General features: G+C 39.7%; 2 protein-coding genes and 1 non-coding gene across 5 annotated transcripts in view; 2 read left to right on the top strand and 1 right to left on the bottom strand.

The window, feature by feature from the left end:
* Positions 1-2583: 2583 nt before the first annotated feature.
* On the bottom strand, positions 2584-2691 carry LOC118852468. Its single transcript, XR_005010546.1, has one exon. It is a non-coding gene; the product is annotated as a U6 spliceosomal RNA (small nuclear RNA).
* Positions 2692-49866: 47175 nt separating this feature from the next.
* On the top strand, positions 49867-238773 carry MICAL3 (microtubule associated monooxygenase, calponin and LIM domain containing 3). Its single transcript, XM_036761225.1, has 40 exons — positions 49867-49947; positions 82481-82815; positions 84505-84712; positions 87402-87518; positions 87948-88049; positions 88710-88865; positions 91355-91455; positions 93718-93975; positions 94461-94576; positions 96378-96504; positions 97360-97456; positions 100877-101024; positions 102621-102817; positions 103851-103957; positions 104072-104134; positions 104903-105079; positions 106539-106622; positions 111420-111515; positions 113506-113562; positions 116541-116648; positions 119472-119579; positions 120234-120420; positions 130707-130795; positions 132074-132161; positions 165933-166128; positions 173662-173906; positions 177134-177223; positions 179277-179414; positions 194777-194890; positions 197768-197914; positions 198981-199063; positions 199984-201847; positions 202175-202269; positions 210582-210632; positions 212626-212736; positions 214069-214162; positions 218473-218523; positions 232169-232268; positions 232416-232489; positions 232575-238773. Exons 2-40 carry the CDS (start codon positions 82552-82554, stop codon positions 232757-232759), a joined length of 6693 nt encoding a protein of 2230 aa, XP_036617120.1. The 5' UTR covers positions 49867-49947; positions 82481-82551; the 3' UTR covers positions 232760-238773.
* Positions 238774-273657: 34884 nt separating this feature from the next.
* BID (BH3 interacting domain death agonist) overlaps positions 273658-288358 on the top strand; it is a 46157-nt gene continuing 31456 nt past the window's right edge. The window contains exon 1 of one of the 3 annotated variants that reach the window (XM_036759342.1): positions 273658-273862. The gene's annotated coding sequence lies outside the window, so the exon portion shown is untranslated. Of the gene's footprint in view, positions 273863-284710; positions 284815-288358 lie in introns of those variants that run through there. The other 2 variants (XM_036759344.1, XM_036759343.1) reach the window with 2 other exon arrangements.

Genomic DNA, 288358 nt, shown 5'->3' with positions numbered 1-288358 from the left:
TGTTAACCATAGTCCAGTTGAGAGGTGATAAGGACCTCAACCAGGGTGGTTGTGGTGTAAGTAAAGAGTTAGGGTATGGAAACTAGAGTTGTTAAAGATGTGGAACTGATAAGACTTGGCCACTAATTCCGTATGGGGTTGGCTTTTCTCTCTTACCTTATATCTCCAAATCCTTTGATATTAATCCTCATTCTCTCCTTTTTTATTTCAGTTTTTGAAAAGTCAGTCTTATCATCAGGTTATCTACTCTTCTCCTTAGACCTTTGATGCCATCCCTGTCTCCTCTGAAAGACTGCCTCCAGAATTCTTCTCCATCTACTGGCTCCTTCCCCACTACCTACAAATATGCCTCATCATCTCAAAAAAAACCCTTTACTTGGCTCCACCATCAACTCAAACTATATTTTTCTTTCTTCTTCCTTTCATAGTTGAAGCTCTCTGTACACCTTGCCTTTACTTCCTCTGCTTGCATTCACTTCTTCACACCTAACAGTATGACTTTTGACTTCATTGCTCCGTTGAAATGGATCTTTCCAAAGTTGCTGGTGATCTCTTAATTGTCAAATCCAGTGGCCCTTTCCCAGTCCTCATCCTTCTGGACCTTTTTGCAGCATTTGACACATATTCCTGGTTACTTTCTTCTCTCTTGGTTCATGAGACTACTTTCTTGGTTCTACCCATGTCTGTTCCTCAGTCTGCATTGCTTGATCATCCATCATCAGTTTCCCCTCTTTGCTTCCCTCCTTTTTCTCCCTCCCCATCAGTTGGTTCAAGGCTCTCTCCTAGCCCCACTTCTCTTCCTTCATTATATCATTGAACCCAAAGGAGCCAGAGACAATTATCACCTCTGTGCAGATATGCCAAGATCTATATATCCAACCCTAAGGCTCTTTCTCCTGATCTCCTCAGTGCATAGTGTATATTTTGAACTGAATGTTCCATAACTGTCTCAAGCTCAGCATATCCAAAACGGAGCTTGTTATTGAGTAGGATGACTTGACTCTTTACTCTCCTGTCCACTCCCCTTGCCCCCATTCACATTCAGTTGGTGAGTGTTGTGAATCCTGCCTCAGCCTCTCCCACATCTCTGGCATCCATTCTCTATCTCCATTCACAGTGCTAGCATTCTAATTCAGGCCCTCATCACCTCACCTGGATAACTGCAAAGGTCTCTTAATTGGTCTCCCTTCTCCCCTCTCCATTCCATCTTCTTTGCAGATGCCAAAGTGATATTCCTAAAGCACAAGAATAATCACTGAGCTGTAACCCTTGCTGTTCAAGACCTTTAGGGACTCTATTGCTTCTAGTATCAACTCCTGACTGTTTTGCTTGGCACTTATAGCCCTTCACAATCTCGATCCAGGCTTATTACCCATTGCTTCCCTTGACATATTCTACTGTCCAGCCAAAATGGTCTATTTGTTGTTCTCTATCCCGGAGGATCCATCTCCTGTCCCTCTATCTTTGCATAAACTGTCCCTCTCTGTTGTCTGAAATGTATTTCTTCTTCGCCTTCACCTGTCACAGTGTCCTCTCAAGTACTACTTTCAGGCTTTTCCTGATTTTCCTATTCCCCCTTAAGAAATTTTCTATAATTCAATGATTTTTTTCTTTTTAAAATTCACTTTTTTTTTGTACTTGACAAAAACCTATTAAACATGGTCTGATCCATAATTATTTGTTCATTATCTTCTGTTTACTAATATTTCAAGCCTGAATTGGGATTTTGTGTTAGGGCCAGATCCAGCCCTCTTGGATAGGATGGTGGGGGACCCTATTTGGTCCTGATCTCTGTTATCTCAGCTGTTTCTGTTGGCTGTGACTTCCAGTCAGCTTCTTGTGGGTCAGAACATCGTAACTGCCCTGGGGAAACTTTGGAGCTCTGCTGGCCCGCTTTCTCTCTGCTGCACAGTGCTTCGGTATCTGGGCATCCTGCAAGCGTTCCATGTTTAGGCTGGACGACTTCTGAACACTGCTCTCCTCAGCTCTCCTGGCTGGGCTCCTTCCTTGATGTATGCAGGCTTCTGGCTGTCCCCTGGTGCAGATCTGGGTTGGGAGAAACTTTAGTTTCTGTTTGGATTTCTTGATCATATTTGTCTGATGCTCTCTTTTGTCCTTTGCTGGGGTACTTGTATAGGAACTGGGCTGTTAAACTCCTATTCACTTGGTCATCTTTAACATAACAGAATATTTACTTATTTGTGTTTGCCTTCTGTAGAATGTAAGCTCCTTAAGGGCATTTTTTTTGTCTTTTGTATATGCAATGCGTGGCACATTTGATATATTATAGGTTTTCAAAGTGGTTTGCATATATTGTCTTATTTCAACCTCAAAGTAATCCTGTGAGATGAGTGCTAGAATCAGTATCACCTCCACTTTACAGATGAGAAAATTTACTCAGAGAAGTGATTTTTCTCAGGGTCTCACACTCAGAATTCTGACACTTGTCCAGATTTTCAACAAAAACTTAAGAGTAAAGTTCGAGCATGCTTTCAAAACACTGGATGATGGGATCATAAATTCTTGGAAAAATTGTGTTTAATGGCAAAAAAAAAATGGATTTGGATCCATTCTTTACTCGGGAAAAATATGGAACATTTCACAAATTTTCATGTCCTTCCTGCTCATGGTCCAAGCTAATCTTTGTATAGTTCCAATTTTATATGTTCAGTTCAGTAGTTTTTTTAGTTGTTTCTGACTCTTTTTGATCCCATTTGGGGTTTTCTTGGCAAAGATACTGGAGTGGTTTGCCGTTTCCTTCTGCAGCTCACTTTACAGATGAGGAAACTGAGGCAAACAGGGTGAACTGACTTGCCCAGGCTCACACAGTTAGTGTCTGAGGCCAGATTTGAACTGGGGAAGATGAGTCTTTCTGACTCCAGGCCTGGCCCTCTCTCCACTGCTTCCAAATCTAGCACCTGGCACTTAATAGGTGCTCAGTGGTGCTAGTTGTTGTTTATGGTGTGATGTGATTTGTCTGGGTCTGGTGACTCGAGTTTGTGAAGGGCAGATTTGTGCTCTCATCTGTTCACTTATCTTTGGTTCCAACTCTCTACTAGCCATTTTTATTCTGTTCTTTTTTGTTCAAAGATTATTCTTCTTGATAGAGAAACTTATATTTCAGGTGCGATCTTATTGGTGAAGATATTCCCTCCCATGGTGTTTAGAAAAAAAAAATCCATCTCTTCTCATCTTGTGTTATTCTTGTCCATATCTTCCTTTACCGTTTGTATTTTCCCCTACCCAAGGGGAGGGTATTTCCAGTCTTCTGGGAACCTTCTTCTTGTTCTCTCCATGTTGTATGGATATCAGTAGAGCACATAGGTAGCCCATCAGTTTTCCTTTGCTCTTGTTACATGTGCCATCCCATTATTGTTTTATCCCTTCTCTGATCTCCTTTTCCCTATTATAGCTTAAAAATATAGCCCTTTTGTGGACTTTAATTTTTCCTGCTAATGTCAGCAGTTTCCAGCAGTATTCTTTTTTTTTGGAGGGGGGAAGGCAGGGCAACTGGAGTTGAGTGACTTGCCCAAGGTCACACAACTAGTAAGTATGTCAAGTGTCTGAAGCTGGATTTGAACTCAGGTCCTCCTGACTTCAAGGCAGGTGCTCTACTCACTGCGCCACCTAGCTTCCTCTCCAGCAGTATTCTTAAAGGATTGTGCCACACTTCTGTGTCTATCCTTCATTGCCTGATCTTGTGTTTGTCTTCTACACATGTCTCTGCACAGTCTTCATTGACGCTGTGTGCCCATCTCAGCATTTTTGTGCAGTTTTTTTTTAACCTTCTCATCAGAATTGTCATCTTGTGTCCTAAGAATTTTACTCTGGAGAGCAATATTTCCCTTTTTGGGCTGATTTCCCTATAGTTTTAGAATATTGTCCGTTGGATCCTTTCCCTACTTTTCCTGCGTCTGTCCTTGATAACTCTCATGTCCATCATCTCTGTCTCCAACTGCCTGTTGGAATTTCAGAACTAGATGTTCTACAGACAACTCAAACTTGACATAGCTAAAACAGAAATCTCCTCACACTGAACTTTCTTCTGAACTTGCTTATTTCTGTCAGGGTCATCCTTTTAGTCTCCCAGGTTCACAGTCATGGCATTTCTCTTGACTCCTCACTCCCCTTTGGCCCCGTATGTTTTGTCAGTTGTCAGATCTCATCGTTTCTATTTCCACAATATCTCTCGTGTCTATCCTCTTCTCTACTCACATGACCATCATTATAGTTCCTCTCTCATTTCTCCTTCTAATTAGTTTCCCTGCTTCAAGTCTTTTCCTGCTCTATCTTCTACACATTCATGTCTGACCATGTTACTTCCCAACTCAACATACTCTAGGGGCCATCTCCAGGCATCCCGGTGAATATCAGGCCACTGGACCCAGGTGGCTCTGGAGGAAAAAGTGAGGCTGGTGAACTTGCACAGCCCTCCCTCACTCAAATCAAAGTCAACTGCAAGTCACATCATCATTTCCCTGATGTCATGGTCTTCTTTGAAAATGAAGGACAAACACAACAACAACAACTCTGGAGACTCTCAATTAAGATCAAGTATAAACTCTTCTGTTTGGTTTTTTAAGCCCCTTATAGCCTGGTCCCGACCTATCCTTCCAACTTTGTGATATATTCCTCCCTTTCTTGCACTCTGCAGTCTGGCCATACTGACCTCCTACTCTTCATCCCTTTGCACCAGATCCCCCATCCCCCAGCCTAGAACATACTCCAGCCTTGCCTCTGCTTTTTAGAGTTCCTTGTTTCCTTCCAAGCTCTGTTCAAGCATTGTCTTCTTCATGAAGTCTTTTCCATTTTTTGCCCCTCCAGTTACCCCATATTTATTTTGTATGTACTTATTGTTTTCTCTGAAAGACTCTTAAGTTCCCTGAGGCCAGGGACAGTTTCATTTTTGTATTATATCTCCAGCACCTAATAGTGTGACTGGCATGTAGTAGTCACTTACATGTTGTTTCCTAGCCTACATCTCTCTCTGATTAGAGAAGAGGAGAAGGAGTTTCAAAAAATTGAGGTTTCATGTATGATGGATTTCCCACTATTTTCCTGGTAAAGCTAATTGTCACCGCAACACTGACTTCTATGTGGGGGTAAGGGGGTGGCTAGCGTCCTTTCTCCTCTCCCCTGTTCCCACAATCCCAGAGATAACTCAAATATTCCTCAAGTTTTCTTTGTTAATGGCACAGTTACTGACTTTCACTTGTAACACTTTTCTGGTCATGTTACTACTTGGGCTCAGGGACTAAAACTATTGTCATAACTGGGGCAACCTATGAGCTTTTGTTGTTTTTTGAACCTGACGGTGGTTTAAAAAAAAGAAACAAAAAAGCCTGACAACCAGCAAGAATGTTTCACTGCCTTTCCAAGGTTCTCTTTTCTGTGCTGCCCCCCCCCCCACCTGCTCCTTTTTCATTTTCCAGACAGTGATAGTCAAGACAATCTTTTGCTCAAAAGAAGAGCACTGGGACTGAAGGGTAATAGCTATAATTTTTATTAAAATATTGGGGGCGGCTAGGTGGCACAGTGAGTAGAGCACTTGCCCTGGAGTCAGGAGAACCTGAGTTCAAATTCAGCCTCAGACACTTGACACACTAGCTGTGTGACCTTGTGGGCAAGTCACTCAACTCTAATTGCCCTGCCTCTCCCCCTCCAAAAAAAAAAGGAAAGAAAAAAATATTCATTGGACTGGAACCCTCTCCCTTTCCTTCCTCATTCAGGACTAATTGAATAAGTGAGACTGTATGCTAGGAGCTAAGGATTATAAAAAGCAAGACTCTTTCCTGCCCTCTCTCACCCTACCAGGACTTCTTTTTATTTGGAAAACTATCCTTCAGGTTGGATTTCTTCCAGGCTTCATTGTAGTTCAAATGTGGACTTTTAAAAGAAGAAATTTAAAATTAAAGTTCATTTGCTATTTCTGACTTAGGACTTCTCTCTACTCCTCTCCAAGTAGTATATTTTTTATATGTTAAAAAAACAACTTAGGCCAGAGAGTTGAAACCAGGAGAGAAGAAAAGATTTCTGAATGCCCAGTCCTTCAAGAATCTATTTTTGGAGTTGTCTCTTTTACTGCTCCGTGGGGAAGGACAAGAAGTCTGGAGAAGGTTGAAATGGGAGAGCTTTTTATGGATGACCGTCAGTAGCTATCAGTGCATTTAGTTAAGTTCTGTGACATGGGAATTGTATCAAAAAGTGTCTTTGCCTGAAACTTCTACATAGCTGTGGTTAGGGCTGTTTTTATTCTGGTAACTACAATCAGCTCCTGACCATTTTTCTTATATCTTTTTCGAGAAATAGTTAAGACCTAGCTCCTGTGAGACAGTGCAGCTTATTGGATAGGCAGGTCCCTGATTTAGGAACTAGGAATCAGTCAAACAAGTATTTATTAAGCACTTACGTGTAAGGGATTACTTTGGGGATTTTTCAGGTTGATCAGATCTAGTCCTCGTGCTTATGGAATTTACCGTCTATTTAGGGGAAACCTTGGTTCTGGTTCTTGATGTTGGTGTAGAATATTGGGTAAGTCAGCCTTTCTGTGCCTTAATTTTGCCCAAAGTAATGACAGCAGCCTTAGTTTCTGCATTGTTAAGAGTTGATGACAAATACTTGGGAGTTATCTACATAGCACTTCTACCTGGAATAGTAAGAATGGATGGGTTCAGGAAAGAAGGAAGGATGGAAGGAAGAAAGGAAGAGAGAAGCTAAATGAAAGTACTTTGAGGGTAAAAATGATCATTTATATACTAATGCGCCTTCTGGTATTAAATAAAGGTCATTTGTAGATTGTTGGGTGGGGTAGGGGGAGGGAGAGACATCCTATATGTAGGACTTGCTTCTCTTTTGAGATTGAAGTTTTAGCAATAACCCCAGAGGAAGCAAGACACATACCGGGATTCATTCAGCAAATGCCTACTGTTTTGGAAACAGTGGGAGATAGAAAAGAAGGTAGAAATCATGACAGCTTACTCAGAGAGCTTACAGTCTACTTGGGGATTCAAGATAAAAGAAACAAGTAGAGGAAAGTTATGGAAAGAAGAGAATTTCTATTATCAAATTCTGTGGAATGCAAAGCAAAACCATTATTGTGAGTTGAGATTAGTTTAAGAATACTTCTTGGAGGAGAAGCCAGAGTGAGATCTTGGGAAAAAAAATAATGAAAATTGGTTGGGAGGATACTCTAGGAAGAGAAGTCTTATGTAGGAAGGCTCGGGGATGGAAGCAAACTAGGTGTGCCTTAGGGATAATAAAGGTCAGGCTGTGATGAAGGAATACCAAGATAAGACTAATTAGGTATTGAAGAATAGATAAAATGGAGAACTTTGAATTCCATAATATGGAAAGCCATACTTTTAAACAAAGTGTAAAAGGGAAAAAGGGAGAGAGTAAAGATTAGCACAGTAAACTCAGTCGGCCAGTATACACACTGAATGGTTCCCTATTTCTGCAAAGACATTTTCGTCATTTTTTTATTTAAAATTTTTCCCCAATCACATGTAGAAACAATTTTTAATATTCGTTTTTAAAAATAAATTTGAGTTTCAAATTCTCTTCTTCCCTTGCTTCCCTCCCCCACCTCGTTGAGAAAGCAAGCAATTTGATACAGATTATGCATGTGCAGTCACCTCATCTCTTTTTCAGGGATAAGCAAGGGCATGACATGTTTTTTTTTTCTTTTATTTTTTGCTCTGAACTTAACACTCCCCCCTCCCCCACCCAAGAGCATATACATACACATGGAAAAACAGAAAAAGAGGATTGCATGTGAAACTGTGAATCTTTATTTCATACTGCCTGCTTGACAGCAAAACTCTCTTGCTTGTTTGTGTTTCCTTCTGAACTTCTGTATTTTTTAAATGTTTTAGTGACCTTTTCTTGTATCACTTTTGCTAACCCTGTTAAAACAGAAAATAAAAAATCCTTGCAACACATAAGCATAGTCAGACAAAACAAAACCACATGGTGGCCATGTTTGAAAATGTATGGCTTTGTCTGAACTCTGGGTGTATCACTTCTCTATCAGGAGATGGGTAATAGGTATTTTTTTAAAACAACTTTTTATTGATTTTTTTTTTACATAAACATAGTTCTTCCCAGTATATCCCTCCCCATCCCTGAGAAGCATCCAGTATAACAAACAGTGTTTTTTTTAAAGACGAAAGAAAAAAGGAAGAGAAAAGTTGGTGTAACTGGTTTTTTGTTTTTTGGTTTTTTTTGAGGGAGGAAGGTAGGGCAATTGGGGTTAAGTGATTTACCCAAGGTCACACAGCTAGTGCATGTGTCAAGTGTCTGAGGTCACACTTGAACTCAGGTCCTCCAAAGTCGGTGGAATTGATCAATATATTGGAAAAAGTCTGAAAATATGTTCAACACCACCCCCAACCCCCACCACCACCTCTGGGAGGATCTTCTCAAATCTTTTTTCCAAACCTGCTTGTTCTTTATGGTTTTTCAGTATTCACTTTTCATTTGTGTGTATGCTAATCTCCTAACTTGGTATCCTTTTTGTTTTCTTTCCTCTACTTGCTTTACTTTCCATCAGTTTGTGTATGTCTCTTCATGCTTCCCTGTATTCATTAAATTTTCCACTTCTTACAGCGCAGTAATATTCTATTATATTCACGTATCACAATTTGCTTAGCCATTCCTCAATTAATGGCCACCTACTTTGTTTCCAATTCTTTGCTATCACAAAAAGTGCTGCTATAAATAATTTTGCTGTATTGGAGTCTTTTGTCTTAAACAATGGCTTCCTTGGGATATATGCTTAGTAATGGAATCTCTGGTCCCAAGGATATGGACATTTTATATGCCTTCTTTGAATAATTCCAAATTGCTACCCACTAATAATGTGCCTATCTTCCCATAATCCCTCCAGCTTTGACTGTTCCCATCTTTTGGCATGACCTGTTCTTAATGATATACTATGCTGGCCTCTTGTGATTTCTGCTTCCTTTTCAAGGTGTTCAAACACAATCACTATAATAATTTAAAATAGAGTTTTGCAAGGAATTGAAGTCAAACTTATTGATCCAGTGTTTGCAGACTCTGTCCTCTCCCTGCCTTTAAAAAAATTAAATGAGAGTCCTGTGGGATTTTATTCTGTAAGATTTTTCATAGCTCCCAGATAACAAATTAGCAGTTCAGTACTCAGGGATGTAGTTCATTTGGGTCTGGTGTTAGCTAGCTGTGTGACCTTGGGCAAGTCACTTAACTACTTTTTCAGTTTCCTCATCTGTAAAGTGGGGATAATAAAAGTACCTAGCTCTTCGAGTTGTTGTGAAGATCACATAAGATAACATTTATGAAGTGCTTAGCATTGTGCTTGGTACAGAGTAATAATAATAAGTATGTATTACTAAGTATAATTTAATAACAAGTAATAATAATAACATTATTATTATCAAGGGCAGCTACACTGTAGTGTAAGATGTTGGCCTCAACCTGTCTTCTGTCAAGCTGCTTTCCAATCTTCCCATATAGACTTATAGAATATGTCCCCTCTTTCTTCTAATTGGCATTATTTTTCTTTTACTGTCACAGTTATATTCTTGAGAGTTACCCATTCCTCTTAAGCTGCCCTTCATAGGGCTTGGTCTATGGGGTCCTACTTATAGCAGTCCCATCCCAGATCTAGGGTACAGATCAGACTATGCTTGACTTTTTCTTTTTTTTCCTATCATGGGGATAGCACCGCTTCAAGGTTCTCATTATTTCCAGGAACCAGTTTCTCCCTGGTTGATAAGAATCCAATCCAGAATAGAAGTTGCTGCTTTCGGCAGGGACCATTTCCGTAGCTGCACAGATAATTGAAGTTTTTCCCTTCCCTATCTAATTATATCAAGCCTCTATGCCATACTCATGATCTATTTCCCAAATTCCTCATCTGTTTCCTCTTTATGTTCAGGTGGTCTCTAGCGTGTTGTTGTTTGTCCTTTGTTCTCAAAGAGGTGACTTTAGGCAAAGGGTGTCTTGACTTGTAAGTGAATTGGATTTAAGTGAGGCAGAGCTGTGCAAAGTCATCAGACTCCAGTGGCAAGACTTAAGTCAAGACAACTGGTGATGGCTCCAGATGCTGTAGGAGACCCTGGCCTTTTTAAACTAAGGTCTTTCCCAGGTCTCAGTTTGTCTGAGGCAACACCCATTCAGTAATTAAAGGCTAGGTAAGAATCGAGGCAAAAAATGGTCTAGTTTGCCTTAATTAAAGAATCAGTCTGGGAGGGAAAGACCCTCAGAGTTTCTGGCCAGAACACAAACAATAATAACAGGGTAAATGTCTAACAACTGGCTCTGGGTGGAGAAATTGTATTCATGAGTGTATACACCTATGATAACATCACATCTTTTTCTTCCTCCCCTTTTAATGAAGTTCCTAATGAATCCCTCTACGTCTTAGGATTGCTTCACAAAAATCATAACTTCTTATTATGGAGTACTGTCTTATTCTTTTTTGGCTCTTCTGCTCCCCCTTCTCCACTTTTTTACTTGTATTGCTCCTTTGTTAATAAGCTTACCCTTTCCAGACCTCTAGTGTGATTGTTGGTCTCATCCCACTAAATCCTTGTTATAACCTATAAAGTCAAATTTGCTTCCTTGTGTTAGGCTTTCCAGCAATTTACCCATCCTTTGCATTTGTCTATAGATTTCAGAGACTTAGTTTTATGGCTGCCTCCCTACTTGATTTTTACTTCCTATAAAACATCTTGGAAGCTCTATTAATGTTCTTATGTTGTAGATATTATCTGTGGTATGCAGGGCTTCTTAAACTTTTTCCACTCTTGACCCCTTCAGTGCTTCTTAAACTGTGGGGGGTCATGACCCACAATTTAAGAAGCACTGGACTATAGTGCATAAGTGGACAACCTTCTCTCTTTTTTGGTCTAAAACTCTTTTGATTAGATTTGGAGACTGCAGGCAAATACATTCGTATAATCCTTTCTTGGTACATTTCATCCCTGTCCAGGAACCTCTTTTTAGCTATATTTTAAGCTATCCTTTCCAAATCCAGATACTGTTCTTAGATACTCTTACTTTAAAAATTTTTTTTCTTTATTATGAACTTGAAAAATATCAACAAACTTGAACTTTTTTCATTTACAAAGAATGGAGGTTGTATATGAAACTTAATTACATACAGCTTATTTTAAAGTATATTATAAGTACAAAATTTAACATGATAGTACCCTATTTGTGTCCACTTCTGGACTTCCTTCTGTTCTTTACTGAATTTTTAAAATGTTTTAACATTTTTTTTGGCATCACTGTCTTTCCTTCCTTCCCCTCTCTACAGATTATTACTCTCCTTTGTAACATTGTTTATTTCCCAGATCTCCCTTTCACTTCTAAAACTCTCGCATTTGCAGCAGCAGCAGTGAAGACACTATCTTTGCCCCTAAAGCTGTCAATTTCTTACCTAAGACTTTCAAGTCTTTAAGGCTGACTTTCTGGATGTTTTTTGGCAGTTTCATTTGTGCCCATATGACTTCCTAGAAATGGGTGATAATATTATAACAATAGCTAGTATTTACATAGTGTTTTATAAATATTCTCATTGAACCTCATAATAACCATAGATCCATTTTATATCCAAAGTGGTCCATTTCACAGATGAGGAATTATTTGCTCAGAGTCACTTAGCTAGGAAGTGTCTGAGGTGCGATTTGAACTTGGGACTTCTTGGCTCCAGGTCTAGCACTGTATCTGTTGCACCACCTCACTGCCTCAGAAGTCATCCAGTTTAGTAAGTCTTGGGAAGTTCTCTGCAGTGTCCTGGATAATGTGGTCCAGGAAGATAGCAGATCCCTCTATTGTTATCAGTCTTATAACAGAGACCACTATTACTTTTTATTTCTTCTCTGGCCCTTAAAGGCTAAAGGGATCTGAGTCATGTTTTGTTAGTGGCTAAATAGCTATTTACTCCTCAGTCACAGTTTCTCTTCTTTGGAAAATGCTCCCTATCTATCACTTTGCCCTAAGTATTTAGTGATCCTTCCTTTCCTCCTCTGTTTCAGTCTTCCAGTCTCCTGTCTGTATTTGAAGCTCTTTTGTTTTTAAGGAGCACTTCATTCTCCCTGATAACCTGGAAAGTAAACAGGTTTTCCTCAATCCCCTTTACCTTCTTTTCTAGGAGGGAGAAAAGTCTGGACTTTGATCATCATTAAGCCCCATGGCCAAAACAGACAAGTATTGTGAACTCTATACAGTTTGCCTTAATTCTGTGTTCTCTACTCTTGATGGAAGTGAGAATGTCACTTCTTTATTTTTCTTGCTAGTAGCTTCACTGAAGAATTGTTTTCTGCTTCTAAGTATTTATACAAGCCATCTTTTGAGTCTGGAATGTATTCCTTCTTCATCTCTGCCTTTCAGAGCCCTATGATTCATTAGGGTCAGCTCGGGTGCCTCCTCAGTGAAGCATTCCTATCTGCCTAGTTGTTCAAGCATCACTATATTACACTTACCTTTGGACCTGTTGTATCCCCCACCAGTTGAATGTAAGGTCCCTGAGGACAGGGTCTGTCTTTGTCTCTCTCTGTCTCTGTCTCTTGGATCCTTAGCACCTTACTCAGTATCTTGCACATAGTAGATATTTAACAAATGTTTGTTGAATTTAATTACATAATTTCTTTGTGATTTTAAAATATTTTTTTAGTTGTATTACACTGAACCTTTGAACTCTGTGACATACTGCTATTTGGATAGTGTTGGTGAACTACCAGTACAGCAGTACTGTAACATAAACATGAAAAGCCTACCTAACTCCCCTCCATGGCCTCCCACCAAACACTTTATCAATAACTTATTCTCTCTAAATGCCATAGGAGTGATTAAAAATGATTGACATCAGGGTTTGGGTGAGTCAGCATAATCTAGTGGAAGGAGCACTGGACTGGGAGTCAGAGAACCTGACTTACTGTCTCAGCTTGGACAAAAGCTATTTGACCCTAGAAAAGTCATTTAACTTCTCATCGAGCCTGGTTTTTTTTTTTCCATAATGGGTTTAATCCTTACCTTTCATGCTTTATGGGGGTGTTATAGGAAAAGCCTTTGTAAACCTTAAATACTATATAAATATTAGCTTTTTTTTTTTCCTACTTTGTTGTTACAACATGTATGCGGAACAATAATATAGCACAGGGCGTTCATAGTATTTAACTAGACACAAAACCTGTACCCATCAATTGGGGAATGGCCATAAAATCTATGGTCATGAATGAAAAGGAATCTTACACAGTTTTTTTAAAAAGAGAGCTTGAGGAATACAACATGGCAAGATTTATAGGAGCGGGGTCAGCTTGAACAAAGCAGAACCAAGGATACAATATATATTTACCATGTGATAAAGTGATGGCAATATGATGGATGAAAAAACTGAAAAAACAAGAAAGGTTTCAGAGACTAGATTATAAAACATGTTTCAAGCAGAGGTCTATAAGGTGGATATAGTCACTGGCTCAGATATTTTTTGCTTAAAGTGTTCTTTGTTACAAGGGAAGGAGTTTGTGGTGTGTGTGGGGAGTGGTAGTAGGGAGGGTGGCATTGAAATGACTGACATAAATAAGAGGCATCAATAAAGAAATGTGAGATACAGTATTGGGGGCAGGGGAGAAGGGGAAGAGCCAATAAACTGTTATGGGAAAATTTCCTGAGTGACAGATGGCTTTTTGGGGGCTAGAGGAAGTGGCAATCAAGGAGGTAGAAGTAGATTCCATAAGCATGACATTATTTCATGGAATGTTATATGAGGCAGTACTGTAGGAACAATGTTAGAAATAGGTGATAAGACAAATGAGGTTACATGGAATTTGGTTAACATAAGGCAATTGTCAGGAAATAACGCTGGACATCATTATGTGGGATATATTTGTATAATGTCCCAAGGTGAATGCTTTGAAGAATGTCACTTGTTTTGGATGTATAAGGCCTGCTATGTTTCTTTTTAGAAAATAGGATCGTTTTTTATAGTCATACTTTGATACCTCACAAGTTTCATCCATGTGGCTATTCTTTCCACTGGGGCAGTTTAAGGCCCTTCAGTACTCCAGTGACATCTTTGGCACCCATGTCTGCCTGTACCGGCATTAGGATGCCAATTTTGAGGACCACATTGAACTTATAAATAAATTGACAGTTTAGAGTAGTTTATTCTTATCTTGGCAGCTGGATGTCAAAGTAGATAACTCTTCCTGACTCCAGCCCCGGTGTTCTGAGTTCAGATGTGGTCCCAGACACTTATCAGCTGGGCAAGTCACATGACTTTGTTTGCCTGAGTTTGTTTCCTCATCTGTAAAGTAGCAAACCACTTCAGTATCTTTGCCAAGAAAACCCCAAATGGAGTCACGAAGATTCAGACACAACTAAAAACAACTGAACAGCAATAAATGGCAAATAGTAGGTACTTAATAATTAGCATTTTTATATAGTGCCTGCTATGTGTCAGGCACTGTGCTAAGAGCTTTATAAATATTGTATGTCGTTTGATCCTCACAACAACCCTGGGAGGTAGGTACTATTATCATCATCCCCATGTTACAGTTTTGAAACTGTAAAACCAAAGTTTTGCTGACTCAGGCCCAGCCCTCTATCCACTCTACCACCTAGCTGCCAGTAAATAATATATGTTTGATTATTGACAGGTGTGGAAAATACAAAGATAAGATACTATTTTCAAGAAGCTGTACTTCTTAATAATCTTATCTATTTTTAAAAGATGTTTTTTCCCACTTCAAAAGAGTTTCCCAAGCAGTAATCATCACTTAACTTCTGGTCATTCATCTTGGTATTTTCTTTACTTTCCAAGCTAGTGCTGTCTGGAGATTAACTGGAGAGCCGGTTCTGTCCTTGGCTCTGTTGATCCTCGAGGCTGTCCAAGGGAGATAGGTTTCTGGTAGACTTTCTCCAGGTGTTTAGGTCTTGAAAAGGAGAGAGAGTGGGGTAGCTAGATGGCGCAGTGAGTAGAGCACCAGCCCTGGAGTCAGGAGGACCTGAGTTCAAATGTGGCCTCAGACACTTGACACATGTACTAGCTGTGTGACCTTTGGCAAGTCACTTAACCCCAATTGCCCTGCCTTCCCCCCTCAAAAAAAAAAAAGAAAAGGAGAGAGTGACTTCTCACCCAGATGTGTATCCTTAATTTCTTTTTATTTTGCTTTTTTTAAGCTTTTCTACTGTGGATGATTCTGGGTTCACAAGCACTCTTTCCTACTGTTACCATTTAACATACATACCTTCACACTGCAAGGAAGAGTACTTCAGAAGACAGGGTTTTTGTTTTTAATCTATGGTGGTACCTAGTAACCAGGGCCATAGCAGGCCATATCTGCCCAAGATCCATTGTCAGTACCAGGTGGACACTGCACAAGATAAATGGGCACTCACATGCATCTTTAATTGCCACACTTCTATCCCCACTTTCTAACTTCAGTCCATTCCTACATGTGAGGTCAATAGCCATACTTATGCTGGCTGCAGTATCTGGATATGGTCCTAATTTGTGCTACGTGCCTACCAATTGTTACCTTCCATACTTGCTCAATGAGTTATATTCCAAGGACAAGACCGGAGGTTTGTTTGATATGAGACCATCTGTACTTAGTTGGAAACTAGTGACTAGAATGCAGATGTTGCTGTTCTAGGGACTGAGCAAGAATGTCAAGAGTGGGGGATTCTCAAGTTGAAATGGCAAGGTATGAATGTATCTTTCTGGGAACCTGAATTATGGTATTCACTTTATGTATTTATTTATTTATTCACTTTAATCACTCACTCGGAACTGTGTTCCTAAAGAGGGTATGTTACTCATTTCTCTGACAAGGTTTGCTAGGAAGGCTAACTGGTTAATGGGTAGCTAGGGAGAAACAGTTTCTGGAGAAGAAACATTTCTAAATGCTAATTTATAATACATAAATACTAAAATCCCATTTAAAAAAACTTTTTCCTCATTTCTTCTTCCTGTGGCTTTAGCAGGAGGAAGTGGTGACAAAAACAGTAGTAATTCCTTGGAGAGTGAATAAGAGTAAACAAAATATTAAATTAGATATAACAATATTTAAAGTTATTATAAGATATAATAATAAAAATGAAATACTAAATTAATATGAGTGACTTGGAAATAGAGTTTATGGACCAGGTGTTTCCAAAGAGGTCGCATGGCATGGTGGATATGGTACAGTAAAGGGACCACTGGCTTTAGAGTTGAGATCTGGGTTCAAATCCCACTTCTGATACTTATTCCCTATGTGACCTTAGGTAAATCCTCATCTTTAAAAAGGGCGGGTTGGATTAGATGGCTTCCAAAGTCCCTTCCAACTCTAGCCCCCTGATCCAATGAGATCCAGCCCTAGGAACTGAGGAAACCTGGGTTCATGTCTCACTTGTCTCTGCCACATAGGGGCTCTGTGTGACCAGGGGCAAGGTCTTCAGCCAACCCTCTAAAACTCTGGTAGAGGTAGTTTTAATTCATCAGTTTACCTAAGTGTTTATTAACCATTACCTACTATGTCAGCAACTATGCTATAACTATCGAGGTTACAAAAACAAAAGCAGTCTTGTCCCTCAAGGAACTTAAATTCTATTGGGAAAAACAATACATACATAAAAAATGAAATACAAAATATGGTGAAAGTCATTTCAGGGGGGGAGGGATAGCCATTAGCAGTTAGGGAGATCAGGTTTCCTCTTGGAGGTAGCAATTGACCTAATCTTTGAAGGATAATGGTCAAAGGATATGAACAGTTCTCAGAATTTCAAACTTAACAACTATGTGAAAGATCATTTCCATTCACTAATGATAAGAAAACACAAATTAAAATAGTTCTGAGGTTTCATCTAACACCCAGAAAACTGGCAAAGATGGTAAAAGATGGAAATGTGTTTTTAGGGGTTGTGGAAATCCAGGCATACTAATACATTACTGATAGAGCTGTTAATTTGTGTGATAATTCTGGAAAATAATTTAGAATTATGCTAAAATAAGAGTGTCCGTACCTTTTGATCCAGACCATTGGCATTATCTCAAGGAAGTCAAAGATAAAGGTCCAAAATAAACCGAAATGTTTATAGCTTCACTTTTTCAGTAGCAAAGAACTGGAAGTATAGTAGTAGACAGCCATTGCCTGTTTGAACGACTATAATTTATAGTACATTAATTTGATTGAATATTATGCTATAAAAAATGAAAAGAAAGAAGCATTGGAAGACTTACATAAACTGATGCAAAGTGAAGTAAGCAGAACTAGAAAAATTATATGTGCCACGATTACACAAACAAAATGGAAACCAATTACTATTTTAATGACCAACCTTGGTCCTGATAAAAATATAAAAGAAAGCATCTCCTTATCTTCATTGTAAAGGTGGGTAACTATGGTTGTGGAACAGTGCGTGTATTGTCAACTTAACTGGTGTGTTGTTTAGTTTTGCTGAACCACATTATTCCCTTCCCTCTTTTACTTCTTTTTTTAAGGCATGGCGTAGGGTGAGTGAGAAGGAAGGGAGGAATATGTGGAAATGAATGTGATAAACAAAACATCAATAAAAATGTGTCTCTTTCACCTTGAAGGGACAGATTGTATTGATTTTAAAAAAAAGTTATGTAGCATACTACTGATAACCACTTATTACGGAAAGGTTGAGGAAATTCAGGATACTTGCCCTTATGTAAGAGAAAAATCTAAAACATTTGGTTTCCTGACTGTTTTACATACTTTGTCAAGAGAACCAGAGAAATTGAGTGGAGAAAATTATGGCATATTGTAATTTTGCGGAGCTGTTTTGCTTGCTTTGGTTAATACTTGATAAATATTTCATGGTGAAATGCTTGTTTTTCCCCTAGTACTTAAATCTAAAACTCTATAAATGTCTATATTGTATTGTATATCTCTTCTTATACCACTTTTTGAAAATAGATCTTTTTCTTTTCTTGTTTCGTGACTTTGGGTATCCAGTTAGGTTGGTAGGTATTGAAGCCAAGCAGGTGAACCTCTTAGATAATGCAGACAAATCTATGTGCTCATCAACTTGGGAGGTCCCCACTCAGTTTTTAGAAAGCACCTATTATATGGTAGGAGCTCGGGATACAAAGACAAAAATGAAAGTTCTTTCTGTCAAAGCAGATACTATGCACATAAATAAACATATTCATACTATATAAAAGTGAATGCCAGGTTGCTTGAGGAAGGAGGGCAGTGGAAACTGGGCATCAGGAGATGGTGAATAGAGAATGGAGAAGGTGGTGCTTGAACTGAGGCTTAAAGGAAACAGGATTCTTAAGGGGTGGAGATAAGGAGAAAATACATTTCAGGTTTGGGGAACAGCTAATTCAATGGTACAAAGCTAGTCGTTGGATTGTTTTGTGTGAGAAATAGTAAGAAAATTAGTTTGGCTAGATTGGAGAACGTAGAAATTAAATAATGTATAAGAAAGTAGGTTGGGTATTATGGTGGAATAAAGACACCAAGTAGTTACATTCAAACAACAATTTATTTAGCAACGCTTGCAACTGCATAAACAAATCTGGTTCAGTGCTCTTGGTTACTGCAAGGACCCAGAACCTTTGTTTCTACAGTTTTCGTGTCAGTCATGTCCTATCATTTGTGACCCCATTTGGGGTTTTCTTGGTAAAGATACTGGAGTAGTTTGTCATTTCCTTCTCTAGATCGTTTTACAGATGACGAGATTCAGGCAAAACAGGGTTGAGTTACTTGCCCAGGGTCACACAGCTGGTAAGTGTCTGTGGCCAGATCTGAACTCTGGTCTTCCTGGCTCCACGCCCAGCTCTTTATCCACGTAGCCACTCTTTACACAGTTAATATATAGTTAAAAGAGTGAAAAACAGGATGTAGGGATTGTTCCTTATTGGTAGAGAAGATTGGAAGACACTGAGGTGAGGGGGAGGGGTAGTCTTATAAATCAGGTGATTTATAAGAAGTTAGCATTTAACTTCACAAAATGGCAGATAAAGGTAAAATGGAGTTACTTATGCTATTTTTTTTAACCATTTCCTGCTTTGATCCTGGGGTTCTCAGCCCCTGGGATTACTTTTTAAAATACTTTATCTATTATGGATTGCTTGACAAATGATAGTCTACCTCAAGGGATATCAAAAGGGTGAGGTAAAATGAACATCTGGTCACTAGGGATAGGCAACAATTTCAATTTGTGTACACACAAAGAATCACAAAAAGTCCAAGAAAAAAAAGTAAAGCTTGGTAAGATGTTCTACCCAATACCTCCTAATTGTAAACCAGACAACCAGGTTGTGGGATCTCACCAGGAGGAACCTCAGTTGCTAATGTGGGATTCCTCAGTTACTTTCTGGAGCGCGTGTAGAGAAGTTTGGATGTCCTCCGATCTGTTGATATACACACAGATGCTTCCCTTTTCACATTTTTTTTTCCCTGAAGAGTTGAACTCTTGACAAGAAAGGTAGAGACCACATGATAGTCTTCTGCATAAACGCTGTGGGCAAACCATGACTGGCAAACCATGACTGCCCAAGGGCACAGACTAACCTGACATAAGCCATGATAGGGGAAAATTTCCTCAGCTGTCTTTGATTTCAGGCAAGAGTTATAGTCTACAGCCAACACATAGCAAATTCCACATTATTCACAGGGTATCATAGGCAGGCTCAGAATTAACCAGACAGGAAATTTTTCTGTTCAGAAAGGAAATAGCACAATGGGAAACTAAGTCAAGAGGATCCTACTGTTGCCTATTCAAAGTCATCCCCTCAACTTTTCCCAAGCACAGACGGATATCCACCTATAGTGTTTCTCAGATTGCACTCCCTTTGGGCAGCACATGGCATTCCCCTTGAATGGTGGAATAATAATAATAGTAGTAATAATAATAATAGAATAATATTATAGTCCCACAAGATTTTGCCTCAAAAGCAAAGTTTCATTAATCACAGCTTAGGGCTATGTTATTATTATTTTTCTCATGTCGCGATAACAGCTTACAATGAGCACATTTAAGGACATCTTATTTATCCTTTATTTGTAATTAAAGAAAAATTGCATTCTGGAGTTTCACCCATGCAGTGAATACATGGTAGTTGACTCCAAACTCCAGAAAAATTCTGGCCCCTTTAAATCTCCAGACTAATATGTCCATATTGCCTATTAACCCCTAAGGCAAGATGAAATCTTTGAATCTAGGTTCTTTTGTTACTAAGGAGGCTCAAAGGTGTAACTTCAGTGTGGATTATTTATTAACAAGAACAATTTCATAGTTTTCATAAATGATAGCCAAATAATCTATCAAATAAAACTCATTCATTACTATAAACAAATTTGTAAATCCCCTACTTTTACTGGGCATAGTACTAATTTCTTAAACTTTGGTACTTTAGAATTTTATAATGTGCTGTTAGCAGGGCTGATAAGATCTTATGACCTTTCCCAAGTAGAAAATCCCAAGGAACCTCAAAGATAAGAATTTTTTTTTCTCCTAGCAGTGTTATTATTATTCATTTTAGAACAAAATGTACTCCATGAAATATTTAACAGTTTTCAAACATTTTTACCACATTCTTTTAATAGCTCAATTCATAATTTAACAGCATCTGGATTAAAAGAGAAGTTACTTTTTTACCAGCATTTCTGATAAAATGGTTTCCCAAATTTCACAATATAAGAAAAATTTTAGAAGCACAATAATAACGTATGAGATGTCATATTCAAAACCTGAAAAAAAAACTAATTACCAATTAGGCGACATCAGTGCAGTCAGTGCATTTCCAAATTATCATAGAAGATCATTCATTTGATCACTTTTGGCATTCTACATTTATGTTTACTAACATTTCCACAGTGCTTGTTCCTTTAAAATCATTCAATAAGCCAAATAAGTTCCTTCCTGTTCTACCCAACCCCCTCCAGATACTTTAAGAGCATGTATAAAGTACATGCCTCACCTTTCTTTACTGTTCTCTACTATTCTCTGCAGTTTTAACCCTGGGAAGCCCTCAACCTCACCATCCCTCTGCTTTGGACTTCATGAGGTTCTAAGGATTGGGGACACACCCTTCAAATTGTCCTCCAAGGATAGAGCGCCAGTATGCTACTCAAATAATTTCATGCTGCAAATTGAAAAAAACAACAATATTCAAACCACAGTTTGGAAATTCACAGTAGAGAAATTACATTTCAGTAACAAATTTAGTTTCTAGTTTACAATGCCATGCATTTTTGTAGACTGGGAGAAAAGACTACTTTCGCTCTTGTTTGTGGTTGTTTGTTGTTGTTGTTGTTGCTTTTTTGTTTTTGGCAGGGCAATTGGGTTTAAGTGACTTGCCCAAGGTCACACAGCTAGTACGTGTGTCGGGTATCTGAGGTCTGATTTGAACTCAGGTCCTCCTGACTCTACTCACTGTACCACCTAGCTGCCCTCCCACTTTCGCTCTTATCTGTCTTTATCTCTGTAGTCTTCAATCTGGCTAGAGTTAGAAATACAGAGAGAAAGAGATTATCTTTCTGAAAACTTTGAAAGTTCCTCAGAAAAGTTTTCACTCTTTCTACTCTTTCATTTGGCTGATCAGACCACTGGAAGAAGTTAGTTTGGTTTGCCAAGACAGACAGTATAAGACAGACACATAGAAGCATTTGCTGGCAAAACTTTTCCTTCTTAATTTCCACTGAAAGTTTAATCAAAAAAGTTAGTGCTCGCAGTTTTCTAAAAGCAGTCTCAAAACCTTTAATTTGCAGTAATTGAAAGTCTCCTTCAGGCCAATTTTGGGACCATCAAGGTTCTTACCAGTGCTTCTTAAACTGTGGGTCATGACCCCATATGGGTTTAAGTTTCCAAAGCCCTGTCTTAGATCCATCTTTGCAGTAGTCATCCCCTTCAAAACAGAAGGCTTCTCCTGATCCTAGGCCAATAAGAATTTACCTAAGGGGTATCCGTCATGCTTACTAGAGCCAGTACCCCCGGTTCCCTGGTCAGTGACCACACAACCCTAAGAAGTTAGCTGGAGGTGGTTCAGGAGGACACGAAGGTCCAGGGACAGACAGGTGGTCCTTCACCGAGGAAGTCCATTGGCATAAATTCTACTAGAGTGTCCTAAGGTATTTCTTCGTCAGAGTAACATGATTTTAAAAGAACAACGTGCACATGGGGACTCAAAGACTCAGTCCCATCTGGGTGGCCATAACTGTTATGGTGGAATAAAGATACCAAGTAGTTACATCCAGACAACAATTTTATTAATAATGCATGCAGTTGCAGAAACAAGTTGGGTCCAAGGCTCTCAGTCTTGCTCAAAGACCCAGAACCTTTGTTTCTACGCAGTTAATGTACAGTTCAAGGAGTGAAAAACAGGATGTAGAGACTGAATCACCTTGTTCCTTATTAGTGGAGAGGATTGGGAAACCTTAGATGGGGGAATAGTCTTGTGACTTTCCCATGATCAGCTGACTTACAAGAAGTTGGAATTTAACTTCACAAAATGGTGGATAAAGGCAAAATGGAGTTATTCATGCTATTTTTAATGTAACACGGGGACAGGTTGTAAAGAATTCTAAATACCAGATAAGAGTTTATATTTGATTCTGGAGACAATGGGGAAGCTATGACAATTTGAGTAGGAACTGACATGGGCAGATATGTGCTTAAGGAAAATCAGTTTGGCTGCTACGTAGAGGAGGGAGAAGAGAAAGATGAGAGGAAGGGAAACCAAATAGAAGACTATTGCAGTAGTCCAGGTGACGTTTGATGGTGGCTTGTACTGGGGTGGTAGCTGTATGTGTGTGTAGAAAAGCGTGTAAGAGACGTTGTGGGGAAGAAAATGATAAGATGTAGCAACTGATTGGATATTTGGGATAAATGAGAGTGAAAAGGAAAGGAAGTTTTGAATCTGGGTGAAATGGAAGAGTACCTTTGATAGAAATAAGGAAGTTTGGAAGAGAAGTGTGTTTGGGAGGGGAGATAATGAGATCTGTGATACAAATAGCAAACTATGCACACTTATCCTGTGTATCCCCCTGTAAAGGAAAGGGGGGAATGAGGGAGAAGAGCCTTTATTTGCTGGCTGTTGCTGAGGAACAGAGAAGGATAAAGGTTAGGAGGTTGTACAATAGTAGGAGAGGGTGGAGTGGCAGAGTTTTAAGCAATAGTAGGTGAAGGGTGTGGTAAGATTGGGTTGGCTATCAAAGGGAGGGTGGGATGGAACCCTTATCCCCATCCTCCTATTGATTGGTTATACATCCCATTGAGGCTATCAAGTGGCTGCTTGGGTTTATGGGGCCTCCCTCCATAAACCATTGGTCTGGTTCCCCCATAGGAACTAGACCAATAAAACAGATAGTAAAAATAGCTATAGCTGACATTTATACCGTGCTTGCTGTGTGTCAGGCACTGTGCTGAACGCTTTTTACTTCTTATCTCATTTGATCCTCACGGTAACACTGGTAGCTAGGTTATTATTATCCTCATTTTACAGATGAGGAAACCAAGGCAATCAGAGGTGAAGCGACTTGCCGATGATCATATAGCTAGTAAATGTCTGAGTTCATATTTTAACTCAGGTCTTCCTGACTCCAGGCCCAGTTCTCTATCACTGTACCATAGTTGCCTCAATATGGCATCTGTTAAGCTCTTGTGGTATGCATGTAACTTTTTTTCTTTGTAACCAGACTGTGATTTCATTGACGTGTAGGCACTTCTTTGTGAGGAAATGCTTTACCAATGCAGGCTGGCACTTGCTTCCTTGCTTTGCAACTTAGAGAGTTGTTGGGGGCACTGAGAAGTTAAATCATTGCCCAGGGTCACACAACCTTGTTGTAGCAGAGGACAGACCTAAGTCTTCCTAACTCTGAGAAACTTTATCCACAAGGACATTCCCCTTTAATTCTACACAAAACCTCATTGGCCTTTGAAAGAAAGAGAAGTAGGATGCAATAGGAGATCCAAAGTCAGATCTTCTCACTAATTTATGCTAATTGATGGGGAAGGCCAATTTGATTACTTTTTTTTATTAGTTTATTTATTTTTAATTTTCAATATTCACTTCCATAAGTTTTAAATTTTCTCACCCTCCCTCCCCAAGACGGCCTGCAATCTGGTATAGGTTCTACATGTGTAATCCTATTAACATTTTCACATCATTCCACTTTCTATTCACATTTCACATATTGTATAGAAGAATTATAATGAATGGGAGAAACCATGAAACTAAACAAACAAACAAAAGAAAACAGTCTGCTTTGCTCTGCATTCTGACTCCATAGTCCTTTTTCTGGATGTGGATGGCATTTTCCATCCTGGGTCCTTTGGAATTGTTTTAGGTCCTTGCATTGCTGAGAAGGGCTAAGTCTATCAAAATCAGTCATCACACACTGTGGTTGTTACTATGTACAGTGTTTTCCTGATTCTGCTCACTTCACTCAGCATCAGTTCATATAAGTCTTTCCAGGCTTTTCTGAAGTCCACCTGTTCATCATTTCTTATAGCACGATAGTATTCTATTACATTCGTATACCACAACTTGTTCAGCCGTTCCCCAATTGATAGGTATTCCCTCAATTTCCAGTTCTTGGACACTACAAAGAGAGCTGCTATAAATATTTTTGTACATGTGGGTTCTTTTCCCATTTTTATGATCTCTTTGGGATACAGCCCTGGAAGTAGTATTGCTGGGTATACATACTTTTATAGCTCTTTGGGCATAGTTCCAAATTGCTCTCCAGAATGGTTGGATCAGCTCACAGCTCCACCAGCAATGAATTAATGTTCCAACTTTCCCACATCTTCTCCAACATTTATCATTTTCCTGTTTTGTTATGTTAGCCAATCTCTGGTAGGTGTGATGTGGTACCTTAGAGTTGTTTTGATTTGTATCTCTCTAATCAATAGTGATTTAGAGCATTTTTTTCACATGCTTATAGATAGCTTTAATTTCTTCCTCTGAAAACTACCTGTTCATCCCCTCTGACCATTTATCAATTGGGGAGTGACTTGTATTTTTGCAAATTTGATTTAGTTCTCTATATATTTTAAAAATAAGGCCTTTATCAGAGACACTAGTTGTAAAAATTCTTTCCCAATTTAGTTACTTTAGAAAGAAATTTAATTTCACTACTTTAAGCTACATCTAAAACTAATGGTTAAGATCTGGAACTATCCTGACTAGATCAGAATCATTTGTGTTTTAGCATTTTGGTTATATGCAAAGGAGTTTTTGCAATTTTGTTTTCTGAATACTTTTAACTTCCTCCTTCCCCATCTGCTAATTTGATTAGCAAACTGAAAAAGAAATATAAAAACCCATAGATCTGGAGCTGGAAAAAACCTTGAAGGTCTCCTCAAACTCCTTATTTTACAAGTGAGGTGACTGAGGCCCAGGGAAGTTAAGTGACTTGCCAAGGTCACACAAGGTGGGATTTCAACACAGCTTTTGCCACTCTGAGCTCATTGCTTTCTTTACTCCATCTGTTCTGTTCTATCACTTTGCTGTTCTCAGGTAGTTAATATGCTGAAAAGAAAGGATAGGCTTCACTTGTCTTATATTTGGGGGTAGTGTCATGTGAGAGATTTAAGTTTGAACTGCATTAGAATTTCAAGTTTATTCTCCAGCCCTGAAGTTGTATCCTCTAAGGACAAGTGAGCAAGCACTGAATTTCTCTAGCCTGTGGTCTCTGCCTAGAACTTAGAGGAGAGGTATTCAGTAAATATTAACTGATGCTGAGTATTCAGGAAGTTCAGGGCCTGGAGCCCAACCAAGTATAAAATGATAATTCTTATTTCCTCTCAGGCCTAAAAGGTTTGCATGTGATTCTCCCCAGCCCCTGTTTCTCTGGTTGGCAGTAATCACTCACTCTTTACTTCTTTTGTTATGCCCTTAGCATTTTGCCCTGGATTATGATTTTCTATGTACAGACCTCTCTACCAATAGGTTGTAGGCTCTATGAGATTAGGGACCAAGTATGCACAGATGGCTCAGGTTACAAGTCATACTGCTGAGGGCATCCCCCTTCTCTCAGCTTCCCTCAATCCAGACTTTGGTTTGGTCTGCTCAGGCTGAGGGCTCCAGTACTTGTTTCTCGAATATAAAATAGGAGCAGTTTCTTACTTACAGTGGGTTATCATAAGGAGAGTGCTTTGTAAAATCTTAGATCAGTGTAAGACATTTCTAATAAATTCTAAGTGGCTTCGAGGCATGAATTCTGTGGTATTGCATCACCGTCTAGCATTGCGGCTTGTAATTAAATTCAATAAACATTTATTATTGCACACTGTAGTCACTTAATGTTTAGTGAGGAACAGAGAAGATAGATAGTAAGAAGGAGAGACTAGACTCAAATGCAAATCTTCTGATTATTTTTCCCTGCAGTATCGAGTTAGCCTTTCTATTATGAGTTGCTAGCTTCTGCCCTGGTCCCACTCAGAAGTATATTAGGACAGTGGCATCGCCAGCAGTGTTTGTTGCTGTATCTCCTATCCCTGAGTGCTCAGGTAAAGCCTCAGACCTTTCCAGTCAGAATTCCCTGGTGGTTTGGAGAGAAAGCGCAGCCTCCCAACTCTTTTGACCACCCACCTTCCCTATGGATTACAATTCTCTGTGTGAGCACCACAGAAAAAGACCTCAGAATGGCATGTCTGATATAGCTTTTCTTTGGGTGCCTCCTTTTTTTTTCCTTTAGGTAACAGATTGAGGTTTTGGCAAGGAGCCTGTAGTCCGGAGCAGGGGTAGATTCCTGCTCTGCTCACAAAATGCCTTGTCCGAAAAGTAGGTGTATGGCAGCAGGCATTCGGGTCCCTTTGGGCTGGTGTACACAGTGAGCATTGCTCTGAGTTTGGCAGTGCCAACTACTACATACACTGAAGGGTCAGGTTACGGTTGCTGTGGGAACTGTGACCTTTGAATTTCTTGGCGTATGTGTGGAATTTCAGTTACTCAACACTAACAACTGGGACTTTTTTTCCTTCTTCCCTTTTTGGTATTTAATTTTTATCTCTATAAATGAGATCTGTTGGTTTTCTTTCTTTGTCGTAAAACAGATGTCTTTCATTTGCTTTCACTTGCCTGATAGAAGGCTGCATGAGCTGCTGCTGCCTCTTGAATGGGCTGACTGCTCTGGCTCCCAGGGTGGGGGGATTTTTGTTGTCCTTTAATCAAGGGGAAGAGGGGGAGGGAAGAGTGCCTACTCTTGGCTGGTGCCAGAGTGGAAAGGGTCCTGGATTTAGAGAGCCTGGGTTTGAATTCTGGCTGTGACCTTGAATAGGTCACTATAGCTTTGGTCCTCAGTTCCTTATGAGGGGAATGGAGTAAATGACCTCAGAGGTTCCTTTCCAGCTCTAAATCTATGACGAGGAAAGATGCTCCCATTTTCTTGGAATGGAAATTAATAGTATTCTAGTTAGCTCACCATCACCTGAACTCGAACTGTTATTGTTGCTTTCCCTTTTCCGCCTGTTGGGAATATCCAATCCTACTTCCTCTGTTTAGGTCTTCCTCATTAAGGTAGCTTAAAGGGACATTCCCCTTCTTTGAACTCCTGCAGCAATTGTCTGTGTAATTCATTTGATAATTAATCATTTACTCCCTAGGGCATCTGTTTTTTGAAGTTATTTAAATCTTATTCTTGTCGAACTTCACTTTTGAGTTCCCCAAGTAGATAGTAGATCCCTTAAGCTGGAGCTCATTATCTTTTACTTGTTTTTGTATCCTCTTGTAGGACCACATCCCTGGCATATAATAAGCATTTAACAAATGTTCATTAATTTGATGAATTGGTCAGTCTGTGATTTTTTTTAAAAATTTAAATTCTTTTAAAAAATCAAATGTTGGCTATATGCAAGGGGTATAGAATGTAAAGAAAATGTAGTCTGACTTTATATGTTAGAGATTTCTCCTAGTCTGCGTTGCTTGCAGTTGCATCAGTAGAGCTGATAAATGCAAGCAGATTTCTGAGTATTTATCTTAGAGCAAGGAGATTGGTATTTCTTTGGTTGGATTGTAAACCAGGCATTTCTTGTGCCACATGCAGATTGAACATAGTGGTCGATTTTCTTGCTACAGGATATTTGGAACACTAAGGTTACATGATACACTCAAAAGGGCACAAAATTTGGAGTGAGAACTGGGTTCATATCTTAGCTCTGCCACTTAATAGCTTTGTGATCCTGAAAAAGTCAGCTAACCTGTGCCTCAGTTTTCTTCATTTTTAAAATGGGGATAATACCTGTACCACCTACTTTTTAAACTTTAACCAATGAGTTATCATTGTCATCATTATCACTTTTAAGACCTTTGTGGACCACTCATCCCTTAGTTTCTGAACCTTCTGGAATGGTATTTAGAGAAACAATAGTCCTGGACAGAATAATGGGCTGGCATTCTGGAGATATTTGACTTCAGTTTCGTTTCTTGCATTGATACTAAATAACTCTAGGCAACTAATTGGTCTCTTATTTTCTTATCTCCAAAGTGAAGATGATAGTTGTTTTTCCTAGTAAACAGGGGTACAGTATATGACATACATAGAATCTTTTAAATGAAAAAGATAAGTTTAGAAAAGGATTATCTGTGAAAGTACTTTTAGTTAGCAAGGAAGAGGAAGCTCTCAAAAAAATTTCAGGTATAATTATTAATCAGAATTTCCTCTGGTCTGATTCTGTGCAGAGTTTGTCTTTTGTTGATGCAGAGGCTGCCAGTACTAACATGAGAAATGTAACTGAACCATCCCCAACCCCTCCACTGGCTGTGTTCCTTCTCCCACCCCCCAACTTTGCATAGTCTGTAGATAAACATGCTCTCTGAGCATCTGTCTTTAGAATGAGAAAACAGGGTCCTTCCTAAGAGCACGATGTCATACACTCATTTGGTACCTGTAAATGTCATCTCATCCATACCCTTGCCTCTAGACAGGCATGTTGTCTGACTGGGCTTCCTTATCACCTCTTCCCAGCATGGAAAGGAGGAGGTTTGCTTGTTTGGCCTACTCAGTAGGCCCTTGGCTCATTTTATTAAACAAAAGTTAGGTGTGTGCAGCAAGTTCTAATTCTGTCTCTTAATCCATTCTTCAGTGAAAGGTTAAACAACCAGACGTCTAACCTTCTGAGGGTCCAGACTGCTCTGACCCTTACCTCCCTGACTGTTGTCTTTCTTTCTAAGTGCTCCACTTGGCATGACAAACAAGGATGCTGTTGCAGAAAGAATAGTGTCTGTTTCAGCAATACTGCAAATGATAATTTTTAATTAATAAATACTGGATATTCATGAGTGTATAAACTAGGGCCTTAGAAGTGAGGGAAAACCTACTCATACAGAGATGATAAACAAGTGTGGGGGGCAGGGTGGAGGGAGAGGAAAAGACAGTAATAAACTTTTTACAGGTACAGAATACAAGTGAATGGAGCTCACAGCACATGATATAGAAAGATATGAGAAGCATTCAAAGGAGTCTTTAGATGCCAATGCCATAAAAGTCTACTCTCTAAGATACATTTCTCTTGATTCTTTCCATATTAGATTATACAATATACCATAGGTCAAAAGCCATGGAGTGCTTTCAAAAGAAGAGATACAAACTATTGAAAACCATCTAAAAAAAAAAACTCCAAATCAGCTCTGAGGTATTCTCAAAAAGAGAGAAAGTGTTGAAGAAGCAGTGGAAAGATAGATGCTCCTACGCCATTAGTGGAGGACCAGGCATTCTACAAAACAATCTGAAGTAATGAGAAGTGTTTTTAAATTGTTAATACCCTTTGACCTCCTTACTGAGCATATGTAATAATAATAATATAGCTAGCATTCATATAGCACTTACTGTGTCCCAGACAATGTGCTGATCGCTTTATAAATATTATCTCCTTTGATCTTCACAATAACACCAGAAGGTGAGCACTATCATCCCTATTTTACAGTTGAGGAAATTGAGGCAGAGGTTAAATGATTTGCCCAGGGTTACACAGCTAGTAATTGTTTGAGGCTAGTTAGTACTCGGGTCTTCAAGCCCAGTGCTCTATCCACTGCACCACCACATGGCCGCCTTTTAGACAGGTAGGTTGTGCATTGAATAGAGAGCTGGACCTCTAGTCAGGAAGGCTCGATTTCACATCTGGCCTTAGGTTAAGCTGTTTCACTTAATAGCAAGTCCCTTAACTGCTGTCTTCCTCAGTTTCCACAAATGTAAAATGGGGCTAATTAGTAGTACCTGCTTCCCTGAGATTTTGTGAAGATCAAATCAGATATTTGTGAAGTGCTTCAGAAACCTTAAAGCGGTAGCTAGCTATAATAATATAAAATAAGGCTAGCTAGCCATAGGGAGGTCAGTGGCAGAAAGAAAATAGCCACGTATAGCGATATCTAAAGCCGGAAAGAGACTAGGCTCCCATTGATCCAGGAATGGATGGCTAGAATTATGATATGATAGAATTACAGTTATGTGATATTGTATTATTCTGATGTAAGAAATGAGGAATATGAGGAATTCAGAGAAACATGGGAAGCCTTGCAGCAGCTACGTAGAGTTGTTGTGAGGACTCTTTGAAATAGTATTTGTAAAGCACTTAGTATAGTGCCTGGCACATAGGTGGCATTTAGTAAAGGCTTATTTCCTTCCTTCCTTCATGATCTCTGAGGTTTCTTCTAGCTCTGGTTCTATGATCTTATAACTTGTATGAATTGATTTAGAGTTTAAAACCAAAAACATTACAGAAGAACCAGGAGAACAATATACACAATGACCATGATGATGTAAGTGAAAAAACACTCAAAAGTCAGCCGAGGTTAAACCCAATCTTATTTCCAGAGGACCAATGTCAAAACATTTCGTTTCTCTTACTTAAGAGATTGTAGACTTTTTGGTGCTTATTATTACTTCTGTCTTGTCAGGTTTGTTTAACTTTTTCTTCGTAATCTTTAAAGAGGGGGAAAGAACCTGTGGTGGAATTTCTGTCTACTACTTCTGAGGATGAAAAGCCCCCAGAATACATGGTTGGAGAATAGGGAATAGGGAGATAGTTCCGAAAAGAGAGACTTTGTTAGTATTCTAGGGTGCATTGCTGTTGAGGTACAGGTTAGACTAAATAACTTTTTAGATTTTCTTATCCAGTTAATTAGAATTTACAAGATCTCTCTAGGGCAATTAACCCAGAAGCAAAACTCCTGTGCCTCAGGCATCCTGAAGGCACTTCACAGACTTTCCTGGTAGGGGAAGAGCAATTTCTTGAGCATTTATTAAGTGCATTATGTGTGCAAAGCACTGGACCCTGGAGATAAAGAGGAAATGGAAAACAGACCTTGACAATTATTTCTTTCTAGCTCCCCTAAAATGCAGGATGCATGTCCAACTACGTTCCTTTTTCCTTTCTATCACATTTTAAGATGAAGTATCACTTCCATTGAGGTTTCTCATCACTTACATTTCATCAGTCAGTTCTTCCTTGTTCATCAGAACAGCATTTCTTGTTACTTTTCCACCTTTTTTGTTGGATAAAATTTTTGTTAATGTAAACCCCAAATTACATATTTTGATTTTGGTGGAGAGAAACATAGGAGATGTCCTAATCATTGGAATCCCTTGTCACTTACTGGATCATAATACCATGCCAAGTTTAAATTGAACTCCTCATCTATTTCATCTTGCAGTTCGGGGAGATCTGCAGTATATTGCCAAGACGATAATGATAGTATTTCTCTTCCATTGATCTTTATCCAAATAATCTTCGCTATGCCTTCTGTCAGGTTCTTAAATTTTCTCACTACTTTATCTTAATAAAATATAACATTCCCCTCATTTATTAAATAGTTAGCTATTTCACATTTATACACCACTTTAGAGTTTACAAAGTACTTTCTTCCCAACAATTCTACGAAATAGGTCATACAAGTATTTTCCCCATTTAAGGAAAAGAAAGGTAAGGAAACTGAGGTTCAGAGGTTAAATAACTTTACATGGGGACACAGCTAAAGTTGGGACTTAACTCATGAAAATCTCCACCAAGAATTAAGAAGAGTAGGAGGAGAGATTAATCAAAAACAAGCTATTGTTAAACAACTATGTGTGACTGGTTACTGTGCTAGACAGTGGGGATAAAAAAATACACAAGTGAAACAGTTCCCATCCTCAAGGAATCTACATTCTGCTCCAGTAAAGGAGGAGAGGTCCTTGAATGAGGGGGGAGTTAAGGACAGATCCTGGAAAAGACAGTGAGGACCACTGACTCCCCATCACCGTATAGTGGAAAGAGTACTGGGTTTGGACTCAAGAGAACCTGGGTTCAGAATCTTGCCCCAGTCCACTTACTACCTGTGTGACTTTGGGTACATTGCTTAACTTTTCTGGGCCTTGGCTTCCTTATTTATGAAATGAAAGGCTTAAGACTGGATGGCTTCTGAGATCTCTCTGAATCAATGAGCTTGAACTACTGTGTTGGAGGCTGAGAGGGGCTTAATAAAAGAGAAGGTTAAAATAGAACAGCAAGTACTAAAGTAAGACGGGATTCAGCGTCTTCTGTGATTGCAAGGAGATGGAAGGGAGTCCTACTTTCTAGAATGAAGGGAAGTTTATTAGAAATAGAATGAGAGGGGCAGCTAGGTGGTGCAGTGAGTAGAGCACCGGCCCTGGAGTCAGGAGGACCTGAGTTCAAATGCGGCCTCAGACATTTGACACATTTGCTAGCTGTGTGACCTTGGGCAAGTCACTTAACCCCAATTGCCCTGCCTTCCCCACCCCCACCCCCCCAAAAAAAAAGAAATAGAATGAGAGATCCATAGCATGCAATAGAAGGACTGGTAGAGTGAGATTAGCTCTTAAGGGAAATTAGTTTTACAGTGCTGAGTATTATAGATAGCTTCAGCATCTCCCATAATAGTTTTTGTTTCATGATTTTCTATCTGCAAATATTTGCTTTGTTGTTGTCTCTTTACTTTCTGGTCTTGGGAAGGAACCTCCTCCCCCACTGTTCCAAAGCATTCTGGCTGAGGTATGAGTCCCTGAACCACACTGCTCTCTTAGAGTAATTGCTATTATTTGTGAGACTTGAAAGAGAGTTTATTGATATGAATTGCTTTTCTTCCAGAATTTGGCCTCTTCCACTCCCTGCAGGTTTGTATCAGAGCAACCTTGGTGTCTTACCCTGAAATTCTAGTCCTGATGGTTTTCTCTCCCCAACAAACATGGTTTCATTGCTGAAGAATTATTCGTTGATTATTCACAAGTATATAGTACTACAAATAGTATCTGGGATACCTTGGGAAGAACAGACATGGTGTTGTCCTCAGCAGACATACATTGTAATGAGAAAACCAAACATAAATCTGTGTTTATCATAATTATGTACAAATTGATAGAATAAAGATGATGATGGGGGAGGGGAATAAATCAGGGATCACATTGATTATTTGGAGGACAGATAAAAATTAAATAGGAGGATCTTTCAGGAGGAAATGAAACCTGAGGTGTGATTTTAAAGATGTAATTTAATGGACCCCTCTGCATTTGCAATAGTTTGTGCAAAGAATCAGGAGGCAGGAAGGGAGATGGTTATATTTGGGGTACAGTTAAAAAGAACTTTGTTTGGAACATAAGACAAGAGACGATGTGTATAGTGTGCCAGGTGAGATGAGTGTGCTGACAGCTCAGGGGTACAAGTCCATTTGATTATATGGGGAAACTCCCAGTTTATTGAGTGTGTAATGTAAGAATAAATTCTGATCATGGAACAAAAATAAGCTGCCATTTTTCCGAAAACGACAGATTTACTACCCTGCTTCAGAGTCCTTTAGAACAGTGTTTCTTCTAAAGGTAGATCTCCAGTTTTTTTGTTTGTTTTGTTTTGTGTTTTCCCTTTCTGTCCAAATCTGAGCCAAATGAAGGTCTTGGGGTTGGAGTTTTTCCTTTGGATATAGGACTGTGTCACTTTTGGTGGAGGTGAGAGGGTGATGAGAGAGGAAGATAATCCTATTTTCTTCCAATCCCTACTATGTTTTCTATCTCCTGTCAAACAACTTTTTCCTGTTACAGTGAACTGTGAGATACCTGGTTGAATGGAACAAACTTCACCCACTGGGGTTAAAACCCGGCAAACTTCACGTCTGCCTTGGTGCTCCTTGAGTGATTGCTTTTCTTTTAAGTCTTACCATTTATAGTAAATTAAGCAGCAATTCTTGAATCTTGAATTCATCTGTGTGGCAATTTCTTTTTTAATCCAAAAGCACTGAACTTTGACCTTTGTAAATGAAGTGAGTTTCATTTTGATGACTGGTTCGTAGCAGAAGCCAGCTGCCTTTAAGCTGTTGCCTATCTTTAAAGGAAAAACTCATTGAGTGTGGGAACAAATTCACTGCCTGCTTCCTTTGCTGGGATCCTAAGAAGATGCAGTTTTAGAACTAGGTGATATGTTGCAGTGGTGGCAGAGTTGGAACTTGATAATCAAAGTTAAAAGGATTAACTACTTGGGCACTGATCCTTCATGAGATTATGTTTAGTAATACCTGTGGGACATTGTTATGGGATAACATGTTGTAAAATATGAGACAAATGTTCACTGAGCGAGCCCCCTCTTGTCTTCTTGCTAGTTGGTGAAACAGAAATGAAGACTTAACATAGCATACTGTGCAGGAGCTGACAAGGATCCTATAATGAATACATTGTGTCCTTCCATAGTTACTACTTTGTAAGTAGCTGAAAAGTTAGGCTTCCTCTAGCTTGCAAGATAACAGCAGAATCAGAAAGATAAGTTAGGAGCATTGGGATGATTAGAGAGGGATGAAGAACACAGTGAGTGAGAGTGGTAGGTACAACTTGGCTTGCTTTCCATTTTTTTTTTTATTTTGGGTTCCTACTTTTCCATGAGCTAAGGAAAAGCAGATTGTTTGAATGTTAACAGGTTCTTTTGTCCATTCTTGTAAGCCCCAGTTTTCTTTTGTAGAGTTTTTTTGACACAATTTTAATTTCTAATAGCAATAATACTTCACCAGCCCTGGTCCCTTTTTTGTTTTTTGTTATGTTTTGTTTATATCTTTCCATTAACGTAAAAATGATTTAGACAGCAAAAAACCTGTCTTTAAGGAAGTTTTACTTACCATGTGTATGTAATCTCTGTGCACCTACTTTAGCCAAAACATTTTGTAAATTTTATATAGTTACCAAATACAGTGTCCTTATACTTGGTTGTTACTCATTTGGGGGTTGTATCATTGATGAGATGGCTCCAGATAAGTAACAAATAGAAATCTCTACTAATTTTAGTGTCCAGAATATTATATTTTGCAGGTATCTGAGGATTTTCAGATGTTTTCGCTCTTGTTTCCCAACCTTTTTAGACTGTTGCTTAGTCCCTTTTAATGCCCTGAATATCAAATATACACATTTAAAACTTTTTTCAATTAATTTTTCAATTAGCAAGCATTTATTTTTTCCCTCTTACTGCCTCCTCCACATTGAAAAAGAAAAAAAAAGAAAATGAAATCTTTGTAACAAATATGCATAGTCAAGCAAAACAAATTCCACATTGGCCATGTGGAATCCAAAAATGTCTGTCTCTGCATATTGAGTTTATCATTCAGGCGATGGATAGAATTCTCCTTCATAATTCATTGACTGGACTTTTGGCCAGTTAAAGTTCTTAAGTCTTTCAAAATTGTTCATTTTTACAGTGTTGTTATTTTATTAATTATATTTCTGTCTCTGCTCACTTTACTCTTCATGAGTTCATACAGATCTTCCCAAGTTTCTATGAAATTCCCTTTCAGCATTCCTTACAGTACACTAGTATTTCATCACATTCTTATGCCATTTTTATTCAGCCATTCTCTAAGTGATGCCTTAGTTTCCAGTTCTTTGCTACCAAACATTTGCATACATATAGATGCTTTTCTTCTTTCTTTGATTCATTTTTGTTGTATTGGCCTAATGGTTGAATTGCTGGATCAAAGGTATGCACAGTTAAGTGACTTTTTGGGTATGACTCCAAATTTCTTTCCAGAATGACTGGGCCAAGTCAGAGCTCCACCAAAAAATGTCAGTCCAGAATCATTTATTAAATGCTTACTAAGTGCCAGGAACTGTACTGAGCACTGAGGAAATAAAGAAAGACAGTCTCCCTCAAATTGTTCCTCACCATAGGGCATCCTCCACTCACCTCTCAAAGTGATCTTCCTAAAGCCCAAGTCTGACCATGTCACCACCCTATTCATTAAGCTCCAGTGGCTCCCTATCACCTCCAAGATCAAATATAAAATACTCTGCCATTTAAAGCCTTTCATAACCTAACTGACCCCTTCCTACTTTTCCAGTCTTCTTACATCTTCCTCATCCCCAAATACTCTGCAATTCAGAGACATTAGGCTCTTTATAGTTCCTGCCACAAGACACTCCATCCCCAGACTGAGCATTTTCAGTGACTGTTCCCGATGTCTAGAATGCTTTCCCTTCTTATCTCCACCTCTTAGCTTCCCCAGCTTCCTTCAGGTGCAATCTAAAATCCCATTCTCTATGAAAAGTTTTCCTGAGTCTTTTGAATGCAAGTTCTTTCCTTGTATTATGTCCATTTTATTCTATGGATATTTTGCTTGTATGTAGTTGTTTGCATGCTCTCTACATCCACTCCATGAGATCCATGAGAGCAGGGACTGTCTTTTTGTCTTTCTTTATGTCCCCATGGCTTAGCACAGTGCCTGGCACAGAGGAGCAGCTTAATATAAGTGCTTATTTGACTGATTAGTAGGAGAACCAGGATAGAATTGTGTATCAGTGTGCCTGCTTTTCTTTAATTCCTCAACCAGTTGTCATTTTCTCCAATTTGAGTATGAGACATGACCTCAGAATTGCTTTTATTTAAATTTTTCTAATTATTAAGTAACTTGGAGCATTTTCTTTTATGTCTGTTGATAGTTTGGATTTCTTCTTTTGAAAATTGCCTATTTATATACCCTTTGACCGTTTATCTATTGAAAAATAGCTCTTATGTATTTGAACAAGTTCTATATATATCTTGGAAATAAGACCTTTATCAGAGAAATTTACTGCAGAAATTTTGTCCAGTTAACTGTTTCCCTTCTCGTTTTAATTGCGTTGATTTTGTCCATTTTTTTCAATTTTATGTGATCAAAATTGCCAGTTTACCTAATGTGATTCTCTATCCCGATTGTTCATAAATTCTTCCCTCATTCAATAGATATTTCCTTCTTTAATCCTTCAATTCATTTTTCATTGATAATACTTTATATCTCTAAGTCATGTAGCTATTTGTAGTTACCTTGATATATAGTGAGGTGTTCTAATCCTAATTTAGTGAGCCCAGTAGTTAGGATTTTAGAGTTTATTGAATGTTGTGTTAATTATTTTTCCAGCACATTATGTACTTAATCTGTTCTACTGATTTACCTCTCTATTTTTTAAGCAGTGCCAAATCATTTAAATGATTACCGTTTGTAGTCTAGTTTGAGATCTGATACTGCTAGGTCCCCTTATTTCCTACTTTTTCCATTATTTTCTTGAGATCCTTGAACTTCTGTTCTTGTAGATGAATTTCATAATTTTTTCTATTTCTATAAAGAAATCCTTTGATAGTTTGATATGTCACTAATAAATAAATTTAGGTAGTATTGTCATTTTTATTATATTGGTTTGACCTACTCAAGAACAATTAATAGTTTTTCCAATTATTTTGGCCTATCTTTATTTAAAGAGTGTTTTGTAATTGTATCCATATAGTTTCTATGTGTGTTTCGGTAGGTAGACTCCTAAGTAGTTACTTTAAGTTGGGTTTAATTTTTTTTATCTTTTCTTGCTGGTTTTTGTTGGTAATACACAGAAATACTAATGATTTATGTGTAATTATTTTGTATCATACTACCTTAGCGAAGTTGTTGTTCTTGAAATCCATAAATTTTTGTTTTTTTTTAAATTGCTAACTATATTTCAATAGAATTGGTTTCCTATGTAATCTGTATTTTATTTTATGCACTTAAAGCATCCTGAGAAGAGATCCTTAGAATTCGACAAACCACCAAAGAAATCCATGACGCTAAAAAGATTAAAAATCCTTCTCTAGGGTTCTTTAAGTAAACCATCACATTATCTGTAAAATATGACAGCTTTTGTTTCCTCTTTGCCTATATTTATTCCCTCTCTTTTCTTTGTCTTATTACTATAGATAGAATTCTAACACAGTGTCCAATAATAATGATAACGCATATTTTTGCTTTACCCCTCATCTTGTTGGAGAACCCTCTAGTTTATCCTCATTACATATAATGATTCCTCTTGGTTTTATTTAGTACTTAACCATATGAAGGAAAGGTCCATTTAGTCCTATGTTTTCTAATGTTTGTTTGCTTGTTTTAAACAGAAATGAGTATTGTATTTTGCCAAAAGTTTTTTTTTTCTGCGTCTGTTGATATAAGAAGGAATCCTACCCTTCTTATATCCCACTCTGATAAAAGAAGAGAACCCTTACCCTACCCTTATGACACAAATATGGTCTTGATACCTAAACCTTGGAGAGTCAGAACAGAGAAAGAAATCTGTAAACCAACAATGCTCATGACACCTAAATTTTAAATAAAACCATAGATGTACAAGATAGTATTGTGTTGTGATTATTACAGTAAAATGAATCTATGCTTGCCATTTCTTGTTATAACATGGGAGTTAGTTCCTGGCATCTATGAAAACTACTTGAACAGAAGTGAAGTCAAGCCATTTAATTAGCTTGCAGCAGTATTCTCTAGCTTGACCTCCTGAACAAGATACTGGTGGTTAAATCAATACCAGATTATATCTGCCATATTGATTTTTTTCATCACATCCTCTTATATTCTTCCTCAGTGTCTGTTCGCTTCACTTACATTCCTGCTACTTCAGCTATCCTTAATAGGACTTGTCTACTCTCTTTAGGCTAGGCTTCTTATCCGCTAAAAAGATGTCATACTTATTTCTTTACTCAGCTATTTATTTACCATTCCTTAAATGCTGTCCTTTTTGGTCTGTCTCAAACCTACCCATCTTTTAGGTCACACCTCCTCTGTGAATTTTCTCATTAGTTATATGATTCTGGGGAATTCTTTTATTTGGTTGTTACTTTGCTTTTCCCAATCTCCCCATTTCCTTTGTCAGGGAACTCTGTGACTTGCTTTTTGAATAACTCAGAGTAGCCCCTGTGAGAAACTCCTGACATTGATGTGTGTACTGAAAATGGAAGTTTGACTTTTATCTGTAGGTCCATTGAGTTCTGGATTTGTTACAGGACTGGTAAAGTTCTCTAGGAATAGATTCTGTGGGGTGTGAGAATTTGCTCCTGACTGTTTACTTAAAGATTCTGGGATCTGAGATGTACAACATGAAATAAAGGATGAGAGGCTAGCTCTGGAGAAAACCTGCCCCTTAATACTACAGACCATCTAGTGAGCAAAAGCTGGGAATTGTATCATAGTACAGTCTGTCAGAAAAATTAGTTATTTCAGAAAGAGAAGCTACGTCCTGAACAGTACTTTTGTTGTTTTTGTTTTGTAACTGCCTTTAGGAATCTTATAGTAACAGATGTCCACCACTAAGGCTTCTAGCTAGAATTGTAGTTGTACTGGTCAACATAAAATTTTTAGCCTTTTTAGCTTATACAACACTAAAAAAACATTGTTAAGTTAAAACACCAAAAAAGAGGACATTTCTCTACACATGGGAGAACACAAAAAGAGGATTCTCTGGAAACTGTTCCAGCCTGATTGCTTAAAAAAAAAAAAAGCAACTAAAATAAATTATAATGCAGTTTGAAAATTACAATTTTCAAAATTGCCCCGTGTTTCCATCTGACTTTTATTCTGTTCACTTCTGTACATTAAAAAAAAAGCGATTCAGCGGTCTTTTTTTTTCCTTCACATCATTATTGGTTTTCCATTCTTCTCTATCACCCTGTCTCACAATTAACTGAGGAAAAGAAAGGTTTAAAAAAAAACTCTTGTAACAAATATTCAAATAAAATAAATCTACACATGGCCATATCAAAAAATGTGTCTCTTTCTGTACCTCCTCTTTGTCAGGTGGTTGGTAACAGTGTTTCATTATATATCTTCTGGTCAGTCATTGCATTGTATCAGAATTTTTAAGTCTTTCAAGTCTTACATCCTTGGTTCTGCTCACTTCAAGCTTTATCAATACCTAGAATTCTTAATTGTCTCTTTTGTACTTTTTATTGCACAATAATGCTACATTTTATCATATTGTCTAAGTCAATATAAGGTAAATTCTAATTCTTTCCTTTTTCTCTCTTTCTCCCTTAAGTTCAAGAATTTTTTTTCCCCTCCATCCTAAATTTTGGCTCTATTCCCTTCAAAATTTTCTGTACTCCAACTTGTTTGCTTTTTTCTTCTATTGAGTTTGATGCCTTTCTACACCAAACTGTGTGGGTGTGTTCAACCCTCTTTTGTCTGATACTGATAAGAATGAAATTCTACTAATGTCTATTCCCTTCCCTCCATGCTTGTTTACTGTTTTCTTCCACACTCTTTGTGAAATAGCAAGTCCCAATCTACTTATCAGATCAAGAGATCTCAGGCCTAAGGGACTCTGAGGTCCCTAACACTTTATTCTAAAACACCAGAAAGGGTCCTGAAGATCTGTCAGTAAGGTTAATATCTTTCAGTTGAGTGCTATGGTGTTTGCTGGTCCTTGATAACTGCTCTCTGTTGTGCCCTAATACTTCCATGGGAAGTCTCTACCTTGGGGCTTTTTGACCATCCTGTGTTTTTCTCTGAGGAGCCATCACTCTTGCTGAGTTACAATCTTGCAGGCTACGTGTATTCCTGGAAGTCTCTAGTTGTACTGGTTTGGGACAGGGGGCCCTCTTTCCTATTTTCCAAGGGCTTCTGGCTGACCTCTTACGCGCTTCTGGATTGGAAGAAGTCACTTGCTGTAATTGTGCATTTGATTTCTTAGTCGTTTTTCAGTGTGGTGTGAACTTTGCTGAAAAAGGAATGTGGAGCTACAGCGTCTACAGGAAGTCTTTACAGAGTTTCAGAGATGATTTTGGCCATCTTGTGCAATTAAAAAAAAAGTTCTATGACACCAGACAAAAAGTTTACTCCTAAATCTCCCCTGCTGTAATACGAACCCATTTTCTCTCTGTCATGGAGAGAGAGAAGAGTTTCTTTATCTTTCAGCAACTGGTGTTTATTGATATTGTACCAGCATTGTTTATAATGCTGTTTGATGTCTTTGGAGACAATTAAATTGCCATGTTTTTTTCTTCGCACTAAATAATCCCGGCTCTTCTTTCCTGGTTGTTGTCTTCCATCCATTCAACTGGCTATAGTGTTTGTTTCTTTTACAGATACCTTACCAGATTTTCCAAGTTTTTAGACGACTTCCTTGTTAGGAGGTGAGGTAGCCTATCTCATTAGAAAAACCAGCCTTTTCACTTTTTCATTGGTGGTTCACTGTTGCACCCTTTAAAATGGTCATCCTCAGAAATCACTGCCAAGCCAGAATGTACTCAGTTCCCTAATTCAGATGGGAAATTCTCCAGATCAATGCTTCAGCCTCATGTGATACTTTTTACTTAGCAGTCCGTCCTTCTACCTACAGCTTGACTATTATATGGATCTAATCCATGTCTCAGAAACAGGTACTCTCAAGAGTTTCTCTGAGTGTGTTATCTCTATATGGCTCCAGGTGGAGAATGTCACTAGCCTTAACTTCTGTTTTTAATAAATATTTGATTGATTTTTTTTCCACATTTTTCTCACTTCCCAGTTACTCTTCCCCCATCCACCTCCCAAACTTCCTTTACAATAAAGTTAAGCGAAGCAAATTAGTCATATCTGGCAATGTATGCCTTATTTCTTATTTATTTTGTATATATTTATCTCTGAACACATAGACTCCTTATTTCACTTTCTGTCCTTGAAATCCCAATACTTAGCACAGTACTTGGCATACTCTAGGTGATTAATCTGGTTCCACATCTATAATCTATCACCCTTCCACTGAAAGGAAGGAGGGAAACCTCACCTCAATAAAATGGGTTACAGTTTGTCTCTTCAGCATTTCCTTTTCATTATTGTGAGTTGTTCTCTTGCTTCTACTCATTTCGGTCTACATTAGCTCATAGGCTCTCCTAAGTTTCTCTGAATTCTCTCTCTACTCCTTCTCTCTCCCTCCCCGCCCCCTTCTCTTACTCTAGCTCAGCTTTAATGATACCTTTCTCAGTTGCTGGGGAATGAAACCTTCAACTCAAACCTGAGGCTATTGGAGAAGTAAACAATGATTCTCTTTTCTATAATGAAGTAATGTTACAAATCCTTTTACTATCATTGCATATATTGCACATATATATGTATATATATATATATGTATGTGTGTGTGTATATATATAGATATAGATATATGAAATGGTTTGGACTCAATCCTTGTCTTCTGATTAAAAAAAACCAGCTGATCAAAAATAGCATTGACTGAACCTAAAGTATGCCACAAAATGAATTGGAAGATAGTGGGGGAAAAAAAAAGTAAGTCATGGGGTTAATGAATTGAATTGACACTCGTATTTAGTATTTGCAAGGTTTTTATTTTTTATCTGAGGACCTAGAATAAGCCATCCTGAACATGCTGATTGACAAACTAAGGTAGATTTTAAAATAAATTTTAACTGGAAGGGAAAAGCTATGGGTATATATAAAATGGGGACTGGTTGTATAATGACTATGCTAGGAATGTCCAACTCAAATGGAAATGGATCCCTGCGAGCTGCATGTTGATTTAGAAAACCATAAACTAACATTATTTATGTTTTTTCATTTTGTTAAGCATTTCCCAGTTACATTTTAATCTGATTAGGGTGTTTTGTTGGGTGTTGGGTGTCTTGTGGCCACCTCACATTGTCACTGTACCTTGAAAGCTTTTGGCGGTTTATGGAAAGGCAGTTTATGGAAAGGCAGTTTAGTGTAGTAGAAGGAACTAAGGTCTTAAAGTCAGACCTGCCTCTGAATTCTGACTGTCACTACCTATCTGGCTGCTGGTAAAGTAGGCTCAGTTCATTATATGTAAAATAGAGATAACACTTGTAAATATGAAATAAAATGAAGCATGTAAAATTCTTTCATGTAAACTATTATTTAATTTATTGGTGGTAAATCCCTTCTGAGTATGATAGATCTCTCCATTTAGGAAGCTACTAATTGCAAGTAGCACCATGTGATGATCTAGAATAGTCTGTTGGGGTGTATAGGGACTGAGAAGGCATTTCCCCCTTCCCCCTTCAGAGCTCGCTGAATGGCTTATTGTGGCCCCAAAGATCTCTTTCATTATCTTAAGAATACAGTTCACAAGGGTCTCCTACCACCAAGAAAATTCTATTTAACTTAAATCCCCTCTGCTTCAATAGAAATTAGTGTCTTCCTGTACTATTTTTACCAGGGACAGAGCTCCTATTATAATGACCCTTCACAAAACTTTATTGTTGAATTGCTGCTTGGTCCTTTTTTATAAATTTGATAATAACATTATTTGAAATGAAGGCAGACTGTTGATAAAAAGAAAATATATAGATTCTTAGTTAGAAGGGACCTCATAAGCTATCTAGAATCCATACCTGAAATGAAATTGTCACTACAATATGCAAAGGCATGGTTATCTAGCTCTCACTTTGAAGAACTCTAAAAATGATAAATCTAATAAATATCTAATTTAGGATAGCTGCAAGATTTTTGTGACAACTAGCCTAAATATGCTATTCTACAGTTTCTATCTATTGATCCTAGTTTTTCCCTGAAGGACCAAGCAGGATGAATCTAATTCACAGCATAGTCCTTCAGATTCTTAAAAATAGCAATAAGATAACTGCAAAGTCTTCTTTAACTTTAACATCCCAGTTCCTTATGTGGAATACTCTTAAATACTCTTAAAGCCCTTCACCCTCATGGTTACTTTTGTTTGGATATTATCCATTCTGTCAGTGCCCTTCCTAAAACATGGTGCCCAGGATGGAGCATAGTAATGCAAATGTAGTTGGGATCCACATACTGGCAGTGTGACCCTGGGTAAGTCATACAAACTCTCAGCGTTCTAAACAGATATTTAAGATATTCACCTGCATTGACAGAGGGAGTTTTCTCACCCAGGAGTTTCCTGTACCCAGTGAAATCACTTTATCCTCATTAAATTTCATCATGTTAGAATTAGTCCAATATTCTAGTATGCTGATGTTATGGATTCTCTTTTCTATATCACTTGACATTTCCCTGTATACCTCCCAGTTCTTCTCCCTGAGAGCCATCCCTTATAACAAAAAGAAGAAAAAAATTCAGCAAAACCAACCAACACACCAAAAAAAATCTGACAATATATGTCAGAGAGAAAAGGATCCAGTACATATCTAAAAACTTGGAGTCCTCCATTCCTATTTTATCCTGCTTCCATGCTAGGCTTGTGATCTATTTCTTGAACTCATCCCTTTTCTTTTCCTTCAGGTTTCAGTTTCTGGTGTAGCATCACTTCTATTTCTATCTCTGATCTTTACTTAAGTGTCCTCTGCTATGTTTCTCGCCAATAGAATGTCAACTCTTTGAGGGCAGATACTTTTGTAATTCCAGTACTCAGAACAGTGCCTAGCACAGAGGTGTTAAATAAATGCTTGTTGATTAATTGCTACTTCTCTATAGTTCTTGGATTTCTGCCTGTTAGTATATCTTTTATTTTACAAGCCACTTTATTTGTAATAACAAAAAACCAAGAACAAAATATGTGTCCAGTGATTGAGGCATATCTGAACAAACTGTGCTTTGTGAATGTAACAGAATACTATTTCATCATAAAAATGAAGAATTCAGAGAAGTGTGGGAACACTTGTATGAAGAGATTTAAAGTGAAGGAAACAGAGCCAAAAGAACAGTATAAGTGATGACTACAACAGTGTAAATAAAGACAGTACTAAAAGGCAACAAAACTCAGGTCAAATACAACAGTGTTGGTACCAATCGAGCTGTTAAAGTTAATCAAGATAATAAGTAGGGAGATAGCAGAACTGTCCTCAATGAATTCAAGTCACCAGACCCAGAAGAACTACTGAAAAGGAAAACTAAGGACAACAATGTGTGTGTGTGTGTGTGTGTGTGTGTATAAAGTAACATCAAAGAGGATCAATTAAGAGAGAAGATCTAGCCATGAAGTGATTGAAATGTGGACAGTGGAGGTGTTCAGTGTTTATTTTAATTCTGTTTTCTCTGCCAAGGAGATCAAGACTGAAAAGGTTAGAACAAAAATGACCACTGAGGAGCTGAAATCCAAGTTAGCAAGATAGAGGGGAGGGGAAGAAAGGAAGGAAGCAAGAGAAAAGAAAAGAAGGAGCTGTATAGCCCAACTGGCCATTTCCAGTAGGGTCCCAGTGGGGCAACTCTTCCTATTGCTCACAGGTTGTTTATGCTTTATTCTCGAAGAGAACCATGACATCAGGACTGTGATGCCATGACATGTAAGTGAATTGGATTTAAGTGAGGGAGGGCTGTGCAAAGGTCACCTGCCTCACTTTTTCCTCTGGAGCCATCTGGGTCCAGTGGCAAGAATATAGATCAGGATGATGGGAGGTGGCCCTCACTTTACTGAAAGGGGAAGAGAGTGGTGCCTATAATTAAGTGTAGGTCAGGGAGCTGAACTTATATTTGTGGCAGAATTCAGAATGTATTATTAAAGGGATGATTAGCAAACATCTAAAAAGTAATGTGGTGATCATAGAAAATCAATATAGATTCTTTAAGATTTGGTCATGCCAGACTTATTTAATTTTCCTTTTTTTTTTTTTAAATAATCAGACTGGTGGAATGCTCTAGCTGTGGTTTACTTAGTTATTCAACAAAGCATTTGAGAAAGTCTTAGCCTATTCTTGTGGTCAGGTTGCAGAGTAACAGGCTAGACAATATTACAGTTAGGTGATTTGAGACTTGATTGAATGGCTGCACCCAAAGAATAGTCATTAATGGTTTGAAGTCAGCTTGAAATCCATCAACAAGCATTATCCTTGCTGTGTGCATGACCCAATGCTAAGAGCTGGGTTATACAAAAAAAAGGCAAAAAACATGGTCCCTGCTTTCAACAAACTCACATTTTAATGGTATTGATGGGGTAACCTCAACAATATAAAATGCTGTTTAGTAGAATAAGTCAGGGATTTGTGCTTAATGCCATGCTATTTAACATTTCTTATCAGCAACTTGGAAAAAAGGCATAATAAGGTGTCATGCTTATCAAATTCACAAATAACATCAAATGAGTAACATGGGTAACATTGGACATATGAAATGAGGGAGCTGTGGCTAGATAGCAATTTGTCTAAAAAACGACCTAGGCAGATCCTAGCGGACTACAATTTTAGCATAAATGTGTACACTTATTCTTTGTCAACCGAAAAAGCTAATATACTCATAGATTGCCTTAAGAGAAGTAATATCATGAATGAGAAGAAGTTATAGGAGAATGTCCCCGCTTTTTAATCAGTTTGCTGTCTCAATTTTGTGTTTGTGTCCATGGTATCCAGCACAGGGCTCAGTCTATAACAGGTGTTTCTTGATTGATTCCTGGGTAGATAATATATAATATGTTGTATGTTCTGCATGCTACATTTTAGCAAGGAAATTGGTAAGCTGGAAAGTATTAGAAGGAGGATAACCAGAATTGTAAAGGACTTTGAGGTCATGCCATGAGAGGATTAATTGAAAGAACTGGAGATATTTACAGTAGCCTAGAGGAAAAAAATAGGGAAAGGAACATAAAAGCTATGTTTGAGTTTAGTGGAAGACAGGGAATCTGCATTGCACTGTGCATCAAACACAAACACTGACCAGTTGCATCAGGAACTATGTTTTCTGTGAGATCTCAGACCCCTAAAAGTTGGATCTCATTGAAGGAGACTGTGGAAGCTATTCTCTCTGTAATGAGATCTTGTCAAGCTGAAGAGATAGAGACTGGAAGAAAAGCAGGGTGGAGGAAAATCACAAAGGCCTGATTCTTGGAGCTAACTAGAAGTAGAACAGAGCCAAGTAGAAGAGAAGCTGCTGACCTGGGAGGGAGTTAACAGACTTACTAAAACTTTCTAGTTTGAAAGCAGGAACATGGATAAAAGGGAGCCCCTTATATGAATTGATCTGGGGAAGAGGAGACTAGGAATTTGTTAATTTGGGAAGTAGTTATTTAGGTTTCTAATGTTGGTTTCATCTTCCTTTTTTCTCACACACACACACACACACACACGTGTGTGTGTGTGTGTGTGTGTGTACATGTACATATGTATATATTTTTTGAGATTTTTTATTTTTAGTTTACAATACTTGGTTCTACATAATTTTGAGTTCCAGATTTTCTTCCCCTACCCCTCCCCCCCCGCCCCCGACGGCATGGAATCTGATATATCTTCTACATATAACTTCGCATTGAACTTATTTACACGATAGTCAAGTTGTAAAGAAGAATTATGTCCAGTGGAATGAAACATCTCATATATTTTTAAAGTTGTGGCTTGCCTAGATTTTTTTTTGTTAGCAAGTTAATAACTGTAGAATGCTCCATTTTCACAATGGAGTAGGGAGTTCAGGCTTAATTAAGGTAAACTGCTTTACATTGAATCCTGTAGTCCATGGGAACTCCATACTGGAGTGGAAAATGGGCTGTCATTTGGATGACAGATTAAACCTGTCTTTTTTACCCTCTGGGGCCAAGCTAAACTAGAAACAATGGGTTAAAGTTGCAAAAAAGAAAGTAAATTTAAGCTCAATGTAAGGATAAGTTCATACACATCTTCCCAGGTTTCTCTAAAACAATTCCCTTCATCATTTCTTCATGGTCGAGGAGAGGAATATTCCATTACATTCATATACCATAATTTGTTCAGCTAGTACCCAATTGATGGACACTCTTAATTTCCAGTGCTTTGTCATCCCAGAAGAGCTGCTATAAATATTTTTGTACATATGTGTTCTTTTCTTCTTTAGTCTCTTTAAGATGTAAGCTTGGTGATGTTAATCAATGAATCAAAGGGTACATACAGTTTAATAACTTTTGGGACATAGTTCCAAATTGCTCTCACAGTTCCACCAACAGTACATTAATGTGCTTCTTTTCCTGCAGCCCCTCCATCATTGGTCATTTTTCTTTCTTGTTTTGCCAATGTGTTGGGTATGAGGTAAAACCTCAGAGTTGTTTTAATTTTGCATTTCTCTACTTATTAGTGATTTAGAACATTTTTATATGGCTATTGATAGCTTGGATTTTTTTTTCTCTGTAAAGTATCTGTTTGTATTATTTGACCATTTATCAATTGGAAAGTAGTTCTTATTCTTATAAATTTGAATCAGTTCTTTATAGATCGTAGAAATGAGATCTTTATCAGAGAAATTTGCCAAAAAGTTTTGAGGGTTTTTTCTCCCTAAATTTACTTGCTTCTCTTCTAGTTTTCACTTGATTGGTCTTGTTTGTACAAAAACTTAAATTTTATGTAATCAAAATTGTCCCTTTTTCCTTCTATGAGCTTCTCTATCCCTCATTTGGTCATGAATTTTTTTTCCCTATCTACAGGTTATTTCTTCCTTGCTCCTCCAATTTATTTATAATGTCACCCTTTATGTCTTAAGTCATGTACCTATTTATAGCTTATCTTGTTATGGTGTGAGTAATTGGTCTAGCTTCTACCACATTGCTTTCCAATTTTCCCAACAATTTTTGGTTGAATTAATGAGTTCTTTATCCTAATAGTTAGAATCTTTAGGTTTATCAAACACTAGGCTACTATGCTTTAAAAAAAAATGTCTGTATATTGTGTGCCTCATTTGGAAAGGTCTTAGCCCAGTACCTGGAATGTAGTAGGTGCTATATAAATATTAACCATTACTGTTGTTTTTATTATTAATCTGTCCCATTGATCAATCTCTCTATTTCTTATCAGTACCAAATCATTTTGAAGATTACTGTTTTGTAGTGTAGTTTAAGATCTGGTCCTGTGATCAAGTGGTTTTGAGATGTTGAGAATGAGAGAAAATGGAGCTCACAATAGCCTCCTTTTTCAGAGTAAAGGGCAAGACCCTTTCTGAGATCAGTCAATAAACATTGATTAAGTACCTACTTTGCTAGCCACAGTACTAGACAAAGACATTCCCTTTAGAATGTAAACAGTTCATCTCTATAGAGTCCTTTCCAGTTATTCACTTGTATTTATTTTATTTTTCTCAACTTCATTTATGTTTCAGTTTCTTTCTAGCTTTTTTTAAATCAAAAATATTTGAAAGTTCTCAATTTTATTGATGATCTAATTTTTTTTCCATGTAAGATTATACTTAGTTTTTCTTGGCAAGTTATTCACAGTTGTAGACTTTTATCTTTTGCATTTTAGATATCCCCTCGTTTTAGTAGAAGCCAATAAATCTTGTATGATCCTGACTGTGGTTTCTGAATATTTGTTATTTTTTCTTTTATCTAGAAGCTCTTAATTTTGGCAATAGCATTCCAGAGAGTTTACATTCTGGAGGTTCCTTTCAGGAAATAATCAATGGATTCTTTCTATTTTCATATTATCCTCTTGTACCAGTACGTCTAGGCAGTTTTCTTTAATGATTTCTTGAAATATGATATCTTGCAATATGATATGAGATGCGTTTTTTTGTCCTTGTTGTTGTTATAGATTTCAGGTAATCCATGATTCTTAAGTTATTGTCCCTTCATTTGTTTTCCAGATATTTGTTTTTGATATGAGATACTTTACATTTTCCTCCGTTTTCTCAGTCTTTTGACTTTGTTTTTAATAATTCTTGTGGTCTTCTCAAATCATTAATGTCAATTTGGTCTATTCTGATTTTTAGGGAGTTTGTTAGCAAAGTGCTTGGCAAAGTTCTTAATAAAGGTTTTTTTCACTCATTCAAGGAAGAAAATGGAAAGCTTAGGAGATGATAATTGAACTCATCAGAGCTGATGTGATCACCAATCAAGACAGTATAAAAGGAAGGGTTCTTATCCTGGGGTACGTAAACCTGGTTTTTAAAATTATTTTGATAATTGTATTTCAGTATAATTTGTTTCCTTTGTAATCTTAGGTGTTGTATTTTATATACTTAAAAAGCATTAGTGCTGGGCATGGTGGTACATGTCTAGAATTCCAGCTCCCAAGGAGGCTGAGGCTGACAGATCTGTTGAGCTCAAGGATTCTTGAGTTTCAGAGGCCTCCGTTGACCCGGTGTCCTAACTAAGTCTGGCATCAATACACTGAGCGCCTGAGGGTGAAAGGCCACCAGGTTGCCTGAGAAGCAGTGAACTGGCCCAGGTTGGAAAAGCAGCAAGTCAAAGCTCAGGGGTTAATCGGTAGCAGTATCGTGCCCAAGAATAACACTGGCATTTCTAATCTGAGTGAGACAGGGAGACTCAATCTTTAGAAAAAAAATTAATAATTTAAAATGATGAGTCTGTAGGCTTTGCTAGACTGCTGTAATGACATAAAAAAAGGTTAAGAACCCTTAGTATAGAGGCAGAAGAGAAGAAGATCCAGGTCAAAGCTTAGAGAACATCCACGGTGTGGTGTGGATGAAGAGCCAGCAAAGGAAACTGATAAGGAATGATCAGTGGAACAACCAGGAAAGATCAAGGTCACAACCTAGGGAGGAGAGTATATCCAGAAGAAAGTGATCATAGAGTCAAAGAACAGTCATAGAGGTCAAAAAGAATGAGAACTGAGAAAAGACCATTAGATTTGTCAATTAAAGATCATTGGTAACTTTGGGGAGAGCAGTTTGAATTGAGACCGGACTGCAGAGAGTTTAGAAGAGAGGGAGAGAAGGCACTTGGATACCTCTAGGTCTTTCTCAAGGTCTTTATCCACAGTGAGACATTAAGGACAATAGCTAATGGGGAAGTTCCCTCTATTTGGCCTCTAAAATAAATAAATTAACCTGGGAAGGCTTTGCTTAAAGAACTTTAGTCCAAATGAGTTAGGGCTTCCTGTGGCAAATGTTGCCATCAGATGATGTTCTTTTTATATAGTGCCCTTGGACACTCTCTTCCATGAGAAGCCCATGGTAATTTTTCCTGGAGCTTCTACATACATGAACTGGCTTTTATATTTCAATTTCATTAGGTTGTCTTAGCGCAGGGTCAAAATGATTACTTTAGGGAAGGTATGCAGAATCCAGCCTTACAATTTACCTTTCCTTATGTAGGTGTCTTAAAAAGTCTGTGTGTTCACATGGACCTTATCAAACATCTCAAAGTTTCTACCCAATAAATCAAACCAGTTCAGTAATCTGAGCTGTGGCTTGTTTTGCAGGGGGAATTATTGGTGGAACATAGGCCTTGTCATACCTTTGTTCCCAGTCCATGGAATTGTTGTGGTGAAACTGGGCTATATTTATCTGTCTTCAGCAGCCAGGGCTTTGATTTGTCATGTGAAAGGAAACTCTGAAGCTGTCCCCACAGCCTCAGTCACTCACACCCCATGGCCCTATTTAGCTTGGTTAGGCAGAGCTTAATTCTGTGCTTCCCTGAAAACATACAATCACTGGACTATCTTTAGATGGGTTGTGGTGTAACTTCACCCTAGAGGAGACAGAACGTTACAGCTGGTTTACATTTTCCCGTACAAAACACACACTGGCTTTGAGATTAGACACACCACTTTGTCACGTCTCTGGAACACTACTCAGCTCTTTTTATTGGGACAATTTTCTTCCTTTTTTTTTTTGGTGGGGCAATTCAAAGAATGATTCTGAATGGGTTCATAGATGAGATGGTTGGTGTGTACATGAGAAAGGAGTAGTGTGGCAGCATTGGAATTTGATATGGTAAATATCCAGGTGTATCTGTGCTGCCTTTGTAAGCCACCTTTACTTTCTCCCCAAACCCTGTGCTTTTGATTGGACAGCTTATCCTAGAATCAAGTTGAAATATAATTTCTTTTCTTCCTGTATTTCCTTCCTGATGCCATTTCCCTGTTTTCCACCCTTTTCCACTTTCATTTAATCTCTTCCTCCTCTTCTAACTTAAAATCCTAGACAATTTAGTTCACATAAGCAGGATTTGGGAATTCTCTCCTACAATAAAAGTATATGTTCCCTTAATAGGTTTTCAAATTTTTTCAACTCAGTAGCTGCTATTCAGGCAGGTTGTAAAGTCCTACCTACAGCCATCTTTCCCTTTCTGTCTACAGCGTGAGAGAGGAGCTCCATCCACTTGCTACTTACAGAGCTAAGTTGGCTGGTCTGGGATCAGACTGATGTCATGGGTGGTTGGCTCCACTTCTAAGCCTTATAAACTTCTCCAAGTACAGAAAAAAATCACAGTATAGGGAAGCATGCTAGGCCATGCCGTATTCTACTTCCCAGCTGTTCTCTTCATTGTTCATTGCCTTTGTGCCTGTGCTCCAGGACTGCAGTAGTTTTAAGTGGAGATGGTGGGTATGTAGCTTTTTTACCCTTGTGGAGATACTTTCTGAATGTGAATCTACCCACAGGCAGTAAGGAGGAAAACAGTCCTTGATTAGACTCACCTATAAATTTCTAGTTTCAGTTGCTTCACTTTATGGTTTACCTGACTCATTCTACTGATCAACATCTGTTTTTAACAGGAACCAAATTCTTTATTTTGAAAGCGAGATACTATTTTCTCTTCATGTCTTGTCTCATCTCATCTCCTCTCTTGATTTTATTTTAATATTTTCTGTTGTCTCATAGACTCATTAACTTCTAATTAATCCATTCAGATATTTAAAAGAGTCTGTTCCTTGGGTAACGTTTTGTACCTCTTGACCTAAGCTATTAATTGTCTTCTTCCAAGTCTTTCCTCCAAATCACTTGTTACTTTTCCAGTTCTTCCCTCTAGCACCCTCATTTCGTTTGTAAAATCATTTAACTTTCCTTTTTTTCTTTTTAAGCTCTTGCTTCATTTCCTTTCTAGTTGACTTTGTGGCCGATATTTTAATTTGAGTTTTTTCTCATGGATGATTTGTAGTCGTTCTCTTTTTCTGGATTTGTTTGATGGGTGTCTCTTCATCCCGTCTTTGTTCCTTTACTCCTCTTCCAGCATTACTTCCTGGTTTGGCGTTGATGTTAGTGCCAGGTCCTGTGAACTTCTGGAGGGAATGTCTAAGCATCAGTTCCTGCTTCTGCTTTCTCTGGGTATTGGATGCTGTCTTCTTTGGGGTATCTCAAGAGTGGCTCAAGCCAGGGACCTGCAAATTTTCAGTGCCTCCAGAAGTGGTCTAATCGAGGATGAAGTCTGATTGTTCCTTTACTTCTTGGTCTAACCTTTTCAGGCTCCCAACCCCAGTTTGTGTCGGGACAGCAGAATTATAGGCTTGCTCCTGCTGTTGCTGCACTAGACTTTTCCTCTTTTGTTAGCTATTTGGAAATCTCTGTAGGTTTAGAATGATAAAGCTCCAGGTTCCCTTTGGTTTCTGCCCTCTGCTGTGGTTACTTAGCTGCAGGCCTCAGACCAGGCTGGGAGCTGAATCAGAGTCCCTGCTCCATGGTCATAGCCACACAACTGTCTCTTGTTCAGGCATACAACCCTTCCATGCCACCCCTGCAATGCAGATCCCTTCCTCAGTCCTTAACGGACCCAGCAATGGGACTGAATCAACCGGTGCTGCTTTTTGGTACCTGTTTCTGCACCCAGCACAGCTTCAAGCCTGTCTCTGCTGGATCTCTGACCCCTTTTTGCTCTCGTACATATCCATAGGCCTCCTTCACAGCCTGAACTGGCACCTTCCTGGCTACTGGACTGTCCCTAGTGCCCACAGACCTCTGATTCCTTGTGCAGACCTCGCCTGGAAGAGTGACTCACTTCTTGATTTCCCTGTCACTACTCAGTCTAATATTCTTTTTAGGTCTGGGTTTGAGTAGTTGTAGGGGAGAGCTGGGCTTTACTGCGTTCTACTACTTTGCCATATTTGCTGGTTTTCATCTATGATGAAAAGAATACAGAAAGTATGTGGCTTATTTTTCCAGTGATCTGGGTAAGTTAGTTATTCTATATTTTTCAAGAAAGCAGTTTTGAGCTCCCATGGGAATTTGTTCATCTTGTTTCAGTATACTTAAGATTATTTTTCTCTTCGTTTGGATTCTGGGAGTTTTTGACACGGAATCAGATGGTAACTAATCCACAAATATTTATTGTATCTACTACGTGCCAGCCGCTGTGCTAGAAACTGGAGGTACCAGGCAAAAATGACACAGTCCTGACCCTCAAGCGACTTGCGTTCTGCCTGGGGAGACATGTACACATGTAATTTCAGAGAGGCAGGTGGTTTACAGTTGAGAGAATTGGGAAAGGCACAAGAAGCTCTGTCTTCACAATTAAATTCAGCTGTTGTTATAAGAAAGGCCAGATGTTGATGTGGCACTCATTCTTTGAGTGCAGGATAGCAATCCTTAGGGTATTATTGCCTGACACTTTGCTATCAGCATTATTTTGTTAGGGAAATTGTTTTAGTGACTCTCTTGAAAGGGAGCTTGATTGACACCAAATAAGGCAGGTTTTGTTGAGTGAATATCAGGCTCTTCAGGCCTGTAACACCAATAAGACCAAATTTGGTGCTTCTCTGACTTAGCATGCTTACAAAAGAATTCAGATTGTCATGATGTACTCATATATGTCTAATGTTTTTGATGGCACCTTTCATCTGATGGATGTTTCCAAGGACATTTATGAAAGGGGTTACTTTATTTGCATTTGGCAAAGTAGTATTCAGTGTGTAGAATTTTCTTTTTTCTATTTTTTTTTAATTTATAAGTCCAGGAAACACTTCCTATGTACAGTGATCCTCTGTCCCAGGGACTCAAGGGACAATCCTTCCAGGGTCATTCATGTTCCTAAGCTAAACCTTTCTCACAGTTTCCAACATTTCAACCTAATCAGCTTGACAGGTATCTGATAAATCCTAGTAAATTTGGGAAAGCATAGGAGCACAATATTTTTTTCCTTAAATTCTGAGCTTAACACCAAACAAAATGAGTTTCCATATTCAGTAGGACAGGACAAAAAAAAGAAATGTATGTGGAACTGTAGATCTCTCTTATATGCAGCTCAATTTTTTAAAAATTCAATTCAAAAATTCAAAATTGAATTTAAAAATTCAACGTGTAACTTTAAAGCTGTCCTGCTTTTCTGTGATCCTCTTCGTTTTAGTCCTGTTTTCTTCTATGCATTAAAAGCAAAACGCCACAATCCTGAAGTTACCTTCTCTATTTTTATATCTTTTCATTTCCTACCCTTTTCCTAAGCCTTTTCTTCCTCCCATCTTAACCCCAAATGGAGGGGACCAAGGGAGGAAGAAAGAAAAACATATCCTTTGTAACAAATATACGTCGTTAAGCAAAACTAATTCCTATGTTGTCTTTTTCTGAAAACACACCTTATTTCCGTCACCTCTGTCAGCAGGGTGGCAGGTTTCCTTATTGCTCATCTGTAATCATGGTTGGTCATTCAGAGTCATGAAAGTGATCCTCTAGTCATGAAAGCATTATTCTAGATCAAGGGACATTTTGACACCCAAACCTTTTTTTCTTTATTGTGTTTGGAATCACCCATTTGCTAAAATTTGGTTTGTGTAATAATGCTGAAAACAGTTGCCCCTACTGTGGGGGACAGCGCTGGGATGGGAAGGAAAGGTAGATTTGTTTGTAGGTGTTGTCAAGTTTGCTAGATGAGTAACATTCATAGTTTGTTCATGCCGATCAATGTAGCATAACAAAGCTAGTTCCGTGACTGACTTCTTCCCTTTCATCTTTGATCTGTTTGTAAAGTAATATACTGTTCATGTCTGAATATTTTATTTACCCAATAGACTTAGCTGGAGCTATTTTGTATTTTTTTTAAAGTGATATGGATAGTTTTACTTTGCTGTAGAAAGAATCTCATAGCTTTTTCAATTCTTTGCAAATCTGATTTCTTCAGTATGTGTTTTTTTCCCATGTAGAGCCCAACTCTTTCATAATTTAAATGATCTTTGAGAAGAGTTGTAGCTAAAACATTCACTGTCCAGTCAATTTAGTGATGAGCCTCTCTGACCTTAGCCAGACAGGTCCTCTGGACAAGTCAGGCAGGTCCTCTGACAAGCATGGAATACTCAACCTTTCCAATTTGATCTAGCTAAAGCTTATGCACTGCCTTTGAAAATTGAGGGTCACTGCCACTCAGTGAGCCATCAGAGAAGGATTTTAGTTTTAAACTTGCTGGGTATCTATAGCTATCCAGATTCTGGGAATGGAGCTAGGACCATATGTTAGTTATATCAACCTGTATTTTGGGAAAGTGCTAGAGTGCTAATGCATTCCTCCACCTTGGTGAGGTAGATGATGGTATAGTAGCAATGAGCATTTTGCTGATCAAAACTAATAGTTTTCCTAACTCATTTCTTTCTAAGGGCCTTGCTGACAACTTTTCTTCATGAAACTTTGGGTGCCCAATACACTTATCACCTATGCAATATACCTACCGTGCTTAGGGTCATATAATTATGTTTTTAGCCCTAGAAGAGATCTTACAGGCTATCTAGTTTAATTCCCTCATTTTTACACATGAGGAAAAGGAGGTCTAGAGTAGTTAGGTGATGCTTTTTACAAAAAAAGTGTGAGACCAGGATAAATATGAAAGAACTAGGTTTGGATATTACCCAATTAAAATTGGGGTCCATTGTGAGAATTAAGTGAGTTAACATAAATGAAAACACTTTTAAAAAGATAAAATGCTGTTTGGATACTGAATGAGAGGATAGGGAAAGATAAGCATGAGTTGATCCAAAGATAGTTCCTGAATTGGATCAGTGTTTGGCGAATTAGAAGGGGAAGGAAGGTCTAAGCCACAATTTAGTCTTTTGAATTAGAATACTATGCGTAGTTTCAGCTGTATGTATCTTTGTCTAGGAAGGAACTAATAGAAACAACTAGTGATTTTGACCCTATAGCAAACTGTTTCCCCAAGTGGTCATAAGCAGAGTCTTTCTGGATGATAAAAATGAGCAGCAATTTTCTCTGGTATCTCCTTAGGGTATAACTTTTAAAGGGACATTATTTTTATGGACTTCTTCCAGAAAAGACTTTATTATGTAGAAAAGGAAATTATAGAGGTAAAAGAGAGTGAGATAGGTTTTTAGTAACCTAGCTGGGAAGTAATAAAGGTCAGTGTTCCTGGGATTATCTGCCCTAGAACAACAGGAATTCTTGAGTATAGCATGGGAAATTAGCAGAATTCAAGCATCATATGCTAACTTGCTGAATTTGGTTCCTGACTGCCTTCTCCACTTCATATGTCCAATTATATATCCTAAGCCATTTTCACAAATGATTTGTCTGTATTGAATGATAGGCTCCTTCCAAGAAAGAAAACCAGGGCATAGGGACTAAGGAAGACAGATTCAGGGAATTTAAAACCTAGCCTTTTTTGTTAGGCTTCCCACCTATCTTCCAGATTCTGTTAACTAATGAGTTATAAGGCTCTTTGATATTTTGAAAACTTCATTGAATTCATAATGAGTTGCTTTGAAATATACTCCTAAAAATGTACCCTCAAGAATGGGCTATTTCTAGACTTAAAAGAAATTTTATATTTGGCTATCAAAACTTTAATTTGTCATGTTGCAAAAAAATTGGTATAATGTATTTCATAATAAAGATACCAGGAAAATGCCACGCATAATGTCTTATGCATGGAAGACATTTAATTAAATGTATATGAATAAATGTGTAGATAATAGATATAAGAAACCTGCTAGCAAAGCAGTTTGAGAACTGCTGCTATTTTACTCCTGATGTGAAATACTGCACATACTATCAGCCATGGTCAATCTGTTAGTTTTGCTTAATTTTTTCCCCTCTTTGTTTTAAAATCATCATTACAATAGATAATAGGAGAGGACAGAGAGGGCATATTTGGGAAACCAATGTGATGAAGCAGCAACAAAAAAAAATCAATAAAAATGAGATGTTAAAAAAAAGATAGACTCTCAATAACACTGCCCATGGCAGCCTGTTCCAAGCTGCTAAAATCTGCCCCTACTCCCTTGTCTTAACTCTTTTGTATTAGAGATAAAGCTCATTTGTTGTCAGCTGCTTCATCTTCCTTGCCTCACACCTCAAAATCTTTCTAAATCTTCACACCTTTCTCCTGAGGGGTAGAAGTGTTTCTCCTTGCCAAGAGTAGCTCTCAGTACCATCCCCTCTGATCTCCTTCTGGAGGTCGTCCATAGCTAAGAAGTGGCAGAGCTGGGGCGATGTGAATCCAAGCCTTCAGACTCTTGAGTCCTTTCCCGTAAGGCAGCTTTTGCCACCATCCTGAATAAAAAGAAGGCTTCATTCAGGTCTATCACTGAAGTAACTGAGGAAAATGGTAGAGTGTTCTAGAGGTTATGGCTGCAGTGACAGCGGGGAGAGGATTGTATTATCTGAAAACACGAACTGTTTGACGTTTTGTTATTGTTGTTGGTTCACTTAGGTTTTTGAGTAAAGATAACAGGAATACAATTTTGGAAGGGGTAATAGGCAACAGGGAGTATTGACCTGTGACGTCAGGATTGTGAGAGAAGAAACAGTATTTATTAGATAAGTTTTCTTGAAATGAAATTTTTTTGTTTTATATTGAATTCTCTTCTATGTTCTGCTGCGTACATGGAATTTCCACTTCTTTTCTCATTTTGTATTTAAGTTCAAAACATTTTTAAAATTAGAAAAAAAGAAAGAAGGAACAGTCAGCATGGGAGAGGGGTGGTCAAGGGTGTACCATTCTCAAGACACAGCTAGATTTTAGTGTAAGGTGCTATCCCTCAGTTGGTTTTGTTGCTTCATTTGTACAGGGCAGTTCTGTGATGCTGACATCCTCAACTATGAGTGACAGCAGCAGTTTATGGACACAAATTTACTTCTCATCTCTGGACATCAGCCCCTTAAATATAATCAGATCATAAACTCCCTAAGGGCCATGATTATATGTTAGAGCTTGTAGACTCAGGCTTAGTAGCAGTAATAGTAGGCATTTAACTTGAGTCGTCATCTTCTTCTTTGGTGGAGTTGGGGGAGTAGCTGAAAAACCTCCATGTGATGCGTCCCAAGTCCTTGACTCTGATTAGGCTGTAGTCACAAAGTAATTCTCTTATTTGGTAAGTGGGTGCAGCAGACATGCTTGATTGTATGTAGTGCTATCTGCTTTGCTCAAAGCCTCTGACATCTAACACTTTAAAGTTTTTTTTTACTGAAACGAGTTTTTTTCTTTGAAGAGGGAAAGGAGAGGAAACATAGATCCAGTTCTGATTGATCCAGAGGTGGATTATTTGGGTCTCTGGGGACCTCTGGCTGCTTGGCCATCTTGTCGCTTCTTTAAAGCCAGGTTAGAGGATATGTGGGAACAGGTGGTGAAGCTCAAAGCTTTAGTTTGGCTTCTTGTCAGCAGTTCTGAGGAAAAGATGTAATGAAAGAGTAGGTGGAATGCTGTAATTTAAATAATAATTTCAGTTGCTGTACTATCCTTTCCACCTTCCTCCTGCTACCTTTTTCATCTTAAGTAACTTAAGACATGAGTTGGAGCGTGTTGGGGTGTGAGTGAGGGAACAACAGCAAAATATCTTCACATCACTTAAGCAGTATCGTGAAAGAAATAATTTATTCTGTGATGCTCCGTAGGACAGAACTAGGCCCGATAGTTAAAAGTTGAAGGGGGGAGTTGTGGGTGCAGGGACTTAGATTCAGTCGATAAAAGAAGTTTCTAACAATTAGAACAGGCTGCTTTGCTATCTTGTGAATTCACAGCCCCTGGAAATATTAAAGCAGAGGCTGGGCACCTTCTTTGGGAGGGAACTATAGTCGGGATTTCGTGCAGGCATTGGAATTTAATTAGCACTCATAGCGTACAGCTCCACAAACATTTTTACAAGCCTAGTATGTTTAAATTTCATCGTTCTTAGGTCCCAAAAATGTGAAGGCATATGCTGCTAGGATGGGGAGTACATACACATAGGCAAGAAAATGCAAGGTAACTTGAGGAGGAAGACCGTGTTAAATGGAGGCATAAGAGAAGGTTTCCCAAAGGAGGTAGTACCTGAGCTTAGCCTCGAAAGAAAATAGGAATTCTGCAAGATAGAAATGAGAGAGCTACTTCAGGTTTGGGGGGTGGTTTGTTCAGATGCACAGAGGAGGAAGGTGGGAGGTGGTATATTGAACATGTTGAGTTTGGGGATCAGCTATTAGCCTATTTTGGTGGAAATACAGAGTTTACAAAGGAGAATAATGTGAAGGAACTTGAAATGCCAAGCTAAGCAGTCTGTGCTTTTATCCTTGAGGCAGTAGGAAGCCACTGTGTTTGAGCAGCAGAGTGATATGGTCGGGCTTTTGCCTAGAAAGATTATTTTGTATGCTGTAAGGAAGAAAGGAATGAATAAAGCACTTTTAAAACTAATACTGTAATACTAGCTAATGCTAATTAACAGTATATTTTAATATTAACTAATACTAATTAATACTAATATAACAATTAGTATTAATGTTAACAATAGTATTTATTTAATGCTTTAAGGTTTGCAAAGCACTTTACAATTATTATCTCATCTTATCCTTACAACAATCTTGGGAGGTAGGTGCTATTATTCCTCATTTTACAGATGGGAAAACTCAGGCAAACAGGCTAACTTGCTCAGTCACACAGCTAGTAAATATCTGAGGTGAAATTTGAACCTGAGACTTTCTGACTCTTTAGGCCCAGCACTCTCTCTAACTGCTGGTGTTTAGTAATGTCTGACTGTTCATGGACCATAGCACTCCAATACTGTCCATGGGTCTTTCTTGGAAAAGATGCCGGAGTGGATTACCATTTCCTTCTCTAGTAGATTAAGGCAAACACAAGTTAAATGACTTGCCCCAGGGTCACACAGCTAGTAAGTGTGAGAGATCGGATTTGAACTAAGGTCTTCCTGCCTCCCGGCTCAGCTCTCTATCCACTGAGCCATCTAGCTGCCTGCTATGCTACTTAGCCACCTTCTATTAACAGTTTAACTGTGTGCAAAGCATTGTGCTAAGTGCTAGGGATACAAGTAGAAAAATAAGACAGTCCCCACTATCAAGGAGCTCCTATTCTAATGGAGAGACGACACATATAGAAAGTTGCAGCTGTAGTCAAGTGGATAGGTCCAGGGTCTTTGGGGTGCAGCAGCAAACAGATGGTGATACCTCCTCTTAGACAGGAAGGAGAGACAATGGAAACAGAAAAACTGTTTAGACTATTAGAATAGTGGAAGTCAGAGGTAATGAATGTATGTACTAGTTACCATGATGAGTATGCCACTGAAAATGCCTTTATCTGGGAAGTCACTAATAAAAATCTTAAACAGCTTAGATTCCTTGGGTATTCCACTGGAGTCTTTCTGCCATATTGACTCTGAGGGATTAACAACTACTCTTGAGTCCCTCCATCCAACCTGTTGTGAACCCATCTGATGGTGTTATTTTCTAATCTTTATCTCTCCATAGTGACCATTTTTGACACTTGATCAAAAGCTTTGCTAAAAATCAAGGTTAACAATATATACATGATATCTACAACCTACTAGTTGTACACTCATCTACTAGCCTAGTAATCCTATCAAAAATGAAATGAGATTAATCTGTCATGACTTGTCTTGATGAAGCAATGTTGGCTTTTTGTAATTGTCACTTGCCTTTTATTCAACCATCTCTTTAATGATTCTTTCAAGAATTTCCCTGGAAATCAAAGTCAAGCCCTCTGACCTATATCTTTTGCTTATCCTGTGTTAGTTTTATTGTACCAGTACAGGAGAATACATTTTCCTTTCCCTTGACATCTTTCCCTCCGTTCTCCTTAGAAGCATTTCCTTTCTCATGAATTCAAATGACTAAGCTGGGACATCCTAAAACCTTAGGTTGCTTTTAAGAAGAGTCTATATTGAGGTGAAGACAGTCATCATTGTGGAACTTCAGTTGGAAGGCACAACTACAGTCCAGAGATTCCAGCTTGGATGTTTGCTCCCTTAAAGACAAACAAAAAACCCTTCCCCATTTCTTCATAATTTTAATACTTGAAATTATGGCTTACATGAACTTGACTTGTAACAGAAGGTGACCCCTCCAAATTTCATGGTTCACAAATTGGCCCAGTCTCATTTCATTTTACCAGTTAGAACCCTGTTTTTCTAAGAACTAGATAATCTGTCTCTCCCTACTTCTCTCCCCCATGCCACATAATCTCTATTCCCTTATCATAAGAGAGTGATTAGTGATATACCATAGCCCTCTGGCATCCTTTGGTCCTTCCTGTTATAAATGGAGAAAAGCTGCCTCTGAAAAACTCTGGGCTTATGATAGCTTTATGACTTTCTTATTCAAGTTTTAAAAGGAGGTTAGAATTAGACAGTTCATTGACCTTCCTTTTTCTCCCTGAGAGGGTTGGGCTGGGTTACTGTAGTATAGGTTTATATGGCACAGATAATCTGAGTTCCTAACCTCTTCTCCTTTGTGTGGGGGACAGATGATATAAGACAACCCAGATAGTCAAAACTGAATTTTCTGGGTAGGTCTTTAACTCTAGCCTTCTTCACCCCCATTAGAATGTAGAGGTCATTCATGAATCTGGTCCAGGCTTATTTTAAGTAGAGGCCCTTGGACTAGTTTATATTAAGGGAAAAGGACATGCCTGGTTGGGGTTTTACTTTAGATCAGTGGTTCTTAAAGTATAGTTTGGGGACCCCTGAGCATCCCCGAGACCATTTCAGGGGATCGACAAGATCAAAACTATTTTTCTAATAGTGCTAAGATATTTTCTTTTCTAAGTATTATATTAAATATATAACCCACGTAAGCGAAGTTCTTTGAGGATCTTCAGAGATCTTTTGTTTATCTGAGTTACAGCTTACCATATTAGAAATGAAAATATCTTAACATTATTAGAAAAATAGTTTTGACTTTGTGGACTTCATGAGACCAAAAAGTTTGAGAACCATAGCTCTAGACACTAGAGTGAGGTCTTCTTTTGTACAGAAACAGCTCAGGATTCCCACTATAAGCATCTTAGGCTTAAAGGATGATACTGAATTGTAATATCAATTAAGTTGGGTGTCTTTGATTGAGTCTTACTAGGTGCTAAACCCCAGGCCCAAACCCCTATCTACTAGCTGCCAAGCCTGTGTGGGTGTGAAGCCCTCAGGGTCCTAAGGGGAATTGCTAAGACCAGACCCAATAGTAGGAGCCCAAGTTCTGGTCACTCAGATGACATTTGATGATGGCTAAAGAGTATATAAAAAGAGAGAGCAGAGCTGTTTGCAGGGGGCTCTCACTCTTGGCGGAGTACTGATGTGGAGACTCTGGGCAGCTGTAGTTCCCCCAGCTTGTAAACCTGGATGTTCGGACTTTGTTAAAACCCTGGCAACTATGCAGTGTGATTTGAATCAGACAAGGTCTGTCTGTTGATGTTTGTAATTTGTTTGTCTTTGCTCTGATGTCAAGTGCTGGCTTTTTCCCCTGAACTAAGCGAATGATGTTTGTATGCTGGATTAAAGTAAGATTGTTAACCACTTAACGTTGCTTTCCTTAGTAAAGCAGATCAAAAGCACCTGTGTTGGCAGCTTTCTGTGGTACTCGTTGTTGGCGGGTCCTTCACCCCCACAACAGCTGCTAGCTGAATTGTTGCAGCATGGACATAGGAGCCAGTTGTCTTTGACAAGACTGCTGTGAAGCATTGCTTTTGGAACACAATATGTATGATAGAAGGACTTCCTGGAAAGTGGAGAGACCCTGAATTTTCCATACTAGTCTGTTGTCTGTAATGTAGATGAGATGCTGCAATCTCTCCTCTGGTGTTATGGGTTCTGCATTTAGGAAAGGAGATAATTAAGATGCTGGGCATTTTTATGGTCTGTTGCCTTTCACTGAGCTGTTATACAATCATCGTCAAGATAATTAATACTCTCTGAACCCCAGCCTGTTCTTTAAGTCTTCAGAGGTCATAAAGCAGGAAGGAGCATTAATGTCCAAGCCAAGAGATGGAGTGGTGTGCGTGGGCATTTAACTGCCAGGGCTTTAATTTAATCTTACCAATTTTGATTGAGCTTGGGTAGCTAGTAACTATAAAAGATTGGGGCATCATTTGTGTGGATTCTTCACTTAGCTGTCCTAACACTAACATCACTGTTTAGTATGACCTTGGTGAATAAAAATCACTCATGCAGAGAGTATTTTCTCTGATAGGGGCCCTCCTGGGTGTCTGAATAATGTGGAAATTTTATTATCTGGGGAGGAAAGAACAAACAGGGCTTCCAGTTTCTTCTGGACTAGTGGCCTCTACTCTGGACAGATGGCTTCTGACAAGCTTCAGTCTTGTGTTGCTCTCCTCCCTCCCCCGTTTCTAAGAAGTTGGAAGATCAGGTGATTTCTGGGTCTGAGGTGGCTGAAGACTAAGGTACTGGCCTCCAAAGAAGAATGCAGACAGATAAGTGATGTCATATTGCTTTTGTTTGCCAGTGGGAACTTTTATGAAACCAGACAGATCTTTCCTCTGTGCCTGAGAGGTCTGGTTCAAAACCGCAGTGATAGAGAACACACTCTTCCCCTGCCTCACTGTGTTGTGTAGAACTTAATGGAAACCTCTGCTTGTCACTATTTGAAGCAGCTATTTCTAGCACTGAGATGAGAGGGTCCATGGTTGTTCTTTGTCATTGCATTCAGATGAGCCTCTCCCAAGCAGTATTCTTTCTTTATTTAATTTTGGGGTTTTTTTTTTAATCTTTTTTTTTTCACCCTATTCCCCGCCCATCCACTTTTCCCTTACTTTCTTGTAGGGCAAGATAGATTTCTATGCCCCATTGCCTGTATATCTTATTTCCCAATTGCATGTAAAACATTTTTTTTGAACATCTGCTTTTAAAACTTTTAGTTCCAAATTCTCTCCCCAAACACCCTCCGTAAGAAGGCAAGCAGTTCAACATAGGCCACATGTGTATCATTATGCAGAACCCTTCCACAATACTCATGTTATGAAAGAATAACTATATTTTGCTCCTTCCTATCCTATCCCCCTTTATTCAGTTTTCTCCCTTGACCCTGTCCCTTTTCGAAAGTGTTTCCTTTTGATTACCTCCTCCCCCATCTGCCCACCATTCTATCGTCCATCCTTTTTTATCTCCTTCCTCCTTCTTTCCTGTGGGGTAAGAGACTCAATTGAGTGTGTATGTTATTCCCTCCTCAGGTCAAATCCGATGAGAGCAAGATTCACTCATTCCCCCTCACCTGCCCCCTCTTACCTTCCAATAAAATGCTTTTTCTTGCCACTTTTATGTGAGATAATTTACCCCATTCTATCTCTCCCTTTCTCCCTCTCTCAGTATATTCCTCTCTCATCCCTTAATTTGATTTTCTTTTTTTAGATATCATCCCTTCACATTCAACTTACCCTGTGCCTCTGTCTATGTGTGTGTGTGTATGTGTGTGGTGTGTGTATTCCCCTAATACTGAGATCTCATGAATTATACACATCATCTTTCCATGTAGGAATGTAAACAAAACAGTTCAACTTTAGTAAGTCCCTTATGATTTCTCTTTCTTGTTTACCTTTTCATGCTTCTCTTGATTCTTGTGTTTGAAAGTCAAATTTTCTATTCAGCTCTGGTCTTTTCACTGAGAGAGCTTGAAAGTCCTCTATTTTATTGAAAGTCTATATTTTGCCTTGGAGCACTATACTCAGTTTTGCTGGGTAGGTGATTCTTGGTTTTAATCCTAGCTCCATTGAATATCATATTCCAAGCCCTTTGATCCCTTAATGTAGAAGCTGATAGATCTTGTGTTATTCTGATTGTGTTTCCACAATACTCAAATTGTTTCTTTCTGGCTGCTTGCAGTATTTTCTCCTTGATCCGGGAGCTCTGGAATTTGGCGACAATATTCCTAGGAGTTTTCTTTTGGGGATCTTTTTGAGGAGGCAATCTGTGGATTCTTTCCATTTCTATTTTACCCTGTGGCTCTAGAAGATCAGGGCAGTTCTCCTTGATAATTTCTTGAAAGATGATATCTAGGCTCTTTTTTTGATCATGACTTTCAGGTAGGCCAATAATTTTTAAATTATCTCTCCTGAATCTATTTTCCAGGTCTGTGGTTTTTCCAATGAGATATTTCACATTGCCTTCCATTTTTTCATTCCTTTGGTTCTGTTTTATAAAATCTTGATTTCTCATCAAGTCACTAGCTTCCACTTGCTCCAATCTAATTTTTAAGGTGGTATTTTCTTCAGTGGTCTTTTGGACCACTTTTTCCATTTGGCTAATTCTGCCTTTCAAAGCATTCTTCTCTTCATTGGCTTATTTTGAGCTCTTCTGTCATTTGAGTTAGTCTATTTTTAAAAAAAAAATTTTTTTTAGGGTTTTGGGAGGGGGCAGGGTAATTGGGGTTAAGTGACTTGCCCCAGGTCACACAGCTAGTAAATGTGTCAAGTGTCTGAGGCCGGATTTGAACCCAGGACCTCCTGACTCCAGGGCCAGTGCTCTACTCTCTGCACCACCTAGCTGCCCCCAATCTATTTTTAAGGTGTTATTTTCTTCAGTATTTTTTCGGGTCTCCTTTAGCAAGTCATTGACTTGTTTTTATGGTTTTCTCGCATCACTCTCATTTCTCTCCCCAATTTTTCCTCTACTTCTCTAACTTGCTTTTCCAAATCCTTTTTGAGCTCTTCCATGGCCTGAGACCAGTTCATGTTTTTCTTGGAGGCTTTTGATGTAGGCTCTTTGACTTTGTTGATTTCTTCTGGCTGTATGTTTTGGTCTTCTTTGTCATCAAAGAAAGATTCCAAAGTCTGAGGCTGAATCTGAGTCTGTTTTCGTTGCCTGTTCATGTTCCCAGTCAATACTTGACCCTTGAGCTTTTTTTCAGGGTATGACTGCTTGTAGAGAGTACTTTGTCCCAAGCTTGAGGGGCTGTGTTGTTGTTTTCAGAGCTATTTCTACACAGCAACCTCTGCCACACCAGTGCTCCTCCTCCCCCAAGAACCACCAACCCGGACCACCACTCAGATCTCCAGGCAGTATTCTTACAAACAGATCTTCCCAGATCTTGTTTTCCCCTGTTGTGGTGTTTTAAGAGGAATATATTTGAACAGCATTAACATAGACATTGCTGTTTTGGTTAATCTTCTCTGTCTTCACCGCCACATCCTCTAGAACAGGATTTTTTACCTTGGCAGCCAAGGCATCCAAAGAGATTTCATGGGGTCCATGAACTTGGGTAGGGGAAAAATTATATCTTTATTTTGCTAATCACTAGTTGAAGCTTAGCATTTACTTCAGTTATGGATATAGGCTTCACCTACATTGTGAGAAGGGATCCATAGATCCTACCAGACTGCCTAAAATGGTCTAAAGCCTTGCACATTATATGAAGGGAAAGTGGTGGGGATTGGGGGCAACAGGACAGAGATAGTTTTGGCTAATAAAATGATGCCTGATGTTATTTATTTTTTTCTGCAGACTTGCAGTTAGTCACGTGATCTGTAAAAACCCAAAAGTTAGTGTGTATTTTTTAATGTTCTCATTGTGGTTCATGTGGATGGATATTATCATTAAGATCAGTTAATGTTAATTGATTATTGAGTGGACAGCTCCAAACTGAGTATTTTGCCCCTAAATGTTTCACAGGCTAAGTGACTTCATTGCCTGGACTTAGGACCACCTCAGAATTTCCAGGAATGGTCAGGAAGAGAAATGGTTACAGCTTTCTTCTTACATTTTTACGTTCTTACATTTTTGATATTTCATTGATATATTTTTATGTCAGTATCATTATCAACTCACTTCCATGCTCTCCCCCAAAAAAGTCCACTCCTAAAACAAAGTCAAGCAAAAAAAATTCAAAAATTTGTTTTCAGACCTCATCAGTCTATATTTCTAGTCTATCACCTTTCTGCTTAGAGGTAAAAGGCACACTTCATCATTTTTTTGGCATTTTGATTGATGATAGCATTTATCAGAATTCTTAAGTCTTCCAGTGTTGTTTTCTTTTACGATACTCCAGTCATTGAATTTTTTGTTTTCATGGTTCTGCTCACTTCAGTTCATACCAAGTCATCTGAGGTTTCTCTGAATTCTTCATCTTTCTTATTATATGGTAATATTCCAACCATAATTTGGTCAGCCATTCCCAAATTGGTGAGCACCCAGTTTGTTTCCTACTGTATTGTTTGCTACAACAAAAGTATTACTGTAAATATTTTTGTGTCTATAAACCCTTTCCCTCTCTTGATCTCTGTTGTGTATATAACTACTACTGCTATTGCTGGGTCAAAGAATACAAAGTTTAATTATTTGTGGGTTATGGTTCCATTTTGCCTTCCAGAACAGCTGGACCAAATCACAGCTCCATCAACAGTGCATTAGTGTACTTGTACACAGCCTTTTGGGTTTTGGGTTTGTTTTGGGTTTTGTTTTGTTTTGTTTTTGCCTTATTTGTAATGTGTCCTACACATTTTACCTAATTTCATTTGGGTCCTCACCACTGAGTAGACAATCCTTTTCCCTAACTGACTCTGGGTTGTACTCTTCATACCAGCTTTTCCAAACCTCCTCTTTTTTATCAGACATCCTATACTAATCCTTCTTTCCATCCTTTTAGATGATCACTCTTTCATTGCACTGTGAAAATAAAGATCATTTGTCCTGAGCACCCTTTTCTCCATCTCAAAACCCCTCTTGTTGATCTCCCATTCTTTCCTCAGCTGCACTCTGTTAATGTAGAAGTAGCTAGCCAAGGCCAGGGGCCATTTCTGTACTGGATCTCCTGCAGGAGAATGACCTTTGAACCATCCTCTCTCTGATATTCATTCCCATTCTCTTCTGCCTCACTAACTTATGGACATTGACAGGTCTCCCCCGTCCTTAAATGAAAGAAAAGCTTTGTTTGAGCCTACCATCTCTTCGGACTATCATGCTATATCGCTCCTCCCTTTTACAGCCAAATTCTTAGATAAAAAGTGTCTACACTTGTGCCTCTACACCCTTACCTTCCACCTGACTTTTCAGCTTCTTTGGGTATCTCCACCAGTATCACTGAAACTGAATCATCAATGCTTTCTCATAATTTTCATTTCTCATTCTCAGTCCTTGTTCTTATTGACCTCTCTGCATCTTTTGACACTGGTTCACCTCTTGGATGTTCTCCCCTCCTGTAGCTTTTGTGACATTGCCCTTTGCTGGTTCTCTTTTTCCTTTGCTAATCCTTCTCAGTTTCCTTTGCTGAGTCATCATGTTTGTCCCTAAGGCCCTGTATTCTGTATCTACCCCTCCTTCAGATCTTCTGTATCTCTTGAAAGCACCACTATCCTTCATTTGTAACCACATAGTCATCTTTGACTCCTTATTCTCTTTCTCCTCTTTCCTCTGCCCTTTCCCATGTTGAATCAATGGCCAAGTGTTGTCAATTTTCTTTCTACAGCATTTCTTGCATCTATCCCTTTCTTGACTCTCATGTGCCCATAGCAAGAAGACCTTTTGCTTGGACTATTATAATAGCTTCCTAATGGGTTTCTCACTTCTCTAATGTGTATTCCACAGAGCTGCCAAAATGATCCTCCTAAAACATGAGTCTGACTATATTATTCATTTTTATCATTTTTCATACCATTCTGTTCATCTGCTGAAAGGCTTTACTGAGTTGTGGCCGCTGCACATGCTACAGCTTCTTGGAGCCACAGGTGAGAGTTGGGTGGAACAGGTGGACACCGAAGGTGGAAAGCAGTCCAGAAAAAGGGCTGGGCAGCCATCATACCAGAGGTACCAGTCATCCCTGAACATACCCTACATCCCTACTGCCTGTGAAACCTGGACAGTCTATTAGCGCCATGCCAGGAAACCGAATCACTTCCATTTGAATTATCTTAGGAAGATTCTGAAGATCACCTGGCAAGATAAGGTACCAGACATTGAGGTCCTTTCTTGAACTAAACTGCCAAGCATTCAAATTCTGCTTCAGAGAGCACAGCTCCAATGGGCTGACTGCGTTGTTCAAATGCAAAACGTACGTTTGCCAAAAAGACTGCTTTATGGAGAACTCATGCAGGGCAAGCATTCACATGGTGGTCAGAAGAAATGATACAAGGACATTCTCAAGGTCTCTCTCAAGAACTCTGGAATTGATTGTGTGACATGGGAGACACTGGCACGGGACCCACTCAGCATGGCATGCCCACATCAGAGAAGGTGCTGTGCTCTATGAGCAAAGCCGAATTGAAGTAACCCAAAAGAAACATGACATGCTCAAATTTAAAGAATCTGCCCCAAATGTTCACATGGACTATTTGTGGCTGACTTGTGGTAGAGCATTCCAAGCTTGTATTGGTCTGATCAGCCCCAGTTGGACACATTGAAACTTGACTCTAGCATAATGATATCATTTTGGTCCTCTTCAAGAACGAAGGACAACAACCAACCATTCCCAATAGCTTCAAATACAAATTCCATAATTTGGAGGGTAGTTGGGAGGAAGCCTTTCATAGTCTGGCCCCATCTTCCTTTCACTTATTTCCACACCACTTCCATTGCTCAGAAGTTCCAGACAGACTGGTCTACTTGCTGTTCCCCAAACTCTGTTCTCTTTCTCTTCCTTCAAAGCTCAGTTCAGGTGACATTACTGCAGGAAACTTTTCCTGTTCCCACTGGCTGTTGGAGGTCTCTCCTTCCTCAAATTATCTTAGATTTGCTTATCTGTTTAATTAATGCTGCCCTCAGGAGAACATAAGCACCTTAAGGGCACAGAATGTTATTTTTGTCTTTGTATCCCTTGTACTTTGCAGTATTAGCCACTTAATAAATGTTCATTGAATTTGATTACATTTCCTCATGGATGAAAAAGGGTCAGACTTGTATTTCAAATTGGCTGGAGAGATACTTGGAAGCTATAGAAAAGCCTTATAACCTTTAGAGAATTACAGGAAATTACAAGAATCTCCAATAGTAAAATATGAGGTAGGGTAAGACAAGCTAGAAAGCAAAGAGAAAAAGTGATCTCTGGACTTCCACAGTATTCGTGACTTACTTTTTGGTTTGGTTTGGTTTTCATCTAAACCTCACAGGTTCTTAGTGTCTGCATTTGTAAATAACAGTAACCAAAGCAGGGAGCTGTGAGAATTCAAGGTTGAATGAATGTTCCAGTGTTCTACAACAAAACATAAAGAAATCAGAATTCTCTGAAGACATCCTCTAAGTTCCTGCCCAATTATGTTTCCGAGCATCCTTTAGAACTCTGAGATCTGTTTAGACCAGTTCTATCCCTGACTGATTGAGGTGTGGGGAAGAATATTTCATAAGCTCCTTAGAGAGTCTTAGTTTTGCATAGATCCTGAGAATTGCACATCTGTTAGTATTTAAATAGCCCTGAATATTAATGGTACAGTGGCTGGGGAGGAAATACCTCTTAAATTTATTGACTCTGGTTCTGTATAGTCAAATTCTATTTGGGCTAAATATATGTGTGTGATGTATGTATGTTGTTTTGGGGAGAGGGTGTGTGTGTGTGTGTGTTTGTGTGTTTTAGTTCTCAATATAATTTCCTTCCTGCCCACCCCAGGAACTAGAGAATGAGTGTACCATTCATGAGTCAGTGGCATTATTATTGTAAATAGAAACATAAACTCTGTTCCTGCATGTACCTTGCACTCTTTATGTGTCTCTCGAGCGGTTCTCTGCTCCAGCCAAGAAATGTTCAAGGCTTCTGAGTCAGCAGTCAGCTGCCACGAGACAAAACATGCAGGATGTTGTCTCCTGGCAGAAAGACCATGTATGTATGGATCTCCTTGAGAGCTGGCATAACTGAATCCTCTTTCCTTCTCTGGCTTCTTCAACTCTCTTCTCCAGCCTTCCATTCCCCAATCCTATACCAGGACTCTTGCATTTCCAGGATTTCTGACTCTTTACCTGAAGATCTCAATGTCTCTAAGGTCCTGTATAAAGAATGCATAATTTTTATAGCGTGGTTTAGGGTCAACTAGTCAAGAAGATTCAGAGAAAAACCATAAAAAGCAGTATTGGGGTTTTTTATCTGTAGGAATAAATGGATTACCTATTACCCATCATAAAATGGGAATGGAATGACACAGCTTTCTTCTCCCTTGTGCGGTGACACATGATTTGAGTTCAACTCGTGTGCAAAACAAGACACATAGTCAGGAGGGACAGTCATAGCTTAAGTGGCTAATAACAGAATCATAGAATATCTCAAGTTGGAAAAGAACTCAGGCCTGAACCAGAAACCCCTGTACTACATACTCAATAACTGGTCATCCAGCCTTTGCTTGAAGGCTTTGAGTAGGGGTATGAGGAGTGAGGACAAGGCAACGAATAGATTCCATTGTAGTCAGTTCCACTTTGGGATCACCCTAATTGTTTGGAAGTTTTTTCTTTGCATTAGTTCTCAATCTGGTCTTCGCAATTTCTACCCATTATTGCTAACCTCTTGGACTAAGCAGAACAAGTATAGTCTCTTCACTTACAGTCCTTCACATATTTGGAAGTAGTCATGTCACCTCTAAATCTCCTGGATAAACTTCTCTGTTCCTTCCACCCACCCTGAGGCCATCGTTTTAAGGCAGCATAGTAGAATGGATAGAATGCTGGACTTGGAGTTAGAAACACTGAAATTTAAATCCAGCCTCTAATACTTAACACCTGTGAGACCATGGCAAGTCACTTTTCTGAGTCTCACCTTCCTTAAATGTAAGACAAGAAAGGTAATACCTTTAATTCATAGCTCACAAGACTGTTATGAGGCACTAGTTAAATAACTGATGTAAAGCACTTTGCAAATCTTAAAATGCAATGTGAATATCAGCCGTCCTCCTCCTCGTCATTATCCTTGGTAATTTCGTTTTCAGTTTTTTTGTTTGTCTCTCTTTGAATGCTTTCTTGTTTATCAATGCCTTTCCTAAAATGTGATTTCTAGAATGGAACACAGTGTTCCACATGTGGTCTGATCAGGACAGAATACAGTGGACATTTTGCTTCTTGTAATGCAGCCTGTCTTTGTGGGGAGGGGAGGGCTGACATATTCTCGGTATTGATTGGGCTTAGCAGTACACTAAAACTCCCAGATAATTTTCAGACAAAGTGCTACCTCACCACTACTGTAGTAAGTTTCTAGAACTAAATGTGCCAGTCAGACACTCCAGCGCTTCTGAAGTCTTCCTTCTGCGCCATTTGGCTTGCAAAGTAGGAAATGTGAGGCAGCCCAGGAGAATTATTCTTGTGTAGTTTTACACTTGGTGGCTGTCACATTGTTCTAGGAACCAACCTACCTCTTTATCTCTTGTCACTAGTGACCCGCAGGTCTTAATCTCTTTCACTGTGTGCTTAGTATTTGTCATTTGGAAACAGATATTTGACTGCTGTCTAGGAGCTGTGGTTGAAATTTATTGGGGATTATTGGATCCAAGGGGGCCTCAATAATGCCTGAGCAGGTTAGGTTGACAGGAATATAAGTATTCTGCTGTTTGTGCAGGGTGGCAGATGGGGGCAGCAAGTGGACGGGGGAGGGGGGAGAAAAAAAGTTGCATGATAACTTTATTTTATATTTGAAAAGAATAGCAAGATGTACATAATCGGTTTGCAGTTTCATGTACAATCATCTTTTTTTCTATTCTATTGTGTTATGGAAATGCTTGCTTTATTTCTAAAGTTCAGAATAAAATGAAAATTTTAAAAGTAGGTATAATACAATGCCTATGAAGCCAAGTGAAAATAAAATTATCCTGGTTTGTAGTCTGTAAGGAAATGTAAAACGTTGTAAAAAGTGCATGAGGCACCATGTTTAATGTCCTGAACTAGGTGTCAGAAGACCTATATTATAACTCCTCGCTTAGCCACTGACATTGAGATCTTAGGAAAGTCATTTTTTCTTTCTTCACTGATAGAGGGTGTGACTTAAGCGCTGAAGGGGTCGCAAGCTGGAAAAGTTTAAGACTGAATTATCTTTATGGATAATTTCAGCTCTGTGCTATTAATAAGTAAATAAAAATGATCATCAGTAATATATATTTTTAAAAAGAAAAGAAAAATTTGGCTTGAAAACTAATCAGCAAATGTTTTGGAAATGATTGTAGACTTCTAGCTGAGTTGACTACCTCAAATCTTGTCAGGCGTTAATTGAACAACTTAGATAGCAAAAAAAAAAAAAACAGATTATTGAAAAATGACAGAATATCTTTTGTCTGGGCTGATCATGACAAAAACATGAACCTACAGAGATACATGTTAATCACCTTAAAAGATTTCATCAAGATTGACTTACTGTTAGAAACTGATAACTTTTCATTGGAAGAAATACGTAAAATGAATCTCAAATTAGTATTGATTGATTCACTGTTAGCCAATTGACTGCAAGTCCAAATTTTAAGCTATTTCCTAATATAGAATGAATCTCAATGGGTTCTAACTATGGTGATGTTCAGAATCTCATTTGAAAATGTTCTCATGCTCATTTGGAAATAACACTGTAAGTGATAGAGACCCTGGAAGAACTGTGAATGGTAATGTTTGAAGTGGATTTGTGACCAAGAAAACAAAGCACAAGAGTGATAAATTCTCTTCACCCACTGCTAACCTAATTTCTGCTTTTCCTGTACTTACCCTCTTCCCCCCCCCCCAACAGTTTTTCAAAAATGTAACTTATAGGATTTTCGGAATATCAGTTTCAGCAGGAACTGAATCATGGTATCATGAATGGTATCATGAATCGTCTTGGCCCCAAGAGGGAAAGAATTGCTGTTTAGGAACAAAGGAAAACCATTTTCTTTTCTGATAAAAGACAAAACCAGATAAGGCCAGGTATACTCCAAACATTTATCCTCTACTAGAGTCAATCAAGAAAACAGGCTGAGTTATGTGTGGTTGCAGTCTTTGTATGGTTGCCAGAAGCAAATCAAGCCTTGGAAATCCCCATAAATACCTCACAGGGTAAAGCAAAGTCTCTGACTCACTGGGGACAGTTTTTCTTCTCCTTTTTCAGCCCCTCTTTCACCTCCCTCTCCCCTTTTGTCTTTGGATTCTTGAACGCATGCTCCCTAGGCTTTTCTCCTCTATCTCATACCACCCTTCTTTAACTGACTGCTTTAAAGAAAGCTTTCGGCTTATAATAAAAAAAAAAAAAACCTTTGGTTCTTTTTAGAATTTGTAAACATTTGCCACTTTGAACAAATGTGAAATGGGGAAGCAGCAAGAGTACTTCCAAGGAATACCAAGAACAGACTATATTAGTTTTTCAGGATAAGTAACTAGAGTCATGAGGGATTATTCAGTAAGTACCAAATGGTGGATTTGAGACTCGAGAGCACATAGGTGTAAGTCAGATAAAAAATTTAAGATACTAGCAACATAGTAGGTACCTATAAATAGCAGGGCCCCTCTTTAGATTAAAATGTAAAGAGAAAATGGCAGTTCTTGGAATTTGATAATTTCCTCATAAATTTAACCCTAACATTATAGCTATGTGACATAGGTTCAACTCCCACTATGATCCCTCTTTCAAAGATGATGTTGTTTAGTTGTTTCTGACTCTTTGTGATCCTATTTGGGGTTTTCTTGGCAGAGATATTGGAGTGGTTTGCCATTTCCTTCTCCAGCTCATTTTACAGGTGAGGAAATGGAGGCAAACAGGGTTAAGTGACTTGCCCAGGGTCACACAGTAAGTGTCTGAGACCAGCTTTGAACTCTGGATGATGAGTCTTCCTGAGTCCAGGCCTATCACTCTATCTGCTGTGCTACCCCAAATTTCAAATTTCATAGGGGCTGCAGTAATTAATACCCTGCATTAGGTAGACAAAGGACTCAAGACAGTATGAACAAATCACACAAAATGAGAAGATGTGGATGAGTTGAAATCTGCACCATTGGAGGGAAGACCCTTATCAGTGTACGTCAGAGCCACTAAAGTACTGAAGTGGTCAATTAACATTTATTAAGTGCTTGCTGGTTGCCAAGTACTATGCTAAGCACCAGGGATACAAAGAAAGGAAGAGGGGAAAGCAGATCCTACTCTCAAGGACCTCACAGACTAATAGAGGAGACAAACATGCAAACAACTGCATTCAAGTTAGACACACAAACGCGCACACACACACACACACACACACACGTTATCTAGAAATAATCTCAAAAGAAAGGCACTAAGATTAAGAAAGTTTGGGAAAGGCTCTACTGGAAGACAGAGTTAGGCCCAGTTTGGATGAAACACAGTATATAAAAGGGGGAAATGTTCACTATGCCTGGAAAAGTAGGCTAGAGTCAAGCTTTGAAGGGCATTGCATACAGGGAGCCATTGGAACTTCTTAAGCAGAGTATTCACAGATGGAAATTTTGTGGCACAGAGAGGTTGCTTGACTTTCCCACAGATCTATGGGATTTTGCCCTGGATCTCCTGTTTCTATAGTATTCACTGTCTTCCTTTTATGGGGAAAAGTAAATAAAAGGTTTAATTTCCTTTCTTGATACCTATTCTATGACTTCTCTCACACCATAATTAGTCTCAATAGGTAATTAACAACATATATATATATATATTATTATATATATGTTATATATATATATAACAACATTATATATATATATATATATATATATATATATATATATATACATAATAAAAATGTTGAGTCACAAAATCTAAGAAGTACAAGCTCCCTCAGGAGTCACCCACCCGACGAGGACCTGAGTTCAAATGTGACCTCAGACACTTGACACACTTACTGACCTTGGACAAGTCACTTAACTCCAATTGCCCTGCCTTCCCCCTCATAAACAAACAAACAAACAAATAAATAAATAAACCTACCTGACTAGTAATCTCCCTCAACATGAATCCCCTTTTGGAACAGTCTCCATTTCCCAATAGCCCCCAAACCATGAGTTCAAGGAGTTTTCATCTCCTGTAAAAATAGGAAACTACTGCGTGCAGCTCTGCCAGAAGTACTTCTCCCTCCCTTATTACAAAGAAAATGTTAAGTCCTCTGGAACCAAGATGGGTCATTGTGTTTGAAAAACAGGTGACTCTTCCAGGGATTGCACTGTTAGACATATACCCCCAGGTCAATGACAAAAAGAAAGGCCCCACACTACAATATTTTACATATTACCTATAATGTACACCATAATATTTTATAGCACCACCCTTTGTAGTAGCAAAGAACTGGAAACAAAGAAGATTTCTATTGTTTGCAAGATGACTAAATAAGGTGCAGTATATAAAGGTAATGGAACATTGCTGTGCTGTAAGAAATAATAAACATGATGAATGCAGAAGAACCTGGGAAGATGTATGAACCAATATAAAGTGGAAAAAAAACCAAGATATGTGATGACTATAATGTAACAATATAAATGGAAAGAACAAGAAGATAGTCAAAATTGCAGCAAAATTATAAAGACTAAGCTTCTCTCCAAAGAATAGATATGAGAAGGTACCTCTCCTCTTTCTTTTTAGAGGTAGGAGGCTGTGAGTATGGAATACTGCATATACTGTCATATTTTTTGACATAATAGTTTTGCTGAGCTTTTGTCTTTTATTTTTTGTTATTGAGGGATAATTCTCTGTTGAATGAAGAGGGATACATTGGAAAATGTAGGTGACATCAAAAGAAAAGATTTTTTTTTAAATTTCAGCAGCTTTAATTTAGGGTGTATTCTCTTGGTCCTGCTTTTCTTCACTTCATATCAGTTCATATAAGTTATAGGTTCATAAATTTTAAAATAAAAGGGACTTACGAGTATATATGTAGTCTGAACACAAGTCTTTGACTTTTTCTCTGAATTCCTCCTATTCATATACAAACCAGTTTGTTCAGCCATTTCCTCAAGTGGGGGATATACTTTTTTTATTTCAAAATTTTTTGCTACTACAAGAAAGTCCTGCTGTTAGTATTTGTGTCGCCTTTACATTGACCTTCTTGGTGTGTTTGTCCATAGCCATCCAGTAAACATAATATGTGTCATATCTCTGTAATCCGTGGCCTTTGACCAGAGTTCCTGGTTTAGAAAAACCAAGTTTATTTAACCTTGGGGCCTTACCTCAAGTATGATACTATTTTTCTACAACGGAAAGGAAAAGATCTTCATTTCCTATGTGAGCACTCAGGTTATATACACTGAATATTGGACAGGTTTTATTTAATCAAATGAAAAATTGAGATTCAAATTTAAACTCATAAACAGTTGTGACAACTGTTCTTTTCTCTCAGATGTGTCTCACTTTGTCCAGAGACCTATACAGTCCTCCAGACTTATAGTACTTCCCTAGGATCGAGGCCACCCTTCAAGGGAAAAGTATCTGGGGTTACTAAGAAGGCAAGCAACCCATCCTGTCAGTGAGTCTTACTCCCTGGGGACGTGCTGGAGTCCTCTTGACTCAGCTCTAGCCAATTGTTAAATTTTCAGTGTGAGCATTTACACCTCAGAAATTGGCAAAGCTAATCAGGCCTTGATTTATTGTTTTGTTGATCATCTAGACTTTAAGGAAGTGATGGCAAAAATGTTAATCATGCAGGTTAAACTTAAAAGTGTGTGTTGTGTATATTTTTTTTTTTGAAGAGCCAGTTGTTAAGCATTTACCAGTACACCGCTGGTCCCACCTCCAGGGACCTAAATGATGGTACCGCTCTGAGGAGGTGAAACTACCCTTTAAGGAACAAGCCATTAGAAAGTTTACTCCCACCTCCGCCCCTGAATGTTTATAGTCCACATGATTCATAGTTATCAATAAATGTCAAGGCCTCTTGGTTATCTCCACATCAAGCCTCTGTCCCATGCTGCCCTCCAGGTCTGACTTTGGCTTGATCCAGGAACTTATGCTACTGGTCCACTATTGGTAGCTGTATTAGTGTTTCTTTGGCACATGTTGCGAATTGTACTCTCAGTTGAATCTCTTAGAACTTACGCTTTCAGGAAACAGGTAAACAGCATAAAAGATAGTATATTCAACCTACCGTTCCATTGTGGGTCTTTTTTTTTTTAAAGCTGTTTAAAAATAGCTTACTTCATAAGTTAGTACTATACATTGTCCATTTGTCTTTACTTTTGTGGTTATAATAAAGTAGAAAGAGCACTGTTCCTGGAGGTAGAGAACCAGGATTCAGATCCTCCTGATGAAAATCCCTGGGCTTCAGATAATCTGTAAAATAGAAAAGTTGGACCATGTGGCCTCTGAGTTCCTTCCAGCTCTAAATATGTGTTTCTCCTGTGTGTGTATTTATATAATTTTAGCTTTGATTTGTTTATTCTGCATCAGTTCATATCAGCCTTCTATATTTCTTTAAAAATATTTTAAATTTAAGTATTCTGTTAGTCTTAACATCAGACACTAATATAACCAACCAAACTTGCTTAATAATTTATCAGCATTGCATATAGGATCACAATTTTTCGGTTATTCCTAAATCCTTATCGGGAGTCTTTACCAGTTCTTATCCATTTTTTCTTTTATAGCTTCCCAATTAGTGTGTACTCCACTTTCTGGTTCTGATTCTTTGCTTTGCATTATTTCATAATGGGTCTGCTAGACTCCTTTATTTTCCTTATCCCTGTTGGTCTTCATTATATCACAGGATTACATTAGTATACCACAAATTATTTAGCCATTTAAACATTTAGATTGTTTATAAGTATGATTAAGTATAATGATACTATGAAAATCTGAACTGATGACTTTTTAAAAAACATTTTTAGGGTTTATTTCCCATATTTTTCTGACTTGTTTTTATTAATCATTCCTTATGAGTCAATAATATTCCATTCTATTTTTATATCAACATTTATTCAGCCATTCCTCATCCCTGGGCTGTATTTTTTCCTCCAGGTTTTTTTTTTTTGTGATTACAAATAGTGTTACTATGAAGATATTCATACAGTAAGGTCTTTGTCAGTAAAAACTTTGTTGGAAGTATAAACACCTGTTGTGAAATTACGGGGTCAAAGGGTATGAAGAGTATAACTTTTCTTGTATAATCCTAAATTGTTTTCCAAAGTAGTTTTTGCAGCAGTGAATTCATCCCCCCAAACATGAAAATTTTCCATGTTTTACCATTTTTGCCAGTTTGATAGATTCCTTAAGAGTTGTTTTAATTTACTTTTCTCTGATTATTAGATATTATTAGCTGTTATTTTCTCTGACTAATAGCACTTTTATAATGGTTGTTGATAGTTTGTGTTTCCTTTAAGAGCTCTTTGTTGAGCACTGTTGACCGCTTATCTGTAGGAAAATGACTCTTAAACCCATAGATTCCTGAATAGAATCCTGAAGATTTTGGATGTCAATCTACCAGAGATGTTTCATGAATATATTTATTCTTAGTCAATATCTTTTCTCCTTGTTCTGGCTGCATCTGTTTTTGCAAAAGCTTTTTATTTAGATATAATTAAAGTAGTCCAGTCTTCTTGATTTGCATTCTGCCTTCTTTCCCTAGTACTTCTGAACAGTTTTCTTATATAATTTCCTAGATACCTCACTTCATATTTTTATGGGAGGCTAATAATTCTTAGATTGTCTTGAGCTCAGCCTTCAAGCTCTGTTGCTTTGATCTGAAGGATTCTGAGGTCATCTTCCAGTTCTAACATTTCTTCAAATTTTGCTTTGTTTTACATTATCTTTGTTATTGTTGTTCTGCCTAAATCTCTCTACACATCAGAGTCCGTGGCCTCATTTAGATTTCCTGTCTTTTCTATTTTATCCAACTTTCCTGATCATCTTTTTAAATTTTTTCCTCAAAGATCGTAACACCGGATCTTCCTTTAACTCTTACTGTTGTTATAAGACTCTCACAGTGTTTCTAAATTTTATCTTTTAGAGGTGTGACTAATATTACAGTTTTCTTTCCTTCTGGAGATTTCTTATTATTTTCTTTAACCCATAGAAGTTGTTCATTTTGCTAACACTTTTCTCCTTCACACTCCTCTTCCCATTTCTCTTCAGTTTTTCTTGGTAGTTTTCCTGCAAAATTTTTTTGGTGAAAAGATTTGCACCCCCCCATTTCCCTTTCTTTTTTTGTTCTTTTGTTTTATTTGGCCTCCATCTGTCTTTTGTTTTGAGGTGGTGCAAGGGAACCAACAGTCATTCCACCATGTTTCTGGAGGGCCTGACTTGTATTTAACAGTTCCTCTCTTGGCCTCAAGAGTGGCATGGGAGAGTTTCTGGACCAGGTGGTTCCCTGCAGGTCCCCTGGATGTGCAGGCTTCGCTTCCACGTAGCATCTGTCCTCACTGTGTTTTTCCATCTCTAGCTCATGTTCTCTCCTGTTTCTATTCTCTCCTTAAGGCCAAGTCCAAGGGTGTCGGGGGTTTATCCTTTTATTAAGGGGATTTGTTCTGTGAAGTTTGGATTCTGTCAAAGGGTCGCACTTGAGGACCTAGAGGGCCACACGTGGCCTTGAGGCCGCAAGCTCCCTACCCCTAGTCCGTTCATATGACCTGGATACAAATGTTGTTAACATTTTACCAAAAGGCTTTCCTTATCAAGAAAATTTTTAACTGGTTGAAAAGAAGCAACAGGGATTCAGGAAGACCTTGCCAAGACTCTTCCTGGGCACACCTTTTACCTGTGGTTAATTGGTGAGCCATCTGTAGCAAATTGTTCTGACAGGGGAATCAGGAAGTGTTGAGTTCACTTTGTGATGTTGTCAGTACTTTTCAATTCCCATATTAAGAGCATTTTCGGTAACAGGTAAACTTTCTTATTTGGTTAACACTTGGTCTGTTTCCTAACATCAGCTCTCCCTAATGATGGCATATGTCATATAATGTTTTAATACAACACTGCTAGCTAGATGCTCTTAGAACCACTTGGATCATCCGTATTAGAGATACCACTTTTCAGAAGAAGCCAAGGATGTTGAGGGGTAGGGATGATTCAGATGGATGATACTACTTGTTCAAACTACATTGAGAGAGAGAGAGAAAGAGAGAGAAAAATTAGTTGTAGAGGTCATCACCATACAATGTTCTGGTGGACAGAATGGAATCTTTGGTCTCTTCCTTTAGTGACTTAAGCATTCCACTTTCAAAAAATCAGAATTGGCCATATATATAAAAATATTCATAGCAATATTTTTCATGGTAGCAAAAAAAAGTTGTAAACAAAGTGGATATTTCCATTAATTGGAAAATGGCTGAACAGATTTTGGTTCATAAATGTAGTGGAAATGGAACTAGGAGAAAAAGATATAAAATGACTGTAAAATAAACAAAAAATGCTGAAATGTGGCACTCTGAACAATTGGTAATGAGCAATCTTGGACACAAAGAATAGAAAAAATGAAACACACCCCCCATCTTTCTGTGGAGAGGTGGATGACAATAGTTGCCAAATGTCACTGTTTTGATTGATAGTGTTTAATTTTTTTCTTTATTGCAAGGGAAGACTCAATCTAGGAGTTGGGATTATATACAGAAATGACTAATATAGAACAAGGCAAAAGTAAATAAAAAGTACTTGTTTAAAAACCAAAACTGCCTCCTAAGAAACATTATAAAATTCAAGTCTGTTGACTGTTTCTTTTTCTTTTGCTAGATTAATGTAGGTATCAGGAAAACACAACTGCCCGCCTCCCCTTATGCAGGGGTTACCAAGAGTGTGGAAGCATGGAGGAAGGTCGAAATGAGAAGACAAACGAAGCTCACATTCTCTTTGACCGATTTGTCCAGGCTAGCACCTGCAAAGGAACACTGAAAGCTTTCCAAGAGCTTTGTGACTACCTGGAGCTAAAGCCCAAGGACTATCGTTCCTTCTACCACAAGCTCAAGTCCAAGCTTAACTACTGGAAAGCCAAAGCCCTCTGGGCAAAACTGGATAAACGGGGCAGTCACAAAGACTACAGAAAGGGAAAAGTGTGCACAAACACCAAGGTAATTGTTGTTTGACTGTACCAGCAACCTGGGGCTACAGGCTTAAGAGTCTAGAACGGGTTCCACAGAGAAGAATTGGTATTGGAAGACTGAATGAGGTTTGCATAGATTTCAGCAACAGCCCAGTGGGGAAAATAGACTCATTTACCTTATTCAAAAGCCAGGTGTCTGTTAGGTACATTCACTTTATATTAGTAGTGTCATGGGAGCTTCAGCTATTCAAGGCAAAAACTCATAAAGATGTGACCCATGTATGGACTAAGATTTTTATTTATTTTTACCTTCCTCTCAGTCATGTCATGTTGCTTATAAAGGTGCAGATTTGGTGTATACTGTAAATACAAGTTATTGAAGCAGTCCATGCTTGCTTTTGTTACATTTTGGAAAAAGTTGATGGGGATGTGAAATTACAAATGGGCAATGTACTGTGCAAGTCCAACACACAATTCTCTGTAAATGATTTTTCATGATATTGAGTCAAATTTCAGTGCATTGGGCATCCACCAACATAGTTCTAAAAAGATTCTGCCAAAATACCTTATGTTTCTGTCATCCTTCTCTGTTGTTCAGCCTTTGGGTATCAGCTAAGACAAATAGCTGGTTTCTTTCCATAGAATCTTCTCATGGAGCTTTCATGGAACTTGTAAAAGTAAGGTTTCCTTCACATTTGAATTTAAAATTGCATTCAGGGGGGATAAAGCTCGAACACCTTTGGATCTTGAAATTACCTTCCTGAGGATCCTTCGGAGCTATGTAGAGGAAAAGCTGATCTGTTTTAAGCCTGTCCATTAGTAGGATCTCCAAGGCTATTTCAAGGTCTGGAGATTAAAAAAAAAAACAAACAAAACTAAGCTGAATTCCTTCAAAGCTGAAGTAATAAAAAACCATGCGTGCTCACTGCCTATATTTAACCATTATGGGTTGGTCATTGGGCTATTGTCTTACTTTTGTTTGAGGTTTGGCTATTGAGACCCTATTGTTGATACTCAGCAATATACTTGCACCCATCTCTTATAGATGCTTTATTCAGACCTACGTGTGGTCACAAGTATTTATTAAAGTTTTGTATTCTATGGAAATCTCACTCCAGATGGAAATGTTGAAAGAAATTACTTCAGAGAAAAATTTGGAAGGCCTATACAAGAGTTTTGCCTTTCCTTTCCCTCTTTCTATCCACCCCACTCCATCTCCCCCGCCCCACCCCTCCCACCACCCCCTAACTTGGGGGCAGGAGAGATGGGAAGGAGAAGGAAGCTAGCAGGAGGCTGCCAAAGAAAAAAGGTGGCCATTGGAACATTTTTTAAAATGCATAAAAACTAAGAGAAGGAACAACAAATAGGACAGCTTCAAAAGTTACACGTTAAAGTTATCACACACTTTATTTTTTTTTGCATTTTTATTTTTATTGTTATAATGTACTTAAAGGGAAAATTACCTGCATTTAAGAGAGATTCATTTGCACAAGTTACAATCTTGTTTCTCTGTTCTATTTTGTATATGGAAATGTTTGTTTTATTTGGTGTTTATGTTCAGAATGAAAAAAGAGAAATGGGAGAAAGAGAAATGGGAGAAAAATAAATGGGAAATGTTCTTTGGGTGGGAGTTGTTGCAAAGTTATGAATCTGTTATACAAATGTAGATTATCTCTAGTGGTGCTTCTCTTGCCCTAATAGTAGCTGTGTGTTTCAGTGTCTCATCATTGGAGCTGGGCCTTGTGGCCTTCGCACAGCCATTGACTTGTCCTTACTGGGAGCCAAGGTGGTGGTCATTGAGAAGCGGGATGCCTTCTCCCGCAACAACGTCCTACATCTCTGGCCATTTACCATACACGACCTGAGGGGTCTGGGTGCCAAGAAGTTCTATGGCAAGTTCTGTGCTGGGGCCATCGACCATATCAGTAAGTGACATGGAGTCTCCAGAACACATCTTCCAGAACCTTTCATTTTGTTTTGGTAGGAAGGAGCAGGTGGCACACTGGAAGAATTCTACCTGGAGCCCAGTTTGTGTGGTGGTGGTAACGTAGTATACAGCTAGACTAATTCTAGTTGTGTTCTCTCCAGATCTCTTGAACTATGTTTTGTGCTTGGATTTCTAAGGTAGTCGCAACTTAATGCAGATTGGCATAGCTTCCTTAGGCAACAGTGGCCCATCTGGGAATGGTTTGGAACCAGGGGATATCTGGATAAGACATTAAATAACAGTTTTGATTCCAAGGCAGTTCTATTAGGGAGCCTATATCCTGAGTGCACCCAAATATCTTCCTTTGTTTCCCTTAGACCCCATACCATTTGTAGCAATTATATGATTTTGTACAACATTGTCCGGCACCTATTATCTTCCACTGGCTAGAGAAATTATTTCTTCCTCTGCTAGACTAGACTCTGTAAAGTGTCTTGGGTATATACAACTGTCTACAAATAAAATGCATAATAACAGGGGATGAAATTACCATCTTTGGGATAGTTATCCAAGAAGGTATGCCCAATTTTGGGCAGCCAAAAAGAAAAACTAAGCTACTTTGTAGTAAGATGGCTGTGCTCTCAAAAAACTATGTATAGGTTATTGGCTGTATTGGTTGTACAAAAGGACCTAAACTGTATTAATTCAATAGATCTGTCTGCCTTTTTGTTCCCTGTCATATTTTATTTGATAGGCAGTGTGCTAATAATGCAAAAGAAAAAAACCTAAATTTAAATTCTGGCTCAAATACTTAGTAACTGTGTGACCTTGGGCAAGTCCTATGAACCTCTCTTGGCTTCATTTCTTTCATCTGTAAAATGAAGATAATTTTAGTTTCTCTACTTTTCTCACAGAATCATTTTGGAAAAAGTGCTTATTAGACCATCAGGTGCTATATAAAGGTGAACTACCATCACTTTTCCTGACAGTTTATCACGGAAATAAAGTTTTCAGAGCTCATTTAATCTATGTCCCTACAAATAAAGGCTTTCTCTTATTTTTGTAGCCCCACCCCAAGTCTGGAGATGACTTAAGCAACCGTAGGAGGTTCATTTCAACCTAAACATTGTTGGTTTTTTCAGATAGTTCTTCAACTTTCTTTAAAATTTGCTTCTCCCAAGTCTTTTTAGCACTCCAACTTTCATGTCACCTAATTGATACAGGTAGCGTCAATATTGAACAGTACTTGGTAGTGATTTCAAAATAATATGGTATATAGTGGAAGGAGTTTGGAACTGAGAATTATAAGATGATCATCCCAGCTTTGACATTTACTGTCTGCATGACCTTTGGTACTTTACCTTTTTCATCTGTAAAATAGAAATGCCATTCCTGAGAAGTAGGTAGGACAAATATTGAGAGAATAAGGAAACAAATTTGAAAGGAAGGCACTTTGCAAAAATTAGTGTATGGTGGCATTATTTTGGAGAAGTAATGAGATTATTTCCAGCCTGATGGAGAGTGGTGGTATTGGAACTATACTTCATGGCAAGGCTGGCCATTTAAGGTCAAATTCGAAATTAATGATTGTTACTACTGATAACTTATAGTTGTTAATGCTTCACACACTAAATTCATATACATTTTTTTTATTTGATAGTCATAAAAATCTCTCAAAATAGACAAGGAATCTAATCCCATGTTACAGTTCAGGAAACTGAAGTTTAGACAGATTAAGTGACTTGCTCAGAGTCTCATGGCTAATAACGACAGAGCTAAGACCAGCAAATAGCCAGTTCTTCTGGCTCCTTGTCTAGTGCTTTTTAATCTTGCAGTGTCTTGCCTTTTTGCAAGAAGCTTTGCTAGACACAGTTGAGAACAGAAGTATAAAACATAGTTCCAGTCCTCTAAGAAACTCATAAGCATTTTTCTTGGTTATGTACTTTTCTTTCTTAAAGTTTTCCCTTATATAGACTATTGGGAAAGACTTTGGACAGGGAACCAGCTTTTAATCCCAGACGTATCAGAATGTGTGACCTTTAGCAAATGATTTAATTTATAGGCCATAGGTACAGGGTTATTGGTTCCTCTCTAGGAAAAATTTGGAATTGGATTATGCCCCTCCTTATTTCATAGAAATGTTGTAAGGATAAATGAGGTAATGCATGCATACATAAGCCTTTTGAAAGAAAAGTGTTTTGTAATTCTATAGGAGTATAATAGTTGTTTTCTCTTCCTTAATGCTTATGTGTGAATGTAAACACATACATTATCTGTCTTACCTTATTCAGGTGTGGCATTCCTCCCATTATGCCAAGATAGTAGCCCAGACTAAGGAACCAAGTCTCCAGTTTTTCTCTACATTTTACTTGTGGAAGGAGGGGGAGATAGGGCCAACAAGCACAGCTTTTCTATCTGTAACCATCCCGTAAAAGAGGGAGTGCCTTTGGAGGGTGGACACAGGAACATATCTCCCCCATCGTCTGTATTTGCCCTTTTAAAAAGAAACACAGCTACAGGATATGACTTGGAAAATGTTTCTTGACAATGGAGGCATTGAGAATGTGAAAACGCCAAGAGTGGGTGGGTGGGTGAGGGCCTTGGAGAGATGTTATTGAGTGGTACCCTCTTTTCTGTATAGCTTTGCTTAAATCAGTTCTTATGTCATCCCTGTTCTTATCCTATAGGCATCCGGCAGCTCCAGCTAATCCTTTTGAAGGTTGCCTTGATTCTTGGCATTGAAATCCATGTCAATGTGGAATTCCAGGGGCTTGTATATCCCCCTGAGGACCAAGAGAATGAACGTAAGTTAGAACAAAACTATTGGGGACCCACAGAGAGTAGAAGAATGGATGAGAAGGGGGAGAGAAAAAGCTGTACAAGATTATAGGTTGGTTTCAGAGTGAGAAATTTTAGATTCCATATGTATACTGCTTTTTGTACTGCCTGGGGATCCTTGGGTCTGAAAAGTAGGCAGTGAGGTGGCTTAAGACTTTGTAAACATTGCATTTCTCGTGGCAAATCTCTTCCTTTGTGAGTCTTCTTAAGGACTTCTCTCCTAGAATTTGTAAGCCATGATTGTTCCATGCTGTTTTATATATTGTATATTTGGTTTGATAGTCCTTGTGTCTAGAATACCCAGAAATTTGAAGATAGCCCTACATAGGGATTTTGTAGCCTTATTTATATGATATAGAGCTGAGAGGCAACATTCATTTATATTTGCTCCACAGGAATAGGTTGGCGGGCACAGGTACACCCCAAAACACACCCTGTATCGGAGTATGAATTTGAAGTGATCATTGGAGGGGATGGCAGGAGGAACACCTTAGAAGGTACTAAATATAGATATTCCTTTGCTTGGGTGGAGTAGAAAGGTGACTCTTGGCATACTTGGCCTTTTCAGGTGCTTGCCATGGTCATAAATGTTTTAAATGCCTATATATGGCGTGAGAGTTCCTTGTCTGATGTACTTCATCCTTACACCTTCTAGTTGCTTGTGCCACGCCCACACATGTGTCTGTGTATGTGTCTGTGTGTACCTGCTTCTTTGAAGCTTAAAGGATTACATCCCATGACAGTTGTTAGATTTCCCTTCCCTCTCCCTAACCCTCCACTCCCCACCCCCACCCCCACCCCAAGCAACCCAGGGAATACCTTTGGAATATTGTAGTATACTCAGATATTCAGAAATATCTCTTAAGGTCCAAGTAGAAGATATTATGTTGCTCATCTCCTTAACAGTAGCAACACTATCAGGTCATAGTATTGGGATTAAAATCAAATTATAAACTAGGTAACATCTCATCTCTGGATGCTCTTGTCCTGAATGATGGATGCTCTCCTGAGTATCAATCTTCTTTTGTAGTTGGAAGGAGGGGGAGACAATTTCGAGTTTCCCGCCCCCCCCCAAACCCTAATCTTATCATGTCTCATCTCTCTCATTCAAGTTGATCATCCTCATAAGACTTCTCTGGGAAACTATTTTTCTCTAGGGTTTCGTCGGAAAGAATTTCGAGGCAAGTTGGCCATCGCCATCACAGCCAACTTCATCAACCGCCATACCACAGCAGAAGCCAAAGTAGAAGAGATCAGCGGTGTGGCCTTCATATTCAATCAGAAGTTCTTCCAGGAACTTCGAGAAGCCACAGGTTAGTGGTAAATGTTGTGGTCTTTGACAGGGTTAGAAATACCAAAACCCAGTTTAGGTGTGGAGATACGTGGGAGGTAAAATAAAAAAATAAAATTCCTAAATGTGACGTTATTTACTATTATTTCACTTCAGGTGTTTAGAAGTGCTCTGTCCTTTTCAGAGCAAAGAGGTTATGTTAAGATAGGTTAAGTTTTAGGTTCTCTTCTCCCTATAACTTCCCACCCCAAACCTTGGTGATGAGAATAAAATTGCCATTTATGTAGCTTCAGGATTTTCAAAATATTTTGTATACATTAACTAATTTGATCCTCACAACCACTCTGAATTAAATGTTCTTGTTACTTCTAATCCCTATTTTGCAAATGAAAAACTAGAACTGAGAAACCTTAAGTGACTGACCAGGTAAATATTTGAGGCACAATTTGAACCCGTATCATCCTCACTCTGAGTTTAGCATTCCATCCAAGATGCCAAGCTTCCTCTCATTACAAGTCAGGGCATACTGGCAGAAACTCATTCTCTGGTTTTTCATTTGGGGCAGTGAAACTCACTTTAAGGATAGATGTGGCTTGGGTTCTCTGGCTCTGGCCTAAAGTAATCAAGAGACCCAGGTTCTGATCTTACTCCTACTACTGAGTTGCTGTCTGGTGTAGGGTAAGTCACTGGTCCGCTCTGGAACTGGGGTTTCTCATTGATAAAATTAACTAGGGAGTTTAAACCATTTTAGAATTTCTGTGATTCCAGTCTTCTAAAGCCCAGCTCAAATGCCACCCTCTCTAGGAAGCCTCCTTTGATTCCACACTCATTAATAATCTTTTCTCCCTTGAACCTTATTTGGCTTTTGGTTTTGCAACTTTCTAAGGCACGTAGGTATTGTATTCTAGCTTTTCTTTCTTTACTTTCACTTGCTGACCTTCTCAACTCCCATCAATATCTCTATGCAGATGACTCTCTACTGACCTCTGGTCTTGAATCATTAGCTGCTTGTGTTCCAAATGGGGTGGCTCCTGGACATTCCAAATGCAGTACATGAAAAACAGAGCTCATTAACTTTATCCCATAAACACCCCCCTTCCCCTTTTGAACCTCACTGTTTCTGCTGAGACAAACCACCATCCTTCCAGTCTCTGAGGTTCACAATCTTGGCATTATCATCAATTCCTCACTTTTCCTCACCGTACGTATCAAGGCAGTGTCTAATCTTACTATTTTTATAACTACAACATCTCTCATATCTGTCCCCTTCTCACTATTCACAAAGCCACTACCTTAGTTCAGGCTCTAATGATCTCTTTTCTAGACTTTTTCAATAGCCACCTAATTAATCTCCCTGCTTTAATTCTCTTCCTGTTCTAATCTATCCATCCCACAAATTCCTAGGTGATTTTTTTGGAGCACAGATCTCATCATGTCAACTCCAGTTGCTCCCAGTTGCCTCTAGGTTAAAATATAAACTTTTGTTTGGCTTTTAAACCCTACCTATCTTTCCAGTCTGCTGCCTGCACTCAAACTACCTTGTATTTATTTTGTGTATGTACTTCAGTAATATACGTATTGTCTTCTACCTCTCCCCACCCAGGAAATTGTTACAGGGTTATTTAAGACCAGGGACTATTTAGGGTTATAAGGATCAAGTGAAACAATGTATGTAAAGTATTTTGGAAATCTGAAAGTCCTATATACATTTTAGCTAATACTATTATTTATTTGTTTGTTAGTTTGGCTTTGGAGTCCTAGTACCATGCCTGGTACGGAGTAGATGCATAATAAATCCTTATCAATTTATTGATGGTCTATAACATCAGTGTCAAACTCAACTAGAATGGGTGCCACTACTCTAAGAGTCCCTGTTGGCTATTCATTGACAATGTAAAAATGTAATTTTACCTATATTTTATTGTATTTTTATTTTGCTAAATATTTCCCAATTACATTTTATTCTAGTTTCATGCCCTCACTCAGGAGTGTTGCATACCATATGTTTGACACCTGTAGTCTATAAGTTCCATGGTGGTCAGGATTTTGTTCTTCAGCATTTAGCACAGTACTTTGAACAGAATAGGCAGTTAGTAAAGATTTGTTGGATTAAATTGATTTTAGATAGATAAACTACAGTTTTTTTCTATGATATTTCTTCTTTCTTCACTAGTGTGAGCTTGGTTCTCTCTAGCACCTGTCTTCATTTAAATCTGGACTAAAAGGTGATCTAATCTACTCTCCTGCCATCTAGCTAGCACACATGTCTTTAGTTCTCTTAACTAGATAATACTTTCCATTTAGAACTGAAATCTTTGGTTTCATCTAAAACCTTCATACAGTTCAAAACCATTCTTTCTTTTATCTTTCTTCTCCCTTAGTTCTCTTTACTAAAGTTAGATTTGTTCTTTTTCTGTACATTTCTCCTTGGTTCTCTGTGGGCCCATATTTAGTCATGTTAATGATGTTTGGGAAAACAGTTAAATGTATGCATTTGTCTTCTGGCCACAGGTATTGATTTGGAAAACATTGTCTACTACAAAGATGACACACACTACTTTGTCATGACAGCCAAAAAGCAGAGTTTACTAGATAAAGGAGTGATACTGCACGTAAGTGGGGTTTCTTTTAAAACATTTTCCTTTTATGCTGAGTACTTTTATAGTAATGTTCACTGGGGGCTGAATTATATGATCATTCTAGTTCCCAACCCCTTAATTCTTCCAAGAAAAATAAAAAGTAATCCCATCCCTGTCACCTGGAAAAATGAGCTTTTAGTGCTGCGTTAATAATGTCGTGGAGACTTCAGAGGCTGGATGATGACTTAATTCGAAGTAGTAGAGAATGCTATGTTGTGGGGTACAGAAGATTTGGCACAGAGGAGCTGTTGACCTATAAGTGGCTCATTAAAAGTGTGGGTACTGTTCTGTACTTACTGCATATGTTTTTAATTCAGATTACCCTTGAGCGTAGGCCAGGTAAATTCAACTCAAGCCAAATTTGGCCTGTCTTCCTCAAGAATAACTACCCAGGATATCTTCCTATCTTTAGCCCATTTTATCCCAGCCTCTTGCCCAGCTGATTAATTGTATGATCCTTGCCTTAAGATGATATCTGAAATGCCAAATTATCAGGTCCCAGTTGGCTTGAATAGTTGATGCCCTCTTGTTAATAACCTTAGCACCAGGACAAAATTCTACAAAAGGGAATCTTCCCTTGGAGCCTCCGAATCTTAAGGATTCACTAATTGCTGTATGAGGAGAGAGAGAGAGTTATTACCCAGAGACACCCAATATTGATACAGGTCTGTTCTAGACTTCTGTTCTCACCAGAAACAGGCAGGTGTGTTTTAGGTAGTTCTTTGTGTTTGTGGGGTCAAAGTACATGATGCGTTTCAGTTTAGTTTGAGGGATACTACTATTCCCTTATCTGAGGACAAAGTAAATTGGGAAATGATAAGCATAAACACATAGCATGACTGTCCCTTTTGCCCCTAAATCTGGCCCTGGGTTAGCCTAGTTTTCCTTCAACCTAATGGGTATAAAGAAAGATACTAGAGCAGTTTGACATAAGCAGTATACGCCCTACAGTTGCTTCAAAAAAATTGAACGTTTTTTTTAATGACTGAGGTGCTATCCATTTGTCATCTGTATCCACCAGACTGTCATACCTGGGAACCAAGACTTATTTCAGATCTCCTGCCTTAGACAGACTATATTTGGTGAAAAGAAATATGTAGGAACAATTTTAGAATTTCAAGACCTGATTTATTTTCCCTTTTTATTGCTTTCCCTAGAAGGCAGCAGGAATTATGCCATATGTATGTCCTGACAAGCCCTCCTGCAGACTCTCACTCATTAGTGAGTAAACATAGTTTTCCAGGACAAACTTGAGTGTTTCTATTTTGGCTTTTATTGTTTTATAAATAAATGTTATCAGTGGTACTTTGGACCTGTAGGGCCTACTTCAATAAAATAGGAAATATCAGTACTACTATTCAGATCCTATAGCTTCATCATAAGGGAAGGAATGTGTAACACCATTTTACAGAAGCTTTGTTCTGTCATCATTGTTTTCCCCTTTGAAGATGGATTCCTCCCAATCCTTTCACAATTTAATTTTCATTTATTGTGTTGAACACATTTTTTTTTCTCTTTGCAACATATTTTTTCTCCCTAACCTCCTGGGCTACTGTTGCTGCCTACCTTAAGCACCGAAACTTTAAAATCTTTCTTTTAGGCTGTATTTGAGTTAGAAGGGTCACTTGGTGGTGGTGGTTTAGGTCTTTTTCATTGCAGAGTCCCATTTTAGAGTTTAGCTTTTGTGAGTTGAAAGGATTAGAAACATCCATTAATTTTTTTTTTTATTGGTATCTTCTGTTTTTATATCACCTTCATGTTTTTATATGTCTTTCCCCCCTCCTTACCCAGAGAGCCATCTCATATAACAAAGAATACAGAGGGGGGAAAAACCAGTCCAACACATCAACTCAGTCTGACAGAATATGCAATGTGTGTTCCACATCCTTCATCATTCTTCCCCCTTCTATTCTCCTCCCCACCCCTACAAAAATAAAGAAAGGAAGGAGGAAGGTGCATTTCCTCATCTCTTCTTAGAAGCTAAGCTTGATCATTGTAATTACACAGTATTCACTCTGGAAATTTTGTTTTTATAGTCATTGCATGTGTTGTTTTCTTAGTTGTTCACTGTAGTTTGCATCCGTCCATGTCTTCCCATTCTTATCTGAATTATCCATTTTCATTGCTTCTTAGAATGTAGCAACATTCCATTATTTTCATGTATCACAATTTTTAAAAATTTTAAATCTCTACCTGAGTTCTTCCACCATGAACCTCTCCTCTATTTGGAGACAGGACTATGCTGACACAGAACTCTTGCTATCTCGGGAGAATGTAGACCAGGAGGCTCTGCTCAGCTATGCCAGGGAAGCAGCCGACTTCTCTACCAATCAGCAACTGCCATCATTGGACTTTGCCATTAATCATTATGGGCAACCAGATGTGGCCATGTTTGACTTTACCTGCATGTATGCATCAGAGAATGCAGCCCTGGTTCGGGAGCAGAATGGTCATCAGTTATTGGTGGCCCTGGTTGGGGATAGCCTGCTTGAGGTGAGTATGAAGGAAGTAGCTGTTCAGCCATGTCCAACTCTCCATGACCCTGCTTGGGGTTTTCTTGGCAGAGGAGTGGTTTGCGATTTCCTCCTCCAACTCATTTTATAGATGAAGAAATTGAGGCAAACAGGGTTGAGTGACTTGCCCAGCGTCGCACAACTAGTAAGTGTCTAAGGCCAGATTTGAACTCAGGAAGAGGAGTATTCCTGATTCTAGGCCTGGCATTCTATCTACTGCACCACCTAGCTACCCAAGTATGAAGAAAGGGGAATATTTCCTAACGGAGTAATGTATCTGATGCTACAGAATGAGACAGAATTAGAGATATAAATGGAGTTTTTATATATCATATATTTACTATAGCTAAACTTCCAGCAGAGTGTCATGTTTTTTCATTCAGTTTTCCATTTTAACTTATTTTACTCTCTCTCTTTTTCTACACTTCCCTACCCCCCCTTCACCCCAAAAAATCTTTGATGCAGCCTTTTTGGCCGATGGGAACTGGAATAGCCCGAGGCTTTCTGGCTGCTATGGACTCAGCCTGGATGGTCCGAAGCTGGTCTCTAGGAATTAGTCCCCTGGAGGTTCTAGCAGAAAGGTAATAGAAATGGGTTCACCAGTGTTTGAAAACTGAGGATGTGGATATTCGTTACTTCTTTCTTGGTAACCTCATTAACTTCCATGAATTTGACTGTCACCTCTATACAGATGACTCCCAGATCTGTATTCAGCCCCAGTCTCTCCCCCAGATTTCAGTCCTGTTTCATCGATTGCTTCTTGGATATTTCAAACTGGGTGTTCCCACGACTATCTTAAAGTCAGCATGTCTAACATTGAATTTATTATCTTTCACCATAAACCCTGGTCCTCTTTCAAACTTGTTTCTGTCAAAGGCACTACCGTCCTTCCCGTATCTCAGGTTTGTAAGCCTGGCATCATTATTACTGACTCCTTGCTTTATCTCACCCCACATACACTGCCATTTGCTGAAGTCTTGCATTTTCTTCCTTTACAACATTTCTCACATCTGACCCCTTCTCTCTACTTGCACACCTAACCACCTTTTTTCAGCTGCTCATTATCTCTTGCCTAGATTATTGTAACACCTTCCTGATTGGTCTCCCAGCCTGAAGTCATTCATTACCCTACTCCATTTCTCATAAGGCTGCCAAAGTAATTTTCCTTAGGCAAGATCTGACCACATCAATACCTTACTCAACCAATTCCTGTGTCTTCCTGTGGCCTTGAGAAGAAACTCCTCTGTTTAGCTTTTAAAGTCCTATACAACATAGCCCCAGCCTACCTTTCCAGCTTCACTAGACATCATCACCCCCCACACACTCTACAATTCAGCCACCACCTACCACCCCCACCCCACATACACGTGCTCTACAGCTTCCCCCAAACTGACCTTCCCTGTGTTGCTCACTCATAAAGCTTCATCTTCCATCTCTGTGCTTTTGCACTGGCTGTCTCCTATGCCTGGAACGTTCTCCTGCTAGACCTCTGCTGCATAGAGTCCCTCTCTTCCTGTGAGATGAAATCCATTCACCATTATCTGCAGGAAACTTCTCCTGATCCACCCAGCTATTAGTGTCTTCCCTCCCAAACTATCTTGTTTTTAGCTATTTTGTGTGTACACTTACAAAGTATGCTAAGTAAATACACATACATACACACACACACTTAAGTATACATATAATATGGATTTGCTTTTTATTTTTGTTGTATATATATGCCCTTGTCTCCCTGATTGGAATGTAAGCTCATTGGAAGTAAAGAAGCATTTCATTCTTTGTATTTTTATCCTCAGCACAGGGTCTGGTACATAGCAGGAACCTAATAAATAATTGACTTAACTTGGGTTCTGATATCTAACCTTGTCACTTAAAAACACCTTTTTTTGGTTTAATTTTCTCCTATAGTATGAAAGGAAGACAAAGTTATTTTGTGAGATCTTAGAATTGGAAGGAACCTGGTGGCCCAGTCCAAATCACAACCTGAAATTTCTGCTTGTGGATCACTATTAAAGGATGATAATTCTACTGTATTATTGACAGATGGTACCTGGTTCTTTGGTGATAACATTAAGAGGTTAAATACTTAATTAGTTGCTTGTATCATTAGAATCAGGACCTCATTGTTGCCCTAAGCAGTAGAATCCGTGCTGGCTCTCACTGGCCAACAGCCAGTCTCTTTCCCGTGTCATCATTTCAGTGAGTTGGGAAAGCAAGAAATGTTACACGATGTGTGGCAAGCAGGCAAGAATGGAATTTTTTGCTCTTCCTTCAGACATGTACTTCAGTCCTCTTATATACATACATACAATTAGAAGAGTAAATGGGTCTCACTGATATGATGTCAGATCTTTTGAGTAATACTGGTATGTGATGTTGCAGGGAAAGCATTTATAGGTTGCTGCCTCAGACTACTCCTGAGAATGTGAGTAAAAACTTCAGCCGTTACAGCATCGATCCTGTTACCAGGTATCCCAATATCAATGTCAACTTCCTGCGGCCAAACCAGGTAAGGTCCATTTAGTCAGCCATCATCTGGACTCAGTTTTATGCTAGTCCTGAGCTCATCTGTTCACAAGGATCTATCTCATTATAACATAATACTTTTGCTTTATGTGGACCTGTGATTTCAACATGTATGATATGGATTTATAAAATACTTTTAAGAGTCTAAAAGCTTTGTTATAGCATCTCCCACTGCTTCATGACATTCCTGTATGATTGGGAATGGTGGATGCAATTTTCATTTGGCAGATGGAGAAACCAAGGCATTGTTGATGGTGGCACCAAGACTACAAAGCAGCTCTATCTGACTTAGTCCCCTGCTTTGTTGTTTCTCATTATCTATGTAGTAGCATTAATGCTTGAGGCAAGAATCTGGGTTTTTCAAAAGCAGAAATACCTGCCTCTTACCCAAAGTTTAAATTTTGGGGTCTCTCCTCTTCTTTTCCCTCTACCTTTTATGTTAAGGGAATGGTATCCCCTCTTTCTACAAAAGGCAAGGGGTTCTCTTATGTCCCTTGATAGGAGGCTGTTTTGTGAAGTATCCCTAACTGCACCATCATTCTTCTGTGTGGTGACTAAGGGAGTGTCGATTTTGACTGGTAGTAGTTAAATGCAGCATAGTACATCAAGGCTTATGGAATTGTTCTCTGTTCTTCTCAAGAACTAATGTTTTTGTTTTTCAAATAAAAATTGTTGGTCTTCAGCATCTTTAGCCTTGAGAAAATTAGAATGTAGATGCTAGGAGGTGGGATCTTAGCATCTCTCTTCAGTCTCTTCCTAAGCAGCCTATTGTGCTAGTAACTTGAGATCTCTTGGTGAGGCATGGCATTGTTTCTTTTAACTCCCAATTCTCCTCCAGGTGCTTCATTTATATGACACAGGAGAACTGAAAGATGTTCACCTGGAAATGGAGAACCTGGTGAACTCTCAAGTAACACCAAAGCTCTCTCGAAATGGTAAGTTCAAGCATTGGTTTCCCCAAGTGATATTTATTCAGGTTAAGTACACTTAGCATGGTAGGTTGGATAGAGAGCTGGTAGTGGAGTCAGGAAAACCTTGGTTCAACTCTCCCTCTGACCCATACTAGCTATATGACATTGAGCAAGTCACTGAACCTTTGTATCTCAGGCAACTCTTTTAGACTACAAATTGTACAGTTGCAGATCTGCATTTGCAAAAGGAGTTTCTTCACTGGACCCTCCTTTAACCTAATAAAATCACAAATTTGAGGGAGGGAAAGGGCACCCCAAATAGAGATTACATGATGTGCCCTTTAATAACAAGAGGTAGATGAGGTGATCCTAATTTTTTGTCTAAAATAACATTTCCACTTTGAAAAGTACTGAATAAAAGCAAATTTTCTTGCTTAAAATTAATGTTATTGGTATGTGGGTAAGATACTTGTGACTTCCCTTAAGTTATTGAACTGACTTTGGTTGTGAACATATAGTATCTAACAGGCTTATTTCGTCAAAGTTAAAACTATGATAGCATGAAAATGATCTTTCCTTTAAGTATTTTTTTTATTATTATGTACTTGACAAACAACAACAAACACAAACATTTCTATATTTAAGGAAGAACAGAAAAAGAAGATTGTATGTTACATATAGCTTATTTTAAGTATATATTAGATTTAGCATTCTAATTTCAACCTGGCCCTGCTTGTATTCATCCAAATTTTTTCTTTTCTGTGTGTTTTTAAAATGTTTCATGCTCCTTGTTTTGGGTTTTGGGGGTTTTGAGGGTTTTTTTTGAGGAAGTGGCACAGGAGGGGAATAAGAGTGATTCTTTTTTTGAGTTCATTTTTTATAAGAGTGAATTAATGTGCCCTAGTATAAAGTATGCCCTTTGGCAACCACTTCCCAATGATGTTGGTTTCAGTGTTCTTTACTGCTCAAGTCTGTTTTTCAAGACCCTGTGGTTGAGAAACTGGTTTTTAGCAATAATTCTAAGGTACTTGAGAGAAACATGCCAAGCCCTCTACCACTCACTCGGCTACTGTCTCATCACCTTATTTATTTCACTGGGTTCAAAGGAAATATTGAGGTATGCTCTGGTATTAACTCAAAAACTGTATCTAATCAGTTCTGTAACAATCCCTGGTATATATTCAGCTATGTGGGATATCATAGCCATATTCACGTCTGTGAAAGAAGTTAGAAGCCATTCATTGGACTTCTTTCTCCAACTGCTGGTTCAGCCTTATCCCTGTTCCAGTCACTCCCCCCTCTTTAGATGAATAATAATAAAATCAGGATTCCTACCTCTTGGCAGAGAAATGATGGACTAGAAGTCCATAGGAGGAGACATAGATTTTTCGAACATAATGTGTGAATTCATTTTGTTTCATTATACTTAGTTGTTACAAGGAAGGGCTTTTATTTTTTTGTTGCTGGATAGGGTTATGAAGGGAGAGGAATAGTAATAGTAATGCCAGAATATGAGAGTGCCCATTGAAGTTCACATGGGGATACAGATGAGCCAGTGTTGGAACTACCGTGTTAAATTTGATATGTGCTTTAAAAGACAAGAGGTACATAATAGAGATTCATGGGATATACATATCCAATCTTCCTTTTCTGTTTTCTGTTTTTTGAGGAATGAGGTAGTAGGATTTGTCTCTACACATAGCAGCGTTAATATGGAGTGTGAGGTCAGTCTTTCTCACTTATAGGTCACCTCTCTCCAGGTACTTGAATACATCTGATATTTAATCTTATGATTCTAAGCTCTAGGGTAACAGTTACATTTTATTTTTCTTCATTAACTAATAAAATTTCAATATCTACTCTAACTCTCTCAGCTTGGTACCTCTACCTCCAGCTAATCAAATATTATTTAATAAACTGAAGAAACCTCTTTTTCCCATTAATAGTTACTCATGTCTTTCCAAATATGAAATCTCTTAATATCCTAGGATTAAACAAATATTAAAATTTCTTGACATGGAATATTTTAACTGTGAATTCAATAGTAAAACAAAAGCATAATTATTTACAATAGTTTAGCAGTGAAAATGATCGCAGCCAGAGTCACCTCCATTGTTCACAGTAATTACAGATTACTTTAGTTATGAAAACATGTTTCAGCACTAGTCTGCAGAGGATAACACATAAATTCTCTTCACAAGATGAAGTTTATAATACGTTCATAAAGTAACACACTATCTCTGTCTTCCATCTCTATGTCTTCAGTTTATCTCCAGCTATGATGGGAAAACACAGTCTCTTCTGTTTCTCTCAAGCCTTCACCTTAATGTTCTCTCTCCAGACTCACTTCATAAAATTTTTCTTTCCAATGTTTATTTTTAAAAAAAATTTTCCAGCAATATGATATGTGTGTGTGTATGTATGCATGTACACATATTAACCCCAATTACATGTTAAAATAATTTTTTGACATTTTTTTTAAAGTTTTGAGTTCCAAATTCCATCCCTCCTTCCCTCCCTGCCTTCCCCCCTCCCTGAGACAGTAAGCAATCAAATATAGGTTATACTTGTGCAATCATGTAAAACATTTCCGTAACAGTCATTTTGTACAAGAAGATTCAAATGAAAAAGAATGAAAGAAAGAAACTGGAAAATAGCATGCTTCAGTCTGTATTCAAACAATATCATTTTTTTTCTCTGAAAGCAGATAGTACGCTTCATTAGTCCTTTGGGATTGTCTTGGATCATTATATTGCTGAGAATAGCTAAGTCATTCATAGTTTTTCATCGAACGTTGTTGCTGTTACTCTGCTCGCTTCACTTTACGTCAGTTCCCAATGTTTCTTTGTTAACTAACATTTAAGAAAGTTCTTATGTAAAAAAAAAAAAGTTTTTCACCTGTTTCTCTGTCTTCTCCATTGTTTATCTCACATATCAAACTTTATTTCACATGTATTTTCCTTGACTCTAGGAAAAACATCTCAATATGATATTAATTACAACCATACTTCCAATCTTCTCTACTCTTAGAGAGATAGCAACAATTTTTATAGCCTTCATAGGAGAGGCTTTTGAAATAAGGGTTACATTTGTATATAGAAATGGAACATTTTTTGTGTTTGTTTAGTTTAGAATAATAATAAAGAAAAAACCATCTACAGACCAGTTCATTTATTTCTTATCTCTGTTTGAGGGGAAGTAGCTTTGACTTCTGAAATTAGAGTCCAAATAGGATGATGGTTTCTGGTCTACCCCCCACATTCCTTCTGTCATCATTTGAGGTTATTATTCCCCATCGGCTTCTTTGAGAACAGATGATTCTTATACTTTCTCCACAGACATTCTTTACAGACTGCATTTGTATATTGTACAGTGTTTTTGGAGGATTCCTTAGCTACACTACTAGGTGACCAGTGACTGCTATGACTTTCTCTGTATTTTTAGAGTCTGTAGCTCGTTCCAGCAAACTGCTCGGCTGGTGCCAAAGACAGACAGATGGCTATGCTGGAGTGAATGTGACAGATCTTACCATGTCCTGGAAAAGTGGCCTGGCCCTTTGTGCAATTATCCATAGATACCGCCCTGATCTCATGTAAGTTGTGGTAAACTATATTTGTATTTTTTCTTGCCCAGGAGTCATAGAGTGTCCTGCCTGTGGTTAGCTATATGTTTTTCTTTTTGTTGGATAAAGTGCAGGGTAAAGCAGTTTACCTTAATGACAATAATTCATATGCAGCCAGTTATAATTAAGCATCATCTATCTGCAAGGCACTATACAAACTCAGTTTAGCCACAGGGTTAAGAAGCCCCAAACCCTTTCATGTGGGCCTACTTGCTTCACGTATAGAAAAGTCTATCTTTACCCTTGAAGAAACAACTAAGAATGCTGATAATTGGTCAGTGGTGTTATTTCCTTCTTAATCTTCTAGTCCCATTAAACAGCTATAAATATCTACTTCAGTCCCTACGCAGAGTCCCATAAAATAGATTCACATGAAAGTGAAACGAAGGATACTATTTTTTAAATAATAGTCAATATGCAATAGCTTTTTGCCAATTTCCCCCTTGGTTTTATTTTCATTGCTAGCTTAGGAATATTTAAAAAGCATTCTGATACAAAATGGAGAAAGACATTTTCATAATATCCTGATAATAGAAATTTCTAGTTTTCTTGGACAAGATGAGTGGTTATCATGAAATGGTTTGAGGGATAAGAAGGGCATGAGAAGTTTGAGGTGGGTTTTGAATAAAGAGATAGGTAACTACATTTGGGACTTAGAAGTCAATTCTATGCAAAAACTGTGTCCAAGAAGAAAACATAAGGAAGATGTGGGGGGAAAAAAAGGAAGGAAGGCTCTTGCTTGTATAAATGTCAGATGCTGCCTTGGTTGGTTCTAGCCGAGTTAGTTGTTTTCTAGTGGCAAAACAAAAGGCACTGAGGTCATTTGGCATTGCTTAGACCTCATTCACATACTTGACTCAGTTTGGGGCTCTGTGTTTTGAAAGACGGAATCTGTTGACGAGAGGAATAAATTTTTTTTAAATCCCATTTAGGTCTGGAGGTTAATATAGCAATAGAGACTGCTTAGTGAGCACCAGAACTCTTACAAAGGAATCTGTATTCATTTTTCTTCAGATTGAACAACAGGGAGCTTCAAGTACAGTGGGGAAATGTTCATCTGAATACTTTGGAAAACTCAGGAAATTTAGCAATGGAAAAAAATCTTCCAAGGAAGGTTGTGGAATTTCCCTTGGAGGAGTAATGCTGATTTAAGAATTACCAGAGCTTGCTTAGCAAAACAAAATCTTATTACAGAGAGAGGGATACCAAGTAGGTTTTAGTCCCATTTGAGAAATCTAGTCTACTACATATGATTATTATTATTTAGTTTATCATCAGGGCCTATAAGATAAACTAGACAGTATAGGAGATATAGTAAGGTTAAAGTTTGTCCATGAGCTTATTAATTTAGTTAGATAAGAATAGTTTTCTAGTTTTTCCTCACCTACTTCCCTGTAATAGATCCTTGAGCAAGGATTTGTTTAGAAAATGCTTTACATTCTTTAAATCAAAGGAAAGAAATGAAGTGTCAGTTAACATGCAAGTTTTTGCCTTCTAATTCAATAGATTGACATTTCCTTGCTTGTTCCTTTAAGAAATTCATATTTTTTTAACCTCACTTTCCAGAGATTTTGATTCTTTGGATGAGCATAACACAGAGAAGAACAATCAACTGGCGTTTGATATTGCTGAAAAGGAATTAGGAATCTCTCCCATCATGACAGGCAAGGAAATGGCTTCAGTTGGGGAACCAGACAAGCTATCAATGGTGATGTACCTGACCCAGTTCTATGAGATGTTCAAGGACTCCATCCCCTCCAGTGGTAAGGAATCTAGGACAAAAGTCTATTGTAAGTGGCAAATGCTATAAAATTCCTTCATTTCCTGTTTGTCTCAATTTCTTCCTCCCCCACCCCACCCTTCCAGCCACATCCTTCAGCTGCACCACCAAAAGCAAATTCCAACAGGGAAGTTAGAGATTGAATAGAAGTTTGCCTTTTTGGTCATGGAAACATTTTTTTTTTCATGGAAACCTGAGGAAAAGCTGTACAGACTCTTATTTTAGTGCAATTGAACTGAAAACCAAGTTTGAAAAATGTATTGGGTCCTCCTGTAACTGCTGGCAAGCATGTAGAAAAATCAGTGTTTGGTGAAAATCTGAATAGGCTGGTAACTCCTTACATGACTCCCTTTCACGTGCTCCGTGGTCCAGCCAAACCATGCTGCTCCTTCAGGCAGGATATTCTCTGTCCCAGCATACAAACTGTCCCTCTGCCTGGAATGTCCTCCCACCCCTTACAATTTCTAGTTTCCTTCAAATTAGAGATCAGACTGTAGCCCCTACATGAGATCTTTCCTGATTTCTGACTGCTCCTTCCCCACCCCCACCCCCCACCCAGCTCTGTGTATCTTCCCTAAAGTTACTTTTTATCTTATATTTGCTTAAATATAATGTTATTTCCCAGTCTAAATCTGAGTGGTCTGGTAATTCTTTTACCAGCTCTTTGAGTAGAGGGACTGTTCATTTTTTGTCTTTATATTGTCAGTCAGTAAATATTATTAAGTGCCTACTGTGTGCTTGGAACTGTATTAGGGGTACAAAGAAAGGCCAGAGACAAGTTTCACCTCTCCAGGAGCTCCCAATCTAATGGGGAAGATGCATTACGTGCAAACAACTATGTACAAGCAATCTATAGATGGGACAAATTGGGGTTATTCAAAAGAGGAGGGTTACTGGGTATTTGTGCCTCATGCCTAATAAGTGTTTGTTGGTTGATCATCAAAAAAGAGGCATAATCAAGACTGACTACTTCTGAGCTTCTCGTGGAAGCTTCTGACCCAAGTTTCTGCTCACAGCTACTTTGGATGCTGAAGAGAAGGCGGTCCTGATTGCTAGTACCAAATCCCCCATCTCCTTCCTTAGCAAACTTGGGCAGAGCATCTCCCGGAAGCGTACTCCCAAGGTAAAGACTACATTTTTTCTTATGTTGGGAAGCTAATCACACGGTGAGGGAATGTCTGAATATGTTGACCAGAATAAATGTTTTCTCTCCCTCTCCCTTCCTGTTTTGTTACAGGATAAGAAAGAGAAGGACTTAGATGGTGTGGGGAAGAGAAGGAAGACCAGTCAGTCAGAGGAGGTGAGAATCAACTAGAAAGATTATTGAACGTACTAAATTGAATTACTTTTATGTTCTCCAAAATCTACTTTTGGTGGGTCATATTTGGGCATATTTTCCTATTCATCCTAACCTTTATGTGGACTTCTGTGGTCATATCATCTCTCTCCTTAATGTTTTTCTTTGGTTTTTTGTTTGTTTGTTTTTAATTATTATTTTAGGAAAGTCATTAATAAGATGACTTAGAAACCAATTATTTGCCATTTGTCCTATCATTGTCTTCTAAGAGTCTCCCCCCAGGCCTCACTCCTGCCTTTGTCTCTAAGCTTTTCAAGCCTCTGGCATTGGCATTTGACATTTATGTAGCCTAAAGATCTTTGGGCCTTGCTGTCTCCTCTCCCACTGAAGCCTTAGAACTTCTGGCATTTTCTGGCTACCCTGAAGCTGAAATTTCTTTGGTGTATTGTCGACCCACCTAGAGTGTGAGCTCCTTGAGGGCAGGAACTCTCAGTTTTTCAATTTGTATCTAGCATTTAGGAGTGTGCATAGCATATATTACGTGCTTAATAAATGCTTATTTGTTCATTCTTTCAAAGGGATCCTCCCACCTGGCACACTGTTAACACTAGTAAATCTATACCTTCTCCCTTTCTGAGTCCTGAGAGAAGATAGAACATTACTTGCTGAGTCCCAACAGAAGTAAAAACTGAAACTCTCTTATAGGGAAAGACGTTTGGGGAAAGCTCTGTTATGATTGAGCGTTTTGATTCTTGAGTTTTGCTGTCTTAGGAGGAACCACCTCGAGGTTACAGAGAAGAGAGGCCCACTCTGGTAAGCGCCCTAACCGAGAGGAGGATTGACGTTGCTATTGGTAACCAGAATAAAGTGAAGTCCATGGCTACCCAGTTACTGGCAAAATTTGAGGAGAATGCACCACTACAGTCCACCACTGGCATAAGGAGACAGGTAGGACACAGAATCATGTCTTGTCCTCAGACTCTTACTTGGATTTGGGTTGAGGTATAGGAGGATAAAGGTCATTTTGTATTTCTTCATTATGAAGAAGCAGCTCTGTTGTGTGAGCCTGTTATGCCAAGTCCTTCTGGGCCCCAAACATTACAGACAGAGACCGCAGTGCTGGTCATGCTGCCTGAGTGTGGTGACATCCCAGTGAAGGATCGTGATCAAGGGGAGGTTAGACCTTAGGGGAGAGGTATTTAGCATTCCTTGGCTGATGTAGCTGGGTTCCCCTTGCCCACTTCTAAAGTCTAAACGGGTAGAATTTAGGAGGAATCTGAGCCCATTGTGAATCCTCTCTGTCCAGAGGACTTGGGGTGACTACATTAGTTTTGCCTCTAAATGTCCCAATTCCCTTCTCCAAAGAGCCCACCCTTCTCAAGTTCATGGCAGACTAGATTTTGGCCAGAATATAATACATTTCAGGATTTGATCCCAGATCTTCTTCCTGTAAATCCAGTGTTCTTTCTGCTGTACAACACTGCTCTGAGGCTTGTTGACTCTAACTCTGTCAATGTATTTCCTATCACACCAGGAAAATGTCTCATAATTTAATCAGTAAGCCCCTTCCAATCCCAAGAATCTATGAAAAGGCCTGAAAAAGTTTTGACTTACAAAGAGGGGTATCTTTATCAGGTATTACTCATCTCTTCTATCTTCACAGGGATTTGGGGGATGTGAGGGTGGTAGTTTTTTACAATCCTTTTTTCTTAAATAAATTTTTGTCTTTTTATTTTTACATCACTTAAATTTTCCCCTGTATTTCTCCCTATGTCCCCTTCTCCCAGAGAGCCATCCTAGTTATTTTAGAATCTGAAAAGGAATTCCTGTTTTTGTTTTTGTTTTTCCAAAATGACCTGGCAGCCTAAGATGATATCTTCTTGGTGTTTCTTTATCCTGAGGAATCTTTGTTCTCACCATTCCAAATAGTCACATAGTTTCTAGCCTATCAGGAACAGAATTGACTTTATTTTCAGGAGCAGTGGCATAGTTAGCCTTCCTTTTCTCTATTCGGTATTAAGAGGAAAGTTGCGTTTATCTAAACATGTTTCTCATTCTGGGTGAGTTAGTTTGGTTTTCTGAACTGAAATAAGACCAAGCAAGAGATTATTGAACCTGGGAAAGGAAAAGTCAAAATCATATATACTCTCATTTTCCTGTTTTGATTTTACTTTGATTTGTTTTTCCTGTAGTTATAGTTATGACTTTCTTGGGTAATCCATTCTTACTAAGAATCGTTTTTACCAAGAATTTTTTTTCAGGTCACAAATATGTGTTTGATACCATGTCCCATTTCTCCTCCCTCCAGTCATCAACTTCCATTAAATTCCCCTGCTTTGTATTTTATTTTATTTCGTTTTGTCTCTTTGTCCTGACTCCCCATCCACTCTTGATTTATATGTGACAGCCAATTCAAGAGCGTTCTATCAGCCAGCCATCCCGCAGACAGCCTGAGCAGGGCCGCCCTGCTCCGATACCTCAATGGAAACAGGTAAAGGAATTACCTAGTGACCAGGATGTTTGTCTTCTTGAGTCTCCCCTCCTTTATCTTCCTCCTCAAGAGAATGGTGAAACCTGCAATCTTTCAGTTTGTGATTCCTTTTGGAGTAACTATTAGGTTTACAGCAACCCTGTACATAGCTACTTGCCAGATCAGAACAGGAAAATAATAGGTAATGCTAATTTCTTATTTTACTACTTATATACTTGGGGACCTCTGGGTGTTTTTGAATGTAGTTTTAGTAGATAAAGTACCTTTTAGGCTTTAGATAGTTGTCATATTTAAGTAGATACTTTTCACTTTAAAGTCTATGAACTGTATTTCTCAAAATCTTGTTACTGGAAGAGTTATAGAAAGGAAAATGCCAAATTTTTCAGCCGTTGAGATAGTGACAACATGATCTTTCATATCAGACCAGGGAAATTGTGTACAGGCTAATACCAAGAAAATTATCTTGTAGTTTAAAAAAATTCTAACAGAGCCATTCCCTGGGCATGTTCCTAGGGTTCTGTCCATAAATTTAAATCTTCTCCTGGGAAAGACTGTAAAAGCTGAGCAGGGTTAGGCTTCTACTCTTGGAGACTTGCCATTGCTAAGCAATATGGTACAGGAAGGGGGATGGAGGAGGGTGTCTTTAAATGTGGCAACTGTAAGAAGCAGAAAATCCACAGGTGGGGTCTGGTTGCTTTTCTACTTGACTTTCTCCTATTTAGACATGTGTTGACTATGACCTCATTAGCTCCATTAGACTGTAAGATGGTCGCAAAATTGGTTTTATGCTAAACTTTAAGAAATAAGCGAACCCCTCATCTCTAAAATGAATTATCATTAGTTTCATTAGTTGAATTTGCAAGTGAGAATGATTTTCACTCAGTTTTTAGAACTTCCTAATCCATCTTCCTAGCTTCAGTTCTTCTATTTGATTCCCTTTTAAAAGCAAACTGTTCGCTGCAGACAATCTTAAAGTAAAGCATGGCTGAGGGGAGAATCCAATGTGATGTTTCAGTGACAGTCTTAAGTTTGGAGAAGTCTCTGAAGAAATTTGCATTCAACTTGTGATCTGCCCTGTCTGATTCCAGTTTTGAAGAGAAATGCTTTTAAGAGACAGAAGTGAGAATTCTGTTAAAAAGGAGTGCAGACTATTTCAAATCCCCAAGCTTTTAGATGCCTTTCTTAAAAGGCCTTGGAAATGAGGATATCACCATGTTTGGAGGCACTCTGAATAATGATTTTTGTGTCCGTGGGAGAAGAAACTACTGTAAATACAATCTGCTGTGGTCAGTTTCGGACCTGCTGGGCAATATGAATAACCAAATAAGAATAAGTATAACCTTCATTCTTCAGTTAAAGTGGTTTTTCCTTTTAAATCTGTAAGCAGCTAGTGAATAGAGCACTGAACCTGGAGTCATGAAGACCTGAATTCAAATCCAACTTTAGATGCTTATTAGCTGTGTAATCCTTGGCAAATCACTTAGGCTCTGTCAGTGTGAGTTTCCTCATCTATAAAACCAGGATACCGATAGCAGTTACCTCTCAGAGCTGCTGTGAGGACGAAATGAGATCATAGTGGCAAATTGCTTTACAAAACTTAAAGCACTATATAAATTTTAGCTATTATTGTCATTATCATTATTAATTAATCAATAAATATTTGTTAACTGGCACTGTGCTGAGTGCTAAGGATACAGAGGGGAAAGTTAGCCCTGCCCTTAAGGAGCTTACAATCTATTGTTATTGTTGTGTATCATCAGCATTATGACTATTGTTGTCTGTCCTCGTTGTTATCGTTCTTAGCCACAAGGAAGTGGGTAGTTTAGGGAGCTGCCTGATTGAACTGGAGCTGTCCAAAAGTGGCAGGTCTGTTTCTTGGCTACTTTGAGCTGTCTTTGTCAATTCCTGTCAGTTTGCATGGCATTTTGTCTTGTTTTGTCATCATGATTTGTGAGGTGCATAATTTGTTGGTGGCTAAGCAGAGAAAGTCACATGGGGGCCATCTTGGCCACACTGAGTTGGAAGCACACATTTAAGAAACATAGCATAGACTTAAAAAAATTGAATAAATACACTAAGTGAATAAATAGGGCAAAGATTTGTGCAAAGAGTATTTCTGCACATTTCATCTCCTGACTAGATGGGGAAGAAACCATGACTTTTTTTTTAAACAGTTCTTGAACCCTTGGCAAGGATTTAGGTGAAAGAACAGCTTACTTGCTCTGGATTTTTCTCATATGCAAGAGAGTTCTTTGAGAAATGGGATCACATGGTTGCAAAGCAATATTCATGAAAAGACTACAGCTCCTTTCTTGTATGTGCATGCACATACATGAGATGTGCTCATTAGCTAAAATTTACATACTGATTTTTTTTTTCAGAAGAAAAGCAGAGGATGGGATTTTGAGTCTTGATCTAGAATTATAATGTGAAAAAGTGTAGGATAGAGTAAAAGTGTTCAAGATACTACAGGAGCTTTTTGGTACTGTAGGTCTCCTGTCATACTCATCTCCTTCCACATACTACTTCTCTACCTCCATGTCCCACTACAGGTGTGGGTTGGACAGCAAGTCATTATGACTTATGATGTGTGGTCTTCCCTTTCTGGGTAGCTCAGATGGCAGGGAGGGGGCAGGGAGCAGGGGACAGGGGGCAAGAAAAGGAAAGCACCACTATGTTGGCTAAGTTGCATGAAGGAGCAGTTTCTCTTTGGGCCAAGCAGAAGGGAGAAATGAATGACCCTCATGTTTAAATATTGTGGCTCTTCCTGTCTACATCCTTTTGCATCTTTGCCTCAGAAGTATGTCCTTTAGGCACACTCTATATGTGCTGTGAATTTAGTTGCACTTACCCTGCTGTGCAAGGCCTAAATAAATCAGAAAACTCTTTTTTCTGGGACTTGTACTTCTCATAGACTGTTCTTTCTCCTAGAATCAGCTGCTCTAAACAGCTCAGCACCTGCTTCATGGCAGAACCCCACACAGTCATTCTCAGTATCAAAAAATCTGAGACAAAAAAAAAATAGCTTCTCAGAAGGTCACTAGAAAATGTAAATACAAAAAGGAAGCAACAAATGTCTTGGAACCAGTCAAGGGTTCTTGCAGGAAATGACTAAAAAGAAGAGAATGGGAGAAAGAAGCTATGGACAGGATATCCAAGGTGTTCAGTTGGGTGAAATGTGATTTGTTTTTACATCCTCCTTCCTATGCTTCATTGTAGTCCTTTGGCAGTAATCCCAGAACTCTATGAATATGTAGAAAGGACCACTGAAGAAGGAGGAAATGGCAAGATGGTATCACAGATGGTTTCTGAGTCTGCTTTGCTACTGATTGTCATTCATGTATCAGCTGGTTCTTAATCTTTTTTGTGTTGTAGACCCCTCTGGTAGTCCAGTGAAGCTGACGAACCCCTTCTCAGAATAATGTTTTCAAATGCATAAAATGCATAGGATTACAAAGAAATATATTGAAACATATAGTATATGAGCATATACTATATTATATTGAATTATATTCACAATTTTTTTAAGGTTCAAGGGACCCCTCCTCCCCCAAGAACTCCCAGTCTAGGCCAGTATTCTAGCCATGGTGGTTAACAACCAATAGTCAAACTCTTATTCTTCACCCTACCATCTAATATTTTACTAAAGCCAACAAGTAATAATAGCTTATATGTAGTGCTTTGTTTTACACATATTATCTCATTTCAAGTGAGGCAACATATGCGAAAAAATCCTACAAACCTACACAATATAGAAATGCTAGCTATTACTGTTCTTTTATCCTCAGGGCTGGTTGTTATTGAGTATTGCAGATGCCATTCCTACTTGATGGATGAGGAAAATCTGAATCAGAGGGATTAAGTGACTTGGCAGTGGTCACACAGCTAGTAAAAGGCAGAGCCAGGATTTAAACACAGGGCTTTTGATGATGACACCAGGTAACAGGCTAAGAAGTGGGGATAAGTAAGTCTTTGCCCTCAAGGAGCTTATATTCTAATGTGGGAAGAGGACAACACAAAAAGAGAAGCTATAAAGGTGTGGGGAAGACAGTTATGTGTTAGCATGGTTTGGAAATGGCCAGAGAATGATACGGAAGCCTAGTTCCAAGAGAAGGGCGAAAACTTACTCTTTGGGACTCAGAACAGTTCTAGGGGCAGAATCCAGGGTTCTCATGGGAGGAGGAAGAGGATGATGGCTGGAGTGCAGATGGCCTGATTCTGAAGTGGTGGCTAAGAGGTGACCAAATCAAGTGATTTAGAAAGTGCTATACTTGATTAGCACTGTGGGAGTTGTTTGTTTTGTTCTTATGTTTGCTTTTATTTTGAACCTGACATCAATAATAATGAACTTTTCTATTTATACATAGAAAAGACAGAGAAATTGGATTGTACATGAAATTTTGTGAATTTATTATGTATAGTTTGCGAGTTTGGCATAGTAAATTTATTATTATTATGCTATACATATTATTATGTCATTACTACCTTGCTTATTTTTGTTCCATTCTGAATGCATGGTATGTTTTAAATGAAATTTCCTCTATATTGGGTGGCCTGTGTAAGCTAGCCCTCATAGAAATGCAAATCTAATGAGGGAAGAGGGAGACAGTGAAGATGAAAAGCCAGCTTCTCTTCTTGACCGTAGCATGATTTCTTAGTGATGTAGAAAGGGCACAGGAAGGAACCCCTCTTGGTGATCTGTCAGAGGTTGCCCCTTAGCCTTTCCAAAGCCAGCCTGTATTTTCAGACCAGCTTCAATGTTTTTTTTCCTCTTTGTGTGTCTTGTTAATGTAAAAGCGACGGCGAAAGGAGTGTTCTCGGACATGCCCGAAGAAAGTGATTACACTTTCTTCTCCTTCCATTCCACCTTCTTCTCGGTTATACAGTCAACAGGTGATCCTTTCTGCATGCCCTCTCTTCCCCTTTTCTTGTCTTCCTCACCTGTGCAGGTGGCTAGACTAGTGACCAAATCAGTGGTCCCTCCTGTTAATGAAAGCTTAACAAAAGTTTATCTTTAGTATCTTCGTTGCTATAAACTATGTGATCCCTGACTGTTCAGACCCTGAATGATTTTTTTCCTACAAAATTATTATCAAAATTCATATTACTTTGAAAATGAATACAAAAGTGAAGAATGTCACCAAACTAGGGCACAAAGTCCCAAACAAAAGGGATGACTCTATGAGAGAAATTGATTCATTTTACATTATAGGCTTGCCTCATGATGAAGTTGGGCAAACTTTTTTCAGTAACATGTTATATATTGTAGCCAAACCTTATGCTAACATTATAAAACATAATTGTGAAACCCTGAGGCCCTAGATTCTGTTGTTTCTTTTCAATTAACTCTCCCCATAACATCATTTGGCCTAAAGTTATGTTTTCACAGAAGTAATTAACAGACAGGGCATAACCTGCATATAGCTCAGGTCAGGGTTGCCATTTCTTTATATTCTGTCTCAGTGGAATAAAGTCAGATGGTTATTTCCAAAGCTTCAGAGCATCCTATTCTTGCTGAGATCATGAAAAACCCTACATCTGCCAACCTCCTATTTATCCATTGAATGGTCCACTTTCCACATTCCCCTGACTCAGGGCAGGCCGTGCAAGATCACTTCAGAGAGTGTCGTATGGTAATGCATTTAGAATATTGAGAACAGTAACAATGGTGCCAAGGATATATTTCTCAGAGCAGCTTTTTTCAAAGTGGGATAGGATTTTTCTGGTCATCAAGAGTAACACCCGTAGAATCCTATGAATTTTGATTTCTGAGGCAGAATGCAGTGATTCTTAAGGAGGTTGTTGCCTCATCCAAGATGGCCTGTTTAAATGATACGTGGTTTTAAAACCCTTGAGTCTATTATCAGGACTACGTATGAGATAGAGCACAAGTTATTTTATATTGGTCTTCTGTAAGGTAATTTTAAACTAAAAACATCCCCCTCACCTCTGTTGAATAAAACTGGGGATACCTTTCAGAGTATCCACTTAAGTATGTCATTTGATTTTAACATGGTCTGTTCGAAGGTATTTAGTACTACCTGTGTATTTGGGTCCAAAAACTGAATCTTTAAAAGACCTAATGAATATATTGGGTCTTCTCCCTTTGGCATCCTGCTAAGGCCACATGCCTGTGTGCCACGGAAGTCCATATAGCAGCAACTTTGAATCACTTCTTCAGCCACTACTTAATTTCAAATTGAATGTTTGGTCTTCTCAAAGCCTTTAGTCACAGGAAATTATTCCCCACCCCCACACCAAATCTGTGTGAGTTGCTTCTTTAATGAAACTGAGCCAACTATTTCTTTCTCTTTAAGGTTTACTACCCCCTTGCTCAGTGATAAAATTGCTAAAATGTATTTCTACCCTGTCTCCATCTGTCCTTTGAATAGATTAAAGTTTTGGCCCTGTGTTCTTCTAGGGTGGGGACCATTCCCCACCCTAGAGTTTCCTCTGGACTATTTGTAGTGGTCATTTATTCTAGCCAGTTTCCACCTCACTGCCTTTCCTTTCTAATGTCTGGTTTGGAAAACTTCACTCTTCTAACCTGACCTTTTTTTTAACCCTTCTGTTTAACTTCTTTGCTCTCCTGTCACTGTGTGAAAGATAATGAGTTTGTTCCACCTTTCTACTAACTGTACTTTTGTTTATCTACCTGACCTAAAATTGGACACCCTGGCCATGAACACAGATTTTTCCTTGTGTGTGGGATTTACTACAGATGGGCTTTAAGGTTTTTGGGGAGAGGGAGGCATGGGAAGAGGGAATAGACATGTTTGAAATTAACACAGTGAATTTTTTCCAGTCTCATTTCTCACTGTCATTTACTATGTCCAAATAAAGCCTTTGGCTGGTGTTTAAGTTTACACTTTGTTGCCTACAGATGTACAGGGATCTTGATGCTGACAACCGTGGCAAGCAGAGTCCCCACTCTGAAAGGGTAAAAAGCATGAACCCATCGCATGGGGTGCTGAGAATGTACACACACATATGGGGTACAAAATGATGGGATGGCACAGAGGATGGTAGAATGCCCTCTTGGTTGCTTTTTGCACTCTTGCTACTCAAACAAAAACCAGATTTCATTTGGAATTTGTTAATGAGGAAGATTCAACACAGACCATGCTCCCAGGACAGCACAGCACTCAGACTCTATGCTAATGATAATGTATATATTTCTGCTGCTCTACAGAATCCTGATGGCTTTCTGTTTTCCACCTATCTGTCTTCTCTTATGGTAGCATCTCTCATTCTCTTTTATCTCATAGCTGTAGTGGGTCACAAATGGTTAATTCCTTGGGTGAACTTTCGAGAGCACATTTATTAAGCAAATGTCATTCACTCTACCTTTTTGATAGCTATGGTATCTTGGGCATGGGGACAGATAAAGGTATTGAAGAAGCCAGAGCTCTTACCATGGTTGAGAATTTTAATATTAAGAAGATGGGAAAAAAAGGAATACTAGATACAGACCTAATGTAAACTGTTTACTAGATTATTTGAATGGTCAGTTGGAAAATCAGGACTCAAACACAGAACCTTGTCATTGGATAATTCGACTAATGAAATAGCATTTAATGGAAATCTTGAATACAAGAATTACTTAATTACAGAAATTGCCATTCAGTCTTAAGTGTATGTAGAGGATGTAAAGAATGGTCACTTCCCATTGAGTTTATGCAACAGAGTCTTTCTGTTATCTCTTTGCTTTGCTTCTAGACATAAGAATACATTAAGGGCTGGTAGTTCATTTATATTCAGGTGTCTATGGAAGCAGACTAGCCTCATCCCTCAGCCTCCTCAAATCAGGAGGAGAAAAAAAGTTAGAAGGGTGCATATAAGCTGTTGTGGATGGCAACAGATGGATTGCATGATCAAGGATGAAATGAGGATTGAAAGACATCATCTTGTCCTACAGCCTGCAGGCTGTAGTTCTCTTAAGCCTACTTTTTTATCAAGTCCTTTATAAAATTAACTTTTCTATTTAAATATCAGGCCAGGCTGACATTCTCTCAGAAAGGAAGTTAACTTCATTGAGAAGGTAGAGCCTTGTATGTGAGGGGAAGCTGAGGATTCTTTTTGGTTATTTGAATTTAGTGGGGTTAGAATTTAGAGATAAAAAGGTGAGGGGTAGGGAAAAGACATGTCTTGGAGTTTTGCCCTCAGAAGATAATGAGTTGAATGCGTTTTTCATTTCTTTTTGGAAAAGACATTCTTTGGCTTCATTAATGTGCTGGGCTGTAGTCCAGTCATTTTGGAGGGACCTTATTTTCAGTGGCTTTTCAAGCCCTGTTCATTATCTTGCTTGTGACCTTACTTTCCCTCACATTTCCTTTCCCTTCACTGAATAACATTATCTTTGCCTGTTCTACCTCCTGAGGAAGGCTTATTTTTCTCCCCTGCTAATTTCTTTCTTTCTTTCTTGTACTGCTACTTCCTATAGTTATCTCACTTAGTTGTTTTTTTGTTTGTTTGTTTTTGTTTTTTGTGGTGGCCTTCTCGTTGAAGCTACCCTGAATATTGAACACAGGGAATGCCAGTTGTCCATGCTTCTGGAGCAAAGGCCAATCAAGCATTAGGTGACTGCTGTCCAGCATTGTTCTCATCCATTTCTCTACTAATAAAGATGTAGGGAATGATGGGGATGGATCTCCTTGGAGATGCACTAGTAGAAAGTATGTGATCATTTCAATATGTTGCTTCCCACTTTCTTTAGGGGACTCTAATGTTAAATCCACTCACAAGTCTTGGACCTTTAAGAATCAATATCTTATTGAGGGATTGCATAGGCTTGAAAAGTTCCAGGTTTAGCTAATCACATCATTAAAATAGCAAACCTTTTGATTGGATCTTTCCATGTTTTTTATAGTAAATAAAGGGATCAATGGCTTAGATTTCTTATCCTGGTTTTTTCTTCAAGCTTCAGCTGGCTCTTGGCAAGCATGATTAATGGATCTGATACTCCTGAGGATTAGCAGAAAAGAAGGGAAAAACAGCAGCAGGTGTTTTAACTTCCCTTACTTGTATTTGGTTAATTCCTTTACTTATGCTCTCTGTAAAGCTAGTGGGAGAAGCCCACTTTGCTCAAGGGGTAACCCAACTCTGGCTTGTGGAGAAACTTTTCTGAGTGCATAAATGGACTTACTTGTTTGTAGGTGCCTGTTGTCAGGTACCCCTTCCCTTCACCTCTTATTTTCTTGCCTTGCGTGTCCCTTTCTTAGAGTGTAACTGCCACAAGGAAGAATAATTACATGTAGATGATTATATTTAATTCTAGGTTCCATTATCTAGGAGAGCAATCAGATTGATGAAGAGCCTCTATCTCTATACGAGGGTCTGTTGAAGAAACTGATGGCTTCTCATTTAGAATGATAGATACCTTCAAGATAGAATGACATGAAGGGCTTTTATGTAGAAGAGTAATTGTACTTGTTCAGCTTAGCCTCTGAATTGGAAGCAGTGGTTGAAAATTGCAGAAAGGCTGATTTAAGCACAACATAGAGACAAACTTCTAATCATCGTAGCTGTCCAAAAGAAGACTGAGTAGACCTTGGAACTCCTCTTCACAAGAGGTTTTTAAGTGACAGGCTAGAGGATTGCTTGTTGATGTTGTCATCAGGATTCACATTCAAGAACAGATTGAACTAGAGAAACTTGACCAGCCTTTCAACTGTGAGACTACTGGTACAGTGGACACAAAGCTGTTTTTAGGTGGTTTACTGGCCCTGCTTTCTGGCTAGATTCGGGAGTAGTAGTAGCCTTCCAGAAACCAAGGATGCTCCTCTCCTGTTTCTCTTCGACTTAAACATTATTCTGAGGCTGAGGGATTTAACAAAGCTAAGTCTTCTCTCAAATCAGGCTTGAATTCTGAATTTAACACTTCCTTTGATTTTTTTTCCATCTTTTTTTTTTTTTTAGCAAGAAACTGAACCTTCTCGTCGATTTTTTGTTGAGCAATGGGAGCTTTCCCTTAGCCTCCGTTCCTCCAACCGCCCCGCTTCACCCTCCTCTGACTCCCTCCGACAGGTAGCATGCCTGGGTTTTGGCAAAACCACGGTTGGATGTATAACCCTTGCTTACCTTACACCAACTAATGCAGTCACAAGAGGTCTGTGTCCCAGGGAGAGTTGACAGAACCTCTGACTCTGGTCTATCTCCTTTTTAAAAATGAGAGAGAGAGAGAGAGAGATGCATAAATGAATGAAATAAGCTTCTAACTTTGGCATATTCTGGTCATTCTATAGTTAATATAAGTCATATATCGATAAAGTAAATTTCAAGTGATTATCTTTCATTGCCTTAGAATTGTTTTGGCAAATATTTATCAGAAAACCAGATCAGCTAAAAGGATTGGGAAATTTTTCCTTAAAGAGAACTATATGTGACAATATTTATTGTAATGGAATTTGAAGTATAGTGAATGTATACGTATGTACGTTTATGGTTGTATGTGTTTGGTTGTATCTGATTTTGATTCATAAGGAATCAATCCTGCCATTTGGCATACTAGAATTCATCAGGTTATGGGATGGTTTACAGGAAAATTAAGTCTTTTTTGTTTGTTTCCTGCTTATTTGTACCAAAATACTGTGATTGTGTGTGTGTGTGTAATATTAAATATTACTAAGTTTCAATAGTTCCGTAACAGCAAAGTGAAGAAAATTGGCAAATAGAATTCAAGTTTCTACTACTTCCCCAGAAGTGCTTGCCATTGTTAACACCTTGCTGCTATTGAAATGAACCCAACTGAAATACAAGGATGTTCTTGGACCATAACCAGTGGTCAGGATGTTAGTTCTGTGGCCAAACCAGGAAGAACCTAAATCTTTGAGGAAAGCTTGCTTAATTTCCTAGTCCAATGTTTTTGGTTTCTGGTCTATGCTTGATCTTGTATATTGTGGAATGAAAGACAATATAATTATCTATTACCTCTATTTTTGTTATTGCACCATCTTGTCACCCCATCTCTTCTTTGTCCTTTCTAGGCCTAGGTTTCTCCATCATCTCTATTTTTAAAAACTCTGGGTTAGGTAGCCATTCATTTTTCATTACTTCTAATAGGAACAATGTTGTGAAGATATAGAAATCATTAATGGATTAATGGCACCAGTCCTTTGAAATATCCTCCTGTGTTAAGACTGAAGATTGCCATGAGTTCCCCAATGCCAACTAAATCATGGATAATTACTTTCTTATCTCTATCTGGTTATACTCTGGCATTCATATCTTTATGGCTTTTTCCCAGAATAAGCACTTCCCTTGTTTACCCTCAGCTCACTCAGGTCCTCATATCGAACTACACATTTTTTCCCCTTCAAAAAGTTGCTAAACTAAGAGTAACCTTAGCATGACAGCTGCTTCTGGATGACTCTTAGAGTTAAAGACAAGACTGCCAGCATTTTGGCATACACGCAACTGATTGGAGCTCTCTGCTTTTAAGTGAGGTGTAGCAGTAACATTATATGTCAGAATCTAGACCATTATTCATATGGAAGGTTGAATTGAACAAAGAGAAATTAGAAGGCTGAGTGTACAGCAACTTTCATGCATGCATTCATAAACATTCAGAACTAAAACTGTGTGATCTGTGCAACTCTTCAACCAGCTTCTAAATGGGACATTTTACACTAAAATTTGGTGGGATTTTCTACGTTTGTTCCATTATTTTTGCCCCAAATAATAGATTATTCCAATACTCTTTCACATTTTTGTCCTAGAACAGAAATATCTCAGCTTTTCCAAGACACAAATTTAAACTAATTTAACAAATGGTTATATATGCTACCGCATCCAGTCAGAATATCCATCCCAGCCAGGGAGGCTTTTATGGTACCTTGATTGGAAAGGATGTTTGTGTGGATGAACTCTATTTGATTTTTCATGAGTATAAGCAGAAATCAGCTGTGGGTGGTTCTTCTGGATAAAAACTGGGAGTGTTTGTAGGTTCAAATAAATGCTGAGGCTGCCACTAAGAAGGAGAGGGGAACATGATTATAGTTTTTAAAAACATTGGTCTGGGAAGCAAGAGACTTGGATTCTCATTCTATTTCTGGCACTGCCACTCAGTCATTGTGTGTTCTTGGGCAAATCATTTCATTTAACTGGGACTGACTTTCCTCATTTGTAAAATGAGAGGAGTTTGAGTAAACAACCTGTAAAGTACCTTCGTGCTTTAACTGCTGATATTTAATCACCGTGGCTATAATTGGAGATTGTCACTTACTTTCTGTGGTTTTTAGTTGTTGTTTTTGGAGGGGGGAAGGCAGGGCAATTGGGGTTAAGTGACTTGCCCAAGGTCACACAGCTAGTACATGTGTCAAGTGTCTGAGGCCAGATTTGAACTCAGGTCCTCCTGACTGCAGGGCTGGTGCTCTACCTACTGCGCCACCTAGAAAGAAGTTTTAAGGAGCCTTGAAAGGAGTAATATATCCGAGATGTAGAGAAACCATGGAACCATCTGTCTGGATGGGACGAAGTCCTCTAGTGATCTCTGTATATAGTTCCCATTGTTATCAGACTCCCTTTCTGTCACCTTTTGTCTTTTGTACATCTCTTCTCCAAGTGCTAAAATTCCCCAAAAGGAGTGATCGCTGGGTTTCAATGTAGTTAACATAATTCTTGATGCTTTTTTTGACAGTTGTGCTAAAATTAGCCTTTATGTAGTCACTGACACCCGTTCCCTTCTTACCACCCATTTATCCTGCTTTTAGACACTTTGCTGGCATGGTTTGTCTGCACCTTTTCCTCACTTTATATCTTTTAAAAACTTATTTCTTATCTTCTTAAATCATTTTTTTGTTTTCTCATTTTCCTTAATTTCCTGGTTATTTTATGTCCTCCAACCAATAGAAGTATATAAAGATGTACACGGGCGGAGTGAGCTCATTGGCTGAGCAGATAGCCAATCAGCTTCAAAGGAAAGAACAGCCCAAAACCCTTCTAGACAAGAAGGAACTGGTAAGAGACGTTCCAATGTTTAGATGTAACATAAAGCTATGGCACAGTGAACTGGTTAGCTGTTCTCATATATTTGTTATTCTATAGGCTGACAAAGAAAGACTAGTGTGGTTACTTTTTTAAATTTAAGGATATTTGAACTCTGATAAGTAAATATGAAGCTGAAAATACCCATATCCATGAGAAATGTTTGAGTGTTGGAAATATTAAGTTGTCTTATCCTAGGAAAGAGTTTTTCTCTTCACAAATGTCAATTCCTGAAAGAACAAAAGTATGGGAGTATTCATCAGAAAGTGAGTGACATCTCTCTATGACTCCCCTCCTCAGTTGTTGGATATTTTTTCACCCATCTGTCACATGCTAGGGACATGATACTCATTCTGCTTTGGTGCAGTGAACATGAACAACTGTTTCTATAGTAAAGTGAAGGGTGTTGGAAGAGCCCTTAAAATTTGAGGAGCCAAGATTCCTATTGAATGATGCTGTAATCATTTGATTGCCCCATCTCTCATTGTGACTCCGTTGGTTAGGACTGGCTAGTGGCACAGAGGACAATGTACACCTCCAGATATCCCTTTCTGGAGTACTGGTAACCACGAGAGTCAGTGACTCTGACTTGTTTTTTTCCTTTTCTTCCCATCCTGTTTCCCACAGGGTTCATTGAAGAAGGAGTTCCCCCAGAATATAGGAGGCAGTGATATTTGCTATTTCTGCCATAAGCGAGTCTATGTGATGGAGAGGCTGAGTGCTGAAGGGAAGTTCTTCCATCGAAGCTGCTTTAAGTGCGAATACTGCGCTACTACCCTACGCCTGTCTTGCTATGCATATGACATTGAGGATGGTAAGGAACAACTTTTCCTCTTCTCCAGTTGTGGGCATTAGAAGTCCATTATCCATATCACATGAGTGTCCTTCAAGTCTGTTGTGAGTCTGATTATGATGGTGCATGCCTGTAACGCCAGCTACTGGGGATGCTAAGATAGTCAGATCCTTTGAAGTCAGGAGTTCTGAGCATCATTGGGATGGTGGTGATGATGATGATGGTGATGACTATCATTTATATAAGGTTTACTATAGGTTAGATACTATGCTAACTGCTTTAAAAATATTATCTTGTTTGATCCATTCAGGTATTTACAATGTTTGGCATTAACATAGTGAACCTCTGTGAGTGGAAGGCTGCCAAGTTGCCTAAGGAGGGGTGAACTGACCAGGTTGAAAACAGGTCAAAGCTTCCATGCAGATCGGCAGTTAGATCAGAGACTAGATGAGATGAGGAAAACCCAATGTTTAAGAAAAACAAAAACAAACTCTCCTAGGTGCTCTTCTGTCTTTATATTCCCCCTCTTAATGCCCTCATCGACTCCTATAAATTTACTTATAATTATGCAGATGACTCAGATGCATATAAGGAGCTTCAGTTACCTCCTGTGTGGGTCTTGAATCATGAACTACCTAGTGAACATTTCAAACCTGACGACCCAGAGATACCTCAAACTCAGCATATCCGAAACAGAACCTATCCCTCCTCCAAATTTTCTTGTTTCTGATGAAGGCCACACCATTCTTCAACTCTCCTCAAGTTCAAAACCTTGGCATTATCCTCAGTCCTCATGTTCCTTCACCCCACATATCCACTCTCTTTCCAGATCTTGCTGGTTTTACCTCTATGGTGTCTTTCAAATCTAGTCCCTTTTCTCTGCTCACAGTCACCGCCTTAGTTGAGGCCTTCATCACCTCTTACCTAGACTATAACAGTGACCTCCAAATTGGTCTCTTTGCCTCCAGTCTCTCATGATTCCAGTCCATCCTTCTTCACAGAACCATCAGGGTGATTTTTCTTTTTTTTTTTTCCTGCTCTCTTTCTCTTTCTGTATATACATATACACATACATATATACATACATACACACTCACATATACATATATATACATAAACATATATATATGAATATTCCCTTCAGCTACCCTAATACTGAGGTCTCATGAATCATACACATCATCTTTCCATGTAGGAATGTAAACAAAACAGTTCAACTTTAGTAAGTCCCTTGCAATTTCTTTTTCTTGATTACCTTTTCATGCTTCTCTTGATTCTTGTGTTTGAAAGTCAAATTTTCTATTCAGCTCTTGTCTTTTCACTGAGAAAGCTTGAAAGTCCTCTATTTTATTGAAAATCCATATTTTGCCTTGGAGCATGATACTCAGTTTTGCTGGGTAGGTGATTCTTGGTTTTAATCCTGGCTCCATTGACCTCCGGAATATCGTATTCCAAGCCCTTCGAGCTCTTAATGTAGAAGCTGCTAGATCTTTGGTTATTCTGATTGTGTTTCCACAATATTCAAATTGTTTCTTTCTGGCTGCTTTCAGTATTTTCTCCTTGATCTGGGAGCTTTAGAATTTGGCGACAATATTCCTAGGAGATTTCTTTTTGTGATCTATTTGAGGAGGCGATCTGTGGATTCTTTCAATTTCTGTTTTGCCCTGTGGGTCTAGAATATCAGGGCAGTTCAGGGTGATTTTTCTTAAGGATCTTGGCACATCTCTCCTTACTCAAAAAGCTCCTATGTTCCCTATTCTTTCTGGAATAATATCTAAACTCCTTTGTTTTATGAAGCCTGTTGCCTCCAGGAGCAAGGGCATTCAAAGCCCTTCCTATCTTTCCTGACACTTCCTGACACATGGTTTTCAATGTAGTGACACTGTCCTCCTGGATGTTCCATGAATAAAGCACTCTAATCTCTCAGCTGTGGGTATTTTCTCTGACTGTACCCCATGTCTGAAACCTCACCTGCACTCCAACTACCAACCTCCCTGACTTCTATAAGTCCCAACTAAAGTCCTGCCTTCTACAGGAAGTCTTCCTCAACCCCTCTTCATTCCAATGCTCTCTGTTAATTATTTCCTATTTATCCTGAGTATAGCTTATTTATATATATTGTTAGCATGTTGTCTCCCCAATGGATTGTAAGATCCTTAATGATAGCAACTCTCTTTTGCCTCTCTTTACATCTCCTGCACTTAACTAGTGCCTGGCACATAGCAGGTGCTTATAAATGTTGATTGATTAATGATGGGTGGCTTTACAGCTTGATCCATCCTGTCTTTTTAGCCTCTTTATACATTACTCCTCTTTCCACACTCTAAGATCCAGCCAAACTGGCCTTCTCTCTTTTCTTCCACATTCCATCTTATCTCTCCAGGCTTTTGCACTTGTTATTTCATGCACAGACTATACTAACTCCTCTCTTCCACCTCATGGGTCTCCCAAGATGCAGCTAATGCACCCCATTCTGCAAGATTTTCCTGATTCCTCCCGTGCCAGTGCCATCCCTAAGGACCTTGTATTTAGCAACCTTGCATTTACTGTTTGTATTTCGTATTATTTATATGCTTTTATTGTCTGGTAGAAGGCTAACTCCAAGGATGTAGGAATTATTTTGGTTTTTGGTATTTGTAACCCTAAGACCTAGCACAGCATCTTGCATAGGTTCTTAATTGAATGCTTGTTGATTGACCAGATCCTTCTTTTTGCACCTGTCCTGTCACTGAAGACAGTCTTTGAGGATGAAGGTATTTAGGCTTCACCAGTAGACTTTGGCCTCAGTCTATTTCATATTTGAAAATATGCTTGTTGGATAGAAGGTGGAACAAGAACGGTAGTTATCAAGCGAGAAAATTTGGAGTGCCTAATGTTTACGTGGAAGAAGTGTTTGCTTATAAGCTATTTGCAGAGACTTTTTAGATTTGTTGATGTGCTGGTCAGTAAGAGAGAGCAAGTATAGCTCAGAGGAATAAGAACTTGGGCAGCTCTCCCCACTGCAGACCTTATCCTTCTGTCTTTAAATCATTGCAATCTCTTACAGTAGAACTTTGCTTTTAGTCAGCCGATCAGCAGGATTTGCTGAGGACTCCGAATAGTGATGGTGGTGGTGGTGGTGGTGGTGATAATAGTGATAGCTGACATTTATGCAGCATTTAGGACGTGATGCTTAGCACTGTGCTAAGCACTTTACAATTATTGTCTCATTTGATCCTCACAACGGCCTTGCGGGGGGCGGGGGTAGTTGCTGTTATTATCCCCATTTTATGGATGGGGAAGCTGAGGCAAACAGTGGTTAAGCAACTTGCCCAGGGTCGCACAGCTAGTCTAAGGCTGGATTTGAACTTGGGTCTCATTGACTCTGAGCCCAGATGTCTGTAAGTGACTATACTATTTATGTCAGCATTGTGCCAAGGTGTAGTGAAACACAGGAAGAGGGAAAATAATTGACTCTCCATGTTATAAGGGACCTCCGTGATAATCTAGTCCCATTAAGGACCTAACAGTCTAGGGAGATAAGAGCCCTACATCAAACACCAAATAACACAAGATTATGTAATTAAGTAAAGTATAGATTATTAGGGCTATAGCATAGGATTTCAGAAGGAAGTAATCAATGAGAGGTGAAATAGAGGCTTCTCAGAAGAAGTTGTCATCTAAACTTTGGTACATGAGTAGGTGTGATTGAACAAAATGAGCCAAAAATAGCAGTAGAGACAAGTTCAATTAAGAAGGCAAGCTTAATCAGAGGAGAGCCATGAGTCTGAAAACTTAAGATCATAGATTTAGAACTGGAAGAGGCAATATTTAGAGCAGGCCTGCATAAGTCACACTTACCTTGCAGCATGCCAAAGGATTTTGGGTGGCCCACAAAGAATGTAGAGGAAAACATCCTTTGTGTGTAGAGGAAATCCTTTGGCATGCTGCAGGCAGCCCTCGGGCCACGAGTTGTACAGGCAATAAAACCCACTCCCTTCATTTTATAGATGGGGAAATCAAGGTACAGAAAGATTAAGTGATTTGTCTTGTAATTAGCTGAGGCAGGATTTGAAACTGGGTCTTTCTGACTCCAAGTCTAGTCCCTGTCCATATGAAGTACGGGTCTGGTAACTAGAAAAGGTTATTATGGGTAAGGGAAGTCTCAAGGAAACACATTCTTCTTCAGATATTTGAACAGTTGTAAAATGTTGCTGAGCCTAGCCTGGGTTCCCTTGTGTACCCAGGACAGTTAGTGACTTTATCGGTACTGCCAAGATCCAAATGCTTTTTGTCCTGAAGGTGCTGAACGTGGTGCCTGAAGACAAGCTGATCCAGGCTTTGGCTGCTGGCTACTGAAATAGTTGATGTCTTCTAAGCTTATCCATTTGAGGGTAGGGATGATTTTTTCTTTCTTTCTCTGAAAGAAAGTGAATTGTATTTAGATCCTTTCTTACTCTGTTCATAAACCCCTTTTCTTTGGCCTCATCAGAGCCATTGGCAGCCTTGGGCTGGTACCTCAGGTTTATAGAGGAATTAGGAGGAGGCTCACTCATGTCATGGTTGAGAAGTTTTTGCCTAAGGCTTTTAGTGCCCCATTTATCAGTAGCAAATTCTCCCTTTGGACTTCAGTGTCTGGCAGCATTCACTGCCTCATTATTTTTCTGCATGGATCTTTAATTTAAAGGGCCATTCATCAGTTTGATTTGTCTCAGATAATATGGATCTTCCGGTTTTCAGAGAAGATTTTAAGGAAACGTGTTACCGCTTATTCTTTCTCCTGAACACAAAGCGAAAAAAGAAGGAAGTATGATTTTGGTTAAGATGTAGCAGGAAGAGTTTTTTTGTTTTTTGTGGTCTTTTGGTTGTTTCCTTACTAAGGAATTATTACATTCAATAGTCTTATATCGAGAACATGGTTGAAATTTTAAAGCAATTTACTCTCATTCTATCCTATTTTGAAAGAGACTACTAGGTAGTTTAGAATGAGTAGGGGAAAGATCTGGAGTCACAGAGATCCTGGTTTCAAATCCTGATTTTATTACCACCTGCATAACTTTGGACAAGGTGAACTTAACCTCTCTGGGTTCTCAGTTTCTTCACCTGTAAAGTGAGGGAGTTTAGAGGTCAACTCTAAATCTGTCTCATGGAAAGGGGATGAGGTTTATTTTAGGTACGTGGACAATACAGAAATACAAGTTGGTAGACGAGGTAAAGAGACAGAGTTTGGCTCAGCATAAGGAAGCACTTTCTCACAGTTAGAACCATCTAAAAATCAAACGGCTGTCTTTTTTGGGGGAGTGGGGTACTATTTCCTCCTCACTGTATATTTTCAATTAGAGATTAGATGATGTTTAGGGAGGTTTTAGGCAAGATTATTTGTACCAAATGAGAAGGGCAGTCCATCTCAAAGATTCTGTAATTGAGTTTACCTCCATCGTTAATATCTAACTGACGAACTAAATCACATGTACCTCAGAGGTGCATCATTTTACCCAGGTCCCTGATTTTCTCCATTTCTACTCCAAGGTGGCTTTTCACTGGAACTCAGATGCTTAGGGGAAAAAAAATAACCACTGCATCTCTTGCCAAAAGCTAGTTCATTTCCAGTCGTTGCCAACTCTCAAGACTAAGACTCCAGATTAGACAATACGTCATGTCTTTTCCCTGTTATCTGGACAGCTGTAGTCTTACAATTGTGTCTTAAGGGTGTTGTTGTGTTTGGAGTTCCAGCACACGCTGGAATGTGGACACTGCAACTTAGGACAGAAGGCCGCTTAGTGACAGCTTTGCTTTGTCTTTGGGCCTACTCTTCAGCTACCATTTATTTTCTTACCAAGGTAGACATTCTATACTTACTTAAACATACTTTCCTTACTTATACAGCATATATCATTTAAGTTCTTTAACTAATGAACACATGCAAAATCGATGAAAAGACTTAGGCAGTCTTTTCCTGGATTCTCATTCATGTCCCAGAAGTTCTAATGAATACATTTTCACATAGAGTAATTTATAAAGTGTTTACTATGTGCTGAGTACTGTGCAAAGTGCCAGAGATACAAAGGCAAGCAAAAAGAAAGATAGTTCTTCACCCTCAAGTAGTTTACAATCTAATAGGAGAAAACAACATTTCCCACCCAGCTGCACTCCTTTGGATTTCTCCATCATGCCCCTCATCACCAGGAACCTCGTTATCCTACAAGAAGGCATTAGCCTTTATACTTATACCACATCAGCATCCTCCATCCCTCTGGTTGAAGGATAGAGCCATGAGCTCCTCCCAAAATCTCCATTTAAGGAGGGAGCCTAGGCCAGCCAACTTCTCATTTCCTACCCAATAGCTTTCTTGGATTTCTACATAATCCCCCTTTGCAGGGTATGTTCTCTTAGCTCTCCTGCCTCCAAGCTTTTAAGCTTTCTTTTGTGTGTTGCCATCCTTCATCAGATTGCAAATTCCTCGAGGTCAGGGACTTTTTCTGTATTTGTATCGCCAGCATTAAGCACAGTGCCTGGCACATAGGAGGCCTTTAATAAATATTAATTGTCTAACTTACAGCAGTGAATCAACTAGCATTTATTAGGTGTTGTGCTAAGTGCCAGCGATACAAAGAAAAGCAAAAAAAAAAAAGTCATACTGTCCAAGAAGCTTATGGTCTAATAAGAGAGACAACATGCACACTTGTACAAATAAGATGTGTATGGGATATATCGTGGGTAGTCTTAGAAGGGAGGCACAAGATTAAGAAGGATGGGGGAAGGCTTCTTGCAGAAGGCATGACTTTAGCTGGAACTTGAAGGAAGGCAGGGTGAGGAAGGAGAGAGTTCCAGGCATGGGGACAGCCATCAAAAACACTGGGAGTCAGAGACAGAATGTCTTGTGCCTTTAGAACAGCAAGGAGAACAGTACTACTGGCTTGCAGGGTGTGTGGAGGGGAATAAGATATAAGAAGACTGGAAAGGAAGGAAAGGGCTAAGCTATGCAGGGCTTTGAAAGCCATACTGAAGATGTTTCTATTTGATCCTGAAAGTATGGAGAACTACTGGAGTTTATTGAAGGTGCAGGGGCCAGGTGTGATATGGTCAGACCTGTGCTTTAGGAGGACCTTTGACAGCTAAGGACAGATTGGAATGGGGAGAGACTCAGGCAGGCAGACCCACCAGCAGGCTATTTCAGCTGTCCAGGCATTCTGCTAATGAAGGTACTAATAAGTACCTTCTACCAAGGTAATGAAGACTTAGTCCAGGCTGGGTGCAGAGTCAGAGGAGAGGAGGGGACTTATGCAGGTGATGTTACAAAGGTAGGAACAATAGTACTTGCAGCTGATTGGATATTAGATGTGAGAGAGTGAGGAGGAATCAAACGACATCTAGGTTGCAAGAATGGGTAACTGGAGTAATCGAGGATGGTACCCAATTCTAAAAATGAAGTCTAAAAGATAGGAAAATTGAGGTGGGAAAAGGATGATGAGTTCAGTTCTAGGCATGTTGAATTTAAGCTATCTTCAGGACATCTGTTTTGAGATGTTCAGGGTGACTAACAGGTAGTCAGAGATGGACTGGAGGTCAAGAGAGCAGTTAGAACCAGATAAATAGACAGAAGAGTCATGCACAGAAATAACACATAAAAAGTAACAGAATAATGGAGTAAGGTAGGTGGATAGGAAGCTGTCATAATAGGGGCAAGGTGAAGTGTTGCAGCAATTTACTAGCAGCTGCTGTGGGGTTGAAAAACCAACCCAAACCCAACAACAAGAACGCTGCAAGCACAGGTTCTTTTGATCTGCTTTTCTAAGGAAAGCAACGTTAAGGGGTTAACAATTTTACTTTAATCCAGCATACAAATATCCTTCACTTAGTTCAGGGGAAAAAGCCAGCACCCTGAACTTCAGAGCAAATACAAATTACAAACATCAACAAACAGACCTTGTCTGATTCAAATCTCAATGCATAGTTACCAGGGTTTAACAAAGTTCAAACATGGGGGGGGGCGGTGCTCTTAACAGCTGCCCAGAGTCTCTTCCAGTCACATGCCACTCTTCCAGTGAGTGAGAGCCCCCCTGCAAATAGCTCTGTCCTCTCTTTTTATACACTATTTAGCTGTCATCAAATGTCATCTGAGTGACCAGAACTCAGGCTCCTACTATTGGCTCTGGTCTTAGCAACTCCCCTTTGGACCCTGAGGGCTTCGTGCCCACATTGGCTTAGCACCTAGTAGATAGGGGTTTAGGCCTGGGGCTTTGCACCTAGTAGGGCTCAATCAAAGACACTTAATTAATCTATCATTCTGAAACAGTAAAAAGTCCCAACTTAATTGATATTACAAGAAGTCATCCTGGGAATCATGAGTAGAGCCAGGTTTGAAGCGAGCATGGCTGACATGTGTGCTTCTGGAGATTGGAAATTCTGGGGAAGAACATGCAATTCAAAGATTATTGCCAGAAAAGACCCATCAGGTTTATGGGCTACAAAAACGGGTAAATTCTTTGGGATTGAATTATTGTTAGTTATTTCTAGAATTTTTAGCAAAAACTGCATGACTGTCTTTTTTTTTTTCTTTTAATGTAATCTCAGTGACCCTGCAAGGTAAGATTTAGGGTCGTTGCAAGACTCTTGGCCCCTTTTATAACATCATTTTGCCCCCTCGAAGAGCTTAACTCTGATAGTTGAAATCTTTGGAGATGGGCATTATTATTAGCAAGGTGATAAAATTACGGCTCTTACTACTCATGCCTTTTTTCCTATTTGACCCATGTATTGACAAAATACGATTTATCGACTTAAAGGTTACACCCTAGAATCTAGTTTTCTTTAGGGCTCAGCTGAGTTACTACCACCTTCTGAGTTTCCTGGTTATTACTGCTTTCTTCACCCAAATTTACTTATATTTATTTGCCTACCTGCAGGTTGTCCCTTTGGTAGAAATTAATGTCCTTGAAGGTAGGGACTATTTTGTTTTTGCCTTTATATCTCCAGCACCTGGAACAATTCTTTGTGCATAGCAAGCCCTTAATAAATGCTTAAAAATTAAATAGAGCCAATTAGTTCAGTAGAGGGAAGTAGCAACTGTAAAATTTCATAATCATCAAATATGTTTCTTCCATGCCTCCCACTGTTCTGGGAATATTAACAAACCTTCAAAGAAGTCAAGTGACTTAACTCCACATCATTAGGGAGGCTGGAGGCCAAACTGAAAGTAGAATCCATGTTTCCTCCTAACATAGTCAAATCAAATAAGCAGAGGCCCAGGGCTTAGAAGAAGTCCTAGTATGACCAAGTAAAATATTTACAACCAAAAATTACAAGCTATAAGATTGTTATTCTTTTAAACTACTAATGGTCCCTGACAACAGATGCATCATCTCTGTGACACTAGTTGAGCTGGCAGGAACTAGTGGAAAATTTGTGTGCCGGGAAAATATTCTATGGGCATGAATACTTTTTAAACCTAACTATAAAGCTGCTATAAAGTATGCCCTCCCGGACCCCCTGCCAGTGGACCTGTTTAGGGTCAGTGAAAGGGGAAAGAGGAAATCTCTGAAGGAAAAGAAAGGTGAAAGGTAAAGAGACAGACCAAAAAAAAAGGCATTCCAGTCCATTTTTATTTCTTCTCATTTTTTAGGTTATCTCATTTTGGCTTTGAGAAGAAAATATTTTTTAAGGGAACCTACCCAGTTTATCATGCCTTTTTTCAGGGACTATTTCTAAGAGTGTCGAGGTTGTGGGGCTGTTGGACCTTTAAGGAGATCCTATAGCTGCTGCCCCAGAAGAGGCCAAAGGGTAGAACCCTAATGAAGCACTAATCTGTTTCAGAAAATTCACCTTCTCACTTTTTGAGGCGCCCCAGGCACTATTAGTTTCTCTGAAAATGGCCCTTTCAGCATTCATACTTAGCACCACCCCACACCCTCAGTCTCCATCCCCCACCCTTCTAGTTATATTCATTACTGCTTTCCCCAGAAATGCAACTTCCAGCTTTCCATGTGATCCAATCTTTGTTCTTTATACACTACTGCTTTGTTTGTAGATGATGCCAGGCAAGCCCCGCATCTCTGCTCTGGGAACTGATTGGGATTTGGTTCAGTGACTTTCAGATGCCAAATGAAATAGGCCCCTGCTTCAGGCAAAAAGGGACAGACTAGGTTGTGTCAGCTTATGGGGGCCGATTGTCTCCTTTAGATCACATACATTGTCCTGGAGGTAGGCTAAGGAACCCAGTGGGCATGCACAGATAAAAGAGAAGCAGAACTATCTGGAAAAACAGTGGTACAGATTTCAAGTTAGTAACAATTTTATTTACTTCTTTCCTTATCTCATACTGCCCACAGGCAAATTCTACTGTAAACCTCACTACTGTTATCGACTTTCTGGATACGCACAGAGGAAGAGACCAGCCGCGGCTTCTTTGTCTGGGAAGGTAACACCTAATTTTAGTTCACTGGGTATTGGGAGTTAGAAGGGATAAAACGCTTGAGTACCATTTGGGGGTGGGGTCAAGATAGGTATTAGAATAAAGTAATAGCTTGTTGAATAGCTGTTTGTACAATCATATGCAACTCTTAAGGAAGGATAGGAACTTCAGGAAAACCTAAGAGACAGGTCTCTGTCAAAGGGACCCAGGATCAGTTAAAGAAATTTTAAAAATAGTATTAGATTCTGTGCTTTATTTGGGTTCTTTAAGTCTCACTCTGTAGGCAGGGTTTGGAGATTAGATGCATACTCCAGTCTTTCCAGCTTTAGTCCCTACAATAGTATTTATGTGACATAAAATAGGACTCATGCTGCTTAGTACAGTTACTTCTCCACTTCTGTTAGGATGAGGTAGGTTCTCATTAAGAATGGCATTGGAGTCACATTTGAGAAGGTCTTACTGCTCCTCTTTGGCTAATCCTGAGATGTGCCCAAGTAGAGAAGAGACAAAAGTTAAATATTTTTTGCTAGTCCTTTTCACCAACCTCATTCTGTGGATTCCAACTTACTTAGGGTATCAGAGCTTATTGAGAGCTACCATTTTGGGAACGTTGGATTTTTGGGGGTTTTAAGGTTTTTTTTGTTGTTTTTTTTTTTTTGCAACAGCAGCTAGCACCCTTATTTCCCTCAGTTTTGTTCATAAAATAGATTCCACTCACTGAAATAGATTCCGTAGCATGAGTCAGAAAAGATCTGGGTTCATTTCCTGGCTCTCACATCCCTACTTGTATGATCTTGGACAAGGTACTTAAATCTCTCTAAACCTCAATTTTCCTGTCTATAAAATGGAAATAAAACTTGTAAACACTGTTTATTTCACAGAGTTATGTTGAGGAAAGGTATTTGTAAACTTTGAAGCAACATGCAGCTCTAAGATGTGATGGTGCTGCTTGTCTTCCTTGTTAATGGAGAGAAGCTGGAGGGAAAGCTTAGATGAGGCTAGAATTTGACTCCTGGTTACTTCCAAGATGAATCTGGCCCAGATCATAAAATATCTTTTCTAGTGATTTTTAGAGTCTGAGTAGGCCATGTGTATTATTACCATGTATGGAGAAATCCTACCACAGTGGCATGTAGTACCAAAGATTGGGGGGATAGTTAAAGGGAAGCAAACTTTCCAGGCTCTGCTGTCCTTGTAGACTGGATCTTATTTGAAACTTGTTGCTCCTTCATGGAATCTAAAACTGTCACCTACTGACTTTCTTACCCTTTTCTCCTTTCCCAGGAGACTAAAGGGCCCCTGCAGGACAGCGCCGCAGCAGACAGAACTGGCCGATCCGACTCTGCCACTAGCTCAGCGGAGAGGACTCCAGGTAGCCTCGCTTCCTTGTTTGGCTGGGTGGCACAGTACTCTCTTGGCCTCTATGACAAGGCCAAGGGGATGAGCCATCGACTCCAAAGCACCATTTCCTCGCTTGGGCACCAGGTAGCCCAAAACCCTTTGGACTCCTTTTTCATGTGTCAGCTGCTTGCTTTTGCAGTCCCCTTTCTCTATGTACTATACATATTACTCATACAGATTGTGGGGGAATTTCACTGGCAGGCTGCTAGCCCATAGAGAAAACAGTTTAGAGGGCTATTAGAAATTGCTGCTAAAATGGCTCTGGGGCCTGACTCCATCCATCTCATCAGGGAAATTGTGCAGATCTCCTCCAGGCATGCAGAGAGTTACAAGACAAATTTCTTATGTCATTGACCCCAGGTGAGAAATCTGGAGGTACAAAGTCTTTCTATAGCTGGCCATTTTGGACTTTATTGGCATATTATTTTAAAATTGAAAAGCCTCACAATCTGGATTTTTTTTGCTTTCACTTAAATTCTACAGATCCCTCTGTCCTCATCCTTTCATTAAGTGTCTGGATAAGATGCTGATGCTGTATTTAGTTCCTAACTGTTAAAAAAAGAAAAAAAAACCACACCCAATTCCTGTCTACTTTGGTGGTCAATTGTACTACTTCCCTTAATTTTGGAGAGTCTTTCATTGACCATCCCTAACAACATCAGCATGCATGTTAGTGCCACTGTCATTACCTAAAGAGGTACTTATCCTAACTAGTGCTGAGGGATGGTACAGCAAGGGTGACCCGAATGGATGTAAAGTGGGAAGGGGAAGAAAGTTTGTCCTTTGGATAAATAACCTATTATTGAAAACATATGGTTTTATTCTTAAAATTGCTTTCTGTTGTATGGATTAAGGCTGTGATTATCTTTGCATATAAGAGATTTAATTGCCTATATCCCTCTTTTTAAAAAATGTCTTCCAAGCAGACATTTAAGAATACATGGTTTTCAAAGGGGGAGGGGGGAAGGGCTTTAGATTTTACCAGGAAATCAGATTTTAAAACTAAAGAGTGTGATATTAGCAAATATTCTAGACAGTGATAATGAAGATGACAGAGTGAAAACAGAAAAGACTTGTCCCTTTCTGCACCTCCCCACTCACAGGCTTTAAACAGCATCTTCCCAGAGATGACTCTTCCTTGCACCTCAAAGCCTGTAGAAATGACTGTGGAAACCAGCATGTGCTCCTGGCTGTGGGGCTGGGCTAGAGTGACAGGGGTGGGTGACTGGTATGTTGAGCCATGCCATAATCTTGGCTTTTTAATCTGTGCCCATTCTATAAATCTAGGAAAGGTTTTCATTTACTATCCCTATGAGACCAACACTTTATAGAGTAAGCCAGTAGTCATATTTAACCCTTAGCAGTCTTTGATGCCTTCTTCTCTGATAGATAGAATGCAGATAGCTCTCCACAGTTGACATTTATGAGATATCAAGAAAGCTAGTATTTCCATGACAGAAAAACTAGGAAGGAATCTTAAAAGAATCTTTTTCTTTGGGTCCTTGAATATATGTTTGACTAAGTAAGAAAGTTAATTTCTAATCACATGTAATGGTCAGTCTAGGAGGCTTCCAGAAGAGAGGACTGTTTTGTATCAATGAAAAAATATGGAGGCACTAAATTCACAAGGATATCTTTGAAAAGAATTTAACTCAATTTTAAATTCAGATCATTCCTTGACCATATCATAATGTATTTCCATTTTGCCCATCTGATTTTAGTTTCTATTCTTGCCTACTTGTTGAGAAAATAGTAATTTTCAGTTTTGCAACAGTTTAATCCTTCTTTTCGGCCTTTATTTTTAACTTGTGTTCCCTATATTAATTACTGTTTTTACTGCATTGTGGTCTGTAAAGGATATGTTTACTTAATATTGGTAAAGCTCAGTTTCTTATTTTTAAATTAAAAACAAATAGAAATAGAAGTTCTAATCTTTCTGCACCCCAATGGGATTTCTCTGCACACCCTACTTTGGAGACCACTGCCCTAGGAATTATCCATTTTTAAAGGTACTACGTGGTGCTAAAATATAGGTATTTTCTTTAATGTTTCCTTTCAGAAGATACCATAAGTCATTAGATCTGGCAGCTTTCACTGGTTCAGTGCTATGATCTCCTTTGTTTAAGCTCTGATTAGATTTGACTAGCTCTGAGAGAAGAACATTAAGTCTCCTACAGTTATTTTTGTTGTTTTCTACCTTTTCACCATTCAATTAACTTTCTTTTTATGAATTTAAATACTTTGTAATTTTGTTCAAACATATATGCTTGATTTTTTTTTGCGTTTCCCTGTCTATGACATTTCCCTGATTATCTCTCTTGAAATTATAAATTTTAAGTTTTTGTTTTGTCCGATAACATAATTACAGCTCTTTTTTGAATCAACGTGATGTATAGGAAAATTTATTCCAGCTTTTTATTAAGTAATTATAGTTATAGTAACAGTGCCTATTATTATTTTCACTTTGTATATGTCTGCTTTTTAGATGTATTTCTTATATACATCAAATTGTTTTGTCCGTTCTGCCACTCTATTTTATAGGCCTCTTTATTCCATTCACATTTGAAATTTCAATTGTTAGGTTTGTATTTTCTTCTTCTTCTTCTTCTTCTTTTTTTTTTTTTTTTTTTTTTTTGGTATTAACTTTCATTACCTTCCTCCTTTATCCCAGCAATTAGATTTGCTTATACTACTTTAATGCTGTTTTATTCCCTTTAACCCACCCTTTCTCAAATTCTTTGACTTTACTTAAATTACAGTTTGTTTTTATTTATTTGTGTTTGTCCTCCTACAACCTTCTTTTGCCCTACTTATGCTTCAAAATCTTCCCTTCTCCCACCTTTTCCTCTTGAACCTCTTAGGTTAAATAACATTCTTTTGCTGTTCCCTTTCCCAAGAAGTCTTTCTTTGTTATTGTCTTTATTATTGTTCCTTTTTAATCTATTTTGAATTCTAGTCTCCAGTTCACAAACTATATACCCTTACTTATTATTTCTTTATTCCCTCTGTGTCCCTTATAAGGGTACAGCATTTGGAGTACCAAATTGGAACTCTGTCCCATTTCTGTGTTATTGCATTTTCAGATTTTACCCATCCTTGGCTCACTTTTAGAAATATCAATTCATGAAGAAAGCAACATTGAATTGAAATACTGTTCCAAATTTTGAGGCCTTATCCTACACCCTGTCCTTACCATCATCATCCTCTACTCATATAGCCAAATTAACCTATCTCTGGTTCTTTGTCCTCCCTATGTGGGGATGCTACCTTTGGAGATTCATACTTACCTTTTCTTGGTGGATCACAATCCTGAGGAGTGCAACACTTTCTCAGAGAAGATAGTTTCCTAATGTGCATATTCTCCCCAAACAAAATATTAGGTCCCTGTCTCTTAACATAACTATGCACCTCCCCTATTTCAGATGTAAATGTTCTTCAATAGGACATGTTTCTTCGCCTTTTCAGGGTAAGCTTCTTTAGCTTCTTTTTTATCCTTTTGTTTTTATCCTATTTTCCCATAGCCTACAGATTTAAGAATTTACCTATGATCCCTCCATATTCATCTATGAGCTGGGTGCCAATTTCCCCTAGCCTCTTATTTTCTTTCTCCCTTTTCTTCTACATTTCCATAGTGGTTGTCTTTCCCAAGAAAGAGGTTGATTTGTTTCTTGTAAATCACACAGTTTAGTCTATGAGTGAATGAAAAAGCATTTGTTAGGTGCACTATACTAAACACTGAGGATAGAAATGGAACAACAGTAATCCAGTTTAAGATTTATTTATGATATTTTAACTCTTCTACCTTTCCTTCTCCTGTTTCTTTTTTTCATTTAAATCTTTAGTCCCTTAGATTCTTTTTCTCCTTTGAGTTTCTTTTCTTCTGAAATAGTTGCCTATAAATGAAACAACTGATTTTGATTACTTAGTCTTTTCTTATAATTGCACTTATTTCCTTTCTTGTGTTTTGTTTGAGGAGCTTGCTAGTCAGATATTCTTCTAGTATTTTGGGTTTGTTTTTTTTTTTTTCAGGAATGCTTCTTGCCTCTCTTTTCTTGAAGGTACATCTTAGGCTCAGCTTTGTTAAATACGTACTTTGAGGTTGAAGCTTAAAGTCCTTTACTTTTTGGAATATACTGTTCCATTTTCTCCATTTTACCATGACTGCAGACTAATTCTGGTTTATTCACATTGGTGTTCCTTCACATTTGAATGTCTTTCTCCTGATTGTATGCATAGTTTGCTGTTGAAATTTTGAGATTTAACTACTGTATGCCTTAAAGTTTCAAACATAGGTTTTTTTTTTTCTCCTCTGGTAGTAATCTATGGATTCAATTAATTATTGCTTCGTGTTCTATGTTTAAAAGTTTTGAACAGTTTTCTTGTTTTCCTGCTGTGTGGTATTCAGGTTTTTTTGATTTGTCATATTCTCCTAGGGGATCTGTAATTCTTAAGTTATATCTGTACATCCTATCTTCAAGATCATTCATTTTAGGTTGCATAGAATTCTGGGTTTTTTATAAATATCATTGCCTTTTCTTTCTTTTCTAATCTTCTTCTAGTTGCCTATTTTTGTTTTCTAAATCTTTTATTCCCTCTTTCAGAGCCTGAACTTGTTTAAAGAAATTCTCTGTCATGTCTTTTTAAGTTGTATCCTCTACCATTTGTATACTTTAATTCCAAATTAAGAATTTCTGATCTAATTTCATTCCAGATTTTTTCTTTTAAAAGTTTATTTTCTTTTTGAAACATTCTGGAGTTTCTTATTGTTCCATAGTCTCTAGGGAGTCTACAAAACAATTTTTGGTCAAGGAGTTTTGCTTCATTTCTTTCATTATTAACATCATAATATTCTGGCCTCTTTAAGGTTTAACTCATTCTTCATTCTGTCCTTATGAGCCTCTCTATTGGTTTATCTGCTTATGAGCTGAATATTTATTTTGTGTCTTATCTTATAACTTTTAGGTCTTTTAGCCTCTCTGTTATGTTCTCAGTCACATATCTCTGATTTTCCTCCATATTTTTTGTCCTCTCTCTTATGATGACTACAGATCCATCCTCCTCCAAAGTGGAATATCTTCAGCCCCCTCAGTTGAGAGGGTATGGTTTCCCACCTTAGTGTTACTACCTATAGGAAACTCTAGAGAGAGAAGCCCACCTGGGCTTCTGTGGACCACAGAAGGTATTTGCTGTCTAGCCAGCTCTCTATTATATTCTTCAATAATATTTAAGGACAAATATCCTACCATCTGGGTAAGTGGGTAGAGCACTGGGTCTAGAGTCAGGAAAACCTTAGTTCAAATCCAGTCTCAGATACTCACTAGCCATTTGATCCTGGGCAAGTCACTGTTTGCTTCAGTTTCCTCATCTATAAAATGAGCTGGAGAAGGAAATGGCAAACCATTCCACTGTCTTTGCCAAGAAAACCCTAAATGGGGTCACAAAGAGTCAGACATGACTGAACAACAATAACCCCACTGTCTTGCTGGTCACATCATCTGCCAGTTTCTAAAGCTATTTCTTATACTTTTTTTGTTTTTAAAGGTTTGTGGATAGAAAAAAGAAATCCTCTCAAATTGGAGAAACTCTAGACTTAGTAGTTCTACAAAATGATCTACCATATTTCCCCATGTATAAGATGCACATTAATTTGGGGGCCCGAAATTTGAAAAAAAAATGTATTACATAAAGTTATTGAACTCAAGTTTTATTCATCTGCTCATAGCTTTCAGGCATCTTTTGGGCAAGTCTGGTACGTGTACGCATGCTTAGTCCATTCCGTTTCATGACCCTGAAGCACCAATTGTGTCCTCCTTTGAAATCAGTAACTTCTTTTTCATCAGCAATTCTTCTTGCCTTATGCTGAACCATCTTTGTGGATACAGGAATCCCAATTGCCCTTTGCTCTTCAATCCATATCTTCAGTTCCCTCTAAATCAGGTCATTTTGCTGACTTGCCTCTCATGGCCTTCTTCTGCCATGGTGTTTTCAGTAGGGTTTCTTCTTCCCGTAGCCAGTCTCGGGTTGTTTTCTCAGTTGGAGGAGGACCAAACTTATGTTCAGCAGCATGATTTCTATTCACTTTTGCAAACTGGATCACTTTTAACTTGAATTCAGCATTGTACGAAAATCTTTTCTGAGCCATTTCTGGGCAGAACGTGGGTAACCTAATATACTGGTAACCAATGCAAAACAATGAGCGCAAAGACAACAAGTGCAGAAAAAGTGGGAAATGCAAGTAAAAAAATCTACAACCACTGTATAAAATGCACCCAGTTTTTAGACCCCAGATTTTTCGAAAAAGGGTGCATCTTATGCATGGGGAAATATGGTAAGCAGCAAAATCAGTGAAAGACTCAAGGACATTTCCATACATAGAATTCTTGAGTCTAAGCTAAAAAGGCTATCTGGTTAGTTAGATTTCTGGTCCCAGAGCAGAATATGAATTCTGCTGAATAAAAATAATAATAATGAATAAAATGAATAAAAATAATAATCATTTGGGTACCCTAAAATGTAACAGATTAAACTCTCTAATGGACTCAGTCTATATCAAAAACAGAAAGCCAGGTCCACTTTTCAAGGTTCCAGTTCTCTAGTTTAAATTATAGTATAAGAATTCAAAAGTGCAAAGGGCTTAGAAATGACAGTGTATTTTCTGGGGTCCATTGTAGTCCTTTGGTGATTAGGGCTATGCATTTGAGCAAGTAAATGTTGGTAGCCTTTTATTTTATTTTATTGGGAGGGGGCATCATGCCTGTGAATATCATCAGTGAAGGGAATTCCTGGTGAGAAAATTCCATCCACCAATGCAGATTATATTAGTGACTGTTAAGAAACTTTTGTTTTTAGAAAGTTGCCTGGAGTAGAAAAAATGTTGTGTCTTGCTCAGGGTCACATTATGTTATACTTACTGCCTCTCTAGTGATTTAATAGCATTGAAATATATTTTATCTTTCTTTTTTTTTTGAGCCATTGATTTTTTTAAATTTTTTTTAAATCTTTTTTATTTTTGACAAATAGTAAAAGAAAAAGAAACGTTATAAACTTGAATATAAAATAAGAAAAAAGAAGTCATGTGCACGGCAGAATGTAGGAAAGGATTCAGAATACATATCAACAATTTTCCATTTCAAGAAAGCCTATATATTAAATACTGCATGTTATAATGAAAGCTGTCCATCTTTTCTTTGCTTCCTTATATGTTTTCTTTTCTTTATTTTATCTCTTTATAAGGTTTCCTTTCCTAAGTCTCAAACTAAAACGGTCACTAATCAACCCAGAGTTTCTATATTTGAAAAGACTAGGTCAGTGAATCAGGGCTTCAGTATAGGTCTTGTGTTCGGAAATCTTTAAAGTGAAATATATATATATATATATATATATATATATATATATATATATTTCCTACCTTTTCTCACCCCTCCATTCCACTCTTGCTAAGACTTCATTATGTTGATACAAATGAAGTAAAAGTAGGCAAATGCTGTGGCTTTATTTGGTGTTTGACTCTGTTGTGCTTGTGGTAAACTGAACCATTTCTTTTTTTTCTCGTCTTCCTGTGCTATTTTAATGTTCTTTTCTCCTTATGCCAAAATTGCTGCTCTTGCTCCCCCCACCCACCAAAAAAAAAAAACTTCCAACAACAACAAAGCCACAGACAACTTAAAAGAAACCACCTCAAGCCTCCCCTGAATTGCCGTCTGCTTTTGGTAACCCATTTTGTAACCACAGTCTAATTTAGTGTTGGGTGAACATTGTTTACAATATTTTTGTTTGTAATGTGCTTTTCAGACAGAAATTCCGCTTTCTGTTCTTCAAGTCTACAGATGATTTCTTTCTAAGCCTCCTGTACTCTACAATAGATCAGTGTACTTGGCACAGATTTTCTTACCCTGGCATACCTGCTATGACTCCTGTGAGGAGAATAGTAGATCATTAAAAGGAGGCTTAAGATAAAAAGCCATAAGTAGTATCTTTCTCATATAGTTAGATATGAGAAAGATAGATAGATCTTTTCATCAAGAGGAATTGTAGGGAAGAGAAAGATAAGAGATATACAGGGGTAGGAGTGGGGAGAAGGGATATAGGGAGTGTGCGTGTGTGTCTGTGTGTCTGTGTGTATGTACACATACACATTCAGTATATATAGTGGAAAGATAGGCTCAGGGATAAAGCGGGAATTCTTCCATTATCATCATAAAGACATAAGGCCTTGATACAAGAGCCAAAGTTTGTGTGTGTGATATTTCATCACTGTCCAACACAATAACTTGTGACATATGCATATGCTTCCCTCTTGTCCCCTAAGTGTCAGTACACATACTTTGGATCCTAGGTGGAATATTTGTAAATCCGTTACACCACCTTTTTCGGTGGAAGGAGCTGCTTTCGTGGCACAAAGTGCTTCAGTGAAGCCTTTCAGGTAGAAGGAAGAAGTCAAAAACTCTTTCTCATCACTAGTTACTGATCGCTTAGAGATATTGTGAGAAAATCTTTCCTGGGGCCACAAATTGGAATTCTGAATCCCTTTTTTAAAATCTTATTTTGTGTGTGTGTGTGTGTGTGTGTGTGTTTACATCAGTTATATCACACACAGTACAGATCAAATCTCTCCTTGTAATACTTCCCGCCCAAAAGTTAAGCAAAAACATAAAATACAGTGATAAGGTACGCACCATTCTGTCTTAGTAGTCCCCCACCTCTCTGCTGTATAGGAAGCAAATGTTTCATTATTTTCTTTAAGAGCTACCCAGGTTTTTCAGTTACTCATAGTCAGACATCCTTTTGGTGATCTTTTCATTTACATTGTTGCAGTTGTTACATATATTGTTTTCTTGGTTCTACTTCTTTTGTTCTTCATCACTTCATACAAATCTTCCCATGTTTCTTTGAATTCCTCATGTTTTTGTATAGATTTCTATAGATTTTTCAGCTATTCCTCAACTGATGAGTATCCATTATTCAACCTATCCCACATTAAAGAGTTTTAATTGGTGGGGATATGTGTATGTCCAATTCTATGTGTGCATATATAGATAGCTGTTTATAACTATGGCCTGAAAATAGTAACATCTGGCTAAATATTGTGTCCTTTGGTTCTGGAAATCTATGGGGTTTCCACATTAAAGGACCATGCCTCTGCCCCTGGGTTCACCCTTTTCTGATGCCATCACGGGCAATGGTTCCTATTTTAACTTGATCTCCCTGTCCTTATTTTGTGGAAGGGGTTGAGTGTGCCTTTCCACACGCAGACATAGTGCCAAAAAGGGCGTTATGTCCTAGGAGTGGTACACTTGGAGAAGGGAGAGAGACACTTGGGGTGGCATCTTGCTAAATTGCCAGTACCATTCCCCTCCAGACAACATTCCTCTCCCATAAAAGCCTCAACCAACTGACACTTGCCAAGGAGAGCAGGCTGTCCTATTTATAAGAGTGAAGTTTTATGGAGTGTATCTGGGTTGGGAAAAGCAGACCTCTCAGTCCTTATCCACCATTCTTCTTTCAGAACTGTAGATTAGTACTGCTTCATTATTTATTACTTTTTAATCAGGGAGTTTTGTTTCATTCATATAGGATGGCTGTGTGTGTGTATGTGTGTGTATGTATTTTAATGGCCTATGTGAGCTTTTTAAGCCAGTTCTGAAGGAGGCCTTAAAATGATTTTGAATGTCTGACAGAGACTTTCACTTGAATCTGGTGTCATCTTTATTTCTGCCTTATCTAGTACAGCTTAAGCTGAGAAATAGCTAGCTGATGATGAGGGGTTTTTCTGACTAGAAAGGAAAGGAAACTGAGTTGATACCAGTGGCATTGCTAAGAAACTTAAGGGTTAGCTGTGTTGAGGATAGCATTATAGGTCCACTTCTCCCCTTCCCTAAAGTCTTTTTTCCCCACCTTTTGCCCTTGGTGTTGTTTTTTAACCTGTGCTGTTGTGAGCTTTTGGTGTTGTGTTCTTTTGTGAGGGTTTTTTTGTTTGGTTTGTTTGGGGGGGGAGGGTGGGAGGCAGGTAATTTTGTAATGTTTGCTTTTCTCGTTACTGTGAAATTAAGGTGTTGTTTTGTTGTTGTTGTTTATAACTAAATGTTATCTCTCTTGTTTGAGAATAAATTCCGAACAATCTTCAGGTTTCTGAGTTTTTCTTTTCCACCCCTTTTCCTTAATTGGTGGGTGGGGAAAGGGGAGATTGAAATGAGCTCAGACCACCCCTTTTGGGGAGGAGGCATAAGACCGGGGGAAAAAAACCTGATAGTTTGAAATTTAATGAGAAGAAAGATCTTTAAGCAGGGACAGTGAAAATTTTCTATCAGCTCACCATTTTAGCTATCCAAGAGGGAAGAGGGAGAAACTCCCCAAATTCAGGAATCCTTGAATTAAAAATTCAGATATAGCTGTCCAGTGGAAAGATCTGTAGCAACATAGTGAGAAAGGATAAAAGGCTATCTTATTGATAGCAAGCTTGCTACCTACTAGGGCAGGAGGCCAGGTGCTTCTCTCCTCTTGTTTCCTGCTACCTCAAGTTGCTATTTATGGACTAGAGAAAAGAGAAAGTTGTTTTGTTTCTTTTCTCCATTTGAAGGGGCTTTTTGGAAGGGGCTTGCTGACCTTGACTGTTGTTCTTTTGATCTTGTGGGATTCTGCTCTTTTCTCTGCCTGGTGCCTCTACTATTCTTCTGTCTTTGCGATGACCTAGGCACTGAGCTAAGATATCGAATTCTATTTTGTTACTCTCAAGTCTGGAGGGATTAACCTATATTAAGAAGCGAGCTGTCCTGTTTTCACTCCTGCTGCTGCTGACATCAGCAGGCTTCTTCCCTGTTAACATGCAGACTGTGGAAGGCATAGGCCCAGCCACAGGGCTGAGTAGAGCTGAAAGAGGTCACCTTGTTCAGGAAAATTTGTGTAAATGAGCCCTGCCAGTCTTGCAATGCCAAATAACCTAACATCTCACCTGCTGAGAGTTTCCCCCACTGACCTCTAGGAAATGTGTGTTCCTACAGAAATTGGATGTTCTTGGCCTCATTCAGCGTATGACGCAGATCCCATGGGATTTTATTTTTCTGGCCTGTCACTACAGTAGGCAGATGTGGTCTGAAGCATGGATGGAGAAATTAGCAGAAAGCAGGACAGTAGGTTCCTTGGACTTTCTTTCCACTCTCTAAGAACAAGGTTCAGACTTCTGCCAGGGAATATCTGCCTGACTGCATAAGTTCTAACATTATTGTAACTTGCATTTCAGCTTTATGTTTATTATTTTATGTGTAGCATATGCTAATTTTCCCCTCTTACTTGAAGTCCATTTTCTCATGTAAAAATTTCCTCTTAATTTTTCTTAATGGAAAACATTCCCTGGGAAAGACACTGAGGTAGGATTTAAAAGGGGACATATGAAATGAATGATTTTACCCTTCGCCAGCTATGTGGCACAGTGGTTAGAGCACTGATCCTGGAGTCAGGATGATCTGAGTTCAGATCCTACATCAGGTGCTTATACCAGCTGTATGATCCTGAGCAAGTCACTTAACCTCTGTTTGTCTCTGTTTTCCCATTTTTAAAATGAGTATAAGACTAATTAACCTCATAGGGTTGTTGTGAGGATCACATGAAAAAATAATTGTAAAGGGTTTAGCATAGTGCTGGACCCATAGTAAGCCCTTAGCTATTAACAATTAGTTACTATTTTCACATTGGTTACATTGCAAATCATCGAAGACCCACAAATGTCAAATGGAAGGTAGACACTTAGGAGATGATCTTTTGAACCTATTAGCCTGAAAGGGTTTGCAGAAGCTTTAGTTCTTACTACACAGAGTTCTGAGCCCTGGTGACTTACACAGGTTCTAAAACTGCCTCACGAATTCAAAGCCAACTATGTCTGACTCAGCTTTTACCCTCCACCTCCAGTCGTGCCAAGCTTCCTGGCAGGTACCAGCAAGCAGATTACACATTATGAGATGGAAAGAGTCAAATTTGCATTCATTGCCCTGGTTAGGTCATGGAACCAAACTTCTTTTTCTCTCCTAAAACTCCCGCTAGTCTCATGTTGTAGGGGGCAGGGGGATGTTGACACATCTTTCTCCATAATTGCTCCTGCACTTTGGAGAAGAGGATTGTTCCCAGAGTATTCCTTGAAGGAGAAGTGGAATCCCAAATATGCCTCCCCTCTCATAAAGATTTCACAATCCACCATAAAAGCCTTTTCATTTCCTGTGGATCTATGTCTTGACATCTTTATGTGTCAAGACACACCAACTTTTTGAAAATTCACTATTTCCAAGGCACCTCAAAGTTGAACCAAGAAGAGGGTTAGCAAGCGGAGCTCTGCTCTACTCAGTTGCCTAAAACTAATGTTGTGTTGGTTCATGCCAATGAATCTAGCCTTGCCTGGCCACAGGAACAGCAAGAAGCATGCCTGGTAGCAACAAGAAAGACCACAATGAAAATGTTGGGGGGGGTGGGAAATGTTGAAAAAGACAACTTATCTTTCTTCCCTACAAAACCATTATTATAAAAGGAAATGTTCTGAAACATCAAATAGGAGGAGTAGCCACCTGGCCAAGGACTGCCCTCTCTAAAAGGATCTCTTGACACGGTCTCTGTCTTAGCTTGAGGGAGCCTAGCCACAGTCAGAGGCATCACAGGGGAGACAGAGCCTTTTGTTAGTACTGCTTGCTCAGTATGATGAGATCAGTGATTTTTCTCAAATCCTTAGAGCCAGGTTCAAACAATTATATCATCTCTGCATTTTTCGTGAACTGATACAAGTCTCAACAAACATCTTACAGTGGTGCTTTATTAATAATACCATGAATAAATACAAGGTGCAGCTCTGAAATAATGAATGATTTCCTAAGCCACACAGGAAAGTGCTGTATCAGTGATTCAGCAGCGTGAGTGCTGTGAACTCTTGTTTTTCCTTTGAAGGGTTGTCATGTAAAGAATGTAAATTCCTTGAGGGCAAGGTCTGTTTTTATTTGTGTTCTTATTATTCCCCAGTGCCTAGTATGGTGTTTTGCATGTAACAATTTTGTTGAAATTACCGTGAAGGAAGGATTAGACCTATTCTTCTTGGCCCATTAGGATGGCACTAGTACCAGTCAGCATCAAGTTACAGGAAAATTGATTTCAGCTTCATATCCCAGGAAATTTCATGAACATCAGACCTGCCCAGAGTATAATAAACTGCCTTGGGCACAGGAGTACTAGCAGAGTTCAACTGGGGGGTGGGGGATGGTTTAAAGAAAATTCATGCCTTAAATGGAAATTGAACTAAACAGATACTCAGATCTCTTCCAACTCTTAAGATTTTATCATTTGGTTTTTTTTTTTAATTAAGCAAGAAAAAGGAAAAGAAAAGAGAATGTCTTTTGTTTAAACATCTAATATATTTTCAGTTGTGTATTACACTCACCTTTGGTTTTGATTATTCTTGGGTGGTAATTATATCTTAATGATGCCCGTAATAGGAACAGACCTCTTTAAAGACAATAGAGTAAAAAGAAAAAGGCTTAATGTAACCATGTAAGTCTGTGTAACCATCATGAATGATTGAGGAAAGAACATGGAACTGGAAGAAAGGAATAAAAATCCTGTTCCTGGTACACTGCTGTTAGAGATATGATAATCAGTCCTGTCTTTATTTCTTCCTTGCCACTCTTCCTCCAGCCATCACCAAACTTGAAAGTTAAACTGTTAAAGATAGGCTTAAAACAACGAGTCCCAATGAATATAACCTTCTTCCTCTGTCCAAAATTAAAAGTGTAAACTGCCAAAGACCCTTAAAGAAATTTTTAAAAAATACTCAGGGGATGGGTCTTATCATATGTTGCATATGTGTTGCTTAAGTGTTGTGTACGTGTTGCATACCACTGTGTGTCTTTTGACTAGGTTTCTCTTTCTCCTACAATCCTCATTTTGTGGGTGGGGTATAGGAGCTAGCTAAAATCAGGTTTTAATTACTAAGGAGTTGGTTCTTCCACACTTCTTTGTGTTCTGAACAACAAAAGTGCTCCCTCCCAAAACACTTCCATATGCAAAGTAGAACAGAAAAGGGGTTATTTATTAAACTGCAAATTTCTGATACATGCAACTTGCTTTTCTTTTGAAATATATAATAAATTCAACATGGTACTTTCAAAGTTCTCCTGCTTGTCTTGTGTTTCCTTCTAAACTTTCTTCTATTCTCGCCTGTACATTTTTTAAAAATGCTTTAATGACCTTTTCTTTCTTCTTTTTTCTCTTTTTTTGTTTTTGGCTACACTATCACTGTCTCACTCTTTCCCTCATAAATCTGTACCACCCCCATAAGAAGAAGAAAAACAACCTTTGTAGCAAATAAGTATAGTCAAGCCAAACAAATCCATATATTTGCCATGTCCAAAAATGTATGTCTTATTCTATACCTTGAGTCTATCTCATACCCTGTAGTCCTCTCAAGTAATGATTGGTCATTGCATTGACCAGAATTCTTAAGTCTTTCCAACTTGTTTCCCTTTACAATATTTTTTGTTATTGTATAAATTGTTCTCCTGGTTCTGCTCATTTAAGTTTCTTCCATTTGAATTCTCTTTTCGCAATAATTCACATTTCCTAGAAGAAACTACCTGCTTCCAAGTCTTGGGGTATTTAAGGGTTTAGGAAAGTGAGTAGGAGAGATTCATATTTCTCTCTGACTTTTTGTTTTAAGTCATTAGAACCAGATTGTGGAAAAGGAAGAGGAATACAGCAGCCTTTTATTAGCAGTTTGGTCCCTATCTTTGCCTTTAGGTTTAGCTAATTGACGTAGGGAAACTGGTTTTGAGCCTCAGGCAAAATATGCGTATTTTTCCTAATGAGGAATTTCAGCTGTTGTTAGAAAATTTGGTTTTGGAAAATGAGCACAAGGATGTTTCAATAAGTATATTGAACATGTGCAGACACAGTCTCACCCCAAATGTCAGAAAAAATTGCTGCAATAGTAAACACTTAAAGCCTGTAGCCACTAGACTGTCTAAAGATTAAAGATGAGAAGAATTTAAAATACGGAGCAGCAAACAAATTTAGGTACTTTTTGTACCTGCCAGCCCTGAGCTGGAATAGAACAAGAATGGCATGACTTTTAGAAAACAATCCTGATGTCAAGAAAGTAATTAAACAAGTGAATTGACCCATTAAACTGCTTCCCCAACTCATAATAACTTGCATTTATATGATACTTTAAGGTTTATAAAGCATTTTGCTCACAACAGCCATGTGAGATAAGTAGTACAAATATTATTATCCTCATTTTGGGGAAGAAGAAATTAAGAATCGGGAAGCATGACCTACTGGTTAGGAGACTAGACTTGGAATCAGGTAGAGCAGAGTTCTGATGCCACCCCTGACATTTCATAGCTGTGCGACCACAAACAAATCACTGCCTTTTTGCGTTTCGTTTTCCTCTTTGTCAAAGGAGCTAGTAATAACACCTGTTGTCATGAAGCTAAAGCCTATGTAAAACATTTTGCAAACCTTTAAACATTATAAAAATGTTAGTTTTTATTATTATTAACTTGCGTAGGGTCACATAGTAAATAAGTTAGTAAGTGGCTGGTGATCAAGATAGATAGTAGAGGTGGGCAGGCAAGAAGAAAAACTACTTTGAGTAGAAATAAGAGAATAGAATAAGAGGAGAGAGGAAGCAAGGAAGGGAGGGAGGAAGGAAGGATCCTCACAACAGCCCTGGGAGGTAAGTGTGGTTATTATCCCTATTTTACAGGTGAGGAAAATGAGGTCAAGTGACTTGCCCAGGATCACACAGCTAGTGTCTATAATAGGATTTGAACTCGAGACTTCCTGACTCTAGGTCCAGCACTTTATAGCCACTGTACTACGTAGCTGCCACCATTTTAATGCAAAAAGACATTGCAATATCCTCCTGTCCCATAAAGATCTAGGGGCATCATCACTTCATATAACAGCATTAATGTGAGCATGATGCAGTAGAAAGAACAATCAGCAAAGACATGGTTTCAAATCTTGCCTCTGACACTTCTTAACCATAATTAAAGATTTAGCTATAATAATATAAAAAAATTAAAGATCTTAGCTATAATAAAAGAAATCACTAAAACAGTTTTCTGTTTTGTTGTTTTTTTTTTGGAGGGGGGAAGGCAGGGCAATTGGGGTTATGTGACTTGCCCAAAGTCACACAGCTAGTACATGTCAAGTGTCTGAGGCTGGATTTGAACTCAGATCCTCCTGACTCCAGGGAACAGTACACTACTCACCGCACCACCCAACTGCCCCCAGTTTTCTGTTTTTTAAGTCTGACACAAAAATTTCTAAAAATTGGCGCTACTTTAAAGACTCAAGAGCATTTTCCAATAGATTAGTGTCCAAAGGATACTAAACAGTTTTCAAAAGAAAATGCAAACTATTAACAATCAGGTGAAAAAAATACTCCAAATTACTAGTAAGAGAAATGCAAATTACAGTAACTGTCAAAGGTGGCTAAAGGTAGAAATAGGATATAGTAAGACAGGCAGATTAATATATTGCTTGTGGAACTCTGAAATGGCACAATTGATCTCGAAAGGAACTGGAATTTATATAACCAAGTTCATTAAACCCTCATGGGCTTTGATCCAGTAATCTCACTAGGGAATTGTACTCCCAAGAAGTCATTGTCAAAGAAAGATCCCACGTGGTCATAGCCCTGTTTATCAAAGCCTTCAGAGGACCTTCTCTGAAGATCCTCCTTGACAAAGACACTCTGCCTCGATAGACTCCAGCTACACAGTGAGACATTTTTGTACATGGCAAATATATGGATTTGTCTAGCTTGGCTCTCCTTACTTGTTACAAAGATTGTGGGGGTACCCCCCCCCTTACCATGGAAGGGTGAAAGCCTTGTTTTTTAACATATCAGTTAAGGTTTGGCTGATCAATTTTCAGCATGTGAATCTCTTGCCAAGAAAGATAGGCTTTGAGGAAATACTCCTATAGTATCTCAGAATCCCTTGCATATCCCCATTTAAATCTTAGAAGATTCTAAAATACATACTTGTTAGAGATAGTGTGGAGTTGCAGGGAGGCATAGGACCTGAGTTCAAATCCAGACTCTTCAACTTTCAGCCTGCGTGAGTTGGGCTTCAGCTTCTTTATCTGTACACTGTTGGACTAAATAACCTTTAGGGTCCCTTCAGTCTCCAGATTCATGATCTGAAGTCACTTAACCACTCTCAGCATCCATTTCTCTACCTGTAAAATGGCAGCAAAAGTACCTTTTAGTAACTACTGCATAGGATTGTTAGGATCAAATGAGTTAGTAAACATAAAACACTTTGTTAAACTATAAACTATAAATTAATATATAGTAATAATATAACAGTGTATAGTATAATATAGTAATAATAGTCTATAGTGTAATAATATATGGTAATAATATAAAGTAATATATAAATTTCAGCTATTGTTGTTATTGTTAGATCTAGGTCACAGTGCAAGCAGAGCACTGTTATGGTATCTCAGGTTCCTATGCCTGTTGAGTGAAAGCTGAGGGCAGCCTAGGATGCCTCTAGATATGGCCTTCATACCCTTAACTTCTGGGGAAAGGACTGTCCTTACAGATAAAGATAAGTCTTTTAAGTAGATGTCTCTTGGGGGATGTTTGAGAAGGGAAATGGAGATAGGCAGGCAAAGCACTAAAACAGGGATTCTTAATCTTTTGGGGGAGGGGTGGTCATTGAAACCATTGCCAGTCTGGCGAAGTCTATGGACCCTTCTCAGAATAATTTCCAAATTCCCAAAATAAAAATAAAATAAAGGAAGCCAGTTATTAAAATGTCTTCAAATCAAAATGTTAAAAAATAATATTAAAACCAAATTTATGGACCTTAAGAATGCCCTGCATTAGAAGAAATAATCATCCCTGGCTGTGCATCTATATCAACATATAGAAATCAGAATGAATGTACAGAATATACAGAATGAATACAAGGTATTTTGGGGAGGGAGGGTATCCAGAAGTGGGGGAAGAAGATAGTACTTGGATGAACTTTGAAGGAAACCAAATCCAAGAAGGGAACAAACCTAACAGTACTTCAGAATCAGAGGTGGCCGTGCCTGTGTGGAAAGCTCTCAAAGTAGGATAATAAAATGTGAAAGAAAATCCCACGAAAACCTTTAGAGGTCATAGCAGCTTCACATCTGTGAAAATTATTATTTTTTTTTTAAACTGCCCTAGAAAGAGCTACAGGGGAAGGGCTGTCAGCCTCTGACTGGATGATTTTCATTGGCCCTCCAAGCAGCATCATCTCCTTTGTAGAGTTGCATTCCACACTGGTTCTATAGGAAATTGGCCTGCTTCAGCATGAATTTTGTGAAAACAGGAAGAAAAGTCATAAAGGGCTTGGCTGTTTCTGACTTGTAGAAAGCAGAAATAGGGTGACAGAAATTTACCTGGGTTTCATGCCAGCTGTTTGGAAATACTGTTAAACTTCTGCAAATGCTTGGCCGCGTTTGAGATTGCTCTTTGCCCCAGTCTCCATGGATGTGCTAAATATGTCACCCACTTCCAAGAGACTCGGTGGTCTTTAGAGGCGTAGTAACTAAAAATTTAAATGGTCCTAAATAAGGTCTGCATTACATTTCATTTCAGACATTCCACCTGAGAGAGGACAGGTTGTTTTTTTAGTTTTCTTAAATGGGATTAGGTAGAAGTATTTCAGTCTGATGATTTGGGCCCTAATAAGAGGCATAATGTTACCCATCGTGAGGATGCCTGCCTGTATTCCAAGTTTTCTTACGGAAGGGATATTGGTTCACAGACAAATAAACAACTATTTGCCCAATATGTTTGCTGAATGCTGTTATACAGGATTTTTGTTCTTGTTTCTCAGTTAGTGTAACTTGTTCTAATCAGTCCTTGTTTTCTGTATTTGCATTCTTTCTTCTTTATTCACTATCAATCAATAAACAATTATTCAGAGTCTGGAATGTGCCAAGAAGCAGCACTATGAAATGGTTAGAGACCTGGCCTTGGAGCCATAAAGATCTGGATTCCTTGTCTTGTAGCACCTTCCTCCTAGGGTTGTTGTGCGGATCATATAAGATTATAATCACAAAGCTCTTAGCGCAATGCCTGGTACATATATAGTAAGTGCTACATAAATGTTAGTCATTATCATTATTCAAGTACCACCTTTGACGTATATTGATTCTCTGACTCTGGGCGACCTTCGTTTAACCTCCCAGAGCTCCAGGCTATGCTCTAAAACTATGTAAGTTGCAGAAAAGGTGCATTTGGTAGAGGGAGTTAACTCATGCAGGAATTCCTTATACTCCTTATACCAATTCAGTCACATGCCCAGTTGCTGTCACTTTTCTACTATGTACCAGGCACAGTGTTAAGTGCTAAGGGTTTTGATAAACAAAAACCTATGTTCCTGCCCTCAAGGAGCTTCCATTCTAGTTGAGAAATCAGCATGACTGTATATAGACATATGCACATGTATATTGACACGTATAAGCAGATACAGAACAAATGCAAGGTAGTTTCTGAGAAGGAGGGCACCAGCAACTGTGGTGGGGGGAGGAATCAGGAAAAGCTTCATGTAAAAATTAGTACTTGGATGAGTTTTGATGGAAATCAGCAACTCCAAAAATAGGAGGTGATTAAGGAATGCATTCCAGACAGTATCAAGACACAGAGGCAGCTTAGTGGCACCATATTGCACGGAGCTCTGGGCCTGGAGTCAGAAAAATCTGAGTTTAAAGACACTTACCGTGTGACCCTGGGCAAGTCACTTAGCCTCTCTTTGCCTGAGTTTCCTAATCTGTAAGTGGGGATGATAATAATAGCACCTATTATTATTATTGTTATTGTGAGGATAAAATCTGATGATATTTGTAAAAAGTACTTGGCACATAGTAAGCAATATATAATGTGAGCTATTATTATTAGAGACAGGAGATGGAACATTGTATGCTAGCAATCAGCCATTGTGACTGGACAGGGGAGTCACGTGTCAAGAGTTTTTGAAAGCTAGGCTGGGGCCATACAGTGAAGGGCTTTTAGTAACAAACTGAAGAGATTGTATTTGATCTCAGAGGTAATGACAGCTATTTATCGAAATAGAACGGTGACATGGCTAGACCTATGCTTTAAGACAAATCTATTTATCAGCTGTTTGAAGGATAGATGGATAGATCAGAGGGAAGAGACGGGGGGGGGGGGGCGCGGTGTCAATTAGGCTATAGCCCTTCAGGAGGTGAGGAGGGCCTGAAGGAAAGTGGCAACTTTGAGTAGAGAGGAGACAGCTGCAAAAGATGTTGCAGGAGACAGAAATAAGATGTGGCAATTGATTGGATTTGTGGGGTGAGTGAAGATGACGAGTTAATGATGGTATTTTATCCTAAGAGGTAGAGTTTTATGAAATGCAAAGAGCTTTTTCCCAGGGCGTGGCCAAGATTTTGACGGCAACTGAGTGATCTATGTTGCAAAATAATATAAGTGAATGAATTAAATAAATAAGGGAATCAGAAGTTTTATAATAATTAACACATTGTGTTAGTGTAGTTTTGATCAAGGAGGCAGTTAGTGCTGCTGGGAAAGTGGTATGTTCCCTAAAATGTTTGATAGGAAAATTCTGCATGTAAGGAGGAAACAAACAAAGCCATCTTGAGCAGCCATTCATATTTTCTTAACAAGGGTATAACCGTTTTTTTTTTCTTCCATCCACGTCCCTGACTTCTCGTTTAGTTATAGGTTTGCACCTGTTTATACCTCATGCCATGGGCAGAACCAGGACATATTTTAAATTACTTCCATAATTCTTAATTTATGTGGTTGGAGGCTATTTTATTACTTTGTTCTTTTCCCACCAAAATGTACAAGGTTATTAACATTGGATGGGGCCCTCCAAGGACCCTGGAATAAACTCATGGGCTCCCTGAACATGAAGTTCCCAATTCATTTGCTTTCAGTTTGCTTTTGGCACACAATTGAACTGCATCATCATGCCTTTTGCTCTAAAAAAGGGAACAATTTAAAATATAAATCTGGCAACTTAGAAAGGTTCAAGCAATTAGACAGTTATTAATGTCTATTTATTAATCCAAAGGACTTTGGATGCTGAACCTAGGAGCTTTTATTTGATCCTACAATAAAGATAATAATTACAACAATAATAACCAACATTTATTCGGCACTTACATAGGGCCAGGCACTGTACTAAGGAGTAGTAATGACCCATTAGAATTTGAGTAGGGAAGTAGCATAGTCAGACCTGTGATTTTTTTTAAAAAAATTTCTTTGGCAGCTGTGGGAAGAATGATTGGAGTGGGGAGAAGCTAGAGGCAAGGATGTTGGGTAGAAGGCTGGTGTAATAGTCCACACAAGGCTGGTAACATGCTTAGGTAAAGACTGAAAGCGCAATGCTAGAACATGCCTTCAATTAAAATGAAAACTGAGCAGAGGGAAGGAAGAAAGGGAAGATTTGTTGTTGTTGTTCATTTATTTCAGTTGTGTCCAACTCTTTGTGACCCCAATTGCTGTTTTCTTGGCAAAGATTCGGGGGTGGTTTGCCATTTCCTTCTCCAGCTCATTTTACAGATGAAGAACTAGGGCAAACAGGGTTGAGTGACTTGCTCAGGATCACGCATCTAGTAAGTGTCTGAGGCCAGACTTGAAAAGATGTCTTTCTGACTCCAAACCTGGCGCTCTATCCACTGCACCACCTAGGTGCCCAAAAGGAAGATTATCCAGAGTCAAATACTTTAGGGTATAAGTACCTTGAGAAACCCACCTTCAAGCCTGGATGGTAGCCACACCTCCCTGTTTAAACTTTTTCTGGCATATTACTGTGTTGTTTGGTTCTTGGATTTCCTTTTCTTGATATTTTTTATGAAATGTTTAACTCAGAATTTCTAATTTTCCCAGTAGTTAAAGGTCCCTGCAGCAATTATAATTGACCATGTAGCCAAATTAACCCAGTAGCCCAGCATCAGTTCATTTATACCTAGTGATGAATAAATAAGGGATGAAATTCCTGTTCATTAGGGAGAAAATGCTGGTTGTGTGGTATTTGCTACCATGCTTGAGGAATAATGGCTTTTGTCTTCTTGTTGCATGATTTTACAAAAAAATTAATTCATATTCTACATCAGTGAGTTACCACAGAGAAAAACTATTGTAGCATAAATGTAAAGCAGCAAGGGTGACTTTACCCCAGCAACCTTATGAAAGTTTGTTTTTCTGGTCTCCTAAACAGGAGGAGCCCTCTCTAAAGACAGGGTGGTCACCGCACTCTTGGAATGAGAGAGTAGCTGTAAAAGGCATGAAAATGTTCAGCAGGACACGTCAAGTCTACTAAGTTAAATAAGCAGAGGAGGGGGTGAAAAGCAAATGTTTGTGATTATAGTATCTTTACAATAAGCAAAAGAACATTTTGTGTAAACTGAAGGACTTTATAACCTGCTTTCAGTAAATCTTTTCTCCCTAAGTTCTAAATTGGGAGTATTTTCTCTGCTTAAAAATAGTTGGACGACCCTTCATTCATAATAGCACTGTTAGCATATTTGGTCACGGAAACAGGGATATCTTGGAGTCAGATAGCAACCTATTGGTCCATTGGGAGGAGATAGTAACAGATAGTGGCTCATTTCAGAATTAGAAACCAAGGGGGCGGCTAGGTGGCGCAGTGAGTAGAGCACCAGCCCTGGAGTCAGGAGGACCTGAGTTCAAATTTGACCTCAGACACTTGACACTTACTAGCTGTGTGACCTTAGGCAAGTCATTTAACCCCAGTTGCCCTGCCTTCCCCCCTCCAAAAAAAAGAATTAAAAACCAATCCAAGGTGTCATTTTCTGAAGAAGCTAGGTAGCATAATAGAATTCAGAAACTGGAGTGACTGCTTGACCACCTTCCATCTCAGTTTCTACATCTGTAAAATGCCTGTCCAACTCATAGGGTTGTTTGTGAGTCAAAAGATAGCATATGCTAACCACTCTGCCAATCTTAAAGAGCCAGATGAATGTCAATTATTACTTATATTATTTTCATTTTTACCAACTGCCCAATTCATGTTTTTCCCAAAAAAAATCTTTAAACTTTAAGAGGCAAGGAGAGCACAAGATAGAATAGGAAGACTGTACGATGGGCATGGTAGCTGCCATCCCAACAGCCCTTTGTAAACGCTTTGGGGAGAGAGGTGGGAGTGTAGAAGTGGGCAGGAACCAGAGAAGGGAAAGTGGTCTCTCCCTTCCCAAAAAAATGTGATTAGAATTTAAACTTATGGTACTAGTCTCAGGGGCAGCTAGGTGAGTTGATGAATAGAATACCAGGCCTAGAGTCTGAAGACCTGAGTTCAAGACCATCCTCAGACACCTGGTAGCTGTGTGACCCTGAGCAAGTCAGTTAACCCTGTTTGCCTCAGTTTCCTCATCTGTAAAATGAGCTGGAGAAAGAAATGGCAAACCATCCTAGTATCTCTGCCAAATACACACACACACACACACACACACACACACACACACACGGGCAGCCGGGGTTGGGGCGGGAGGCAAGGGGGTGTCACAAAGAGTCAAACTCAAGTGGAAAAAATAACCACTAGTCTAACAGCTTGTTCTTTCAGAGGAGTCTTGGAGTCTTGTCTTCTACTGTCTTTAGGCTGCTACTTCGCTTAGTGGAAGGACAGGCTTTATGGAAAGAGGAGGAGGATGTATCCAAAGTAACTTATGCTTGTTGCCTCTAAAGAAATACATGTGCAGAACACACAAGTGTCTTTATAAACATTGAAGCAACAATCACACACACATATGCACACACAACCAAAAACCTCAGAATGAAGAGCCAGGAGGAAGGATTGTTATGCGCTGAAGCAATGATTGCTTTTTTCTGATCTAAATAGCCTAAGAGAATTCTTTGTTGTAAGGGATGGCTCCCTGGGAGAGAAAGTTGTGTAGAGGGAAACTTACAGGGGAACATTTATATCATGTTACAAAAGATAATCAAGTGGAGGACCTGAGTTCAAATGTGGACTCAGATACTTATTAGCTGTGTGACCCTGGGCAAGTTACTTAATCCTGATTGCCTCCAGAAATAAAATATGTGCAAACTGGATATGTGACCTTGAACAAGTCGCTTCTCAGTGCCCCAAGTACCTCTCCAAGACTTTAAGCTACAAATGAGTTGCCAGTCCACATCAGTAGAATGGCTTTATACACAGGGAGTTCTCCATTCCCAGGAAACCACAAGTCTAAACTCTCCCCTGCCCCACCCCTAAATGGTACCATCTTTTCTAAGTGTGGAGTCCCATTCTTGTTAGGCAGTTTACATCATTGAACCATTAATTTCTTCCAGCCAATAGGAGGCCCCTGCGCTACTACAATTACACTTGCCTCTGGAAGCGTAGAATGCTAGGTAAAAATTATTGCTGTCTCTGAGTCGTGCTCCATATCAGCTTGCCGACATGTTTCTCAGGATTTTTTCACACTAAATCAACTTCAACTCATTTACCCCTGGATTTATATAGAAGAGGAATGGGGAAATTTCCCAAAGATGAATATATAGCAGAACTAAGCAAAAAAATTCAAGAGTACTTACCCCATGTCCCCAACATGTGGCTAGATGGTGTCCTGTCACCTAGAGTCCTCTCAGTTGCTGACCCCACTCAGCATCATGTTTCATGGCATCCCTAGTTCCCAGTGAAGGAAGAAAAGGGAGAAGAGGAAGAATATGTGCACCAAGCTGCCAGGCAAAGGGCACTGTCCCTTAATGTATTTTTTCTGGCTCTCAGATTTCTTAATACCAATTAGACTAAGATAAAGAAATGCTTCTGCAAGCTTGTGCATATCAGCTAAGAGCAGGTCGTCTTTTTAGGAAAAAAAATAAATAAACATTACTGTTAGGATGGTGTGGACAGTGACTCTTTCAAACAGAAGCATTAGGTCAGGTCTTAGAATGTTTTTGCCTATTTAGAATGAAGCGTGGGTCCTGCTTCCTTTTTGTTGTACTCAACTCTAACTCCTGAAAGTTGTGTAGAGGTAGCCCTAGGTTCCCTAAGGTTGTGCACAAGCTGTGGCAAGTTGTGCTATTCTAGAAAGTCTTGGAGTACAGTATGGGTTATGCATCTGTTTTCTGAGAACCAGCCTAAGTGTGGAGAGGCTCATCACTTGTAGGCTGCCCACTAGGTGATACATTCTTTGGTCATGGCAACCAAACCAAACAGTTTTCCTCACAGTGGCTCGGGTTGTGCCTGGCATGACTTATTCAAGAATCAGTTTCAAAAATAGACCAATCTTTTTCTCCTACTTTCTCCTACAAGGTCTCAGTATAAATATTATCATACCCCTTGGGAGATACTGGAACAGATGGGTACTAACCACATGTTCCGACCCAGATGGTTTTACTTTGGCTCTCTGCAACCCACCAATTTCTTTCTCATTATTGGCATCTTCACTCCGTCTCCTTAGATTGGCTCATCTAGTGTCGGCTAGAGGGTGACCCCCAGTGGCAGGTGTTCTGTGTATAAAGTAATGTTTCTAGTTCATTTATATCATTTATATGTGTTTCTCGCTTTCAATTATGACATCTATTTAGGCTTGAAAATAGTAAAGGATTCAAATTTTATTTTTATTCTCAGCTGTATTTTGAGGTTGTGAGATGGTGACTGGTTAGCCTATTTTTGGTGCCAGTAGATTCTTGGTACTTGCAAACAAAGCTGTTTTTAAAAATGGACCCCACATATCATCAGCAGCCTCAGCCTTTTCCAGGACTTCTTTCAGACCCACTTCTCCATACCCACCCACCCCAACATGCTGGTCGTACAGCAGGAATCAGAATACTTCTGCATTCCCATGGCCATTTCCAAACCCTCCCTCCATCACCACCACTCAGCAGCCTCTCCTCCTTTGAGATTCACTCTATCCAAATTTATCACCCAATCCAGATCCTGGTAGATATTATCTACCTGCCCCCAAGTCATTCTTCCTCCTTTCTCAAGAAGTTTAGTACCTGGCTGCACAACCTTTCTCATACATGTTGTTGACCTTCCTTTAAATATACTTACTTCCCAGATCTTCAATCTAATCAATTCCCATGACCTACTATGCCTCCTCTCCCCCTCAGCTATTCCCGGGGATGGTCATGCCCTTGATCTCACCATCACCCACAAGTGTTCACCTCCACAACTGAGAAATCTGAAGTTCTTTTAGCCTCCTGTCATTCCATCTATTCCTGTGTGTTAGTCCATTGTCTTCACTATGATCTTAATCCCTCCACCCCTCATTACTTTCCCAGGTCCTCACTCCTTTGACTTTCCTCTTTTGACCTTTTCTTTAGTTAACCGATTCAGCTCAATCCCTCATGCCCTCAACCTGTTGCCACTCACTTCTACTCAAACCCCAACCTTGGATTACTAGGGTAGATTACCATCTCCCTCTTCCACTTTTAAGTGCGTGCTGCTGAACAAAACTGGAGAAAGTGATGCAGCTGTGCTGCCTGGGTCCAATACTTATCTGTTATCTAATTTCAACTGGTCCCTCACTGCAGCAAGACAGTCCTTTTACTCCTCCCTAATCAATTCTCTATCCCACTCCAGACCTTTTCTCTCTTTATACTTCCTATACCATATCCACCATTCTCACAGCTGAGAAGATGGATGCCATTTGCCGTGACTTTCCTCCTCTCTCTCCTTTTCTTTATCTCCCAGCTGTCATGGAAAGAAAATCCACTGCTTACAATTTAGAATACAAGTCAGTAAAGAGCTTTATTTAGTTACAAGCCAAGGCAGGGAGAAGCATCATTTGGTCCATAAGGAAGTAAACTCTTTAGGAAGGAAACAGGCATTTATTAAGTACTTACTAGATGTCAGGAGTTATGTTAAGTACTTTACGAGTGTTAAGTGTCATTTGATTCTCCTAACAACCCTGCAATATAGGTTCTTTTATTATCCCCATATTACAGGTGAGGAAATTGTGACAGAGGTTAAGTGACTTGCCCACAGTCACATAGCTAGTAAGTGTCAGAGTCAGGATTTGAACTTAGGTCTTCCTGACTCCAGACCTAGCCCTCCTCCTCCCTTTATAAGGTAAGCAAGCTACTGAATATGAGCTATTTCCCACTAGTACACATAATACAGTATACCAAAAATACATAGTCATGCTGAGTTCACAACTGGTCAGTCTCTGGCCTTAGAAACAATTTATGTTTCAGAGGAGGAAATACAAACTTCCTAATCTGCTGACTGTCATTAGCCTTAGGGTCCAAGACAGGGTAAAATATATTATTTGTCCTTGGTTGCCCTTTCACAAGGCTCAAGTCCTTATAAAGGAATCCCTTGTGAAGGAATACTAAAATGTAGGGGTTGCACATGACTTGTTTTTACACTGAAGTGGAGGCTTATTCTAAAATGTCCTCTATCATGTCAAGAAATGTAGGAAAATGCAGGGTACTCCACTCCCTAGATATTATCCCCTCTTACTTTAATCCAGTCCCAGATGAAGAGATTTCCTTTCTTCCTGCCAAAGCCAACCCATCTACATGTACTCCTGATTCCCATCCCCTCCCTTCTTCTCCAGCAGATTTTCCCCTCCATCATTCTCCCCTCTCTCCCTCATCTTCATTTTCTCCCTTTCTACCAGCTTCTTTCCTGATGTCTGCAAACCTAACCATCCCTCCCTAGGTCCTCCTGAAGCTGACATCTATAGCTGTTCTCCTTTCCTTCTCAACCAAACTTCTTTTAAAAGTTGTCTATATTCATTGCTTCCACTTCTCTCTTCTCACTTCTCAACCCTTTGTGGGCTGTATTTTGACCTCAGCACTCAATTGAAATTGCCCTCTCCAAAGTTACCATAATCTCTTAATTGCCAATTCTTACAGTCTTCTCTAATTTGCCATTCTTTTTTATGCCTGCAGCATGTGACACTGTTAACCTCCTTCTTCTCCTGAGTGCACTCTCTCCTCTCTGGGTTTTTGTGAAGCTGCATACTGGATTTTTCCCCTCCCTGTCTGACTGCTCCTTCTCAGTGTCTTTCGCTGTGTTATAATCATCACATTCACCCAGCTGTGGATTAACCCTAAGCCTCTGACCTGGCATTTATCATCTCTACGTATACTCTTTGACTTTTGGACCTTATCAGTTTCTATGGGCCTAATTATCCCTATGCAAATGACTCCTTATATTTCCAGCCCTGAGTTATAGTACCACATCTCCAAATACCCACTGGACATTTCAAACTAGATATCTGGTAGAAATATCAAACTCAGCATGTTTGAAAGCGAACTCATTACCTTTCTGTCCTCACACTCACCCTCTTTTGAACTCCCCATTTTCTCTTGAGGTCATTACCATCCTAATTACCCAGATTCAGTATCATCCTTGGTTACTCTCATTCAGCCCAGTATCCACTCACTTGCCAAATCTTGTCTTTTCTACCACCAAAACATATCATGCATCTATTTCCTTTCTCTACTCACACAAACACCACTTTAGTTCAGGGTTTCTTCATCTCCTCTTGCCGGAACTACTAGTCTTCTTGCTTCTCTCCCCTCTCTATTTGAACCGTTACAAAGCTGCAAAAGCACATCAGACCACAACACTCCCCTATTTAATAAAGCTGCAGTAGCTCACTATTCCCATTGGGAGAAAATATTAACTCTTCTGTTCACTATTTGCCCCAGACCTACCTTCCCATCCTTATGGCACATTACTCTTTTCTGTGAAGAAAACCAGGCCTTCTAACTGTTCCTTATACATGATACACCATCTTTCTATCTGTTGTTTTGTCCTGCTTTATCTTCTATTCCAACTACTGACCTCCCCTATCAGAAGATCCCATCTTCTACAGGAAGCCTTCCCAATTCCTCTGAATTCCAGTACTTTCTCTCTCTCTTAATTATTTCCTGTTTATCCACTATATAGCTTGGTTTGTATATATTTGTTTGTATTCCATTCAGTTGTAAGCCCCTTGAGGGAAGAGACTATATTTTGCCTCTTTAAATCACCGGCACTCAAAACAATGCCTGGCACAAAGAAAGTGCTTAATAAATGTTTATTGATTAATTGATCGATCATGTCTGGAATGCCTTCCCTCCCCATCTCTGCCTTTTAGAAGCCTTAGTTTCCTTCAAGTCTCAGTTCAGTTGCCACCTTACACATGAAGCCTTTCCTGCCCTCGCCCCCCCCCACCAACTCTTAGTCCCTTCCCCCAAATGTCACTTAGAATATCTTTTATGTCTACCTTTACATGTACGTTTTCTCTTCTCTAGCTAGACTATAATTTCCTTGAGGGTGGAGACTTTTACTTTTGTCTTTGTATTGACAGTTCCCAGCACATAGTAGGTACTTTAAAATGTTAGATTTATTGAATACATTTTGTCTCTTCTTGTAGCTATAGTTAATATAGGTGAAAATTTTCAAACAGATCTGTTCCAAAATGGAATAGGCTGAGTTTAGAGGTAATCAGTTTCTCTCCCTTGGGAAAAGGCCAAAGAAGCCCTGTGATGTCTTGTCATAGAGAGGATTCTTGTTCAGGTGTGGGTTGGACTAGATTTCCTCATGTCCTTTCCAACTCTGAGATTGTGCCTTGAGCTTGTGCCCCTGAAGAAGGACAAATGACATCTACATTCAGCTGTCCTGAGTATTTAAAAAAAAAAAACATACAATGAGACAATTTTTCATGCTTCTGAACTATAAATTATAACAATATCCCCTTTGGGGGACTGATGTATGAATAAACCCAACAGCTTAGAGCATTTCTGGTTTCTTTCTTAGTTCTTGGGGCCAAGCCCTAATTAAATCAACATTTCTTCTCCCTTAAGCGGGATGGTATTTCACCGCCAATTTTCCTTGCTTGGTGATATATTAGTCAGTGGTGCTTGTAAACACTTTGGAGAAATAACACTGGAAGTAAGGAAGATTGTCACTCAAAAACAGACCGACAGTCTTTAGTTCCAGTCTTATTGTGGGGTAAAGCCTTGCATCCTTCCGGAATATTAAAAAGAGAAATCTGATTGGTTGGTGAAGGACCATCATGGTCTGGCTCTCAAGAGTAAAAGAGGTACTACCTTTTATAGAACAGCATTCTTTTCTTTCCCTCTGTTGTCCCATGATTCACAGGTATGCAGCAGCAAATCTTACTGATTTACTACCCTTTTTGTTTCCTCAAGTTAAATTTGTTCAGCCTGTAGTCTTATCACAGTAAATTTGATTCTCTCTGATGACTGCGCCTCAAAGGCAACCACTCATAGTTCGCTCTTTCTCTTCCTGTCTCTCCCTTTCCTCCCATTTATTATATACACAGGGATGACTCTAGACAAACATAGAAGATTGCTTGGTTGGAAGGCTATTGCTCTTTATTTCTTCCAGCATCAAGAACTTATTCTTATTGCTTTGCCCTACCTAAAATAATGCTTTTTTTTTTTTGCCCTGTTCATCAGATTCAAGAAAAGTCTGTGCTTGACTGATTGAACTCTCTCCCTAACATTCTTTTTCTCCATCTGTCACCTTTTTAACCTCTCCACAAACGGTGATTGCCAAAAAAAAAATGTGAACTAAGGAAATAATCAAATATTGTCATACACATTAGCTTTCTTTTTTCTTGACTTTGGATGGGGAGGGGGCATAATACAAGTTGGAACAAGGAAAAGACGGGGGGGGGGGGAGTGGGGGGGGGCAGGAGGGGCGGGAGGCAGGGTGAATTATTCTTCTTAATTGTGTAACCTTAATACTGTCGACTCATTCCAAGTTTTGGCCCATAGCACCTGAAGCAATTTAGGATAAAGAGAAGGGAATGTGCTGTCTGCTTTGCCTCCTCCTTTTTGCTGTTATTTAAAATCTACATATTCTGTGTCCCACTAAATATCATCATTTTTAGATTAGTTCCCTTGGTGCTATGAGCTCAGGACTGAAAATGAAACAGTGACTATAAAAATAACTCTAGCATGGGTGTATATACTGAAAAATAAGGATATTTGAGAGAGAAACTCAACAGGCCACGCAAATACACATATCCCTACCTCTCCTTATGCTCATACATGAATATACCAGATTTTCCTTGCCAACATATATCAGCATTGTGACAAACCATCTTCTGCAGAGTTGCGAGACCTCTTTTGAGGACTTTCCCTGCCAAATTCCAGATTTCCTTGGTAATTCAAATGTATCCAAGAGACTTTTAAGTAGTTAAACACCTAGATCCAAAACATTACTTATTCCAACCTTGGGGATCAGCTCAAAAAATTGGAATCTTTAAAAATGTTCATCAGTCCATGAAATATGTCTATCTCACATTTATATACGTTGCCCTATTCCTTTTTTCACCACTGAAACCATGTGCGTAATTTGTCAGGAGATACTAAAAAACTTCTAAGAAACCCTAACAGAATAGAAAAAGAAAAGAGATGAAGAGTGTAATCAGTTTATTTTAAGCCTGATTTTCTTTATCCTTGAGCGTATATTGACTTTTGTCATGAGCCCAATTCTGTCAGATCAAATTAAATTTTGACTCACAACACCACATCTGAATTCAGTATTGAGTCATGTATGGTCGGTTTCTTAGAAGAACACTGGTAACTGTGGCAAGGGATACCACAAAAAAGAGGAATGAATGATGGAATTTAATAATTTCTTTGTCATAGAGAGAGAAGTGTGGGAGGATCACTTAAACTGTGATCTGGAGGAACTGGGCAAAGACATCCATTTTTTTTCTTATAGAAAACCAGACAGGGATTAGAGTAGAAAGGGACATGAGGGTATTTAATAAGAGATATTTATTGTGTGATTACAGTAGTAGCATATAGGCCACTTACTTAAATAGAGCTTACTTAGTTGTAAGAACTCAATGCCAGTAAAATAAGATTGAGAAGGCACTTTTTGTAAACTCACAAGATTTGGCCTAAAAATCTAGCTACCCTAGGACTTCGGACATCCCCCTAGTCAGCAATCAGAAGAATAGGATTCCAAGGATCTTTCTTAGCAACTAAAGAAATATAAAGAAATAGTTGCAAATAGGCAGACAAGAAGGGGAAAAAAAAGATAATTAGATCTAATTGGATAATTCATTTTCTGCTGCTATTGTTTGTATTAGGACAGTAGGATGAGCTAATTCTCAATTAAAGGTAGACGAAAGCTTTTTCTCCCGTCTTGAGGAAAGATGACGTCTATCATACATTCAACCTCATTCATAACTTAGCAAGCAAGTATGGTATTCAGTCAGTTTATATTTGATTTTAGAAATAATAGGGGAACTTGTCATTCAGTCATTCTCAGTCATGTCCAGATCTTTGTGACCTTATTTGGGGTTTTCTAGCAAGGAAACTGGAGCGGTTTGCCATTTCCTTCTCCATCTCATTTTACAGCTGAAGAAAGTGAGGCAACCAAGGTTAAGTGACTTGCCCAGGTCATACAACTAGTTAGTGTCTGAGGCCAGATTTGAATTCACAAAAATGAGTCTTCTTGACTTCAAGCTTGGCACTGTCTGTCCACTGTGCCACCTAGCTGCCCCAATAGGGGACCTACTAGAGTTCATGGAGTAGGGGAATGAAGCAGTCAAACCTGTAATTTAAGAAGATCATTTTGACAGCTGTGTGAAGGATGGATTGGAGTGGGGAGAGATCTGAGGCAGGGAAGCTGTTCTCATTGTTCAGATGAGAGAGGTGATGAGGCCCTTAAATAAGGTGGTGGCTCTGTGCATTGGAAGGATGATGGATGCTTGATATAGGCTAATGGGCATAGAAGTGACAAGATTTGGCAACTACATGGATCTGTCAGATGGGTAAGAGTAAGGAGTCAAGAATGATGGTGAGGTTGTGGGACTGGGTGATGAGAAGGATAATGGTATCCTTGAAAGCAATAGGGAAATTCAGAAGAGGGTGGATCAGTGGGGAAAGATGAGTACAGGTTTGGCATGCCTATAGTACATCTAGATTGAAATGTCCAGTAGGCATTTAGAGATATGATAGTGATACACAGGAGAGAGCCTAGGGCTGAATATGGTGATGTGGAAATCATTAGCATAGAGATGACAAGTAGGCTTATGTAAGTTGATCAGGTAAACTAGAAAAAGAGAGAATGTGGGATCTGGGACTGCATAAAGCCTTGGGCCCTTACACCCACAGAGTGATATGGATGGTCGTCATGAAGGGAAGTCTTAAGAAGAAGCAGTCAGACAAGCAGGAGAAGAGCCAAGGAAGAACAAGGCCAGATCACCACAAATCAGATCTATCCTGTGAGGCTGTACTAGATGGTCTCTGAGGTTCCTTCTGATTGTGAGATTCTGTGATTGTCTTCTGGAGAGTAGTTCTTTGGCATTGAAAAAAAATGTGTTTGTACACAAGATTTCTTCAACTCTGCCTAAAATTCATTTATTGTGTGATTTAAGGCCTTCCCCTTTTTCCTTTAGACCAGAGCAAGTTCTCTATAGGAGAGTGTGGTATTTTATCACTCCACAGCCTGTCCTGGCACTGTAATTTCTTCCAGTAATTGGAATCCTATAATCCTTCAACCTCCATTCTCAGGTCAGAGGATTTCCTTATTTTGCACCAAATCTAGATCATTTGGCATTGGATTTGCTCAACTCTTTTTCTAGATTTCCCAGCCATTTCCAAAAGGCAACTTTCCTATGAAGTATAATGAGTGATGACTATCCTGCAGTCTATAAAAGTGCGTTGTTCCTACTGGTGCCTCCCTCTCTCTCCCTCCCTCCCCTCCCCCCAAACACACTGCTTTTCTATGCAGGCTTTGAATTCAAATCTCAGTACCTCGCTTCTTGATTTGTCTTTCAGGTTCAAGTGTGAATGGCTTAGAGGAGCCCAGCCTTGCCAAGAGACTGAAGGGTACCCCAGAAAGAATTGAGCTGGAGAATTACAGACTGTCCATGAAACAGGCAGAAGAACTTGAAGAGGTTCCTGAGGAAACCCTAGCAGAACACAATCTGAGCAGTGTGTTGGACAAAGAGACTGAAGAGGACGTGGCAAGCAGGTTATTACATAACATATGCCTTTATATTCCTGTTAATCCCATTTCAAACAACATTATCCGTTGGGTTTCCAAATGAACTTGGCCCATCCTCTAAAGGGAAAATAAAGAGAATACACACACACACACACAATTTTCCAGTGTACAAGGGCTTTCCCGTGCAGTATCTTAATTAATCAACAAGCCTGTGAAGTGGATAGAATAAATATTATCCCTATCTTAAAGCTGAATAAACTGAAGTACAGAATGGTGGTATGAATTATGCCCATACTCAAATAGTGAGGAAGCAGAAAAGTTGATCTTCAAGGCCAGCTTGTCTCACTGCAAAACCATTGCTCATTTTCCTGCCCTGAGCCCCTTTCCACTGCCTGTCTTTGTACTGACCTAAGCATCCAAACCACTGACTTGACCAAGAACTCACCAAGTATTTAATAGATTCTGTGTGTCTAGAACTGTTCCTGGTCAATGGAAGGAGTACAGAAGAGCCATATGAGTTACTTTTTACAAAGTCTGCTTTTTAAAATCACTGTTCTCTGTGAGATAACTAGTTAAGTTCACCCTAAGACCTTATTCAGAGCTTGACCAAGTCTGAGCCAGAAGATCAGGAGTTCTTTACCTTTCATGGCTCTTTCCTGCAAATCAGTCATCCATGGAGCAGGACGAGACCATGGAAGACCCTTTGCCTTGGTTCTTCCTGACATTGTACCTGTACTCCTAGCACATGCACTAGTCCTGGAAGAGGTGGCACAGTTGATAAAGTGCCAGGCCTGGTTCAAATTCGACCTTAGATACAAACTAGCTGTGTGATCCTGAGCAAGTCACTTAACCTTGGTTGCCTCAGTTTCCTCATCTGTAAAATAAGCTGGAAGAGGAAATGACAAACCACTCTAGTATCTTCGCTAAAAACAAATGCCAAATGGGGTCACAAAGGGTAGGATATGACTGAAAAGTGACTCAAAGAAAATTACAAAGAGACCAAGAGCCATTTCCTAATGGATGTGAGCAGACAGTTCTCAAGAGAATTGCAGACTATAAATACCCATGTAAAAGAATGCTCCAACTCACTAATAATAAGAATAATGTAGATCGAAACAACTCTGAGGTTTTTTTTTTTCTCATACCCAGTGAATAGGCAAAGGTAACAAAAGATGTGAATAATCAGTGTTAGAGAAAAGCTGATTCACTGTTCAGCCATGCTGAAAAGTAATTTTGGAATTATGTTAAGAAAAATGTCTATATCCTTGGACCCTGAGCTGCTAGTCATCAACTCCAAAAGAAAAATCCCGAAAACATCACAATGTTTGTAGCAGCACTTCTCGTAGTAGGCAAGAAATGGAAACAGAATGTATGCCCATCAATTGGGGGAATGTTAAACAAATTGGAGTTTGTGAATCTAATGGAATATTACTGTGCTATAAGAATGTATAGATTAATAAGAAGTATCAGAAGACTTAGGAATCAATGTGTAGTAATTAGAAAAAGGAAAACAATATACACAGTGATTATAACAATAGAAATTGAAAGGATGGGGAAAAAACAGTTCAAAACTGAATATAGTATAATTATGCTTATCAAACATTGCCCCTAGAAAGAGGGGGGAAATGCACCTACTTCCCTTCCTTTTGGGAAGGAGGAGGGGTGTAGAAGGAAGGACACGCAGTGTGTGTGTGCAGTGTGGAACATTGCATATGCTGTTGGACTGAATGGGTGTGTTGGTCACTTTTACTGAAATGCTTTTTATTTTCTTCTTTGTTACAAATGATGGCTCTCTGGGAAGGGCAGAGGGTAGGAATATATTTGGAGGTAAAGGCAGCTCAGTGGTGCAGTGCATAGAGTGCCAAGCCTGGAGTCAAAAGGACTCATCTTCCTGAGTTCAAATCCTGCCTCAGATACTTACCAGCTGTGTGACCTTCACTTAACCCTGTTTACCTCAGTTTCCTCATGTGTAAAATGAGCTAGAGAAAGAAATGGCAAACCACTTCATTATCTTTGCCAAGAAAACCCCAAATAGGGTCACAGAGTCAGACATGACTAGAAAAATGACTGAAAAACAAAGAGTGATGTTAAAAACAAACGATATCTAAAAGAAAAATTTTCTAAAGAATAACAGTGTGAGGTAAGCTTGGAACATGTATTATTTTTCAAAAAGTTGAAACAAAAAGATATCAGTTGCCCAGAACATCCGTGACTAAGCTAGAGATAGAACACTATTTCCCTCACATATTATTGCCAGAATAATACCAAATCCTTCCCACCTAGGTAAATATTTGTTGAAGACCCTTCCTGTTCTCTTAATTCTATCCAATGTAACTCATTCCCAAGCAAGATGTTTGATTGGGAGGGTGAGGGCGAGGGGGTAGGGTTAAAGAGGAAGGTTAATCAATAGCTATTTCTGAAGTGGACTTCACTGAGTCCGGCCCAGAGGCCAGACGTTGATAGAACATCCCATGTATCCCTGTGATTCCGTAGCATTTCTATTGAGGTTTGTTATTACCAGACCTGGAGGAAACATCTTTAGCCGGTACAGATCAGCAGCTGTTCCACGACTCAGAGTATTAGAGAAGTGTCTGGGGAATAGAAAGGGCAAGTGACTTGTTTTCTGAGGATCAGGCAGCCTTTGTATGTTAAAAGCAGAACTTGAACACAGGTCTGCCCAAATCCCAGCAGTGGTTCACCACGCACCATTCTTCCTTTGACTTCCTTTGATTTTCGTAGGAGTTTCCTGATGACCGACTGCTGATCCTGGCAGCCTCTCCTAAAATGTGGTTCTCACTGTGTGTGAGTGCTAAGGGGTGACTTGTCCTAGACTCTTTGGGCTATTCCCTTAATCCCGAATAATCACCCTTCCATCCCTAAATATGGAGAAGCTGATTTTTCCCTGTTGTGCTTTTTGTGGATTCACTGGCTTACCGGTGTCTGCCAGGACACAGGATTCCAGAGGAAGAACTGACAAACCACAGCTTCCTTTCTTCTTCCACACCCTTCCTTTTGGCTCTTCAAAGGTCAGGCACCCAAAGTCCAACACAGATAAGGGCCGGGGAATGTAAAGTGAAACCCAAGATAAAGAATTTACATTGTGCCTATTACGTGACACAGGAGGCCTGTGAAGGGGACAGCAGCCTGTTCCGTGGACTGGACTCTCCATGGAAGTAACACTGCAGCAGTTGGTGTAATGGCGCAGAAAAAAAAAAACCCAGCTGTCAATACCTGGCAGTTTTCTTTCTGTTCTCCAGAGAGAAAAGGAAAAAATTCAGTCTTTATAAAGCACTCAGACTATAACAGGGCTTCTCAGAAGCAAGCTTTTAGAGCCAAATCCTTACTTTTATCTGAAAAAGGAAGGGACATTATAGAAAAATTTTAACTTTTTAAAAGTTGTTGTTAGATAATTTGGTTCACTCATTTGGTTTCTAGACTTGCATAAAAACTAAACTGGGGAAACATTAAGCATCACTAGTCCTTCAGTTTAACATTTTCATTGTGGCCATTCTTATGGATTCATTTCCCTCTTCTGCAGTTAGCATTATCTATAATAGAGAACTCCTAAAGGCCCTCCCCCCTCTATGTTATAACCATCTCTTCATCTCCCCCCCCCCCCCCGCCATTTCTGCCACAAATTGGTAGTATGAAACCAGGCAAATCTCTATCCTGTTGTTCCCCATCTATGAACAGGAATGCTTTTCTTCTGCACATGTAGGATCTCATGAGGAAGAAACAGTTGATTTGTCAAAGGCATTGCACTCCTTTGAAAAAATAAAAAGCATTAATGTTAGTGATTATTCATATTACATACTGTGGTATAGCAGATAAAATGCAGCTTAGAGTATGAGACACGGCTTGTAATCCAGGCTCAGATCCTTTTTATATCCTATTTCCATTGATATCTTGATTTTACATCACCTCCATTTCCAAATAAATTCTTGCCCATTCTCTACCCAGCAAGCCATCCCTAAAATAATCCTTAAAATTGTAGGGAGGCAAGGAGAAAGCAGTTAAAAAACAACTAGCATAACTACCATCGATCATAGCATATGCAATATAACGTACCTATGGTCCTCCACCTCTGCAGAAGGGAGAGGGAGATGGATATATTTTCTCAGCTCTTCTCTGGGTCTAAGCTTGGGCATTCTAATTATACCACCTTCACTTTCATTTTCATTTGCTCTGTATATATCTTGTGTGTACATAGCTGTTTGCATGTTGTGTCCTTCATGGATTCCTTGAGGGCAGGAAAGTTTTCACTTTTCTTTGTATCCCCAGCACTTGGTACAGTGCCTGGAATATAGTAAGCCCTTCATTAAATGCTGGGTGGCGTCATGGAGTGCCGGGCCTTGAATCAAGAAGACCTGGGTTCAAATCCAGCCTCAGACACTTACCAGCTTTGTGACCCTGGGAAAGTCACTTAACCCTGTTTGCCTCCATTTCCTGATCTGTAAAATGAACTGGAGAAGGAAATGGTGGTATCTTTGCCAAGAAAACCCCAAATGGGATCATAGTGAGTCAGAACAACTGAAGAATGACTGAACAACAAATGCTTATTGATTGATTCCAGCTGGTTCCTTCCTATAAGTAAAGTGGATGTTAACACTTTGCATGCCTAGTACTGCGGTATTGTACTAAGCTGGGCACCTTCAGTACATTATTGATCAGCATCCCTAACTTAACTTTGAAAGACACATTTCTCCCAGCCTAAGCACACATTTCTTATTTGAGGTCACATATGTGGTGATTTCAAAGCCTCCCTGAAGAATTATAATTCAGAGTTAATAGACCATGAAGGAGATCTAAGGGGGAAAATTTCCCTAGCATTTGAGCTGAGGGGGTGGAAGGAATTTGTTTTTCTCAGGGCAGGAACATTCCACGAGTTTGAAGGTAGCTTGGATTTCATTCAAATTCTACCTTCGCGGCTACTCCCATAAAAGACAGAAAAAAAAACAACTTTTTTTTTTTTTGGAATACTGCTGAACAGTAAATCAAGCATTTATTAAGTGCCTTCTGTATGCAGGCACTAGGAATACAAAAGCAGAAATTAAACCCTTCCTTCCCACAAGTAGCTTACATTCAGAGGAGTCAGCATGCATGTTCTTTTAGAGAATAGGGACACATGCTTCTGTCCTGAGTGTGTCATGTAGAAATACCTACTGCTTATAGCTATTTTTCTAAGCTCTGAACAGCAGTATGGGCTAAGAACAGAAGTTGTCTATAGGGCTGTAACACCAGGTGCTGGAATGTTAGTTTCCATTTATTTCCCATAGGCCGTGTGCTCTGTACTTTTCCAGTAAGATTAGCCAAGTTTATTTTTATTATTGTGCTTTTCTGGCTCTGTTGCCAGCTTCTCTTTGTGAATTTTCTCCCATCCTTTCCACTTTTCCTCCTTTCTTTTGCCAGCTCATCCCTCTCTGAAGGACTCAGTGTGGCTCTGAAAATCTTTCCTTTACTTTTTCCATCATATAATATATTCCACATTTATAATCATCACTATTCATTCTTACGTTGTAAATACTTTGTGTACACATAAGGTAGTTACAGGAGGGAGGCCACTAGCAGTTGCGGGGGTGTTTCAACAATCCAGCTAGCAGCTGCTATGGGGGTGAACCAGCTCACAGAGCACTGCAAGCCCAGGTTCTTTTGATCTGCTTTACTAAGGAAAGCAACATTAAGGGGTTAACAATCTTACCTGAATCCAGCATACAAATAGCATTCGCTTAGTTCAGGGGAAAAAGCCAGCACCCTGAACTTCAGAGCAAATACAAACAAATTACAAACACACATTTATAAACAGACCAAATACAAGTCATAATTACCAACATCTGAATTCAGCCTGGAGCTCGACCATGGCTGGCTCAGAGTCACGTGTCACTACTGCTGCAGCTCAGAGCTCCAATAAAAGAAAGCCAACCTCTGGTTTTATATCTTTTTCAGGGTCAAGGGTGAGTCACACGTGCAGCTCACCCACGTGACCTAAAATCGTCACAAAAATGCAACTTAAACCCACATGGTCTAAAAGCCTCTGATGTCACAAACATGTCACTCAAACCCATTTAAACTAGGCTTTCCCTTGAGGCAAGGAGGTCATCAAGGACTCCTAATTTAATCAAGGAAATAAAGGCCAAACTCTTCAAGGGCACGTGGTTGAATTGAGTGCCAAGAGCCCATTTTGATTGCCAATACAGGGGTACCAAGAAAGGCTTCCTGCAGAAGATTTTGTCTCAATAAAAGAAGAGAGGGGACTCTCTGAGTTGTAGGTAGAGGAGTGTAGTCCAGGTTTGCAGACATGGGGACAAGCGATGGAATATTGTGAGTGAAGAACAGAAAGAAAGCCATCTTGGCTGGATCTCAGAATGTGATGACAGAGTTATAATGTCTAATGAGCCTGGAAATGTAGGTTAGGGCCAATTCGTGTAGGGCTTTAAACAGTGAACCACTGGAGTTGGTTGAGAAAGTTATTGACATGGTCAGATCTGCACTTATTTTGATAGAAGGTTGTCGGATGGACTGTAATAGTGAGACATGAATCAGAGAGACCAATTAGGAGGATGTTGCAATAAGCTAGGCAAAAGGTGAAGTTCTCAACTATGGTATGTGATAGAAGGAAGCAAGCAAGCAAGCGTTTCTTAAGAACCTACTATGTGTCAGGCATTGTACTCAGTGCCTTACAAATACTATCTCATTTGATCCTTCCAACAACCTTGGGAGGTAGGTGCTACTATTATCCCTGTTTTACAGTTAAGGCTGAGGTAGGCAGCAGTTAAGTGACTTTCCCAGAGTCTCACCACTACTAAGTATCTAAGGTTGGATTTGAATTCAGGTCTTCCTGACTCCAGGTCCAGTAGTCTATCTGCACTTCTGAAAGAAGAAAAGGAGTTAGATGTGAGAGATATTGTGATTACCTATGAGGGATGAGAGAGAGCAAGGCATTGAAGAAAATACTGAGATTAAGAACCTGTGATACTAGATTGGCCAAAAACTAAAATCCCACAAATTATGTAGCATATCATGCAAAGGGAAGATCTGCATTTCTGACACTCCCAAGAGTTTGTATCCAAAAACAGTTCATGGAAAATAAAATTGACCTGCCCTTATTTGTTCCCTTCTTGTACCCCATATAAACTTCATCCCAATAAATCTTAATTGTGTGGTGTATGGTTTACTGATAGTCCTTTTAATAATCCAATTTGCATGAGTGTGAAGATGTACATTTGCCACATAGACATACCTCAAACCTTTCCCATGATGTGTCTGTTACTTTACACTCATTCTCTTCACAAAGTTTCCTATCTGTATTAATGTCCAATGGGGAAGGGAGCTGACCACCTTTACAGCTTCCTTCTGAAAAGAGGAATGTGCCTGATTCTGCTCTTTCCCTTCAAAATCCACAGTGTAAAGGCTTTGTCACCTTGCTACTCCCCCCTCTTTAAAAAAAACAATCATTCTTACATCTCTTCCCTATCCCACCCCCTGAATATAAGCTCTTCCCCTCGAGAGCTATTTGCTGTTTATTCACTTTGGTTTTTTTCTTCTCTCTTGGCTTCTTTGTAGTAGTTCAGAGTCTGAGATGGAGGAGGAAGATGAGGAGGAAGAAGAGGAATCCCATCTTCCCCCTTCAGACCTGGGAGGTGTACCTTGGAAGGAAGCTGTTCGCATCCATGCTCTTCTAAAAGGGAAGAGTGAAGAGGAGCTGGAAGCCTCAAAAAACCGTGAGCCTGGGAATGAAGAAGAGGAGGAAGAAGAAGAGGAAGAGGAGGAGGAAGAGGAGGAGGAGGAAGAAGAAGAATCTAGTGAAGGTAGGAAAACTATGTCTAATCACAACCCTAAGTAATTTTCTTTATTCTTCTTTTCACTTTTGGTTAAAGAAATCTACTTTCAAGACAGCAATTAATCCAGCCTTGTTTGGGGTGACTTGGTTCATTGCCCTGGAGGCTGTTGCAGTGTACAAGGATAGGATCAAATCTTTTCAGCTCAAAGTCACCGTCATCAACTGGACTGAACACAATGAGATTAATATTTAATTACTTATTTATTTACTTTTACTGAAAGTCAAAGTGTTTGAACTTGTTCATTACCCATATTTTATGCATTTTCCAAGGCCATGGGTTTTATTTCTGCATCCTTTCTTGGACTTTGTCTCTTTTGAATTTCTCTGTGTTTATTCTGCTAGTCTTCCTACACTGTAGCTTCTGTATATAGTTGACATATATATAAATAATTTCTCCCCTTCTCTATCCCTAGCGAGGAACATGTCATCCTCATACTGTAAGCTGTGGTCCAGAAATACAAATCCTGCTCTCTAATAACATCTGTGTAATTAGCAGGTCACTTTCCAAACCTGCTTTTCTGTTTTGGAGCCCTTGCCTCCAATTTGGCAGGAGTGATGAAAATGCCACCTGTGTTCTTAAAGTCTTCAGGACCTCGTAATTTTCAGCAATACTTTCTAGATTCCTTCTTGCCGTAAATCTCAAGGTAGTTTTCTGGTTCGACAAACCTTGAGAAGGTCTCCAGGAGATAGCAGACCTTTCTATGGTGATTATCACATGAAAAATTATCCTCTTCAGTCCCCACGTACCACTATTTGTCTCTCCTTCCCTTGACTCTTATTGACTCTCACCCCATGGCACCTGAAGAACCAACCATACTATATTTTCTTGGCAAACAAGCAGCTGCTTCCTCTCAGAGGATCCATCTTCCCTTCCTCTACGTTACCCTCTTTTACCCACCAACATCTTGACATTAGTCAGGACTTCAGATCCTTTTTATTCTGTGTTTTCACTTTGAACTTTTTCTCCCCCTCCTCTTTTTTAAAAGAAATAATTCATTCTCCCTGATAATAAGATTGAAAAATATTCCTTAGGACTCTTTGTCTTTGCTTCTAAGGGGAAAAAAAACCAGCCTGTACCTTATGCAGGGATAAACAATCACTCCCTGCTGTGGAAATGGAAATATAAAACATTCTTTGTAGATCAATGCAAAATGCTCCCTGGTTCTCACTCCTTGAAAATCTGAGTGGTAGCTCTCTGAGAAAACCTATGTGGCCAACCACTCTGTGAGAGCTTAGACTTTGGAGTTTTCACTTTCCTCTACTAGTTAGCTCTTTTTTTCATTTCATTAACATTTCAAGTATTAGCTATACCTAATTCTCTTTGCCTTGTTTTGGCTAACCTCATTCTTTGTCTTCCTCAGGTCTCTCTCCTGCCCTTCCATTTTTTCCCCTTATGCTCTGACTGGTTTTTTTTATTCTCAGATCTTCTCTTTTCCTCTCAGTACTGCTCGTTCTCTTTCTCCTCCCTCACTTTCTTTTCAAATCCTCCCAAATTTCCCATTCCCAAGCTCATTGCTGGACTTTTTTCCTAGTTCCCCAAACCTTTCAAGAAATTCCTTTTCCTTCTCCCACCCAACTTTTCTCTCACCAAAGCCAGAAGAAAAATCTGTGCCCTCCTAAGGGAAGAGAATAAGTAGGAGGTGGAGGCAAAGCCAAATCCAATCTAGAAACAATTTTTATCTCAAATTTCTGGTTTCTCATCTTGACTTTGACTCTCCTTTACTGTTACTTCACTTCTCTCTCTCCTAATTTTCCCGCATACAAAAAAGAGATCGTAATCTTCGCCTCCCACTAGCACTTCTACCTCATAGAAATGAAATGTGGTAAACAGAAATGAGGTATAGCTCTTGGAATCCCACCAAAGGAAGATGCTGTGTAAACTTAGATTAATGATATCATTCTAGAGCTGTGTAGATTAGAGGAAGTGAGAGTTTAGGCTTCTTCTACACTGACACCTCCTGGTTTTCAATTCTCACACCAGACCAAATTTTTAATAGCCCTCTAATAGTTGGCACCGGATTAATGTGCTGCATATCATTCTTATCTGCTTCTTCCTGGAATCAGGAGGGCTTTGCTACTGTCTTAAACTGAAGTCCATTCCTTCTGGCTCAATAGGGACTAAAAATAGAACAGAGGGAAAGTACTTCATACGTAGAGTGTGTCCAGAAAGTCTAATGCAGTTAAACTAATATTGCAGCTTAAAACACACTAAGACTCTTGGGACATCCAGCTTATCTTCCAGAGAAGCTAACTATCAATGGATAAAAATTTGCTATGAGATACTACTGACATAGAGAATGAGCAAGAGAAAGGAGAAGCAGAAAACACATTTGCTTTCCAAATTTGAGGGTTTGAGGAAGAAAAGTGAGAGCTTCTAGTCCAGTGACCTGATCAATTACCCCTCTTCTTTCCTGGACCTACTAATATTTATGCTTTCCCATAAAAATTTTTAATCTAAAATTAAATTTTTAAAAAATTTGTGCTTTTCAAAAAATATATACAGAGACTGTATACAGACACTGCTGTTCCAAATTAGTAGCTGTCTACTTTTTCAGGATATAGAAACCACAGTAATATGCATCTTTTTCTTCTTCTCTGTAAAGATTAACTAATTGCATGAGTAAGATCCAAGGAGTTAGGAAAAGGGGACAAGACTGCTTGGAAGTGTCACATGCCTTGGACTCTCCTCTTATTCCTTGGGCAGCAGCTGGCACAGTAATTAACTACTTCTGGTCTGTCAGAATATCCATAGCACGTTCCGAAGAACAGTGCTAAGTAAATAGGACATTTCTGTTGCCTTCATTATCTTGATCTGATGCTGGCTGTAGCCTTGTTGGCTTTTGTGCAGCTTAGGGTGCTGTTAGTCCTTGCTTTCCACTCAGAAAATGGATCCCCTGAACTGGAACCACTGTCAAGACAAGAATGCAAGAGGTGGACTTGTGGGGAGGGGGTTTTCTTTGCAGCCAAATACTTAACATCGAACTTGGCCAAAAGTGCCTGGAAACAAAACTTCTTGACTGGATGGTGGAATTTCTCCTTCAAACAGTGGACTTAGATGAACATGTAGACATTGACGGGAAGTCTTACTGCCTTTGAGCTAAGGATAACTTCTCTCTCTCCTCTTTCTCTCCCGATCCTCTCTCCATATATCCTTATGCCTGTCTTATGCTTGATGTTTGGCTCCCTCTGCTGTAGAGGGAGAGTATTGCCCCTGGAAGAGAGAGCTCCAGCAAAGCCACTGGCTTCAGCATAACTCAAATGAAGAGGATACGGGTACATTTAAAGGTACCCGCTTTACCCCTGCCCGTCCCCACCCCCTGTCCTTCCCTGACAGCTGCCCAGAGATTGCCCTGGAGAGCAGGTCCCACATGAAAAGACATTTTTAATGGAATTGTATAGACTGGCCCGTAGCCCATGCCCAACTACCCTGCTCCCTGTCCCTGGCACCAGGACTGCATGGCAGCCTCAGGATCATGTCATAGGGCATGTGTGGAAAAAACATGGGTTGGACAAGAATTCTAGAAATGACCCTGTAGCAATTCTACATCCTGACCCAAAGTTCCCATCAAATTCAAGACAGATGTCCTTTCCTAACTATTTTCCCCTTGGAGCAACAAGCCTAATGACAGATACATATATTTGGATCAATTGAGCACCTCTTGAAGGTGACTCAAAATGTCTTCTGCCACCACCAGATATACTTGGGCACTTCATACTAAAGTGTTTCCATTTTCGTATTAAAAAATTAGTATTCATAGTATGTTCAACTTTTAAAGACTCCAGGGATATAACTGGCAGCAAAAAGTAAAGTGTTAACAGCGAGAATTGTAATTATCTTCCCTTTTCTGCTTGAAAGAGGATAAGATTCAGCCTCTTTTCTTTCTACCGGCCTGCCTCTTATACTTCCTAGCATATTTTAGGCAATCAGATGACATATCAACTCGTGTCTTACTAGGATGATTCAGGTCCCTGAAGGAAAACAACTTAGAAATAGACTGAGGGTCCATAGAGAAGTACAGCTGGAACGGAAAAGCTGATCAGAGACGTAAACTCCTTTGCAATCCATCAATGTTTGCATTCACTAGCCCTGAGCACTCACAAACCCGAGTGAAGCCACGAGGACTGAAACCATAACCAGGTCAGCCAGTTGGATTGCGAAGGGAAGCAGTAAGGCATGGTTGCCAGTGTCGATGGGGGCAATCTTCTACCTAGTGCATAAAAATCCTTTCAGTCAGTGGTACCTGCTCTCACTGAACCTTCCCCCAATGTCCCACTTCAGTTACTTACTGTCCCTGACATTTTAACTCAACTGTGTGGCATGGTATGTACACTAATCCTGGGGAGCCCATGCAGTGGCAAGCTGCATGGACTGCTTTTGCTGTTGCCTGCAAACTCCTATGTTACCTTGAACCTTTGGTGGCAAAGGTCACCACATTTGGTTTCAAGGAAGAAATTTGACTCCAGAGAAAGTAGAAGAGAATTTGTCTTCATCGCCTCATTTCCTTCCATTCATGAGTTATCAAAGCTTCAGCTGTTTATGAGGCATCTTTCCAAGCCACCCTTCGCATTGATGTCCCTTTCCTTGCCAAACTGTGCAGCATGCAGCGTGGGTCATGGGTATAAAAGGAGAGCTTCTCACTTCAACATCAGCCTTGACTATAGTAAAAAGAGCACATGCTGCTGACATATGTGTTGGCAGGTTTGTTGCAAAGCGGCATACCTTCATCCCACCCATTGGTTGGCCTTCTAAAACACAAGAGTAAGATCTTAAACTTGCCTCATGGGTTGGTAATGATCTAAGTGCCTTGCTTCAGGAAGATCCAAGGTGTCTTATGGGGAGTCACAGAGCTGCTACTTCTACAGATATTCTCATATTCCCATGGTAAGGCATTGCAGCTAAGTATATGAAGACCTTCTCTTGAAAGTTGGTCTCTTCAAAGTCCTGGGTTTGATCCTAAGTAGGTGAAATAAGAGAGAAATTGGTATACCAGACTGCCATCCCAGATGAAGAAAACATCAGAAAGAAATGAATGTGCTTCCACAGTGGCACTGCTTAGATTGGCCAACACTAAACAACACTGAATTTTCAGTTCTTGAAAATTACTAAATTACTAAATCCGATTGGGTAAATAGTGGGAAAGTTTGTGTGCTTGTCTGCATATTTTCAAATCCTACTTCTGTATGCTATCTTAACAAATATCGTAATTTTTCTTTTCTTTCTGTTTCCCTTCTTGTGATGGTTTGTCCTGGTTCTTCCTTCCCTGAGTTTTGCTTTCCCTTTCCTTACTTTCTCCCTCCCACCTCCCATATCCCTTCCACCCTGTCTTTGCTTTGCCAGCGGGGAATCTGAAGCTACAGCAGATTGTAAATCTAGTCGATCCCCTGGAGATCCAGGCAGATGTACACTGGACACACATTCGTGAGAAAGAGGAGGAGGATAAAATGGTGTCTACCTCCAGGTCCTCCAGTTCCAGAGGTAACTGCACCCAGGCCTAAGATCCTTTGTGTACTGTCTGAACACTTCGGAACAACTTCCTCCTTTGGGGAAGACCTAGCAGATCGCTTTAAAGCAAGGCCAACAAAACGTTTTATTCTCCTAACGTTTGATATAGTGTTCACCCTTAGATTCTTTTCCAGGGTATGTATAAAGTTTTCCAAGGTCTTTTGATCCTAGACCTTTTAATGCAAAACAACAGATAAACTTTACCCTTAAAAAAATCAGTTGATTTTCTTTTTCCCCCTGTGGTCGTTATAGGTTGTGTTAACCAACCTTTTTACAGTTTGTGAATTCTGCTGAAATTTTATTGATGGAATGTGTGTATATGTGTGTGCATGTATATATCTATCTATCTATGTAGATATATATATATATATATGAATAAGTGTGTATTTACACACATACACACATTTACATATCTATGTATGCAAGTTTGGTGGGCAACTAGCTGGCACAGTGCATAGTGCACGGGATCTAGAGTCAGGAAAAAATGAGTTCAAATCTGGCCTCAGACACTTACTAGCCGTGTGACCCTGGGCAAGTCACTTAATCCTATTTGCCTTAATTTCCTCATCTGTAAAATGAGCTGAAGAAAGAAATGGCAAACCACTCCAACCAGTATCTTTGCCAGGAAAACCCCAAATGGGGTCATGAAGAGTCAGGCACAACTGAAAATGACTAAACAACAAAAATTCAAGTTTGTATATTCTCAGGGACACATATTATGGAGTTTTCTGGCGAAGAGGAATTAGGCCAAAGGGTTTCCGGAAATATCTACAATTTTCATAGGATGAATATTATATATATAATATTATATATATACATATATATGTGTATATATTTTCCCAGTAACCTCACTTCTCCAAGTTGTTCTTAAGGAAACTGTAAATGAAAAAAAAAATGAAGGATATTGAGGACTTCAGTATCTGTCCTCTCATCAGTTCCCTCTCCAATCTAAAAAATACATTTTAATTTATTTATTTTGTTTTTTACATCACCAGAATTTTTCCCAGTATCCTTCTCCCTCCCCAGAGAGCTATCTCATATAACAAATAGTACATAAGGGACAGAAAGAAAAAGGAAGAGAAAAGAAATCAAAACTAATCAAATACATTGAAAAAATCTGACAATATATGTTAGATACCACAGCCATGGACCTCCCACCTCTGCAAAGGAATGGGTTAGGGTTATATTGTCATGTCTCTTTTTGGGGGCCATGCTTCTTCCTTATAATTTTGTGTCATCTACCTTTGTGGTTGTCCTTTCCATTTATCATGTTGTAGTCATTGTACGTATGTTTTCTTGCCTTTACTTACTTTACTCTGCATTAGTTCATGTAGATCTTTCCATGCTTCTCCATATTCATCATATTCATCGTAATTCATGTGACATAGTTTGTCAGGTCAACAAACATTTATCATGTGCTAGTTTTTAGCCATTCTTCAATCATTGGGTATCCTACTTTGTTTTCATTTCTTTTTTTTTTAGTTTCCAATTCTTTGTTACCACAAAAAGTACTGCTATAAGTATTTTGACATATACATACATATATACATATATATACATATATGTGTGTATATATATACATATATGTGTATATATATATATACATATATATATACTTTGTTCTTTTTGATAAATTCCTTGGGATATAAGTCTAATAATCGAATCTATGGATATGGACATTTTTAGTCACTTTAATTTGCATAATTCTACATTTCTTTCCAAAATAGGTGTGCTGATTCATAGCTCCACCAGCAATTCACCATCTTCTCATAAGCCCTTCAGTATTGATTATTCCCATCTTTTTTTTGTCATCTTCTATTTTTCTAGTTTTGAAGTGATGATGTATTTGTCTTAGTATTAGCAATTTGGAGCATCCTTTCCTGTAGTTATTAATCATTTGCAGTCCTTTTGAGAACTGTTTCTTCATTCTATTGGAGTGGCTTTGTGTTTTTGTTATATTTATTTGATTATTATTTATTTTTATATTTTATATGTCTGTTAGTTTTCTATATATCTTGGATACCAAACCCTTATCTAAGAAATTTGACAGATTATTTTTCCTATTCTTTTGCTTTCCTTTTTATCGTAGGTTGATTAATTTTGTTTGTGCAGTTTTTTAGTTTCATGTAATCAAAATTATTTATCTTATCTTTTGTATTTGTTTTTAATCCTTGTTTGGTTAAGAATATGTTTCCTACCCTTAGCTGTTGCTTTTCAATTTTCCCAGTAATTTTATCAAATAGGGAGTTCTTTCCTTAGTAGTTTATGGTTTCTGCTTTGTTGAACACTGGGTTATTGATTTCTGTTGTTTCTGATTTTCCCTTTCCTAGTCTATTCCATCAACGTACTTCCTGGTTTTTTGACCAATACCAAATGGTTTTGATGATAGGTGCTCAATAATACAGTTTGAGGTCTGGAAGTTTAGCACAACTTTAGCCCAGATCCATAGTATCAATTAAATAATCTAGTATTCATTATTTACTATATGCCAGGTACCATGGGTACAAAGAAAAAAACAAATAGTCCCTAACCTTAGGGAGCTTACATTCTAGTGGGAAAGAAAACATCTAAAAATCAGAACATACAAGATAAATACCAAATACATGGAAGGTAACTTTAGAAAGGGTGACCCTGGCAGCTAGGGGGACTAGTAAAGGCCTCATGAAGGGGAGGGCTCTTGAGCTGAGTCTGAAAGAAAGCCAAGGATTCTAAGACTCAGGGGTCAAGAGAAAGAGCATTCTAGGCATGAGGAATAGCTAAGGCAGAGGCCAATGGAGAGAGACGGATGCCTGTGCAGTAACCCAAGTAGGCCAGTACTGCTGGATTGTAGAGTTCATGGAGACAAGTAGAATATTAGAAGATTGGAAAGGTAGAAGGATTCAGGTTTTGAAGAGCCTTAAATGCCAAACAAAGACTTATAATAGTTTGGGTGAGGAGAGCCTAAATTAGGATGGTAGCTGTGCAAGTGGAGAGAAAGGGGCGTATGTGAGAGATGCCATAGAGAAATAAATCACAAGATTCAGTATCTTATTGGATATGTGGTGCCTGCAAGAGAATGAGAACCCAGAATGAAACTAGTGTGAACCTGCATGACTGGAAGGATCAGCGGCTCCTTAAAAATAAGAAGGAAATTTGGAAGAGGGTAGGAAAGATACTGAGTTCAGTTTGGGGCGTGTTTAGTTTGAGAAGCCTATAGGACATCCACTTCAAGGTGTCTAACAGACAACTGGAGATGAAAGACTGAACCTCAGAAGAGAATAAATAGATCTGGGAATTATCTGCAGAGGGATAATGTTAAACCCATGAGAGCTGATGAGATCACCAACTGAGAAAGTAAAGAGAGCCTTAGGGGACATCCTCAGTTACCAAAAGAGTTACAAAAACCCAGAGAGGAGATAGTGTCCTGGAAGAGAAGGTGGTCAGGAGTGTCAGATACTCCAGAGAAGATGTGAGGGTGAAAGGGTATAAGCATTTATATGTTACCTACCATGTGCCAGGCACTTTTGACAAATATTATCTCATGTGATCCTCACAACAACCCTGGGAGGTAGGTACTATTATTATCTGCATTTTACCTTGAGGAAACTGAGGCAAACGGAGGTTAAGTGACTCGCCCAGGGTCACACAGCTAGTAAGTGTCCGAGGCCAGATTTAAACTTAGTCATTCTTGACTTTAGGCCTGATGAACTATCCACAGCACCACCTCCTGCCAGAGAGATACATGAGGATCTCCTAATTAAGCAATTAATCACTGGTAACTTGGTAAAACGCAGTTTCAGTTGAATGATAAAGTCAGATTTCAGGAGATTTAAAAGAGAATGATAGAAAGCGGAGGCATCTGTTTTAAACTTTTGCAAGTTTAGCTGAGAATAAGGAGACAGATGTTGAATGATAGTTGGTGAGCATGGCAGGATCTATTGAGAGTTGTTTAGGGATAAGAATTAATAACAGGAGAGGAGCCGGAAGACAAGGAGATATTGAAGATTGGAGAGAAAGTGGGGATGATGCAGGGGGGCAGTCTACTGGGAGGAGGTGGGAGAGGATGGGATTTGCCTGGACAAGCAGTTTTCTCCCTTTTGCCCACCCACGCCATAGTGTACCAAAGTATGCATGATAAAGCAGTGCTGTGTGAGATCTCTGAGTAATGAATCTGGTCTGCCAAGCTTTTGTGCTGTGTGTGCTTCAGGGACCTGCTCCGTAAGGTCCTGAAGAGATTTGGGTTTTCATTAGGCGAACAGACCAAATGGGGGCTCAGCCAAAGCAACTAAAGTGGTTTGTAAATTGCTTCTGAGTTTGGCAATGAACGTTTGCCAGGAGAAGCTAGAAGTTACCATGTATCGACACGTGTGTATGTGAGGGGTGGGGGGTTTCAACATGAGTTACTATATTTCTCTGCCTTGTCTTATCTGATATATGTGGGGGGAAGGGAACAGAGAGCGGGAATATTTGAGAGGTTTTCTTAGTCACTTCCCAAATGCCTTTCTCAAGACCCACCTAACCCACCCCACCACACCCCCAAAAAAAGTTTGTGGCTATCACCACCAAAGCCTTTTAGAAGGGGGTATCTCTTTGGCTTTGTATTCATATGGACCTTTGCTAGTTGCCCTTCCCCCTTTCACCATACCTCGTGAACCTGGCCCTGAGTGTCTGAAATGTGCTACCCCAGGTGAGCTTCTACTCCTCTTCCCAACCTTCTAATACCTTCCAAGGTTCACTTCTGTTCTTGGTTCCTTGGAATCACCTTATTCCTCAGTATTAGAAGTGCATACCAGTATGTAATGTTGCATTTATCATTTGTTTTAAATTCAGCGCCTGACCTTCCTTCCATACGCCACGCAGCAGTGCAGGCCTGGCTGGAGACGGTCTCTGGAGGTAGTCTGGTGATGTTTCTTCTATACCAATTCACAATAACCACTCCTTAAGCTCAGCAATTCAGCTGGTATCTTAACAGAATTCTGGCCCTGTTGCTCCTGCATGCTCAGGATAGGGTGGGGTGGGTGGAGGGAGGGAGTGTGCATTGCATGCCTTGCTCAGACAGCCATTCTTGCATGAATCAGATATTCATCTTAACCCTTGCTGGGCAGAGCTAAAGAAAAGTGATGTCGTACGTAGTATATAGGTCATGGGGATTTGAGTAAGTGCCAGGACAGTGAGGAAATATATTTTTAGCATTGGGGTTTCAACTAAAGCCTGCAGAAACTAAAATCTGTAGAATGACTAAGATACAAGAGCAAAGAAATTTGGAAGAATTCCACAAAACCACTGAGGACTCCCAAAAGAGGAAACAGGAAGAAACATTAAGAGTTTTTAATGGAGTGAAATGATAGCTACAAGATTGAAAAAGAGCAGGAATGGTGTTTATTGTGTAAACTGAAGCCAGAAGAAGTGAGCCACCTAATAACAGCAATAACTTAGAAATATCAGCTTGTTTTACAGACTACAAGCTGTTGTTTCATTTTAGTATGAGGTTGATGAGGTTAACTGTCCATCCTAGATTAAAGGTTCTTATGGGATAAGGAATAACAGAATTTATATTTCCTACAACCTTCATGACCTACCCTCCCCCATCTTTCTTACTGGCAGTAGAGAGAAAAAGTTGGGAGTCCAAGTTGTTGAGAGCATTAAATCAGGAGAAAAATTTTCATCTGCTGTCTAGTTCAGATGTAAAAAACATTGCTGCTGTGTGTATAAGCCAGCCATTTGTATCCCTAGATGATTTGACAAGGCTGAAGTCTCAGAATACGTGACTAAAGATCAGGCATTTCTGGCTTTCACTATATGTAGCTCACTGATTGGTGTGGCAGCTTCCAGCACCTTGCTCTCCATCCTAACTCCAATTCAGCCCTCCACCTCCTTTGCCCAAGCTGTATCCTTCAACATTAGCTGCTGTTGCAATGTTATCTACCATTTGCTTATTCGTTTTTGATATATGTGACTGAATTGTTTCTTTAAAGGTATCCTCAGGAGATTTTAATGTCTTCTTCCTCCTAACACTGTAAGAGAAACTTCCATATTGTAAATTACAAATAGAAAAATTTGGTCAAGAACCAGGAGACCAGCCCAGTCATCTGGTAAACTAGATTTTGCGTGATTGAAAGAGTTTACCTAACAATCTCCTATGCTCCCCAGTCTATTTTTCAACACTAATGATGGTGTTATTTTCCTTGTTCATAAACATTTACATCAACTCTCTCAAATAATTCTTTAGAGCAATGGGCTCATGACCAATACTGTTGACCTAGCTGCTTGATGTAATAAGGCCAAGTTCTGTTTCCTACCTGCTCTTTTTCTTCTCCAGTCTGGTAAGAGACTTGAGCAGGGACAGTTGGCCATATCCTTTGAAAGTCATTTGGGCTTTTACAACTCCATAGCATTTCTCAGTTTGGTGGCTTTTAGGGAACCATGAATTCTCCTCTCCAGTGGAACTGCTAAAGGGATTGAAAAAGAAGGCACATCCTAAGATTCTAAGGCCAGAAAAATAAGACTACTTAGCCTCTGTAGAGACAAAACAATGAAATGGTGAAATCTATCTGAACATAAACCCTCTGTCAAAAGAGAGGCCCAAGAAATTCCCTCTTGTACCCCAAATTTGTGGTTTTTATGAGGAGTGTCTGTCCCCCTCTAATTATGACTTTTAAGGCCTACTTCCTGGCCTTTAAAAGAATTAACCTTCCTGAAAAAAATCAGTAAAGTCAGTGAGATGTTTCCTTGCCTGTCTGAAGTATCCCAACAGTAAATATCCCATCAATTGTTACTTCTGCCTTTTGGGGGAAACCGCCTGTGAGAATGGCACTTGAAATGGGGTGGAAGGTAGAATGAAGGAAAGAATAAGGACGTGTTTTGTCAGATAGTTGTTTTTTTTTTGTTTTGTTTTACGACCCTTAGGCTGGAGAGAACAGGGAAAATTGAAAAATAAATAATTTTAGCATTGGCAACACCTTCAGATATACCTGGTTTTTGAAAGAGAGGAGTACACAGTCAATCAGATATTTATTAAGTACTTCCTATGTGGTAGGCTCCAGGGAAACGGAGATAAAAATGAAACAGCCCCCTACCGTCCAGGAGCTTACATTCTAACGGGGAAAGCAATACGCACCTATACTGGTATATAAGGAAGAGATACACCTTAACCTTGGTGAGGGGTTGGGGGAAGTCGTTTAAAGCCTCCTGCAAAAGGGGACAATTTGAGTCTTGAAGGACACTGAGGATTCCACGGTGTAATGATGAGGATAGGACTGCATTCCAGGCATGGGGGATAGTCGACAGCCAGCACAAAAGCCGAGATGGGAGATAGAGTGTCATGTTTGAGGAATGTGCAAGGCCAATTGGGCTAGACCATAGAGTATCCAGAGGAGAGTAGTATGTAATAAGGTTTTTAAATGTTGTGAAGAGTTTAAATCTCAAACAGCAGAGTTTGTAGAGGGGATGGGAAGCCGCAGGAGTTTATTGAGTAGGGGGATGACATTCAGAAGTTTGAAGGATAGATTTGAAGTCAGCCCAAGTAGACCCAGAAGTATCTTTAAACCAAAAAATTACCGTTTCTACATAAAACAGATATGTCTGTCTCACACGCCTTTTCTCCTTTTATATTCCCAAAGCTAATTTTGAATTGCACTTTGCATAATTGAGAGGAGGTGTAAAGAAGGACATTTTATGGCAGAGTTCCTGCTCCGATCATATCAAGTTCCCACAGGGAGCTTGGCGATAACAAATACATTAGGCAGTGGTGTATGGAAAGATGCCATCTTGTTTGAACTCGACTTTTAGAAACCAGGTTGTGTTCTTGTCTCGATTTCCTGCAGGACCCCCAGAAAATCTAATCAAATGAGTGTTTCCTAATCTTTGTGTCATTATGTCATGAATTTGGATCCACAAGCTATGTTTAATTAATGACAAGTCAGAACATAAGCCCCTTTCTGGAAATGAAATGGCTTTGAATTCTTTGTTGCAGTCTATGACACAAAGAAGGAAAAAAAGTGACCATCATGCTTGTTCAGTCCCTTTCTACTTCTGCAGGAGTGGTGTGGGGAAAAGGCAAAAAGTACCCAGCAGTTTTTTAGATAGTCTTTAAACATTAGATGCACTCTAAATGAGAGATCTTTGTCCAGTGATCATTGAATCATCTCAGTAGAAAAACTGAACCACATCAATATTGATATTTGTGAAATCAGTTTGACCAGAAGACAAAATGTATTTGCAGCTTAAAGGAAAGAATGAATGGCTCGCAGTTTCTCCTTAGCCAAACAGGATTTTATTTCATTATGTCCCCAAAGGCTGTAAGAAATGTCCTTTCGTTAGACCTTCATCGTCACATCTTGCCGTGTTTGTGCTACAGAGGATGAAGCGGGGAAGCAGGGCAAATTATGAGAAGAGCTTGGATAAAATCTTCTAAACCGCTTCAACATATAGTTTCAATTCAATTTAACAAACATTTATTAATTATCTATCCTGCATGAGACAAGGAGCTCATGTTTTGCCAGAGAGCTATGACGTGTACACAGAAAAGTACGTGACAAGGAAAATTAAGCGAGAAAGCACTAATCACAGTGGTGCAATGGTGGAGTGAGACAGCAGGGTAAAGGGCAGGGTTCTAAGAAGGTATCACAGAGGAGGCAACCCATGAAATTGAGGCTTGAAGGAAAAAATGAAAAATCAGAAATGAGGGAATGCATGGTAGGCCTAAGAGACAACTTATGTGAAGAAACAGGCAAGAAATAAAGTTGTCCAGTTGGCTTGAACATTGAGTTTGTAGAGGGGGTTAGTATGAAAGTCAGATTAGAATAGAAAGTGAGAGCCAGCTTGTAAAGAAACTTAAATGTCAGGAGTTTGCATTTTATCCTAAATATAGGCAAAGAAAGAACCACTGAAGGGTTTTTTTGTGCAGGAGAATGGTATATATCTTGGGAAAATTATTTTGGTCCTTGTGTGGAGGATGGATCAGAAAGGGGAGAAACTGGAGACAAAGAAGCCCAGTTAGAAGACTCTTATGGTTATCTGGAGGAGAGGTATTGGGGGCTAGAATTAGGATGGTAGCTGTATAAGTGGAGAGAACAGTACATAGGGATGCTAGAGATTCTCTGATATTTGGTCACTTCATTAGAAAGTTAGGGACAGGCAGGAATGTCAGAAAGTACATAGGAGAATATAGTTTAAGAATGAAAGGAGCTTAAAGTCTGTAGACTTAGAAACCTCATGCCTATATTTCACAGATAGCTTCAAGCAGAGAGAAGATGCTAGACGTTGTGAATACCAGACGTTGTCACCTATACACACACGCATACACACACACACGCACACACACACACACCCACACACTTTTCTGTCTTAACAGAAAATTACTAGCTGGTGTTATGGAAATTATTTCAGAAATAATCAGGTGTCTGTGTAGTCAGACCATCAACTAGTTAGAGCAAAGTTAAAAATCAACGTCAGATTAAAAGAAAGGATAATATGACAGTTGCAGCCTAATTATACGTGATATCATTGACCAAAAGAAAAAAGGCAAAGATCTGTTTTCATCACCCCATGACAGTGAGATGATCGCATTCGGACTTTAGCTCCTTCATGAGGAAGGAGAAGTAACAATGAGGTCCACGTCTGTTGGACCAAAGTGTATGCTGATGACCTCTGTGCAGGAGGTGACCCACTATTAAGAGGTGCCATTTTACAGGATCTCTCATGGAAAGGATGATGGCAAAAGGAAGAGAAAAATTAACAAATACTACTGCTACTTCCCCACCATTATCAGTGACACCAGTAATTGCCATCCTATATCCCTGCCTTCTGATCTTTATGTCTTTTTTGTTTTCTGGATGCCTTTTACTTCTTAACACCGCAGTTATTCCCTAATATATTCATACACAGAGAGCTGTCTCTCGTAACAAAGAAAAATAGTTAAATAATACCACAACACAACAGTTTTGTCCGTCAGCATATGCAACATTCGGCATCTGTAATGCTCCTTGCTCTTCGCTGAGAGAAAAGAAAGGATTCCATCACCGGTCCTCTGGAACCTGTATTGGTCATTGCATTTATTCAGAATACAGCTGCCTTTTAGCATTTTTTCATTCACATTATTGTAGCTATCGTCTATATTGGTCGGGAAAACTCAGCCGTGTTTTCTTCAGTGTGTATCACAAAAGTCTTCCCATATTCCTCTGAATTCCCAATGTTATTTCTTACATTCCATTATATTAATGTACCACACTTTGTTTAGTCTTTCCCCATCGTTCAGTTGTTTTTTTAATCATTTGATCCAGAGCACAAGACAGCCTTTAAAGTTCTCTTCCTACTGTGAGTCTCATGCATATGTTAAACATCTAGGTGGCACAGTGCATAGAGCACCAGGCCTAGAGTCAGGAAGACCTGAGTTCAAATGTGGCCTTAGATACTTAATAGCCCAATGACCTGGGGCAAGTCACTAAACTTCTGTTTGTCTCAGTTTCCCCATCTGTAAAATGGGGGTGGCTTCCTGCCAGAGTTGTTAAGAGGATCAAATAATAAATTTTAAAGCACTTAAAGGACCTTGGAAGATAGTAAAGGCTATATAAATGTTAGCTATCATTATTATTATTATGCAAGATTTCCTTGATAAATGCAGCCTCAGGGATGAAGAGCTGATTCTTCATGTCAGACAAGGCACAAAATGGGGATTCATATGATTGCCCAAGATGTAAACCACTGCCGGAAAGAATATTCCAGAATGAGCCCTAATGCAATAGAGATTGCTTATAAAGGATAAGGTCCCCTGTCTTCTCCTGTGTGTGGATGATATTGTGCAGATTGCATCAATCCCTAGAATATTAACAAGGCCTCCTCCGTATGAGTTATGAATATTCAAAGCTCTCATAATCCACAGAGGAAAAATTGACTGGATGAAAAATACCTATTGTCTAGTATAATAGCTGAAAAGCCAGGCCACTACATTATCTGAGACATTGACAGCAAATGAACACGTTGAGTCAGATTTATCCAGGAGGAAGGGAGCAGAATGTATTGCACTGAGGAAATTATGCATTTCTTTTCATGTTCCAAGAGAGTTCCCAGTATAAAAGCCTAGCTTTCTAACCTAAATGCTCTCCCATGGTAGGGTTACAAGTTTTAGAATACCATACTTTCTGAAAACCCAAATGACAGATGACCAAAAATTAAAAAAGAAGAGATAGGCTGAAGCAGGCTACAGTCTGTTTCCAGTGATGACCTACATGTAAGAACTGTCTTAACAAAGGCATCATTCACGATATCTGATCAGAAAATGAGATAGACTTGTTGCATAGCAAGATGAATAGCCTCAGTTCTACGTTGGTGCCCACAAAACAGAATGACCTAGAGAAGAGCACCCAGCATATTGAGTAGACCACCCTCTATGGAACATGGACAAGAATCACACGGGATGAGAAGGCACAGATGAGTTGTACAACACTAAAGCAGGAAATACCCGCATGGATGAGCTTATAAATCCTGTGAATGCAACAATGGTATCCATATAGTGCTTTAAGATTCACAGAGCCTCAGAACAACCCTCTGTGGTAGGTAGTGTACAGGTATTATTATCCCTATCTTATAGATGAGGCAACTGGAACTCAAAGTTTCAGTGTTCACGCTGCGTTGCTAGCAGGGATCAGAGGTAGAATTTGAACCCAGCTCTAGCCTGGCTCCAAGTACAACCCTTTTTGCTCTATGTCACGTTGCTGCGCCTTACATTATTTTCCTTGTTCTGGTTTCACTGATCACCAAGTAAAGCAATATGCTTTAAAGCAAGCTGTATTTCCTGCTTATTTATGTTATGCAAGATTACCATGGTTGGATCTCAAGAGTGTTTGTCTGCATTTATTGAATCAGCCAACATTTATTAAGCTCCTATTGTGTGCTTGGCACTGTGAGGAAAGACGACATGGCCACTGTCCTCAAAGAGTTTATTATCTAGTAGCAGAAATAGGGGGAGGTAGCTAGGTGGTGCATTTCCTTTCATGCGTCAGATCCGGCCTCAGACACTTGCTAGCTGTGTGACCCTGGGCAAGTCACTTAACCCTGTTTGCCTCAGTTTCCTCATCTGTAAAATGAGCCAGAGAAGGAAATAGCAAACCACTCCAGTATATTTGCTAAGAAAAGCCCAAATGGGGGGGTCACAAAAATTGGACACAACTGAAAAATGACTCAACAACAACTATGTACCAAGCTTTACAAATATTATTTCATCCCTCCAAATAACTCAGGTGCTATTGTTATCCCAAATGGGGTCATGAAAAGTCAGACATGACTGAACAACAAGAAGCAGAGATAAGGCGTGTTTAGAAATAAAATAAATATAGACTGTATTACACAAAGGGGTTACGATATGAGTATTCATGTAAGGGAGAGATAAATGCCACCTTTTTTTCCACAAGGACTTCCTCATCTCCTATTGGACACTGATGCGAGTGTTGAAGCATTTGAGCTTCAGAATACAGAATGGTATTCTCATACAGAAGAAAGGACATTCTAGGTATAGAGTCAAAAGCATGGACTGTATTTGAGGGATGGTGAGTAATACATTTTGGTTCAAGCGTACTGTGTGAAGGAGATAACAGTAGTTTGGAGCCCTATAATAGACGTCCTTGAATGCCAGACTAAGCTGTTTAGACATGATTCCTTAGGCAATGGGAGTTATTGGAGGTTCATGAACAAGGAAGTAATATGAAAGTAGTAGGAAGAGAAAGCTTACAGTGGGGTAAAGGATGGATTGAATTTGGGAAAGCAAAGACAGCTGGAGATGAGTGGGATAAAAACAACTGAGAGGCTATTTTGATAGTCCAGACACATTAATAATGATGGCCTGCCCTAGTAAGTAGCAGAGGCTGTGGTAGATTTTGCTGAGATGAAATTAGCAGGAATGGAAACTAGGAGCCTGCGTTCAAGATAGTAAGATTTAGATATTTCAAGTAGGAAGTGCACAACAGGAAATTAGGTGGTTTCTACTAAGTAGTTGGAATTGTGAATTAGGAACCTCCAGGTAGAGGTCAGGTCTAGAGATAAGGTTGAAGCTGTGGTAATGAATGAGGTTGCTAAGGGAGTGGCTGCCAAAGATAGAACTGTGTATTTTAAGAAAGGAAGAGAAAAAGAATTCATCAAGGAAACAGATAAGTAGAGGAAAAATGAAATGAAAATTTAAAAAGTGGAAAGGAAAGGGGCCTAACAGCACCAGATCTCTAATTATACTACAATGAAGTAATTCTCTCAGCGGTGTGGTACTGGTTAAAAAATAGAAAGATTGACCTGTGAAATAGATTAGGTACACAACATATAAACAAACCTAGCAGCCTGGAGTTCAGTAAAGACTCTCTATTTGATAGAAACTACTGGAAAAACTGGACAGCAACATGGCAGAAATTAGGTTTAAACCAATACTTCACACCCTATATCAAGATTAGATCCAAATGGATATGTGCCCTACATGTGAAAGGTCACGTTATAAGCAAATTACAGAAATTGAAGAATTAATTTTCCAGGTTTAAGGATAAGAGAGATTTATGACCAAAGAAAGGGTAGAACGAATCACAGAAGATAAAATTGACAGTTTCGATTACATAAAATTAAAAAGGGTTTGCACAAATAAATCCAATATAGCTAAGTTTAGAAGATAAACAGTTTTCTGACTGAGTTTACTAAAGAGGTGGGGCACAGAATCTTTGCAGCAAGTTTCTCTGCTAAAGGTCTCCTTTCCAAGATATATAAGGAACTGGTTCAAATTTACATGAATAAGAGCCAGTCACCAACTGATATGGATATGGACAGACAGTTCTCAAGAGACGAAACCAAGGCTATTTATAGCTATATGAAAAAGTGCCCCAAATCAGTAATAACTAGAGAAATGCAAATTAAAACAATTCTGAAATTCCACTTCACACCTATGAGATCGATAAAGATGACAGAAGAAGAAAATGACCTGTGTTGGAAGAGCTACAGAAATACTCTGATGCACTTGTGAATGGTTCCACCTGTCCTGGAAAGCAATTCAGAATTATGCACACAAAAAAAGCAGTGTATGCCCTTTGACCTAACTATACCACACCTATGACTATACCCCACAGATGAAAGGAGGAAAAAGATCCTCTATGTACAAAAGTATTTGTAGTTGCTTCTTTCATGGTGGCAAAAAAGCTGACAACTAAGGAGTACTCATCAATTATGGAATGGGGGTGGAGGGACGAATTGGGGTTTATGAATAATGGAATAAATACTTTTGTGCTATAGGAAATAAGGGAAAATGAGGTAGGAGAAAGAAGAGCATGTGCTATAATGGAAACCCTAAATGGATAGAGAATAGCCAGAAGGGTTTGTAATCAGAGTTTATCATCTAATAGCAGTAATTAGACATGTACACGAATATAACTTTTCGTATTTCATAATGAATATGAAATAGAGTATAATGCATAAAAGAGTTGTATCCACAGGATCAGTAAAAGAGGACAAGGACCAAGGAAAGGTCATTCACTAAATTTGTAAATTAATTGGTTATTGGTGGAGACTAAGTGAGTAAGCAATAAAGAAATGGAGTGGAGTAGAGGATGCTTTTTTGACTAATTTAGCAGTAAATGAAGAGATAGTAGGGGGCCGTTTGAAAAGGAGTTAGAATCAAAAGAAGGTTTTTGTTTTAAATAGGGAAGTTCAGTGTGTGTGTATGGTTAGGCTGATTTAACCTTGGAAAAAATGAGGGTGATTAAAGCCTTGTCTCACATTTGTAGTACTTAAAAGGTCTTGTTTTATCCAAAATGTGGGCTTTGTATTAATTACCACCACCACCCTTCTCCTTTGGCCTTTTCTTTTTTGAGTGTTGCTCTAAATCCCTTAAACAAAGCTATAGCCCCTGCCACAAGGATCTGGGAGAAGTCAGGCCAACTATTCAGAGCCTCCATGGAGTCTGATTACTGATCCTTTCCACAGCAATACAGTAGAACAAACAGGCTAAAGTGAATGTTAAACCGAGCACAACAAAAGCTTAGTTCTCCCAGAGTAAAGAGGCCGTTTATCTTGGTCCATGCCCTTTCAACCTACATGGAGCTTTGGGCCTTTGCAGATCCCAGAAGAAGAAAAGAAAGATGATGTTGGCCCATGGTCTTGGTCTTGACCTTTCACATCATTCTAGAATTTTGCTTGACCTAGGTAAAATCGTTCCTCTTGGTCCAGATCTAATCCAAATATCGGTCATATACAGATCCTCCTGCCCCCCACTCTGAGGCCTCAGCTGCACATGGAGAACTTCCCCATCCTATAATTTACCTGGAGTAACCACCAACCCTTTCTGTGCTCTGGAAATAGTCAGTCTCTTTCCTTCTCTTAATCTTTCTGCATTGCAGCCCCGTTTGATGAAAATGATCTGGAGGAAGATGTGGACACCGAGCCTGCAGAGGTAGAGGGAGAGGCAGCAGAGGATGGAGACACCGGAGACACTGGTGCCGAGCTAGATGACGGTAAGGGGCGATGCTGGAGGAGAAGAGGGAGCCGAATTGTAGCAAACCCCAGATTGTGTGCAGGAACACCACGATCGGGAACAAGTTAAAAAACAAAAGCAAACAGCCTAAGCCTCTGCCAACCCAGAAAATGACTCACTAGGTCACAGAGGGAAATAAATAGAAAGCACAGGGCAGATATCAGGTCTCTTACTTCCTGCCTGGCTCAGCTAATGGTGTGGAATGTGCCTTAGTATACACACCTGCAAAGTAAAGCTCATTAGAAATTCACTTGGATTACCATGTTGGGGTTTAAGGGCATGATCTTCCTTGGCTTTATAGAAGACTACCCTTATCAGAAGTATCAGACACATGGCCCAAACCAGATTGAAGTGTAATTGGGAAAAAATTTAAAAAATAAATAAAAATACAATAAAACATAGCTTAACATTTTAAAACTAATCGATGTGCATCTAGCAGGGATCCTTATATATATAAATTAGTGGCCCCCATTTCTATTTCAGTTGCTCTGGACTAGAAGACTATGCCCCCCAGGAATACACTGGGAGCCAGGAACGGGAAAAATATGACCAAGTTCTATTCAACAAGAATTTTTTATTCATCACCAGTTATGTACAAGGTTCTAGAGATTTAAAGAAAAGCCCCTGCTCTCGTAGAGCCTATGTTGACCGGGATCTAGACAAAGTGAATGCCTAACAGTTGTCAAGTAGGAGAGGGCCCTGCCGATTGCAAGGATCAACATCTCCTTGTGTAAGAGGAAGCATCTAGGCTGAGCCTTAAAGCTAAGACAACATCTGCAGAGTCACAGAAGGAGGAAATACAGCAGATGATGCCTTGGAGGAGAGAAATAAACAGGAACTGGGTGTATGTGGAGTGGGGCACAGAAAGCAGTGTAGGTCTAGGCAGATTGTGAAGGTAAGGAAGACTTGGCCAGGAGACCACAGAGAATAATGTCTAAACACTGAAAAGGAAGTCTTTGCAGTTGGGCTCTGCAGGTGCACAGTGTTATTTCTTTTCATGTGTGACTTCTTTTAATGGCATTATTATTCCCCAATTACAAAAAGAAAGCATGAGCTATATTGAGACTATAAACTGGTCTCAAAATATGGGGCAGCTAGGTGGCACAGTGGATAGAGCACCGGGCCAGGAGTCAGGAAGACTCTTCCTGAGTTCAAATTTGACCTCAGCCAGTTACTAGCTGTGTGACCCTGGGCAAGTCACTTAACCCTGTTTGCCTCAGTTTCTTTGTCTTTAAAATTAGCTGGAGAAGGAAATGGCAAACCACTCTAGTATCTTTGCCAGGAAAAGCCGAAAAGGGGTTGCAAAGAGTTGGACACAACTGAACAGTCAGCTAAATAAGGTGCTTTGAAATGTGAAGGGCAGTATTCACCCACTGTTTTTAGAAGGAAAATCAGGACTACCAGGTAGTACCTGTTATTAGGGAAGAGAAAGGGCTCAGCAGAGATAGAAAAAGACAGCACAAACTTTAAGGGATGGAATGGTAGTTTGTTTATGTAAATAGATTCAAGTCAACAAATATTTATTAAGCGCCTACTGTGTGCCTGGTACTGTGCTAAACACTGGAGATACCAAAAAAAGGTAAAAGATAATCCCTGCTCTCAAGGGGCCCACTTTCTAATGAGGGAGATAACATGTGTAAACAACTTTGTACAAACAAGATATAGACAGGCTAAATTGGAGATCATCTCAAAGAAAAGGGACTAAGATTAAGGAGAATAGGAAAAGCTTGCAGAAGGTGATACTGCAGTAGAGACTTGCAGGAAGCCAGGGAAGTGAGGCAGGAGTGAAAAGGGAGAATTCTTGACATGGAGGACACGCAGTGAAAATTCCTAGAGTCAAAAGATGGAAGTGTACTATTTTAGGAACTGCAAAGAGGCCTGTGCTGATAAGTTGAAGAGTATGTTGGGGTGGGGAGTGGAGGGTAATGTGTAAGAAGACTGGAAGTGTAGGGAGAGGCCAGGCTACAGAAGGCTTTACAGGCCAAATGACTCATTGGTAGGGGATCTTCAGAGAGTCAGAAGTTTTAAAAGACAGGGCTGACCAAGTTAGAAGGAGGGAAGTAGGTAAAAGTGAGCCATGGGTGAGTTTGGAAGGGGGCAGACATATGGATCACTAGTATCAGGGTGTTTGTGAACCTAAAAGTCCTCATAGAATCCTGATTGAACCAGAGTGATAGACTTCCACAGAATTCCTGTAAGCAGATGACCGTGCACCCTAAAATTTCACCTGTGAGTCATGAGTTCCAGAGACTGGATGATGGCTAGCATTTATATAATACTTTAAGATTTACAAAGTACTTTACATGTATTGTCTCATTGATCCCTGCAACAACCTATGAACCTATGAACAACCTATGAAATAGATGCTATTATTATCCTAATAGAATACCAGTGTTGGCAGTCGACATACTCCAGAGAATTTAAAATGGGTATTGCCCAAAGAACAGTGGTGAGTATAACGAGAGTAAAGTGCTCCATCAAAGCAATGTGTTCAGGAAATATGGTGGACAAGTTCCATGGCAAGAGTGAGGGAAAGCTGATGTCCTCTACAGATGTTCTCCTGATGAGGATGAAAAGGAAGAAGAGACCCTCTTTTATAGATGAAGAAACAAGGGTTGAGAGAAGTCAAGTGATTTGCCCAGAGTCATGGAGCTAGTAAGCATCTGAGACGAGATTTGAACTCAGGTCTTCCTGGCTCCAAGTCCACCACTATCTCTCGTAGTACCTACCTGAGTATGATTAATGAACATCAGAATATGATTCCCCTGCAGCCTGATAGGGATTGCTACAACCTGAGAAGATAAAAGACTTAGAAAGGAAAGACAATAGCAACACTTTATTGGCTTCCTTCTCTCAGATCAGCGCTGGTCTGATGACATCCCATCTGATGCTGAAGCCGAGTTGGGTTTACAGTCCCAGGAAGCAGTAAAAACAGAACTGAAGCTTGAGGTGTCAGAGAAGGAAGAGGAGCGGCCAACCTCCCTACCATCCCAGCAAGGAGAAGGTAACCTTCTAACAAGAAAAATGACTTCATTCCAATGAGTGACTATCTAGGTAGGAATTGTGGGGATCCTGTAGGAAAAAATAATTCATGAACTCTTCAAGGTCCTCTGAATAGACAGACCGTATGCAGGGGAGTTTGGGAAATAGATCTGGAAACAGTTGGTATGGAGGGAAAAGTGAGTCTGGTCCTCCTCCTCACCAGTCTAACCACCCCTTCTTTTTCTACTTTGCTGGATCATCACCTGGAACATGACCATAACTATAGATGTAACCAGAAGATCTCTCCTAGACCCTCTTCTCTTTGTTCTGTCCACTCTGGTGGTGACCTCATTAGTTCCCCTTTGCAGATATATTTCCAGCCCTAATCTCCCAAGAGCTTCAGGCTCATATCACCAACTGCCCATAGGACATTCCAAAATGGATGATGCATAGACAGCTCCAACTCAACATGTCCAAAACAACTCATTGTCATTTTCCCTAAACCAGCTCCTTTTCCAAATTTCCCTGTTTATTTTGAGGGCTTCTATGTTTTTCCAGGTCCTCAACTTTGTCATTATCCTCAGTTCCTCATTCCCTGTCACTGTCCAAGTTTTTGCCAAACCTTGCAGTTTATATTTGTTTATCTGTCGCGTCTCTCATATCCAACCCCTTCTTTCTACTCACATAGTCACCACCTGACTTCATTCAGGCCATCATTACTTCTTATCTAGGCTACTAAAACAGGCCTCATAATTGGTCTCCCTGCCTCAAGTGCTGCCTTCCTCTACCCTTCACAACTGTCCCCTGTGCCTGGAATGCTCTGTCCCTATTTTCCTTATAGTTTCCCTGGCTTTCCCAGTCCCCCAGAGTAATATTTTCCCTTTTCAATTTTTTTTCCTTCTCATCTAACCTCTGTATCTTTAATAAATGTATGAGAGAACATGGGCAAGAACAGTACAGAACAGGTGGGCATAGATGAGCTGCAGTTATATTGTAAGAGAGGATGCCCCATCCACATTCAAATCACAGGTCCACTCGAGCCATCATCTTTTACTAGCATAACTGACTGTTGTCTTTTTTCCCCTAAGGTCCTTCTCCACATTCTAGTCCTGGCAAATCTCCTCTAGAAAGTACTGATCTACTCTCCACGGTTAGCAGAGCCAAAGCAGAGGTGAGCTTTCATGGGTTTTTTGGGCCCAGGTTCATTGTGGGAAAGCAAGGTGTACCTAGAATTACTGACAGCAACTTTGATCTTCCTCGGGGAACTGTCTCTATCAAAGATGGGGGTACTCTCAGCTCGTTGTCACCCTAAGGAAACGCAGACTCTGTTCTCCCTAAGAGAATTGCCAAAGATTTAACAGAAACCATACTGGTGTATTTTGACCAAATCACTGTAATTGGAGAGGTAGCATAGTGTAAGACAAAGGTCAGTAATGGGCCAGAGTTCTAATCCTAAATCTTACTGATTTGCTGTGCTTCCTCAGAAAGGATATAACCACTTAAGTAATACCTGAGTTTTCTCAGTATAAAATGTAGATAATATTATAATACCTCACATGATATAATATGAGGGTAAGCAAAATAACATCTGTAAAAAGCTTTGAGCTCCTAGAAAAGTCATTTTGAAAAATAAGAATAAAAAGAATGGTCTATTTAAATAAAAATCAAAGCACAAGTATTAATTGTTAATTCTTTTCACAGTTGTGGCCCATGTATCACTACTATGCATGACTACATGCTTAAATCTTTAGAGTTTTGTTAGATGTAAACTGAGTTCCAGTTCGTACATCCTTTTTTGCCAGTAGAAACTTAATGAGAAATTAAATCATTTAGAGGGAATGCAAAATGTGTTTGAGGTGCCTCAGTGCATTAAAATGCTTGAAAATTCAATATGTAGATTCTGCAGACAACCTACTTACTGAGTCAGTAAGTTACAGAATTTAAGAAAGCTCTTCGTAATGAATAAACAGTATGGGAGGGAGTTGAAAAAAAAATGCACCTCTTAGAAAGGAATCTTCAAAGGGACAGACAACCTTAAAGAAAACAACTCATTCTAAATAATTTCTGCTTATTTGCTTTTTTTTTTTGTAGGACATCCAATCCCCCTTCTCTTCAGTTTTCAATAAGGAGAAATCTCCAGAGGAGCGCTTTTTCCCAGATATATTCCTTGTCAAAGAAAAGCCAGAAGCTGAAATCCCTGTTGATCAGAAGGTTTTAAGTACTCCTACGACATTGTCTCCTATCCGATCCCAGCCAGCAGCACTGCCAGAAGCCATCATGACCACTTCCCCAGTTATATCCCGACCCGTGTCCCCTTCAATGACTTCAACTTCACCTTCCACACAACTTCCCATCTGCTCTCAGCCCCAGCCTTCCTCTGAAACATCCATTCCATCCCCCACAGAGTCACCTATATGTTTCCAACCCAGTCCAATAATAACATCCACTCCTTTGGTCTCCCTCACCTGTAAAGATCAAGATGATTCAGTGGAAAAGCCGCGCAGCCCTGGTGCCACTGATGAATCCATAAAACGGAATGACCTCGTGGAGGAATTTTGGTTAAAGAGTGCTGAAATACGCAGGAGCCTCGGGCTCACCCCAGTGGATAGAAAAAAGGGTACCGAACCGAGTTTCACTTTGCCCAGCCTTGAGTCTGTGTCCCTGAAATCATATCCAACCAAGAAGGTGTCTCAGGATGAAGAAATCCACCTTTTAAAACCCCAGCCTTCACCTAGAAGGCCAGGCATACCAAAGTTAGATAGCGATCAGCCATCACTGCTGACTCCTAAATCACCATCTGAGAAAGAGCTGAAAAGCTTGATCCATGATGAAAGGAAAGACTTGTCCAGCAGCTCTGGCCTGGGTCTTCATGGGAGTTCCTCCAACATGAGGACCTTGGCCAGTCAGAGCTTCAATACTTCGGACTCAACTATGCTGACACCACCTTCAAGCCCTCCTCCTCCCCCACCGCCAGATGAGAAACCAGCAACTCTTCGAAGAAAGAAACAGGCTGCCTGGCAGAATGAAACTGAATCCAAGCCCTCACCTACCCCTGCCCCTGTAGGCCTTGCTCGGCCCCACCAGGAACCATCCCAGCCATCCAGAGAAGAGGTGCGGAAGTCATTTGTGGAAAGCGTTGATGAGATTCCTTTTGCTGATGATGTGGAGGACACATATGATGAGAAGACAGAAGACACAAGCTTCCAGGAAAAGTTCTTCACCCCACCCAGCTGTTGGCCCTCCTCAGAAAAACCTCTCTACCTACCCTTGGCCAAAGAGAATGGCAGGTTGCCTGCTTTGGAAGGTAAGTCCCAACAAGAAAAGAGGGGGCTGCCTGTGGTGTCTCCAGAAGCCAAGGAACTGGCCAAAGAGCGGATGAGAGCCAGAGAGAAATCTGTGAAGAGCCAGGCATTGCGAGATGCCATGGCCAAGCAGTTAAAAAAGATGAAAGAGATGGAGATGACAGCTTCCACTGTGGCTGGAACCTCTAGGATCTCAAGCAAAGCATCTTCCTTGCCTTCCAAGGTGAGAGAGCAGCTGGTCTCAGAACCCCTAAAGCAGTCAGCCCTCAGAAGATCTGAGGTGCCCACCCTAAAGCACGAAGCAACCAGTGAGGAGTTCTTTTCCCCTCCATCCGATTCAGGAGGCCCTGATGGCTCTGTCACATCCTCTGAGGGTTCTAGTGGAAAAAGCAAGAAAAGATCTTCACTCTTCTCCCCTCGAAAGAGCAAGAAAGAGAAGAAGTCCAAGAATGAGGGCCGGCCACTAGAAAAACCCAGTGGGAATGTCCTGGAGGAATCAACTGCCAAGCCTAAGTCTTTATGGAAATCAGTATTCTCAGGGTACAAGAAGGACAAGAAGAAGAAGGTAGACAATAAATCGTGCCCCAGCACTCCATCCAGCGGTGCCACAGTGGACTCTGGGAAGCGTAAGATGTCTCCTATGGTTAGAACAGGTATGACAATAGATAGAGACCTCCACAGGTATCAACATAGGGTCTGGTTATGAGAGCCACTTGCATGTCTTTAAATCTGCCCCCCACCCCCTTGCTTTTTATTTGCAATGAATGAGACACAGAGGAAGGAAGCAGTATGTTTAAAATGAATGAAAATATCATGGCTCCTAGAATACTTATAGGTATGTTGTTTTTGTTTGGGGGATTGACTTTATTTCTTGACAAATAATAGTAGCCAAGTTTTCAGGGTCCACTGTATGGAGAGAGACATGCTGAGAATGTATAAGATTTAAGTCACTTTTTTAACCTAGTTTCTTCTTTTCTTAGAGCTGCAACTACGTCGACACCTCAGTTTCTCAGAGGACTCTGATCTCTCCAGTGATGATGTCCTGGAGAGGTCCTCCCAAAAGTCCAAGCGAGAGGTAGGCACAGACAGATGAGCATTAATGGTGTCAGAAAGGACAGAAGGTTCCCAGAGTCTCCTACTAAACTCACTGTTGATGATTGGTGTGGAGGAGAGGAATGTTTTCTAAGAAATAGAAAAAACCAATTCTTGGGTTTCCCTTCAAGAAAGCCAGTTCCTTCTGTTGTTCTTGGATGAAGGAGCTGCTATGTCTGCAGAAAGACACACTTGGATTGACTCTAGTTAGCCAGTCTTGAAAAATAGTTCCCTCTTAAGTGCTTCTGATGATCAGTTTGAGGTTATAAATTTTTATGATGAGTTTCTGGGTATTCATAAAATGAAAAGGGTCCAATGCCAAATTGGTGGTGACAGTGCCAGCACTGCATTTGGGGGCCCCTTTGCTCCCATAAGAATTCATCCTTCTAAAGCCTAAAGTTAAGTGACTCTGAGAGAAAGGTCTGGCTTAGGGGCCAACTGGCTTTTGACATGAGTTGAAGGATAATCAAGACAAACAAAATTCATCTCTGGGAAGCCGTACCTCAGCATTTCATCCGATCTCTAGCAAGGTTTTACCCAGCATCACCTGTAGCTATGATTCTTTTAACATCTGGATGGCATAATCTATGTAAGGACTCTTTCCCACATAGGAGAAATTATATTTCTTGGACCCATCCTCAGACCTTCTCTAGCTTGTGATCCCAAAAGTGTCTGGGTTCCCACTTGCATGGTAATTATAGAAACCAGAATAAGTGTTGTCTCCTCTCTGTTCAAAAACTGTCTGTGGAAATCCCATGTGCAAGTATCAGTTTTCATTGTGATAAAAGCACGCTACACACTTCTTGAGCTGAAGGGGTTGCCCTTAATATGGGTATGTTTTGGGGTGACAATGCAGAGGGATATGTAAGTAATTGCAGAGCCTCAAGGATAGGTATTTCTCTACTACCTACATATCTGCCAGTGAGGGTGGTTTTCCAATATTAGGGACTATCCAGTGGAATGATGAAAGTGGTTGACTCTGGAAGTTTGGCTTGGTTATGGCCGTTTCTCCTAGGGGGATGCAAAAGGGCTGTGTCTCTGGAATAAAATATTTCCACCACCACCACCACCACCACCACCACCACCACCACCACCTTTCTTTGTACTGTCTTTTGATCCTTGAGATCCTTTGCAGGCCAGACTGTGTGGCAGTTCAAATGCAGAAGGGGGAGGAAGGAGAGATCAACAAAAGGGGAAAGAGGTGGGAGCGGCCAACACATCCAAAAAGAGCCTTCACACAGACCCTAGCTCTGAACCCTGCCACTGGGCAAGGGATTTGAGGCCCTCAGTAAGCATCCTACATTGTTCTCTGCTAGAAAAGTAGGGCTTACTTACTCTTTTTTGGAGAAATGAACAATTTCTATTATCTCTTCACTTCCTTTTCCCATTGAACTGAAACATCTTTGCCAAAGGAGGGGGAAAAACTACACAGCATTCTCTCAGTTTCCTAAGGCATTTGACTTGTGTTCTGCCTTCGTCACAAACTCTCAGAGATAGACCAATGTGATAACTGATTAGAAGGGTCAGCGAAAGGGAAAGGAGAATAGGCCTGATAGAGACGAGGTTTAGGTGCACTCATCATAGACCACAGTTACAGGGGAGCAGTTGATTTTGGCTTGAAACACCATTTGTGGTTCTGGCCATATCTCTCTAGTAAACATCCCAGATTCTGGTAAAATAAAATTTAATATTAAAAAAAAATCCCAGATTGAACATTGAAATTGGATAATGTTTTATTTCATATTTTTCCCAAGTCTTTGCCAGCTCTGCATCTATCAAGAACAAATATCTCTTCTTCAGACTCAACCCAGTCGTGCCCAGGCCTGAGCCAGCATAAAGCATAGGAAATAAGGAGTTCAGATAGATAACTACTCAGGACCTTTATGCTCCCCAGTATCAGGACATAGTAAATGTAATTCTTATCAGGTATTCCCCATCTTGTTTCCCCAAGTCATAGCATTGATGCCGAACCATAATTACCTATGGAACCTTATGAGAACCCCTAGGTTAGGATGGTTAGAAGAACTGGTTAAGCAGGTTAGTCCAGCTATTCTCTGCTCTGGTCAGGCCACATCTAGAGGGTTGTGTTCAGTTTTGGATGCCACATTTTAGGACAGACTTTATTAATCTGGGACAGCATCCAGACAAATATCACCAGAATGGTGAACGTCCTTAAGTTTATGCTATATAAGGAAGGTTTGAAGGAACTGGATTTGTTTAGCCTGGAGAAGACGGAGCCAAGTATTTAAAGAGCTATGACTCAGAAGAGAGAATGTTTTGTTTGAACCCAAAAGACAGAACAAGTAGCAACAGGTGGAAGTTACAAAGGAGAAAATATAGGCTTGAGCTAAGGAAAAAAGGTCTAACAATTAAAGCCCTCCCCAAAGTGTAATAGAATTTATCAATCAATCAGTTAGCATTTAATAAACACTTAATTACAGACTTGATTTCATCACTGTAGACACTGGGGACATCAACCAAAAACAAAACAGTCCCTGCCTTCATGGAGTTTACATTTGTTAGAAGAGAACATACGCATATCTAAGTGTATACAAAATAATCCATGGATCTGTGATCTTATATATAAATTTATAAGTTCCCTTTAGTGAGGAAGAGCACAACCTATCCATATCTGCGCAGCCTGTGTGATTCTTTTCCATTTTCCACGTCTTCCCATAAGATTTCTAGAAACCTTTATTCTAGAGGCCTTTCTTGCTTTCTCCTGATATCACAAGGGTTTGTCCGTTTACCATCCTTCACCCTGCACACGTGACCAGCCTATCTTTTCTTCCTGTCTTACATTTCCCTGATGACATCACTTACTCCTGTTCTTGCTCATTGGTTATGTGGTAGTCTTCTCACATCTACCATGTATCTCTCCATTACTCTCTCTGTAATGTTCATTTTTAATTCTTCAGAAACTTGTATTCCAAATCTAGCTTTCATATAGGAATACTAGTGGGTTTTTTTAATTAATTAAATAAATTGGTGTTAAAAGGATGGGCCATTGTTTCTCTTGGGAGGCTTAAAAGAGCTTCGCAGTTTCCCAAAGGTAATCTCTTCCTAACCCCTTTCTAATCAATTCCTGGCCCAGCTGGTTTTCCATCAATGCTATGTTCCAGACATACAGACTGATAGACAGATTCTACAAGTTGACCATCCAGATGCATAGAGTAATCTGGGCGATGAGCCTTTGGCCTTTCTAGTGTGGAGAATCAGGTCAAGATCTTTTTCCAGAAGGCTTGCTATATTCCAGGACTTTATACAACCCACACAATTTAGTCTGTGAACAGTTACATCTGGGGGACCTTGCCATCCACAAAGATTTCCTCTTCAACTTGGACTCTGCACTGTATCTCCTCCCTAGCCATGACAGATACCTTTGGCGAGCAAAGTTCTTTGTCTTGCATAATGTTTATGATCCCAAGGTTACTGAAATAGGGTTATTTCTGCTGTTATGTGTTAGGAGGCAGCTAAGTGACACCGTGGGTAGAACACTGGACTTGGAGTCAGAAAGATCTGAGTTCAAAAGTGGCCTCAGACCCTTGCTAGCTATGTGACCTGGACAAATGGCTTAGCAGCTATCTGCCTCAATTTCCTCAACTGTAAAGCAGAGGTGATAATAGTGCCTAGCTCCCAGTGTTGTTCTGAGGAGTGACATAATATTTGTAAAGTGCTTTGTAAACCTTAAAGCACTATGTAAGCTCTAGCTTTTATTACTATCTTTTTTTTAAAAATCTTGAATTATTTTGATGTATGGATAAGAGATACCTTGCTGGACTTAAGATGGCATTTTGTTCTACCAAATCAAATGCTTTTTTATAGTTATAATCATAAATTCACAGTGGAATTTTATATTCCCTATATCTTTCTGTCCATTGAAAAATAGTAAAGGTGCAGGCATTTTTGCCTTTGCATCTCCGGTGCCTGGCATATAGAAGGCACTTAATAAATGTAGATTGAGTGATATGAGTATATGTAAAATAAATATAAGGTTATGGCAAATCAGTGAACCTCCTGGAACTTCAGCTTCCTCTTCCATGAAGTTAGAGTGTTGTCAATGACTTCTAAGACCCTTCTGGCTCTAAATCTACGACCCTATGATCTATTGTGAATCTATCTGTTCGTTCCCTACTCCTTGAAAACAGAGATTATAAGTGCTTAGCATAGTGATTTGCATAAAATAATATGCAAATTAATAATTACATTTTCATTCATGCATTATCTACTTTGTAAGATAATATTACTTGTAATTGCCCGTCATCCTTCTTTGTAAGATTTTACAAACAAGTTTATATTCTAAACCAAAAGTGTCAAACACCACAGCACTCCTGGAATAAGGCCCGAACCAGATTAAAATGTAATTGGGAAACATCTAACAAAATTCTGAAAATACTGTAGAATGTAGATAATTTTAACATGTGGTTTCTAAGTCGTTATGCAGCCCATGGGATCCTTACATACAGTTTAGTGGCCCTGCTCTAAATTGTTGCCCATGGCCACCATCTTCTTTACTTGGCAAGTCGAATGTTTGATAACTAAGGCTTTTCCTGTGCACTTTTTATATTTCATGATGGTTGTAGAGAGGTCTAAAATTATTATAATCAGTGATGGTACAATTTATGTCGTCCATTTCCTATTTTTATTGCTCATTACTGAAGTAGTTCAAGATTGTGTTGTTTCATTTCTATACCATATATTTTCTCATTATTGTTTTTTGTTTGTTTACTAATTCTGATTGTAATTGTAATGTATTACTAATTCTGATCTTTGCCTTGGGAAATTGATGGTCTGACTGCACAAAGACAGCTAATTTAAGGATAACTCCTACATCGATGACAAATTGATGCAGGAAGACCAATTAGGAGGTTATTGTAGTAATCCAAAAGAGAGGTGATAGCCTGAACTTGGTAGATAGAGGGTCTGTTCAGCAAAAATGGGATGACCACTTATTAGAAAAATACTGTTGAGACTAGGTGTCCTAGGAGGCCTCTTCCAACTCGGAGATTCTGTTTGATGAAATGGTGTCCCTTGCAGGGAGGCCTTTGAAAAGTATCCTGTTGTATTCCAAAATTGTTTCTGTTTTACTATCAACCCTACCTAAATTTAGTAGTGGTCAAACAATATGCCTGAGCTTCCATTTGTGGTTTCTTGTGTTGTCGAATGATCTCTCTTATTAACTGGAAGTCCTGCAAGAAAATTATCCAGCCCTGGCAGATTGGTTGAGATACTTCTGCTAAAGCCAGCATTGGAACGACACTGGCCATTTACTGAGGCATCTCCCAGAGCCTGGCAAACATTAGGGGCAAAAGGGATTTCCTTTTTTCCCCACGACCCAGATGGACACAGGAACCACAGTCATAGAATGGGCAAACATCGGAGAGATCTAGTGTCTTAAGTCTCATAGTTTTGAAGCTAAAAGGAACCCAGATGTCCAATTTCCTCATTCTAAAATGAGGAAACAGACCCAGAGAGGTTAGGTAATTTGCCTGAGGTAACACAATTAATTATTGGTAACCCTAGGACAAGAACCAGGTCTCTGCACTCCCAAGAGTTTGTTTGTTTAGTATTTTGTTTTTTTCCCCAATTACATATAAAAACAGTTTTTAACATTGGTCTTTAAAACTTTGAGTTCCAGATTCCTTCTCTTCCTCTCTCACCACCCCACCTAATTGAGAAGGCACACAGTTCAATATAGGTTGTATATGTGATGCAAAACATATCCATATTGCGAAAGAAAACATAGACCAAAAAAACTCAAGAAAAATAAAAAGACAGAAAGTGTAGGCTTCAATCTTTATTCAGATAGCATCAGTTCTTTCTTTCTCTGAGCTACACCAGACTGGTGCAATTTCTAAGAGTGGAAAATAAGAGATTAAACTTAATGTAACATTAACTACAACATCTCTGAGTCAAGACTTTCCTTGTCTTTTCCTGATAGAATTTTGAATACGGTATAATCAAGATACTTAACACTGTCTGATCACCGTGATCATATAACTAAAAATGGAGCACTGGCTTCCAACACTACCTCCATTTTGCTATCAGGATTAGGAGATGAAAGGTAGAACAAGAAACCTTTAATCAATACTAGACACAGGGAGCAGCAAAGACAGGAATAACAGGGAGGCAGCATGGAAAGTATACTGGATTTGGAATCCAGGGATTTAATTCAAGATGTAGCTTGCCTCATTTCTACCCGTATGACCTTGGGAAAGTCGCTGAACTTCTTTGTTACTTCATCTTTAAAATGAGATGATTAGACTAGGTAATTTCTTAAAAGCCTTTCCACCCTAAAATCCCATTATTTTAAGAGACAGTGGTATGATTATTAACTCCACTGCGGTCTGGCGTTTAAAATAAGTAAATGAATGATTAAGCAAATAAATAAGTGGATAGATAGATAGATAGATAGATAGATGAGAGCCACTGGTATTCAAGTCATTCAATGATAGATTTAAAGCTAGAAGGAATCTTAGAAGCCATCTAGCACAACTCCCATCATTTTTTCACATGAGAAACTGAGGCTTAGAGAATTTAAACTACTTGCCTGAAGTCACAAAGATAATAAGTCACAGAACTAGGATGTGAACCTAGATAGACTGACTCCAAATCCAGCATTCATTCCTCTGTGCAGCCTTAGAATCACAAGACTTAGTATTGAGTTTCAGTTCTTATAGTCGTACAGCTCTGTGCAAGAAATATCATTTCTCTAAGCTATGAAATGAGCAGAACAATGTTTGCACCACCTGTCTCAAAGGATTGCCTTCCCAGGGGGTGACTTTTATATTCAGTGGCAAGATTCAAACCTGGTGGGTCCACACTCCAAAAACTGTCGCTTACCTTTGACTGTGAGCCAGTAGACACAATTAGCTGAATACAAAGGCACATACTCAATTGGCTTAAGAACAGTGTCTACAAAATATCCCCCCTCTCCTTCTAATGAACCTTGGGCGCAAATACACAGAATGAGAAGAGTAGGCAGAGTACTATAGTAGAGGACACATGTAGGGGACACATGGCTAGAACAACTAATGTCTCTGGTACTGCAGGGCATCAGCATCCTTTCTCTTCTTGTGGTATCATCATTCTGCTTTCCCCTCATTGCAGCATCTCTGCAGGATGGGTCATTCAGCTAGATTCCTGGGCTTGGTCCTCTTCATAATTCATCTCCCAGCTCTCAGGGCTAATACTCCCTTGAATCCATGGTTGGCTCTCTCCTCTGCTGCCAAACGTCACACGACTCAAAATTCTTCCTGTCTTGAATGCTGCCTATCTACATCTGTCTCTCTGGAGAGTGAGTCTCTGCTCTCTACCTCTAACTGTTTAACTCTGAACCGCCTCCTGTGAAGTGCCGTGTCTCAGTCCACAAGGCTACTTCCTGCCTTAGATTCCAGAACTGTTTCAAGATTGGCAGGCTTATTAAGGACCTCTGTGGAGTGGCCAATCTTAATTCAGCCAGTGGCTTCTCTTCCAATTCAAAAGACTTTTTCATACTTTGGAAATGGATATCAGGATATAGACACTTCATATTAATACTAATTTACCTCTCTATGGCTTCTCACTTGATTACCCCAACTAGGTCTCAGGGGAAACCAAATGCCCCCTCAGTACATGAAGAAAATGCTTTATAAGCTCTATGTATGATGGTGACTGTTGTTGCTGTTACATTAATAATAATTGACAAATGAGAAGGATGTTAAATATGAATCGGCTCTTATCAGATCTGAAATTCTCTTAACAGGGTGAAGCCTTTGGGGAAATTTTTCAGGTTCCCTATCAGTACTCTACTGTACTTCCTCTGCATCCATAGGACAGTAACCTTTGGTATTCTGGAGGAAAGAAACTCAAATTCAGATGCTTTAGTGGATATTTCTAAGTATATCTGTTGTCATATATTTAATGACTAACATAGATAACCTAACATATATAGATGTCGGGCAGAAGAGAAGGTATTTTACATAGAGATACTTTAAACAGAATTTTCTGAAAAAAGAGCTGGGGTGGGGGGAAGCCAAGGTGGAAGGGAGTGTCTTTTGGCAGAACTAGAGTTTATTGAAATGCTACTGCCGGAGGCTTTGAAATAGATGGTATCCACTAGTTTTTACATACTCTGCCACACCAATTTCATCATCCATGAAGCCTTGTGTAACATTTTTAAAAATTAATTTTAGTCCTGTGTATGTTTGAAGCATCTAACTGATTTTGCTCCATTTCTGTGTTCTTTTAAAATTAATTTATTTTTAATTATTGTTATTGTTACTGTTTTGTTTGTTTTCTGTATCCAATCTAAAGTCGATTTATGTACCACACGTCTTGGCATTCAAGAGATCATATTCATCAAAGGTAGTATCTCCATTCCCATTGGCTGGCCATTGCATGCATACTTGTTATTAACCAGCCCAGCCCACCATGCCTGACTCTACAACCACATCTTCACTAACCCTGACCATACATGCATGGAATTTTAGCCAACAAAGGCAGCAGAATTTCCTTTAGATGTGTCATTAAAAACAAAAAGTAGAATCCTGCCATTTGGCTGATTAAAATGCATGTGATTATTTAGCTCTAAGGCTCAGATAGAGAGAAATGTAGCTCTCAGTGCAGAGCTCTGCAAAGGTATCAACCATGACTGACAGCCTTCATCTCGGTGATTTTAAACCCCATTGTGAACTGACAAGACACAGGCTATTCCAGATGACTATATAATTGTTAGCATTACCTAAATGCTACCTAATGTCAGTCCTATAGAGAAGAGAACATATAGCTAATATTGTAATTTCTGTTTCTTGAATTTAAAAATTCCTTTTCTTCTCTTTCCCTCTCATTTTGCTTTTTGAAATGTAATGAGGAGAGCATTCTATGGAAAATTCTAACTTCCAGTGTAGCAGTTTGGGTCACTTTCCTTTTATATTTGTTGAAGGGTTTATTGAAACCATATTTGACTAACCTTAATGACCTGCATCTGTAGACCAACGTTATCATTTCCACCAGTGTAGTTGCTTTAGGGTTAGGGAATTTCCCTTTCCCTTTTCTCATCCCCTCTGATAGCCCTTTGGTGACCATACAGGATAAAGCTGCTTCAGACTGAGGCCTCTGTGTAAACTTGAAACAACGCAAAACCACTCTAGTTCCTTCTTGAAACCATAATTGACTGCACTATATGGAAAGTTTGAACTTGACTAGTATTTTCCCAGGTCTAAAATAGAATCCACCCAGTACTTTTGTTCAGTTTTGTCTGACTCTTTGTGACCCCATTTGGGGTTTTCTTGGCAAATATACTGGAGTGGTTTACCATTTCCTTCTCCAGCTCATTTTACAGATGAGGAAACTGAGGCAAACAGGATTAAATGACTCACCCAGGGTCACACAACTAACTAAGTGTCTGAGGCCAGATTTGAACTCAGAAAGATGAATCTTCCTGACCCCAGGCCCAGCACTCTATCCACTGCACCACCTACCTACCTGCCCAGTACTACCTACTTCAAAAATGAATCTCCTTAAAACAGACTCGAAAAGATTATTCATCTTGTGCAATTGGGTTTTGAAACCAGATAGTAAAGATTACAAATGAGAGGATGCATGGGTAGGAAGCCAGCATCAGTCCGGAAGACCTGAGTGAACTAGTCCCGTTTCTGACATACGTTGGCTGCGTGATCCTGCAAATTACTGAACCTCTCACTACCTTCAGCCAGCTCCCTAAGATAGTACATTGCAGAACAGGTGCCAGCCTGCTTTTGATAGGGAGAGTTTCCTTATGGGGTATTCCCCTTGTAAATGAAATCAGAGTTCTGATCCAGAAGGTGAGGATACAGATTTTCTATCATATCTTCTCTGTGTACTTCCTAGACAAGGTGTACTAGAAAAACATGCCAGATTTGTATATCTAGATATAGATACATGCACATGTACACACAGACACATGTGTACGTGTGTGTATATGCAGGTACGTGTACATGTACAAATAGACGTCTCCTTTAGGAAAAGAGATGTCCCTTTAATTCACCTGTGACCAATTCCCTCTTTGTTCACTGTCCTAATCACATAGTAAAAAACACATGTCTATAAATCCTCAAGGGCCATGTAACAACTGGAACAGGAGGAAAATTTTATTTAGGAATCTGCGCCACACCTGCCTTCTGTCTGTATCAGAAAGCATAACTCCCTGAACTGTGAGCACCTCTGAGGAAAGACAATTGTTCATCTGTCAATGTTCCAAGAAGGAAAGACTCTGTCCTTAGGGATGGGGTCTCCCCCTCCGCTCCTCAGCTGTCTGTCTGCCTTAACTGTCCTGGGCCTACATTCACCTGGTAGAAAAATCTCTTCCATTTTCTTCCAGCCGAGGACCTACACTGAGGAGGAGCTCAACGCCAGACTGACCAGGCGCGTGCAGAAGGCTGCTCGGAGACAGGCTAAGCAGGAAGAACTCAAGCGATTACATAGAGCCCAGGTAAAGTCCTCCAGCTTGAGAATGTCAGACAGACCCAAGAAAGACCGGTGCCTTTGGTCATCATTATCTTCAGACATGCTTCCTTATCTGCTAATCATTCTGTGAGATCTCCAGGGTGCCATGAAGGTCAAGAATAAGGAGCAGGAGAAGGGCAATGTGGCACGGTGACCACAGTTCAAGTCCTCTGGCACAAGATGGCCATGTGGCCTGACCCAGTCATTTAACCTCTAAGTGTCCCAGCCCATCCATCTCTAAAATCATTAATTGCAGAACACTTATTAATCTGTATTCATAGTGGGAATCCCCTCTCTGAGAGCTTCCCTACACCAGTGAAATCACATTTGAACTGGAAAAATAAAGAAAAAGAAATTATATAAAACAGGAATAGCTGCAGTCAGTCTCTGAGCTTCGTCTCCCAGGTTTTTAAAAATAATTTGAGAGATAATCCCACAGTACTGTTTGCATTCATCAGAAAACCTTGGCTTTGTACAACCACAGACATTCCAACTTTGTAAAGCTATTAATAAACAGAGGGCTGAGTCTGAGGTTTCATAAAGTCCTAGGCTTGGCTGGATCATTGAAAAAAGCTAGCAAGTTTTATACCGTAAGAATTGCTATACCCTTGGATTTTGATCTAAGTAGAGATTAGTTATCTACCATCTAACCTATAAAAATCCAATCTTGCAAATTTCCTGCCCCAATTTTTTAGACAAATAGGAAGTGTTGTTAATTCCCATTTTTAACTTAGATATCTCAAAAGAATTAAGTAGCTAATGAAAATTTTAAAATATAAGTAATAATTTTTTCTTTGTTTTCTTTATACTTATTGGTATTAAGACTTTTACCACTTAGTCATCTCTCCTCCAAATTAAATAATCCTAATTCTTTTTCTTGTTACTCTTTGGTTAGTTTTTTCTAACACCAAGTAATTTTTTTTTTCTCCTCTGAATCTTCTTCAAGTTCTTATTTTGTGATGTTTGAGCCAAATGTGACCCATTCTAAAGAAAATTAAGTAATTTATGCTATTATACTATTTACACGTTCCAGTAGCAATTCTGCAAAGCATTAGAGATGGGATATTTAAGTCCATAGAAAGAATAGTATAAATATAATGATGTTATGGATAAGAGAAATATGTTAATGGCATTTTTGCAATACAACCTTAGTGATGGCAAACTCATGTAGAGATGTTGTCCCCGTTAGTATTAGGTCCTTTTCTATTTGCCTAGCTAGTTATTCCTCATTTTGTATTTTTGCAATTTGGTTTTCTCCCTCAATAATAGGAGATAGGAAAGAAAGAGAGGTACATACTAATTCTTTCTTCCCTGGCAGATTATCCAACGACAGCTGGAGCAGGTGGAAGAGAAGCAAAGGCAACTAGAGGAGAGAGGAGTTGCGGTGGAAAAGGCTCTCCGTGGAGAAGCAGGTACCATCTTAGATCGGGTTGGTTGTTTTGTGGGATTTGTACAACATCTCTCCCTCCTTTCCCCACAGTGTAAATCTCTGGTGTTGTTTTGCAAGGGATCCTAGCACCATTGGAAGAAAACTCCTTCTGTGGTGATAGGATAGCTTCCCCTTACCTGGAACGCAGTTCTGTTTCCCAACAGAATTCGCCAGTTCTCTTTGTCCCCAAGTTTCTGTAGCTTCTTGCTTGTTCAGGGAAGAGAAGTATCCTTTTCTTGGTCTGCCCCAAGGTATGGACCTATTCATTGGCCCCAGTATGAAGCTTCCCAGTCTCTGGGGAATGAATGCTTACCCATTTTATGGGTAGGCACTGATCTTTACCAGGACATCTTGCTCCTTCCTCGTCTCATGTTTTTGAAGAGGAAATAACATAAAATGAAGCTGACTTGTTTTCTCTAGTGTGCCAAGGGTCACAAGAGAAGGGAGACTACTACAAGGAACCATCACAGAACTGGCCTGCATAGGTGCCCCACCAGTCACCCCATATCCTTTCTTCCAGTAGCCTTGCCCTCAAGCTCTGCCAAGCAAAGTTGGGTACATTGCCCCCAGAGCTCCCACTACCCGCTGTTGTTAGAGCACAGAGTCCCTTCTTGGAACAAATATAGTTCCCATTTCAGCTTCGGCCTTGACATTGACTAGAGAGAAAGTCTGTTGCCTCAAATTTGCCCCGTATTTTCCTACCTAGACAGCCCCAGAGATAATTATCATTAGTCTGCAAAGTGATGTCTTGCTGGTTTGAGATCCTGGACCTAATGGCCAAGCAGAGTTGTCTGATATCAAAGGTTCTCATAAACCGAGAGAAGAAAGAAGAGGCCTAAGAGTGAACATGTGGTTGTATGATTTGTAGGTAGCAGAACCATAACCATGTCTGAGGGGCCAGAGGAGAGCCCCAAATTGAAAACCAGGAATATTCAGCAGGGTGGGTTCTGTTCCTAGAACCTGCCTGAGCCTTTGGAGAGTAACCAGCCAGAGTCAGGCAAAGCAGCAGGATCATGGATTGCCATCTTGCTTGAGAATCAGAGGATATTCCTGGGCAACTTCTTATATGTTCTTTAAGTAATCTGCCTGAATGACTGGGATTTAGGGATTGGGTTGCTGTTTGTGATTATGCCCTACAAAGTGGCAAACCTTCCTTTTTTAGGAGGCAGCCTAGGGCCTAGGAATGAGCAGCTTCATACTCCAGATTCTGATCACTCACTGATGATTCCCCTTCAGCCTCTGAGGGTGTAAGGACATAGGAACCTGACCAGTTCTTTTCCAGTTGGGAGTTGTCAGCTTTACCCCATGTACAGCTCAAGCTACCAAATAAGGCACAAAGCCTCTGAACCCTGGGCAATCTGCCATAGAGCAGGGTTTAGAAAGTCTTTCAGCTAGACAAGTACTGTCCCCACTGTGAAGTTAAATGAAGATGCTTGTTAATGCAGATTTTCCAGACTTTTCCATCAGGCTCCTCCTGTGAACCAAGATTATTGCCCTCTGCTTTGGCTTTGGCTTTACTAACTCATTCTGTCTTGGCCTCATGGATGAAAACCTGCTTCTCTGTTCTTCAAGGGTGATGGGGCCAACCCATCACAAATAACCTCCAGCTGATGCTTGGCCACTTAACAGGCCACTTCCTCTGTGATGCTGCAGTTTTTCCTGTCTCCCAACAGATGATGGAAGGAAACCCTGTACCTTTTCTTCCCCTCTTTCCTTCCTCCTACAGATTCCTTCTACCAACGTGAAAAGTGATTAGTGGATCTGACAGTGAACAATCAAACTGAATAACTTAAGAGTCAGCATTTATATCTCATGGTTAATATATTCCTCTAGTTTGGGATATTCCTTTCCTCCTCGGTCAAAAAATCCTGAGGCTGCTTGTTAAACTACTACTATGTTACTTCCTTCCTTTAAAGCACCTGGTCTCTGCATTATAATTAGACTAAAGCTCTGCTTTAAAAACCCCTTCAGCTTTTTAATCTTTTTATATGTAATCCATGGCCCACCCAAGAACTAAAGAAAATAGAAATTGCCTGAGAATTCTAATTGAAATTTTTCTATATTATTCTTTCTAATAATGTATCCACTTTAGTTTTTATAAACTTTTATAGTTGGAATGACCTCTACCTTGGAAAAGTCGGCATTTAAACCAGAGAGACAAAAATATGTTCTCTTTTTAAAGCCCCTCTTAAGTTTTTTTTTATTTCTCTTGGAAAAAAATGTCTCATAATCTATTAGCTACCACCACAAGAGTGAATTTTCAAATCCACTCTTATTCCACATCATCAGCTTATTTTTTCCTTTTCTTATTTTAAACCCATCATTTCTAAAGCTGTACTAGTATTAAAATTCCCAAGCTATGCTTGTTGGCTTCCTTTCCTGTTCTTCTATGCTTCGTTCTACTTTTTATCATTCTTGTTGCTCATTTGAGCCCTATCTAGTCTGTTTCCACCTTTCCTGCAGGAAGATGCCATTAGCTGAGTAGGATGATGCAGGGCATCAAAGAGTGAGATCTCATCTCCATCCCCTGAGGCACTATGCTAGGTCGAATATAGCAACATATTGTGTCATATCTAACCCACTGTTGTTTCCCAAGACTGCCTGGGATCAGACATTTTTTTATCTAATCTGCACTGCCAGAGAAAAGGACCAAGTAAGTATCCACTGACCTAACCAGTAGGAGAATATAAATAAAATAAATCATTGTGCAATTCACCGCATGTCTAAGGTTCGCTTGCATCTGGATCCCAGTGAAGTGTAGAGCTGGAAATACCAGTGAGTATCATAGGTCGTCTTTTACGTTGGGATGTTGGTCCTGCAGTATCAGTTTTCCTGGTCCAGATCTGAAACCACCAACTTTCCCTTGGACATGGAACAAGTTGAACAGATCTCAACTGACCACATTCTGTCCTCTACTACTTATTTTCATCTCTGCCCGGTGTTCAAAGGGGAAACGTCTTACTCGTGAGATAATACAACTGGCAAAACCAAATTAGGAGATTGTGCGGGGGGCGGGGGGGGAGTGTTTGAAGTTGGGCGGTGTCATCATTTTGGTCTGATGCATCTTCCATTCTAATTTTGGAGGAACAACCTCAGCACCCAAGCCTCTGGAGTCTTTCTTTGGCTCCTTTCTCCATTCAGTTCTTTCTTCTTGGATATATGAGAAACCAAAATCCATGACTGGACAACAGTTGTCAGTATGTGGTGGTGAAAATGCCCAAGCATCATGGAAGAAGATATTTTGGAAAACTTGACACCAGTTGCATCAGGGCAGACAGGATTTGGAGGATGTGGTTGCACAGAGAAAACCTATGTTCCATTTCAGGATGAACAGAAAGCAAGCTGTTTCCTAGATAAACCAGAGATCATGACTTTGTCTCAAGATAAACAACAAGGTTTCCTTAACTCTCCAGGTGTGTCTAGAAAAAAAGGTTCCACAAAGAATTGAACCCCAGACTGTCATCATGTGAATTCTTGGGGTTTACAGCTTTCCTCTTATTAAACATAAGAGATTGGTGACCTTGCAGGTTCTTTCACTGCTTCTCCCTTTAGCACTTCAGTATAGGGCCTAGACTAGTCTTCAGTATTCATTCACTTCTTCAGTGAATAATTATTGAGCACCTCCTGTATGCAGGGTACTGATCTTCTGATCTGTCCCTGCACTTTCTCAAGTCTCTCCTGGTCTGGGCATTTTGTGAAGGACTCATGGCACAAGGCCCTGAAAGAAATGGTTTCCTGAACAAACCCCAGCGATATTGTCTTCCTAATGGAAGATCCATAGCACAGGGATTTTGACAAATCTTTCCCTGCCGGGTCCACCTTCAACTTTCACAAATTCTGAGTTGTCACAAGTAACTCTCCACTCTAGTTTCTTGCTAGCCAGTGTGTCTGTTTACCTTCTGTCTCTCATATAGTCTTCTCTTCCCAAAATGTGCAAAATTTTCCCTATCATATTCTGAGATGCTGCAGATTGTTCAGTCATAGACCCTAACATTAAAAAAAAAACAAACACAAAAAACCCCAGTATTTTCTTCATGAATTATTACAAACCAGAAGCACATTTGTAGCAGATCATGAACCACCATGGATAAGGACTCCTTGGCTAGTTCTCCCGATGTATGCTATTGAAATGTATGTAAATTCAAGATTCATGATTCCTTGCTATTGCTCTGTCTCTCCTGCTATGTGTATGTATGTGTGTGTCTCTATCTTCATGTTGCTTTGACTTGACAGGGGGAGGGCAGGAGGGTTATCTGATCCAGTAACTCTCTCTTCACCAATTCCTTGTTATAGACTATTGGGGAGAGTCTTATTACAGTGACATCATCGACTTGCATCTGGGTGGTATGTATAGCAGCATTTCTTGTTGGCACTAACCCTGCTGACGGTCCTTCCCTACCCTGTCTCCCCATCCCTTGCTCATAAACAAGAGGAAATAAGCCTGATAACCTAAAATGGCAAATGCACAGGCCCTTTTCCAGCTCAAATCAGTTATACTCCAGGAGCTCCTTAGGCCACAGATACACTAGGAAAGACTTTTGAAGTAGCTTATTCTGTTCAGTTTTTCACACCAAAATTTCCCATTCCCCTAACCTACTTCTATCACATAGCAAAAGAAATGTTTTGTTTTGTTTTGTTTTGTCTTTTGTACTCCAAAGTGAGGTCCCCTTTCAATTTTAACCTCCTCCATATCCTACAAGTTTTACCTTCTTTACTATAGGTAAGCTCACTGTAATTTTTTTTAGGACCCAATTTCTGGGATAACAGGCTCAAGCCTCTTTAATTAGACTATTCTCACTCTTCCTAAGTGATATAGCACAGAGTTCCCAAAGATGAATTTCAGATATGCCAAAAGTTTCTGAGATCTCCTTCCTTTGATTTCTATGTATATTCACTGGCCTGAAACAAGACTCCGTTAAATACTAAAGGTGCAGAGTTGCCCGTAAATGCTTCCAGTGTTTGTCTCTTAAGTGTTTAAGTATTTTTCCATTTATATCTCTAAATCCCCACATTTTTCATTAACTTAAAAATTTTGAGCCCAAGTTTTATGTCTCTAGGTTTAACTAAAGGCTTGCCAACAAGACATTTGAATGGCTAAATTTTTATTCCTCCATCTTCAGTTAGGTCCTTATCATCCTCTTTTTAAAGACTTCATGCTCAAAGTTGAGTAAAGAATTTACAAGATAGAAAAGATAGAGGAAAATAAAATTTACTCTCCATCCTTCTTACTCGAACCCCATTCTTCCAAGAGCAATCTCCTCTGATTTTTTTGTCTTTAAAAAAAAACCATCATTCCGTGGTGGCTGTTGCAGTATTGTGTGATCCACCTCCTCTTTAATGAGCTGCTAGGAAATACCCGTAACAGTCCAAAATAATCTCCCTTGAAAAAATAAGAGTCACAAGCCTCTCTTGCTGTTGATTATTACTGGTCTGTGAATAGTTCCTTCCCTCTCTGGGACCTCATCCTCCACTTAATAAATTTCATTTGGTAAGGTTGTCCCTGGCTGCCTAGACTTGTGAGCACCACAGATCCTTTGCTACCTCTGGGAACATCAGTGTCCCTGTTTACTAGATGGCTGTAAAAGGGCTGATGCTAAACTTCCAGTTAACATATCCCATTCCCTGTCTAATATCCTCATTAGTCCTTCCTCCTTCTAACACTTGTGGGGATGGGGGAGGGGTGGAGAAAATGCTTCCCAAATCAAAACTGATGTATGAAACAAAGTGTTTTTAAAATCCCTGTAAAATCTATATGTTTAAAACAAGACCCCCCCCAGCCAGTGTTACTGCTGCCAAACAAAGTGTGGTGCTTTTTGCCTTCTATATGGTACTAGATTTGGGAGATCACACTTAATAGACCAGTTTCATGTTCTGGTCCTAACCTAGTGTTTGTTGCATATAGGAATCTAAAAAGTTTCAGAGGTAACTACTAACAGGAAAGAACTTCACTCTTAAAAATGATTTCAAGCTTCATGGAAAACCATTATCTTCCAGTTTGGACAATCATCTATAAAATAATATTACCACTATGTTTTATACGCATCCCATTCTGATTTTCTCCTTGCCTTTTATGGTGTCCATCAACCTTATAGAGGATGTTGGACCATTCCATATCTATGAGGGATACTGTCTCCCCAATACTAGAACAAAAGAAATGAGTTTTAGATACCATTCTGTCTAAGGTATAAGGTGACTGTCTATATACCACTGACCTAGAAGAATCAGGTCAGTTTGCAGTTGCCTCAGGCATTTCAAGCTGGGAATGTCCTGTATCCACCTGAAAAGTCCCTAGTCTGGTATCTTCCATAGTGCTAAGACTCCTGATTCCACCTTTATTCTTATGTTCTAACAGGGCTATCGAGGCATCATTTGGTAATCAGTAATATGGATCTTACTTTTCCTTTAGGTGATAAAAGTGAAACACTCAGCACTCAGTGTTTGGGGATGCTGAGTTTGTGTCCTAGGGAAGAATTGCTAAATCAAATTCCTAACCCTCAGTGCAGCATTGATCATCAAAATCTGTACAAAAAAGAAAGCCAATACTTTTTGAACTCATTGAGTTATATAGAATTAAAGCTTCCCTTTACTGAAAAACTGAAAGTGGTGGCTAAAAGAGAAACAATCCAAGAGCTCAAACAATAACCCTGAAGAGAAGGGCCCAAGAGCTCCCAAGGACACTTCCTCTTCTACCTCACAGCGTTCTTAACTTATTTTCATTCAACAGTTAGGTGACATTCCCCCAGCGTTTGGCATATGAGGCCATTGAGCAAGCTCCCCCAAGGAAAACCTTCTTCCTATGGAACTTTAGATAAAAGGCTCTGTCTCCTCAGGTTTGTAGCTCCAGTTTCAAAGCTCTCTCTGATTGATCCACCGTATTAGGAAACTGGAAAGACAGAATTTGTATACAAATGTTCTTAAAGGATTGGGATGTAATTTCCTTTCATTATTCCTCAGTGAGTGCTGATCCTCTTCCTCCTTTGAATGAGAGTGTGTGCACACCTCTTGCTTTCCTCTCATTGATATGTATTTTGGCTTTCCTTCTAAGTATTAATCAGATTCTAGTTTATTAGAAAACTGGAACTCCTAGAAGCTTCCAAACACACACACACACACACACACACGCACACACGCACACACACAATCTCAAATTTTGCACTCATTATTTTTTCCCTCTTTCTATTTCTTGCTCCAATCTGGAGATGGATTCTGCATTGCGGTCATGACTAAGGCATTTCTTCGCTAGCCTTAAAAGCCACCCATTTGCATATAGATTGAGCACTGCCTCACCAGATACCTTCCCCTAGACCCCCATATCTTATGTCACGGAAACTTCCTCTTTCCATGCGAGTTGATTCTTTCACTCTATGGTAGGCTAGCATTGGGTTTTTTCTGTGCTTTCTTCAAGATGATGGTATAATTTTTCTCAGCCATACCCTGAAAGAGTCTAATTTATGGTCAAGTACATGAGAAAGTAGATACTACTAGAAGTAGGGGCACATTAGTTTGGGGAAGCAGAAAGGTCTACTTTGGCCTTACGGATAAGTGCTATAAATGTACCAACCCAACCAAAAGAAAAAAATGTCATTCCAGTCTCTTTTTTATTCCATATAACCTGCACAGCACAAGGAAAATAAATGGAAGCCAGAGATTTTTCCCAGCTCTGGTCATGTTGCTTCCTATAGGTTTGTAGTTGATTGTGATGGAACCTGATTTCCAGTGACTTACAATGTGAACTTCTCTGAGCCTTCTCTTCCCCAAATGTAAAATAGGTTTGTTTGGGTTGTTTGTTTTTTTTTAAACTAAAATCCATAATTCCAGGGGTGCAGGGAAGTCCACGCAAGGAAGCTTCTCCTGATGTAAGTCTTTAGCTGCTCTCAGTGAGTCTTGGGAAAAAATGGTGTTATTACCAAAAACCAAGACAAGACATTAGAGCCTCACTCTCAGGATGAAGAACCTGCCCTCATCCCACCAGGAAAAAAAAAAAGTTCAGGTGTCTGAGAAGTAGTCTTGGCTCCTTGTAGGGGCTTTCCTTGAAGGATAACATACATTTATTAAGTGCCTAACATGGGCTGGGCACTGCACTAAGCACTGTTCGTGAGGGAGAACCTTAAACTGTAGCTAATGAAGGAAGTGTGCCCTTCTCTGGGACGTAGTGATGGTACTTTGAACTTAACCAGCTAAATAAAAAGAGGTAGAAGCCAGAAGAAATGACCTCTTTAAATTCAGCAACTTTCTGAAGACATAGAGGAAGAAGTGATAGCACACTAGGTACCTTGAAAGATATATTTGTAAAATAAACTGCTCTCCATCAGAAGAAAAGTTATATAAACAATCCCCAACTTAAAAAAAAAACAAAGCTTGTTGTTTTCCAGAAAGATGTTGTTTTATTTGGTTCTCAGCTAAACCAGACAAAAATCTATTTAACTTGTAACCTGTTTAACTGGATGTAGGCACCGGTACTCATAGTATTGTGGAACCTTATCTATGTATCACTATGGTTCTGTGGGAAAACATATTCAGTTACACCCCAGGATAGGAAGAACATGTCTCCCTCTCCCCTAAGCTCTTGTGATGGCTTCCACTGATGGGAAGAAGGAGCTGCCATTTCCTTTTCACCCGCCTCCACTTCCTGTTCACCAGTCCCTGCCACCATCACCCTTTCTTTACACAAATTGCCCTTGACCAGCCCTGGGGAGGGGGAAAAGTATATGAATTGGGTTAGAAAGTTTGTGGTGGTATGAACTTTTCCTTCCCCTACAACATCACATCATTTGAAGACCAGCTCTTTAATCTCCATGTTTTAGTGATTAGACCCTAGAAACTATCTTGACAGTTTTCCTTTGCTTCTCTCCTACTCTTCAGTCCCTGAAGCACAATCTTCCTTTTGAGATCTCCAAGGAATTTTTTCACTAGCAAGTTTACAGAAGTTGTCCCTAGTTGTCCCTTGGGTGAAAATGGAGTTGGCTCCTTTGTAGAACAGGAGTCAGCAAAGTCTGGCCTACAGATTTAAGGGCTGAGTAGCTGTAGTTTGCCAGCCCCTGGTCTAGAACCACATCTTTGTCTTTATTATTTTGAACCCCAGCCAATCTTTCTACCTCTTTTTAATCTCAGTTGGGACTCCTTTCTTGCTTCCTACCACCATCCACCCAAGAAAATGGTGGGGGTGGGGGGTGGGGGCTGGATTTTATTTTCGTTTATACCGTCTTCTGCACCACAGCTAACTCAATCCAGTCTAGTATTTCAGTCAATAAACATTTATTAGGCACCTGTTTTGTGTGAAACGATGGAGATACAAAGAAAAGTAAATGCCCTCACAATCTAATAGAAGAGACTTTGCAAACAACTATGTATAAACAAGCTATATACAAAATATAGGGAAGGGACTGGAATGAAGAAGAATTTGGAAAAGACTTCTTACAGAAAGCCATGCATGAGAGACAACCAGTGAAAATGCCCAAAGTCAGAAGATGGAGTGTCTTGTTCAAGGAGCAGCACAGGGGCCATTGTCATGGGATGGCAGAGTATAAGAAGACTCAGGAGAGGAGTAGTTTTCTATTTGATCCTGGCAGTGATAGGGAGCCACTGGCATTCATTGAGTGGGGGCTGGGAGGAGGGGTCAGACCTGTGCTTTAAGATCATTTTGGCAACTGAGTGGAGGATGGACTAGAATGAGGAGAGGATTGAGGCAGGAACACCAACCAGTAGGTCATTTCAGTAGTCCAGGAATAAGATGATAAGGATGTTGGCAGGAGTATCAGAGGAAAGAAGAAGATATCTGAGAGATGTTAGAAAGGTAGGATCAAAAAAATAAAATTAAAAAAGAGGTAGGATCAACAGGGCGGCAGAAGATTGGATATGGGGGGAGGGGTTTGAAAGTGAGGAGTCATGGATGACATCTAGATTGTGAGTCTGAGGGACTGGGAAGATGGTGGTATCTTCAACAGAGATAGGGAAGTCAGGGGATGGGGAAAGTTCTGAAGTTCAGCTTTGGACATTTTGAATTTAAGATATCCACAGGATATCTGATTAGAGATAGCTAATAGGTAGTTGGAGATGTGAGTCTGGAGGTCAGCAGAGAGGTTAGAACTGGCCAAGCAGATCTGAGAATCATTGGCATAGAGATAATGAAATCCACGGGAGATGACATCACCAAGTGAAATAGTATATAGGGAGAAGAGGAGGGCTCAGGACAGCCATGTGGGACATCAATATTTATCAGTCATGACCCAGATGAAGACCCAGCAAAAGAAACTGAGGAGAAGTGGTCATATAGATAAAGAATCAGCAAAGAACAGTGTCATGAAAACCTAGCGAGAAGAAAGTATTAAGGAATAGAGGAATGATAGTATCAAATGCTGCAGAGAAGTCAAGAAAAGGAGAAGGATTGAGAAAAGGCCTTTAGATTTGGCAATTAAGAGATTATCAGCAGTTTGGAGAGAGCAGTTTCACAGGCTTAGGATGAGATTAAAAGGAGAAACTGGTAGATCACCTAACATTTAACAATAAGAACTTTACTCCCTCCCCTTAGGAAAGTTATAGCTCTGCTTCAGACAGACAGATTGCTTTATCACCATATAGAAACACATCTGGCCAAGGGCTGCATTGACATGCATGGCAGCGAGACATCCATCAAGTCTGAGGAGCTCAGCTCCTTATGACTGGTCTTTATACCATAGGTGTCTGGGAAACCATACACCCTGAACCAACCAAGTCGCAGGGTCTGGTTTCCCTGCCATTTAGAGAAAAACTAACCTATCTTATGTGGCAGGGACTCTAGCAGACAGTGTTCCTATCATGCCATTCCCAACCCCATAGGGCAGGCCAACACAACATGTGGCCCACCAAAGCAGCCTGCAGGCGGTGTGTTGTGGAGGCCTGTTTTACATCCTCTACATTTTTCACAGGCTACTTGCAGCCTGCAGGCCGAATGTTCTACAGGCCTGCCATAGGGGAAAAAAACCTAGTACACAAAAACGCAACAGGACAGGCCCCCTTCCTTTCCTGTTCACTAAGCTGCTACTATTACCATTCTGATATCCAACAACCTGCTTTAGATCCAAACTGGAGCAGATGAAGAAGGGTCTGGGAGATGGGATATGAAATTATTCAGTGCATTCCACTGAAAAATGGTTCAAGATACTGGATAATCAATAACCTATATCTGTGTATAGTTCATAATCTCTTAACTCCTAAGCCTCCAGAAGTGACAGAGAAGTGAAACTTTGATGACAAAAGTTATTACAGGAAATACGGCACAAGAGGAAGAGGTTTGAGTTTTTGTTTTTTTTTCAAGGAAAAAAAGAACCATACAAACCTCAAGGATACTGAAGGGTTCAGAAATAATTCACCTCAAATCTCTAGGAAGAATGAGGTTGAAGGAGTCCAGTTGGCCGAAACACAGTTATATGACAGGGATTCAGGCTAGGCTTCTGATACAACTGAAAAACAGTAACAAGGATTGTAGAAGTAAAGCTTGAGTGTAAAAAGCTACTTCAGCGAACTCTTATTAATTTCTTACTATATACAAGCACTGTGCTAGATACTAGTAAAGACAGAAGGTTTGGAAAAGGCCCTCAGCTTCATGGAGCTACAATTCAGCAGAGGTATAGGATTCATTCAGTCAGGCAAGCATTGAAGTGCCTTCTATTTGCCAGTCACCACTAAGTGCTGAGGATACAAAAGCAAAAGTGAAGCAATTCTCCCCCAGAGGAGCTCCCATCGTAACAGAAGAGGTGACTTTGCACATATATCAATATATGCAAAACAGACAAAAGGTAATCTTAAAATAGAGGCAAAACACTAGCATCTGGAGAGACCAGGAAAGGCCTCATACCTCTGTGGCACAGATAATATTTGATAAATACCTGTAAACATCCAGATGTAGTGTGTACTAGAAAGGCACAGAAACCTGATTCTATGAGAAAAGAAAAGAGTTCTGTTTCCCACGTGTAGAGAATGCCTCTTACTCTTAAGAGTCAATGAAAAAAGAAGCACCCATCTCTCATTTCTCTGAAAAACCATCTTTACTCCATCCAAGATTTCCATATGTGTGTCATCTATTACCCCACTATTCTCTTATTCCGTTCCCTATATCCCCTGTAAACCTCATTTCTCCCACCTCCAGTCTCAGTGATTGACCTACTTATGGTTGCTTTTGACAGCTTTCCTACTCTCAACTCCTGATCACTCTAGCATGAGTCCACTTCCTTTCTTATGACTATAAAACACCACTGCCCACCCTACCTCCATCATCCTCACTTTTCAGAATCAAATCTAACATCAGGATTTATACTCTCCCTTATCTCTGCCTCTTTCCTTTCCATTTTCATTACCCCCACCCAAGATTTTCTTTACCTCTGATCTGGACTAATAATTGGGCTTCCTGCCCCCAGTCTCACTCCTCCTGCCCTGAAGTCTCTAGTTGTTGTGTTGGGTTTTTTCCATTGTCTGCCAAATGAAATGGAAACTCAAAATTAAGAGGTTGAATTAGATGATTTCTGGATGTCCTTCCAGATCTAAGGCCTCTGACCCTTACCCTGGAATTCTTGGCTCCCTACATCTAGCACCAGCTCTCCTTTCCATCCTTATTCCATCTTTGTCTTCTTTACACACTACACTCTAACCAAACTGTACTGCACAGACTTGTAGTCTCCTGCCTCCCTATCTTTGCCCATGCCATCCCCCAAACATAGAATGAACTGTTAGCAAATCTCCACCTGTTAAAATCTTCGTCTCTCACAGGTACCACCTCCTCCATTAAACTGTCCCTGATTCTCCCTCCTCTCCCTACCCCCTCTGCCCTGATTCCTTTGACCATTCTCTTTGACCTCTCCAATGACTCTAATCATATTCTAACCTGCATCATAGTTATTTGTATATGATATTTATAAATAATTGCCCACCATCATACCATCATTTTTAAATGATAGACTATTTCATTTTTCTTCTTTCTATCTCCAATGCCATCTTTCCATTCGTTGCTCATCCCTTTTTTTCTTTCCTGTTATCTCACACTAAACAGCAACCATAGATACAAGAGCTTTTTCTGTAGCATCCATTTATAGTCACTTAATACTATCCCCTCTACTAGAATTTTTGTATTCCTAATTTCATCTCTCAACCTTCTGCTTATTCCATGTATGCTTTTATCTTTTAAAAAAAAATTGTACAGCATGTGGTTAATAGTGCAGTATATTTTTGGGTAGATTTTTCCTGGGGGGGCAGGGGGAGGGTGCTAAAAACTGCATTTTGTGTGCCTAAGAATAGTGGCATTCATCCAGTACTTATGCAGTGAGGAAAGTGTCTTAATGATGGTTGTGTGTTGATTTCCTCTGTCCCATGCCGATGAATTTGGACCTTTTTCTAATTCTCATAAAGACCTCTTCTCTAGCCTTAAAAAAGACACAGTAAGCTATTTTGAATAGGAATTACATTTGAATAGGAATTCAATCACTTTTTTTAACCATTAGTACGCATACTACATTCCTAAAAGAGCAAAGCTGAAAGCAGTCTCAGCCAGGAGAGAGGGTAACTTTTTATGGGAATACCACAAAGTGACTATAAGCTTCTGAAATGAGCCGTACGTAGCTAATTACACCTGGTGTATGTATAGTATAACCTTCAATATCACTTATGTTTGATACATAGATTTTAACAAAAAAATCAAAAGAAGTTCACATTGAATACACACTTATGTTCAGAGTACTCTTGAGTGTCAGAAGGAAAAAGAATATTGTCCCTGCTCTAAGGGAGTTTGGAGTCTGATTTGAACTCTGCACAGCCATCAGTCTTAAAGATTGGAATTACTTCCTGTATAAGTTGGACCTGCCTTTTCTTCTTGAAACCTTTCAGAGTGTTGAACATCACTACGTTTTCCTGTCCACTTAGTGAGAAACATTCAGATTTAAATTTTCAGGCTCAGATTGGTTCTGTTGGTATTAGATAAGGTATGGCCTTCTCAGCCAGTAGCTTGACTGTTCATTCCTTTGTGTTAATTTAAAATAAGATTAATTCTTGAATCTTCCGCTAAAAAGAACTCAGCTCTGATTGTTCCCTCAGAAATGTGTTGTCCTTTGCTTGTTAAGACCATGACACCCTCTTAGAAGCGAGTATCATATCCCGAGCTGTATGTTGTCTCCTTTTGTGCGCCTTTAGTTCTGTGATGGTCCCTTGCTAATTCCCCTCCCTTTTCAGTGACCATCCAGGTCTCTGCCCTCTCCATACCATCCCCTCTCAACTGCCCTGTGCCTCTCGTTGGCCTGTTAGTTTCTGTTATGTTCTGTCAGCTTACATCCTTGTTTCAGTCCTATAGTCCAAATTCTAACAGCCTTTCCCTAGCTTTGGAAATCAAGCCGCTTTACCACAATGGAAGGCAGCTTTTGAAAGAGTCAAGAGGGGAGGAGGAGGGACTGGTGTTCTCTAATCCCAGAGAACACCACAATTTGCTGGTGAAGATTTCCCCATTTGGCCCAGCTCAAAGCAGTACTAACATCAGACCCATTGGTGCCGTCAAAAATGTTTGGGTGCTGCCTCTGCTGAGTTCCTTTCAGTGGGCATGGCAAACGGGAAGATATTAGACTTTAGTTTTGCCTCTGGCGCACATTACACTGAGATCTTTGGATCCAGACAGATAGAGTTTGCTTGGGTTTGGCTGTTATTTCACCTGCAAAATCAGAGAACTTTGGTATATATACCAATTTGATCTCTCCCATATGCCCCTGACCCAGACAGACTCAAAAGTGCGCAATCCTACCCAAGACATGTGGGTACTTGAGAAGTAAAAGCCCAACATTCAAGGCCTGACAGACCTCAATTCTATAATATCCAGAATTCTCAACATTACCGTAGAAGGATTAGAAACAACCCAATTCTTCCATAAATCCCTCTGCCACAACGGAGGGAATATGTATGTGTTCTTTGGGGACAAATTTTGCATTCTGTTTCCTAAGTCGTATACCTACCTACATCAAAGAATGTTCTGCCTGATCCCCTGGTTTGCTCTTGTCTGGTTTCTGCGCTGCTTTAAAAAAACAAAGAAAAAAGAGAAAAGGAAAAAAAATAAAGGACTTAATTCATTTGTAGACTTGTTTCCCTTGTTTCTGCTTCTCCATTTTTCGTATTTTTTCTTTTCTTCTTATTGTTCCTTTCTTTCTCACTTGTATGCTTTTTGTCCTCTGCTTGTCTTTTATTTCACCTTTTCCCTATTCCTCCCCACTTCCAAATTCCTCTTTTTTTCTACTTTTCCTGCACCTTGTCTTTCTCCTTTTCCTTCTCTTCCTTGTTTGGTCCTTTGAAGTTGAGCCCAGTGGCGGGACACCACGTCGTAGACCTCCCTCCTTCTGCCCTTGCTGTGTCCATGAAGGTAACGTAACATGATACAATCCCATTCCCACTGCCACGGAAGGGGTCATAGCACCATTAGTCAACCAGTGACCCAATTCCCAGATGTTTCTCTTTCATTCCCTTTCCCTTAAATCCCAGTAATTACCCTCTGTTGCAACTTTTTATTACTGTGGCAGTTTCTTACAAGGTACAGTATCCCTTTGACAGTTCTGGGGGGAGGACTAGAATATGGGAGTGGAAGCCAAGTATCTGTTTTGGGAGAACTACAGTGGCTGCCGTAAAAACTTGACACTTCCATTGTTCACTGGGGCATATGATTTCTCTGATCTTTCAGAGGAACCTGGGATACAGGTGAGAGAGCCTCCCACCTGTATGACTGTGATTTGCATTGCTGAAGTAAAGGAATACTGTGTCCTTACAAAAACTGGTTTGCATAAACATCCTTAAGGTCTTTAAAACAAAAAAACTTCGTACCCTGTGTCTTGCTGAGTGTATTTTTGAATTTGTCTAATTTGGAGTCTGTTGTGATAATTGTCATTGCAAAGGCATGAGGGAAGGGGAAAGGGAGAATGTGATCGTGACTAACCTTGCTAACCTCTTACTCTGCTTTCCATGGCTCTCACATTGACTTTCATCCACCCTACCTTTTCTCATTGGCTGTGAACAATCTCTACTGTAGTTCATGAGGAGTATCCAGTTTTCACTCAGTTATTTCTTTCTATTTGGGAGATGGGAAAGGAGACTTCTCCAGTACCCTCTCATGACTCTGCCACACTCTATAGCTTGCATGCCTAAAGGTCCCATCTCCCTATGGCTATATGGGCATATTGTGCAGAGATGCCCAGAAAGGAATGCTTGGAACTGAGCAGGTGGCTAGATTAAAAGCCAATAACCAAGTCTATTGGGTTGGGTGAGGAGGTCATTATTCCCCCCAAGACTCGGTCATATGCTATATCAAGCAATGTGGATCTGTAAAGATGGTGGTAGCTTTAGTCTTATAGGCTGAGAATCCATGATGGGACTTAATCTTGGGAGCATAGTTGCATGTACAATGGGGCAGAGCATGGACACTAACTCAAACTACTTGTGGGATGCAACAGTAGATTTCTGCCTTTCCAGACTTTAGCCACCAAGTGAAGACCTAGCTATAACATCTTTTGCATTGAAAAAGCTATATTGCCAAAAACAAATTTGTTTTTGAATGCTGTTCCTAGGATGTTAAGCATTGAGAGTATAGGAAAGCCTGCAGTGGAGAAGACCATGAGATTCAAATACACTAGGAAAGAATTTGTGTTTGCCCGAGGAGGAAGGAGATGACTTTTAAGGAAATACTGAATGATAATAGGTGAAAATGTGTTTCAGCATTTGGCTCTTGCTGGGGTGACAGTGTAATTTTTCTATAGGGTGAAATAACCAGCCATTTGAGTCATAGGATAGGGATAAGGATTGGACCTGATTTTATTGGTGTAGGGAACTCCCAGGTGAGGAAATTTCCTTTACCAATGCAAGTTAGAACCCCCTCTGCAACTTAAAAGAGTTGCCTAGAGCACTGAGAAGTTAAGTGATTCACCCAAAGTCACATAGCCAGTAGAGGTCTAAAGCAGGACTTGAACCCAGGTCTTCCTGGTTTCAGGCCAGCTCTGTTCAGTATATCACAATACCCTGTGAATCATAGAATGAAAGAAACATTGGGAGACCTCAGGTAAGGCTGTACTTACATAAATACTGACCCAAACATAGGAATCCATGTTGCTTTTTAAGTTCTTCAAAGGAAATAATTTTGTAAGTTTTAGATGAACCCAGTTCCAGTGTTTAAGGAGCCTGATGGGTCAACATACCCTTTCCTACACTTTATGTACACTTGTGATCTGAAGTGCTTCCCTGTCAGAAAGTTCTTTAGAACTCATAAACTAGAATTTAAACCCATTAAAATCAGATTTAACTAAATAAGATCTATGTGGCTGTTGCATATTAAAAACAGATTAATTTCATTCTCAGAGAGTCTGAAATCTGGACTTGAATCAGTTCGTGGAAGGTCTTTTCTCTCATCTCTAGTGTCTGCCAAAGTTTCCATACTCTTTGTGATAGTACTGCCGAGGCATTGGCCAGACCAGGACAGGCAAAGTACCCCACAGGAGGGAAAAGTTGGTCAAACAATCAGCAACAAACCAGGTTAAAAATAGTCCTGTGCAAGAAAAGGCATCTTAACTATATTAGGCTATCAGTGTATGTGACTTGGAAAGATTAGGCAGAACAGGCAAGATTTGGGGTTGTTTTGTTTTATTTTAAGGCGACCAAAGAGAAAAACCTTGAGCTGGGTTGGGACCAATAGAGAGAGAGACACATGCACAAATAAGTCTGAGTCAAGGATAAGGTGGTGGTCAGAAGGTCTATCAAGTGTACATGAAAGAGGATGTAAAAAATGAATGTCAGAAGCCAATCAGAGACTGGTTGGAGGAAGGGGTGAGCAGTGGGCTCAGAGTGTCTCTGTAGTTTTGTTCTCATCCTGTGTGTTGTAGGTAAACTTAACAGATGTGGCTTGGAAGTGTTCGAGCACCTCTTGCCTGGTTCTCTTTGCACATTGGCCCCTGTGTTGTAATTCCAGCGAGCTGGGAGATGGCAGCTGATTCTTTGTGTCTTTTGACAGGCATGGGGAAGAAGGATGATCCAAAGCTGATGCAAGAGTGGTTCAAGCTGGTACAAGAGAAAAATGCTTTGGTGCGCTATGAGTCGGAGCTTATGATTTTGTGAGTGACCGGGGTCTGTACACATTGTTGGGGGGGTGTCGGGGTGGAAGATCTGCTGAGGGGTTATCAACTGCCCCCGGCAGAAGGAAGAGACGCTTGCCTGTGAACATCACTGTTTGTCTTTGTTCCTCCTGACTAACTTTCCAGCGCCCGTGAACTAGAGCTAGAAGACCGGCAGAGTCGATTACAACAGGAGCTCCGGGAACGGATGGCTGTGGAAGGTAAAAAAACAACTTGGTTGTTGGCAGGTCCGTTCATTCTTGTCTGTGTGCTATGTTTATCTAAAGCCTTTGGTTTCCTCTGCAGATCACTTAAAGACGGATGAAGAGCTATTGGAAGAGAAGAGGATTCTGAACGAGATGTTAGAGGTGGTGGAGCAGAGGGACTCTCTGGTGGCCCTGCTTGAAGAGCAGAGGCTTCGAGAAAAAGAAGAAGACAAGGATCTGGAGGCCGTCATGCTGTCCAAAGGCTTCAACATGAACTGGTCCTGAGTATCTGCTCACTCTCGCTGGTTGGTCTTTCGTAGCCGTTCGGCCTAGGCTGGGCTCTCCAGAAACCCCTAGCTTGAGAGATCTGAGAAGGTCTGGCATTTTCTGAGAGCGTACTTTCAAGTATCCATGTGCCTCTTCAACAGCGGAATTGAGCCTCATGCATTTTGGGGAAAAACCTGAGCAAAGTTGCTTAGCTGAGCGAGTCCGGCCACCCTGGAGAGTCCGGCCACCCTGGAGAATCCGGCTCAAGGGGCCCACCTGAGATACATGCACGGGGAGAAGGAAGAGCACAGAGTGATTGCCACTTATTATGGAAAACCCTTTATCCTTCCAGATGGACTACAGTTGATCCTTTTCCCATTTCCTCCACTAACCTGTTCAACTAGAGAAGGAAGTGAAGAGACTCCCTCTTTGTTGACATCACTGCTACTATGGAGTTAACTTCCTATTGTGGAGAAATCTAAGCAGCCAAAGGGAGCAGCAGTTTTACCTATTCTTCCTATAATCCCATGAAAGAAACCTAAAAAACACACCCCACCCTGAGAATACCCAAGAGAATAAAAATACCATTGTCAGGCTGGGGTCTAGCCATCCATCTTGGAGGTCAGGGATGGTGACTAAGAGCTCTCTCTAAGGAGGTCTCCAGAGTTAGCTCTACAAGTGAAGAGGGTACCTAAGGGAACAACCCCACACCACATGATTTAGAGAACATTCATTTAGAGTGTGTGGCCCAAGCATCCCATGGCCCAGACACTTCCTTCCCTGTGGCAAGGACCCCAGGCTTGGGGAGTGCTACCTTTCACCTTTGTTTTGAATTGCAACTATTTTGACACTGGAAAATACTGACTTTGAGGGACGAGGGGGTCTAGGTCCCAGGTTTCAGACCCCAACTGAGGGCTGCCTCAGGACAGAAAGTTATTGACACTATTCAGTACTTTAAGTTGGGAAAGGAGAATATGTTTTCCTTAATTTTTTCCTGTGTTTGCACAATGAAAATGAAGCAAAGACCTGACGGGACCCTCGGTCACTTTGAACCTTTTTTTTTTTTCAATTAACTTATTTTTTTTAATACTTGAAAAGAAGCAAGTTCGCTTTTTATATCTTTACAAGAAACACAAATCATCCATTGCTCGAATGAGGGATATGTCTTACATCATTCATCATCCAATCAGCAACTGACTGAAGTCTTGGTTACATGCGTCTATTTATTCATGTCCTTCATGATATTTCTAGCCTGTTATTCTGGTTGGCTTCAGGGAATAGAACATGACCCTGTTGTGGCCTAGTTTTTTTTTTTTTGGTTGGTTTTTTTTTTAATCTGATGGCTTGTTCTGTGCCCTCTTGTGTGTCCTGTTCTGGCTGAGACCTAATCTTGGTGCCATGCCTCCTCTAACTTAGAGAATAGCATGTCTCCAGGACGCAGCTTTCCCTTTCCCTCTGTGCTTCAGATTTGCGAATGGGTAGTAGTCATGTATCAGAGAATATATTTCCATTAATATTCAAGACAAAGCCAAGATACCGAGCTTCTGTCCCCTAACCCAAGCCTACTCTTGGTTTCTCTCCCATTGTGAGATCCTGGCTCTGAAAAAGCTGCGCTTCTTATATGTGACACCAAGGGTTTCTCCTACCAAAAATACACTTATAAAAGAAGGTAGTGGAGTTAACCTTCTTTCTTGACTAGGCTGATTGACATTGGCGCATCTTAATCCAGTGGGTAGGGCCACACTAAGGAGAGTTCCTCATACCAAGCCCATCATAAAGAAATGCACTAGGTACAGCAAGACTTTACTGGTAGGTTTGGGCAGACTTTCCAGGCAAACAGATGAACTGCATTTGCTCCCCTCTCCTCCAGAATGATAGAGAGGAAACAAGCCTTAGAATCCTAGAGTTGATTAGCAGTATACAAGCAGCAGCTTGAACCAAGCTCACTACAGTTTACCAGAGTTCACCCCAAAGCTAGCTTCTCCAAGTTCCCAGTTCCACTGGCTTAGACCAACCCAGGAGTCTGCTGTCACCGGGAGTATGGTGAACTCAGGGAAGATGTCGTCTTTGCCAGACCAGGTGTACTCTTGATTAGACTGAATGATGTCCATAGAGAACTAAAGCCTTGGCACGTCTTGGAAGCAACCCATGGATAAGGCAAGAGTCAGATCTGACCTTGAAATTTATGTGGGGGATCATTTTGTGCCTCAACCATAACATCCTCCTTGGACTTGAGTTTCCTTATCTATAAAATGCGGGGGATCGACTAGATGGCCTCTGAGGTCCCTTCCAGCTCTAAAGCTATGAGCCTTTTAACAATAAAGGAGCAAAGATTTTGTCCCTAAATTCTTTCTGTCTAAAAGCTGCCATCTTTCCTATGGAAATCCCCCATTGACAAGCTGCTAGATATTACCACGAGTTCTGACTTTTATCCCTGTCTCCCATATTTCCAGTAGAGAAGTCTCTGTTTTCGCTCCCTTTTCTCAAAAAGAAAGATGTTTGGTACTCTGCCTTTGAGTCCCCCAGCTTTCCATGAAAAGGGGACCCACCTGCCCCCACCTGATCCCCCGTAGTGTATTGGACACTACTCTATGTGGCCTTCTCACTAATCTCACCATCACCACCCCATTGGTCAAGAGTTAAGCACCAATTCAGGATTAAATCCTAAATTAAAAGGATTAAAAGAATCCTACTTAAACGGATGTCATAGTGGTGGTGGTATGCTTCAAGTAGTCTAAAGCAGATGTCACTTTTAGAATGTGAATATTCACCCTACTGTGTCCTGTTAAATCACAGTCTGCTGCAGTCTCGGCCAGGGGATAGTGGTGTGCTAAACATACTATGCATATAGTAGGGGCTTAATAAATGTTTATTAAATTGAATTTGCAGAACATATTAAAAAAAAACTACAAGCCTGCAAAATGTTCCCTAGTCCTTCCAGTCAACAGTATTATGACTTCAGTGTGGTCAGTGGCAGGAAATGTATCAATTACCTGCAAAACTTCTGTTTTATATTTCCTGCCTTTGTTCAGAGTCTTACTTACTCCTTACAAAGGAGCCTGAGCTCCTTTGAGTCCAGAATGATATTTTTCCGGCTGTAGAAGTTTTTTAAGTTCCCATTTTTTGTTAACCACTATTTTGCAAATTTTCTTAGTACACTGGCAACATGAGTAGCATGAAGTTTCCCAGTTCTGGAAACACATCTTATCCTCCTGCTAGGCTTTCTCTCTGAAAAACAGGATCCCTGATTCAACAGAAATTCCACAATTGCTTTTAGTGAACACAAGCACAAAAAGACATAACCAGCCATCTAACAGCTTGGGGGTAACAGGATCTCCATTGTTTGAAGGAGATGCTCTTTGCTTCTGAGTCTCAACAGATCACTTAGCAATATGGCTAGGTACCTCTCTTGATTTGTGATCCTGCCCATGCTCAAACCGGTGCCATCACTCTGTGACAGTGCCATGAGTTTGGAATCTTGCTTTGGTACCTTGCTCCCAGACTGATTCTAACCAGCACCAATGGAACAATAATCCACTCCCATCAAGCAGAGGAATTATTTTTGCAATAGGGTGAGGAGGGGGGAGAGTAGAAGAGGGAAGACATTGGACGTGCCTGACCAATAAAAATGGTCCATTTTATGCACGATAAAAGTTTTAAAAATACATGGTGTATTTTTTAGGTATTTTAGTGACTATAGTTAACCACTCTGCATTTCCTTCACTGTAATATCTTATTCAGGCAAGCAGACACAGCTGTCTGAGAAAAGCCCATATTCACGTATTTTACGTAGATACATATATTCATGTATGTATACATGTGCATACATTGGAAAATACATGTTTTGTAAAGAGCATAACTTTTATTGCCACTTGTTCCGTTAGTCCATCTGTAAAACTCCTTTCTCATCTCTTAAACTCCCACACAAGGCAGTATCTGATCAAGTCCATCCTGGTCAAAAGTGAACAGCCCTCTAGTGAGTGGGACCACACAACACAGTTCATAAACAGTTAAATTATTCATTTTGTCCTAGATCCCAATCCAGGAAGTATCATGAGGGGAAATGACCCCAGCTCCAGACATTGGTTTACCATCTTTAGCACAGTTAAGCAAATGAGCTGCTACCCCATAGTTTCAAAACACATTCAGCTGATAGGTCCCTAGAATGGGCTAAGTCCAGTCTTCCTTGGTTGAAAGTCAGTCCAAATAAAGAAAAATGAAAGGAATTCAAAGATTTCTTCATTCATCTCCACCTGAGGCCTTCTCTGCACCTTTTTCCGATGATTCTTCTGGCATAAGATAAGATGTCACCTGCCTCCTCACTCTATTCCCACCTATTCCTCACTCTCCTGGTAAATTAAGACTTCTCTCCAAATTCAGTTTGCTTCTCTGAAACATGGTTGGTTCCATGATCACCAGCAAAACTACACACAAAGCCTATTTTTCAGTTGGAGAATAAGGTTATAGCCCAGTATGACAAATGGAGGCAAGCCTAGGAAAGGTGAATTAGAGGTCATCACCATGGATGCATTCTGGAAGCTAGAGCAGCTGGTTATCTAGGTCTTTGCCTCAAGGGAAAGGGAATCTACCAGCTGTTCCAGAAATGGCAGAAGTGGCACAGGATGCGGATGATGTAAAGGTCTTAGGAAGGAAAGCAAAGAACATTACCAATGAGTTTGGACAAGCAAAGAGAAGTCCTGACAGGCTCCACTGCTCATTAATGGGATTTTGTTACCCAGCTTAGTTTTTTATTTCCAAGATGAAATCATCTCTTCTCTATTCTTAAAATATGTAGCATCTGATCGCTGTGACTCTGAGAGTCAATCAACCTAGTGCTGTCTTATAGGGAATAGAGGCATTTCTTGTAGAGACACTACAGTAGCCAGGTAAGAAGGAAGGCCCGGGGTGAATACCATCTAGTAGCAAGCACCCATGGACTGAGGAAGAGGAAAAGCCACCATGGAGTAGTGCCAAACTCTTGATCTAACCTCCTACACTCCCAGGCTCTGCTGGTCATCATACCTAGTTAAAATGGACTAAAATAATAGTGCAACTGGGCAGGAACAGAAGTGCAGAGAATTATCTTTTCATTTTCTATTTTACCAGCCTTAATAGTCATTGTTTGGGGGCAAAATGAGTCCTCTTAAGCCTTCCAAACCCATTCCATCTCTTCTGTCAAGGTTGTCCAAAACAATGGGTGTAGAACCCCTTCAGTGCTATCCAGTGAGGACAAAAGGGTGGAATAGGCCAAAGTGTTAGAATGAAAATAGTGTCTCCTACTCAGATTAGTCCTCTTCATAAGCACCAGCAGTGAGCACTAGAGACCTCGTTTTGTTGGTAGCACCAGATAGTTAAACTGCCTTGATGAGAGCCACTTGGTGTGTTTTCATGAAACCCCAGTAGACTGCCCCAAGACTTTGTTACATGTGTGTTTCTTCCATTCTCTAAAGTGAATGTGGCTCCCTTCTTTACATGTGTTATCTTGGCCAGGTCCCTCAGTATGAGGTTAGCCTGCAGCTGATCGAACTCTTCATCCAGTCTCCACAACAGCTGTTGCTTCAAGCACAGAGAAGTATGTGCCAGTGGCTGCTGCCTTAGAGGGCCACTTGTTGCTAATAGGCAGAGCAGAGGACTATTATAAGATGTAATTCTCTCCTCAGTCCTCCGCCCTTTTGGTCCAGGCATGACTTTCTTAACCTAGGAGCTGTCACTCTCAAATTTTACAGGATTCAGGATCTAAGCAAGAGCAAAATCTGACACTTAGGCCTTCACAATAGCCAACTATAGAGAACATCCCAATATCCAAGAATAAAATTCAGTACACCCTAAAGAGGGTTGTCTGGCTCCATGCAGCTTCCACAGGGAATCATTTAGTCACCCATGTTAGGAAAGTTGGATCTCATATGACCAAGTTTTAGTAGCTGCTACACAGGTCTGCCAGACTGCTACTAGATTTCCCCAAAAAGGCCTTAGGCTGAAAGGTTCAGGGTCCCCCATTGCATCCTGGGTCATCTCCAGTCATCCTGGTGAATATGTGGTCACTGGATCCTGATGGCTCTGGAGGAGAAAGGCTGGTGACCTTGGACAGCCTTCCCTCAAATCAAAGTCATGTCATTTCCCTGATGTCATGGTCCTCTTTGAAAACAAAGGACAAATACAAGATTACCCCCAAATAGTTAAGATATTGGCCCCAGATCCCAGGCAGTATTCCCTTTATAAATAATGCTCACCTTGTAGAGGGCAGCTGTCCACACGATGTTAACAAAAATGAAAGTGTGTGTGTGAGAGGGAGAGAACACAAGCCTCCGCAGGTATAATAACTACACGAAGTAGTGATAGTCGAGAACGTGGAGAAATTAACATTCCTGATTTCGGTTCCCGCTTCTGCACCAACTTAGTAAGTGATGTTGGGCCTCTCTATGCCTCAGTCCCCCACACGGTAAAATGGGGATAATGATACCTACCTCACAAAAATGTCGTGAGGGGTAATAATTTACAAAGTGGTTTGATATCCTAAGTGGACCGATCCACATAAGAGTTTTACTCTCGGTGGACATTCCTGTTGTTTGAATTAACAGCTCCTTCCTGTGGAGACTGGTCTGAAGTGTACCCCTAAGAGAACCCAACAGGGTTCCAAAGATGGCCCTTCACAAGAGAATATATTCCTGCTGCCAAGTAATGCTGTCTTATCAAGATCAATCAGATTATGTTTTAAGATTATTTTTAAGTGTACACATCTTGCTCTTTATTACTTCTCTTCCTGCGTATTAGATGTTGGCTGCTAGTAAACAATGAAGAAGGCAGTGTTAAGTGCCCTCTGCTCTTTTGTCTTCCACTCATCCTTGAATACATCCTTAAAATGTGCTGAAGCCAGTCAGCATTCCCATATTCCAGCCTCGAATGCTGTGAGCTCCACTCCACAGGCAGCCTGATACCGTGTTAAACATACATTCTCTCCACCTCAGTGTTCTGACGAGGCAATCAAGAGAAGTGTTATTGAGGAGTGTAATCGTTGCCCTCTATGATATCATCAAGAATGTATCCTATCCAGCAGGATCGAAGAGGGACCACCAAGGGACGTGGGACTTCCTAGTGACTGGTACTTTGGGTGATCAAGAGAGATGTACACATGTTTGATACTGCCTTGCTAAATAGGAGAGCACCTAGAAAACCAGCCTTCTTGGAACTTGGGGAAATTCATTAAAATTTTCAGCCAATGTTAGTCCTGCCCCAGGAATCTGTCCTCCACAAAGAGAAGGAGAAACTTAACTGCCTCCATTTCTATGTTCTAAAAGGCTTCTTGTCTGAAGAAGTAATTATTCACATACACACACTTAAAAAAAAATATTACTCCTCATCAGCCTCACTTTGGAACACAGGATAAAATTTCTGGAGCAAAGAATAAAGGGGTTAGACTATTTCAAGAAGTCCCACTTTGTGTTTTCATACTGTTTATTCAAAGCTAGGGAATGGTCTGAGAGTATGTATATTTTATAGACATTCTATTGACATGGCTGTCCTAAGTTTTTTGTGGTTCTAATCACAGGGTTGTGCAGTTATTAGACCTAAGTGAAGTACTGGGTGCCTGATCTGCTACACTTATGTACTATGGGAATATCCCTCACCTTTTCCCTTCAATATCTTCACAGAGAATAATATCGAGCATTCTGCCAGTCTATACTGCATGATCTAAGTCACTATTGGTTAAAGAATTCCATGTTTACATATAACTGAGGGATAAAAAAGAGGGAAACACTACCCAACTACCATCTGGCACAGGTTAGAAGTGGGCCAAGCCCTCAACACAGGGCTAGACAGGAAGAGATCTAAATCCTCTGTCAAAATGGAAAAAGGTTTCCTCCATTCCTAAATGGTATGAAAAGCAGACCAGGACCTTACAGAAACTCTCCAACAGGAATTCACTGAGAATTAGCTATTTGAAAAGAAAGCTTTTTAAGACTAGATATAAAAGATGGAAAGAATGCATATTGGAATGGGATTGCAGTAATTTAAATAATACACACACATACACACCAAATACACTCTAAATGAAGGAATTTACCTCTTGCACCTTCTTCAAGGGTAGGAGAATTCTGATATTCAGACTGTTAAAGATACAGCTTGTGTGTGGAGTATAACAGTAAAGAGTATCTTCTGTGTAGAAATAAACAACATTTTCTTCAGTTCAGTTTGGTTTTGGTGTACATTTGCTCTCTAGATGTTTATGCCCTTCAAATGGCCAACAGCTAAAATAAAGTCTTGTTATTTTTTTCTTCTGTGTGTTAGAAGCTGGTTTTGTCTCAAGCAAATAAATTCCATGCCTGCCATGGGTTCCAACTTAGGGTGGCTGTGTTTTTCAGTGGTGGACTAGACCACATGATCAGAAATCTGTATTGCAGTCCATATAGATATAAGCAATTACACTAAACTTCAATTATAATCAGTAATCCAAAGTAACATGATACTTGGCAATAGCCCGTTGCATGATGGTAGTGATTGTAAGTGATGGTGGTCAGAACCCACCAATGAGAGTACTAGCCTATCCGATTAAAAAAAAAAACCAACAGGGATGGGGGTGGGGGAGCAAAGTTGCCAGAAAACAAGGCACAAAAAAAAATTGAACCTATAAGGTCAAATTCATGAAGCTCCCACAATTGAGGCCAATGAAAGCTATACGGCAAGAGGTAACAGCTTTGGGACAGAGGCAAGGGTATATAACTGCTTGATTCTGGCTCCATGGTTCTAAGACATTTTCACCTTTTTGATACGTATACCCTCCCCACGAGGGTTGCCAAAATCCTTCATTTCCATGGTCCTTATCACCTTTCCCCCCCAAACCAAACTTTGGAAGGCTCTGTCAACACCAGCTATTGAGAAAGCAGTAGTTCAAATATTCCTCTTAGCAATGTAGCAGATGTTGGAAGTAGAGCAGGGTGAAGGAAGCATTAAGATGGAAGAGATCGATCAGGTAGCGCACAAGATGTCACACGCACCAAACAACCCTATAGCTCCAGCCATTTGTATTGTTTTATTTATGCTTTTTTTTAACAATGCTATCTCTTCCCAATAATAATCCTCCATAGAATCCACTATTGTAATAAAGAAGTTTTGCAAAATAATTTAGTCAAACAAACCTACGTTGTTCATGTCTGTGTGCCTTATTTAGCTCCCATAGAATTCTGATATATTTTAGTTTTTCCCTTTACGTTATTGTGGTCATTGTGTATGTTGTTCTCTTTATTCTATTTACTTCGCTCTGCATAAAATCATACCAGGTTTCCCAAGCATTTTTTATTTCTTTATAATCATTATTTCTGAACAGCAAAATAATAATCAGTCATGGTCATATACCATAGTTTGTTCGACCATTCCCCAGTTGATGGGTACGTACTTTGCTTAGTTTTTTGCTACCATAAAGAATGTGTCTACGAGTACTTTTTTTACAGAGGACCTTTATTGCCATCATTGAGCAGTTTGAAGTATTTTCCCAATAGTGGGATCACTGGGTCAAAGAATATTAATGGTTTTATTTCCCAACAGCTCCACTAATAATTATATCGATGTTCTCAGGTTTCTAGCTCCAGTCCTCTTGGTCCCTCAGAACCCTGCTCCCCAGAATTAGAAATAGGCATAATCTGAAAAATTCCACACTGACCACCCCTCTCTAGGAAGAGAGGGTTTCGGGAAGGGAATAATCCATGGTCTCTGATGTTTCAGAGATTGAAGAGTTTAAGACCTAAGAAAAGGCCTTGAACTTAGCCTCCAAAAGGGCAGATTCAGAAATGAGATATTATCCAGCCTGACAGAGCATTTACTGCAAGTAAGGCCTTCCCGAAACACAATGTTCTGAGTGAGAAACACTTCCATAAGCGCGTAATAAATGTGAAAATGACGACTTATACAACAACATTGAAATTGCCAAATCCGGAAGCATAGCAACTGCGGCCCATAAGCCAAAGCCTGGGCAGTTCCACTTGTCACTCTTTCTTGGAGTTGACAAAGTCCTCCTAGGGAGAAGGAAGGCGAGGGCCACTGCTCCTCTTGGCTGAGAAAATGGAGAAGGCGAAAGACTGTTCCACTAAATTGCACTAGAGGGCAACTGTGTTCACCCAGGAAGATTCCCTTCTCTGGCCAGAATTCCATGTGAGTCTCTCTGCTACTGGCTTAGAGCAGGGGTTCTTAATCTTGTGTGTGTGTGTGTGTGTGATTTTGTGATTGTTGGCAGCCTAATGAAGCTTGTGGATCTCTTTTCATAATGTTTTTAAATGTGTAAAATAAAATACATAGGATTACAAATGGAAATCAATTATGGGGTAATGCAATTATCAAAGTACTAAATAAGTTCATTGACTGACCCCAGGTTAAGAACCTCTGGGAGAAAAGAGACCTGTACCAGGGGAAGTCATCCAGTTCTCCAACCAGAATGGATAAGAGGAGTAGAGAAACTGGGAGATGAAATTTCTGAGGGGAGGAGACCTGACATTACCTCAAGAAGCAGTGTCCCTGGATTTCCCCCACTCTGCCACTAAATAATGCTGTGGAAAACCAAATAGTATCTCCAGAGTAGGCAGCCCAAAAGATGGAAGGCAGGACTTGAATTCAGGTCTTCCTGACTCATGAATCCAGTGCTCTATCCATTCTGCCACCTAGCTCCCTCTAGAGTCTCTTATTATTAAATGATCATTTCAGCCTTCAAAAGGTGAAGGAAACATCAAGGTGAAATGCTATTCTGAACCCGATTTGTGCAAAAAAGAAAGAATTGGTTACCGCAATGGAAATGAGTAGCATCTTGAGAGGCTGCAATCATTTGCTCTTAGAATTTGTGATAGACAAGTAAAAGAAATCTTGGTATAATCTGTCACGACATACACCCTATATTTTGAGAAACCAGAAAAGAAATCACCTCCAGTGAACAAAATTCTATAAGGGAAGACAACCCCACAAGGATGGTAAACTCTCAAGAATAAAATTCTGAAGGAGCAAAGATAAGCCATTCCAATGAGGACGAAAGTTGTCTAAAAAGATCAATGTAGGTGCAGAAACTCATCAACCAGTTTAAATTTTTAAAAGGACCTGTCCAGAGATGGAAATAAGGCAGACAAAAGAGGATGAATTGTTGTGGAGTCATGTCCCACTCCTTGTGACCCCATTTGGGGTTTTCTTGGCAAAGATACTGGACTGGTTTGGCAGTTCCTTCTTCAGCTCATTTTACAGATGAGGGACCTGGGGCCAACAGGGTTAAGTGACTTGCCAAGAATCACAAAGCTAGTAAGTGTTGAGGCTGGATTTGAACTCAGAGGAGTCTTCCTGACTCCAGGCTCAGCACATCCTGAGCTCCAGCATTCCTGACACTGTTCTTTCAGGGTTGTAATGCACTTTTGGGGTAGCTAGGTGGCACAGTGGATAGAGTGCTGACATGATAGTAAGCCAAATCATATTCGTGCTGCCCCCCAATGCTAGGGCCCTCCAGTAGGAAGATTACCCACTAGCCTCAAGTCCTTGCTCAGCACTCTCTGGTCTGCACACAGGCCAGCCCTGCTCTCAGTAGAGCCTGCTGCTTCAGCTTCTTCTGTTTTGGCTTCGGCTTCTGCTGCTGCCACCGCTGCTGCTTCTCCTTCCTTCACCACGTCCCAATCTCCAAGCTGTGCTCTCTCTTTTTATTATACGTCATCCAATCAAGTAGAGCATCATCTGAGCAACCAGAACTTAGGTGGCTACTATTGGCTCTGGTCTTGGCACCTCCCCTTAGGACCCTGGGGGCTTCACGCTCACATTGGCTTAGCACCTAATAAATAGGGGTTTGGGGCCTACTTGGGAGAGAAGATATGATCAGACCGCCCTTCTTTGGCCCCACCTGGAGCCTATTCAAATGGGTGGGAAAGATATTCTCATTTACTGATTGCCTTAACAGGTCTGTGTGGTCAGAACAGCAAGTTGTCAGAACTAAGATCAGAATTTATTAATGTACTAGAAAAAATATCTAAATCTGAATTATTTAAACAATTTATTGAAATTTTAGAATATGAAATGGAGTACAGAAATGACATCATTCCCGTTATAAAGGTTTCATCCAGAAGTTAAAATATTGTAATTTGCTACAACAAAAAGATCCTAAGAGCCCAGAAAGCACCTTAGCAAACATTTCACTTACTTTTCAAAGAGAGAGAAATGGCCATCAAGGCAACATCAGGTTAAAATGTAAAGTAGTCTATAAAATATTATGCCCAAGGCAGATCAGCTAAGATGGCAGAGCTAAAAGAAGCAATACATTCCAGTTCCCCCGACAAGTACTCCAATAAAGATCTAAGCAGACCACTACACTGAGTGGTGACTGGGAAATCTAAGGAGAAATCAGAGTGATGCATCTTTGCAGCCCAAGATTACAAAACTACCTAAAGGCAAATGACTAAGGAAGGAACTGTGGAAGGCCAAAAGATCTATAAGGCAGACTCAGCCCTGGGACTCAAGCCAGTAGTGGGATCTCCATGAGGGGCTAGGATTGAAAATCAATCCCTGAGGTTCCAAAGAGGCAGCACTGCCAGGTAGCCCACAGTGGATCAAGGACTCAACACCAGGTCAAGAACAAAGCTAAGCCAGCAGCTTTTGTCTCCCAGAACAAATTACAGGCTCAACCAACTGAATACAGAGTAGCTTGGGAAAGTAAAGTATGGATTCAGCCTTGGACCTACACCAGGAATCTGGGTTTTCCAGATGAGGAATAAGGCAACGAGGACTCAGCCCACAAAGAACTATCAAAGGCTAGACTATCAGTGCAATCCCTCTAAACCTGTAGAGTCTGAGTATGTCTACTAGAGTCACTCAGGGTTAAGTCTGCAGCTGTGTTGTCTAGACACAAAGTGGGGTCTGGAAAACCCAAGAGGGTAACAATCAGTGCCCTTTATTTAACTACATAGGGCCCACTGAAAGTCCGAGCTCCCTGCTTCAAACTACTCCTATGATCTTTTAAGAACACAGTACTCCACACTCAAAAAACATAGTGACAAGACCCCAAATAAGACAGGCCAAGATCTCTCAAAGCCATGATAATACTGCCAGAATAACACAGAGCCTGGTCCTAACACAAAATCTCAATCTGGGAAATAAGTCTGGAAGAATGAGTAAACAAAAAAGATAGAGAGCTATTACGATTCCAAAGTCGCCCAAGACACAAATTCAGAAGAGAATAAATAACTGAGGGGGAAAAACCTAAAGGCAAAACCTCAAAGAAAAACACAGTTTGGCCACAAGATCAGTTAGAATTTCTAGAAAAAATGAGGCAAGAGTTGAAAAAAAAAGTTTAAAAAGATATTACAAGTGCAATGAGGGAGATAAAAGAATTAGAAAAAAATGAGGGCTTTGGAAAAAAGACATGGAAAAAGAATTAACAGCTTAACACAGGAAGTACAAAACCTTATCCAATAAGACACCTTGAAAATTAGAATAGACCAAGCAAAAGTTGATTACATCTCAAGAAAACAAAAAATGTATTATATGTCAAAAGATCTTTTAAAATGAAAGAAAATCTAAGATATTTCATATCAAAAACAACTTTCCTAGAAAACATCAAAAATTTTAAAATCTTTGAGCTACTTGAAAGCCGTATTTTTTTTTTAAAAAACAGCCTGGATATCACATTTCAAGAAATTATGGGAAGGGGAGGGGAGTGGGAAACATATTAAAACAGAAGGCAAAGTAAAAATAAAAATAATCCTAAACAAAATCCTATCAAACAGATTACAGCAATTTATCCAAGAAATCACTCATTTATACCAGGGATGCAAGGATAGTTCAATATTAGGAAAGCAATCAACATAATTAATTACATTAAAAACCAGAACATCCACAACTCTCAATAGGTGCAGAAAAAGCCTTGACAAAGTGCAACACTTTTTTATGCTAAAAACTCTATAATGTATAGGAATAGAGGCACCTTTTTTTAAATATCATGAAAAGAATGTATATAAAACCAAAAGCAAGCATCAGGTGCAATGGGGAAACACTAGAACCTTTTCCAATAAATACAGAAGTAAAGTAGGATGCCATTCTCCCCCACTATTATTTGCTATAGTTCTGGAAATGCCAGCAATAGCAATGAGGTAAGAGAAAGGAATTGAATGAATAAAGATAGGTAAGAAAGCGATAAAACTAACCTTGTTTGTTGATAATATCATATTTTACTTGGAAAACCCCAGGGAATCAGCAAAGATACTAATTAAAACAATCACTTCAGAAAAGTTGCCGACTTAAAAAAAAAACCACCTCAAATATCAACAGCATTTCTATAAAATAGTAACAAAACACAAAAAGCAATAAAAAAGGAAACCCCAAACCAAATAACTACAATATGCATAAAATATCTAGAGATCAACCTCCAAAAGCACACAAAAAACTTTCATAGATTCAATTATAAAACACTCCTTAAAGAATTAAAGAACAACCTATATAGCTACAGGAACATTCAGTGCTCACAGCTAGGCTGTACCAATATATAATAAAATGACAACACTACCAAAATATAGTGCTCACAAGCACATAAAAATGCTCCAAATGACTAATAAAAAGAGAAATGCATATCAAAATAACATTGATGTTATTTTGCCTTACACCCTGCAAATTGGAAAAAATGACCAAAAATGGCAACAGTAAATGTTGCCAACAGTAAAACGACTGGTATATTAATAAATTCTCAGTGGAGCTATGAAATGGTACAACCATTTTGAAAGCATTTTGGAATTAGACAAATAAGGTGACTAAAATGTCCATATACTTTGAACTAGATGCTCCATTACTGAGCTTATATCCCCAAGGGAGCCATTGATAAGAAAAACATCCCCATATGCTCTAAAATATTTATAGCAGCACTTTTTGTGCTAGCTAAGAATTGGTAACAAAATAGATGCCCATCAATTGGGGAATGACTAAACAAATTGTGGTACATGAATCTAATGGAATACTACTGCAATATAAAAAACTATGTGGGTGACGAATACAGAGAAGCATAGAAAGATCTACATGAATTGGTGCAGATGGAAGTAAGCAGAGCCAAGAAAACAATAGACATAGTAACTATCACAATGTAAATGGAAAGAACAGCACACCAAAAAAATTAAAAGTAAATGTAACAAAATTATGAAGAGCAAATAGGACCCAAATGAAGAGATGTGAGAAGACACCCCAAACCTACCTCTTCAAGAGGTGGGAGATCTATAAGTGTTACACATTGCACATATTTTCACACTTTCTCAATATATTGATCAGTTATGCTGACTTTTTTTCCTCTAAAAATACTATTTGTCATAGGGGATGGTTCTCTGGGAAGGGGAAGAATACATAGAATACTTTTATAGAATACAATTATAATGTAAGAAACAAAAAATATCAATAAAATTATTTTTAAAAATTGAGTCCATCATACCTCTTAAAACCAAATTAGAAATTAAAATGCTTAGAAATGTCATAGACAAAATCCAAAGGAGCTTCTAGGTCAAAGGAAAAAAAATATGGAAAGAGCCAGAAAGATAGAGTTCAAGTACTGGGAACCAGCTGCTACTACTTTAGGGAAATAGAAAGCATGGAATATGATATTCCAAAAGGCAAAAGATATATGGATAATACATAGATATGTCACATATCTATGTATTAGTTTACTCAGAAAAACAGAGCACAGTACTATGGGGGAGGGAGGAATTTATTCTTAATTACGAAGAGAACTTCAAAGAATTTCTGAGAAAAAGACAAGAGTTCCACCTTAGAATCATGTGACAATCGAGATGGTAGACTAGATATTTTCTCTGATGCCCACATCTCAAACCTCTTCAAAACAGAAATTATGCACCAAAATAAAGCAACTTCAGCTATCTCCATGGTCTAGGATGCCTAGAATCCAAAAGAAGGTAACCCCTACCCCCCAAAAATAGGAATTGATACTCACTGACCCTGAGCTCACTCAGCACCCCCTCCCTTGCCTCTCACCCTAATGACGTCAAGGCTGCCCTAGCAGGACCAAGGACAAAGTATAGGCTTACAACAAAAGCTAACTCTGCATCTTGGTCCCCACTCTCTCTCTCTATGACCCCCGCTCCAGGCTGCAGAAATCTTTGAAGGCCTCAATAGCCAGCTTGGTCACAGCCCTTTAGGGACAAGAGCCTGCTGGGACTACAACCTGAAACCATCAGTGCTACAAAGCTTTGAACTACCTGTGCCAGGGAAAACAGGATCTGAACTGCCAATGCCAGGCAAGAGAACTAAGAAACAGAGAGGGTGGAATAGGTCACTAGGGCAGGACATCATGTGTGCATTTTGGAGTGTTATGCAGCACTGCACCAAGAGTAAAGGAAAGAGCACAGCACCCATCTTAGGCCAGTTCTGACAACCCAAAAGTCAGTCAGGACATTGATTTAGGTTGATGAATCATGAATTGCCCAGCATAGGAGGAGATGGAGGCACTTTGAGATCCAGCCCTAAGGAAAACACAATCAGAAGGGAGGGAGTCAGGAAGTGAGTGATAAGAAAAATAAGGGGAAAAAAGACCAAAAGTACCAAAGATTTCAGGAAGAAGAATGTCAAAGACCTTGAATATACACAGATAAATCAATATAAAAAATGTAACAACAGAAGGAAATATGGCCTCCAGATGTAGAGTTCAGGCATCCAATGAATAAATGTTGCGAAATAAAGGAAATTACCCAACACGTGATGAGACAGAGGACCCTGGGGAGTTTGAGGGGAAAATGAAACCACAACACTCTCTTCCTGAGTAGTTTAAAAGGTAAGTGAGAATTACAAGGGCAGAATTTATGTCCTGCACAACAAAAATAATGAAGATAATAGAAAAACTTGAATCTGCAATGGTAACCTCACCAAAAAAAAGCCAGAATAATAGATTTGGAATGCAAATACACAGAAGTGAATGACAATCTAGAAGAAGAGAAACAAAAAACAATAACATTAAAAGAAAATATGCTCACTGTGCAAGCAAACGTACTGATCTCCAAGAAAGGCTATAAACACAAAGGAATAAAAAACCACAAAACCACGATGCAGGAAATGATAGATGAGAACTGCCCAGAACTTCTAAACATGGAAAGTGATATTCCAATTGAAAGAATTTGAAGATAACCTCCAGAGAAGAAAAGAAAAAGAAAAAAAAAAAAGGCTGCAAACTCCAAGACATATGATAAGAAGGGCAGCTAGGTGACACAGTGGGTAAAGCACTGGCCCTGGGGTCAGGAGGGCCTGAGTTCAAATCTGGCCTAAGACATTTACTAGTTGTTTGACCCTGGGCAAGTCATTTAACCCCAATTGCATTTGTGTGGGGTGAGACCACCCGCCAGCAATTAATTAAAGGAATCAGAGGTCTCTTGAGGTAGAAACAGAAAACTTCTTTATTATGATCTCACGAGAAGGGGTGTCATCACTACTAGAAGCAAGCTAGTAGGAGAGGCGCGGTACGGGAAGTAAAACATGATTATATACCTTAGCCAGTCCATCCTCCTCCCACCACTGACCTTCACCCTCATTGGTAGAGTTCAGGCTCACAATCTCGCAAGAAATCTAACCCAGGAACAAGGAAGTGCTAGTTTAGCCAATGCAAGCTCATAAAAACATCTTTTTCCTTATTTGGTGAGGCTTGTGCTGAGGTGGTAGTGGGGAGGAAGTGGGTCCAGCTACTCTAAGTTCCGGATTCCTATAAGTCAGGTGATTTCTCAGTAACTACACCTAGCTGTCAATCAGAAGCCCTGAGCCATGCTGATCTCATTCAATTTACAGAAAGGTTGAGATTAAGATTTCATGATTTCATGAGAGGTCCTCACTATTCTACTCACCTTTAAAAAAAAATACATGTGGTGATAAATTTACAACTCAGTTCACAAATAACAAGTTCTACAAGCTTTCAGGAGAAAAACTCTCAAATACAAAAGAAAAGACATTCAAATAATGTAAGACTGTTCTGTGTGCACTAGAAAAATGAGAAGGGAAAAGAATGTATTCTAAAGAACACCGGAGCTCAGGGTTTGGCTCAAGGCGACCTATCCTGCACATCTGAGCTTAACCATGTAGGACAAAAAAGAGACTTCAACAATACAAAAGAGGTTGAAACATTTTCACAAAGAAGACCAGACCTAAAGGGATAATTTGCTTCTCGAACACCCTAAGCAACAGAAATAAAGAATTGGAGATAAATGCAGCAGTCAAAAACGGCAACAGCAACAAACTGAAGTAGAGAGACTAGGAAGAGACTTCTTTCTAAAAGTACACAAGAAGACAAGGGTGAAGATGGAAATCCATAGCAATAACAGGTAAGAGGCAGATGGGGTTTTATGGACAAAACCTAGCAAGACTCTGCTCACAGGTGAAGACTTTTTTGCGGGACTAGACCACAACGTGGGAGAATACATGAAAGGGGGAGGAAAGGCAGTAGGGGGATGGAGAGGAATGAGTGATGCCCAGGGGTCAAATCAAGCAATGAGGGAAAGGTGACCTCTGTGGTCTCAGAAAGAGAAGAACCTACAAGGGAGTTGGCGTGGAGGAGGAGGGAAAGATTGAAAGTGGGGAAACTTTGGAGATGGAAGGGAGTTCCACTGATCAAAGCTCCTATGACTGAAGAGAAATTTTAGGTGAGGAGAGATAAGGACCTTACACCGGAAGAGGCCTACGGGAATTTGGTACTTGAAAAGCATACTTTTCCTGAAAGGGGGGAAGTTGGAACTCCTGGAGGCAACTGAAACTTGGAGGAGTGGGAGAGCATGGACACGGGGAGATTTCCAGGCAAATGTAGAAAAGAAGGTCAACAAGAGAGGGTATAGGTTAGTGGTGTGCTGAATAATAGGGGCAGCTAGGCAGAACAGTGGATAGAGTGCCAGGCGTGCAGTCAGGAAGACTCATCTTCCTACATTCAAACCAAGCCTCAGACTAGCTGTGTGACCCTAGCCAAATCACTTACCACTGTTTGCCTGAGTTTCCTGATCTGTAAAAGGAGCTGGCTGAAGGAGGAAATGGAGGACCACCCCAGTATCTTTGCCAAGAAAACCCAAATGGGGTCACAAAAAGTTAGAAATAGCAGAAAAACAATTGAATAATCACTGTTGTGGAGGGAGAAGGGGCCCTACCATGAGGCAGTACCCTCTCTGACAACTGTAATAATTGTCACTGTTCTGGAAATGAGACACAGTGGAAAAGGGGATCCATGAAGACAAACCCAAAAGACAGTGGCAGAAAGCACCTAGAGGGCAAAGCCTAGAGTGAATACCATGATTGTATGAAGAGTATAGAGAAACAACACAGACAAGATTGATTCATCTACCTAAGAAGGGAAGTAGTCTGATGAGAAAAACTTTTGTATCAAATTTCCTGATAAAAGTTTGGTATCCAAGATATGTGTGTGTATGTGTATCTGTGTGTCTGTGTGTGTCTGTGTTTGTGTGTATAGGTGTATATATTACTAATAGCCATTCCCTAATACATAAATGGTCAAAGAATATGGAAAAAAAACCACAGTTAGCAAAAGAATTGCAAAGTAGCCACAATCAGATGAAAGAATGCTCCAAATCACTAGTAAAAAGAGAAAAGCAAATCAAAACAACTCTGAGGTTTCACTTCCCATCCCGTAAATTAGCAAAAATGACCCCCCCAAAATGCAACAGTCAGTGTTGGAGGGGTTGGGCAAAGATAGGTACGTTGTTGGTGGAGCTTTGAAATGGTACAACCATTTTAGAAAGCAATTTGGAATTATGCAAATAAAGTGACTAAAATATCAGTACTCTTTGAACCAGAAACTTCATTATTCAGTTTATACCCCAAGGAAGCCATCAATAAGAAAAAAATCCCTATGTGCTCTAAAATATTTATAGCAGCACTTTGTGCTAAGAATTGGAAACCTCTGAACAGAAGATGCTCATCAATTAGGGAATGGCTAAACAAATTGTGGTAGATTAATATAATGCAGAGAAGCAAGGAAAGATCTACATAAACTGATGCAGAATGAAATAAGCACAACAAGCCAAGAAAATACTATAAAAAATGGTCAAAGGATATGAACAGGTAGTTTTCAGAGGAAGAAATTAAAGATATCTACAGTCATATGAAAAAATGCTCTAAATCACTATTGATTAGAGAAATGCAAATCAAAACAACTCTTAGGTACTACATCTCACCTGTCAGATTGGCTAACACGACAAAACAGGAAAATTATAAATGCTGGAGAAGATGTAGGAAAATTGGAACACTAATGCATTGTTGGTGGAGTTGTGAACTGATCCAGCCATTCTGAAGAGCAGTTTGGAACTATGCCCAAAAGGCTATAAAAATGTTCATACCCTTTCACCCAGCAATACCACTTCTAGGGCTGTATCCCAAAGAGATCACACAAGTGGGAAAAGGATCCACATGTACAAAAATATTTAGAGGCTTTCGATGTTGGCTCTTTGACTTTGTTGACTTCTTCTGTTTGTATGTTTTGCTCTTCTTTGTCACCAAAAAAGGAATCTAGAGTTTGAGTTTGAGTCTGAGTTCATTTTTTCTGCCTGTTCGTGTTCCCAGCCAACTACTTGACCCTTCAGTTTTTCGTCGGGCATGACTGCTTGTAGAGTAGAAAGTACTTTGTCCCAAGCTTTAGGGTCCAAGCACTGCTGTTTTCAGAGCTACTTCTACTCCACTGTCACCCCAGGCTCTGTCCCAGCAGAGCTCCTCCTCCCCCAAGAACTGCCAACCAGGACCACAATACAGATCCAAGCAGGGCACAGCAAGAGAATCTGCCTTTGTGCCCACAAAGTGCTCCTTGCACTCCCGCTCTGATCCACTGCTAGATTCCTCCCACCATGTGAGACAGGGACTTGGGAAGCAGCTGATGCCGGAGCTCTGGAAGCAGCCTCAGGAGCTTTCTGCTGCTGCCGCCACCACCACTGCACCACCTCCGCCACCTGTAGAGCTGGTGGCTGGACTGCTCTGAACTCAATCCTGCAATTTCCCACTAACCTGCTCTTTGGCAATTGTGGGTTGAGAATTCTGGTAACTGCCACAGCTCACTGATTCATGGCCCCAAGGCCTGTCCCAGCTGGCTGACTGAGCTGCACTCCGCTCTCAGCACCGTGTGATAGACCCTTCCCGGCAACCACCCAGGCTCTCCTGGGCTGGAGACTTGTTTCCCTCTGCTATTTTGCGGGTTCCGCAGCTCTCAAATTTGTTCAGAGCCATTCTTAACAGGTGGTTGAAGGGATTTGGGGGAGAGCTTAAGTAAGTTCCTGCTTTCCAGCCACCATCTTCGTACAAAAATATTTATAGCAGCTCTTTTTGTGGTGGCAAAGCATTGGAAATCAAGGGGATGCCCATCAATTGGGGAATGGCTGAACAAGTTGTGGTATATGAACGTAATGGAATACTATTGTGCTACAAGAAATGAGGAGCAGACAAACTTCATAATAACCTGGAAAGACTTATATGGACTGATGCTGAGTGAGGGCAGCAGAATCAGGACAACATTATACATGATTACAGACACACGGTATCTGTGATGACTAACTTTGATAGACTTGGCTCCTCTCAGCAATACAAGGTTCTAAGACAACTCCAAAAGACTCTTGATGGAAAAAGCTACCCACATCCCGAGAAAGAATTACTGAGTCTGAATGCAGATTGAAGCAAACTATTTCCTCTCTCTTTTGTTTTTATTTATTTATTTTTGTTTCTTCTTTCTCATTATTCATTCCATTGGTTATAATTCTTCTTTACAACCTGACCACTGTGAAAATATGTTTAATGTGAAGGTATATAAATAAATAAATAAATTGTGACTGAGGTCTGACTGAGAAAAAGAGAAGAGTGGAAGCTGGTTGTATAAAGCATTATACAGAGTATGTAACTCCTCCACTATCCTTTTCTTCTTTGTGTGGTTCTATGCCCATACATTGGAATCAAATCAAACTATTTGTTTTTCACTAAATTCATCTATGGTTATGTTACTCAGCAAACAAATAATACTAAGTTAGGCCCTAGAAACACAATATTACACATTAATAACATAATCAAGCAATAATTGTATGCAAGTAACACAAAGAAAATAAAACAGTACAATAAGTATTCAAACTAATGGTGACACAAAATTACATGTACAAGATCATAGGAAAGCACTTATAATACTTGTACTCAGTGATGGGATTCAAATGAATTAACAACCAGTTCTCCACTGAACCGAGCTGAGGCGCTGCCTCTGCTGCTGAAGTGGAGGGCTCAGCCCCTGCTAACAACGGGTTCTCTGAACTCAACCTAAAATTAGGTACCAGTTCTACCAAACCAGTGCAAACCAGCTGAGTCCCACCACTGCTTGTACTCCAATACCAACTATGAATATATATGTAGACAAATAACACATGCACATGATATTTTCAACATGTGTTAATTAGCATCAAAACCAGGCACTTTGAATTCATAATATTCATGAATGCAAAGATTTTATGATTAAGCAATCATAAAAGAGGGAAAAATGAAATAAAGCAAAAGACAAAAACAAAACTAGAAAACAGCAGTTTCAGTAAATAACACAAACATGTTTAAAGATAAGCTTCTAAAAATAGAAATAGTAAAAATGAAAAAAAGAAAATTCTTCCCAAGAAACAGCAAGAAAAACTGTGCAAAAATTTAGCTCAAAATTCAAAAACACCAAGGAAAAAGAAATCTTTTAAAATGGGAATATCCCCATTGCTCCTAGCTTCAGTATCACTAAGGCAAACCTGCTTAAAGGGCAATATGAATAATAAAAGAAAGAACATAAAATTTAAAAATCTTAAAGCTATAGGGCAGCTAGGTGGTGCAGTGAGTAGAGCACCAGCCCTGGAGTCAGGAGGACTGGAGTTCAAATCCAGGCTCAGACACTTGACACATTTATTAGCTGTGTGACCTTGGGCAAGTCAACTAACCCCAATTGCCCTGCCTTCCCCTCTCAAAAAAAAATTTTTTTTAAATCCCAAAGCTAGAGAAAAAATTTCCAAAATCCCAAGTGTAGTCTCCTATTCTAAGCCCTCAGTTTAGAGCTGACTTGAGTGAGATGAAACTCAAGAAAATCAGGGGCTTCATAGAGCATATTACCCAAGTCTCCTTATCAATTTGCTGGATCTTCAAGGTTGCACTCACTAACTGGTCTTCCCTATGGCACCAAGGCTTTATAGTGTATCCTTTCTCTTTTCCCTCTAGGGTATCTCATTTGATGATCTCATTGGTTCCCAGGGGTTCAGTTATCATTTCTATGCAGATGATTTCCAAATCTTTATATCCAGCCCTGTGCCCTCAGTGGCATGAATATATGATGAAGTAATTGACACAAAAGGCAAAGACATGGGGCTAGGTGAATCATATAGTCAGGGTATGGACTGATTTTAATGAAGTTACCGACAGTATTTTATACAGGTTAATTGCTGAGTCATCCAGACTTCAAAGAAGAGTACAATAAAGCATTGATTAAGTTTTTTATCTCCTTGTTCCTGGGAGCGAGATACTATTTTTCCTCAAGGCTAACCAAATTGAAATATTTATGTTGTCTCGCCTATAGATAACCAGACAAGCATTTCTGTCATCTCCCATATAGATAATCAGCTACAAAGGCAGGTTTTCTTTGCCAAGTCTTCTTATCCTAAAACTAGCCTTGCCATGCATAGACCCATTCTCAACTGACCCTGCCTTGCAGAGGTCTAAGAGACCTAAACAGGACATAGCTGGCTCCCCACACAGCCCCAAATTCTCTTGCACATCATCAACTGTCTATTGGACATTTTGAACTGGATATCCTGTAGGCATCTCAAACTCAACATATTCAAAACAGACATCATCATCTTTCCCCCCAAAAAACTTATCTATTACTATAGACAATTCATTGATTTGTTCTTTCTCTATTAATGAAAGCTTTTAGAGACATAAATTTTGCCCTAAGAGCTGCTTTGGCTATATCCCAGAAAGTTTGGCTTTATGTCTCATTATTGACATTTGCTTCGGTGAAGTTTTCTATTGTTCCTAGAGTTTGTTCTTTTTCCCATTATTTCTTTAGAATTCTGTTATTTAGTCTCCAACTGTATTTCTAATCTTTCCTTAGGGTCCTTTATCAACTAAAATTTTATTGCATTCTGATCAGGTAATAGTAGATTCAATATTTCTGCTTTTCTGCGCTGGAAGCTCTGGATTTTATCTGACATTCTTGGGAGTTTTCATTTTGAGGAAAAAATCTTCTTTCAGGAGATGTCCAGTGGATTCTTTCTATTTTGGCTTTGGCCCCTGTTTCTAATAATTCTGGGCAGTTTTAATTTATGATTTATTTAAATATGGTATCCAGATATTTTAGGGGGTACATGATTTTCAGGTAGTTTAATAATTCTTAGATTATCTCTCTTTGACTTGTTTTCCAGGCCGATTGTTTTCTATGTACTATTTATTAATTTTCTTCTTTTTTTCAGTCTTTTGATTTTATTTTAATATGTTTTATCATCTTATTGAATTTTTTATGTGGCACTATCAAATTTTCAGGGCACTTAATTCTTGGGTGAAGTTTTCCATTGCCTGTTCTAAGGCATCAATTCTCCTTGCTATTCTTTCTTTCCTGGCTATTCCATTTCGTATCTCTTGTTTCATTTCTTCTGGGTAATCCTGTAATCCTTGTGGCCAGGACATTTTTTTTCTCTGAGCCATTACCTCCTCTTTGCTAGATCTTTAGCCACAAGCCATGGTATACCACAGGGCTCTATTCTGGGCCCTCTTCTCTTTTCCATCTACACTGTTTCACCGAGTAATTTTCTCAACTCCTATGGATTTGTGCATGTCATTGTCCCATGACATGCCTGATCTGCTCTCTAGTGCTTGCTTCTGTCCAAGTCCTTTCATGTTTGGTCACATCTTGATACTGTACTTAGCTCTGTTCTGCTTGGGAAAGTATGTCAGGACCATACTCAGCCTTCTTGCCTAGTCAATTGCTCTTCACTGCTCATATGTTTTGGCAAGCAAGGAGGGGTCTTGACCAAAATGAATGCCACCAATTTAGATTCCTGGAGGAGTTTGTTCACATGACTGGTTCCACTTCAAGTCCTTTCAAGTTTAAAAACCAAGGACTTTGGAGATCTCTAGGAAATGCTTAGACATCCAAGAGCAGTTACTTCTGGTCTACCAAATTTCTATGATAACATGGGGGTTGGGGGTGGGAAGGGGAGAGAAACAGGCAGGGAAAGAAAAAAGAATGTGAACTGCACCAAGACAAGGCTTACACAAGCTATATGAGGGAGATAGAACACATACACACACACACACACACATGCATGCATCATAATTAAATAAAAATAGAAGACAGTATACGATTATGTAATGAGTAGTATTGTTAGGACTTTAGAAGTTCATCAGATAGAGAGATCACTGTGGACTCAAGTAGTCAGGGAAGGACTCACAGATACAAGGACAACTGATCTATCACCTTTAGGTTTCCTTGCTTCCTTTCCAATCTCCCCACTTGCTTTCAAGTTAGTAGCACAGGGATAGCTTGGATAGCTATCCAACTTTAATGCGGTTTCAAGCTCATCAATGGAAAACCTCAATATACCATCCAAAGAGATAACAATTCTAATTCCATCTGTCCACTCTGCAGTCAGGAGGAGAAAGGAGATATACTGTGGCTTGCTTTCCCTTTGTCCTGCTCTCTAATGGGGAATGGGGAATGGCTAAGAGCAGGAAATAGATGAAAGTGAATAAAAGGGGAGTGGATCTCTCTTCTCCTCTGGAAGAAAAGGGGACATCAAGCTAGTCTCACTGATAGACATCCATCCCTACATGCCTGGCAATGTTCTCAGCGCCTTAGACTCCTCTTCACCCCCGATTAAGGGGACTGTAGACATTCATCCTGAAGTCAGATTGACCTTGAAAAGCTCAACATATAGAATTCTGACAAGTCCTTCACATCCACCATTCTCCACCTCTCTCAAGGTTAAAATCTTCTCTTCCTCCTTGGCTTGGGGAACAAGAAGAAAATGGACAAAAGTCACCAGTCACTAGTCCCTTCCAGAGACCTCTGATCCTCACTAGTCTCTTGGAAGAATGCTAGACAAAAATAAGATACAGGGCAGGAAAGACACAATTAGGCTGCAGTTTATTTGAAGACGGAGCTGAAGGCTTATTCAATATGATTCAGCAGGGTCACGGGGGAGCCCAATGTACTCTTGGCTACAGCAAGAAAAATGTAGCTTCCAGGAATAGAGAAGTGATGCTTCCACTGTACTGTGGACTTGTCAAACCATATCCAAAGTATTAGATTCAGTTGTAGACACCACAGTTTATGAAGGATGTTGAAAAGGTAGAGGGCATCCAGAGGAGAGCAAGAAAGATAAGGAAGAGTTTTGAGCCAAGCTATACGACAAGCTGTTGAAGGAACTGGAGATACGTAGACTGGAGAAGAGAAAACTCAGAATGAACAAGACAACCAAATATTTGAAGAACTGCCATTTGGAAGACGTATTAGATTTGTTCTGTTTGACAACCAGGTGGTATAGTGGATAAAGCGGTAGGCCTGGAATCAGGAAGAGCTGAGTTCAAATTCAGCCTCAGACACTAGCTGTGTGACCTTGGGCAGGTCTCTTAGTCTGTTTGCCTCAGTTTTCTCATCTGTAAAATGGGGATGATGATAGCACCCACCTCCCAAGGTTGTTAGTGCGGTGTCTGGTACATAGTAAGCACTACAGGAATGTTAGCTATTGTTTTCATTATTACTCTTTTGCTGTTATTGATCCTACAGGGCAGAATCAGGAGAAATTGATGGAAGTCACCAAGAGGCAAATGTGACCCTGATGTCAGTAAAAACTCCCTGACAACAGGGGAGGGGGCTGCTTTGGAAGGTGGTGGGTTCCCCCTCATTGTATATCTTTGAGTAGAGGCTGGATAACCACTTGTTGGACATGTTATACTGGCATGCGTTGGACTATATAGCTTCTGAGATCCCTCCCAACTCTGAAATTCGGGGATTCTGGGTTTCTGTTTTACCCCTCCCTAGATAACAGAATCTCTTAATTAAGTCAGAGTCAATGCGATTCCACATAAAGTACCCATTATGTGAAAGGCACTATCTTGGATACTATGGGATTTAGGCACAGTCCCTGGCTTCAAGGACCTCCTCCATCTCATAAGAGTGATAAGACATGTTAGAAAGTAACAGTAATTTGGGGCAGCTAGGTGGCCTGGTGAGTAGAGCACCGGCCCTGGAGTCAGGAGGACCTGAGTTCAAATCCGGCCTCAGACACTTGACACATTTACTAACTGTGTGACCTTGGGCAAGTCACTTAACCCCAATTGCCCTGCCTTCCCCCCTGCAAAAAAAAAAAAAAAGAAAGTAACACAGTAACTCAGAGTAGAAGCATGAGCACATTAGAAGAAGCCTAAAGGAAGTTTCATGAGAGTTCAATGGAGACAGCTAACCTCTAGTGGAGGGGATCAGAGAAGATTCCATAGAGGAAGCTTATTCTTGTCCTTCATTCTCTGGCACTTGTCCCTAACTGCTGTTGGCAGAGAATAAGATCATAGATTTAGCCCTAGAAGAGTTCTTAGAAGATATTGACTCTAATGGCCTCATTTTACAGATGAAGAAATGGAGCACTGTATAGCTAACACTAGTTCAGATACTAATTGAAACAATCTATTGTGCTACTTAGTTATCAATAACAGCAACAGCCCAGGCCAGGATGCTTTGCTCTAGTTATTAGATCTAATTAGTTTATGTAATTATTAATTTATTAGTAGACAGACACAAAAACAGTTAGAAATATTATTAAGTGTTTACTATATGCTAAGCAACTGTGCTAAGCCCTGGGAACACAAGTACAAGCAACAAGCAAAAAGCAAGATAATCCCTGCTCTCAAAGAGCTTACATTCTAATGGAGGGAGTTGAGGGGAGGGTGTCCCAAGGTCCAGAAGGAGTCCAGGGAGTGTGAATTGAACTAGGTTTGTACTAAGCATAGGGGCTTAGGCACATAAATGCTTCCCAAGGGTAAAGTAAAGCATTTTGCAAACCTTAAAACATTATATAAATGCCTATTATTATTATTATTGTTATTAGACTACAGTCCCCAGGCATACAGAATGGCGTTGATTTCATTCATTTCCTGAGCCTTCTACTGCACACCTATTGAGCTCAAGCAATATTTTTAGAACAATAAACAATACAAGCATGTACTGATAAATGATTAACAACCAGACTATCCAGGGGAAAAAAGTATGCAAACACACTTTTAAGTTTAATCTGCATTTTTAGTACTTTCCTAAGTCTAGGCAACCAACAAAACAATAAATCAATCCCTGATTTGTATTCATTGCTAATTTCCAAGATTAAATGCTCACACTGAAAATTTAACAAATTTATAACCTGATTAGAGCTGCGTCCAGGACTCTCTTGGTCCTTGCTCAAATGGAGGTTTTGGGACAAACTCACCGATCAGAGGAAGACAAGGCAGAGGTAGAAGCATTTCTAATGTTAAGAAAGCTTCTAGGGTTGATGTCCAGAAGTTTAGGGAATCATAGATGTTAAACAGATAACACACAGGAGGCACTGAAGGTTTCAAACTCCAGGCTCTAACAGGTTCACTCTTGATCTGGTCAGACAGGAAAGCCAGCTTCAAAGGGGTTAATAATAAGCTTTATTCTAGTCTAGTTTTCTCTAACATAGTATTGCAGAATAGGATAGTATAATATACTATACATAGTATAACAGAAGCACCACAAACTCCTACAGCATTCCCTAGTCACCCTTCTTGCAGGGGCCAGTGAGAAGAGGGGAAACTACCCCTATGTGTCTGTGGGGTCAATTGAGACAGGCACAACTTGTGCATCCCCTAAATTCCTTCAAGCCTCAATGGGGGCCAGTTGAGGTAAACACAGATTCCCCCCTCCCAAACCTTGAGGGGGCCAATCAAGGCTTGCAGCACCCCAGCTTGTGTATTCAACCATAAAGGTTCCCCAATCACTGACCACTGACCACCTACTTTATAGGGCAATGGATAAAGAAGGCATATTGCCAACGATAACCTCACAAGTTTATATCACCTCATCCCTATATCTCACTGCGCAGTCGCAGATGTTTACAATTTCAGCACGCATTATATAATGCTGCACAAGCGTGGTGGAGATGTTTTGAACCATGAGCCTGGGAACTCATATCTAATACCCAGGAAACAGATTGTTATGGCCATGGATCCTGGGAAACTGAACTCTAAGAAGTAATAACAAAAATCCACTTTACACACACTAAAATCCACCTTACTGAGCCAAATGAGGTTTGGAGTAAACATTATTTAAGTGAGCATCACATAATTAAGTAAATATTATTATATGTATAGCTTATTAGATTAATTAATTAGATTATTCGATTTGGATGTATCCTTGGTCATGTGGCTATTTCTGCCTCAAGATGGGTCTAGGAGTTCAGTCCAGGAAGGATGTCAGAAGAAATTGTCTTGTTCCAAGATGCTCACTGAAATGCTACTCATATTAAGAGAAGAAAAAAATTGAAGGACTAAGAATAGAGGCAGCAATTTTTTTATATTTATGCACAGCATGATGATTTATTTAAACCCCATGCAGAGTCAATGAAAAAAAATAATTTTGGTAATAGCTTCAGTAAAGTAGCTCATTCCCTACCCCTTGGGTCTAATCTGTCCTTGAGCTCCCAATATAGATGCTGCCATCAACTAATTGTTCAAGCACACTAAATGGAAATGAGAAATCCAAAATCCTTCTGACCAAACTCACAAAGTCCTCTGGCCAAAGGGAAGGTGGAAAAGAATAGCCTAGTGTAGGCCAAAGCTGAGAGTTCTCCTTTCTCCCCAGGTGATTCCTTCTCAGAGATTTTACTAGAAGGCTGCATCAATTTCTGGAATGATGCTGGTTCTAACAAGCTTGATAATTTTTAGATAACCCCTGAGGTATGGCCAAATATCCCCAGACTACCTAAACACTGTTCATGTGCATTCTCACTTTAGTTGAAAGGACTTTTCAAATGTAGTCTAAAGTCTATGTTTGATTAATTGATTGAGACATCTCACCTAGTTAAGGTATCATAGCTAAAGTGGGGTTAGATGGTTTCAATCCTACCTCTACATACATAAATTCATCAGAGAAAATGTTTTTTTAAAAATTTAGATTATACTCTAATAAAATAGTTTAACATGACTAAAATGGAAATTTGTTTTACATCATTGCACATATATAACCTATATCAAATTACTTACCATCTCAGGGAGGCATGAGGGAGAAAATTTGGAACTCAAAATTTTATTTAAAAATGAATGTTAAAAGTTGTCTTCATATGAATTTGGAAAAAATAAAATACTATTTAAAAGGAAAAAAATACATTTTCTGTTTTTACATCATCATAGTTATCCCCAGTATCCCTCTCCTTGCCCCTCCCAGGTAGCCATCCCATATCCCAAATAGTATTTTTTTAAAGACAAAAAGAAAAAAGAAAAAAAAATTGGCGCAAACTATCAATACATTTAAAAAGTCTGAAAACACATGCATGGCGCAACATCTGTGGACCTCTCAAACCCATGAAAAGGTATGTTGGGGAATGTCTTCTCATCTCTCTTCGTTTGAATCATGTTTGATCTTTACAATTTTGTGCACTAACTTCTAATTCTTTTGTGTGGTTGTTCTTCCCATTTCCATTGTTTAACAAATAAAACTGCCCTATTCAAGTTTCCTACTGACCTTTGTTCTCTTTTTTTTCTGTGCATTTCACAAAATGCTCTAATATTTTCTTTCCTTAGTTTTCTTCTTTTTGAAAGTGCTCTTCTCCCCTTCTCAGAACTGCCCCCAGATTTAAAGAAGGAAAAACAAAATCCTTGTATCTAATATGCAAAGCTGAGCAAAACAAATCTCCACATAGGTCATGTCTAAAAACGTGTGTATCATTCTGGAATTTAAGATTATCTCTCTCTGTCAGGAAATGAGTAACACATTTTCTCTCCAGTTCTCTGGAATCACACGGTCATTTTATTAGTCAGAGTTTTGAAGTCTTGCAAATGTTTGTCTTTAGAATGTTGTTGTTATATGAATGGTTCTCTAGGTTTTGCTCGTTTCAGGCTGCACCAGTTCATATAAGCCAAGTCTTCCTCATAAAAGTTTCCTGAAACTTTTATTTTGATCATTTCTCTTTGTATTCTGTTCATATACCATAATTTGTCCACCATTCCTTAATTGATAGACACATCCTTCATTTCCAGTTCCTTGTCAGTTCAAAAAAGGCTGCTATGAATATTTTTGTACATAAGGTTTTCTCCCCCTCTTTCTTTAGTATCACTGGGGTAGAGGTATATGCCTGTTTTCTCACACATGCTCCACCAATTTTCATTTTCCTTTTTTCCATCTTTGCCAATCTGAAGGATATGAGGTGGCACCTCAGAGTTGCCTTAATTTTCATTTCTCCAATAGTGATTTTGAGCATTTTTTTCAGATAACTGCTGGTAACCTGGATTTAAGAATACCTGTTCTTTTCCTTTAACCACTTATCTATTGGGAAATGGCTCCTGTTCTTATACATTTAAATGAGTTCCTTATGTATTTTGGAAATTAGACCTTTCTCAAAGAAACTTGCTGAGTAGTTTCCCACCTTCCCAGTTAACTTAGTCCCCTTCTCCACAGTTAACTGTTTCCCTTCTAATTTTAACCACCTTGGGGGGTGGAGCCAGGATGGCAGCTGGAAAGCAGGGACTTGCTTAATCTCTCCCCCAAATCCCTCCAAACACATATAAAAATGGCTCTGAACAAATTCATGAGCTGCAGAACCTGCAAAATAGCAGAGGGAAACAGATCTCCAGCCCAGGAGAACCTGGGTGGTCCCCGAGAAGGGTCTATCTCAGGGTTCTGAGAGCAGAGCGCAGCCCAATGTGGGCCTCGCCAGGACAGACCAGACCCGGAGTCAGCCAGCTGGAACAGGCCTTGGGGCCATGAAACAGTAAGCTGTGGCACTTACCAGAATTATCAACCCACAAACACCAAAGAACAGGTTAGGGGGAAATTGGGGGACTGAGTTCAGAGCGGTCCAGCAGCCAACTCTGGGGGTGGAGGAGGTGGTGCAGCAGTAGTGGTAGCAGCAGCAGGAAGCTCCTGAGGCTGCTTCTAGAACTCCAGCATCAGCTGCTTCCCGAGTCCCTGGCTCACACGGTGGGAGGAATCTAGCAGTGGATCAGAACAGGAGTGAAAGGAGCACTTTGTGGGCACAAAGGTAGATTCTCTTGCTGTGCCCTGCTTGGATCTGTACTGCAGTCCTGGTTGGCAGTTCTTGGGGGAGGAGGAGCGCTGCTGGGACAGAGCCTGGGGTGACAGTGGAGTAGAAGTAGCTCTGAAAACAGCAGTGCTTGGACCCTAAAGCTTGGGACAAAGTACTTTCTACTCTACAAGCAGTCATATCCTAACAAAAAGCTCAAGGGTCAAGTAGTTGGCTGGGAACATGAACAAGCAGCGAAAACAGACTCAGATTCAGACTCAAACTCTAGATTCCTTTTTTGGTGACAAAGAAGAGCAAAACATACAGCCAGAAGAAGTCAACAAAGTCAAAGAGCCGACATCAAAAGCCTCCAAGAAAAATATGAATTGGGCTCAGGCCATGGAAAAGCTCAAAAAGGATTTGGAAAAGCAAATAAGAGAAGTAGAAGAAAAATTGGGATGAGAAATGAGAGTGATGCAAGAAAACCATGAAAAACAAGTCAATGACTTGCTAAAGGAGACCCCAAAAAAATACTGAAGAAAATAACACCTTAAAAAATAGACTGACCCAAATGGCAAAAGAACTCCAAAAAGCCAATGAGGAGAAGAATGCCTTGAAAGGCAGAATTAGCCAAATGGAAAAGGAGGTCCAAAAGACCACTGAAGAAAATACCACCTTAAAAATTAGACTGAAGCAAGTAGAAGCTAGTGACTTTGTGAGAAACCAAGATATTATAAAACAGAACCAAAGGAATGAAAAAAAATGGAAGACAATATGAAATGTCTCATTGGAAAAACCACTGACCTGGAGAATTGATCCAGGAGAGATAATTTAAAAATTATTGGACTACCTGAAAGCCATGATCAAAAAAAGAGCCTAGACATCATCTTTCAAGAAATTATCAAGGAAAACTGCTCTGATTTTCTAGAACCAGAGGGTAAAATAGAAATTGAAAGAATCCACCTCTTGAAAAAGATCCCAAAAAGAAAACTCCTAGGAATATTGTCACCAAATTCCAGGTCAGTTTCCAGGTCAGTGAGAAAATAGCCAGAAAGAAACAATTTGAATATTGTGGAAAAACAATAAGGATAACACAAGATCTAGCAGCTTCTACATTAAGGGATCGAAGGGCTTGGAATACAATGTTCCAGAGGTCAAAGGAGCTAGGATTTAAACTAAGAATCACCTACCCAGCCAAACTGAGTATAATGCTCCAAGGCAAAATGTGAATTTTCAATTAAATAGAGGACTTTCAAGCTTTCTCAATGAAAAGACCAGAGATGAATAGAAAATTTGACTTTCAAATACAAGAATCAAGAGAAGCATGAAAAGGTAAACAAGAAAGAGAAATCATAAGGGACTTACTAAAATTGAACTGTTATGTTTACATTCCTTCATGGAAAGATGACATGTGTAATCCACGAGACCTTTCTCAGTATTTGGGGAGTTGAAGGGAATATAGACAGAGGGCACAGGATGAGTAGAATATGAAGGGATGATATCTAAAAAAATGAAATAAATTTAAGGGGTGAGAGAGGAATATATTGAGAGAGGGAGAAATGGAGAGATAGAATGGGGTAAATTATCTCACATAAAAATGGCAAGAAAAAGCAGTTCTCTTGGAAGGAAGAAGGGGCAGGTGAGGGGGAATGAGTGACTCATACGCTCATCGGATCCAACTTGAGGAGGGAAAAACATACATACTCAGTTGGGTATCTTACTCCACAGGAAAATAAGGGGAAGGGGACAAAAAAGGGGGGTAATGATAGAAGGGAGGGCAGACAGGGGGAGGAGGTAATAAAAAACAAACACCTTTGGAAAGGAACAGGGTCGAGGGAGAAAATTGAATACGGGAGGACAGGATAGGATGGAAGGAAATATAGTTAGCCTTTCACAACATGAGCATTGTGGAAATGTTTTACATAATGATACATGTGTGATCTATGTTGAATTGCTTGCCTTCCTAGGGAGGGAGGGTGAGAAGGGAAGAAGGGAGAGAATTTGGAACTCAAAGTTTTAAAAGCAGATCCTTAAAAAAAATTTTTAAAAATTTTTGCATGCAGCTGGGAAACAAGATATATAGGGAATGGGGCATAGAAATCTATCCTGCCCTACAAGAAAGTAAGGGGAAAGGGGATGGCGGGGGGAGTGGGGTGAAAGAGGTGAGGGCTGACTGGGGAATGAGGCAATCAGAATATATGCCATCTTGGAATGGGGGGGAGGGTAGAAATGGGGAGAAAATTTGTAACTCAAAATCTTGTGGAAATCAATGTTGAAAACTAAAATATTAAATAAAAAAATTTTTTAAAGTATCTATAAAAAAACCAAATAATTTTAACCTCCTCAAGTCATTTGGGCCAAACTTTTTCAGTTTTATGTTTTTAAAACTGCCTTGTTTATCTTCTATGATCCTCTCTATCATTTGTTTAGTCATGAACTTTTAACCATGGTTGCCTTAGGTATTTCCTTTTTTGACTCATAGTGAAAAATGCTATCCACCTCCAGAGAAAGAACTGTGTAGTTTGAATGAAGACTGAAACATATTATTTTTCACTTTTTTTCATGATTTTTTTGGTCTGTTTTCTTTCACAATATGACTAATATGGAAATATTTTGCATGTGCATGAATGTACATGTATAACCTATATCAGATTGCTTACCATCTCAGGAGGTGGGGAGAAGGAAGGAGGGAAGGAATTTAGAACTCAAATTTTTTAAAAATGAATGTTAAAAGTGTTTTACATGTAATTGGGGAAAAATATGATTTTAAAAGGTATTTCCTTTTTCACTCCTCTAATTTCTTAAGATGTAATGTTAATTAGCTATCTAAATTATATGTCCATTTGGAATTTATATTGGTAAATGGGTATGAGATGTTGGTCTAAAACTAAATTTTTGCCAGAATTTGGAAAAATTCAAAGCCTCAAGGCTACAGGTTCCCCACCCCTTGTTTAAGTGGAAGGAGATATGGGGAGAGATGAATACTTGGTAACTATAGTAAGACAGTTAAAGCAGTGGGAAATTGTGGGTTAAGGTGACATTTAGTATGTGATCATCCCTATGTGTGGATAAGGTAGAGTGAAAAAGTAGGCCATGGAATTTAAGAAGGTTAAGGAATAAGGAGATTAGGGAGTTTGAGGAAACATAAATGGGATTTTTTTTTTTGAGAAAGGAGGAAGAATGACATGGAGGCTGATATAATAGTCACCATGATTTAGATTGGGTGGAAAATCTTGATTTAGTGGATTTCAAAAGAAAAGATTGCTAAGTGTTAGAAATAAATGGAGAGTCTAGAAGTGGCAGTGAAAATCAAGGAGCTTTCTACTTCTGCCTCTAGGGCCATTGTGGGGGACAGGGGATGACAGAAGGTAAAGCTGCTTATGGAAAGGACATACATGGATACAGTGTCATTAAGAAGAGTTAGGACTCTGAAGATTATGAGATAGATAGTGAAAGACAGAGGTTCAGGACAAAGGGGAGTTTTTTTTTATTATGGAATCAGCCTTCTACAGGGCATAGTGGAAGGGGTAGGCAGGGCTGTAGTAGGACATGGACAGGAAAGGCCGAGTAGATTGGGGATGATAGAAAAGGGAGCGGGAGGTGAAGATAGTATAGGAAGAGAGAGAGAGAAACAGGAAATAAGAGACTGTTAAGCCTGTAGGGGTGTTTCAACAATCCAGCTAGCAGTTGCTGTGGGGGGCATAAAACCAAGAACAACCAGCTCACAGAATGCTGCAAGCCCAGGTTCTTTTGATCTCCTTCACTAAGGAAAGCAACGTTAAGGGGTTAACAATCTCAATTTAATCCAACATACGAGTATCATTCACTTAGTTCAGGGGAAAAAGCCAGCACCCTGAACTTTAGAGCAAATATAAACAAATTACAAACATCAACAGACCAAATACAATTCATAGCTACCAAGAAAACCATCAACATCTGAGTTCAACCAAAAGGTCCTTAGGGTGGCTGCCCAGAGTCCTGCACCTCCAGGAACTAGAGCCTTAAGCAAATAGCTCTACTCTCCCTTTTCATAGAGTTTCAGACGTCATCAACCGTCATCTGAGCAACCAGAACTTAGGCTCCTATGATTGGCTCTGGTGTTAGCACCTCCCTTCATTGGCCCCACCTAGAGCCCCACCTGGAGCCCCACCTTACTTACCAATTCACACCCACATAGGCTTAGCACCTAATAGATAGAGGTTTGGGCCTGGAGCTTAGCACCTGGTAAGACTCAATCAAAGACACTGAATTAATCAAAGGGAACAAAGTCCAAACTCTTCAAGGATCCCCAATACAGGAGGTAGTGGTTGCTGGCAGAGGAACAACAATAATCACAGTTCCAAGGCATGTTATAGACAATGCCAGGTAAGACATGAGTCTGGATGGTCCCTGCCCACTACCGTAGCCATTTCTCCACCAAGTGAAAGGATATGGACAAAGAAGTGAAGAGGATCCAAGACAAAGATCTGGGGGTATATCCACAGTTAGGGGCATGATATGGATGATAAGCCAGCAAAGGAGAATGACAAGTGGTAAGACAGGTAGGAGAACAGAGGGATAGCCGAACAGAAGGTGTCCAAAAGGAGAATGTGATTAAAAGTGTCAGATATCACAGGGAAAAAAAGGATAAGGATTAAGAAAAGGTCTTCAGATTTAGCAATTAAAAGTAAACCATGCTACCCATCTCCGGACAGAGACGATAGATGAATCAAGCTACAAAATGAAACATACCATAGATTTTTTGGACATGGCCAAGAACTGGAATTTGTTTTGTTTAACTATCCATATTTGTTGCAAGGGCAACTAGGTGGTACAGGAAGATCTGAGTTCAAATCTGGCCTCAGATACTTACTAGCTATGTGACCCTGGATAAGTCACTTAACTCTGTTTGCTTCAGTTTCCCCATCTATAAAAAGAGCCGGAGAAGGAAATGACAAACCACTCCAGGATCTTTGCCACCAAAACCCCAAATATGGTCAGGAAGAGTTAGACAACGACTGAACAACAAAATTTGTTGCAAGAGTTTTGTTTCCCTTTCTCTTTTCCAGCAAAGAGAGAAGAAAAGAAGAAGAAAAAGCTGAGGTTTGTTAAATTTTTTGTTTGTTTGTTTTTTTTAAGAGAGAAAAATTTGTATATACTAATGGCATTTATCAAAGGATATTCTTTGTACAGGTAAGATGTCAGGAAAACTAGAGATAGGACAAACCTCTGTGAATTTTTTTTTTTCTGGCTCTCCGGTTTAACCTCCATCAGTTTTCTGGGCAGCTCTAGGAGCTAGGGACTGTATTCCAGGAGCTAGTTGTGGAATAGAACCCTGCAGAGAGGGAAAAATTGGACTTCTCTCTCTTCCTATCCCCCATTGCCTCTGATGTCTAGCAGCATGGTTACAGGCCCAGAAGGAGATGCTCCATTAAGAAGTTGAGTCAATTCAGAGGGTTGGAGGTAGAGTGATGAAGCAAAGAAACACACCCAAGATAGACAGACATACAGTGTCGTTTGACACTGTACATACAGTCATTTGAAAACAGAAGCAATTTCAACGTGCATGATTCCTGATAGAAGAGAAAAGAGTCAGTTAAAGATTCAAGAGAGAGTGGCAATCAGGAGTTGAGCTGAAGAAAAGACTGAATGAAGAGAGTAGAGAAAGGACTTCTGGGCATGGCAGTTTTGGAATTATGAGTTATCTTGGTGGCATTTGCTCCTTTCTTTGTTACCATTCCTTTTCTGTAGGTATTAGTGGGAGAGTGGGCTCAAATTTCTTGGGAGGGAAGAAATGTTTTGTAACTACTGTCCTTACCATATTATTTTAGTAAACATCTTTGCTAAAAGCTAATTGTGTGTGCTGGCTGATTGTTAATTGGAAGAATGTGGTGGATGCCTGTTAAAGGAGTGGGTACTCCTTGTACCTTGAGGGAGCAGTCACTGTCAGGGAACCCAATACACCAATGCAAGTGCAAGTTGAGGAGCAACTCTGAGGGGGTGCTACACTGAGGTTCACGGGATGTGTATACCGACTTCTAAAACTATAGGTACATATAGAAAAATTATCCATCTCTGATACATATTAAGCTCTTCCTAGAAAGTGGGTTTAATAGCTCTAAATAATTAGCTCTAAATAGATTTGGTCAAGGCCAAGAGTAATGGCCATAAGGCATATTCTTGTGAAAAGACAATAGGGCATTTGCTTTAAGGAGTTTGTCTAGATTCTAGGAGAGAAAATAAAACACTTCAAGATCCTAACATTAGGGAGAAATGTGCCTTAAAGTATGCAGAAATGTGTGTGTGTGTATACTCATTCTTTATCAAGCAGTATCGATTTGTTTACATTCACAAAGGAAAAACATTTGCAGTTATAAAAACCCTAAATAGCGAATATATTCTTAAATACATTGCGAAAAGGAGCGTAGCATCTCCCCACCAGACATTAGGATGTGCATTTGTGCTAGCTCTAATTTAGTTGACACTAACACTTCTCTTCCTTCTCTTCCTCAACTAATCGAAACCTCCTTGTAACAAAAATTAAAAAAAAAATTAAAACCTGATACAGTGACCACATCTGACAATGTAACAGTTTGTCTTCAAACCGAGAGAACACAGGTATGCTTCATAACCCTCTTTCATAACTCTGTTCATACTTCATACATCTGTTCTCTGGGACCATTATTGGTTTTTTAATTACTCAGCATTTGGATTCATTTATTTTATTGTAAGTATTGTTTCTAATGTTCTGGTTTGGTTTATGATTGTGAGACAGGGGAGACACTAGCAAAGGACCACCATGTGGGGCATGCCTGCATCAAAGAAGCCTCTGTGCTCTATGAACAAAGTAGAACCAAAGTAGCAGAAGGAACATGAGATGCTCAAATCTAGAGACATCTCCATCACAAATGTTCAGACGGACTCTTTGTGCCTGGCCTGTGGCAGAATCTTCGACCTTGTGTTGGACTATCAGCCACAGTTGAAACGCACTATATCTTGACCCTAACATTATGATGTCATTGGTCCTTTTCAAGTATGAAGGACAAACAACAATAACATCACTTCATAAACTCATATACATCTTTTCATGTTTTCCAGAATTCCTTATATTTGTCATTTCCTTCTGCAAACAATATTTCATTACCTGCATATTCTAGTTTGTTCAGCTAGTCCTCAATTGATGATCACCCACTTTCTTTCCAGTTCTTTTATACTATACACAAAAAGTTGTACTACGGATATTTCGACACATAAAGGACCTTTGTTTCTGTCTAGACTTCTTTGGAATGTTTGTTATATCAGTGATTTGGAGAATACAATTTAGAAACTTTTCTTGCATAATTCCAAGAAGTTACCCCAAATTGACCAATTCACAGCTCCACCAACAATGATTAGTGTACATCCCTTCCCAAAGGTCTCTCAACATTATTTCTGGATTTTTGTGTGTGTGTGTGTGTGTGTCTTCTTTTGTCATTCCTGCAAGGTGCGAGATAACACTTTGGAGTTGTTTTAATTTGTATTTTACTCACTATTAATAATTTAGAACATATTTTCATACAGTCATTGAAAACTTGAAATTCTTTTATTGGAAAATTGTTGATCTTCTTTAACCTCTTGTTGAGGAATGGTTCTCCTGACTTTTCATTTCTTCTGCTTGTCTAGTCACATCTTTCTGAATTTGTTTTCCGCAATGGCAACATTCTAAAGTGACTGCTTTCAAAGGGACAGCATTCATTTAGATATGTGAGCTCTAATAAGTTTGCTCAGCACTGAAAGGGTTTCCAATTTATTGGCGAGGGTGTGGGTCATGCCCGACTCTTCATGACCCCATTTGGGGTTTTCTTGGCAAAGATACTGGAGTGATTTGCAAACAGGGTTAGGTGACTAGCCCAGGGTCATACAACTAGTAATCATCTGCAGCCACATTTGAACTCATGATGATGGGTCTTCCTAATTCCAAGCCCAGGGCTCTATCCACTTCGCCATCTAGCTGCCCCATTGGTGAGGGAGAAGTGGGGAACCTCTTCTACAAATGCAAAACAATAACCTCTTCTGGACCTAGAAGCATAGGATTTAGAGCTGGAAGGGGCTTTAGTGACCATCAAGTCCAACTCTGTCATTAAGAGGCTAAGTAATTGCTAATTATACAAATTGTAAGTAGGAGAGTGACAATCTTGAGTTGCTCAATGGCAGGTTGCATAAAATGGCAACTGAGGAAGTTTGATTTCTGATTTGCACTTATGTTTATTTTTTTTAACATGAGTTTTGCTTCTCTTTAGATTGGTGTCCACTAGTTTCAGTCCCTACTCCTCGGCCAACTTGGGAGAAAAGACAACAGGACTTTAACAGCCACACCATTAGAGCTGACCACAATTCCAATGGGCTGACTTCAGAGGTACCTCCATCCCGGAGGCATTCAGCTAACTTTTCGTGGATGACCTTGTAGTAGTGATGGGCCACAGAATGTAAATTCTTTGAGGACTCAGATTTTCGTTTGGTCTTTGCATGCCCAGGTTGCTAGCACAGAGCCTTGCACGCAGACGTTTTGCTTACCTAAGAGAACTTGAATGACCTGAAATGTCTCCCAACTCAGTGACTCCCGTCATTTCGCGATTCTACTTGGAGAGCGCGCAGGAGTTAGGGAGCGTTGGTCCAAATTCCCGATGCTCCACGGAATGATTGTGTAACCTTTGCCCTTGGAAAATGAGGTTTAACTGGGGAGATTTCCTAGGGGTCCCTGTCTCGGAATGCAGACTCTTTCTCCTTTAAGCACGAGTTGAGACGGCCCGGTGGGAGTGGTCTAGGGCTGGTGAAGGAAGAAGGAAGAGTAAGAGGAAGTGAATGAAAAGGCGCTTCTACTGTAGCCATTTAGGACTGCCTCTGCTCCCCTGCGGCTCTTAATTCCTTTTCCCCCGGGATTTTGACGGCTCAAGCAGTAAGTACCCTCGCCCTGGGGATCCCAGTGTCCTGGGCAGGCTTTCCGTGCGCGCCCTGGCTCCTGGGCCTCACCCGTAGGTCTCCCCACACATGCCCTGGGGGTGGAGGATGGGGACTGGCAGGGAGAGAGGGTGGGAGTGGAGGTGGAGACTGAGCCCTGGCCTTACCCATCCACTCAAGGCCTGTTTTGCTCGTCTGGCCAGTCTTTATCCCGTGGATGCTCATGTCTGACCGTCTGGGTTTCTCTAGCTCGTGTGGCCCGAATTCTCCAGGTCCCACATCCCACTTCTGTCCTTAGCTGACCCAGGGCGATCAACAGTCAGCAAACATTTATAAAGCGCCTGCTATGTGCCAGGCACTGTGCTAAGCGCTGGGGATCAAAAATAAAAAGGCAAAAGTATTGGCCCTGCCTTCGAGAAGCTCACAGTATGCAAACAACTACGTACATGTATACAGTGTAAATGGGAGATAATCCGAGAGGGAAACCATTAATGGGGATCAGGAGGTGGGCTGTGGGAATGGGAAAGGCCTCTTGTAGAGGCTGGGATTTGTGCTGTCTTAGAAGAAGCCAGGGAAGCCAGGAGATAGGAGGGATATCATTCCAAATAAATGCAAAGGCATGAATGAAGTCAGGAGCACTTAGCAACATCCAGAAGGCCATTTTTGCTGGATTATAGACTTAGGTGAAGGAAAGTGGTATAAGAAAACTGGAAGAGTTGGAAAGGATCAGGTTGTGAAAAGTTTTAAAAGTCAAAGAAAGGACTTTATATTTTATCTTCAAAGTAATCAGGAAACCACTGGAGTTTGTTGAATAGGGGAGTGAAGTGGTCACTCCTGTGCTTAAGGAAATTTGCTTTGGCAATTGAGTGTAAGATGGACTGGAGTGGGGAGAGACTTGTGGCAGGCAGACACCAGTAGACCACTGAAATCTGTGTGAGAGGGGATGAGAGAGCAAATCAAGGTACAGCCACTTGGATCCTGCCACCAGGCTTTGACATAGGAAAGAAGGGGATGCATACAAGAGATGTTGTGAAGATAGAAATGTGGACGACAAATTAGATATTTGTAATGTACGCAAATCAGGAGGCAAGGATGACACCTAGACTAACTGGGTAATTTGGAAAAGGGGAGATTTTAGGGGAAAAGAGAATGAATTCTGTTTTGGGTATGTTGAGTTTGTATGTCTAAAGGATATCTATCATTTGCTAGATATTCAACAGGTAGTTGGTGATGCAAGAGTGGAGGTCTGCAGAGACGTTAGGGCTAGATGAATGGATCTGAGAATCACCTGCATAAAGATGATAATTGACTCAATCTAATGTCATCACCAAGCATGATACTATAGAGGGAGAAGAGGGCCAAGGATGGAACCCTGGGGGATACCCACCATTAGTGGATATGGCCTGGATGGAAAACAATAAAGGAGACTAAGAAGGACCAGGCAGGCAGGTAGGAGAAGCACTGTTACCAAAACAAACAAACAAAAAAACCCTAGAGAGGATAGCGTCTAGAAGAGGGAGATTGACAGTGTCATCAGCTAAGAGGTCAAGAGAGATGAAGAGTGAGAAAGGCCATTGGGTTTGGAAAGAGTAGTTTCTATTGAATGAAGCCAGACTGCAGAGGATTTAGAAGAGAGTAAAAGGAAAAGAAATGGAAGAATCAATTGTAGATGGCTTTCTTGAGGAATTTAGTCCTGAAAGAGAGGAGAGATATTGAATAATAATTAGCAAATAAGGTTGTTTTGTTTTGTTTTGTTTTTAAGGATAGGCAAAAGGGAAGGAACTAGTAGACAGTGAGAGATTGAAGATTACTGGGAAAGTGAGGCTACTCAAGCTGGCCATTTGCTGGAGGAGATAGGATGGAATGAAATCAAGGGCACATGCGAGGGGCACTACTCAGTAAGGCCCAATAATGGCCACTGTTTGGGGCAGGAGAAGATGGGTCCTAGCAGACCCATAGACCAGAACTGTTTGAATCCTGCCTCGAAACTGTACTAGCCGTGTGACTGAGCAACTCACGTAACCTCTGAGCCTACTTACTTTTTTATAAAGCAGAGGAAATGCTCATGCCTTTGAGACTTACGTCACAGGGTTGTGAGAATCAGAAGACGAACATATATAAAGTACAAAGGGCTATGTAAATATTAATTATTATCAGAATTTGTCACAGTCAGTCCCAATTAAAGTGCACCCTTTGGGTTGTTTACCTAAAATACATTTAAGTCAACCTGGAAAGAAGCCCAGTGCTAATTTATATTTTTATTAGTAATCTGGAGCAACTCACAAGTACAAGATTGAGGAAATAGCACTTTGAAAAAGATCTGGGGTTTTAGTGAACAGCCCAAGCTCAATATTAGTAAATAATATGAGGTGGCAGCTCCCCAAAACCTATTGCAGTTGTAGATAAAAGGCATAATATTATCACCATAGAGGTAATAGTTTCCTTTCTTCTTTGTCCTAGTCATACTGTATATGGCGTCTTGGTGTGGGTTCTGGGCACTACAAATTTTTTTTTAATTTCTTTATTTATTTTTAGTTTACCACACACGGTTCTACATGGTTTTGAGTTCCAGTTTTTCTCTCCCTCCCTCCCCCCTCCCTCCCCAAGACAGCATGGAATCTCATATAACTGTCATGTATAACTTCGCATTGAATTAATTTATGCACTAGTCAATCATGGAGAAAATTTTGACCAATGGAATGAATCATGAGAAAGAAGAAACAGAACCAAAAAAACCCCCCAAAACAAAACAAAAAAAAGAAGCAAAAAAGGCGAGCATGTAGTTGGGCACTACAATTTAAGAAATGACATTGATAAACTAGGAAGGCATTCAGAATGGTACCTAAGAGAGTGAAGGCCTTGAAATCATGCCATATGAAGGACCTGAGGAAGTTTAGCCTGGAGACAGGAAGAGAAGAGTTAGGGTGGATGTGATAAGTGACAGTATACAGAGTTTCCCAAAAGTCTTAGTGAGATTTTAAGCTTTAATAACTCTTTAAGGTTTTAGAGTGATAATTGTCTTGAAGGATTTGAAGAATTGTGAATAGATTTGTTCTTGACCTCTAAAAGGTAGAAAGAACTAGGAAGAATGGTTAAAAGTTTTAGAGAAGAAGATATGGGCATAATGTGAGGAAGAAGTTCCAAACAGTCTGAACTATTCAGAAAGCATATTGGAATGCTTCTGGAGCTTAGTGGTTCAATTCACTTTAATTCTAATGTCTTTTGTTTTTGTACTGGACCTCTGATTCCAACAGTATAGATAACTACCCCTACTAATGCTGATCTGCACCTTCTCAGCAACTACTAGTTTTAGAGAGTTGCCTAGGACACTGGTCACACATCTGGAATGCGTCAGAGTCAAAACATCAGTTTGCATCTTTCCAACTCTGAGCCCAGCTCTGTATACACTGTGTGTAGTTTAATCTCTGCCCACCCAGGGATGCCAAAAACCATTGGGGTTTCATGATATGTTGTGGTGGAAGCATCTCAAAGAATCCAGAGTCAGAGCACCTCTAATCCAAGTATAGGCATTTATTGAGATTGGCACCTCTCATGGAGCAGGCTAAGTTCCAAGAGGAACCAGCAACTTCAGAGAAAGCAAGAGGGATTTTTATAGGGTCAAGATGCTGATTACACAATCAAAATTTACATAGAATATAGGAATATGATTAATGTTAAAAAGGCAGGAGGAGTTTGTTAAGGGATTAGGTAATGGAGGAGGGATCCCTTCAGTGTTTTGATGGTCAGATATTCTGGTCATGATGCCCTTCAATTGGCTAGCTATTGCATTCCTGTCTGGTCAAGATGGATAGTTAGGTATTATGGCCCCATCTTGGACTAAATAGACGATGTGATTGTGGTTGAGTACAAGAACGCACCTGTTCAAATATGTGAATTGGATCATAGGGCCGTGGTTAGCTAGGGACAGTGGCTATATTGAGTCTGGGGGCCTGAGGTGTGGTTAAAGCCAGATTATGTGCTTGCTGTTTAGTGGGGCCCATAAGGAAGTTAGAATATTGAGGCTGGGGGGCATCTTTTTTAGGATTCCATCACGCCGTACTAAGCTTATTCTCCCAATCCATTTAAATTCATCAAGCATTTATTAAGGCCTATTACATGTCAGGCACTGTGCCAGGGGCCAGAAATAAAGTCATTCAACAAGCACTTATTAAGCTCCTACTGTGTACCAGAATAAAGAAATGGCCAACCACTCCAGTATCTTTGCCCAGAAAACCCCATTGGTGGGCTATGGCCCTTGGGGTCGTGAAGAGTTGAACATAACTGAACAACAACAATGTATCAGATACTGTGCTAAGGATACAAAGAAAGGCAAAACCAGCCCCTACTCCCAAAGGCCTCTCATTTTAATGGAGAGACAATGTACATAAATACTAAACAAAGTAATCTCAAAAGAAAGGGACCATTAAAGGGTTGGAGGGCAGGAAAGGCCTCCTACAGAAGGTGGGATATAAAATTAATCTTGAAGGAAGCCAGGGAATCCAGGAGGCAGAGGGAGGGGGTATAATTTTCCATGCATGGGGGACAGCTCGTGCCAAGGGAGGTAGCAGGTTATGTGAGAACAGCAAGTAGGACAATGAAACTGAATTGTAGAGTCTGTGGTGGGGTGTAAAGTTTAAGAAGACTGGGAAGGTAGGAAGGGGCCAGTTTGTGGAGTTTGTAAAGTAGGGGGATGACATGGTCAGACTTTAGGAAAATCACTTTGAGGGGAAGCTAGGTGGCACTGGCCCTGGAGTCAAGAGGATCCAAGTTCAAATGTGGCCTCAGACACTTACTAGCTGTGTGACCTTGGGCAAGTCACTTAACCCCAATTGCCTCCCCCCAAAAAATCACTTTGGTAGCTAAAAAGACATGAGGCAGGGAGACTAGTTAGAAAACCATTAAGGCAAAAGGTGATGAGGCCTTTTACTGAGGTGGTAGCTATTTGAGTATAAAGAGAGGGACATTCAATTCAATAAACATTTCCTAAGCACCTACTATGTGGTAGGCACTGTGCTAAGTGTTGGACATATGGGAAATATGTTGTGATGGTAGAAAGGACAAGATTTGGCAACTGACTAGATGAAGTGAATGAGAAGAGGGTGGTGCCCTCCACATTAGTAGGGAGTTTGGGAAGAGGGGACGGTTTTGGGGAAAAGACAATGAACTCTCTGATGAGTCTGATATACTTGCAAGACATTCAGTTCAAGAAACCCAAAGTTGGTGATATGGGCCTGGAGCTGAGAAGAAAAAGGCTGGACTTTTAAATCTGAAATCGTTTATGAGATGCTATTTAAACCCATAGGAGGAAAGAATAGAGGGAGAGAAGAGGGGTCAGGACAGAACTTTGGGGTGTACTTTAGTGTGCATGACCTGGATGAAAATCTAGCAAAGGAGACATAGGAAACATAGGAAAGGCAGAGAGTTCCGAGAGGGGCAGAGAGTATTCAGAGGACAGAGGGGACAGAATATCCAGAAGGAAAGGACGATCAGCATTGTCAAAGGTATTGCAGAGAGTTTGACAGGGATCAGGTTTGAAAAAAAACTATTAGAAGTTACTATTAGTAACTTTGGAGAGGTAGTTTCAGTTAATCAGACTGCAAGTGGCTTAGAAGTGAAAGGAGAAACCACATGAAAAAAGTACTCCAAATCACTGGTAATAAGAGGAATGGAAGTCAAAAGAACCCTGAGGTTTTACTTCACACCTTGCAAATTGGCAAAAATGACAAAAAATGGCAACACACAAATTTGAGAAGATGAGCAGATGGGCACACGCTAATATATTGTTGGTGAAGCTGTGAAATGGTTCAACTATTTTAGAGAGCAATTTGGAATTATGCAAATAAAGTGACTAAAATATCCATATCCTTTGAACTAGAGACTTCATTGCTAGGCTTATGCCCCAAGGAAGCCATTGATAAGAAAAAAAGTCCCCATATGCTCTAAAATATTTATAGCAGTACTTTTTGTTATAGCTAAGAATTGAAAATAAAGTAGATGCCCATCAGTTTGGAAATGGCTAAACAAAGTATGATACATGAATGTAATGGAATACAACTGTGCTGTAAGAAATGCTAGAAGAGAAGCTTGGAAAGATCTATATGAACTGATTCAGAGAGAAGTAAGCAGAAACAAGAAAACAGCATATACACAGTAACTACAATGTAAATAGGAAGAACACAGAAAATCAAAAGTAAATGTAACAATTCAAGAAGACCCCCTAACTTACTCCTTCATGAAGGTAGGAGGTCCACAGGTGTTACATGTTGCATGTTTTCAGACTTTCTCAATGTAGCTTAATTGTGCTGACTCCCCGCCCCGCTTAAAAAAATATTCTTCGTCATATGAGATGGCTCTCTGGTAGGGGGAGAGGGAAGGATATATGGGATACTGTGGTGATGTACAAAACAGAAAACATAAATAAAAATTTTTATAAAATAAGTGAGAGGAGAGGAATTGGAAGTACCTGGTATAGATGGCTTTCCTAAGGAGTTTAGCTAAGGAGAGGAAGGATTTATGGCAGTAGCTAGCAGGGATGGGCAGATGAAGTGAAGGTTTTTAAGGATGATAGAGATATAGGTATATTTATAAGCAGCAGGGTTCAATGAAGTAGATAGGAGGAAAATGAAGATAAGCAAGTGGGGATGACAGATACAAAGACAAAAATGAACATAGTCCCTCTTGTACTCTACCAGAAGGTAACAACATGCACACTAGTAAGTAAACACGTGTGTGTGTGTGTGTGTGTGTGTGTGTGTGTGTGTGTGTGTAAGTGTAATTACCTAGGGTCTTGAATAAGAGAGTGCTAACAGCTGGGGATTCAGATAAGAGGTGGTACTTGAGGACACCTGAATGGCTGCTGTTCCCAAGAGGAGGGAGTGAAAAGAGAACATTTCAGGATTTGAGAAAGCCTGTGTAAAGGAGGGAAATTACTTTGTCAGACTTTAGGAATAGTAATTTGGCAAGTGTGTGGATGATGGATTGGAGGGAGAGGGACAGAGGCAGACTGGAGACCTGGAGACTAGTTAGGCATTCACATTGCAATGGTCCAGGTAAGTGGTGATGAGTGAGTGGTCTTGGGTGGTGACAGAATAAGTAGGAAAAGGGGCTCAGATGTCAGAAATGATGAAGAGGTAAGGTTAACAAAACTTGACAACCAATATGTTACGTGGGGTGGTGAAGGAGAAGGAAGAGCTCCACTTATCTTTCCCCTCACTGAAGGTCTTCAAGTAAAGGTTAGAGGACCACTTCTCGGATATACTTTACAGGGGATTCTTATTTGGACTGCATGGCCACTGAGGTTCCATTCAGCTGTGAACCTACCTCTCATATAGTTACTTGCTATGCCTCCTGAGTAGAACCTATGCTTATCCATTGTGGTCCTGTGACTAGATAACTAGATAGATCTCCAGGGATTATTAGGTGAGACATAAAAATCCTGGCACATAGGCTAGATTCACTGCAAATGATTTATGGAAGACCATGAATGAGAATTACGCAGGATGAGAAGGTGTGGATGACTTTGGTTCTGCACTGATAGAGGGAATCTCCCTATTTAGGAAACAAGAGAAGTGATCTTCCTGCTGCATTCTGCACTGCTCAGACCACATCTGTGGGGTTGTGTTTAGTTCTGGGCATCACACTTCAGGAAGGGCTGGTGATAAAAGAAGGGGAGTGTCTGGTAGATGATGCAGAGTCCTGAGATCATACCATATAAGGATTGCTTGAAGCAACTGGGGCTGCTTAGGCTCGAAAAGACAAGACTTTGGAGGAGCCTGATTGCTATACACAGGTACCTGAGGGCTGTACTGTTAACTGTCTCCTATTGCTGCCCTTAAAATGTGGCTGCTGAATTGATATCCCTATAGCACAGGTTTGATTGTGTCCCTCCCCTGCTCAGAAATCTCTGCTGGTTCCTATTTGCCTCTTGTATAAAATAAAAACCCATTTGGCATTTAAAAACCTACTTTTTCAGGCTTAGCATTTTATTTTTTTTCATACGACCTATGTTTTAGCCAAGTGGGCCTACTTGCTATTCCTTTTATTCATCCTATCCCCTTTGCATTAAGGGAGTTAAGGACTTGAAAGAAGTCAGAAGGCAGAGCTGAGGAGGCAGAGAATTCCAGCCATTGGGGACAGCCAGTGAAAATGCACAGTCAAGAGATGGGTGTCTCATGCAAGGAACAGCAGCCAGTGTCACTAGATCACAGAATATGTGAGGAGGAGTAAGTTGCAAGAAGACTCAAAACATAGGAAGGGGCCAGGTCATGAAGGGCTTTGAATGCTAAATAGGGTTTTATAATAAGGAGTTCATTGAATGGGGTGGGGGGAAAGGGAGGGCTGATATGATCAAACTTGCATGTAAGAAAAATCAATTTGTTAGCGGAGTGGAGAAGGGAATGGAGTGGGAAAGACTAGCGGCAGGGATAGTAGCTATGGTAATACTCCAGGCATGAAGTAATAAGGATTTGCACCAGTGTGGTGGCCATGTCAAAGGAGAGGACAGAGCATATACCAGCAATGTTTTAAAGGTAGAATTAACAGGTCTTGGCAACTGCTTGGAGCTGTGATTGCAAAGCTGGCATTCTAAAAGACTCTAGAGATGACCCACCTAGTCAACCTTGGACAAACCACTTAAAATCTCCGTCTTAGTTTCCTCATTTGTGAAATAAAAGGCTTGATTAGATGATGTCCAGGGTTCCTCCCAATTAAATACTTCTATTAGCTCTTCTATGATGGCCAAATCTGCTATGTTAGCAGTACAGCTGTGTGGTGTGAGTAAGAATGGGAATTTCTACCAGAACACTGTCCTAAGAACCTAGTATGAAAACAGATGAGAATAGTAACTCAGGAAGCAACGGGTAGGTTACAAACACCATATGTAGTCTAAGGGGTGGACAGGAAGACTGAGCAGAAGAGGGAGATGGTTCATTGTATCATGATCATTACAGTTGTTGAGTTAAATCTTTCCTGTATAAATAATAATAATAGCTGATTTTAGAAACTTTTGTAGTTTCAAAATGTTTTACATACACAGTGGTTTTTGGTGCTCTCACCTGTGAGTTTCTTTGTGACTATCTTCCTAACAGGAAAGCACTTTTTGAACTTTAAAGCGCTATATAATTATGACTTGTCTACTATGATTGCATCTGTAGAGCCTTTCTCCCAAACTGGTTCCAGGTACCTCAGTGGTTTGTGTTCCTAGATGTTCCGTGAAGAAATTTTAAAGTTTCTGGGGTTGCCCACTGCTCTTGTATCTCTCCCAGTTCTTTATGTACATTCTTGTACTGGGGGAGGATGCACCTGTGGGAAGAGATGATTCTTGGGTCTTGACTTCTCCATCCCCAGTGGGTGTTGGGTGGTTGACAGGTTGTACTGGTACAGCAAGCCTCTTGTCTGGTGAGTGAACTCAACTCAACTGCTAGGGTGGCTGGGGACTAGGGTGGGGGGTGAGGCACAGGATTTAGAGGCAAGTGAGTTTGTTAAGGTAACATGAGGTAGTAGATAGTGTTGGACTTGGAGTTGGGAAGAACTGGATTTGAATCCCACCTTTGACACTTACTAGTTATATGACCCTGAACCCTTGAAATCTCTTAGCCTCAGTTTCATGTATAAAATGAGGTGGGACTTGATGAACTCTAAAGTTCCTTAGAGCTGTAAATCTATGATCTGCGCAACAACTTTATTAGAGATGTTAGCAGCCTCCTCAAATCATACAACTAATCAATGGAACTACCTAGCTTAGTTTTCCACATTTATGGCTCTTCGTTCATCATGATCTCTGACTGCATCTGTCTCTTCTTTAGCCCATTCCACCTGTTCTAGGTCATGGACATATGGGCTGGACACAGACCAGTCTAGTGACTCAGCTTTAAGATTGGAATGTTCCCAAAGGCACTTGTAGACCATCCAGCAAAGAAGTTTACTTGATAATAATATGAAAGGTATACTCAGCAGGGATATAATATTGGTTCATTTGGGTGCAATCCCCTGTGTCTGTATTTGCCATAACAGTATGGCCAGTCATAGTGTAGGTCAAGCTCCTCATGCACTAAGTTTTTGTACTTAGGTGACCAAGAAGCCATGTCAGTGGTTCAAGCCTGTGCTCTGGACCAATGAAGTATCAAGAATGATTTTGTTGCCTTTAAGCAAAAACTAGCCAGCCTATGTGGCATAGTCCTCAGTAGACATCCTTCCAGAGACACTCTGTTATTCATAGAATCATAGACTTAGAGACCTTGGCTGGTGCTCTTTAATTATGCCACATTGAGCAGGTCACCTGAGGTCTGTTTGGGTCACCTTTGGATTAGAAGGCAAGAGTACTGAGACTCTGTGTGTGTGTGTGTATACATATGTCCATATAAATGACTGGCAAGAAAAGCTTCTGTACAGAAGAGAAGGGGCATATGCTTGTTGCCATCTTAGCTCTCTGTAGGGCTTTTCATTGTGTTAGGAAGGTAATGAAAGGAAGGGGAAGGTAAGGATGGGATTAAAAATTTAGCTAGTGCCTACTATTTGCCACTTTACAAATATTTTCTCATTTGATCCTTATAACAGTTCTACAAGGTAGGTACTATTATTATCTTTGTTTTACAGCTGAAAAACTGAGGCAGACAGAGGTTAAGTGACTTGCCCACAGCTAGTAAATGTCCAAGGCAGGATTTGAACTCAGATCTTCCTGACTCTAGGCATAGCTCTCTATCCACTGACCCACCTAGTTCTTGATGGGGACAGAGAGGTGAGAGATTGCAAAATGATTGTAGCATGAGTCCAAGCATAAATCATGGAACGCCAAAACTTCAATAAAAAATTACAGGTGACACAAATAGCAGTGGAAGAACAATATGTTGTGTATAAGAGGAATATTAGAAAGAATGAATTGTTGGTGAAAAGACATCACCAAGGACAAGTAGGACCAGAAAACAAAATGGGACGGTCATGGATCAATAATTGGTGAGTAGCTTAAATGGTGTAATGATAATTTCCCCCTTTTGATTGATCTATGATCACATTTATTTAATTGCTTGTTCCAACCTTGAAGATTACTACCCACCCATGCCATTCATCCTTCCACAACTTTTGTCTCAGGGAAGAAATCTTCCACAAATGGCCAGTCCAACATGGTGAGGGTCTTCTGCTGGTTCTCTTGACCATGAAAGAATACCACTGGTACCAGTGATCCTGCTTCCTCCATATGACCATTCCACTTCTTTTCTCATACATCTCTCCAATGACATCCTTTGTGCCCTTTCTTTTACTTAATCTTTGGTTGGTTATGTTTTGCATGGCAGCTAGGTGGTGCAGTGGATACAGTGGACAGAGGAAGACTGGTCTTTCTGAGTTCAAATTTGGCCTCAGATACTACCTGTGTGACCCTAAGCATGGCATTTAACGCTGTTTGCCTCAGTTTCTTGTAAAATGAGCTGGAGAAGGAAATAGCAAACCACTCCAATATCTTTGCCAAGAAAACCCCAAATGGAATCATGACAAATCAGACACAACTGAAAATGAGTGAACAACAGCAACAAGTATGTGCCGCAAGTTACTTATGTCTACCATATTTCTCTTGCCCTTTCGGTGACCTCAGCTTTAATTTTTTTTTTAAGAGATGCTCATATTCCATGAATTGTCACCAAGTTCATTGCTGTATGTGCCTACTAATTGCACTGTTATCCACAAAACAGAACCAGAGGAGGATTTTCTGTGAGTTGGGTAACAGGTCCTCTCTCAATCAACAAACCTTTATGTGCTAGTTATCTTCTTAAGTACTGAAAACACTGATAGAAAGAATGAAACATCCCTACTCTCAAAGAGTTTACATTGAAATAGGGAGGGGGGGGATGGGGAGAGCTAGTACTTTCTGAGAGAAGTGAGTCTCTTTGACCACTGATATACCACAAAGTTCCTATGTACCCACCAACTGGTTTAGTCAGCAGCATTTAGGAATAGGAATGCAAAGTTAGCAAACTGTCAGTTTAGCAAATATCATCTAATCTAGGTGTGTAAGATTAGCAAAGCTTACTGTCCTTGCGGTTAATCAGGGAGGGTAGCAATCCAGACCACCCTATGACTGACTGCTCCTAAAGTCTCCCCTCCCACTTAGTACCCGTGCATCTGCCCAGCAACAACAATGAGACATAGGAGTAGAGACCCAGGAGATCAGGGTACCCAGGCTGCCTGGACTCCATGGTCATTGTGTGCCCATGGATCTGCAAAGTGAGGGAGCCACACACACTTTTACATGCCTCTGAGTAAAAAAACTGGGGCTCACCATCCTTGGAGTGATTATGCCCCTTCTTCTATCCCCTCATCCATGATTCCCTCATATATACATTTAAGAATAACTAAGTATTATACTTGAGGAAAACTTCCCCAGACTAGGGAAGAAGTAGAGTTACATAGGGTAGCTAGGTGGTGCAGTGGATGGAGTGCCAGCCCTGGAGTCAGGAGGACTGGAATTCAAATCCAGCCATAGACACTTACTAGCTGTGTGACCTTGGGCGAGTCACTTAACCCTGTTTGTCTCAGTTCCTCATATGTAAAATGAACTGGAGAAGGAAATGGCAAACCACCTCAGTATCTTTGCCAAGAAGATGACAAAACAGCAATAATAAAGGGTTATCACATGTACAAAAATATTTATAGCAGCTCTTTTTGTGGTGTCAAAGAATTGGAAATTGGGAAGATGCCCATCATTTGGGGAATGACTGAACAGGTTGTGGTGTATGAATGTAATGGAATACTATTGTTCCATAAGAAATGATGGGCAGGCGGACTTCAGAAAAACCTGGAAAGACTTTGATGAACTGATGTTGAGTGAAGTGAGCAGAACCAGGAGAACACTTGTACACAGTAGCAGCAATATTGTACAATGACCAACTTTGTTAGACTTAGCTCTTCTGAGCAATGCGATGACCAAAGACAATTCCAAAAGACTCATGAAGGAAAATGTTATCCACATCCAGAGAAAGAACTCTTTCTTTTGTTGTTTTGTTTTTTTCTTTCTCATGGTTTTTCCCTTTTGTTCTGATTCTTCTTTCACAACATAACTAATGCGGAAATATATTTAACATGATCATATATGTATAGCCTATATCAGATTGCATGCCGTCTTGGGGAGAGGGGAGGGGAGGAAAGGGGGAAATTTGGAACTCAGAGTCTTATAAAAGTGAGTGTTGAAAACTAAAACTAAAAATAAATAAATAATTTTTTTTAAAGAGAAAAAGGGAAAAGAAAAAAAACAACAGAGGGTATAAGTATATATATAAGTATGTGCAGAGTGGGGCTCCTTTGACCTTCTCCCCTTTCCAGGTAGTAAGCCTCCCTGCATCTTTCAAAGGCTTCAAGTGGAGGCTAGAGAAGGCCCTACCCAATCAGCTGCTGATTCTGTAAGCATCTCTCCCCTCCAAGATGCCTGGCTCAGCCCTTCATCACCTCTTACTTCAACTATCCAAATAGCCTCCAGTTAGGTCCCAACTTTCCTAAAGCAGAGGTTACACCCTGTCACTATCCTCCTCAAGAAACTTCGGTAGCTTCCTAGTGCCTTGGGGGACTAGCCAGGCATTCAAGGCCTCCCACACTAATGATCTAGCTGACCACAACCTCCTGGACCCAGAGGGTCCCTCTGCCCAGCATATGGAAGCATATAGTGTAGGAGGCATTGGGGGAGCACATGGTACCCTCAGATCAGCAGCATATTGTGATGGTTTTAGGGACTCCTGGCAACAACCTCCAGGAGGTAGAGACTGTCCAGGGGCAGCACTTTCTGGTCAGCATGCCCTCCAAATAATACCATAAGAACATCTGGATCAAGACAGGTGACTTTCTCATTGTGGACCCTACGGAGAAAGGGGAGAAGGTATAGGCCAAACTCTCCTGTGTCCTAAGGCTACAAGGATCATGTCTGCTTTCTCCAAAAGGAGAGACTCTGTCCTGACATCTTTTCTGAGGTAGAGGAGAAACAAAGCTACAGTGGGAACGGACCTCCTCAGCCAGAAATCTTGAGAAAATCCAGTCTTCCAAGGATGACTGCTCTGATGATAGTTCAGACCTCTTTGCTTAACCCAGGAGAGTGAAGAGGAGAGTGAGGAAGAGACCTGAAACAATAGCTTTCTGTCTAGCTAGAAGCCGAGTTATACCCTGACCCTACGTCCATGGACATAATTGGGGCTGCTCCGTGGACCCACGCCCTGGATGGAGATGAGGCAAGGCTTCCATCTGCATGGCTTCCATCTGAACTCCTACTCTTCCCTGAAGGAGATAAACCCCTGGTGGGGTGTATTGATGAGTAAAGCCAGTCCAACCTTGAAAATAAATGAATGAATGAATATAACATAGTTAAGGAGGGAGGGCACTGAAATTTAAAGGGATCAGGAAAGTCTTCTGGTGGAATGATGGTGCTTAAGCTGCATCTTGGAGGAAGAGAAAGCTAGGGGGTCAAAGTATAGAGGTTGTGCATCCTAGGCAAGGAGGATGGCCAGTGTAAAGGCAATGAATA

This window comes from Trichosurus vulpecula, chromosome 5 (assembly GCF_011100635.1).
Source record: "Trichosurus vulpecula isolate mTriVul1 chromosome 5, mTriVul1.pri, whole genome shotgun sequence".
Lineage (NCBI taxonomy): Eukaryota > Metazoa > Chordata > Mammalia > Diprotodontia > Phalangeridae > Trichosurus > Trichosurus vulpecula.
This window is presented reverse-complemented; position numbering and strand designations above follow the sequence as displayed.

What these genes read in the sequence shown, in the direction of transcription:
- MICAL3 (XM_036761225.1), top strand. Translation starts at nt 82,552, where the DNA reads ATGGAGGAAGGTCGAAATGAGAAGACAAACGAAGCTCACATTCTCTTT. An exon ending in CTCGGTTATACAGTCAACAG is followed by an intron (nt 111,516 to 113,505) that starts GTGATCCTTTCT and finishes TGTTGCCTACAG; the next exon opens with ATGTACAGGGATCTTGATGC. An exon ending in GAAGAGGACGTGGCAAGCAG is followed by an intron (nt 166,129 to 173,661) that starts GTTATTACATAA and finishes GCTTCTTTGTAG; the next exon opens with TAGTTCAGAGTCTGAGATGG.